The sequence below is a fragment of the Patiria miniata genome, unplaced genomic scaffold, assembly GCF_015706575.1.
Source record: "Patiria miniata isolate m_02_andy unplaced genomic scaffold, ASM1570657v1 HiC_scaffold_17, whole genome shotgun sequence".
Lineage (NCBI taxonomy): Eukaryota > Metazoa > Echinodermata > Asteroidea > Valvatida > Asterinidae > Patiria > Patiria miniata.
Genome location: NW_024037055.1, coordinates 3,883,127 through 4,115,145, shown reverse-complemented (window position 1 = coordinate 4,115,145; position 232,019 = coordinate 3,883,127). Strand labels below are relative to the sequence as shown.

At 41.0% G+C, this 232,019-nt stretch overlaps 13 protein-coding genes, 1 long non-coding RNA gene and 1 other non-coding gene across 20 annotated transcripts; 8 read left to right on the top strand and 7 right to left on the bottom strand.

The window, feature by feature from the left end:
• Window positions 1-13,787: 13,787 nt before the first annotated feature.
• LOC119723528 (atrial natriuretic peptide receptor 1-like) lies at window positions 13,788-63,549 on the bottom strand. The gene is made up of 22 exons (XM_038194232.1): window positions 62,812-63,549; window positions 40,212-40,306; window positions 28,620-29,845; window positions 27,696-27,997; window positions 26,983-27,118; window positions 26,280-26,507; window positions 25,766-25,844; window positions 25,092-25,197; window positions 23,987-24,103; window positions 23,206-23,283; window positions 22,806-22,910; window positions 21,928-21,999; window positions 20,647-20,815; window positions 20,065-20,214; window positions 19,053-19,227; window positions 18,171-18,311; window positions 17,693-17,816; window positions 17,313-17,381; window positions 16,900-17,074; window positions 16,503-16,601; window positions 16,063-16,154; window positions 13,788-15,822 (listed from the first exon to the last, which is right to left on the bottom strand). Exons 3-22 carry the CDS (start codon window positions 29,302-29,304, stop codon window positions 15,670-15,672), a joined length of 3,255 nt encoding a protein of 1,084 aa, XP_038050160.1. The 5' UTR covers window positions 29,305-29,845; window positions 40,212-40,306; window positions 62,812-63,549; the 3' UTR covers window positions 13,788-15,669.
• Window positions 63,550-77,968: 14,419 nt separating this feature from the next.
• On the bottom strand, window positions 77,969-99,761 carry LOC119723527 (RCC1 and BTB domain-containing protein 1-like). The gene is made up of 15 exons (XM_038194230.1): window positions 99,697-99,761; window positions 97,669-97,797; window positions 96,507-96,730; window positions 94,294-94,453; window positions 93,732-93,822; window positions 93,269-93,336; window positions 92,810-92,917; window positions 91,921-92,063; window positions 91,015-91,205; window positions 90,752-90,810; window positions 90,006-90,076; window positions 89,754-89,807; window positions 89,252-89,349; window positions 83,054-83,184; window positions 77,969-79,932 (listed from the first exon to the last, which is right to left on the bottom strand). The coding sequence occupies exons 1-15, from the start codon at window positions 99,724-99,726 to the stop codon at window positions 79,792-79,794; spliced, it is 1,698 nt and encodes a 565-aa protein (XP_038050158.1). The 5' UTR covers window positions 99,727-99,761; the 3' UTR covers window positions 77,969-79,791.
• A 383-nt stretch (window positions 99,762-100,144) lies between these two features.
• Window positions 100,145-105,432, top strand: LOC119723526 (FUN14 domain-containing protein 1-like). The gene is made up of 5 exons (XM_038194229.1): window positions 100,145-100,244; window positions 100,744-100,888; window positions 101,454-101,529; window positions 102,614-102,742; window positions 103,418-105,432. Exons 1-5 carry the CDS (start codon window positions 100,226-100,228, stop codon window positions 103,493-103,495), a joined length of 447 nt encoding a protein of 148 aa, XP_038050157.1. The 5' UTR covers window positions 100,145-100,225; the 3' UTR covers window positions 103,496-105,432.
• Window positions 105,433-107,082: 1,650 nt separating this feature from the next.
• LOC119723525 (neutral cholesterol ester hydrolase 1-like) lies at window positions 107,083-111,359 on the top strand. Its single transcript, XM_038194228.1, has 5 exons — window positions 107,083-107,162; window positions 107,775-107,968; window positions 108,093-108,324; window positions 108,822-108,885; window positions 109,509-111,359. Exons 2-5 carry the CDS (start codon window positions 107,831-107,833, stop codon window positions 110,290-110,292), a joined length of 1,218 nt encoding a protein of 405 aa, XP_038050156.1. The 5' UTR covers window positions 107,083-107,162; window positions 107,775-107,830; the 3' UTR covers window positions 110,293-111,359.
• Window positions 111,360-111,883: 524 nt separating this feature from the next.
• On the bottom strand, window positions 111,884-117,396 carry LOC119723985 (epidermal differentiation-specific protein-like). Its single transcript, XM_038194907.1, has 6 exons — window positions 117,342-117,396; window positions 115,411-115,633; window positions 115,080-115,206; window positions 114,488-114,630; window positions 113,689-113,812; window positions 111,884-113,082 (listed from the first exon to the last, which is right to left on the bottom strand). The coding sequence occupies exons 1-6, from the start codon at window positions 117,394-117,396 to the stop codon at window positions 112,570-112,572; spliced, it is 1,185 nt and encodes a 394-aa protein (XP_038050835.1). The 3' UTR covers window positions 111,884-112,569.
• A 2,504-nt stretch (window positions 117,397-119,900) lies between these two features.
• On the bottom strand, window positions 119,901-132,136 carry LOC119723521 (mitochondrial intermediate peptidase-like). The gene is made up of 18 exons (XM_038194226.1): window positions 132,071-132,136; window positions 130,210-130,439; window positions 129,224-129,397; window positions 128,524-128,612; window positions 128,068-128,218; window positions 127,208-127,390; window positions 126,392-126,597; window positions 126,191-126,251; window positions 125,930-125,982; window positions 125,540-125,693; window positions 124,932-125,095; window positions 123,967-124,006; window positions 123,621-123,663; window positions 123,126-123,271; window positions 122,314-122,442; window positions 121,509-121,574; window positions 120,979-121,174; window positions 119,901-120,503 (listed from the first exon to the last, which is right to left on the bottom strand). The coding sequence occupies exons 2-18, from the start codon at window positions 130,408-130,410 to the stop codon at window positions 120,433-120,435; spliced, it is 2,127 nt and encodes a 708-aa protein (XP_038050154.1). The 5' UTR covers window positions 130,411-130,439; window positions 132,071-132,136; the 3' UTR covers window positions 119,901-120,432.
• Window positions 132,137-132,199: 63 nt separating this feature from the next.
• Window positions 132,200-153,085, top strand: LOC119723522 (cation channel sperm-associated protein subunit delta-like). The gene is made up of 20 exons (XM_038194227.1): window positions 132,200-132,355; window positions 138,995-139,144; window positions 139,589-139,664; window positions 140,162-140,353; window positions 141,042-141,173; window positions 141,335-141,581; window positions 142,457-142,543; window positions 143,135-143,217; window positions 143,711-143,920; window positions 144,426-144,539; window positions 145,367-145,456; window positions 145,867-145,907; window positions 146,553-146,637; window positions 147,267-147,319; window positions 148,591-148,644; window positions 149,640-149,780; window positions 150,218-150,317; window positions 150,483-150,569; window positions 150,980-151,134; window positions 151,368-153,085. Exons 1-20 carry the CDS (start codon window positions 132,288-132,290, stop codon window positions 151,585-151,587), a joined length of 2,385 nt encoding a protein of 794 aa, XP_038050155.1. The 5' UTR covers window positions 132,200-132,287; the 3' UTR covers window positions 151,588-153,085.
• LOC119723523 lies at window positions 133,988-136,933 on the top strand. The gene is made up of 4 exons (XR_005270550.1): window positions 133,988-134,451; window positions 135,731-135,905; window positions 136,272-136,366; window positions 136,736-136,933. It is a non-coding gene; the product is annotated as an uncharacterized LOC119723523 (long non-coding RNA).
• Window positions 146,253-146,325, top strand: Trnai-gau. Its single transcript has one exon. It is a non-coding gene; the product is annotated as a tRNA-Ile (tRNA).
• Window positions 153,086-156,258: 3,173 nt separating the features above from the next.
• Window positions 156,259-165,779, top strand: LOC119723520. The gene is made up of 10 exons (XM_038194225.1): window positions 156,259-156,437; window positions 157,237-157,439; window positions 158,082-158,326; window positions 158,999-159,093; window positions 159,572-159,728; window positions 160,474-160,628; window positions 161,656-161,824; window positions 162,460-162,536; window positions 163,858-164,017; window positions 164,760-165,779. Exons 1-10 carry the CDS (start codon window positions 156,327-156,329, stop codon window positions 165,068-165,070), a joined length of 1,683 nt encoding a protein of 560 aa, XP_038050153.1. The 5' UTR covers window positions 156,259-156,326; the 3' UTR covers window positions 165,071-165,779.
• Window positions 165,780-168,800: 3,021 nt separating this feature from the next.
• Window positions 168,801-183,195, bottom strand: LOC119723983 (neuronal acetylcholine receptor subunit alpha-10-like). Its single transcript, XM_038194906.1, has 9 exons — window positions 183,147-183,195; window positions 181,380-181,525; window positions 176,120-176,164; window positions 173,807-173,916; window positions 172,857-173,110; window positions 172,216-172,500; window positions 171,627-171,775; window positions 171,126-171,335; window positions 168,801-170,656 (listed from the first exon to the last, which is right to left on the bottom strand). Exons 1-9 carry the CDS (start codon window positions 183,193-183,195, stop codon window positions 170,426-170,428), a joined length of 1,479 nt encoding a protein of 492 aa, XP_038050834.1. The 3' UTR covers window positions 168,801-170,425.
• Window positions 183,196-185,132: 1,937 nt separating this feature from the next.
• On the bottom strand, window positions 185,133-193,536 carry LOC119723519 (tripartite motif-containing protein 2-like). The gene is made up of 5 exons (XM_038194224.1): window positions 193,000-193,536; window positions 188,662-189,553; window positions 187,361-188,155; window positions 186,762-186,904; window positions 185,133-186,248 (listed from the first exon to the last, which is right to left on the bottom strand). Exons 2-5 carry the CDS (start codon window positions 189,529-189,531, stop codon window positions 185,831-185,833), a joined length of 2,226 nt encoding a protein of 741 aa, XP_038050152.1. The 5' UTR covers window positions 189,532-189,553; window positions 193,000-193,536; the 3' UTR covers window positions 185,133-185,830.
• Window positions 193,537-194,786: 1,250 nt separating this feature from the next.
• LOC119723518 lies at window positions 194,787-200,665 on the top strand. Of its 2 annotated transcripts, none has more exons than XM_038194223.1 (8): window positions 194,787-194,908; window positions 195,446-195,648; window positions 195,956-196,369; window positions 196,910-197,042; window positions 197,377-197,577; window positions 198,266-198,493; window positions 199,160-199,243; window positions 199,504-200,665. In XM_038194223.1, the coding sequence occupies exons 2-8, from the start codon at window positions 195,456-195,458 to the stop codon at window positions 200,141-200,143; spliced, it is 1,893 nt and encodes a 630-aa protein (XP_038050151.1). In that variant the 5' UTR covers window positions 194,787-194,908; window positions 195,446-195,455; the 3' UTR covers window positions 200,144-200,665. The 2 variants fall into 2 exon arrangements, with proteins under 2 accessions (XP_038050151.1, XP_038050150.1); XM_038194222.1 differs by having other exon boundaries at window positions 195,442-195,648.
• A 1,179-nt stretch (window positions 200,666-201,844) lies between these two features.
• On the bottom strand, window positions 201,845-204,019 carry LOC119723517 (centrosomal protein of 19 kDa-like). 3 transcript variants are annotated; one of them, XM_038194220.1, is made up of 2 exons: window positions 203,897-204,019; window positions 201,845-203,353 (listed from the first exon to the last, which is right to left on the bottom strand). In XM_038194220.1, the coding sequence occupies exon 2, from the start codon at window positions 203,208-203,210 to the stop codon at window positions 202,719-202,721; it is 492 nt and encodes a 163-aa protein (XP_038050148.1). In that variant the 5' UTR covers window positions 203,211-203,353; window positions 203,897-204,019; the 3' UTR covers window positions 201,845-202,718. The 3 variants fall into 3 exon arrangements, with proteins under 3 accessions (XP_038050148.1, XP_038050146.1, XP_038050147.1); XM_038194218.1 differs by lacking the exon at window positions 203,897-204,019 and adding an exon at window positions 203,757-203,890; XM_038194219.1 differs by lacking the exon at window positions 203,897-204,019 and adding an exon at window positions 203,652-203,873.
• Window positions 204,020-205,309: 1,290 nt separating this feature from the next.
• LOC119723515 (protein FAM124B-like) lies at window positions 205,310-220,584 on the top strand. 3 transcript variants are annotated; one of them, XM_038194216.1, is made up of 3 exons: window positions 205,310-205,683; window positions 218,044-218,114; window positions 218,842-220,584. In XM_038194216.1, exons 1-3 carry the CDS (start codon window positions 205,634-205,636, stop codon window positions 219,804-219,806), a joined length of 1,086 nt encoding a protein of 361 aa, XP_038050144.1. In that variant the 5' UTR covers window positions 205,310-205,633; the 3' UTR covers window positions 219,807-220,584. The 3 variants fall into 3 exon arrangements, with proteins under 3 accessions (XP_038050144.1, XP_038050143.1, XP_038050145.1); XM_038194215.1 differs by lacking the exon at window positions 205,310-205,683 and adding an exon at window positions 212,572-213,466; XM_038194217.1 differs by lacking the exon at window positions 205,310-205,683 and adding an exon at window positions 216,494-216,979.
• Window positions 220,585-232,019: the final 11,435 nt, after the last annotated feature.

Here is a 232,019-nt window from a genome sequence, read left to right as displayed (position 1 = left end):
GTAAATACGTGTGACGTATAAATGATTTCATAAGGGAATGTTGTGGTAGGACATATTTACACGTCCGGGTTATAGGGTCTTTATGCCAGCAGTCGAATATTTCAGATTGTGCATTGCTTATTTGCTGCAATGTGCGCGGACTGACATCTTTATGTAAAAGATTGTACAAAAAAAAAGAACACTCTTTCACAGAGCCATTTCGGGGACAACTCTTTTTGAGTGGTTTTCCACACTCTTTTAGAGTTAAGTTTACATCTTTTTGAGTGTATTTATTTAATTTTAAACCTTCTGAAGCGCCATGCATGGGGAAATTCGAGTTTTTTTCATCCTTTGAAAGTATACCGTAACACAAGGGGTCCATAAACATCTTGATTGACACATTACAAACCACAATATGTTAATACAGTTTATTCGGTAATATTCGATCGGCTGATGTGAGAACATCTGTAAATATTAAACATTACACAGCGACAACAGATGGATTTACGCAGCTGATCAATTATGCATGAAATAAGCGCTAATGTTCTGAAGGTGAAACTAATGCTATGCATTTGGGTAAAATAAATAAAATACACGTGGTACGAAATGAAGCATTATTTCTTGAATATTAAATTGATATAATAATTTTAAGGCAGGGGGAGGAAATAAAACTGTATCTTTAAAATACAGCAGTAAAACAGTTAGGCGAAGTCAAGAAATACATGTGTAGGCCATCAGCCTGGGGGTTTGGTCGGTATCAAATCAGGGCATAAATGATTATAGTGAGCATGCGCAAGGTATATCGCCCCTAGAGGGGTAACAAGCATTTTGATGGACATTTTGAAAAGAGGGAGATATTAACACCCAAAAAGCTGCCACCGCTGCAATGCTATCACATATTTTCCAGCTCCGGAGTTGTATACCTTGCCAAAAATCGCTATGACGATTATTCCCCTCATTCGATACCGGTGGCCAAAATTTTGGACCGAGGCTGATGGCCTAGTGGTACCGATATAAGAAATATTACATAAAACTGAAATTAATTTAATGATTTTAAAGTAGATAGATGAAATAAAACTGTAACACTAAAAGACAGCAATGATACAGTCAGTCGAAGTAACGCAGTACAATGTGGTATCGATATAAGCAATATCACATGAAACTGAAAACAATTTAATAATTTTAAGGTAGATGCCTTTGGATGAAATAAACATGTAGCTTTAAAAGACAGTAATTACACAAGGTGATGATGCACAGGGGCCGATCCAGAACCAAATGTTGGGGGGGGGGTAAGATAGCTGGAGTGTCTTTTTTTTTAAGGGGAAGGTGATTAAATATATAATATTTCCACATTGTAATATTAAAACTTACGGCCTGCGGAGAGATACGCATTGTATTAATTTATTTCCTGAAAATATAAGGAAATATTGGGATTTTTTTTTGGGGGGGGGGGCAATGACCCCGTTGGCCCCTCCTGGATCCGCCAACAATGATGCATAAAAATACTAAGCCCTGCATCACTGGATCATGAGGCAGCCCAGGTTGGACCATTCGTCAATGCCTTCCCCAAAGGATCTTAAAAACTACGTCACATGTGACGTCCCGCCTGTCCATTACAGAATGCAAAACATGCAGCCCAAAAAATTTCTCGTTTACTAGCAAAATCAAACTTTTAAACCACTCAATACCAAATTCTACACATGCAGTGCTGAATAGAAAAAAAAAAACTGATCAAGAGTTATCACGTGACCACAACATCCAAAACATTTTGTAAACGTTTGACACTTATTTATTGAGATTGAACTACTTCAATACCATCTGGTAGGTCTCGAACAGATTAGATTTTAGCTTCCCACATTAAAATGATTTTAGAAAAAGCATACTTGACAATCTATATTAAAGGCGTATTATTTGTGTATTAAATTTGCAGTCATGCCTACAAATACAGTGCAAAATGCACTTTATTTCACTACTTAGATTATTCTTTATAGCATGTGAAGTTTTGTTTGAGAACACTCATCATAATCCAGCTTCGACTATCCCTGAAACACAAAACCCAATACCGAGGCATACCAAAAAGCACCCCCCAACGCAGCACATGATTCCCGTCTCTGTGCAATGGAAGACTTCGCGTGCCACTTCACCTGCGAGGAAGCTGCCAAAAAGCGCTAACGCTGTAACCAAGAATGCTCTTGCTAACATGGCTCCTACTAGTTGCGGGAATCTTGCCTGAAAGAAGAAGACAAATAAAATCTTCAGGCTTCACCATCTCTATCTTCCCGGTGAGTGAACTGAACAACATATGCAACGACAACGACAAATAATGACCGGGGGAGTGACAAAGAATCAACAACGCTGCTGCTGTAGGCCTTGTCACAACTGATAACCGACGAATAACGATAATGTCACATAAATTGACTGATAGTGTAGTAAATATTGCTACACTATATTTGTTACTTTATCGGTTCTGACAAATAATATAACAACAATTGACTGATAGTGTTGTCCATTTTACTGCTTATATCAGTATTTTTTTTTCTGTTACATTATCGGATGGTAACACAGTATCAGTCAATTTTATTGACATTATCGGTCAGTTATACGTTACCCGCAGTTGTAACAGACCTATATTTGTTCGAAGAATTGGTACAGACACCTTAAATGTTTTGAGGTTAAAGCGGTTATTCCTCCGAAAATTCATACATGTATAATGAGCCAAGTAGTGCATGTCGTATATCTCGTATTTGCAGGAAGCCGTGTTAAAGGTAAAATGGGGTTAGAAATCTCATTGTTGGAATAGTGTATTAAAGGATTGCTCAGCTTTGGAAACGATTAAATTAAATTACACATAATTTGACGCGTTTCATTTTTTTTCTATTTATACAGCCGGCTTTATTATGCAACCGCGCGGTCTGCGCGCGTTAAATAGTTGTTGTAGCAAATAGATACATCTTCCTTAAAGGTGAACAAAATATCCTGTTTTGTACGGTTTCGTTTGACTCTTCAGTTTACATTAATGTTTTTGTTTTTGTTTTTTTCTTGTGCAAATTTTAAGCGATTTCATTTTTTGGCCAAAAAAAAAAAAAAAAAAGGGGTTAGCCTTACATTTTAAGTCAAAATTGGCCAAAAATTGACTTTTCTCAGAACGAGACAGAAATTCATCTGGATGCAAGAGAAACATCAATCAATACTCTTACACTCAGCATTTTGAAGATTAAGGAAAAAATCGTTCATTTTTTTGAGAAAAAAAGGTCATTTTCGAGCGATTTTTCCTTATTTTTTCGACGGAATTTCCCTTGAATAGCACATCTGTCCAGCAAACGATTTGGAATGCGTTCGCCAGCCCTTAAGACATCTTTCTAGCAACTTTCATGCAATTTTAGTTTTTGGCCAAAATTGAAAAAAATGCAAGAGGTTAGCCTTACATTTTTAATCAAAATTGACCAAAAAATGACTTTTCTCAAAACAACGCAGAAATTCATCTGGATGCAAGAGCAACATCAATCGATACACTTACACGAAGCATTTTGAAGATTAAGGCAAAAATCATCCATTTTTGGAAAAAAAAATCATTTTCGAGCAATTTTATCTTAATTTTTCGACGGAATTTCCCCTTGAATAGCACATCTGTCCACCACACGATTTGGAATGCGTTCTACAACCCTTAAGACATCTTTCTAGCAACTTTCAAGCAATTTCATTTTTTGGCCAAAATTGAAAAAAATGCAAGGGGTTAGCCTTACATTTTTAGTCAAAATTGGTCAAAAATTGACTTTTCTCTAAACAACGCAGAAATTCATCTGGATGCAAGAGAAACATCAATCAATACTCCAACACGCAGCATTTTGAAGATTAAGGCAAAAATCATCCTTTTTTGGAGAAAAAAAGTTCATTTTCGAGCGATTTTACCTTAATTTTTCGACGGAATTTCCCCTTGAATAGCACATCTGTCCAGCAATGGATTGGGAATGCGTTCTATAGCCATTAAGGCATCTTCCTAGCAACTTTCAAGCAATTCCATATTTTGGCCAAAATTGAAAAAAATGCCAGGGGTTAGCCTTACATTTTTAGTCAAAATTGGCCAAAAATTGACTTTTCTCCAAACAACGCAGAAATTCATCCGGATGCAAGAGAAACATCAATCAATACTCCAACACGCAGCATTTTGAAAATTAAGGCAAAAATCATCCATTTTTTTGAGAAAAAAAGTTCATTTTTGAGCGATTTTATCTTAAATTTTTGACTGAATTTCCCCTTGAATAGCACATCTGTCCAGCAATGGATTGGGAATGCGTTCTATAGCCATTAAGGCATCTTCCTAGCACTTTCAAGCAATTTCATTTTTTGGCCAAAATTGAAAAAAATGCAAGGGGTTAGCCTTACATTTGTTGTCAAAATTTGTCAAAAATTGACTTTTCTCCAAACAACGCAGAAAAATTCATCTGGATGCAAGAGAAACATCTGTCCACCACACGATTTGGAATGCGTTCTACAGCCCTTAAGACGTCTTTCTAGCAACTTTCAAGCAATTTCATTTTTTGGCCAAAATTGAAAAAAATGCAAGGGGTTAGCCTTACATTTTTAGACAAAATTGGCCAAAAATTGACTTTTCTCCAAACAACGCAGAAATTCATCTGGATGCAAGAGAAACATCAATCGATACTCTAACACGAAGCATTTTGAAGATTTGTGAAAAAATCATCCATTTTTTTGAGAAAAAAAAGGTCATTTTCGAGCGATTTTACCTTAATTTTTCGACTGAATTTCCCCTTGAATAGCACATCTGTCCTGCAATGCATTGGGAATGCGTTCTAGAGCCATTAAGGCATCTTTCTAGCAACTTTCAAGCAATTTCATTTTTTGGCCAAAATTGAAAAAAATGCAAGGGGTTAGCCTTACATTTTTAGTCAAAATTGGCCAAAAATTGACTTTTCTCCAAACAACGCAGAAATTCATCTGGATGCAAGAGAAACATCTGTCCACCACACGATTTGGAATGCGTTCTACAGCCCTTAAGACGTCTTTCTAGCAACTTTCAAGCAATTTCATTTTTTGGCCAAAATTGAAAAAAATGCAAGGGGTTAGCCTTACATTTTTAGTCAAAATTGGCCAAAAATTGACATTTCTCCAAACAAGGCAGAAATTCATCTGGATGCAAGAGAAACATCAATCGATACTCTTACACGAAGCATTTTCAAGATTTGGGAAAAAATCATCAATTTTTTTGAGAAAAAAAGGTCATTTTCGAGCGATTTTTCCTTAATTTTTCGACGGAATTTCCCCTTGAAAAGCACATCTGTCCAGCAATGGATTGGGAATGCGTTCTATAGCCATCAAGGCATCTTCCTAGCAACTTTCAAGCAATTTCATTTTTTGGCCAAAATTGAAAAAAATGCAAGGGGTTAGCCTTACATTTTTAGTCAAAATTGGCCAAAAATTGACATTTCTCAAAACAACTTAGAAATTCATCTGGATGCAAGAGAAACATCAATCAATACTCCAACACGCAGCATTTTGAAAATTAAGGCAAAAATCATCCATTTTTTTGAGAAAAAAAGTTCATTTTTGAGCGATTTTATCTTAAATTTTCGACTGAGTTTCCCCTTGAATAGCACATCTGTCCAGCAATGGATTGGGAATGCGTTCTAGAGCCATTAAGGCATCTTTCTAGCAACTTTCAAGCAATTTCATTTTTTGGCCAAAATTGAAAACAATGCAAGGGGTTAGCCTTACATTTTTAGTCAAAATTGGCCAAAAATTGACTTTTCTCCAAACAACGCAGAAATTCATCTGGATGCAAGAGAAACATCTGTCCACCACACGATTTGGAATGCGTTCTACAGCCCTTAAGACGTCTTTCTAGCAACTTTCAAGCAATTTCATTTTTTGGCCAAAATTGAAAAAAATGCAAGGGGTTAGCCTTACATTTTTAGTCAAAATTGGCCAAAAATTGACTTTTCTCCAAACAACGCAGAAATTCATCTGGATGCAAGAGAAACATCAATCGATACTCTAACACGAAGCATTTTGAAGATTTGTGAAAAACTCATCCATTTTTTTGAGAAAAAAAAGGTCATTTTCGAGCGATTTTTCCTTAATTTTCGACGGAATTTCCCCTTGAATAGCACATCTGTCCAGCAATGGATTGGGAATGCGTTCTAGAGCCATTAAGGCATCTTTCTAGCAACTTTCAAGCAATTTCATTTTTTGGCCAAAATTGAAAAAAATGCAAAGGGTTAGCCTTACATTTTTAGTCAAAATTGGCCAAAAATTGACTTTTCTCAAAACAAGGCAGAAATTCATCTGGATGCAATAGAAACATCAATCAATACTCAAACACGCAGCATTTTGAAGTTTAAGGCAAAAATCATCCTTTTTTGGAGAAAAAAAGGTCATTTTTGAGCAATTTTACCTTAATTTTTCGACTGAATTTCGCCTTGTATAGCACATCTGTCCAGCAATGGATTGGGAATGCGTTCTAGAGCCATTAAGGCATCTTTCTAGCAACTTTCAAGCAATTTCATTTTTTGGCCAAAATTGAAAAAAAATGCAAGGGGTTAACCTTACATTTGTAGTAAAAATTGGCCAAAAATTGACTTTTCTCAAAACAAGGCAGAAATTCATCTGGATGCAAGAGAAACATCAATCAATACTCCAACACGCAGCATTTTGAAGATTAAGGCAAAAATCATCCTTTTTTGGAGAAAAAAAGGTCATTTTTGAGCGATTTTACCTTAATTTTTCGACTGAATTTCCCCTTGAATAGCACATCTGTCCAGCAATGGATTGGGAATGCGTTCTAGAGCCATTAAGGCATCTTTCTAGCAACTTTCAAGCAATTTCATTTTTTGGCCAAAATTGAAAAAAATGCAAGGGGTTAGCCTTACATTTTTAGTCAAAATTGGCCAAAAATTGACATTTCTCCATACAAGACAGAAATTCATCTGGATGCAAGAGAAACATCAATCGATTCTCTAACACGAAGCATTTTGAAGATTTGTGAAAAAATCATCCATTTTTTTGAGAAAAAAAAGGCCATTTTCGAGCGATTTTTCCTTAATTTTCGACGGAATTTCCCCTTGAATAGCACATCTGTCCAGCAATGGATTGGGAATGCGTTCTATAGCCATTAAGGCATCTTCCTAGCAACTTTCAAGCAATTTCATTTTTTGGCCAAAATTGAAAAAAAATGCAAGGGGTTAGCCTTACATTTGTAGTCAAAATTGGCCAAAAATTGACTTTTCTCAAAACAAGGCAGAAATTCATCTGGATGCAATAGAAACATCAATCAATACTCAAACACGCAGCATTTTGAAGATTAAGGCAAAAATCATCCTTTTTTGGAGAAAAAAAGGTCATTTTTGAGCAATTTTACCTTAATTTTTCGACTGAATTTCCCCTTGTATAGCACATCTGTCCAGCAATGGATTGGGAATGCGTTCTAGAGCCATTAAGGCATCTTTCTAGCAACTTTCAAGCAATTTCATTTTTTTGCCAAAATTGAAAAAAATGCAAGGGGTTAGCCTTACATTTTTTGTCAAAATTGGCCAAAAATTGACTTTTCTCCAAACAACGGAGAAATTCATCTGGATGCAAGAGAAACATCTGTCCACCACACGATTTGGAATGCGTTCTACAGCCCTTAAGACGTCTTTCTAGCAACTTTCCAGCAATATCATTTTTTGGCCAAAATTGAAAAAAATGCAAGGGGTTAGCCTTACATTTGTAGTCAAAATTGGCCAAAAATTGACTTTTCTCCAAACAACGCAGAAATTCATCCGGATGCAAGAGAAACATCAATCAATACTCCAACACGCAGCATTTTGAAAATTAAGGCAAAAATCATCCATTTTTTTGAGAAAAAAAGTTCATTTTTGAGCGATTTTATCTTAAATTTTCGACTGAATTTCCCCTTGAATAGCACATCTGTCCAGCAATGGATTGGGAATGCGTTCTATAGCCATTAAGGCATCTTCCTAGCACTTTCAACCAATTCCATTTTTTGGCCAAAATTGAAAAAAATGCAAGGGGTTAGCCTTACATTTGTTGTCAAAATTGGTCAAAAATTGACTTTTCTCCAAACAACGCAGAAAAATTCATCTGGATGCAAGAGAAACATCTGTCCACCACACGATTTGGAATGCGTTCTACAGCCCTTAAGACGTCTTTCTAGCAACTTTCAAGCAATTTCATTTTTTGGCCAAAATTGAAAAAAATGCAAGGGGTTAGCCTTACATTTTTAGACAAAATTGGCCAAAAATTGACTTTTCTCCAAACAACGCAGAAATTCATCTGGATGCAAGAGAAACATCAATCGGTACTCTAACACGAAGCATTTTGAAGATTTGTGAAAAAATCATCCATTTTTTTGAGAAAAAAAAGGTCATTTTCGAGCGATTTTACCTTAATTTTTCGACTGAATTTCCCCTTGAATAGCACATCTGTCCTGCAATGCATTGGGAATGCGTTCTAGAGCCATTAAGGCATCTTTCTAGCAACTTTCAAGCAATTTCATTTTTTGGCCAAAATTGAAAAAAATGCAAGGGGTTAGCCTTACATATTTAGTCAAAATTGGCCAAAAATTGACTTTTCTCCAAACAACGCAGAAATTCATCTGGATGCAAGAGAAACATCTGTCCACCACACGATTTGGAATGCGTTCTACAGCCCTTAAGACGTCTTTCTAGCAACTTTCAAGCAATTTCATTTTTTGGCCAAAATTGAAAAAAATGCAAGGGGTTAGCCTTACATTTTTAGTCAAAATTGGCCAAAAATTGACATTTCTCAAAACAACTTAGAAATTCATCTGGATGCAAGAGAAACATCAATCAATACTCCAACACGCAGCATTTTGAAAATTAAGGCAAAAATCATCCATTTTTTTGAGAAAAAAAGTTCATTTTTGAGCGATTTTATCTTAAATTTTCGACTGAATGTCCCCTTGAATAGCACATCTGTCCAGCAATGGATTGGGAATGCGTTCTAGAGCCATTAAGGCATCTTTCTAGCAACTTTCAAGCAATTTCATTTTTTGGCCAAAATTGAAAAAAATGCAAGGGGTTAGCCTTACATTTGTTGTCAAAATTGGCCAAAAATTGACTTTTCTCCAAACAACGCAGCAATTCATCTGGATGCAAGAGAAACATCTGACCACCACACGATTTGGAATGCGTTCTACAGCCCTTTAGACGTCTTTCTAGCAACTTTCAAGCAATTTCATTTTTTGGCCAAAATTGAAAAAAATGCAAGGGGTTAGCCTTACATTTTTAGTCAAAATTGGCCAAAAATTGACATTTCTCCAAACAAGGCAGAAATTCATCTGGATGCAAGAGAAACATCAATCGATACTCTTACACGAAGCATTTTCAAGATTTGGGAAAAAATCATCCATTTTTTTGAGAAAAAAAGGTAATTTTCGAGCGATTTTTCCTTAATTTTTCGACTGAATTTCCCCTTGAATAGCACATCTGTCCAGCAATGGATTGGGAATGCGTTCTATAGCCATCAAGGCATCTTCCTAGCAACTTTCAAGCAATTTCATTTTTTGGCCAAAATTGAAAAAAATGTAAGGGGTTAGCCTTACATTTTTAGCCAAAATTGGCCAAAAATTGACTTTTCTCGAAACAAGGCAGAAATTCATCTGGATGCAAGAGAAACATCAATCAATACTCCAACACGCAGCATTTTGAAAATTAAGGCAAAAATCATCCATTTTTTTGAGAAAAAAAGTTCATTTTTGAGCGATTTTATCTTAAATTTTCGACTGAATGTCCCCTTGAATAGCACATCTGTCCAGCAATGGATTTGGAATGCGTTCTAGAGCCATTAAGGCATCTTTCTAGCAACTTTCAAGCAATTTCATTTTTTGGCCAAAATTGAAAAAAATGCAAGGGGTTAGCCTTACATTTGTTGTCAAAATTGGCCAAAAATTGACTTTTCTCCAAACAACGCAGAAATTCATCTGGATGCAAGAGAAACATCTGTCCACCACACGATTTGGAATGCGTTCTACAGCCCTTAAGACGTCTTTCTAGCAACTTTCAAGCAATTTCATTTTTTGGCCAAAATTGAAAAAAATGCAAGGGGTTAGCCTTACATTTTTAGTCAAAATTGGCCAAAAATTGACTTTTCTCCAAACAACGCAGAAATTCATCTGGATGCAAGAGAAACATCAATCGATACTCTAACACGAAGCATTTTGAAGATTTGTGAAAAACTCATCCATTTTTTTGAGAAAAAAAAGGTCATTTTCGAGCGATTTTTCCTTAATTTTCGACGGAATTTCCCCTTGAATAGCACATCTGTCCAGCAATGGATTGGGAATGCGTTCTAGAGCCATTAAGGCATCTTCCTAGCAACTTTCAAGCAATTTCATTTTTTGGCCAAAATTGAAAAAAATGCAAAGGGTTAGCCTTACATTTGTAGTCAAAATTGGCCAAAAATTGACTTTTCTCAAAACAAGGCAGAAATTCATCTGGATGCAATAGAAACATCAATCAATACTCAAACACGCAGCATTTTGAAGTTTAAGGCAAAAATCATCCTTTTTTGGAGAAAAAAAGGTCATTTTTGAGCAATTTTACCTTAATTTTTCGACTGAATTTCCCCTTGTATAGCACATCTGTCCAGCAATGGATTGGGAATGCGTTCTAGAGCCATTAAGGCATCTTCCTAGCAACTTTCAAGCAATTTCATTTTTTGGCCTAAATTGAAAAAAAATGCAAGGGGTTAGCCTTACATTTTTAGTCAAAATTGGCCAAAAATTGACATTTCTCCAAACAAGACAGAAATTCATCTGGATGCAAGAGAAACATCAATCAATACTCTAACACGAAGCATTTTGAAGATTTGGGAAAAAAATCATCCATTTTTTTGAGAAAAAAAGGTCATTTTCGAGCGATTTTTCCTTAATTTTTCGACTGAATTTCCCCTTGAATAGCACATCTGTCCAGCAATGGATTGGGAATGCGTTCTATAGCCATTAAGACATCTTTCTAGCAACTTTTATGCAATTTCATTTTTTGGCCAAAATTGAAAAAAATGCAAGGGGTTAGCTTTACATTTGTAGTCAAAATTGGCCAAAAATTGACTTTTCTCAAAACAAGGCAGAAATTCATCTGGATGCAAGAGAAACATCTGTCAACCACACGAATGGAATGCGTTCTACAGCCCTTAAGACGTCTTTCTAGCAACTTTCAAGCAATTTCATTTTTTGGCCAAAATTGAAAAAAATGCAAGGGGTTAGCCTTACATTTTTAGTCAAAATTGGCCAAAAATTGATTTTTTCCAAACAAGGCAGAAATTCATCTGGTTGCAAGAGAAACATCAATCAATACTCCATCACGCAGCATTTTGAAGATTAAGGCAAAAATCATCCTTTTTTGGAGAAAAAAAGTTCATTTTTGAGCGATTTTACCTTAATTTTTTTCGACGGGATTTCCCCTTGAATAGCACATCTGTCCAGCAATGGATTGGGAATGCGTTCTATAGCCCTTAAGACATCTTTCTAGCAACTTTCATGCAATTTCATTTTTTGGCCAAAATTGAAAAAAATGCAAGGGGTTAGCCTTACATTTTTAGTCAAAATTGGCCAAAAATTGACTTTTCTCAAAACAAGGCAGAAATTCATCTGGATGCAAGAGAAACATCAATCGATACTCTAACACGAAGCATTTTGAAGATTTGTGAAAAAATCATCCATTTTTTTGAGAAAAAAAAGGTCATTTTCGAGCGATTTTTCCTTAATTTTTTCGACGGAATTTCCCCTTGAATAGCACATCTGTCCAGCAATGGATTGGGAATGCGTTCTATAGCCATTAAGGCATCTTCCTAGCAACTTTCAAGCAATTTCATTTTTTGGCCAAAATTAAAAAAAATGCAAGGGGTTAGCCTTACATTTGTAGTCAAAATTGGCCAAAAATTGACTTTTCTCAAAACAAGGCAGAAATTCATCTGGATGCAAGAGAAACATCAATCAATACTCCAACACGCAGCATTTTGAAGATTAAGGCAAAAATCATTCATTTTTGGAGAAAAAAGGTAATTTTCGAGCGATTTTACCTTAATTGTTCGACTGAATTTCCCCTTGAATAGCACATCTGTCCAGCAATGCATTGGGAATGCGTTCTAGAGCCATTAAGGCATCTTTCTAGCAACTTTCAAGCAATTTCATTTTTTGGCCAAAATTGAAAAAAATGCAAGGGGTTAGCCTTACATTTGTAGTCAAAATTGGCCAAAAATTGACTTTTCTCAAAACAACGCAGAAATTCATCTGGGTGCAAGAGAAACATCTGTCCACCACACGATTTGGAATGCGTTCTACAGCCCTTAAGACGTCTTTCTAGCAACTTTCAAGCAATTTCATTTTTTGGCCAAAATTTAAAAAAATGCAAGGGGTTAGCCTGACATTTTTAGACAAAATTGGCCAAAAATTGATTTTTCTCCAAACAAGGCAGAAATTCATCTGGATGCAAGAGAAACATCAATCGATACTCTAACACGAAGCATTTTGAAGGTTTGGGAAAAAATCATCAATTTTTTTTGAGAAAAAAAAGGTAATTTTCGAGCGATTTTTCCTTAATTTTTCGACTGAATTTCCCCTTGAATAGCACATCTGTCCAGCAATGGATTGGGAATGCGTTCTAGAGCCATTAAGGCATCTTCCTAGCAACTTTCAAGCAATTTCATTTTTTGGCCTAAATTGAAAAAAAATGCAAGGGGTTAGCCTTACATTTGTAGTGAAAATTTGCCAAAAATTGACTTTTCTCAAAACAAGGCAGAAATTCATCTGGATGCAAGAGAAACATCAATCAATACTCCAACACGCAGGATTTTGAAGATTAAGGCAAAAATCATCCTTTTTTGGAGAAAAAAGGTCATTTTTTTGAGCGATTTAACCTTAATTTTTCGACTGAATTTCCCCTTGTATAGCACATCTGTCCAGCAATGGATTGGGAATGCGTTCTAGAGCCATTAAGGCATCTTCCTAGCAACTGTCATGCAATTTCATTTTTTGGCCTAAATTGAAAAAAAAAATGCAAGGGGTTAACCTTACATTTGTAGTCAAAATTGGCCAAAATTGACTTTTCTCAAAACCAGGCAGAAATTCATCTGGATGCAAGACGACAATCAATCAATACTCTAACACGGAGCAATTTGAAGATTTTGGCAAAAATCATCTATTTTATCTAGTTCATTTGAGCACCAGGGGACTCAAAAGAACGTGATTTGAACTCTGGTTGGATATTCGGTTGTTAATAGTTTTCTCGGAAGATTGGCCATCACGCGAACGATTTTGGAAGTATTTCAGAGCCTCAGTATTCGCAATTCGTAATCATAATATTTTGGATTGATTCGCATGTTGTTTTATTATAAGACAGCATATCCCCACAGACGTTACTACAAAATAAACAAAATGTGCAATCTTGGAATGAAGGTTTTGTACTAACTAAAAAATAATAAAAATATGGTTATGGGGACGTAATCTGTCACATTATTTTAAATAAAAAAATGTGTTATTTTTTTTATGGGGGGCCGCTCTTTGAGAAATGCAATGAGTGAAAGACCATAAGTTGACTCTACTTACAACAGGCATGCCAGTAAATTTTTAATACTCTACCAACGCCAAAAATAAAGGATCAAGATAATACATTGTTGGGGCACCATACGTGGGTAGCTTAGTATATTAGCAATTGATTGGTAAGAGGATTTCAAAGAGAAACAGAGTAAATATCATTCACTAAAGCAAGTCAATTGTTACAATGTCTTCTTTGAACGAAAAGAAAGAAACGAAAAACAAGTTGCAGCCATTCTGGTGTGTTTGTTATCGTTATCTCAATATTGCTCAATTACAAAATGAATAGTCACATCACATCTTTGATTTGTAACTTAAGGCCCTCGTGGCATTTCTGAGCACTATTTCATAAAACTTTGTCAATCCGAACTCTACTATCTTCACACCAAATCAATGGTTCAATCTGCATATATAATCAATTGTTCGTTTGTGTTAGGGTATTTGTTTCTCGAAAACAATGTATATAAAGATATTCTAAAACTATTGCACACAATCCAATTAAAACCTCGAATCAATACGATGCACCGACTCGCCATTCTCATTCAAATTACAAAAAAATTGTCATGCTATAATTAAACAATTCACCATTTTAATACTGACACCATATTGCACGAATCTATAAAAGTTACATTGAAAGTGCCCTGAGAGTATGTGCATAATAAACCACAGTAGTTAAACATAAATTGTGTTGTTATTTACATACATTGTTCATGCTACAGATCAGGATATTTTCAAACAATTGTAAAAATCCCTCCAAAAGTTATCGAAATTATGCTCACCATCGAGAAAAAACAAGTTCTTGCTAATAGTGTTTAGCAATGTGTACCACTTTAAGGAACTATCAGGGTTAGTCAACGTGTGATGTGAATTGGTTTTCAAAATATTTTGCCCTCTGAATAGCATTTCATTAAAATTGCAAAGTTCTCGATAGAGGGCGCCAGTCAATGACAAAACAATTCATTTGACCGGGAGCCAATGATTTCAGCATGTTCGTTCAGCTCAAAATGATCGACATCTCGTTCACTTCATGGCAAGATACAGTTAGGCCTGGGGCTACCCATAATGCGTCGCATGTGTCAGAATATTAATTTTCGGATCATCTATGTTTCCCACTACACTGCAAAAACTGTAGTGTTAATTTAACACCATTCGGTATCTATAAAGGACAACACCAGTAAAATTAACACCAGATGGTCCTATATAGATACCAATGGTGTAAATTTAACACTGCAGTTTTCGCAGTGTATCACGTGTTAATGTGGCTTGGAATGCCGCGTATAAAGTTCAAATCTTCCATTTACCGTAGTTAGCACATCCCGTCCGAACACCGACTCATCACACTCATATTATAGAGTCAGAGAGCAGACAGTCTATCGTTTGTCGTCATGACCTCAATTTGAGGTCAACTATATCAAAATACTTATAGTGCGGCAGATAGGTGCGGGGATTGTGCCTTTGATGAAACAAGCATGGTATTTGGCACACAGACCGAGTATTTCCTAAGAAAGATATTTGGCTACAGGGCTATTGCAGATTTGTCCTTTTGCACACAAAAAAGCAGGTAGAATAACAAGCAATGGCAGCGGGAATGACCGCCATTGCTTTTATTTTCCCTATCTGAGTCACAAATCAAGACATTCTTAGTAATGCTCAGCAATATCTGGTCAGCGATATAATCAACAAGCGCAAACTTACATGGTAAGGGCATGCTCTGAGAAAGCATTCTGAAAGATACCCGAACTTGATAATTAGAGGGCAAGTCGTAGGCAAAAGACCCAGAGGGGCTCCAAGGAAAAGATGGTTTGACCACGTAAAGGAGGTTCTTACGAAGATGGGCATCTATATGGATAATGCACAAGAACTTGCACAGGACCGAGGGAAATGGCTGCAGCCCTACCCATCATAACTGATTGTGGCAGGATGTCAGCATGATAAGCAAGCTCCACTGTTACTGGTGCACATTCGGCATTACTTTCCGTATGTACACTTACTGGAGTACTGGGCAAATATTGGAAGGATGAGCATCGGCAAGACGCATGAAACCAACACGGTTTCCGAAGCCTTTTATGGCTTTCCTGTCCTCATAAGTATATCGGGCTTCCAGTCTGTGCAAACCTTCAGGCCTCGACCGTGTCAGCGGTCACGGCTCCCGGCAGTTCATCTGTCAGGTCGCTTTGATCACTCGGGCTGGCGGCAAGGCACAGGTCCGGTAAGTCGTAATCCGATTTGTCCTTCCCTATGAGCCAATATGTCGTCATCGGAGCTTTGCCCTGTCGTGTGAATAACACATTCAACGTTAATGACCTTATATGAAAATCGCCTCCATGCACATTAAAGGGAAACAACATTTTGCTTTTGCTATAATTTTAATTCCCACGGTCAGGATTTGAACCCGTGTACCACGGCACACGAGTCGAACATCGTAACCATTGGACCACAGCATGAGGATATGTTTATCCCTTACTTAAAAAAGTATAATCTTGATGTGTACACGCACATGTCAAACATACCTTAACGTTGATCTCTCCCCGTAACTCTATCTTGAACCCGCCGATCTGATCCAGGACGTCACGCGTGCTCGTGCTGATGTGAATGCGCAAGGCTGAGAACAGATGAAACACACGTTAGCAGAGAGAAGCCAGCACAACTTTTATTTATATCAGTATCTCTAGATATTCCCAGTCAGAGTTTAGCGGCATAGGTAAAACCACCGCGTCACCGACGGGAGTAGGCCGCGCCAATGGTTGAGTATAGTTGCAATATTTCACCGGTTTGCTGCTTGTGGGCAGCTGACTGAGTGTTGTATAAGGGTGCAGACCCGCATATCAACGTCCATATGCCACAATGGTAATTATGCGTACATCCATTTTTTTTTTAAATACTCATAACTTACAGATAAATTACATACACAATCAACACAATGCAACAATCGGGTAACTTGATACTTTACCTAGTCCATTTGACTCCATACGGGACGCAGTGTTAACGGTGTCCCCGAAGAGACAAAAGCGAGGCATCTTTTGACCAACGACGCCAGCTACTACTGGACCTTGATGATACAACGAGTAAAAACAATATTCAGTCCTATTAATAAATGTGTGCTTGTCCGGTTTTAAACACTCTGTTTTGGACCGGCTGGAGTCTGGATGCTGATAATTACCCGAGCCGAAGGCAAGGGTAATTATCAGCATCCAGACTCCAACCGATCTTAAACATAATGTTTAGTACCGGCCAAACACATATTTATTCTGTGATTTTTTACATTTTGGATATCAGATTAAAGCTACCTGAGAGGTTTTTTTTCATTCAACTTCCTCCAGTGTCCTTGACCTGTGCTTATAACTCACCCGTATGCACGCCGGTTCGCAGTTGGAGCTGCTGGTGTGGCCGGTGCCTGATCCTGAAGGATTTAACGGAGCTGAGGAGGTCAAGGGCCAGGCTGCTGATCTCGGCCGCGTGCCGATTGCCGTTACGCTCCGGTACGCCCGACGCTACCATGTAGGCGTCACCTATAGTCTCTACCTGCAGACGGCAGAACAAGTGACATTTAAACTTATATTGGCTCAAGAACAATGATCAAGATTATAAACTCATTTTGTTTTACTAATCTGTTATGGCTTAAACCAAGAGATGCTCAAAAGTTCACTAGCACTGTGGTTCGAACGCCAAAAGAAATATATAGCTCAGGAGACGCCCAGGAAATAATGGCAATTTAAAAACTCTCAGCTTGTTCTGAATATTTAATCTGGGACGCACTCACCTTATAAATGTCGTAGTTATCAATCGTGTCGTCGAAAAGAGTGTACAGATCGTTCAAAAGTTCCACAACCTGTCAAGAAAAAAAAAAATGTGTAACTAAAGTGTTTATGCGGACGTAATTGAACTGCAGGTTTGGTTTCGACGCTCACATTGCAGCGATCTGTTAACTGTTTTTTACATTTCATGGAGATCGTGGAAGTAAATTTGACGTAGTTTTTTACAAACAGTCGAAGACAGATTGCATTCAAAGCGCAAAAACATGTGTGCATTATGTCTCTGAGGAGCTAGAAAAAAAACCAGCCGACTTTGGAGACAAAGACGAAGTTTGGAATACCCTAAAACGTCACCGTTGAGGGCGAAGTTGTGCACTGAGTCCATTACCTGGAAGGGAGTGCTCTCTGATGCTAGCCGTGTGAAGCCCACGATATCGCTGAAATACACGGTAACCTGCTCGTATTGTTCCGCCGTCACTAGGTCGCCGCGTTTCAGCTGAGCCGCTACCGACCTAAAATACAACCCAACAAAAAAACACAATCGGTAAAGGAAGAGGAACCTTTGACAGTTGTGAGGGCCTACCTCTGAGCTCTGGATTCTAGCCCCCCCCCCCCCGTTCTCTCTTTCTTTAACAGAATATACAGAGTGTATGTGATAGACCCATTCTTAAAATTTGTTAATTGTTAACTGGTCTTGGCAATAAGTCTAGTTAATTGGTCAAGGCAATAATAGCAGAAACGTGCCAGCAATTGTTCAGAGTAACCGTCATGGAGCGATTGCTTTGGACAACACATGGCACAATGCTTCCGCCAGTACTTGGGGCCATCATGAGTGCCCAACGACTCCGTCTCCAGATTGTCTGTACCTTGGTAACATCTGATGCAGCAGCTGATCCGTCTTCTTCTTCTCATCCTCCAGTTGCTGCGTTCTCTCGTTCACCAATTCCTCCAGGTGGTCCGCGTATTTCTCCATCATCCCGATCATGTTGTCCACCAGATTCTGCGCCCTGTGTAGAAATAAAATCGCACCAAAACATTCTCAGAATTTGGTATGAGTCTCAGGGAAATTTCGCCACCTCTTGAACTATTGGAGATATTTTGGCCCCATTTTGTGATGTACCAATGAGCAGAAAATAGCGATTAGCAAATTTAAGTCCTAAGCAAACATCAGCTGAATACCAGTTAATAGTCATTATAAATTATATGACATGTTAGATGGCATGTCACTTTAAAAAATAAGACCTAACCACATTTTTGTGTGTGTATAGCAGTTGAACGAAATTGGCCTCATGCAATTTGGTTCAAACCTTGATCGTTAAGAATAGCAAAAACGGCTGCGGCAAATATGGTTTGCCCGGTCGTTTAATGCGACACTATTTTGTTCAAATGTTTAATGACGCCACGCATACCTTGTTTGCTCTAAGGCGTTCTAAGAAATCTTTTGTGTCTCATTTTAGCCACGCACTTTTTAGTAAATAAATATCCATGTCTGTATTGTCTTCATTAGCAGAGAGCTGGGAGAATTTATCGGATCGAAGGGGAAGTCCCGTAAGTGCGAATGCAAAATTAAACCGGCGGTAACTCGATGGTTACCTCGAGTTTTTACGAGGTTTAAGAGGGTTTTCGGGGTAAAACATCGAGTTACCTCTAGTTTCATTTATCTTTCTTCCCTAACAAGGTTTGGTGTATGTGGGTATGACAATGAAAGTACTAAAGGACAGAGGCGAATATTGGTAACCTCCACTTACTTGCCGCCTGAGAGTTTCTGGATGGTTGATTTGACCCTGGAGATGCTGGGCCGGTCTGTCGGCTTCTCGGCCCAACAAGACTCCATCAACTCCATCATCTGAGATGGGCAGGCATCCCGGGGCACCACGGGACGGAAGACCGGTCGCGCACCCATCTTGACCGCCGTCACAATTTCTAGAGTGAGACCGAGATCGAATTGGTCAAAGGTGTCTTGGTCCAGTCATCGCAAGATCTTCAAAAGCCATCAGAGGTAGTCACAAGCCAAACACAAGTCATCCAAACATCCATTAAGATCATAATCGTATAGAGTCCAGAATGAAGTCAAGGGTTAGGATGTTTATATTTATTTCGTCATTGCTCACATTCTAAAAAATCCCAGTTCAGATCTGACCAGGAATTCTGGTTATATTAGGCCTGGTACTTTTCTGGGTCAAAAGGATACTTTTTCGGGTCAAGATCACACTTTTTCGGGTCAAAATGACACTTTTCCGGGTCAAAATGACACTTTTCCGGGTCAAAATGACACTTTTCCGGGTCAAGATGACACTTTTCTGGGTCAAAATGACCTGGTTAAAATAATAACCAGGAAAATGACACTTTTTGGGTCAAAATAACCCGGAAAATGAGTCAAAGAAGTGTAATTTCGACCCAGAATTTCCGTATGTTGACCCGGAAACTGTCATTATGACCCGGAGAAGTGTCATCTTGACCCGGAGAAGTGTCATTTTGACCCGGAAAAGTGTCATTTTGACCCTGAAAAGGTCACCTTGACCGGTAAAACTGTCAGGGCTGGCCCAAAAGAACCGGGATTCCCCGGTGTAATGTGACCTGCGACTTTTTCGAGTGCATTTTTACTACTGTTTGACCTCACTTGTGGTTTGTTTTGTGATTCGGATTAACCTGGTATCTTTTCTTAACATTTGTTTCCCTAAATGTGTCTTTAAAGAAAAGAAACCTTGCGTGTAGACCAATTTGGAATGAAGATGGAAATATACCGAGCTTGAACCTGACCTTTTGGTTCTAGCGCCTGCGTGCAGTACGGCCCACCCCGCATAACGATCTCCTGGAGAATGATACCGAGGGAGTAAATGTCGCCCTCTGGCGTCCCGTTGGATACAGCCGGGGGACATCTCAACAGCTCGGGTGCTGTCCAAAGTGAAGCTACAGAAACAAATGAATGTTTAAATATAGGTCGTACAGTCAGTTAGATTATATTTGCTCTTTGCACTCTTGACTAATGTATTCTAAAAGGTGATGCTAACTTGCAAAACAAATACGTCTTCGCATCGCTACTAAGTACGTTAGCTATGAATCAATTAAATTTGCTCAAACTTGTAGCGTCTTTTTCAACCTAACCGTCTGTGTCAGTGAGGGGGGGGGGGCATGACCAAAAATTATAAATTGCACGGCCGCGGATCCTTCGAAAAGCGGAGGGGAGGGGGGGGGGTCTGGAAAATATGACACAAGGGCACGCTGTTCATGACACAAAGGTGTACATCTAAAACAAACGTTTAGGTGCCTTAACTTTACATCAAAACGGTGCACCATTACTGCGGACCTTTGTTACAGTGACGTACCCTGATTGGTGCATACCTTTGTACACGTCATGCTCTATATCCTCGTAGACGTCAGTCTGGCCGCTCTTGAACAGTGCCAGCCCGTAGTCCGTCAGCTTGCAGGTCCATCGCTTGTCGATCAAGACGTTGGAAGACTTCAGTCTGCCGTGGGATCTCAGCGTTGTGCTGAACAGGTACTGGACTCCCTACAAACGGACAAAATCACGGAAAATCGTGACTTTTTGTTGAAGTTAAGAGCCGGTATTTAATATGTGAGCTTTAACTTCAAACACTCCGGTGTTCAGTAAGTAACACTTGTGTGGTGCCTATAGTGTTCACTGTTTACATTTATTCAAACACTCGGTCAACATCTTGTCATTATACTCAAACGATCTGGTAAAGTTTAACTCACAGTTTTCACGGCCATGTCACGCGGTGGCCTCGCGATCCGTTCACTATTCTGTCTAGTCTCCAAGAGTCCAAATATTCACATTAAAAAGTCACAGTTTCACACCAGATTTTATGAGAACGCTAACTACACTTAATAACAGTATTCCAGCTTTTCAAGTATACCAAAAATGTTGGCATCAGTGGTCCTATATAGGTATCAACGGTGTTAAATTTACACCGCAGATTTTGCAATATATTGCTGGGGGAAAAAAACATTCTTTTTATTGAATCCTAAGGTCATGTAATTCATCATAATAAGTTCAATGCATTCGGCAAGATATGATATACTGGAATTCGCTGATCTAAATTTGAAGCCATTTTTACGGTGGTGCCACGCTCACGCGCATGCCACACGCGTTCTTAAAGACACGGCGCGCGCGCATCTTGTGAACCCCATTGGTCGAAGGAGCCCGGACTACCGTGCGTACTACCTGAGCAGAAAATGGCTTTCGGCGAATTAGTCTAAACAGCTTTCAGTAATAAATGAACAGCACTAATGATTAAAGGCTCCAAATCGCCTAAAAGTACTATGCACCTGCATTGCGTTACTTGGATATCTAGGCGATAAATGAGAACCGGTCACTGCGAGATGGCGGAATTTCAGAAATGCTCAAGATTAATGACTTTTTTTGTAAATAGCAACCATTTTCTGCAGGTTGACCACTAATTCTGGAAACGCACGTACATATATACAAGTAATGACTGTCAATATGGACACAAGGTCGAGTTTTAAGCCTGAGCGAGTGAATGTCATACCTATCCTTTCTTGAACATAATATTAAGAACCATAATAATTTGAAATTCATCAAAAGTTAAATGCTAAGCTAAATCTTGAGGCCCAGGCGTCGTGAAATTAGGTCGCACATACCTTACAGATGTCCATGGAAAAGGAGAGTTTGAAGTTATCATCCAATTTTATATCATCATTTTCCAACACATCCTGCAATTAATGGCATTATAAAATGTGGTTAATTAATGAAGTTGCCCTTTTAGGCTATATTATTAAATGATTTGCAAAGTGTGTTGTAAATGTCTACACCGTAAAGAAAAGCTACTCATATAGCTTGCCAGTTTGATGTAACAACGTTCACAATAATTCAGGCAAATATTCAACAAAATTTAACAGCTACATGACTTGTATACAATATCATCCCGAACAAATCCTGCATATTGTGAACAGGGCTGCAATCATTTGCCTGGCTATCAGGGGTACATAGCTAGGTTCCCCAGTCCCTATGATCCCCAACCCTTACCCTAACCCTAGCGACTGGGGAACAAATATAGACTGGGGAACATCGGGTGGACCCCGCTACCATTCATCATGGCGAGACCTCAGCTTAAATAACACAGCACTGAAATTGATTAAGGCAAGGAACTTGGTCACATTGTCCAAAAATGTTGATGTGGTTAATTGACCATTGTGTAGTGATGCAGGACTGAAAGTAAATGACACTCATGGGGGTTTAGGCCAAGGATAAGGAGTTGAGTCAGATTTTTGTCAATTACCGACGTTTACATACCCACAAAACTCGCTTCATTTTGAAAAACAGCTCAGTTTGGCAGTGGCTATTTTGTGTCTGAAGATTTTCAGGGCTTTTGACTCAGAAGTATGCCTGTTAACTTCGCGTTGTTACGTTAATTTACGCTTCTCCATTTTCCAAATCTATTTTCGTTTTCATTTATTATGATTACTATGGGTTGGAAGACGACATTTTTCTCCTTTAAAGCAACTGATTCCTGGCTCACCTGTAAGCTGCCTTTATGACAGTACTCCATCAAGATACAGATGTTGGGCTGGTCGATGCAGGCACCAATGAATGGGTTAATGTTCTCGTGCTTGAGATTTCTCACCTGTTGTAAGAATGCACATTGTTCATCCTTGTATAAATATTTTGTTAATGTTAAAGGGGCATTACGACCTGAAATCCCCGAAAGTTTGTATGTTTTGGATTGTTCACTTATCACTTCACATAAAGGTCTGGTTGAAAGGAAAGTAACATAATGTCTTACCGTTCGTAACAATTTCGACAGTTACTTTGTGGATAGCTGCAAATGATATACTCTTACTTTTAAGCGCACTCATGGAATTAACCATTGGAATAAAGGTGAATACGATTACATAATACCATGACCTCGCAATACCTACCGTTGATATTTCAATTAGTTGTTCTCTGCTCAGTGTTATGCTCTTTTTCCTGACGTTCTTGATCGCGACTATGTAGCCCTTCGAAATAAAGTTGAAATCGAAACGTTAATCGATTGCACGTAATTAAGAAGACAGCCCTGGCACATTTGTAATCTAGTCCACACAAGTCCATAACGAATCATTCAGTCTCGAATCTAGGTTTTAATTTTTATATTAACATTTCGTTGGTCTTTGTAATGTCTTAATTTTATAATCTCCTTTTTATTGATTCTCTTTAGTGATTCCGGTAATTTTCTTTACTTTGAGGGGGTTTTCTGTTTTAGATTGTTAAGATTGTTAAGACTTAAGATTGTTACTACATTGTAATCTATTTCTGTGCATTTTTACACAAGATTAGATTGTTTTTATTTATTATTTTAAGTTTATTTTAGAACTTTTACATGGAAAGCGCATTTGAACATTATTTCGTCATGGAATTTGCGCTATAGAAATCAATAAATTATTATTATTGTACGTCAAATTACAAGCTATTTCAAAATGAACCGAACACTTCTAACTGCTCAAAGGGCAGTGTTCTCTTCCAGTTTCCTGAATATTCTATAAAAAAAAAATCAAATTGAAGTTTCCATTTGTTTCACAAAATCAAATTCACACAACGATAATATTTCTCAAACGTTTGTCGTGAACAACTTGCTGTAATATCTACATGCGTATCCACCCAGCAGGCTGTCAATGAGACAATGTAACATTGTAACTTTTTTTCTGTCCGTGAAAACCTTACCTTGTACAAGGCATACTCGCAGAATCTCTGTATGTCAGTTTGGGTGGATGCCGCCGTGCTACGTCCCCCAGACAGCCGATTATTGCTCCCCATGGAACACCGTCCATTCGACTGTGACTTGATTTGAAAGAATTAAACAAGAATTATGTCACATTCAATCATCATTCAATTGAAGCGAGTCGGGCTGGCGCAGCCGTGAACTTGGTCAAAGACTGTGTACGGATTTGTTCACTTATATGTTGTAGCAAAATGTCACGCAGGCACACTTTTCCGGGTCAAATGACACTTTTCCGGGTCAAAAATTACTCCAAAAAGTGTCATTTTGACTCGGAAAAGTGTCATTTTGACCGAAACATGTGTCATTTCGACACAGAAAAGTGTAATTTTGACCAGGACATGTGTAATTTTGACCAAGAAAAGTGTAATTTTGACCCATAAAAAGTGTCATTTTGACCCGAAAAAGTGTCCTTTTGACCCAGAAAAGTGTCCTTTTGACCCGGCAGAGTGTCATTTTGACCCGGATAAGTGTCATTTTGCCCCGAAAAAGTGCATTTTGACCTGGAAAGTTTCATGTTCCAGGCCCCATGGGATCCGGATTTTGGGTCAAATCTGACCCGGGACTTTTAAGAATGTATATACATATTTTTTTTTTAACCTTACTCCTGCAGAGTAGATTGACAGAGTTTTCTTGGTGTCGAAAAAGTGTCCTTTTGACCCGGCAGAGTGTCATTTTGACCCGGATAAGTGTCATTTTGCCCCGGAAAAGTGTCATTTTGACCTGGAAAATTGTCATGTGTCAGGCCCTATAGGATCCGGATTCCAGAGCAAACCTGACCCGGGACTTTAAAGAGTGTATATATATATATTTCTTAATCCTTACTCCTGCAGAGTAGATTGACAAAGTCTTCTTAGTGTCGAAGAAGTGTCCTTTTGACCCGGCAGAGTGTCAATTTGACCCGGAAAGTGTCCTTTTGGCCCGGAAAAGTGTCATTTTGACCTGGAAACTTGTCATGTGTCAGGCCCTGTAGGATTCGGATTCCAGGGCAAACCTGACCTGGGACTCTGAAAAGTGTATATATATATATATATATTTCTTAATCCTTACTCCTGCAGAGTAGATTGACAAAGTCTTCTTGGTGTCGAACACCACGTCCTCAAAATTCACTCGCCATAGGTTGATCGACTGCAACTCGGCTTCCCGTTTGACTCGCCTTGAAACGAAACGAAAAACAACCAGACCTCACTTAAATAGAAAAATAACGTTTGTTCTTTTTTGAGTGACTGTGTAAAAAAAAAACAGTTGCAAGGTCCGTGGATTTAAACAAAATAGTTAGTTTGGACTTTGTCCGAATGTCTATATTTCTGTGAAAATGCCTCAATATTTTTGAACACTAATACTAGCTCTTCATTCAACTTATCGGCATGCGCACGCACGTTCTTTGACCTTCATATATTAACTAGGCATGCTCAACAGCACAGCAGATACGAACGCAAAATAATCACTGGCGGCAGTAATTATTTATCGATTGCTTTTTAAGTTGTTTTGAAATTATGAAAAGAAAATAAGAGTCTCGTTCCATATCCGAAAATTTCAATATTGGAAGGAGTGAATTTCCATCTTCTGACCTACAACATAATGAAACAGGTGTGGTAGACCTTTACTACGTGCTAAGTACGTTCTTCGTTTGTTTTTTGTTAAACACTTGTTTTGAATAAATTCTAGGCAATCAATTTCCAGAGATCACGGATTATAATATGTTGATGTCGCCCGTAACTTACCTGTAGAAATATCCTGTGACACATCCAGCTATTATGGCCAAAACGACAAGGCTGCAGGACACACCGATAACTATGGCAACTGGAATTATCAAAACGAACAAAATAACACCACAAGTTTACCCCCGCACTTGATAATAATAGTGGCATCTTATTAAGCGCAAGAGGTCCATCACTCAGTGACGTCATGGCGCTATACGATGAGTAATTAAGCAAACTAAAAAAAATTAATGCTAAGTCCGAGACATACAAATTGCAAGGTGCAAGGCGAAGAGGAGATAAGAGTGTGAACAGGTAGGTTTTGAGTTCTTGTTTGAAGGAGATCGAAGAGGGAGCTTGACGGATAGAGAGGGGTTATATATGATCTGGGTGAAATTTGTAAAATCCCTACGGAATCATTATACAGTCTCAATAAAATAAACAGCTTATAAACTGATGTTTCAACGACAAATGATGGTATGTGCATCTCTCGATGTAAGCACAATACACCTTTTATTTAATTTTTATTTTCGATTACCGGTATTTGTCTGACAGAATTCGTTATCCCAGCCGCACTCAGGCTCCCCGGTCGGTGGCACTGTGCCGCCCCCGGGCCATGTCGGGCTGAAGTCGTCGCGGAAGATCAGTTGTTTGGTCTCGTGGTTGTAGTTGGCATAGTCCACAAAATTTCTGTTGTGGAGGTCCTGCAAGGCGTAGTCGGGGTCCCGGTCGCCGTTCTGGTCGATAGTCACGTTGCCGTCCACACCTGAGTAAAACGGCGAGAAAATATCTTCAATCACGGATCCTACACGCAAGGAATAACGACTCGGCAAAACTCCTGGTGAGACGCGTGACAACGACCCGAACAAGTGGCAATTACAATAATAATAATAATAATAATAATAAATAAGATAGCGTTTTCCATCGTATCAACGATATCAGAGCACTTTACAATATTATTACCCCGTTCATCAGGCCATGGGACCACGCGGCAGCCGATATCAGCGCTCAATCGGTCCTCGACCCTCACAGGTACCCATTTATACTCCTGGGTGGAGAGAGGCAATTGTAGTTAAGTGTCTTGCCCAAGGGCACAAACACCATGTTCCTGGTACGGTACGAACCCACGCACAATTACAGTGAAATCTCATGTCATAATCTCATCTTTTCTCTTAACTAAGAAACGAAAAACGGAAAAAAACTGAATTATTTCTTGCTGTGTTTTGTCAGACAGAGGTCACCTTCAAATTTTGTGTTCCTCATCTTCTTGGCGACGGCTTTTCCATCATACTCGTCTCCTCCCTCTGCGATCACATCGTTAAGGGCTAAGGCGTACAGCCAAACTGCGTCATACAATGGACCCGCGTGCACGTCCACCTGTGAATTTAAGCACAATTCTTTAGAATTACGACAAACAGCCTATTTGGTAATCGAATCGACAAGCGTATCACAAGAAGTGTCAGTCAAACTAGTCATTTTCTCGTATTGGAATGTACTGGTCTCTAGCATTTATTTTGTCTAACTACATTATAGTCATCTCACGGCTGCATATGTTTTCGAAACCTAGGCGCCTCTTCTGCTTCAACTTCTTGAGATTTCTGGAGATTATTCTGGAGCCATAGACGAAGCCGAAACCTGAGACGAAGTAGACTAGTGTAGTAGTGTAGTAGTGGTTTCAGGAAACCTCCACTATAGTTCGTTCTCAAACTTGTTCCTTCCAGGAACGATGAGAAAACGAGTCTGCAGTCAAAAAGTCACGTGCTAAGTACCGACCTCTACTAGTGACGATCTAGGACGTAATATTTAAGGGGGCAGGGGCCTCATTTTCCGGGGCACCCAATGGACTTACAACATAAAGCGATAATTGTTGCCTTCCCTCGTTTCTGAGCGGTGGGCTCATTTAACTATACGAACCTCATACACGGGGAGCACCTTTCCTTAACTACGCACTCACCTTTTCTTCGGGTTTCATGGCTCTGTTGAAAGGCTCCTCTGCTACCCACCGCCGCACCTCCGCCTTGAAGCCCTCGTACGTGTCCACGTCAGGCGTCTTGATGTGGATGTTCAGCAGGCCGTCGAAGGCCTGAGCGGCGTCGGCGTCCCGCCCGTCCTCGCCCATCCAGGTGTTGCGGCCGTACATGGCGTCCTCCACCACATCCACGCAGATGAAGGCGAACTCGCCGTTGAGAAGGCCCAGGTCTAAGGCGTTCAGCATCAGGTCGCGGATGTCGCCCCCGTAGGCGAATAGCATGAAAACTACATAATAACATTAAACATGGCAATTAATACATCAGTTGCACGAGCCCGACAATGTTGACGCTCAGAGCCAAAAGGAGCATATTACTGGCAGCTTGGGGCTACCAAATTTCACAGTCGATCTGAAGTAGGAGCCTGAGAAGAACGGAGCCCTTCTTTCCCAGCAGTTTAATGTAAGTTCGGGACTGTGAAATACTGAATCAATTGTATACGTGAGGATTGTAAACGTTCAACCAATAGAACGGTACTGGCACCGGATTTCATAGGAGTCCAAGTTTCATGTGACACTGGAAAAGTGTTTAAGATCAACCAGCTGGTCTTTATTAAACGTTTAAAACCGGCCATGTGACGGGCTCTCGACCAATAGGAAGGGTAAAGGTATTGTAAATGATTGATAAAAATATAGGGTGAATGGTAATCTATAGTATACACTCATGGTTGCATCGATAGGTCTACGTTCTTCCACAAGCAAGGTATGTTGACTAGCAGCTGCAATAAAGTAAGATACGTTATAACGTATTGATTATGGGTCGAGAAGAACTTTGTTAGGGGAGGGAGGAGGGGGTGCCGGGTTGTTACGTACAAATCGACGAAGCTTATTAAAAGGTAAATTGAAACTTACTCCGTGCTGATTCTTTAGCATCTTTGATAATGTCCACGTGCTGTTTCTGTTCCCTGCCGCTGATATTCTCGTGCCCCGGGCTGAAGGTAACAAAATTGCTGACAGTGAAGCCGTTACTTTCTAGGTCTAGCTTAACAGCGTAGGAGGTCGTCTGCCAAACGTTCTCACTAGAGGTCAGAATGACAGCCCGCCCCCAGCCGTAACTGCTCATGATCCGGCTGAACATGGGCGCCATCTTGGTGTAGGGCCCCACCGTCCGCGTGAAGGTGTTGTAGTCGTCCTTGTTAGACAGCTGCAGGCTGGAGCAGCCCCAGGAGATCATGGGAAGGTTCCAGGCCGAGGCCAGCAGGCCGACCGGCTCGCATACCACGTCGCAGCCGCCGCCGATAAAGGCGTGCAGCCGTCGGACATTCAGCCACAAGTTGACGGCTTCGTACAGCCCGACTTTGCCAACGCATCGGGTGTCGTTCCAGATGAAGGTCAAGTTGCGGCCAAGCAGGAGGTTCGGATCCCGGTTGATGTTGTCTACCGCCACGGTCATAGCACCGGCAATGTACCTGCCTACCGGCCACTGCCCGCTGAACGGCAGCAAGAGTCCTAAGACAATATCCTCGTGGTCATCAGACCCAACACAAATAAAGCACAGTAATGAAGGTACCAGCATCAGCAACGCAAACTTCCCCATGCTGCTCTCTGGTCCAAAATAATCCTTTCCAAAAACACTCCTCCAAAATAACACCTCAAATTACAATACCTATGTTGCAGTTCTCACAAATGACACCCGATATCGTTCTTCACCTGTAAGATCCTCAACTTTAGCGGTGATTTCTCATTGTAGTATTCCGTCCTGTTGCCATCGGCGACAAAGCATCCCTCCATCTTACGATAAAACGCTTTCAACAATGACACGGGAACACGATACTAGCGGAGCGCGTGCCGCACCGTAGACGCACAATCACGCACTCTATGATCGCCCTCTGCTCCGTCCCAGCCCACCACCGCTCTCCTCCTCGAAAAGTAGGTCACACACTGTTTACCAGATCTTCAAAGATGAAACCCACTCGGAGAGTTTCTACGGCAGGAGGACGGCCAGCACGAAAGACGTGCATTTGCTTCCAACTGCAGGGAAAACATGTCTTTCCCGTTCGTAGTATAGCAGGTCAATTATCCGGCCAGCTCAGCTGGAAGAGTAGGATCCTCCAGATACACGACCGGGGAGGGCGATGCTGCAATGAAAACAAAATACACTCTCAATAATGGATATTTGATAGGAAGACCAAAATCTGCGTTTGACATTAAACGACGAATTTAGAAAGAAAACACCATAAACAGAGGGCGAAGAGATAAAGGCAGTTTCTTGATCAGTGTGCATGGCCAGGATTTGTGGAAGGTCAGTATGCATACAGACCTTATGTTATGTTGTTTGGTAAGAGGGGGTTCATAGCAATTTCAATTTAGTAAAAATGAATTCACAAACTGTTTTACTCATGCCGATCTGTGCGATAAAGAAAGCGTCGCCCTCTACTTAACTCCACCCTAACGCATATTGGTCTCTTATTATTTCGTCATCACTAAACAAGTGTTTCTGAAATGCTCCTTGATTGTTAATTTACCAGATTTTACCAAGGATCCAGGGATGCGCCTACTCTTGTACAGCCTTCTTGATTTTCCCAAAATTCAAGGCGACGTTGAACCATTCGTTGTTACTTATTAAAACATGTTTGTTATGTGTCAAAATAATTCGCAAGTTATACGATTGACGTGTAGTTGGAGGCAAACACATTCTGTTATTGAGTTGCCTTGCCTTAATGTAATGACAGAATTACCATGTGATCCTCAAGTGATGAGGTCAATTGATTTTTTTTCATAATTACTCGCACGATGCAATACACACATTTCCCATACACAAAAGTGTATGCCCTAGTTAAAAGGACCTTGGTGAAATGAATAAAAAAAAATTCACAAAAGTCATTTTAAAAAGCCTTCAAATCCAATTGGAATGACCATTGACTGGGCATGTGATCCACCACCAATTACTCGCGATGCCAAGCTGACGGAAATTTTAATTTAAAAATGACAAGCGCGGATTGAAATGTTATCAATGCACCAAGCTGCCAAGGTTTTGACGCGAAGGCTTGGTCCAAACTATCACCAATAGAAGTACGATAATTCCGCGATGATTAAGGCCAATGGTGACGTTTGTATGGCTCTCGCCATAGGCGGATAACCATTCCACATGTTCAGTGAATGATTTACAATATGCTGTCATCCTCCTTCCGTGTGTCGTTTTGTGATTGATCATGGTGGAGAGAGATTAGCTACTTGATCTATAGAATGTCACTTAAAGATTGATACTGTCAGGCTACAAATGGAAATGTGAGTGTACGTGCTAACGCAAGGTTATACGCTTCATTAAGAGACCAAAACAAAATACTGATTTGCGAAATGTTCTGTGATAATAAACATTCATGCATAAAACATATGTACAAAACACCGGACGATTCTTCTTTTTACATCTACAGTATGGTATCATTAATAACCAAAACGGTTGCCCAAAATGCACGAATGTTCACATGTTTCTAAAAGCTCTTATTTCTTGATGGCCTTTTAAATCGGGTTATGGAAACTATCATTCTATATTTATCTCCTTATTAGATTACGTTGATGAAAGGCAAAACCAGATAATGCAGTATATTCTTTAACGTATTTAAAGGTCTATGTGGTCACATTTTAACATTTATTTTGGGCTGAATAAATGTTTCAAGAAGGCGGTGAAGGTGAAGATCCTACGGATCCCTTTTTCAGAACAGTACCAAATAATTTAGTAAAATATCTAATCATCTTTGAGCGTACTGTACAGGGTGAGTTAACAAACCGAGACCCTAATGTCGGGACCATTGTTTTAGTGAAGATCTGCATGTAGCACTTTTAAAATCTAGGATATGAAAGCTCAATTCATAAGCTTTCTTTTAGTACAAAAATCATTCAGATCACCCATGTACTTTTCAAGTTGCCGAATTTTAAACACAACCGCCGTTTTAAAGTTCTGTCCATAGATCACAAAAAGGTTAGCGTTCTTTTAACAAAACGAAAACAAATCACATCGGGATGTGGGTGAATTGTTTTCGTTTTGCTGACAGAACGCACACTCTTTTTTGTAATCCGTGGACAGAAATTTACATGTGTTTAAATGTCCGTCACTTACAAAGTACATTAAATGATTTGAATGATTCTTGTACTATAAGAAAGCTTATGAATTGGGCTTTCATATCCTGGATCTGTTACTAAGTGCTAGAAGCAGAACTTCACCAATACAATAATCCCGGCATTTGGGTTTCGTTTTTTTATTTTTTGACTCGCCCTTTATGACGTGAGAGCCTTATCCAACTTCCATTTATCCAGCCTCAGATGCTTAAAATTATTTCTCATTTTTTTCTTCAGATATGGATGTGAAGTGTCTCAAGTGCTCGGGTTGAAGATGACTCTATTACTGCATGCTGAAGTCCAAAATACACTTATTAACGTCTAATAACATTCAAACACAGGGGGAATTGGAGACAGCCCGTCCTGGGTGAAAACAAACCAGGAACATACTCACGACGCCGGTTTAGCCTTGCGCCGCAGTGAAGAAAATTACGGACGTGCTATTATTTATCATGTTTTATTAGTCATTATGGTCCACTCGTCTCAAGCATTGTTGAGCGAAATGTCACTTGACTTCGACGGAAAGATCCGTTATTCATCAAATGTTGTGTTCCAATTTACATTTAGGGCCCACTCTCGCCAGGAGGTCGCCAAATTGATCGTGCTCTTGAATGTGCAGCGAACATTTTCATGTTTTCAAAGATTTCTGGGTTACACGATTAGTCAAGTAAGAATTGACCTGAAATATTCCAGACCCTGACATTTTAGTTAACAACCGAATGTTTCGAAATGATCTCTTAGGATGTGGGCCAACACATTTGTGTTCATGCATGTGTGACGTGATTGTGTCCTGTAATTTCTGGAAGGAGTAGTGTTTTCAGTAGAAACAGGGTTTTTTTGGGGGACCCTACTAACCCAATTTTCCAGGACTGCATCAATTAGTAGACGGTCAGTGGAGACCTATTAAAGTGAACAACAGAGGGCCGAGCCTGAGGGAGGAGTTGATACCCGGGCCTGAGGGACGAGGCGATTTATAGCCATGCAAGGCTGTTGCTGACGCTTGTTACTAGCTAACCAACCAACCAACCGACTCACGGAGAAACATGAGAATTTGTTGAGCTGCTTTCCGCAGCTAAAAAAAAACACTGTATGGTTCCCATGGACATATACAGAAAATTCAACCTTTTTCCTTGGGGACATGTGATTTTTAAGCTCTGAAAAAAAAATGCCAATTTCTGCAATGATGGCAAATGATTAAATGACAATAACGATGACGACAACGAAGTTTTAAAAAATGCCTTTTCCGTTATTTTGGTCATAATGTTCATTAAGTGTGCGCCCTTGCCATTACATATATTTTAAGTTGAAAACTCGTAAGAATCCTGCCCGACTATTCAAAGGGTAGGATTTCCCGTAGTGGCGGAAATACATGCCTTTCAATATATATTGTACATCCTTATTTCTTTTCTTTTTTAAAATTAATAAACATATTTCTCTGAGGTTGATTTTGGTTGAATTGTTTTGGGAGATAGCTGGAGTCCCAATCAACACATTGCAGCCAAAACGTGCCTGTTAACTAAAAATGTTAGGGTTCTCGTCCGTTTCGTGCTGGACAAGATATCCAGTTACATTTAACAGAGATGTTGACACACCGTGTTTGTTCACATCTGCCTCGGCCACGAATGTCCAGCAATGAATAAGGCCATCGGATTATTAGCAAAGCTGTCAACATCAGAATGGCGCCGCACAAAATGCAAACCCAGAAACTAGGCCGCACGACAGCACGCCTGCTTAAGGCCAAAACAAAAAGTCTCCGGTTTCTGGTATGCGCGCGCGTCGCCGTAGCCATGCGCGTCGGCAAAATGAAAACTTTTTTTTTTCAATGAAAGATGATGTTTCAAAACCGCCAAACTCACTGGTTTGACTGGAATCCTGCTGCTGCACAATTTTAACGTGTTTTTAGATTGGGTTATGGTCGAGAATAAGCTTTATGTGGCCTCTCTGGACTCCCACATATTTGCACTAAGTTTAGTCGGGCACCATTTGCAGTCATCAGCCGACATTTGAAGCAAAAAAGTCAGGTAAAAAAAAAAAAAAAGCCGCGTCGCCGCACCACTTTTTGGGCAAGCTCCATACCAGAAACCGGAGACTTTTTATTTTGGCCTAAAGCAACGTTATCAAAACGAAATAATGTTGAGTGGATTCAAGAGCTGGCACTCGGACAGGCCGGTTTTTTTTTAGGACCAAGGTTCCATTAAAGTCGCCCACCCGGTGTAATTGCAAAAAAACCTCCAACGGTTCAAGGGCCATGTGGAGTTATAATTATGTCATGCTTTTTAATGATCTTTGCAACAATTATCGGGTCGTGGGAAAGGCGTGCAAGCCCACTCAACACTGTGCCTTAATGAATGTATTGTACAGGATCACTGAAAATATTGTGTTTTTTAATCAAATTTGCAGGCAGGAGTATTTTGTTTTTCGTCTATTTTGCTAAATATCAATAATAAACACCACTGCAAATCCATCGAAGAAAAAAACCTAACAAGTTGAACTTTCATCAGCTCAGTGGATAATACACTTTTTTCTCGGGAAAACAGTGACAACCATGCAAGACCTTTTGATCACGAAACACGATTTCACCAATGGCTTTCTTTACTTCCAACGATCATGTCCAACTGACCGGCATTTTAATTTTTTTTTCTAAATGACCGTACGGATTTATTTCACGGGATGTTTAGTACCAGTACGATCAATAATGCAAGTAAACTTTTTGATGATAATCAGGTAGATTACCGTGGGATAAATGCAAATGATCCCTTTAAAGGGAAGTCATATCATTGAATCATTCATAAATTAAAAAAAAAATCATTATACTTTATGATTTGGTACGTTTGATTTTGAAATTCTGTTCAGCGGCTGCAATTTGCGATAATTGATGCCATGTTAACGCGAAAACGTGTCGAATGGAAAACTCGTATTTAAACACGTGATTGTCGCTGCCAAAAAAGTGCAGCGACAATTTCTACCGGTACGTGTGTATTGAAATACTGTAGAGATGAGTCATAAAACGGTTGCCTCGAATCAGAAAACGGGGGAAAAATAATCTTGAACATCTGCACAACAGAAGTGATACCGAATACCGGTTATTCGGTTTCTGCTGGGCGAGAGCGGTGCTAAATTTACGCGGGGAAAACCCACCCTTTCAAACGTCGATGTGCTTTCAAGGATTGAAGAAAATGACGCTCTCCGAAGGACGGTGAACGTACTTCGAGTAACAAAACACGAGGAAAGAAGCATGCACGGACAAATTTGATTATCACAAAGGGTGAAGTTGGAGGACTATGGAGGATAACAGACGTAGATAGGGGAATTACCTTTTGATAGCGCTCGTACTCAATCAACGGAAGTATTCGTTTTATTTGTGAAACATACGGGATTTTCAAAGGGAGCTCGTTTCTCCAAGGTTTTGCCCACGTCAACAAAGTACGCGCGGGGCCTGGCATGCTTTTTTCTGTCTGAAATCAACAAAATGATTATCATCTGAAGAGTCTTAATGGAATTAGTTTGTGAAAGCTGGTTGGGCCCGAATCAAAAATCTCATTTTCTTAATAAAATATGCTGCTGGCATTTTCTTGTCAACATGTTTGGTGAGTGTTTTGTTTTTCTTCAAACGGAGCTCACATTGATTAAAAGGATGCAACATTGAGGACGTTTGGCATGTTCGCTAAATGCTTCGTTATATTCGAGGCCATTTATTGTATTGGTCGATAGTTTGTTGAGATAGTTGTTGCTTTCTTCCGGTCACATTGATTAAATTGATGCGACATTGTAACAGTCAACACGTTCGCTTTTGTTTTATTAATTTGGTAAATCTGGCCGAAGAAATTGCAAACTTATCACTCTTGCCAACCTGCGCCTGCTTAGTTAGCAAAAAGAGTTATTTTTTTCTAGTAAACAACACACATCCAATTTTTTTGTTGAACTGTTTTTGTGTGGACAACCTTTTGTTTTGAAGAAAATGGCTACTTTCTATTCTCTTCATTTTTTTTTTAAATTTAAATTGATTTTATTTGTTCGGCTTTACCACGGTAGACCGAGCCTGCTTCCGTCCTTGTTTTCGGCAGGCCTTTTCCTGCTCTCAAATCCCCGAGAGAAATCGGGAAAATTGTTTTTGGACGGAAGCAGCCGTACAAAAATAACTCAAAATGGGAAACCGTCCTTCGTCACAAAGCCGATTTAAGCCATTACCTTATGGAGAATGACGTCGTTACAAAAGTGCGTTGATGCTTTTCCGTTCCGTCCTGCCCTCGTCAATGTCGAAAGAAAGCACAAAATTAACCTAAAAGAAACACGGGAAATAGGCTTTTCGTAAACTCTACTTACATCAGCGACTTTAAAGGCCATATAGAAGCTTTTTTCCCCTGTATGTTTGTGCTTTTTGTGCATGTTTTTCGCTTGGAGCAAGGTTGCTCCAAGTCATAGAGCAAACATAGAAAACATATGCAGAATTTTTGGGGGTTTCATAGAGCAAACATAGAAAACATAGGCAGAATTTTTGGGGGTTTCATAAGTCGTAAACTGGATTCCGTTGTTAACACACATAATAATGTGCCCGATGGCACACTTTTTAAAACCACCTTCCATGATTCCATGATTGTATTTCAGGAGGAATAATTTCACAGTTTTTTTTGGTACCATTCTATCTTCACTTTGTGCAAGCTTTGTGTGTGTTTGTTACCAATATTCTTAAAAAGATATGTGACTGTATAAACTAACAGGTAAAAGTGCCGTAGCGGTTTTCCATTGACTACCTTTATTAAAGGTATTTGCGTCTCCGAAAACGAAGAAGACTGGCTCGCTTTTGTCGAAATGGTGTAAAGAATTTTGGTTGCTCGTTTGAACTACTTTGATTTGACAGGAAATAGTCCTAATTGACCCAGCAGGGTTGACTACTGTCTCTGCGATCCCGACGCTTAAACTTTTGTGTAAGAACAAACCATGTATTTATATCTTTAGATGTATATTTTGGCAGCAGCTATGATTTATATGTTAGTTCATAAATACCTGAGACAGTTTACCAATTGATATTGATCGAGAGCACGTCACGCGGGTGGTTTTCAACCGCCGGTAAAATCCCGCTGCGTCCTGCGCCACATCGCGCGGTACGCACCGCGCAAGCGCCAATTTCCTTATAAGGCGATTTTTAGTAGTACGAGCGCGAGGCACATACCATAGACGTGGCCAGATGGGTGTTTCACAAAACACGAAGTAAAATTGTTGCTCAAAATCTTAGGAAATTTGTGAATGTTTGACTTGTTTTGACTTTTTGACCGAGAGGTATTTGTGAATGGGAATACAATTTGTGCTTGGCCGGTTTTTAATTAGTACGTTTAGAACCTCGGTTATGGGCCTGGTCGATAATGACACTCGCCTTCGGCTCGTGCCAATATCTGCGTCTAGGCCTCCAGCCGGTTTTAAACGTACTTGTTTAAAACCGATCAAGCATATTTATTCACGTAATAACAACGTTGCTTTCGCTTCAATGACATATTGAAAACAAAATACCAAAAAATGTTTGATTCCAAGCAAGCAAATAACGTTGCTTTCCTATACATCCTTGTTTGGAGCCGCCTTTCCATTTGCCCGTTTTCAGTCTTTTTTTTTCTCGTTTTTTTTGGGATTTGTAGGCATTGTTTAAAAGAATGGATTTTTTTAATGCAATCCTTGAAATGTACCCTTGTGTTTATTTGTAATCTTCACATTGCCTTTTAAGGGTGCTCTGATGCCTGTTTATGTTAATGCAAATTTCCATATTCATGAGCAAAACTGTAATGTTATTCAAGGCGAAAGCTTCAATTTCAAAACTTCACAAATTACCAGAATATTAGAGGTTGATGTGGTTATGTTTATGCTTTCAGTTGTTGCTTCATAATTCAGTATGCGATAGTATGGCAATGAAAAATAAACGTTATGCATAAAAGTAAGGAGGATTTTGAGTTTGCAATCTAAAAAGAAACCCCATGATTAGAAGAGTGTGTTCCAAAAATGACATCACAGAAAAAGTGCCCTCAGTTGTCAGGAAAAGCATGAAACATTTTACATGAATTGAAATTGACCGACTCTGTCAACATGCATATCACTAAGAAATAAACAAAACCATTTTAACCACAACAAACCGAAGCAAATCAATCAAAAACACTACTAAAAAGGTCCGTAACGTTAAGTTTTTGCAGGAAGATGGTACGCAAGATAGACAGGGGAAATGTGGTTACGTTGATAATAATTCATTTCACTTACCCTTTCATGGGGCGTATGACTATACAGTTTAAAATAGCCCTACATTTGCTATGGACACAACACAAACAAACAGTTATTTAATAAGCCGAACCATCTTTGTACACGAAGCTAATTTCCTCTTGCCTGCATGCATTTGAGTAATAAAAAGACCTTTCAAGGAAGACCAGAGCACTCTCGTTCGTCCCTGAAACTGTCTTCTTATGAATGCTCCATTTCCCAGTCCGTGTTGTACGGATGCCTCGTGGTCTATTGCCTAAATAAACCCAAACGAACACAAAAGCGGACTGAAAAAGGCATTCACGGGCGACCAAAATAAAATTGTAGCGCTGCAAATATTACGCGGGTGTGCAATGCATGCCTGCTAAAAGCATCGGTATTTTGTTTGGCATTTCACTGGTATTTTGATCTCAATCAGCTTCACAATTCGTCCTTTTAGGCCAGCGCGTTTATCGATTGGCCTAATTCCCGTGAACTCTACACAGATCGCTGTTGAGCGATAAAAAGGAACCTTTTTTGATCTGGTACACGGTACCATGTGGAGACATGTGCACAATAGGGAACAAAATATTGTATATGTCTCCACAGAGCAATTTCTATAGGTGAATACGTCTCCACAAGGTTATATGGCTTAGATATATGGATTTTACTCAAACACTAGGGAGTTCAAAGGTGTGTTGAACCGTCGCAAATTGAAGTAATTAAGTCGGAAATTGAAGCCCAGGAAATTGATTCTGGTTAAAATAGAAGCATATTGAAAGTACACTTTCAAACTCGAAAACTGTAGTACCCGAGAACAAAGAAATGTCTCCACAAGGATACACATTCAGTATGGGTGCTCTATGATATGCCTAAACCACCAGAGATTCTCATCTCAAACTTTGGTCAATAAGCATTATTGGTATGCACAAATTACGAATAAACCAAATCGTGTCGTAAACTATACTCCTTTATTTCCAAAGAGTGAAAATTCACTCTATTGGATTGACTTTTCGAGTTTTCGCTCGAGTTTCCACCGGATCGATTTTCTTTCTTCAGAGTGTTTCAGTCGAAAATTAGAGTAAATTTCACTCTAAATCGTCTAGTCCCTATATTTTCACTCGTTGGAATTTACAGAGTAAAAGAAACACACGAGAAGGTGGTGTGAACACTCATTTTGGCCATTGTTTTACAGCTAGGGGTTCGTAGAACACAAGATCTTGAAGACAATTGGTAGGCCAATAAGCGTCAATATTAACTAAACCATATAAATGCACATCATTCATGCCTCTAAACACTGGTGGCTCAAGGGGGCCTTTTCGTACTTTTCCAAGTACGAATTCCAGAAACAGTTTTTAAAAAAGAAAAAAACAAAAAAAAGGGAAAAAAGGAGAAAGAGTCCCGCTGCGAATTTTCAACGGCCGGTCCGTCGGTCAGGATCGGCCACCTAATGTTCACCCCTCGAAAAAGAGACTTTCTGGATCCGCCGGTGCCTCTCAACAGTAGACCTTTCTCGGAGAATAAATTTCACATAATGACAAAAGCACGCAGAGTCATGACCCAAGTAAGTTCTCTCGGGCAAAAGAAATAAAATATCGGTACAGGGATACAGCAGCTTACCTTGCTCTTCCGACGTGCTCCTTTATCAGATTGATCTAATCTCAGGAGCCCTGCGCTGATAAAATTGTCCCTATATCTGAACCGGCGGCCCCAATTACAACTAAGGCTGAAAGTCTCACATTTGCCAAGATTTCCCTGCAGAGTGGACGCACTTTTCGCCTAAACTGACAGGTTTTTACCAAAAATATTTCGATATCCTTGGTCCCCCGTTCCCACGTGTGCTCAACGTTCCGGTTCGGGCAGGTACAAGCGTCAAGTTGTCCAAGCCTAATCAGTTTCTGAATGACAGAGGAATTAAAGTCGATTGTGCAAAAAGAAAAACCTGGCAGCCGCCCACACAAAAATCTTATTTCATTAAATTCTCATGACGGAGCAGGAGTGGGCAAATTGAGTGAGATCACGGCGGATTTTACGAGCTTGGTACCGCACGCTATGCCTCTTCCGCACGCTATTCCTCTTCAGATGATCCCCTGTTTTCTTGCAATCAAGAAAAGATGCAGAGTGACAATATTCGGTGACCTGAAGGTTATTACATACCGTGCGTTCAATACTCACATTCTAGTACAGTGGAGAAAACACAATCTGATGGCTCTGTCACAATTATCTCTGACCATGGGATGTCTCCGACGACTTAGAAGTACACAAAACACCTGACACACAAAGCAAAAAAGAATAACAGAACTATACTTGATTTCAAGTTGATGGTAAAGTATACAAGCTTGATTCTCAAGGTGATCTAGGCAGAAAGGTAATTGGTTGTTTACCGACCAATTCAGAGATGTACTTTCTTTTACAAACTTTGCAATGGCAAGTATGCGGCAGGGTAAATAGACCCCTTGCACGGCACGCCACCACCGAGGGCAGCTTGTGTTATTAAATGCAGTGACAATGCACAAACGTGTCATAGAAGACGGAAGAGATGCACTCACAGCTGTGACGTCAGACGCAAGGGGGTCTTTTCGACTCGCCCTTATATGGACTGCTTAAAGCCAAAGGAAACTAGAGGTTTGCAAATGTTGAATCGCACTTCTAATTCTGCTGGTATGGCTACTCAACAAATATAATCGGCATCAATTAATAGGCTTCAATACGGAGTTTGACGGAGCCTCTTACGACCTTGGAGTTTATGCAGCATATGCTTATCTAAATATGTATTTTTTTAATGGCTTTTTGTCTTTGCATGGGGATAATAATAATCTCCTCTGAGCTAAAGATATAATTATTCGTGAATATAAACCGTACACAATGTTAATTTTCTGCGTAAAGATATGAGAGGAAAACTGGTGAGGCACAATGCAAATGGACTAGAATACTAGTATTGAATGTTTCGTGTGACTTAGTTTAAAAAATGGTCTTCCTTCACTCAATTCAAAAGTATTAGATGAAAGTTATGTGCCAAGTTTGGCCCTTAGTTTGCTTGTAATTTAATATAATGTAATATGATGAATTCACAAAAAAAATTCAAATTTTTGATCTTAGAGGACACTGTCTTATGTGTACATCTGTGGATCAGGGTTGACATTCACACCAAGTTTAAAGTCCATGCGTCGTTTAAAGTAAAGCTGCGGAGAATGGACCGATCCAGTAAGCCCCGCCCACTGCGCAATGGGCAAATTAATACGTGCTCCTCTCCATTGCCACACTGCATTTTCCTGCCGCGCGCATCATACGCGCGTGCACGCATGTCGGACTTTTGTGCACGCACGTCGGACCTAAATCACGGCTGTGATTGGTCTGAATACCATGGGGCAGTGCTTACTGGATCGGTCCATTGTCATCCTGATCACCCAATTATAACTAGTTCAAAACGATGATTGGGTTGCGCCTGATCACTAAACAAAAACAAGGAAATATGACCCAAAACAAAACCAAATGGTAATATGGGATCCGCCCTATCACCCATTAAATTCGGCAGCTCCCTTACATCAATAGAGCCACGAGATTCCGTTTGAGAGTTTATCAGCCGCGTAGGTTTAACAAAAGGCGACGTTCGATGGCTCTTGCCATTCAATCCAACTACATCAAACACGTTCTCGACACAGGAAAACATACTTTTTGCCACACGGGGAGGCCTAGTGGCTATGAGAGGGTGATTGCGTCCACAAATCAATGCTGAAAATGCTTTTAATGACTTGTTTTTCCTGCTTTCTTCTCATGCACATAAATTTGCATTGATAAATGTTTTCAAAAGCCAGCTAGTCTACCAACTTATGAAATGCAAAAACAATACTACTTAGCTAAAGTTGATAATAAGCAGGACAAGTTCTTTTCAGAACTAAATATCTTCCGAGCAGAAGTTATTACCACATGGTGTTACCGCAAACCGAAACGATACCGCGATACTCCACCATGCAAAGCCTTAAATCTTATAAAGTGTTTGAATGCTGGCCAGTTGCGCATTTCTGGTGCTGCAGGACAGTACATGCATGCCTTCTCAAAAAAATATAATCAGTATTGATAGACATCAATATGGAGTTTGACGGAGCCTTAGAAGTCCTTGTGTTTATGCAAAAGATGCTAATCTAAAAACATCATTTTTATGGCTTTTTTGTTTTTGCATGTGCATGAAAAAGTCGTTAAAATAAAGATCAGTATAGAGTCTGATGGAGCCATGAACGTCCTTGCGTTTATGCAAAAGATGCTAGTTTAAAAACATTATTTTTTATGGCATTTTTGTCTTTGCATCGGCATAATAATATACGGAAAGAAATGGTGCTGGGGATCAGCCGCATCATCCAACTAGAAAGCACTCAGGGTGCGCAAACGTACTACGCCCAAGGACTGAACAATCCTTCCCATTACCCACACAGCCTTGCATATCCATTGGACTTCCATATTTTATTGCACATTTAAAACATCCTTTAACTCAAACATTTTGTATGTGCCTGTGTTGGTCTACTTTTCCACTCCCCCATTGTATAAAATGGTATAGTCCGTTGACCTGTGTGGTAAGATTGGGTGGGTGGCAATGCATACAGGGTCACCGGATCAGTGCCACTCACACAAACGTACCTGTTCACATAGCGATCTGGTGAAAGTTTTACATGAATATGGGTGAATTCGTTTAAAAAACATCCCGCATCCACACGCAGATCCCGATCGCTTCCACAATCTAATCAAAATATACTTGTACCAAGGACCATCTATCCTTAAAAAGAATTCAGAAAAATCCGTCCAGAACTTTTGCGTTATTCTGTTTACCGACAAACACACAAACTAAACAACCAATCAACACACAAACCAACGAACCCAAACCTAACCCTTCTTGGCGGATCGGCCTCTGCTATATAAATATACTACACGAGTTGCTCCTTATCCACTCTAGTTCACCTGAAATCGAAAAGTACGTCTAAATTGACCAGATCGGACCTGCCCTATAATTAACAACCAATTATATCGAATTGTCAGGAATACGTTGAAGCCTGCAGGGTTTAATCAACCCGGATCGGTCCTTGTTTGAGGAGATCACTCGCCAGTACTCAGCTGCAATTGGAAGAATAATTGAGGTACTTGAGTTATTCCGTGGAACGTGTCCGCGCGATCGAAGACTACGGGCAGCGAAGGCCAAACTTATCAACTCCGGCCACTTGATTTTTGCAGAGCCAAGTGAGTGGAATCATTTGGTAATGATGATGAACACCAAGTTCGCGTTGTTGGCTGGTGAACTGGCTTTAATAATTGGCAAAAGGTTCCTTTACCCCGGATGACATATGCAGCGGTGCACAACATCAAACATGCAGCTGCGGTTAATGGATCAAATGCATCAAAGTCACGAGTCTGAGATTGGCAGTATCCACAAGAAGACAGACGACAATTTCACTCCAGGGTTAATTGATGATTTTTAATAATACCCTCGTCTCTGGTATCTCACGTTCGGTGCTTGGTTTAAAAGTGGCAGCAAGTCTTACAAAAGGTCCTTACGAGTCCATTACAAGACAATCAGAAGTCAACCAGAGTCGAGCCAAGCGATAAATAACGGTGGTTTGTCACTCTCACTGTAAGATGTACATGTACATGCACATGTACAGGGTGAGTAAAAAAAAAGCGGGACTATTGTTTTAGTGAAGTTCCGCATGTAGCACTTTCAAACTCTAGCATATGAAAGCCCAATTCATAAGCTTTGTTTTAGTATAAGAATTATTCAAATCACTTTTGTGCTTTTTAGCTTAAGGAATTTGAAACACAAAAACCGTTTTAAAGTTCGGAAAACTGAGGGAGCTGTTGCTGTGATGTCATTTAAGGAAGACACTATTCAGTTTAGGGTTTTCTGTTCCAATTGTGAACCCAAAAGTGTGCTCATATTTACGGCAGCAAAATATTCAAAATTTTGTCAGCTTTTGGTGCTGAAATAACTATAACATTAAGCTTTCTGTGTGAAATTGCATCCCACTTCTGCTCATGAATAAATTCACAAAAAAAGGCAACAAAATACCCTTGGAAAAGGCCAAACAAAACTTGAAAATAAGGTTAAATAGAATACAAAGATGCATTTCCAGGACTGCATTTACACAAATTACATTGCATGGGCCCTTTAAAGGTGTCTCCGACGCCGGAGAGGAAGCAGAGGTATCATAAATCTCGTCAGTCACGCGTGCGTGCTCGTAACTTGACCCGATCTACCATAGGCAATCCACAACCAGCAAAGCGTACAAATTGGCAATTAATTTTCCGATTTTCTGCTCGTTTATATCATGTCGAATTCACAAACGCAACGTCACGAGGGAGAGATTTTCAACCAACATCACGGTATCTGGAAGCCAACAAGTGCGGAAAAGTACAGCAGCTGATCGTAACTCGGAAAGGCAACAAGACTAGCAAACAAGCTAAAGTAATGGTTGTTTGCAGTCATCTCACCACTGTACAATCTTCAGTTGGTAGAAAGCTGTCTGCAAACATTAATTATGACATGTATACTATACAAACTGCAGTACGGTCCTGGAACCGTGCATGAAAACGTTGCTAACTACCCTAGCTATATATTACTGATACTAAATACATGACAGACCTCAACCACCAGGGACTTGATCACCGACTTGACAACTAATACACCGACCGACCGACCGACCGACCGATGCCCTACTCAACGACCGATCGAACGGTGATCGACACTCGATTATCAGCCACAGCACCGTTGTAGGTACGTGTAGTGCGGTACCTCAAGATCTGACCGGGCTACATTTAGGTACCACGCACGCTTGGCTTCATTGGTTCTAGATTTGTGGCTAGGTAAGTGTAGGCCCTATACGATTTTAGGCTTTGCATGGTGGAGTATCAGTATCGTTTCGGTTTGCGGTACATCATGTGGTAATAAGTACTACTCAGCAGATATTTAATTCTGAAAAGAACTTGTCTTGCTTATTATAAACTGTCGCTAAGTAGTTTCAGTTCTGATAAGAACGGTCTTGCTTTAAGTTCTAAACGAACTTGTTTTTGGTCTCAACGTTTCGGCTAACCTGCTCTAATCATCGTCAGGAGACTGGGTAGGTGTACCCTTTGGATTGATGCAGGTTGTCTATTTGTGCAGTTGCCTGGGGTTACTAGACTGTATAAGAGCTTGTTTGTTCTTGGTGTGGTTGATTGTTTGGGTATCTGACTGTGTTGTTCTATGAAGCGTTGATTGGTCGAAAGTTGGTTGGTTGCTTAGTAATTGGTTGTTGGGTGGTTGTGATCGTTGGCTAGTTGACAAGCTGATTGGCTGATCTCTGGTTTATGCGATGGGTGGGTGGTATAGTGATTTGGTTGATGGTCGGTCGGTTGTTCGGTGAGTGGTTATTGCGGCGTTGGGTAGTTGACAAACTGGTTGACGTGTGGTTAAGCTGATGGGCGGCTTGTTGGTTTGATGGTTGGTTTGTTGATTTTTTTTAATATCATTTTCAAGTTGACCAGTTGACAAGCTTGTTAGTCGCTTGGATTATGGTTTACCTGTACGGTGTGGTTATTTTTTACTTAATTGTTAGGTTTTTGGGAGTGTTGGCTATAGTAGACAAGTTTGTTTGTTGGTTTGGGGTTTGACTTTTAAACGGTTGGTTACTGGGTTATTTGGAGTCTCAACTAGTTCACATACTTATTGGTTGCGATTCGAAGTTTGGTTAATTAGTGCTTAACTGTATGGTTTTTAGTTGCATAATGGTAGCATTTGGTAGTTGAGTTCTGGCGATCTGGCATGACGTCTCTTCCTGTTTGCTTGAGCATGTGTTTATGGAGCTTATCATCTCAAACCGTTAAGTAAGGAGGCCGCTTTAATAATAGAGCTCCAAATGCAACACAGTGTCCTGCCGTCACTGTGGAAATCAAGCAACCCTCATAAATTTAAGAACGAGAAAACTAACAAACTGACTGCGATGAAAGTGTTTCCGCCGGCAAGTGAACAGTGCTGGTGATGATACCAAGAGACTCTTATTTTTACCAAGAAGATTTAAGAGGTCTGAATTTTTTGCGAGACAGCGCAAATAAAAAAAAAATAGAGCTATAATACTATTATAATAGAAGGGGAATGGTTGAAACTTTTGTAACAATATCTATGTAGATTTAAGACGCATTTCCGCGGGTATAATATTTTTTATATATCTCGCATACCACCTGCTTCATGTCTCTAATTAATAGTTACCTTGAGACAAACAGCTGAATTGTACACACGCCGGATGATGCATGACATCCCGCTCATTACTGTAATAGACGCTCCTCTTCTGTGGAAATTAGTATATGGTTGTTTTGTATCCATGGTGATGACAGAATACCGTGTTTCCAATTAAATCAGCCATGTTGGCTCCGTTTGTTCTCATAACTTGATGGGATGCCGATAATGAAGTACGTGAGCAAACAGGAATGTCATGCTAGTTCAAATTTACTAAGGTCATGTGCATCATTAGAACGTCAATAGCACGTACGCGACAATTATTATTAGGATCCGAGATAAACAAGATAGACCGGTGCTATTACTGAGGATGGTTAACCCGAATACGCCTTTGACTGAACAACAAACTTCTCCCTGCTTCTATAATCCAAATTACTCCTAGCAATTCGCCAGGAGCCACATGAACAGACCTAAGACTTTTTGCTGGTCCTCAATAACAATAAATGCTGGCATTTCTGACTCTGGCTGCGGTTATTTCATTGTTGTAAAGTTTCCTGAAAAGTTTGGTAAAGCTATCTAAACTGAAGCTATCAAAATAAATGGTAGATAAATCTGTTGGCAGGAATTTTTCAGACTGATACCACTCAGAGTAAACGGGCGCTCATGGCTTTATGGTGCCTGATATGGAATATGGATTTATGAACGGGAAAGTGTTTAACCGTTTACAAGGCGAGTTAGGAGCGATTCATAATAGTCAATGTTAAAACAAAAAATCGACCCACCCAACATTATATGGAGGTAAGTTTCTATTTCCAGACCAAAATGTTTTTGAAGCATTATTAATTTACTATAAACCAAAGATTTTATGAACACTGTAAAGCATATGAAATAATTCCAGTTAGAGTAATTAAAGAAACTGCAAAATCACATTGATTATTTCATAACATTTTATACTATTTTTCATTAGATTATTGATGTCAGAACGTGCCAGAAATATCAAGAGAATACTGCTAAGACCATGTCCCCATTAAATTAATCTAAAACGCCACAGAAACATTTCGAATAACTTTTAATGTGTCACTGACTAATGTCATTTCCAAAGAACGAGAACTGACGCTTTCGCTAGAAATGATGTAAATTCAGGAATTTCCCGAGAATGAAACGCAAGTATAATCGAATCATCGAGCAAAGGGCTAAAATTGAGCATCAGGAAATGTCGTAAATTGCCACTTTTCGGCGCGATATTCATCATATTACTTTCAGTACAATTGTATTTGACAGCGTCACTTTGGCGGCCGCTTTACAGAAAAGAAATCAGGTCATGAAAATAACGGTATCTTGAAAGCGCGCACCTAAAAAGGAGGTTTACCATGTTTCCGCGTTTTCGAGATAATCATCGCAAGATGACGAAAAACTATGGTACCTTTATATATCACGGCCCGCTGAGCTTTCAAGACGTCTCTTCGCGTTACATGCACTCTTTTGTTTCCAAAGCGCGACAATTCACTCCATTCGAAGGGAAGTTCGTTCATCCGAGTGAAACTGGGCACAGGACAAGGGACAACTTTACTAGAGTGAAATTGATTCAATTGAATCGATGAATTTGTCACTCCAGTTTCCAACAAAGTAATTTCTCCGGGTTTGTTTCCAGAGTGTCTCAATCTAATAATAGACGGTGAGTTTCAAGGCTGAAAACGAGAGATAAATGATACATTACAGTAGAAAATAAATCAATCGAATAAATCGAAATTTCAAAGGAGTTTCCACTGAATGGATTTCTTATTCAAAGTATTTTTATCTGGTCCGTGTAGTTTCACTCTTTCGAAGTATGAAATTACCCCTTTCGGATGTGTAATCTTTGAAGTATGTACAATGTAATACACACAAATCTTCCAGCGGGCCTCTGCGATATACACTATAAGAGGCGTCGCTAGAACATTGTCAATTGGGGTGCGTGTCGGACCAAATTTGCCGACAAGTTTGCGGACAAAACATCCGACGAGCCAAAAAAATGTAAAAAGGGTAAATTTACAAATTTGCAGACAGAAGACGTCCTCTTATGTATCGATCGAATCTAAGAACATTTTGACATTTCCCGTCTCTCAATGACAATAATGTTTCGGAAACGCCGTCAACTGATGGCTATCATCACTGTAAGCTTCCGCATGCGCCTAACGTCTTATCTTACACAGGTCCTTGCCCTCTGCACAGGTGACGCGATAGATGGTTATCATTGCACCGTAGTGACAGCAGATCGTGCCCTGGCACTTAGGGCCTATAAGTTTGGGGGTTCTTTGGGTGAGCAATACATGTGCTCGGTCGCACCATGCCGTGCTTCGTGGACAATCATTTTTAACATCGTCATGAATAAGGGAATAAACGTGTGCTTGGCAGGTTTTAAACACTCTGTTTAAGACCGGTTGGAACATGGATGCTGATAATTATTTATCAGCACCCAGACTTCATCGTCATGAATAAGGGAATTCGGCTCGGGTAATTATCAGCATCCATGCTCCAACCGGTCTTAAACAGAGTGTTTGAAACCGGCCAAGCACTCATTTATTCCCATTCATAAATACCTTTTCGGTCAAAAAAAAAATCAAAACTTTCCAGTCCAAAAGTAAAAACAAGTCAAAGTTATAAATTTCCAACGATTTTGTTTAACAAGTTTACTTCATATTTCTCGGGACACCCCTCGAGCTACATTATGGATTGTCTCGCAAAGTAAACGTAAACAACTCCTTATATGGAGATAAGCGCGCGTCGCGCGTACTGGGCGATGTGGCGCAGAACGCAACTGTTCCTGTGTATTGTTAATTCAGGACTATGAAATACTGACTCACTTGTAGTATTGCGCATGCCTACGAGAGGATTGTGAACGTTCAACCTATAAAACGGTAAAAGGCACCGGATTTCACAGAGTCCGAATTTCATGTGACACTGTAAAAGTGTTGAAGACCGGCCAGTCGGTCTTCATCAACAGTTTAAAACCGGCTACGTGACGGGCTCCCGACCAATAGGAATAGCTAAACTGTCTTAAGTATTAATGAATGCTTTTTAAAGTGCCGCAGAATTTACATCGAGGATGTGAAATAGTGTTTAATTAATTGTCGTTTTATTGGTCTTGTTTGTTTCTAATTGATGTAGACGGAGTCAGTCAAATTCAGTTCATGTGATGTTTGCTTGGCTTTGCTAGGGACACTTTCGAATTGATTTAGTTAAATTACTTAAAGAGTAATGGTTGTGTTTCGTTTCTTTTTGTTTGGTTTTGATTTGTAAAGATAGTTTGTCCACAATATTTTTACCTTTTTTTAATGTATGCACATGTATTTTAATGTTCAGTTTTTACATTCAATCATATTATGTTTTAAAGATGATGTTCAAATGTACATTTCAATTTTTAACTGCGAAATGGACTGGACTGGACTGGACTGGACTGGAATTGAATTAAATTGAATCGAATCGAATCGAATCGAATCGAAATGAATTGAATTGAATTGAATTGAATTGAATTAAATTGAATTGAATTAACCTTTGGAAAGTCAAAGTTTCGAACAGTATGCTCTGCTAATCATAACGAGACAGAAATCTCCTCTATAGTTTGTGATCCGTGATTCTCTCAGAATACCAAGTGGTATCAATCTTAATAATTTCTCAATACCTTATTTTTACTCGGTCCTTAATTTCTCTTTCGATCGCATCATTACGCATGATCCACTCATAATTCAAATACTAGCTACGTGCACGATTCGGACGTCATATCCTTTGTTGTAAATTACCTTCACTCAGAGAGACTAATTTTGGGGAAAACTTCGTCTCAGGCAGAGCGCTAATAAGCAATTGGTGAAGACCCAAGGGCCTTATTAGTCTGAAAATCATTGTCCCTACCCCGTAATTGTCCGTGAGGAATGACTTAATTCAGGTAGAACTAGTTCTTCGACAAATGTCAGAGGGTATAATGCATTCACTCTCAAAAGCTGGTTAAAATTTTGTTGGTTTAAAAAGTTGGTTAAAATTATAATCAACGTTGTGTAAAATTGTCCAATTTTGCCCAACGTTCGCCCAACGTTGGGCACATTTTGCGTTGGATCCAATAAAACACAATGGGGAAGGGGGGGGGGTTCGTTTTAGTCATCTAACAATCATTTTATTAAGGGTTTGTGGGTCTATCGACTCAAGCAGGTGTAGCCTTGCATTATGGGGCACATCCGCGTAATTGATACAGTTGTTTATCCGAAGAGAACAGGAGGAGGAAAAAAACCTCACTCTTCCACCTGTTATAATCAATGTTCGACGAAAATGGCGCGCTCGGTATAAAAGCACAGGGCCTACCACATTTCAGCTGAGCATATTTGAAGAGTCCGGAATATGAGGTCAATAATTGACAACCGTCGCGTGTAGGAAATGTTCTACATGCGCTGCCGGAATTGAAAAGAATCCCAAATTTGCTCACGGTAGCGCGTGTTTGCTAAAATGTTACTCAACCTGAAGCATTTTGGAAAGATCGACTCTCCTCACTTCGCGAAACAGACCGCATGAAATGCATTTTTGTTTTGCCAAGGTGGACGTTCACATTGTGATCGTTGTTATTCTTGTTCAGGGTAATGTTGATGTAATTTCCCTTTGTATATTTGAATAAATTAAATGGCTTTTGTATTTGGGGCGCATTTTGCATGCTTCTTATTACAGGAAGCGGAGCCCAAACCCCCCCCCCCCAAAAAAATATATTTCATATTTTAAAAAAATGTGTAGCACCAAACATAATAATGACCGGAAAGCCAATTTCATAAGCTACTTTTAGATGAAAAAAAATACTGAAATTGCTCGATCCGTTCAAAGAATCTCACCATTTAAACGCAATGACCCTAAAACCTGTTTCGTCCAAAAAAAAAGAGTTTATAGTGTGTATTAGGACTGTTAGAATAACAAAGAAAATGACACAGAGTACTTCTTTCAACAACTGTCAAAAACTGTAGTGCACAATATTTTAGTAACAACCCTGGTTAAGCAAACAATATGATTAATATAATCCACTTTGTTGAATGTTTTTAACTTGTAAACTGAGGTTTTATCGCTGGTGATGTTTGAAGACATTTGCGACGATTCTTGAAATCGCATTTTTGGACGAAAGAGGTTTTAGGGTTATTGTGTTTAAATGGTGATATTCTTTAAACGGATTGAGCAATTTCAGTATGTTTTTTTCATCTAAAAGAAGCTTATTAAATTGGCTTTCCAGTCATTATTATGTTTGGTGTTACATATTTTTTTTAAAATATGAAATATGATTTTGGGGGTTTGGGTTCCGCTTTTTTTTACTCACTCTGTACATGCATTTCCCGTAAGCTTTTACCAGTACATACATCAGTTTCAGACAATCGCCGTCTATGCAAAAACTTACCCGACTGGTTCAGTCACGGGAAAAGCTGTAACTTGAGTTCCTAATTACGACAGTCTGAAACGGAGACCCGAGCCATTTTCCAAAAGGGAAATTAATTTAGATAATGGTCATTCTACGACAAGAGTTTTCATGGTCGCTGCCTACTTAATGCTAGACATGGCGCCACATTATACCATTCCGTCTACCATCAACAGCCATACATATTGATTCAACATGTAGTTCCCGCTATACTCTGACATTTCAGATGGATTTCAGTACTCTTAATAGTTAATTTGTCTAATTAGTCAACCAAAAATTCAATTGTGATTCAATATTTTCTATTGTAACAAGGCAGTGAATTGGTTAAGCACAGATCGAAACAAGAACGAGCATATAACATGTTATTCAAAATCAGATGTAGAATAGCATGTATTTTAAGGTCCTTTACTGACTGAGAATTTTTTTTAAATAATCAATGTTCCAAAGGGCATTATGAAAGCCGTAGTACCCGGGAAAAGACTGTTATTAAAAAGATATATATGAAATTATGTGTCTCCTATTAGGTTTGTCGATCACTATCCAGTTAAACAGTTCATGAGGATAGCAGCTAGCTTCACATGAGAAACGTAATGTTGTGGAATGTACAGAACCTGACGAGAGGTCGACGTAAACCTATTTTTCCAGATCACCCAAGTCCATCACAAAATAATAGTCTTACCAAACACTTTCGTTTAATTCATATTTTAATGACATACGCGGGTTGACGGGGAATACATCTTCAAAATGACCACACCGTATACTACATCACATCGATGTCACTTGAATGAAGGTATTCAGAAAGAAAACATTACCAACAAAAAGACACAGGACAGAACAACATTACAAGGGTGAAAAACAAATCAGCGATCGGGGACAGCTCAAAACCGGGTGCATACCTATGTTCCCCAATACCGATGTTCCCCGAAATCCCTACCATATAACACTAACCCTATCTAGCCCTAACCCTAATCCTAAAGGATTTCGGGGAACATCGGTAGTGAGGAACAACGGTATTGGTGAACATCCCCTCAAAACCCACTTCCATATTTCCATTGGGATCGCTACACTGGGGTTACGTGTTTCAACAACTTACCTTTGAAAGTCCTCACTATTTCGAACCTACCATTCTGTCAACCAGGGTTCAGACACAGTTTAAGCCGCTCCTCCGGCGGTTATCAGGCACACAATGTTATCCGACGACTTGACAGTATTCCACATAAAAATGACCCGAGTTTACCCCCATAGTCATGGCTACATCAAACCAAGCGTTTCAACAAAAAAGTCTCTATAATGCCCTCGGCCTGAAAGTAGCTTTTGTACGGATATTTATTGTTGATTGACAAAAACGTTAGTCGTCGCTGTCTAGTGGGCACGCAGCCATGAACCTAGCTTACCAGCTTTTGTCATAGGATAATACACCTTTTCTGTATTATATTATACGTCCTAATTTTGAAAGGTTTTTAAAATCTCGATATGGTCTTCCAGCTTCGGCTTCCAGAGCCTCTTCGCCGTTGCCTTATAAAGCGACTGAGGCTGGGAATAGCTTACCCCACCCATTGGGTATTGCCCATGGCGTGGTTCGACTTACCCCACCCATTGGGTATTGCCCATGGCGTGGTTCAACTTACCCCACCCATTGGGTATTAAGTTGAGTCACTTTTCAAGTATCTTTCGCTCGATCAAGCGGACGCTGATATTTAACACGATATTCAACATTGACGTTTAGGCCTAATAGGAAGCATAGCCAGGCCAGGACTGCATGCATTTCGCAGCACAAACCTAGTACGTTCCAGTAATTAAAATCCCAGCTAAATACCATTGAGATACACAGTGAGTTGAAAACTCCTCCTTGTTGGACGTTTGCCAGCCTTAGGAACACCCAATCGATAAACGACCTGATTTACGACCGTGCCTTCAATCACGTTCGCAATGTCCTTGGTAAGTATCGAAAGAAAGCCGTTTATATCTGAGGTAAACACTGTTCACTGAATAAAGCCAATTCCTTGAGGTGGCGTTCAAGGTTAGTACCATATATATATTTGATAGAGGATGAAGCTGAAACCAATTTTAATGCCTTTGAGATTGATCAGATTAGAGTCTCTACTGGTAATTCCTTTTGGAAATTGGGTTTCTTAGAGGATCTGAAATTGCGTGACATGAAGCGAATACTATACAGGGCAAGTAAAAAAAAGTAACGGCAGAAAGACTTGCATAATCGAGGTCAAGTTTGTATTGTGACTTTCAACAAATGGGAAATCCTTTATTTCAATGCAAGATCGAGACATGTACATGCAAGACCGTCATCTGTCTCATACAGACTAGGAACAAGGCACATACATGTACGATCACAAACTCATTGGCCCGCAGCTTCCGGGATCATTTCGAGCTTGTTTTTACAATTTCAGCAACATCTGATACGCGATCGCGTTATCGAAAGACGGGTGAATTACTCCTTACAGCAAGGCTGGCACTGTTACAGAAATTACATCTCGGTACCGATATCACCTCATATATCAGTGAGGTGATTCATCGTGGTTGCGATCCAAGAGGTTAAATGGTTCGACAGCTCAGAAAGGAAATATGACTTTACAATTGAACACAAATGAACGACACAGAGGCGAATATATCACCAAAATGCATCTGTCAAAAGCGGGCGAGAAACAAACGTTGACATTTTGGAATTGCAAGGGTACTTTGCAGGCGTAGTTTGTACGTAAAGTAGCCAAAGGCAACTTTGCATATTCAATACGAATAAAGAAGTCCTTCCAACTCCGTTATTTCATCTTGAAGTGGTCCCCTTTACCTTTCCTACCTCTTTCCTATTGCTCTAGTTTACCTAGAGTAGTGTTAAAAAGATTGAAGGGGCAGATCCGTAAAAGATACAAATTTCTAGCACATTTAAGCTTACACCGCATGAAATTGGGCTGTACAAAGCTGATAGGCCTATAGTGCCGTGGCAATATTGTCAAAGGAAAAACCAAGCAAACAAAAATTGTTTTGCGATTAGAGCTTATTCATACAACGAAAAAAGAGAAACTAGAAAACGTGCTGTCATTCTGTTAATAAGAACCACCAATTCTTGGTTATATACTTTCTATTGTTAGGCAAGCTAAATTAACAAATAGTGCGTTAACGGTCACCGAGTGCATGCCGCAGGACACACTCAACCTGACATCCTTGATTACTGCTAAATACAGTGGCTGAGTGGGGAGGGGGGATTGAAACACCCCCCCCCCCCCCGTTCAGCCACTGACTAATGTTACGATACCTGTAAAATTGGCCCAAACAAATAATTGGAAAGCTTCTGCATTTATTTTGAAATTTCCTTAGAGTGCATGAGAAAGCATCGTGGATTTCATTTGTTTTTCAGGAGCCATGCCCCGGACACCCCCACAATATAGAGCGTGCTTTTGGCTTGCCTTCTTTTAGCCACTCCCCGTTTCCTGAAAGCTAGATCCGCGCCCGGATTGCAAACATCGAGTCTTGTGCAAACCCTGGGCTAAAACAGCAAACTATAACCATGGGATACGAAATCGTCCGGGTTGTCACACTGCAGTTTTAGGTATTCTCTATAAAGCCTTAATAATTGTAATCAATTTGAGAGTTGGCCGGAGCGAATGGAGCGAGCTTCGTTTGCCGGAACGCTTCTTGGCGTCATTTTTACCATTATGGCGACTGGACTACGCCGGGTTTCTTTGGGCGTGACATCCATTCGAGGGCAGGTCACGTTCAATATCTCTCGCGCTCATAATTCAATTTACACGGGTGGGCGGTGCGGCCAAATAGCGCATCAGTGAGTTAATTGAGGACACTAGCAACAGTGGAAATCCACGCTGTGTACAGTGAGACAACGAGTTGGCCACTTAAAAACACACACTGAATTCTGATTGGCTTAGACAAATCCATACAACGTGTTCCCGGTAGTAAAATTGATCGCACTTCAATGATATCGGGATGACGTGACTGCGGGAGTACCTGGGAGTCTACTAGCCAAACTATTTATAACTGATCGATAAGGCTAATCAACCTCATGGGGAAAAAAGCTAACATTTTCATTTAGCTTATTATTATAAAATGTGCATTTTGCTGAAAAGTGAAACGTTATCCCAAGGATGGAATAGCGGCTTGCTGGCAGTGGCGTATACCAAGAGGGGGAGGTGGGGTGGGGTGGGGAGGTGAGGGTACCTTCCCCTGCTTTTTACTATTTTAACAAACGAAAACAATGTTTGGCTTTCTGTTCAGGAACAAAATACACATTTGCCCAATTTGAAGTGTATAGCTTGCGATTGATTTTTGCCCGGTGACTTCACTAACTCAGCTCTTTTCTCAGTGTCTGGAAATCTCTGAGCTAGCTAAGCGCCCATTCCACGAGGCTGATTCAAGGAACGGACCGAGGGGTTTGGCACAGCGAAAACGGGCCACGAGCCAACAAGTACGAGTGCACAATAAGCTCTGGCAGTCTAGCATGAAAGTCTGGCATGAAGTCTATCAAAATGATCCCTGCCAGAGCTAAAACAAAAATGCGACGCCCAAAAAATGCGACGCCGATGACACATAATAACACCATACTTTAGATTTATACCTAGATTTATAGTAATTTGTGATAAATACCTACTAGTTACTACAACATTCCTGCAATATTATTGTGCCTCCATTTACAAACTTTTAATTTACATCTTTTCCGAATTGTTACAAACAATTTTTGTGAAGTATTTAATTTTATTTTGTTTGCATATTTTTGAAAGTGAAAATTTGGTAGTTCTATTTTTTTTTGGGGGGGGGAAACTTGGGGGGTTATATTGGTCAATTTTCGGGGACAGACATATGCAAAGTAAACGCTTACGCATACGCGCATCGATTGAAACAAAATCGGTGTTCCGAAAGCCAGCAAGAGTGCATTTTATGACCACGGCATTTGGTCAAATTAGTCAATTATTTTTGGTCAATTAGTTTGTTCAATTATTGTTGGTCAATTCTTTTTTTTGTCAATTCTCGGGACGGACAGACAGACAGACCGACCTACCACCAATATTATAGAAGCCCCTGCAGTCAGACCTTTAAAAAACGTGCAACTTGTTTTAAGTTTGTTGAGTAGCCATTAGGGCAATTTCCCCAAACGTTCAAGCGAACTTTCACCCGAGGACGTTGACTGCATGAGCAAGGAATGCTCGCTCAGGTAAAGTCTAAATTCTACTGTGCGAAAGATCTTCAAGTTGGTTATCTTAAGCATCTTTGCAGTACCGCAGACCGTATTCAATCTTTCCGAGCAAAGGTCCCGAAAATACAAAACAATTTTTTTTTTGTACGGGTCTCTGTTTAATGCCATTTGTACAAAGGAGAGCATGGATTAAAATAGATTTATTGATGACTTTCATCATTTGACGTCAAGCAATTTTTCGTTTTAATATTCTGATATTATGGAAAGCAGATTTCGCTTATCTTTACGTTGTACGCAATTCCGGGGATTGGAATATGTGCACGTCCCTTTCAGCGGATAACTGCCTTACAGACATTTGCTGATAAGACTATGTGTGTTCAGATGTGGTGGTGTGTTATGCATGCATCGCCGCTTTTTTTTCTTTTCTTTTTTTACAGTTTTAAATAAAATATTAATCACGGTTGTGGTTTATTTTTATTAAATTTGGTGGCAGATTGTGTACTAATGATTTTTTTCCCGAAAGACTTTAATATTAATAATAATAACGTGCATATTTGTAAAGCGCACATATCCACCGTCATTGGTGCTCAATGCGCTACACCATTATTACCCTGCTCATTAAGCCAATGAAACATTACAAATACCATCTCAGCTCCATGGGGAGTACACAGCTCGATGCTGCCATTTCGGTGCAAAGCAGTTGAAATCAATCACAATAACCATCTCTGCCCTCACAGTATACCCATTTACTCCTGGAGAGAAGCAATGAGTAACAAAGTGCCTTGCCTAAGGGCACACGCACCATAACCCCAGGCTGGACTCGAACCCACAACCTGCAGAATTACCCGCAGACCAAGAATTCAATGCTACAGACCACGAGTCCACGGCACTCCACACACTGAACCGATATTGCCAATGTAAGATATTACCAGCAAAATATTCTTAAATCTGAGTTGAGCATGAAACTCTTGACAACAAAATCAATAAGTTGAAAACCACACGGAATGTGCAGGCTAAATGAGGCAGAAATGCAGCTTCCATACAGTCATTTTTGAGGACGTAATTGCAAATTGTAATACAATTTAGACGACCAAGCACGGCGAACACTAAACAACATTCCAAGACAGAATCGATCTTCACCATTTGTATATTCAAAAAAGAAACTCAATTCCATCGGGCTACATCACGGGTAGTCTTTTCTTTTTTTTTTGCCATAGCGAAAAGGACGCCAGGGACGCTCGTTGCGTGTTACTACATTTTCAGCTCCTGAATTTTGTTCGATTAAGCATCCCTACATATCTCTGCGGAATCATTCTCACATTAACTAGAATCCAATAACGGTAATCCCTGCAGACAAAAACCTTTTTACTGTAGCTTCACCCTGCTAACAGATAATAGGATCTTCAGGACAGGTTGGTCAAGGGAGTTGAGACGGCCCAAGGTCTACGTCATTATATCGTGTCTAATGTAATACAGCCCTACCATTAGCTTGCATTTAGTCCCTATAATTATGCAGGCTCACTGAAAAAAAATGCCTGGATTAATTTTACCTAAGCAAGGGTGAAAATACTCTGAGTATTACCCGTTATCCACGGAGCCAAGTCTCCTGTATAACGTCTGATATGTCTAGACATGCAGATATATGGAAGCCGCGCGCCAGCCAACCGGAGGTGACTTTACTAAATCGTGACGTCATTTCATTCCCAAATCAGGACTAAATGGTTTGATTGCAGTGTTCTGTAATACAACAACAGCTGGGCGTGTATCGCGTAACATGATGCAGAGCGCGTGACACAGGTTTTTTTTAATCCATTATCTATGACGCGCAACGGGTGAATTACGGCTTACATAGACTAGGGTAAAAACTGCAACTACCTACAATTGGGTTGTCTTTACCCAATTGTTTGGGTTATAATTTCTGTTAAATTCAACCACAATTTGTGTGTACCAGACTACATTTAAATTGGTCTTGTATGACCACAAGTTTTGGTTGAATTTAACAGAAATTATAACCCAAACAATTGGGTAATTGACAACCCAATGTTGGGTAGTTGCAGTTTTCACCCTTGCTTGGGTAAACTTAACCCACATTTTTTTTCAGTGCTGAGTCAAAAAGAAAGTGGCCTGGGTTAATGATTTTTCCTTCAAAACCAATCCAATTTATACACTAAAGTAGGGCATATGTCTCAAAAGAGCAATGTTCATCATGTTCTTCCACTCATTTGAAAAAAAAATCAACTGAAATTGATCCATGCCATCAGAAGTTATGCACGTTTTACTAAAACAACCTATTTTTATAGCTGCCCAAGTGGTGCCATTTGAGGCTATACTGAGCTGAGTTACAATTACAGATGACACACAGGCATTCAAATACAAATGAGATTTTAATCATTTGAGTCAAGACTGAAACATTATTTTTACTGTCAAATGTTGTGTTTTGAATATGAGGAAAAAGCAAAAAAAATAAAATCCCCTGAAATATTGACGGTGATTTTTGTCTGTTTTCCCTTGCAAGTTTTCGTTCATTTATGGAAGTGGGAAACAGCCATGTTTCATTGTATTTAATGGTCTTTCAAATACAAATTAGATGTTATTAATTTGAGTCAAGAAATTAGATGTTATTAATTTGAGTCAAGATTGAAACATTATCTTTACTGTCAAATTTGTGTTTTGAATAATTATGAGGAACAAGTCAACCCTTTTTTTCTGGAATATTGATGGCGATATTTGTCTGTTTTCCCTTGCAAGTTTGCGTTCATTCATGGAGATGGGAAAACATCTATGTATCGTTGTATTTAATGTGTATTCATGGATTCATAGAACCGTATAAATGATCAGTGGTGGACAGCTTTAAATTTAATTTCTTGACTTTTTTTATAATTTAAAAAAACATAACTTGGGAATAGAATATAAAAACTACGTGAAATGTTCACAGTTACTACTCAATAATAATAATAATAAATAATCATAATTATAATTACCCTGGATTGGACATTTGGGAGACATCCCCATAGACTTGTGCACAACATTTTCAAACTTAAATGTGCCCTAACCCAATATTCCCTTGTTCTTTTTTTGGTATGTTTACCAATTAGACCACGAGCAACAAATATAACCTAATTGTGACATTAAAATTCTGCCTCTAAAGGGGGGCTGTGACATTAGGGAGACATGAAAATGTCTCCCTAATGACCAGTGTCTCCCTATTGTCGAAGAAATTACGATAACGTGTCTCCCTAATAGTCCATTTGTAGGAATAATTATAATACCGGAGTCTTATAAAGCGCACGTATCTACCAACAATTAGGTACTCAAGCCGCTAAAAATTATGTGCTACATCCCCATGTTATTTTTATGAAATGGAGCGAGCCACATGTTTTTAAAAAAAAAATATATATATTATTCGGTAAGTTTCTGTTGGACTCACCCTGTATATATATCCGTTGTCTTTTTTAGGCCTATAATAAAACTGCGAGCATAACTGGCACACGTTGGACACAATTAAACCGACTGCATAATGCGCATGGGCAATTCTGATATTACGACTGCGTAAAATTATTTTTTCTTCGAAAAATGCAATGCATGAATGCCCGGACAAGCTACAATTAAATTGGCAATGCAGTTCGCAATTTAAGAATAGGCTCATCACTTTTCCTCAAGGACAAAATCTTCGCTTTAATGTATTCTTCTGTGTATCGCTGTACTGTTGACCAGAGGTGGACCGTCCCTTGAAGGAATAGACAACATTTGCATTCGTGTAATTTCATTAAACGGACTGAATTGTGGGATAGAAATTTATAGCCCACATTGTCCCACTGACCCTGTTCGATTATTATTTCGTGCTCACTTTGTTTTTATACGTGGAAGAAAAAAGAACAGAAAGCGTCCTAGATCGTTGCATTTGTCTAGCGTAAAACCCATGGGGCAAAGGCCGTGCGTCATATTGCCGACTACGTTGTGGGAAACAATAATTGCACGCATGGACCTGCGTCACCGTGCGCATGCTCAAGGCCAAAAGCAGACTTTTAAATCCTAGTTTTCTTTCAAATGACTGTACATTTCACAGAATGCTTAATACATTACTTTTAAAGGCAACTAGGATCATTTGCTTTTCATGCATGCTATTCTTTCATCTACTCAAAATCCAAAGAAGAATGTTAACAAAAACCGAACCTGTTGAAGTTTCAACTCAGTGGCAGCCTCACTGGCGGGGGCGTCCATCGCTTTTCAAAAGTGTGGACATATACCTGGATCAAAACGCGAATCAGAATGCGAGCGCGAAGCGCGAATACCTACGGCGTGGGGTTCGGGGCCCGCTTAAATTGAATCTAGACGCTCTATACGTGGTGCGCCTATACGCCCATGCTTAGTGGATATGACAAGTACACGTTTCGCCTATGTATAGCACTCTATATTTCCAAATATTTGTCACTAATTTGAATGATTTTTTTTTGGAAAGAACCTACATTTCTTGATTCTTCTCACTGACGGTATTATTCGATAATAATTCGGTATGAACTCGGGATATATATATTATCCTATATGGCGTTCAGCGGTATAGGCCTAAAATTAGTGGCACTTTTGCAATTTCGTGTTTTGGGATTCTTGCTTATTTTGTCCACTTCCTTTACATCACTCTCATACCACTGCACGATCATATAATCCCCGTGTGTTCGTCTTTGGCACATGTAGGCCTAATATAACTTCACGGGTGAACTCACCTAAATGTTTCTCCTATAATACCCGTGTGATTGTCTTTGGCACATTTAAATAAACTTCACGGGTGAACTCACCTAAAAGTTTCTCTTATGCACGTTGTCGCGCAAAGCTTACATTTATCATACAAAATGTGTCCACAACATACAACTTAACATTTGCGGCAACACACCCTGTGTTGACCTGTGCGATGATTTGTTGTCCAACTTTCGGCCTTTTGTCCTGCTTTCTAGCCCTCTGAATACCTATCAATTTTGTCAGCGCCACATTTTCTCTAACCTACGCAGAAATACGCCACTTGGAACAAAATGTGCATCCGTGTTAGGGCGGCAACCTTACAGCGTCAACGATAATTGGATTACAGATGTACAACATGCATGGGGCTGGGGGGAAAGGAATGGCAGTTTCATCATTCTGAGCCACGTCTTGGACACAATTTCGAATGAAACATTTTAAGGGAACGACTTTCATGGCTGGTACACTTAAGGGGACGCCATGCGGAAATTGCATTTGTTATGATGTGCTATTCTGGGTATTTAACCCATTTGCATTTGTTATGATGTGCTATTCTGGGAGTTTAACCCATTTATCTTGGAAGTCAGAAAGGTGTCTTTCAATTGCGACTATAGATAATGTGTTTAGGGAGGCGCCGAACTGGATTGAGTCACTTGAATGGGCTGTGACTTCATGTGTTCGTTTTAAGTAGGCAATTGTTTGAGATTTGTTTGATTATGTATTCTTGTTTTACGTGATGTTCTTAAACTTCTTAAATATTTCAGGGATCAATATTTGTTTTTTATTTCTGACAATTTCCCCACATTTTTCCGCACTCAGTCTATCCAAAACTCTATGTTTATTTGTACATGTATTTTATCATTCGCGTCCTGATGTCCTTTTTAGCTATATTGTTAATTAAGTACCGCGATTTTACACATAATGTTGATTTGTTTTTGCTAGCTTCTTTCTTTTCTTTGTGTTGTTTTAATTAGTTTTCTCTATTGAGTTAAATGCATATCATTTCACTGCTTATAAAACAAATAAGTCTTCCATTTATAAAAGTTCATGCTAATTAGTTTATTTTAACGCAAGGCCCGAACGAAAACCACTTTTATGCTGTTCAGTTTCACGCTGGAGAAATGAAAGAATAAATCATAATTTTACATCGCAAAGGAAAAAGTACCAGGCAACTGCATATCTCTTTGCAATATATATTCCGTAAAAAAATATTCAATTTCACGAATAAGCTCATCCCACGAATAGTTAACTGACTGGAATTAATCGGACTGCTCACCTGGACTTGTGAAGCCCGCAGATCTGTCACACGGATCTATACGTCGTTAAGGCTTCGATGCACAGTTCGTCATTTGCCACTGCACGCCGTGGTACAAGCTCGAAGTGTTTCATTAAACATCCTTCGATGACATCGTCAACTGTACAGCAGATTTGTCCTTTCGCTTAAATCGCTCCGCTTTGAAACACCTCGTTCTTGTCAGAGCAGAATGAAGTCAAACAAAACTGGAAAACCAAGATTTGTAGGTATACCACCAGGCTTGGGCCTAGCTGCAATTAGCTTCAATGGTGCTTGGCGTCTTCGTCATCAGTTCAACGGCGACTGTTCTCCGTAAGGTGCCTTTCAGATTCTGATGTGCTCAGTCTTGGCACGAGCAACTATGAACGACTGATGAACACTGCGCGAGGCGCGAGAGGAGGCGGCGTTGACTAATCACAGGTGCTTAGAGGAAGATCAGAATACCTGCAGCCTGGAGACGAGCGATGACCAAGACCAGATAATGAAGATGGAGCGTAAGAAGACGGAGCTGATCACATGCATCATGAGCTTAAAGACGGTATCTCGCGGTAAACCAGAGGACAGGTGACTCCAGCATGTGAGTTGTGATTGGCTACTGTCTTTTTGAGGAGCTTTAAGGGGGTTACTCGCGATGGTTCAGCAGCTTACGAGGCGGCTTAGCTGTCACGCAGAGATGTGTTGGCATGGCGACGCTGAGCTGTCCAATCGAAGACAGGCAATAGACCTGTAGGCTCAAACCAAATATTGATATTAATACAACGAACAAAATGAAGGCAGAAAATTCTCCACACCAAAAGGGACTCAAGACATAGTGGCTTATCACGGAATTTCAAATGAATATCCATACCAAACAACAGCGAAATTCCCTCTAAGAAACACATTTTCAGACGTTTGTCAAAAATGTGGCACCCTTCAAAAACTGAAACCAAAATGTTTTTTGTTATTCAGTCTAAAGCTGTTTCCATATACTACAGGATGAGTCAAAAGAAAGTGACCGAATCAGAGATAAAAGTTTCAAAAAATACAAGGCTCGCTACATTTTTTTTAAAGAATAACATAGGGATAAAGTACATGTTAATGACTAGTAGGCCTAATGTGAAATTTCACGTAATTTGCATACTCTATTCCCAAGTTATGTCTATTTTAATATTAAAAAAATCACAAAAGTCAGCTGTCCACCTTTGATCATTTACCATTTTAACAACAATTAATGAATACCAATTAAAACAATGAAACATGGACGTTTTCTACCTCCGTGAAAGCACGAAAACCTGCAATGGAAAACAGACGGAAATCACCATTAATATTTCAGCGGGAAAAACAGAGTTGACTTGTTCCTCATATTCAAAACACGAAATCTGACGGTAAAAATAATGTTTCAGTCTCGACTCAAATGACTAAAAACTCATTTTGTGTTTGAATCAGTGTTGTAGGTCTCGAGACCGGTCTCGGTCTCGGTCTCGGTCTCGAGAACACTTTTTGCTGGTCTCGGTCTCGGTCTCGGTCTCGGTCCCCTTTTTGCTGGTCTCGGTCTCGGTCTCGAGACCACTTTTTGCTGGTCTCGGTCTCGGTCTCGGGAGCTGTGGTCTCGGTATTGGTCTCGGTCTCGGTCCCCTTTGGTCTCGATATTTTGGCTGGTCTCGAGTTGAGACCAGCCAAAAAGTGAGGGGGCGGATTCCGCACCCGGCCCTTTTAGGGTTAAGTAAAGAATCAGTTTAGGGCAAATGTGACTGCAGTGTGATGCTAATGGACATGTCTCTCTTCACTTAATAGTGAGTGAGGCATAGTCCAATAACCATTGCTCCTCTTCTTATTTCTCGTTTTTATTGTGGGATGATCTGTTGAAACAAGCACTTTATAGCCATCCTCATTGATTCCAAATACAACTGAGATTTAAATCTTATGAATCAAGACTGAAACATTATTTTTACCGTCAGATTTTGTATTTTGAATATGGGGAACAATTCAACTCTTTTTCCCTAGAAATATTGCTGATTTTTTTTCTATTTTCCTTTTAAATTTTTCCTTTATTCGTAGAGGCGGGAAAACGTTTTTTTTTCCATTAAATTTATTAATGGATATTCATCAATTCGTAGACCGTTAAATTTGTATTAGTGGTGGACAGCTGAATTTTGTGATCTCTTTATTAAAATAGACACGACTTGGGAATAGAGTATGCAAATTACGTGAAATGTTCACAGTTACTACTCAATAACATGTTCTTTATCCCAATTATATTTTTTACAAAATGGAGCGTGCCATTTTTTTTTATCATACGGTCACTTTCTTTTTGACTCGCCATGTATTCATCTTTTCATCTGTGATAAACACAAATTGAGCTACTGCCATGGTCACACAAAAAATAGAGTATAATTGCCTGCCTCGTCTCCTTCCTAAATGTCAATTGCATTTGCATGAGTCGAGAAGAATTGTTGTCCATTAATCGCTATATGCTGTTTACGGCCATCACAATAAACGATTAATATATTGGCAATATGTCGTACTTGTTAATCACTAAAATATTCAAGTAAATCGCCCAGCAAAGTAGCCGATGCTGGCGATACGATGGCACGGTACAAAACACAGAGAGGCGTGCGCACTGAGCCATGAATCCTAAAAGTACATATCTCACCCACCACATTCAGTTTGTGACAGCGCCCTTCTATTGTGTCGGCCATATTCTGAAATAGGCTAATGGCGATGATGACGGGCGGGCAGATTAACAGAAGATAGATCAGGCAAATATGGTTCATCAATAGCTTCCAATGGCATTCCATGGACTGCTATAAAAATAGCTTCTTTCAGTAAACCATGCATAACTTCTGATGGCATGGACAGTGGCGCACCAAGAATTTGGCTTGGGGGCTCACATTTTTTTTTTTGGTCAAATTTGTTAGAATTTTTTTTTGGGGGGGGGGGGACTATTTCGACGTTGGTGGCGCCACTTACACCCCTATACTACTACTCGAAAATAGGCCACATGCATATCACCAAGGTTACAAAAATGACCACCTCTTGTGGGGGGCTCAAGCCCCCCGAGGCCCCCCCCCCCCCCCCCCCCCCGCTTGGCTGCGCAACTGGGCATGGATTAATTTCAGTAATTCTGTAATTTTTTTTTCAGATGAGTTGAAGATCGAACATGCTTTTGAAAGACACACTAATCGGTGTATAAATTGTAATTGCTTTTAAAAAATCATTTATCCAGGTCATTTTGTTTTACTCGCCCTGTACACAAACGAAGGCTCATAAATAATCACACAGCCCACAAATGTGGACCTCGTATTTGGGACTAGAATTTTGTTTACGAAATTCACGCAGAAAAACGAAGCAAAAAAACAAAAACAGCCTACATTTCATTCTGGAATACATGATACAACAAGCAAGACATGGGAGGCCAGAATTCTTCATTGACTTAAAATTCCCATCACTGCCGTAAAAAGTAATGAATAATAACAGGTACACGGGTCCACTGATCCAGCCAACCAGCCACCAACCAAAGCAGTCAACCCCAACTCAACCTAATTACAAAAAAAGCACATACATCTGAAGTAAAAAAAAAATCTAATAAAATACTTTGACAAACTACAATGCAATTCCTGATGGTAACTAAGTAACGCTTGCAATCAAGCCAAAAAGGTTTCACATTGAAAGTGAACATCGTTGGAAAAAAGGTTTAATAAATCACCCTGGCAGTGTTTATCGAGGACAAACATTATCCAGACGGAAGGACATGGATACAACATTACATACAGGATGGGTTCTGGCCTCCAGGGACCCGATACATATATCAAATGTTGCAAGGAATGTAACCTCGTAGGCTAATGTTGCGTTAAACTATAGAACAGTGGTAGTGAAGAAAAAAACGATGGAACAGTATCGAGACTACATGTACTTAAAACGACAGCCACAGTGGAAAGCTAAACTTATGTTAGGCGGACTCAACTTTTACCAGACAAACAAAATACTTTTGACGTCATTAATGGATTTAAAAGTAACGAGATCCTTCACACTTAATGCTATTTGTTTCTATCAAGTAACGAATTTCGTGTACAAATTGACATCAAATATATAGTTTTCGTTTACAATAATGGACAAACATCGATAACCGACAAAGAGCGGGATCTTTGTTTTTATTTATTTATTTATTTATTTAGCCTTTTTTGTAATAATGTACAAGAACGCAACGTGAGTTTCTGTACCTTTTACTGCAAATAGTTTCTTTTAAAAGCTGTTCTTATATCGTAAAACATTTTCCAACTTTTGAAAATCCGGAAATGTATTACCTTTAATATGCATTGTACTTGTGAAATCGGCAACTCGGGCCCATATTAAATGAGAAAATAATTTCATGAAAATGATTTCAATACTTAAAATAATACCTACCGTTTTGGTGAAAAATTTGAACTGTTCCAGGATCCAAGCCAAATGCTTACTTTCCACATTGTGAATACCAAAATATGGCGTTGAGAAAGGAACCTAAATTCGATAGAAAGATATTAATATTTAACAGTGACCCAATGAGCAATACTGGGAAAGGTTTTACTAACTTGGTGGCCGTGAGACTGCTCTGTTTAAGTCAATGCATGTGCATGATTCATTAGTTTAACAATATGCGAATTTTGATACGTGACTCTTTATCGCAGCCAAAGAATTAGTGGGCTTGATTAGTTATAGTGTACGGCACACAGAGTGTCATGTTTCAAATAAAGGCGCTAGGCATCGTACATAGACTAATGAAATGAGCCGAACTTCACGCTGGCATAATCTGTTTCTCCATGTTGTCTATATAAACAAAGGACCGATGCAAAGCCATGAAAAGGTACCGCATGATGTAGGTCAGTATAATGTTTTCGTGTCTGTATCAATTCGTGAAAACATCCATCCGAGACTTCCCAACCCTAATTGTTAAAAGTGTTGCACAGTTTTTATCAGGGCCGACCCAAAATTGACTCACTCACAATACGACCAAAGTTTGAATGTTATTTTTTTGACAACAATTGATGTCGGTCTATTTTCCCGCCACTTTTTTTCTCGCAATATGCGTGACACTGTATCACTTTTTCGAGTTGGCGTCTTGGCGCCGCCATGTCTATGAGACATGTTAAACCAGGGCACTGACAAAGTACATAAGTGCATGATTACCGATAGGTTAGAAAATTAAACGCCGGCCGACGAGCGCGGACATAAAATGGGGTGCTTCCCGACAATGGCGTAGGCCTAGCTGCTCACATGGCGTGACGTGTAAATGTTGTAATTAACGTCACGACTAAACCAACTCGCCACTCCACCACTGACACGTTAATGGCGGCAAAGGGGACATCCACACGAATCCAGACGCAAAGATCTATGTCGCTATGTCACAGTTGGAGGACTCTGAGGGACAAATTGTTGTTATAAAGTTTAAATGTTGACTGCATCCAGTGAAAATGCTACACTAAGTTTATTTCAACATTTGGGGACACACATACTAAAATGTGTATCCTTGTGGAGACATTTCTTTGTTCTCGTGTAGGAAAGTTTTCGAGTTTGAAAGTGAAGTTTCAAAATGCTCTTATTTTAACCAGAATTAATTTCCTGGGCTGAAATCCGGACTTAATATCCCTTTTCTAAAACTCTTCCATTTGCGACAAATCAACTCACCTTGGAAATTCCTAGTTTTTGAGTAAAATCCGGCATATATCTATTTCGTGAAAACCTTGTGGATACGTATTCATCTATAGAAATTGCCCTGTGGAGACGTAACTATACAATCTTGTGTTCCCTATTGTGGAAATGTCTCCTTAGGGCACGGTGTATTTAGATAGTGTTCAATAGAGGCTTGTGATTTCTTCGCGTGCTTGTCCATCAACAATGATCCGCCTGCGTAAATTTAAAAGATACACAATCTAAAACAATCATAAGCGGGAAGTTTTACAAATGTTTTTTGGGGGGTCTATTATACGGAAAAAAGTTCCTTCATAGCACAAACACAGGAAAACATAAAAGCCATACGTGTTCTGATCAGCCTTAGATGATTCCCGCGACACGCCAACTCTAGTGGGATGCGGATGAACCGTTTTGCTAGAAAATCCAGATGTAGATGTAGATGCCCTGCTCTGCTAAGGTCTATAAAGGTCCTTCGTATTCAATATAATTCCGACGATGACTGTTACATTATTCCATCATTGATTTATTATTCAATACAGATATTGTGACATTTGTCTGTCAGTTTCTCCCCTTGGGAACTTTCACTGAATTGCTGGTGTTCAATATTAGATTAAATAAGTGGAAAAGTCAGTGTTATAAATTCTGAAGGCACCCTGGATGATTGTTTGTGCGTGTCTAAGACCTTCGGTAACAAATAAACTTCTCGTCTGAATATTTCTGTTTTATATTTATATTAGATTAAGTTCGACAATGCAGACGTATACTGCCTCATACTTGAATTACAAGCCAATGACAATAAATTCTAATTAGTTCATCCGTCGGGGACCTTTGTATAGGCCTGAAATGAAAATATTTAATTTTCACTTTGTAATTAAATAAAGTTTCAACGCGCCATCTCTACAATGGGTGATTTAATTTACGAATTAAATATCTTACCGAAATTGAATTAATTCAGACGCTCTTGACCGCTGTGAACAATAACATAAACAACTGATAAATCAGTAACTGTCATATTTTGAGACAGATTTTCTGCTGAGTGTGTGACACAAGTTGAAATAGCCTAAACCATTTCGTTTCGAGTGGCGTCGGTGAGGCGAGTGGCTCTATGTTGCGTGTGAAAATCACTTTACCAAAAACACGCACATACAGATTACAATAACAGATGAAGTGCCAGTCCGCTGCGAATCTTCGCGTTCGAAAATAGTCTGCATGTTCATAGCGTGACGTGATTATTTTGTAATTAACGTCACGACTGCTGACTCGCCACTTCATCACTGCCACGTTAGCGGCGCGGCAACGCGAAAATTCACACGAGCGCACATCTCTTTCACGCTTGGAATGCCGATTGGCGACATTTGATTTTTTGCTACTTTTTTTTTGGGCAGCCCCACTATGACAGTGTTTGTAGAAACTTTCAGTGTTTTAGCGGACAAGGATCATACATTCCTAAGTATAATTTGAGTCCAAGAGAGTATTTCCATTAGTATTGAAACCACACCATGGTACATTGACTGTATTTCTGGATCTAGGGACCCAACGCTTGCGCGCACCAACGCTTGCGCGCACCAACGCTTGCGCACACCCATTCACGGATTCGCCGAATTATAAAGCGAACTACTAAAGACAATTTCCGAAAATGCATCTTTCAGACGCGTCTTTGGAAATGACCTTCTTTTACGGTTTCCTTCAAAATGACCTCATGCAAGAAAGAATAATTTCACAGGGAGTTTAGTGCCATTACCATCTTTAAAACAAGTATGCTTTTCAACAATAATTTCGTCAGTTACTTTTTAGACAGCTGAAACTTGATATACTCTAGCTTTAAAAGGTAAAAATGGTACTAGGATGATCGGAAACTAAAACGATCCCATAACTTGCAATCAAGGCAATTGTTCCCATCGAGTGCTCGTGTATTCTTCGCTTAATGATGTCAGAAGCATCTGACATCGACCGCTGATTCCATAACCGGCGCTTTTCGAATCTAGTTACCGGTAAATTGCTAATGAAATGCTCACTTATTAGCGTTTGTTGAGGCAACGGAAATGTCAGAAATTTCCGGCTCATTTAATCATTTACATCGCTGCTGTAGATTATTTCAGCTATTATATTCGGCTCTAGATTATTTTCGGCCAGTAATTTGCCTATAGGGCCTAATTACATTTTATTCAAGGTTGGGCATGGCGCACATGATTTTCTTTCCCTCCAAGTCGACAATGCAAGTTTAATTACCTCGTTGGCATGATGCCAGCTTTCTAAAAAAAAAAAATAAAAAAAACCGCGACTATGGACAATATTTTGGAAGTGATTTTAGGTACGCCGTGAACCATGAGTTTAGTCATATCCGTAAGTCATAAGTCAAGTTGCAAGACCATGCAATCGCAAGTCAACCACAAGGTCACAACTTTGTCAATGACTTTAGTTTAAGACTCCGTTATTATTATTATTCATATCGAAAAGTTACTGACTTGGCTTCCGACGATCGAAATGACTTTTTTTAGTTGTGATTGACTGATGCAGGGGACTTGGGAGGACTTGATTATTATTATCCAATCATGTGTCGCTCAGTTAAAAAAAAGAGAGAAGAAATCCTTATCTTCAAAGCTATTGAAACAGCTCAGAGCTGTTGTCATTGACAACATGCGGCAGATTGCAGATGCTGATTAAAGATAACGATTGCGTGCCCGTTCATGGGCTTCAGGGGGGGGGGGGGGAAGAGGGGCACTTCCCCCCCCCCCCCCGGAAAAGCAAAAAAAAAAAAAAGGGAGAAAATGTCCCGCCCCCCCCCCCTCTAAAACTGATAAATCGAGAATGTGTTGAGAAATACAGGCATTTTTGGAAAAAATATGTTTTGCCCCCCTTTAGAAAAAAAACCTTGCGACGCCCATGTGCCCGTTCAAATGGCTCCGTACCTTGATTGATTCGCACTGAGTTGATTAATGAAAAGTATGTAATGTTACACAGAATGTGATGACCGAGGCCATTCTCTGATTGCTTTATTTTTCATTCATGTTCTCATCATTCGTACCGTTCAAAACGTCCATCTGTTTTCAAGGGCGGATCGTGACATTTTCGGGGGGGGGGGGGAGGAGGGCTAGAATATTATTGTTTTCAAAAAGGAAAGAGCATTAAGTATAGGCCTGGTACCTATGGACGTCGCCAGGATTTTTTTCTACAGGGGGAAAAGCTCTCAAAATCTTTGTACTATATTTAGCATATTCTCCATTTATCTTTTTTTTTTCGAGGGTAGAGACATTTCCCATCGCACCCCAATTGCCACCCCTGCGGACGCCCTTGTTGTTAAATGTGCATTTGATTAACAGCAATGACTTCGCACCTCATTTTTTCCTTTTTATTCTTTTTTATTTTGGCTTTTCCAGGGGGAAGCGCCCCCTGCCTCCCCCCCCCTACCCTCGCAACGCCCATGATAGTATCGTTGTGCGCCATTTCCACATAAATTATTAGAACTACAAGGTATGTGTAAAGCTGATGGCTTGCGGGGGATATACGCAACGTTTTAATTTATTTCCTGAATATTTAAGAGAAAACGTGTCTTCACTCCTCCGACTGTTTTTTTTCCTATGGGGGGGGGGGCTCGATCCGCCAATGTCTGTACTCGAGTTCATCCACCGATTCAACGACGCGACGACCTCGATCGGACTTGCTCAACGGAGCAATACTAGCAATCATGAATGTGATAGGGAAGTTTAATCATCGCACGGACAGTCAACTAAGGTCGTTCCCCTTGCATAGCACAGAGGTTCTACAACAAAAAAACGAGCCTCCCATAGTGAATTGACGCGGTGTGAAAGAGAGTTTCAAAGCAAATGTGATGAATTGCATGTTTAGTCTTTGTCAAAACTAAGGGGCAAATAGTTAAAGTTGTACAAAGGCTTCGTGACGTCCTCCAAAGAACTTTGCATTTCCCTTAAATCGGTCAGTAACTCACTGCAAGTATTTACGGTACACAAGCACATGACTCGGTATCAGGTTTGGTTCCCATCATTTCAAGGTAACAGTAAAGTGGGTTTTTTTTTCAGGACAGTATTTTATGTAGTTGGTCAAAAAGGCTTCCCAAAGCCACAAACTAAGATTTTACAAATGACATCGATTCGTGCATCATTCATGCACGTCACTTGTTTTGGATGCGTAATACAAATACAAGCACTTAGCAGCTTAATATAAAATACAAACACTTAGCAGCCTTCTGATGGGGGGGGGGGGGGGGCAGTCATCATGCGCTTGCTCCTTACAGATAATTTGAGCGAAAAGACATAAGGCCAAAAAAAAAGTCTCCGCAAAATGCGTCGGCAAAATGAAAACGTTTTTTTTTCATTGAAAGATGATGTCTCAAAACCGCCAAGCTCACTGGTTTGACTGGAATCCTGCTGCTGCACAATTTTAACGTGTTTTTGGATGGGGTTATGATCAAGAATAAGCTTTATGTGGCCTCTCTGGACTCCCATATATTTGCACTAAGTTTGTTCGGGCACCATTTGCAGTCATCAGCCGACATTTGAGGCAAAAAAAATCAGGTAAAAAAAAAAAAAAAGCCGCGTCGCCGCACCACTTTTTGGGCAAGCTCCATACCAGAAACCGGAGACTTTTTTTGGGCCTAAATTGCAGTCCTATGTAGCCGTATGCATGCTCCTTTGAGCAAAGCGCTGCCTTTTCTTCAATGTGCCAAGGGCATTAACGATCGACAGTTTCATGGAACACATGCAATTCGGTGCACATTATACTCTGAAACGATCCCGTGGTACAATTACGGTGATAATGGAAAACATAAAAGCTTTAAAGTATATCACAACTACATTGGCCTATACGCATTGCATTCCGAAGCATTCTTCCTTTTTTTTCTGTGAAATGGGTTAGTCCGATACTTTACAACTTGGGGTATCGCAATGCAACTATATCTAGGCCGACGAATTTTTGTGTATATCGTTATCGATCTGCTATAGACGGGCCTAGCTACTATATATTTTTTCATTACTTTTTTATATTTTGTAATTTCATTAACCTTTAGTTTCATGGAGATGGCGACGTGTATTTTCGTTTCAAACATTACAAACATGAAGTCTTTTGTCGCTATTATGTGGAAGCAAAGAGGGATTGTGGGTTTCACACAGGCCATAGGCCCTAACTGCAAATTGTCAGCGAACTTTACCATCTGTGGATAGGCCTATAGAAACTTTTACCTTTTCATTGCAAATCAATATTTGAACCATTATGGGGCAAGATTTGTTTGTATTTTTTAAAGTTGCTAAAGTTTGAACTTAAATTCCAAACTGTGCTTCAAGTCCTGCATAACTGACTATGGGGGCGAATTTGGTCTGATTTTTACTCCTCAAATGAGCCAAAGCTAGGAAAATATATAGGAAGTTTTGTTTTCCAATGAAATAGGCCTAACTGTTTAGAGTCTGATCATCCAAAATGTGAACAATTTTGTGAACTTTGAAAACATGGCTTAGCATTTTTGCTTAGGGTCTAAGCCTAAATGTTGTAAAAAGTTAAACAGATCAGAATAAAAGTTGTAGCGAAACATAAACTAAGTTACAGTCCTGGTTTTTATCCAAATTATCAAGGTATTTTGTTTTTACCGCCGACATTATTTCCGGGAAACAATCGAAAACGGGCTTTTAAACATACTATCACAGGCAGATCAAGACCCTTTTCATCGGAGGGGTGGGGGAGGGGAGAACAGTGGCTCACCAACCGGGCAGACGGCCGTTACGAATTCGAAAAACAGGAAGGGGGGGGGGGGTAATTGCCGCCAGGGAGCACTCCCCCCCCCCCTTATGTCACGAGTCCGTTGAGGGAAAGGGCGTTGAGAAGACTACATCAATTTAAAAACAGTCGTCTGCACTCCTCGCGGGTTCAATCCTTTAAATAATAATGAGGTGTGAAGGCATGGTCTACTTATAATTAGTCTCACAGTTGTAAAATACAGGTTTAATGTTTTGAATGTTTTGAAATAATACAGTATTAATTACAAGGATTAATTTATGTTACGACACTAGTTCTGAATAGAAGAGAATATTGCCCGCGAAAACCTCCGTTGTCAAACTTCATCAACCACAAGCAACAGCTAGCGGAATACCGATGTCAGGAGAGTTACTGCGCTTAATACAACACAGGTTCAGTACTTTATTCTCACTCGATACGATCATTTCACGGCATAGTACAAAGGCCGATAAGTATCGGACTATACACATTGCTGAACAATACTAACGCGTGCACTCACCTTTCGCAGTCTTATCTTGTAATGCAGCCTTTACCGTACGTTAGAGCACATCTTTACATAGACGGTAGACCAAGGCGCTGCCTATTCATCAAACCTTCCGACCAACGGATACCACTGCATCTTACAGGATGTTCACACTTATACTGACACTGTATGGATCAATCAGTTCAGTGTCGCGGAGAAACCAGCAGACAAGAACAACTCCGGCCTTGCACTTCTTCGTGCGCGGCAGCTTGCCACTTCGCAGTCTCGTCCCCAGACGTTGATTAAAGTAGCCTACGCATTACACACAAACATATGGTAACAATTAGGCCTATAAGCCTTGGAGCAGACGAAAAGGAAGGCAACACGCATTTGAACGAGGAGGTGGGGTTTCTTGGCGAACCAACAAAAAAGGCACTATTCAAACTTGTTAAAGTTTATTCTGGTGAATGTTTTGAAACTTCATTCTTTGATGGGCGTTATGATGAACTTCATTGATTTTTTTGATGCTGCCTACTGACGCCAGTCATGAGGCCACGATCAACAGCGCCACCCAGTGTTAGATGGCTCCAGACAATATTTCACCTTTTCAGTCTTAAAACAACCATCAGTGCCGTAATTAGGGGTATAGTAGATATAAGGGGGGGGCGCATGGGGAGACAAGCCAGCCTCAACGAGGAGCAAATGTCTGCTCCTCCCCCCCCCCCCCCCCCGCCCCGGCAGCTAGTCCCCCCTCCCCTTGAGCCAATGATCCGCCCCTGCTGAAGGCAAAACAGGAGCGTTTTTTTATTGTTCAAAACCCAGTTATTGCCCCACCGGAAAATGTGGCCCCATAAGTGACCCGGCCCCCCCCCCCCCATGCAGTTACGGCACTGTATATACACAGTTGCAGGGTGTGTCTTCTTTCTTTTTGGAGGGTTTGATTTAGACATTTCCTGCCAAATGTTCACACTCGAATTTATTCCTTCAAAAGAAGTGTCATAAACCACTTGCTACATCAGACATGTGATCCACAAATGTGCTCCAAATGTTCCAGCTTTAATCTTAAACCCTTCCCACCCCTGGAAGTCATTTCCGGCTGATGCTATTTATAACAGTCAAATGTTCAGATCAAATCCGACTCAACTTTTAACCTGGAAGTTGCTCATGAAAAAAAGTGCGAGGCAAACGAAAATAAGAACCCAGGGGAAGCTATATTAAGAAACTACCCCAACATTAGTAGGGGCAGAGATATTAATCACAATTGATGTTGCCACAAAAGTGGAACAGAAAAGGGAACAGTTTCCGTAACAATTTACAAAAATAGGGCACGGATCCCAAAAGGGGTATAGGCGGATGCATGCTATAGGCCTACAACTTAGGCCAGCTGTTCTAACACCATATCACTGCCGTGCCGAACTAAATTGAATTGAGCTCTGCAGTTGCTCGGTTATCGCACGGCAGTAATGCATCCAGAGTAGACTGCTATATTTTTCAAGCAGTTCAATGCACCTTCTGCGCCATCAAGTATCCATTCACTCCACAGGCCCCCTGATGCGGACGCGAGAGAAGTCATGGTTAGCGCTGTGGTCAATGCACCTTCTGCGCCATCAAGTAACCATTCACGCCACAGGCCCCCTGATGCGGACGCGAGAGAGGTCATGGTTAGCGCTGTGGTCAATGCACCTTCTGCACCATCAAGTATCCATTCACGCCACAGGCCCCCTGATGCGGACGCGAGAGAGGTCATGGTTAGCGCTGTGGTAAAATGGTTACGGTTTTCGACTAACGTGCCATGATACGTGGGTTTGAACCCTGACGGGGAGCATGGTGCTTGAATTGTTGGGCCAGACACTTTACAATAATTGTCTCTCTTCACCCAGGATAAATAGAAACCGTACCTGTGAAGGTATGGCGACCAGAATGCACTGAGCTCGAGCAGCTGCAAAAACTGGTCTCAGGGAGACATATACAACCAATCAGATTGATCAGCAGTTAGAAAAAAAGTGACTCACTAAAACTTTGTGTGGCTTTACTTATATTTTTCTAAGTCCCATCATTCACTTACAAAAAGTCAAATGACTGAATAAAGACCACGAAGTACTACACACTCCTGCTTTTCTTGTCTTGTGTATATTCAGAGCATGATCAGCAGTCACAAATCTATTCCATAATTGTATGCAATTTAAGTGATTATCTCCTTAGCCCCACAAGTGTACAGAATATTATTGCAGCAAATGTACTACAATGGTAACAAAATGTGATACTATAAAAGTGAAAGTGTGCGCAACACACAAATCTATAGGGTGTTTCCCTCCTCCATGGTAACACGATTAAAATGGTAACAGCAAAATTTCAAACAGATTTATCTGGAAAATGCAAAAATCTATGGGCCTTGAAGAGCCTTGACTCAAAATTGCAAGGCACTGATCCCTCAAGGCCAAGGCTTTTGCCCTCAAGCCTCTAGCTCAAGGACAAGGCCCTAAAGTCCAGCCTTAAGGTAGTCTTAAGGCCAAGGCCAAGCATCAAGGCACTACATCACTGTATGAAGCGCTTTGAGACCTTTGATATAAAGCATTATATATAAAGCACCAATTGTTTGTATTATTGTGAGAATGCGCATTCCTAAATTGCCGAACTTCGAATTTAATTGAATTCGGCACGGTCATGGCACGGCGCGTTTGGAACAGTGCCGTGCCGCTGTCGTCCGGAACGACGATCACACCTTGACGGCAGACGCTGTCGAGCCGAGGATGGTGCCGTTCCAAACTCAATGTACCGAGCCATGTCACATTAATTGCAGTTCTGCACGGCAGAAGCACGGCGTTTAAAACAGGCCTAACAGGAAGGGGGATGTCGGCTATGCTATTTCCTTCCTCATTAAAAAAAGTCACATTAATCGAGATCGGCACGGCAGTAGCACGGCGTTTAGAACAGGCCGAAGTGATGTCAGCTTTCGAAACTGCAAATCGTCGGCTTTTGAAGTCTGCCTGTAATACGTTTTACCATGAACCCTGTATTTATATGAAGAAATGATTGTATAGACAGTTAACTAACTGTCTAACAAATTCAACTGGAAGTGTTTTTCGATATTTTTCCAATGCTCCTCTCTATTGTTAAGGCTGCTTGAAGCTTGTTAAGGCGTAATGAAACCAAGGATTCCTCAAAAGCGCCCTATATAGACACTTTAGCTCACAAGCCCGAAGAAAGCTGCAGAGAGAAGACAATGAGAAGCATAACCATCGCTAGAAATTAAATCTGAATGAAAGTGCACACAACACAAAATACGTATGCATTTTACTCAGGAAAATATACGTTTATGTGCAACACAGACAAGATGAATACAATAAGAGGGACAGCATTTTATAAGTTTTGAACCATTTGAAATAAAGACTGACAAGCCAAACGTTATTAAACGAAAAGATCAGGGCGCAAATCCGGTGAAAAATAGACTCCGATTAGATTTGTTCCAATATAGGTTAAACATTAACCAAAGATATGGAATCGGCCTGTTGTTACAATGGAATTATGGCCACTGGCACTTCTTCAGTGTCAAGCTACAATCTTTTAATTTTTTAGAATTAAGAGGCATGACAATGAATATCAGTTGACAACCTTCACAAAAAGAGTTGAGACGCTGACGACATTGGCTGAAAGCCCACGTAGATGAACCGTGACAGACTGTCATTTAAGTGAGGTCATAAAAGCGTGCATATACATTACACACCTCATCCGAAGCACAACCAATTAACAAGCTTGTATGTATTATAACAGCTAAAAAATGAAAGATTTGAAACAGCATTTTGAAATTCACTGAACACTTAACAATACCACTGCACATTATGTACTTCGCATTAACATTTTTTAATTTGTAGAACGGGTCACCATCCAAAATTGCACAAAATTAGAATAGGGTGTCAGCTTCAAGGTTATGGCTTCACACAATGCCATTTCATGCTAAACATTATTCTGTGTGACTTTACTATTTACATGTGACATCTGGAGGATATCTATTGCAAAATAATCCCTTCCAATAGACGTACCTTTTCCATTCAGCAGCCATCTTTGATGAGAACGCACCTCAAAGGTGGCAGCAATGGAAAGGATCTACAGTATGCCAGACAATGCTGTGGAATGGTCTGTCCACCAAGGCTTAGACTTCAGGATTACCCTCAACCTATGGATGAGCCCCTGTATCAATCTATATGCAAAATTTCAGCATGCAAAGCATCTTCCACAAAGACATCCCTAAACCAGACAGAAGAAGGTACATGTAATTTAGATTTTGAGATGTTGTCCTGCCCGTAAAATGTTTTGCCTGAGGCTGTATGCGGCTCTAGAGGGTTACTTTACAAAAAAAAAGGTAGTTGGATAAAAAGAAAAGGTTTGTTGGGCAATCAAACCTGTGGAATGTGTATTTCACGTGTGCTGCAATTACAGCAGTAGGAGCTGGTAACTTGAAACCTTTTTGATCTGCCTGGTTTTAGTGATAGCGGCCTCCTGTCACCCTAGAGCCTCCTATTGATTGGGCTTTCAATTGTAAAGGGGCTTCCGGTTGCCTTGGGGCCTAATGATACCCAGGAGCCTTCCACTGCTCATGGGCCTATCGATAGGCTCAGGATATCTGATTGCCAAGAAGCCTTCTGATGCCCAGGGGCCTCTTGGCACCCAGGGGCCTCTTGGCACCCAGGGGCCTCTTGGTGCCCAGGGGCCTCTTGACGCCCAGGGGCCTCTCGATGCCCAGGGGCCTCAGCTCTCGACGCCCAGGGGCCTCTCTGTGCCCAGGGGCTTCTCGGGGCCCAGGGGCCTCTTGGCGCCCAGGGGCCTCTAAGGGGCCTCTTGATGCCCAAGTGTCTCTTGATGCCCAAGTGTCTCTTGATGCCCAAGTGCCTCTTGATGCTCAGGGGCCTCTTAGAGCCTATGGTCCACTCACTGCTATAAACCCTCTAATACAACTGGGATCCCCAATTGCCCAGGGGTCTCTCATTGCCATTTGGGTCTCTCATTGTCATTTGGGCCTCTCACTTCCCAGGAGCCTCTAAATGCCCAGGTGCCTCTAAATGCCTAGTGGCCTCTAAATGCCCAGGGGCCTCCCGTTCCCCAGGGGCCTGCTGTCAGTATTTAAAAGCACCCCATTTTGCAGCCTTGGTCAGGAACTCTTTCAGGTAGTAGTCATCTAGGTTTTGGAATGCCTCTGTTTGGACGACAGCCGTCATGTGGTTGACTGCAAACTTGAAGCAGAAATCCTCAAGCTCCTGAAGTTGGGGATAAGAAAGACAAAGAAGGCACGTCAGTGAACAGACCCTAAATAATGGGATTTCTACATTTTCAACTTGCTCCGTATTTGGAGGTATTGTTTATTTTTATGTAAGAAAAAAAAACTGTACAAAGACTATTACTTTCTAGACAGCCTCATTAACAGTGTCTAGACACTACAAATATTGCAGTATCATTGATGGATGCATGGATGGCTATTGCTTGAGATGATGACACTGTCTGTCATATAAGGAGAGTGTTCTCTTCCTTATTGTTGGAGTTGTGAAGACTTTTTCTCAGCGCACAAGATCAACCCTATTCTTCCCAACTCCATCAAAATGCATCCCCCATTTTAGGGGGATTTTGGTTGGCAAGCCGTGAGTAAAAAGTCCATCAAATACCACCTATAGCAGTGGTTGATTTGTGGTTGATTTTGGCGGATTTTGTCCTGAAGCATTACGATTATGTGAAGCAGAGTTAGCGATGGATTGTGGCGGACTTGGTAATGTTCTTAGTAAAACTTCATTTAATAAATAATTTTCAAATGAAAAAAAGATGATTGGTTTAAAGATATACATGTACATGTAACTGTTTGAATCTGCTCAAAGTTGTAAGTGTGAAAAGTTTCCTTTATAACAAATATTCATGCATGTACATATGGACAAATCTAGGAAACACTCCCAAATGTCTTTCCTTGTATTCTCCTTCATACAAGCATGTACGGCATCACTCAAAATATCTCCAATAACAGCAGTCAAACGATACCACTTAATTATAAAGCAATAAGAATTACCTCCTCCCGTCTCCCGGAAGTGATTATGCAAAAAGCAACTCATTTCTTTCATAATTGCCAATCTTTTCTAAATTTGATGAATTTCCAATATTTCACTGTCACATGCATTCACAGGCCATTTTTCCAAACCAGCGTTTGTATCGAATCATGTTATTAAATTTCTCTCAACATGCCAGTACATGAACATGCGCCATTACATGGAGCGTCCTAATTCAAATCAATCACTACACCGAATAAAACAGTATCTGGGGCTTGAAAAAAAATGCATCTCGATTGTGTTTGACCGAGAAAATGAGTTGTCGTTAATTTGATTTCAGCTGCATGCACATGTAACAATGAATAGTTTTCAGTGAATTTGGGGAAATGACATTCTGGCAATAAAGCTAGATTGAGAAATCAGGACATCCATTCCAAAAAAATAAAGGTCACATTTTTTTATCATCAAATCTTGAACTACAATGAACAATTGACTAGGGTGGAAAATCAGGATGTGACGTTAGAACACATCTAAATGTTTCAACAACAAAAAATCTAACTCTGTTTACAAATCTTCCAAAACATTTTAATGAAACCTGAATTGTAAAGAGGGACCTACATGTACATGCATGCCAACTTCCTAAGAGCGCCAATAATTAAAGCCTTTGTGAAATGGCTAAACGTGTAAACGGTTCTTTAAAATGTTTGCTAAATGTTTACAAAATTAAAGGCAAAGTCACATCCACAGTGGATGCGTACTGCAATTTTTTTTTTTAATTTATTTAGTCAACACTGACAATACTGATTTGCTAGCTAGCAACGGATGGTACTCCTCACTCCATTTAGGTCTGATGGCGCCCGTTTAATTCGAGTTGGTTCTGAAGACGCATACAATATGCACCAATGAACACAATTAATAGAGTAAAAAAATAAATGACACTTTGAGTTGTATAATTGGACAAACCTCATCAACTGAATGGTGATTACAATTCACAGCAAGTTGCAGGTCTCAAACTTTGGGATTATTCGGGAATCTTTCAGAAATATAATTTTTGAAAGGCGTTTTTTTAATTTCTTAAGTAAAGAGTATGCAAAATGCATGTCAAGGATCTTTGCTTTTCACTGTTTTTCTTTCTAATTTGGCACTGCCTTGTATAAACAATAAAAGAGAGAAGAAAAGTCTTCAATAAACTGGCAACAATTAAATCAAGGGACTACTTTAGTCAATTTGTGGTAAACTTTGCTTTTCGTTTCAATGGGTGGATGGGGCAACTGCCCCCTGGCCATACAATCAAATTTTGCCTTTTGTGTCAAATAGGCAGGGACTCGTATTATAAGACAAAAAGATGGGTCTCTCGCTATGCCCCATATTTCCCTCAAACTTGATTAGGAAACACTCCCGTGTTTGCTCACTCGTTAATGATTAGCACCGTGAAGACGAGAAATTACTACGGAAGACGAAAAATTCCGGAATCGGCAGGAATAACTCGAGCGAATTGTTGTATAGTACATCAGGCTGTGATCGCTCGATAAATAGACAGTCTCTTTCAAAAGAAATGCTTTGTCAGCATTTCGTCGGCTGTCTTCAAAAGAAGCGCTCAAAAGAATTTTTCATTCACTCGAGCGAAAAGCAATTTGCAGAGATACGGCCCGCTAATTGCCTTTGAATGGCACTGCAGAGGGTTAATACACATACACTACAAGGTGCTTTTGCCGATGTCAAATTGACATTATTTCCAAATGGAGGGGTTTTCATCAGCGCGTTTCTAATCGAGTCGGATGGCTCTTTTGTAGACGTTCTAAGCAGCCATTTGCTCTTTTTTTAACTTACAAAGAACTTCAAATTTAGTTAACAAGACCCAACAGACGGAATAAGGTTAGTCTTTATGGCTTTTTATTTTTTAATTTCTGTTAGTAAAAATGCACAACGGGTAGTCCAAGCTTTCAAGTTTTTCTTCTTGAATTTTCTCGTTATCTATTTTTTTTTCTATGTTTGTAACGTCTTAATTCCATTTGTGGTGTAAAATGTAATTACTAAAAACGACTGCAATCCTTTGAATACCAAAATACTCTGAGAACAAAAAAAAAAGCCAAAAAAAACTAATATTAAACAAACACTGAACAAAAAAGCACTCTGCTTCAGTAAGATAAATTGGATCAGTTAGATTCAAATGCATTAACTTCTCACAGACCTAGTTTTGAAGTTTTGTTATGTATTTAAACCAATAAAAAAGAAAGAAAATCCTATGATTGTCGGAATTGAATGGCAATACTGCCAAGACTGCAGTTTCTGACCTTGAAAATTTGAACACTTGCTGGCGACAAAGTTTGGAATTGAAGAGATCACCAACCTGTGCCTCGTATTTGATGGCGGCTGCCATCAGCGTTGGTGTGTTTTCCACGTTGATTCCCTGCTTGATGATGCGTTCACACAGTTTCTTGAGATGGGTCTCGCAGTAGGAATTGGCCAGGTCCAAAAGTCCTGAGCACAAAAAAAACCAGAGGAAATATCAACAGGGTGAGAACTCCAAGGCACTCTTTTATGTCTGAAGATGAAAACTGCTGCCCAGAGGATTTAGATTAAGGATTTTGTTTTAAGTTTCGATTGAAAAACTTTGCAAAAATAGAAAGCACTCAGAGAGCGCAAACCTCTGCCACGGTTAAACAATTTGCCGCCATATTGTCAGTACACCCAAAAGAAATACTCGCATAAATGGTGAAGAATCCTTTAAAAAATCCTGGATCCAGACCCAGATCCGGATCACTTCCAAAACCTAACCGATGTGTACTTTTACCAAGGATCACCCCGAAAAAAATGTTCATGCAAATCCATCCATAACTTTTTGAGTTATCTTGTCAACAGACAAACCAACCAACCAATCAACCAACAAACTAACCAAATCCGATGAAAACATAACCTCCTTGCATGGCAGAGGTAAACACAATAACGTCATCAGAAACTTGAGTAAAAATTCCACCTATTCCATAGAATGAATTTCACTCTTGTGGTCTTGTTGCTCGTTTAGAGGGAATGTACAACATTTGCTTCTGCCGTAATTTACAGAAATAAATGGATTTGGAGGATTAGAATGTTATAGGAAACAAGGGCGGATCCAGGGGGGGGGGGGGCCAAAGGGGGCCATGGCCCCCCCCCCCAAACGAAACCAATTTTTTTATTCTTTTATGTGACATCGCAATAAAGGCAGACAATGAGTACACCACCATCTTTTCCTCAAAAAAACATTGGTTAAAGTGGTCAGAAATTGCCTCAGATCGCACCACAGAGCATCTAGAATCCAAATATTTTCCGCGGCCCTTAAGCGGGCCCCGAACCGGAAGTGGGAGGCCCTTTTTTTCCCCCTCCAAAATGGCGTACGACCGGGCTATTTTTCAAGATGGCTGCTAGTTGTTTTTTATAAATGGTCGCCATTGGACTCAGGAAATGACATACCAGCTTTATATGGGCTAGATGCAACAGATAAGAGGCCAAGATGATGTCACTGTTAGAATTCTATCCTTTTTTTGGTATTAAAAAAAAAGAAAAAAAAAGAAGCCGGTGGGGACGCTAAGGCCAAAAAAAAAAGTCTCCGGTTTCTGGTATGGAGCTTGCCCAAAAAGTGGTGCGGCGACTCGGCTTTTTTTTTTTTTTTTACCTGACTTTTTTTTTGCTTCAAATGTCGGCTGATGACTGCAAATGGTGCCCGACTAAACTTAGTGCATATATATGGGAGTCCAGAGAGGCCACATAAAGCTTATTCTCGATCATAACCCCATCTAAAAACACGTTAAAATTGTGCAGCAGCAGGATTCTAGTCAAACCAGTGAGTTTGGCCGTTTTGAGACATCATCTTTCATTGAAAAAAAACTTTTTCATTTTGCCGACGCGCATGGCTACGGCGACGCGCGCGCATACCAGAAACCGGAGACTTTTTTTTTGGCCTAAACATGTTATAGCAGCCAAACCATATGCATTCAGCTGTGATATTATTTATCGTTGCAATCAAGGGGCCAAGATCAGAAGATATGTAATGGAGAAAGTCTGGTATTTTATCACCTGTCGCCTGCATTCATCAATCTCTTGTTTGTGTGTTAGCTTGGTGTGAATTTGGCTTGTAAGTAGCAAGGACGTGTCAGACATGCAGTGAAGAGATGAGGTAAAATACTTTAATTACAAAGGGTGTAGAACGCTGTAAATTAATCAACTAAAAAAAATAAAAATAATAATGACTTGATCTTTAGGGGAGTGCATGAGAGTGTTAGAGAGTGGTTTAGTTCATTTATATTAAACTACTTGAAGAAATTATGCAGTAATTAAAACTTTATAAGAAAATCAAACACTATATTTTATGTAGGAACTGAAAATTAACTGGATTATGGGGCACTAACTAATTTGTGTGACAAGAAAATTCTATCCAGGGATGTTCTACAAAAAAGTGTACCTTAAAGGGAATGTACAACATTTGCTTTTACTGCAATTTTTTGAAAATAAGTGGATTTGGAGGATTAGTGTGCTATAGCAAATATTGTTAAAGTTACTTGTTTCGCGTTTTGGGCTTGTAGATGCTGGACAAACCAAGAAAACCAACCATGTTCTTGTAGTCTGGTTCCCTGACCCCACTTAAGATGAAACAGAGCAATTTATAGACTTTGGGGAATTGTAAGGTCAGAGAATCAGTCTAGCAGGCTTGTACCCCTTCACGGGTGTGTAATCAATTGCAAACAAAATGCGAAATAACTAATTATGAAAATTAGGAGCAGTTTTTGAAAACAGCCAGGTTTCTCCAACGCTGGTCGGCCGACCAGCGTTGGAAAAATACCATTTTTCTTGAAAATGTCAGCACACCCGGAGCCACAATTTTACAGGATGCTTTAGACTGTCATTCCCTAACAATCCAGTTAGGTATTTCGTGATAATTTGATCATTTCGTTTTGTGATGTTTGCAAATGTTGTATCTTCCCTTTAAAAGTAATTGACACTAAATAGTGACTTACAAGCAACTTAATAATGGACTACATGCATGTACCACTGATCTCTATATAAAGACTGGATAGCGGATATGCATACAACATTCACACAGTAGACTTTGCATATTGACCAATTCGCCCCCGGTCTCACGAAGATGGCCGCGTATTATACGAACGTTCTACGCGTAAATACACGCGCGTTGTATCAACAGTTGACGCGCATTTTGGTCACGTACACATATTATGATGTTCTAAAAGGGACACATTTCCGTAGTGATTATTATTTCAAAACGCCGAAAAAGTTATATTTGCGGCATTTTAGTAACCACGACGTTAGAAAAATTGTAGTGAACCTTGGTCAGTGATGGTGGTCAAAATATAAGTCAAGTGAACCGCGACGTTTACAAAAGAAATCATGCTGTCTATAAAAACGACAACTTGTCCTTTGTAGATCACCAGCCGGTCTCACCAATATGGCGTCAAATTCGTACATTGTGCGGCTCTTTATTAGCTATCCAGTCTTTATATAGAGATCAGTGGCATGTACATGTATGTATCAATCAACGGTTACAAAGAGAAAGTTTGGGGAGGCCACTGGAACGGACGTTCGAACAGATTATCATCTAGGCACTTGAGACTCACACGAAGACCCAACCAGTTTGTGACTCAGAATAAAATAAGCCATGCGTACTTTGCACCACATGCGCGCGAATCAGTATGCACATGCAGTAAATCCCCCCTTCCAACCAAAGGGGCTTTCAAAAGTGGTATAAAAGGTCATCTGCTTTTCATGCGAGGAGCTCATATACATGTACTATAGCAAATTTCGGTTCATTGTTCAGATGGCCGACATGCTTTTGGTCTGTATAAGGTGAAGTTCAGTCATTCCTTTGAAAAATGGCACACAACACTAAGACAGTATCACAAGAAACACAAGTGAAATAGGAGATTTAACACGACACGTGATAGAATGCACAGTATGCATTTTGAACTAGAAACCTCAATCTAACCCAGTGTTGTTGTGTTTCTCCAAGCCCCTGGTACCGTACCGGGTACGTGTATCACCTTGCAGAGGGGGACGGTAATTAATGAGACAACTCTGTCTTCATTAGGACACCGTACCGAGACAATTCGGCCAGGGAATGTGCAGCTGAATACTTTGGCATCAATAGCTGTCTGTTTTGTCAGGGTAATATAGCACTGTGTATCACACCAATAATGTAACCAGGGAAGGGTTAGGGGTTTGCGAGTCATGCAAGACGAGTTGGCAGATTGCATTCCTGTGGTCTCTATCACGATTTGTCTGAAGCTTGATGAAGTAACGCAATCTTCAGGCATGCAACTGGGAAGTCGTACAAAAAAGAGGAAATTCAAATTTTTCCAAGACTTTGTACAGTGTTTTTCTATTTTCAATGGCAAACATGTGAAGTACAAACAGAGGAAATCAGCTGATCCGTGGGAAAGTTGCATGCCTGACTGAATCTTAAACAGTAAATCACAGTAATTCGGTATTCATCCGAAGAGATGGGTGTGAACAACATCGCATTGAGTTTGATAAGCACAGTTGGTTAGCAGGAAAATCATAAAAAATAAGTGACAGGCTTTGATTTTCTTTTCTTTTTTGGCAGAGTTTATTTCCAAATGCGAAATATATCCATTTGAAGAAAAAAAAAGTCAAAAAGTTGCATGGTGATGAAACGCTTACAACATATTTAGCAGTTTCTAAACTATATTTTCCGCTTTCTTGTATTCTGAAATTGTTGTCAAAACTGACTTTGGGCCACAGGAGCAGGCGTCATAGGCTTTATATTTACGAGTCGGCCATATCAAATTGAAAGCGAGATAAAATCTTAATTTTGGAACTTGCGAATACAAATGAAAGCAATGAAATAAAGTTAATTACAAATTAATAACAGTCTGCTCTGATGAGTGATCTCAAATTTGTGAGTAAACATACCTGTAACGTTCTGAGCCACATTTACATAAAGGCCAGTATTTTATCACCTGAGTGTCGCCTGCATTCATCAATCTCTTGTTTGTGTGTTAGCTTGGTGTGAATTTGGCTTGTAAGTAGCAAGGACGTGTCAGGCATGCAGTGAGGAGATGAGGAAAAAATACTATAATTACAAAGGGTGTAGAACGCTGTAAATTAATCAACTAAAAAAAAAAATAATAATAATAACTTGATCATTAGGGGAGTACAAAAGAGTGTCAGAGAGTAGTTTAGTTCATTCATATTAAACTACTTGAAGAAATTATGCAGTAATTAAAACTTTATAAGAAAAACCAAACACTATATTTTATGTAGAAACTGAAAATTACTTGGATTATGGGGCACTAACTAATTTGGGCAATAAGAAAATTCTATCCAGGGATTATTTAACAACAAAAAGTGTACCTTAATGAAAGCAATGAAATAAAGTTAATTACAAATTAATAACAGTCTGCTCTGATGAGTGATCTCAAATTTGTGAGTAAACATACCTGTAATGTTCTGAGCCACATTTACATAAACCACTAAAAATGAGGCTTGGAAGGCATAGTCTGGCACCATCCCATTCAACAGGTTACAATAAATAAAATACAGGGAACAAGATCAAAATGGCTTCCTCATGAATAAAGTGTATTGCAAAGTGCATCAACTTGGCATTTTGGAACCAACCTCTTCAAATGAAATTGAGCAGGTGATTTTTAAATCTCCGAATTTGTTTTTTCTACTAAAACAGGCCATCATAATCCACACCCTCAATTTGGTGGATTTTGGGGGACTTGGTCCTGCGGGCCTGGTAGTAGGGGTCGACTCAATTTAAATATCCACACGCATACAAACTTTAAGAATACAATGTACAGGGAAGGGAGCATTTTCAAAGGGTCTGGCGACAAATAAGATCTAGAGGCTCCTCCACACTTTCTGAATCCAATGCAGATTCTATGGGTCCAGCATTTGAGAAAAATCCAAAACCAATGCCAAACTTGTTTACAAACGTGAAAGTGTGAATGCTTTGCCTATTTGACCTGGTTCTACTAACGGTAGACCCTTGTTGATTTTAACACAGGTCCCTGTGACCAAAGTGTGAAAAGGCTTTCAGAAACTTTGAGGGCATGTCCTGGGCGTGAAAGTGTGAATGCTATGCTGTAATTGACCTGGTTCTGCTAACGATGCACGGTGCACACGGTTAAAAAAAAAAATAACGGTAATCATTTCCAGCGGATACGCACACACGTTGCACTGTTTGTGAAGAGCAAAATGAAATGCTCATTTGCTGATCACGTGTTTCGGTTTTGGGCGTATCGGCTTCGATAACGCACCTGTTAAGAATACAAACACATATGTAAATAGCCGTACAAAAGCTGTACACAATTTCGAGTTTCCATAGGTTTGTGCACAAACATGGATGCGCCCAGCAGGCATCACTTTGTACATTAGTCAGCGCTCTAGTAATCTAATATAGCATATAAGGGGTAATGGCATCTGACAAGCACCCCTTGAACAAAGATAATGACGGTTTTGGATTATTCGCCAGGGCTGGATAGCTCAATTGGTATAGCACAACTGCCAACAAAAAAATGCAAAATGGGCTTACCTATAGCATCTTCAGGATCCACCGAGACAGAGTCTGTGTAGAGGTACTCAAGGAATGCTCTATAGACTGGGTATGTGTACTGGGTGATTTCTATTACACTGCAAAGGGGACAATAAATATTGTTTAATACAGCAGTCTGTGTAGAGGTACTCTAGGAATGCTCTATAGACTGGGTATGTGTACTGGGTGATTTCTATTACACTGCAAATGGGACAATAAATAGTCTTACAGCATTTGCTATGAAGGGTTCAACTTTCTTCGAACTATAATCTTGTGCCCCAAAATTCCTATTATGTAGGTGCCGTAGTTACAAACAAAAACGGCATACATGTATTTTCGTGATACAGTTGTGAGAATGGTGATATGCTACTTTGTAACGATCTTGCTTACATTTTTAATTTGTGTTGAGCACGTTTTTGAGCCCAAAAGGGCACATTCTCTCAAAAATGCTCCTTAATATCTACTTCATTAAAAAAATTATTGTAATTAAGAGACTACTCACTCTTTTCCATCCTCATCCCAATGAGATTGGAACATGCTTCGGAAATGCTCACACCTGCAGGCATATCACAAGATCATATACAATCTGGTCAAATTTACAATGGATTTTGAATAATTATAGACAGATAAATTTATCCGTCAAGTTTGTTTTATTTTATACAATCTCCTATAAATTGAATAAAGGTTACATGTGTATCATCGCAATAATGATTTTGAACTGTGAAAGAAGCAAGAAAGCTATTGGTGTACCCACCTGATTTTCAGTATAGCTTTATGTACATGAATACTCTTGCCTTCCAACATAATTTTCAAGTCGGAATTTTCCTGTAAAAAAAACCCAAAAATCGAAAACGAACTTCAAGCGGTACATGGTTACAAAGTTTGTCACACAAGGCACATTAAAGTAATTTAGTAAAGCAACCAGTCACACCATTAGTAGTAAAAGCAAAGTCTGTCACGGGTCAATGTGGCCCATCAGGCAGGCGTTCATCTCCGGTTTCAGTAACATGAAACAACTGAGAATATTTCTATTCCCCCTGTATGGGATGCCAGTCCATCGCAGGTTACTCCTCAGCTAATGCCGGTACCCATTTATACTCCTGGGTGGAGTCCTGGGTGGAGAGGGGCAATTGGGGATGAAGTGGCTTGCCTAAGGACACAACATATGACCAGCAGCTGGATTCGAACCCCTGACCCTCTGATCATGAGTCACAAACCCTAACCACTAGGCCACACCCCCCAGAGGTCACACCATTATCTAATGAAGATTGCGCACGAGGATACACGTACCGGTATAAACATACATGTACGTGTTAGTAATGAACACATTTTGTTACATTTTTAAGAATTTTTTAAGCAAGGATGCAGTTATTTGGCCTTTACGACTATGTTGTGGAAGGAGATTCCTTGAACTAGTCCTCAACATCGTTTACAATTTCTGACTTATGGGTTTATTGTATTTTCTGACTTTCGGGCTTATTGAATTTTTTTTTATCTCACCTGGTTATCGAATGAACTCTTTAAGCTGTCTTCTAGGGCCCTTCTTCCAACAAACGTTTCTAGAAATACATCAAAATAACGAATGACGTTCGCCATTATCCTACTGAATTCGCTTTGCACTGAAATTCGCTTGAAGTAAGAACTGGCCTTAAAACTGAATCTCGATGTTCCAAGTTCATTGCAGTACCTTATTTCAGGAATTAGATTTTAAAAATATGGAAGCTAAAATGCACAGCAAGTTTGGTTTGATGAACAAATCTTACCGAATCGCAGCGGTCGCCACGTGACGGCGGGGGACGAGAAGCAGGCAAACACGTCATCCAGACAGGTGAACTTGGTGGGCAGCGGTGAGGTCACAGACTGACCCCGACACTGGCCCCACATGTAGACCATGCCGGACTGCAACATGGCCGAGGAGATGTGGGAATAATGGGTGGCCGCTATCTCTACAAATCTGGATCAAAATTAATTATAAAACATGAAGAAGGAATTAAGATTTAAGCATTTATAGTTGGCGCTTGGGAGAAGCCTGAGCTTAAAAAAATCTTGAGGACTGCCAATAAGCAGAGGCAAAAGAGCATGGTTCTTTAAAATGAAATCTTAAAATGAAACTCCATGACTTTTTCGGGACAAAATTTGGGCTTTCCACGACCACCGATGTATAAACACTGTATATTTAGTGCGTTACCTCCCGGGTGAAAGTTGGATAAAATCACTTGGGTGGGACTCGAACCCACGACCTCCTGCTTTCTGGTGCGGACGTCTTACCACTCAACCACCAAGATTACAGGAACGGTTGGCTGATTCGAATCTGATGTACATGTAGCAGCGGGTACCGCAAATACAGTATTCATAAGATGGGATTTGCGTCTGGGTGATGTAAGTCAATATTAGGTTTTGCCCTTCACCGGCGTATTTCGGTAGTTTCATTGCGGTACCCGCTGCTACATCAGATTCGAACCAGCAAACAGATCCTGCAAGCTCGGCGGTCGAGTGGTAAGACGTCTGCACTGGAAAGTAGGAGGTCGTGGGTTCGAGTCCCACCTGAGTGATTTTTTTCCAACTTTTACTCGAGAGATACAAACTTGATTACACAGTGTTTATACGTCGGTGAAGGGACAAAAACCCAACCTAATCCAACTAATTTTGTTTTTCAAGCAGCTTCTTACCTTCCTATATCTGTGCCTACTCTGGTAGCTGTGACTAGATTAGCTTTGTTGCCGGTACCTAGTTGCCCGTAGGAGTTGGCACCCCATGAATACAAAATGCCCTCGTCTGAGAGGGCCATGGAGTGGGCATAGCCACAGGTTATCTGGGCAGAGAAAAGGAGATTACATTACATACAGCTGTGACTAGATTAGCTTTGTCGCGGTACCTAGTTGCCCGTAGGAGTTAGCACCCCATGAATACAAAATGCCCTCGTCTGATAGGGCCATGGAGTGGGCATAGCCACAGGTTATCTGGGCAGAGAAAATATATATACGGGGAAACAAGTTTAAAGTTGAGTTCTCCGTGCTCTTCAACAAATTTAATTTTTCTTTTCTATTAAATTTTCAACTTGTATGTTTCATTTCAACAGAAAAAAACCTTTTTCCTTTTTTTTTGGGACGTCTGAATAAAAAGGTTTTTGTTTTGGGCACAAACAGATCCACTTTGCATCTTTTTTTCTAATTCGTGGCATCAGAGGATTTTTTTTAAAGGGAAATAAAGTCCGAAATTTTGTTAGGTCCAATTTCCATCTGTTCTTCTAATTGGTGGCTCCGGACGATTTTTTTATAAGGGAAGTATATATCTATGTCCGAAATTTCTTATGTCTGATTCTTGCCCCCTGAATACAACATCACAACGATAATGTAAGTGCCGAACCAGACTAGGCAACAAGGCTACGACTAAAGCGCAGTGATCATGCATAGCTATGGATCCAGCCATACATGCTGAACCACCATATCCCAGTACAGTTAACAGCTTCCATCTTTGCTGGTGCAAAATTGTTGCATTGCCCTCAATTATGCAAATTACTTCGGTGGGGCACATTAACGAGCAGCAGTACACACCTACCTGTGATATAACTACCCCAGACAGACTGGACACCCTGCAGGGACTTGGCTGGTTGACGTTGTTTCCTAGACCTAGTTGACCGTTGCCGTTATAACCCCATCCATACACCTGTGGGCACAGACAAAAAAACAGCAAAATCCAGCAAACCTACATGGGACTTCCCCCTCGTGGTGCAGAATCAATGTTCACTCATTAAGTACATTTACCCCCCCCCCCTTTTATTCAAATGATTGAAGCACTGTACCAATATTTGTGAAAATGAAAAACCACCATGGAATGTTGCTTTAATGTACAAGAGGTAGATGTAAAGGCCCTGTCAAACTGTCACGTCCATGCATGGCGTTCATATTGCGTTGTTGAAATTCTTAAAAATGTTATAAAACGCCACAAAGACGCAGGATTCATGGTGCCAGTTACTTTTTGGATAGCTGCAAATGAAGGACTCTGGCTTTAACTCACCTCACCATTGTCCACAAGTGCGAGGGATGATGTCTGACCACAGGCCAACGCTGTAATTCTCTTGCCACCTTCAAGAAGGGAAACAACATCACTAGTGCATACCCAAGTTTGAGAGAAATAGACGGTTGGCATAGGAGTGCACATGTTAGTCTCAACTCTCTGACCCACGTTTATATCCAGAATAGCCACCCCATGTTGCTCTGGTTTTTGGTACTTGATGATAAGCCACTTCAGTTCTCGATGAAGTAGTCCAGGTCAAAATTCACTCAGGATAAAATCGCTGACTCAGTGTTACGCAATGATACGTGAACACCCAATCTGCTTCTAATTTACTCAATATCTGGGATACATATTTCCTATAAATGCTAACAAATCCACCGCATCCTCAGGGTCAGATTTGAAATAAACTGGAATGTTGACGATTAAATTAGAATAGTAGGCCTAAGAACGTTATTGTTCTTACTGAGTAACGAGGAGACCTTTCTGGGTGCGTTTATGTTGGCCGTCGCTCCTGACCCGACCTGACCACAGTTATTGTAGCCCCACGCAAACACCTGTCAATAATCAGAATCACCACAAAAAAAAGATAAACAGATATATTTTACTTACAATGCCACATGTGCAACAGTGGCTTAATAATTAAAGCCACATAGGATCCTCAGCAATAATCTGAAAAATGTACAAATTATTGACAGAATGAACCTGCTAAGAGTGAAGACAGGACTAGTGTCAAATACCCTGTGAAATTATTCTGCCTGAAAGTGTAACATTTGGAAGAAAAGTAACATTAATTTTGACGGTGGTTTCATAATAGGCTGCCCACGGCCACACATGTTTGCAACAGAATCCAGACATATCCAAAATGTGCGCACACATTTCTCTGTTTTAACAAAGCGTATACAGCATCCACTGAACTCAAACTTCAACGGGTTAGTTGGTATGCACCCTGCAACAGCCTTTTTGTGTTATGAATCCTCCGTGCACGAACGGTTGACAGACATTTGTGTTACTGGGACACGACCTACCTCTCCTTTGTCTGTGAGGAGCAGAGTATGGTGGCTGCCGCAGGCCACCTGACTGATCATACAGCCCCCTAGGCTGCTGGATATTAGGCAGGGAGCCATCCTCTCTGGACTCTGGCTGGTCGTGCCGTTGCCAAGCTGGCAGTAGCCGTTGTGACCCCAGCTGAAATACAAAATAACCCAAAATAGATTGCGGCTTATTACAGTAGGAATAGGGTGTGTTTATGTATTTGTATTATTAAACTAGGCCTTTTTGCTAGGATGTAGCCTCAATCCTGCAAAATCCTCCAATTGGCCTCATGGAAAAACAGCATATAGCCTCAATCCTGCAAATTCCTCCATTATTTCTTGAATATGGTCCGTGGTCGGGTGACCACTGCCTGAATCCTGCAAAATCCTGCAGCGCGGTGACTGTCAATATGTTGAAGCTTGGCCAGTGACATCCTGGAGCAGTACGGAGGATTTCAAGCATAATGCAGGCCTATAAATGCATGGCTGAGCAAAATAAAAACACAAGGTCCGGCCCAAGACCTTGACAAAGTGCCTCCTATAAAATCAGTAATGCACTTTTGCCATGTACATGTAACCTCAATCCTCCAAATTCCTTCACTTTGGCAAAGAGGATTTTGAAGGATTCAGGACTGTTAGGATTAATTAATACAAATACCGTCTAAAAAGATATATTTTTTCCCCTAAAAGTAACACATATTTTACTACATGTAACAGGACTTTTTGCAATATTTGATGAATTCTGCCGATTTCTGCGCTGTACATGTGCAAAACAATAACTACATGCACCATAAAATCACATTGGGCTTAATGTGCAAATTTCGCACATAAATGTTTACTTTGTAAAAGCCTGTTAATTAAAATGCTCATTATTGTAATTATGATAAACAGAAATTTTATACATTATTTCTAATGAAATAAAAAATGTTTTTTTATCATTTTTTTCAATGACTACCAATTACATGTACTTGTAAGAGAAAAAAACTGTACCATGTACATTTTTGCCAGCTTAAACACTTTGGTTTATGTAAATCACTATATTTTGGTGTAAAAAAGAATGTCGGACATTTCTACGATGCATTGCATCTATACTTAATTAGCTATTTCTCATAGTCCAGGATGGATCATAGTAACATACAGCTTGCTATATATATCCTGCCCGCAAGTCTAGACCACAATTTCAGAACAGGAAATGTCCAATATTGTCACAGCCAATAGGCCCTGTACATGGCCATGCAACTCATGGTCACATGCAACGACTATCCTGTTCAACCCCCAAAAGACTTCTTTTGGGTGGGGTGTGGGGGGGGGGGGGGGCTGTGGTTAGAGTGAGGGTGGGGTTTATTAAATTGTTCAACGAGCAAACTCAAGTTCAGGACTTCAGGAATGTCGGCTGGAAATTCTACTTCACACAGTTTTAAATTTTCATGCAATTTAAGTGGGTCTTTCCCATAGAGCTATATTAAATTACTAGAGCGCTAACTTCGTGTACAAAGTAATGCCTGCTGGGCGCATCCATGTTTGTGCACAAACCCATGGATACTCAAAATTTTGTACGGCTTTCGTACGGCTATTTGCATATCTGCATTTGAATTCCATACTGGTGCGTCATTGAAGCCGATACGCCCAAAACCGAAATGCACGATCAGCAAATGAGCATTTCATTTTGCTCTATGCAAACAGCGCAACGTGTGCACGTCCCTCCGCTGCAGATGCTTTTTGCCGTGACGTTTTTTTGAACCGTCATTACGCGCTTTTATTTTGGCTGTCAGCAATATAACTTGCCTTCAAAACTTACTCCAAGACTTGGTTAATTTAACTCTGCCTCTGTGGCTGGCTAATTCCTCAATGCCATCCCAGTTCTTAAAAGTAATCAAGTGACTGTTTTTTTAGCAGTTGAGTTTTCCCTGCCTACATAACACATGATCGACTGGCTGTAACTGGTTATACAACTTGATACTGCTATGCTTTGACTGTAGGATATTGATAAGCCAGCTGTGCCTATGCAGTTACTTGATATATGTCTGTTGATGGAATTTGACTGTCACAGTGCCTACAAGAAATACGATCTGATTGTTGGTGACTAGCCTGTATATGAAACATGATAAAAGCATGGCAGGGGAAGAGGACTGATTAATTTTTTCAACTGTCTGTGACTGCCCAGACAGCACGAAGGGCATCAAGCAAGCCAGAGTGCAAAAACAGACCTGTACAGCTCCCCACTGTCGGTTGCAACCACCACGTGCGGTCCGCTGCCAAACGCCATGAGCGTCACACCCTTGCCGCACAATACCTCAATCTTGCGGGGCACCAGTGTGCTTTGGATGTCCCCTAACCCCAGGCAGCTGTTGTGGTTGTTGCCCAGTGCGTAGACGTCGCCGTCTGTGGTGGTGAAGATAGCCTCGTTGCCCCCGCTGCCGAACACACAGGCCTGGTTGGAAGAGATGGAAACGATACAAGTTTTTTAGTCCTTCGTGAAGTCTTTTAAGACCTGTGCCATAATATGATCTTTCACACAAGGCTATACACAGGAACCCCAAACATTGCCAAACATAGTGAAACCGAAACGACAATCCGGAGGCTGCAGGTTCAAACCCCGCTCCAGTCAATTCCATAACTTTTTTTTAAGAATCAGTTAAAGTTTCTTAGGAATTTCCGTTACCCATACAATTTTCATCCAAAATTTGTTCAGATAATTGGTGCAAAATGGAATGTAAAACTGGATTGACTGACATGGGTGGAGAGAGAAAAGTGGGAGTAAAGTGGCTTCCCCAAGGACACAACATACATGTTTGGCCAGCCACTGAGTTGGAACCCCTGACCCTCTGATCACAAGTCACAAACCCTAACCACTAGGCCATACTTCCCCACATAGCACTGACTGCAAGGTCAATGAGACCTTAAATTGCTGAAATTGACTACCTTGTTGAGATTCCCCCCCCCCCCACCTCCCCCAGTCTACGGAATAGCCGCGGCAACGGTCTCTCATACGCAAGCAGATTTGGTGATTCATTATGCAAAACAAGACTTCATCTTGACCTCGAGATTCTGACCATTCAGCAGGCGCCTTCTATCGGGTCATCGGCATTCCGTTGTTGCATCACAAAAACATGGCATCCAAATTGACCTATCAACAGCTTAGTCCACATTTCTGATCGAACTGACGTCACAGTTTCTAAAGTCGACTCCGATTGGCTGGCGCGCAGTCGCATACATTTTAGGATATATCAGATGTTCGATTGTGTCTCTGCACACGTGAACGTCTGATCGTCAGATTACCCTCTCCTCCGATTCAAATTCCATGTTTGGAATCTATTCTGATTTAGAGTCACCGATCCTAACCCTACAATAAGTTGTTTCAATCCTTACCTGGTGGATGCTGTTGAGTAGTTCCACCTCCATCAGGCTGAAGATGGGCCACTTGGCCACGTCGTGTAGGTTGGTCATTCTGGCCCGACTAGAGACGTTCAGGCTCCGCTCTGATTGGTTAACGGGCTGCTGTTTGAAAATTTCAAATGAAGTAAAATATAAATCACAAATGTGCATGTACCAGTTTCTACCACAAGCTGTCCAAAATGTTAAACAAAAAATGTTAAACAAAAAATTGGCTCCAGTCAAAGCGTACAAAACTTACCATTGGTTTTGAAGTTACAAGTTCAACTCTCAGTGTTTTTGAGGGAATGACAAACAACTTAAGTTACTCAATGATCAGATCCTCAAAGCACGGAACTACATTGTACAGACGACAGTAGACATGTACACAAGATGTTCAATGTGACTGTATGTGCCGAATTCAACCATGAACATACATTCATGAGCCAAATCACACACTAGCTAGTCCAGCATGTTCTACAATGCAAAATACATAGTACAAAGTTCACTAGCATGGTCGGGGGTGTGACTCAAGTCAAGATCGACATTTGTTGTGGCGACACACCCAATTTATGCAGGCCCTAAATATTCAAATAATCTAAATATAGTACGTGGGATAACCTGATAACCTTTCTGCAGGATGCGTGCAAAAATAGAAATTATGATTCATTAAATTTGTTGTTTTTATATTCTAGATGAGGTGATACTACCAATTAATTACCCATGAATCGCAAATAATGATATTAAAAAGTAAAATACATTCATTTGCAAGATTCATAGAAGTTTAAAGGGGAAAGTTGTATGTATGAAAGCTACAAACATGGCAGAAGTGGCTATTATTTCATTGACTTGTCAAATAAGAGCTGTTTAAATTTTAATTCTCCATAATGACCTTTATGGACAAATGTACCGTGCTACAATATTGGTGAAGATTTCAAGTCCAAACTCTCCAGTGATTATTTTTATCTACTAAGGCCAAGTTTTTGGGGCTAGAAATAAATTTAAATTTCTGCAAATTGTACAGTAACTTTTGCGAGGTGCATATTATACATTTATAAACCAACAATTGAGCTCAGCAAAAATTGTATCAACAAAAGAGTCAAGAAAATGGAAGATTCAAACTGCCATTTTGGAGGGGAAAAAAAGAGAAAACAAACGCCCGACTCCTTCATTTGTTAAAAAAGCCCGGATGAGATCAAGTTTATTTTTACTTGGCCTCAGGAGCAATCACAAATCCGAACAAACAAAATAATTATTTGTCTGTAGGACTCATCCACTTCCTGTCATGAACGTAAAGCCAATAAAGGCAGTTAAACAATTTTTGGAATTTGAATTATCCAGATGTATGTAGGCCTAATTGAACTCAATGAAAGAAATGACCTTCATTGACAAATGTACATGTACTGCATTTTTGAGAGGATTTTGAGTCCAAGCTCTAATCCATGGGTAAATAATCTACTAAGGCCAAATTTTTGATGACAGAAATAACTTTGAGCTTTGTCTGCAACTTCTGTGAGGTGGTAGCTCACTGGAAACACTCTTACATGGATTTGGCACCAATTTTTTATTCTGTTGTCGCAATGTATTGGTACTCTCCATACTGCATTGTACTGTCACCACATGCCACAGTCATTGGCAAGACAAATTTAGGCAGTGGATGACATCATCCATAATCGACTGCTTCCATTTCATCCCAGCAGAGGATGAAGATGACTCACAACTCACATCTCATGTACATGTACCTTAACCCAAACCCCCTAAAAGTTAATATGGGGTATTTAAAAGTATATTATTAGTACAATTGCTACGAAAAAAATACTTCTAGAATTAGAATGCACCCAATCCGTGTGGTGCTATATAAAACAAATAATGAATGTTTCACAATCAAATTCGTGCAAACTGCAATGCCAAATGGAACTTAAGCGTAGTTAGAATATTTTCATTCACCATTCGATGACCGATGAATGATCCATTCAACTCGGACGGAACATTCATCTGTCACCTCAATGAAATTATTCTTCTTACCAGTGATGATACCACTGCACTCACAAACATTTAATTTAATAAAGGCTCCCTGCACTCAACATTTACACCCCCCCCCACCTCCGGAGCCCCCCCCCCCCCCCCCCCGGCCCGGTGGTGCTCATAATGCATGACCGATGACTGTGACCAGTGACAATGCAAACTATTATTAATAAGCGATAGTGGTAATTGTTAAACAACACATGGCAGATAATTTTTGGGATTGTACTTAACCTTTTGTATGCAATTATTAACGGTTAGAATGATCTGCAAAAGCTCAAATCGGTCCTCGAACACCGATCATCCATCCATCCATCCAGCTGACGATGATCCCGCGGGTAATAATTAGTACCGATTAATGTCATACTTGTCAAGCATAAAGAACAATTTAGGATCGATTTTTAAGGACTCGATGGTGCATATAAATTTTGCGTAAGGAATCGAATAAAGTAAATAGCGAGTAGTTGTCTAATGTGTGTGAGAATCGGAATCGAAACACGATTTAAGTGTCAAAGGTCAAACGTCGATCAGGATGGCGAGTGCAGCGGGAGGTACGGTAATTCATTCCTTCATAAATCGGCAAATATTTCAGTTATCTTGGCTTTTTGAGGAAATCTTCTGGTGAAGTAGTAAGAATTAAAACTCTGCTAAGTAATTGCGTTGATTGTGAAGTCTTCCTGTCAAACGTTGGTAAAGAAATTCGAACCGAAATTCTGGGCATGTTCGCCGGTTCGGTTTTCGGTTTTTGACATGTTCGATCATGTTGATGATGGCCACCGCCATTTTTTTTTCCAGGGGAATTCCCCGGATTGGTCTCAAAGTTCGGCGATTGCAGAGGCCTAGTAAAAGTAGTAGGCCTAGTAGTTTAATAGGTTACGGGACCCCTCTTAATTAGTTATAGGTCAAGGTTAAAGGAACAGGGCCCGTAACTACACAATCGCCCAAAGTTCTTTTCATTGTTTTTGTCGAGCGTGTCTAACTCAAACATGTCAAAGATTTTTTGTTCCTGTGTGTAGTTATGTATCTTGTTGGTTCTATTACTTGTGGCAGATAACAATGCTGGCATTGACGACAGCATGTTTGAGATTCTGGACGTTGCAGAGACGGGGAGAAATTGGCTGGAGAAGGCACTAGATGGGGAACTCTCCAAGAAATCTGTGCCGGTGCAGGTGGCCATTGGAGGATCCGCAGGCTGGTAGGGTTTGCTGTTACAGTTTTAAGTGTTTGCCCACCATCTCAGCCACATAAATTTTGGACCCTCAATACACACCTCACTTTTTCCTCAATTTTACACCACTTTATAGGCCTACCAGCTTAATAATAAGAGAACCACGTACGATTTTGATCAAGCAGTAGTGAGCTATATTTGTAACATAATAGTTCTGCTTCGAGTTTCCCCACCTACCTACATGTACCTTATCATACATTTGCAATATACAAATGTTTGTATTTGCTTCCACTTCCAGCAAAATTCCAGCTACCGCTATGTATGCAAGTTTAGAATCTGATAGAAAGGGTAACAGCTCCTTTGACACGAAAGTATCAACAAAAGAGTCAAGCAAATCCGTCTTGGAAGATCCGCAAACTTGGAGAGAAAAATAAGGGTCACCTCCTCCCTTTTTTCAAAGCCAGGATGAGAGACCATTTTTTTTTCTTTTACTTGGCCTGATATTAATTCCGATTTGGAGAATTTTCGTAATTTTAAAACATGCACAAAAGACTGCGAGTATTTTCTCATGCTGTTTTTTTTGTTCGGTCAGGGTTGCGGGTTACTTGTTCCAGAAAGTCGGCAAGGCTGCAGCAACAGCCGTCGGGGGAGGACTCCTGGTTGTCCTGGTAAGATTCGATAAGTATAGCACATCCATTTACAATAAGCAGCTCAACTGTGCTTGAAGCAGTGCATGCCTGAAAATTACTGTGCTGCTCCTGTAGGCATGGCATATACATGGAGTGCACTATAGCTAGCACAATATAGCTAGCACAGAATGTGATGGGGATTATATTAGGAACACAGTTGCAACACAAAATGTCAGAGTGGTTGTCAAGTCAGTCACAAGTCAAAACAGAAGTCAATTCACGTCAGTGATTTGACTTCCGTTTTATGAAATAACATTCATAATATTGTTATAAGTGCCAGTAAAATTTGGATGTTGATATTTCATTACTAGGTTGGTTCTTCTCCTAAATACTCCTCATGGGAGTTTTGACTGGAGGCCAGAAACACCGGGGCAAACCCCTTCTCTTAGCGATAAGTGTTACTGGGTTCTTTTACGTGCATTGCATTACACAACACACGGGACCTAAGGCTTTACGTCCCATCCGGAGGACGAAGTAATATTGGTTAAGTGCCTTGCTTGAGGGCACAAGTGTCCAGACCCGGGCTCGAACCCACACTCTGCTGCCTCTGAAACACCAGAGCATGAGTCCGGTGCGATGCTCTTAACCGCTAGGCCATTGTTGATAAACTTTGGACGCTTTCTTTAACCCTAATCCTCCTAGGCCCACTGGACTTCACTTGACACCACTTGTATCACCTGTGCTCAGTGGCACATTTGTGTATTTAGTCTAAATAGGCCATCAGCCTCGGTCCAAAATTTTGGCCACCGGTATCAAATGAGGGGAATAATCATCATAGCGATTTTTGGCAAGGTATACACCTCCAGAGTTGGAAAATATGTGATAGCATTGCAGCGGTGGCAGCTTTTTGGGTGTTATCACCCTTTTTTTCAAAATGTCCATCAAAATGCTTGTTACCACTCTAGAGGCGGTATGCCTTGCGCATGCGCACTATAATCATTTATGCTCCGATTCGATACTGACTAAACCCCCAGGCTGATGGCCTAAAAGTAAGTTTTTAGTAATACAATAACCTTCTGTGCTTATTCCTGTGTGTTCTGTTTCATTCATTCTTTTGTTTTAGATTGGCTACCATACTGGACACATTAAGATCAACTGGAAACAGTTTGAAAAAGACATCAACAAAACCAAGGCGAAGGTTGAATCGCAGGTGCAGCAAAACGCCTCCTACATTTCGACATTTGCACACCAGGTCAGTTCAATCAAGTTGCACTGCATTTGTTTGCCACAAGGGAGCGACTCAAAGCTCAGTATGCTTGGAAAGTTGCTTTGTGTATAGAAACTGCTCTTATAGGGAATATGTCAGTGTCCCTTTGAAACAGCCTTGGTGGAGCAGATTTCCCCAGTGCAGGGGGTGTGAAATCTCAGCTTTAAAGCTAATTTCAGCGTTTGTTAGTTTTTTTTTATGGATTTCAGCTTTTTTCCTCACATGCTGTGTACAGAAATATAGGAGATTTCCAAAATTCAGGTTTTTTTACGCCTTTTTCAGGTGTTCAGCTCTTTTTATCAGTAGTCACTCACACCCCTACGGGCAGTGGGAATGTTGGCCCAACTGAGAAACTGCTCGTTCAGTCTTGAAATATGCTAGGAACATTGCTTAATAATTCCCCACAAGGTTGGGAGAGCTTCCACAGTGACATACATTGTACAAATGTGTACATGTAACAGTAAAAGTGCCTTCGTGGTATGTGAGTAATAAACTGCAATGCCCGGTTAAAATAATTTTAAACAAGATATGTGCCCAACTATTTTCAAAGAGTTTCACACAGTATCTGCACAAAGTACATGTGCATGTACACCCATACTTTAATGTTCATTTTGTAGCCTCTTTAATTTGGTTTAACTTTTTTTTTTTGCATCTTGACAGGTCAAGCAGCTTGGAAGGAAGAACCTTGTTATATCAGGCGGATTTGGTGCAGGGTTCCTGCTAGGCATGGCCATGTAGCAAACTTCCCTCTGTTATGGTTCGCAATAACTTCTGTGTCATTTGAAACGAGTACACTGTAGCCCTCTTCACACGAGACCAAAAAAAAAACCCAATTATGATGATTGAGAACGATTATCCTGCTTGAAAAATCTTCATGGGAGGGGACCTCCGTGCTCAAAAGTGGCCAACATCCCTGGTGAATTTATATCAAGCCTTGAGGGATTTTGGCGGAGGTTCGTAGTCTCGGACCTACGACAAATTTAACACTGTTGTAAATGACCAGTGCAATACGCCGTAGAAGTGGTTACATCATACGCCGCCTAGGTCACGTGTTGCCACGGTCACGCGTTCCACACAAACCCCGGTCGTACGTAGTGATAGCTGTTAATGTTCGAGTACAATGTATTTACTATCTCAACTCGTAAATTGTTCCTCAATGCTTGCTACATTTTTTGTGTTGTGTGAAGAGGGCTGAAGTGACCTGCTGGGTCAGGTTCATAATGGTCGGAGTTTAGATTCTTGAATTTGGAATAATTATGAGCAATGGTGGTTTTTAATATCAGGACAAGTTGACTTGGAGCTGCCAAGCATGCTGAGAGCGGTCAATCATGGGGCAAGCTTAAACTGTTTGTGTTCAGTGATGCTGTCTAGCTTACATGTGACAGTTTTTATGCGTGTGCAACGCAACACAATGACATAAGTAACTTGTTATTGGAGAAAAAAACAGACGGAAAGTATTTTCATCAACAAATCAGTGTGACCTTTTCACCAGTCCTCCCGGTCAATGAAAAATTGTCTTTACAATTCTCAAAACTCTTCTATTAAAATTTCAAATTTTCATTTGAAACAAAATCACACCCATACTTTTAACACAGTCTATCTCAGCTGAAAAATGATCAAAATTCAAAATGTTGTGTGCAATTAGTTTTTCGTTTAAATACCCTCACCTTAGACATGTTTACCATTCAGCGAATCTTTTATTTTTCTAGAATGTTTGTGAATTTGTTTCATTTTCTTTAGTCTGTTAGCTATAAATTGACTGTCAAACAGCCCAATGTGTAAAAGTATGCAATACATTACAATACTGTATTTCTCAATTCGCAAACAAAGTGTACATGTTTTCCGTCCACCGAATAAATAAGTGTGTACATGTACCCCTTTTCTGTTACTCATACTTTTTAGACCCAGTAACTCGGATACTAGAACTCCCTTTTCAAAATTTCTCTTTTGTTGGTCATGCTGTGCTAGTGCGTAAAATTGAACCTTCGAAACTTTGAATAGCCATTTTAAATAAGATGCATGTAATTAATACATTTTCAGAAAGGTCTCTTTTTCAAAAGCCTGCCCTTGAAACTATCATAACTTTCTTTTCATCTTGTACACCTTTCATATATCTTGCCAAATTTAAGCCGTTTGTTAAATGTAGGTAATTGGTTTTGTTTTTCGTAGCTTTTGCAATCTAACTTGAGTGCCCTCTCATTTCTTTTTGTAATTAACTTAAATACATTATGTACTTTAATGTCACTGAAGTAAATAATACATTTGCATATATTAGGGTTTGCATTCTAAAAATAAAACCACTTTAGTAGGGAACCTCAAGTGATTTTTCGAAATGTCAGACTTTTTAATAAACCTTTTTGTAATCTTCTGAACTTTACCATGTTGGTTATCATTTTGGGATCAGTTTTAGCAGTCATTTTATGTTTTCATAGAAACAACCTCATTTTGTCATTCTGAAAATTATCAACAGACTACAGAAGTAGCATAAGGATTCAATCATGTTCTTTTTATTTTGCATCATAATACTCCACACTTGAAACTCACCGATTTGTATTGATAATGTTAATTGATTCAGTGTGTTATGCATTAAAGGTTTGATTTAATCTAATGGAGGATTATCACAAGCTGTATTCGTTGAATAAAAATTATCGGTTGCAAAAACTGAAGAAAACAAACTTGTTTCTGCTGACCCAAGTATTTTGTGAATACATTGCTACAGGTACATTGTGTAATTGAAGTAGAGCAGTGTTCTTTACTGGGCTTTTGTGGGCTGGAAACAAATAAAGGGCTAGCCTATTTTCCTCAGCCCTCTGCCAGACTGAGTCACTGACCGAGTCGTCGAGTATAATGTCCAAAAACTCAACTAGGCAAGCCAAGGTTTAAGCCCAAAAGTCCACTGATAGTACATGCTCTGGAAGTTTATGACTGTTCCAGAGAGCTTACTCTCTCTGTGTTGGGGGTTACGCTGCATGCGTGCATTGTTTTGTATTCTGCAAAGTACCCACAATTAACTTCATTCTGCACTCAACCAGTATGAGCTCAGTTTAGGGAACGTCTCAAATGTCAGAATGCTTGAAACGTTTCATCAGGGAACATCACCTGTTCCAGCTGGGAACATGCGTTGTAAGAGAAGGGGTTTGCCCCGGTGTTTCTGGTCTATCCTGTATAAACTCCAACGTGGAGTATTTAGGAGATGAACCAACCAAGAACCAAGATTGAACCATAATTATTTCAGTGAGAATAAAACCTCTGGCGTAGTCATACTGTCACACAGCACCTCTGGCATCTAGCTGAGCAGTGACCTTACTGTCAACTGCATTTTGGGCGTGGTCAGTGATGCAGTCTTGAATACTGACTGAGCAGCACATGGCATCTCAAGTCGTACTTCATGTAGTATCACTGTTCATAGGACCACTCGGCAGCATCTTCATGATGTTGAGGTACAATCCCCTGTTACGGCCTGGTTATAGACATCTGTAAGTGTAAGCATCTATCATCATTTTGGCTGCTAAATAAAATCGGTGCTGCAAATTATTTGCATATTTTAAGTATTACACTGATGTAAATCATGCAATATGATCCCACGATGAAACCAGTCACAGTACAGGATCCCTTGCATGCCTTGCCCTGGCCAGACCACTACCCATCCGTAGGAAGTAGAATTTCTGTGAGCATCTGCCATCCTGTCAGCTGGTTTTGGGCGTGGCCAGTGATGCGGTTTTCTTAAATCCTGAGCAGCACACCGAATCCTCCAGCCTGGCCAGCCTGTCACAACACCTCTCCATCTCTTGTATGACATCTACGCAAGCACTCTCAATGTACTTGTGAGCTACAACAGTACCACAAAAGAAAACATTATTTGCAAATTATCTGCGGCAAAAACTGCCAGCTGCATGTTGTGCACATTATCTTGTTAACATGCAGCTACATTACACATTATTTAAGGTACTTTAAATTTGACCGTCATGCCGATCAAAGCCCGAAAAAAATACACACCTTGTAAACATTTCTGGATATTACATGCCTGTTTTTGGCATGGATCTGATTTAGGCCTAGGCATTTGGCCGAGTACATTGCGTGCTGCACAGCTAATGAGCTAGAACTTGCAGTTGACCATGGAGGAATGAGTTAATTGACGTACAGAAGACAAATAAAATATGCATTCAGTAGGATTCCGTTTCAACTCCTAAGAATATGGATTCAATGCACACATTTTCATTGAACATGTTGATTCTCCAGCGTTGTTATCGGTCTGAAAGAAAAGTCTAAGTCAATCCAGCGCAGCTTGTTTTAATTGCCAGCTGGTGTCAAATACTGTCAATTGAGGGCGCTGCGATATGCTCTGTCGACTCGCGAATGGTTGATGCGCGCGTTGGGCAGCTGATGCATTTGTTTGTTCACACAGGTCTGTATACGTTAACATTATATTTATAGTTGTTGCAACGAACTATAATGCAAGATTCCTTTCTATATTTCCATATACCTGATGACCGGTGTATCAAGCACCAGTTTTCTCATTAACCAGGGCGGGGGCAAACATTATATTTGGGGGTGGGGGCGGGGGGGGGGGGCGGGGGGGGGGGGGTCATTGTTCAAACACAGAGTGCAGTATCCTTTTTTTTCACTTTCAGATTTCAAAGGGGTGGGGGCATGGTGCTTCACGTATTGCCCCCCCCCCCCCCCCCCCCCCCGGTACTGCTGGATTCAGAAAATTAATTAATAATTACACCAGTTTTATAATTTTATGGGCTACTACTATGCAATACTAGTAAAAAAAAGTAGTAACTCCAGCCCAATGCTAAGCCTTGAGAGCAAGCTAATGGGCTAGATCATGCAACAGAAATGATGTCACGTACCTTTTAAAATTTATCAAAGAAAAGAAAGAAAAAAAAGGAGGCAGCCTCCAAAAAAGGAAGCAAGCTTGGACGCTAAACATGTTTGTTTTTTACTTGGCCATATATCCCTTTAATATTAATTATTGGTCATTTCATAAATTCATAAATATTCTTTTTCACAGCTGCTTCTTGGAGATAATAGTTTAGGAATTCCATCTCGACTAGAGCCAGTTCCAAGATGAATTCCTCCTGGGTCATTCTGACTGTCCTGCTTGCCTATGTGTGCTTCAAGCTCTACACTCCAGTCCCGGACGCCATCGAGGAGAAACTCAAGTTCCGGGCATTTGTGGCACTGCCAAGGATTTTTCGCTTTGTGGCAAGTTGTTGTTATATCGTGTCTTTCACACTTTGTGATGTGCCCCTCAGTTGTTAAAAATTCTGTATTCCACATCAGTTTTTTTACAATTTGTACAATTGTTTTCCAATTCTCCAATATGCAGGGATCTGTGATAGGGCTGTTCAACGGCAAGAATTCCTTGCAGAACATGCAGGAGCTAAGCGCCTTCCTCCCGCGACCGCCCTTCGACGTGGAGGGCTCCAATATCAGGTCAGAGGTCGTGACCTTTGACGGGGTCAGGGTCCTGCTGTATGAGCCGATAAACAGGAAGGGTCGTGGGGCTGTCGGAGGGCTGATGTTCTATCATGGGGGCGGGTACATGCTCGGCAGTCCAGGTGAGGTTCTCTTTCACACCGTAAGAGCCCTAGCTGTTCTCTGGTGCAAAATGTCTAAAATGCACGGAATAAATGACCTGACAAATAGTGAAATTCAGTGACAGAACCCTCCCCCCACCCCCCAAAAAAATTAAAAATAGGCGCCTCCCCCATATATTTGCCAATTATGGTTCAAGAATAGGCAACTTGCACCTGTGGGAATAGGAATCTCAAATCTGTCTTGCTGCTCTATATGTTTTTAAAAAAGGAAAATAAATTATGTCCGTATCCCATATAATTTTATGTAAACTTGTGCACCCCAAATTATTGCTTGCTTTCTTGAACTAAGCGCTTTGCACTTTTCAACAGGTAAGCATTCAGTTTATTGAGTGACCAAATGGTGGTGTGAATTTTATATTGAAAACGTAAACGTATTAAGTGGTGTCCTCAGTAGAATCTACTCATTGAACTACAGTGCTTATTTAATGGTTCTAATGTTTGATGTACTTTTTCTGTAGAAACGCATGATGGTCTTACCAGGCAGATTGCAGAAGAATTAGACGTTGTGGTCGCATCAGTCGAGTAAGTCTATTTCTGTGTTTATTTAGCCTACTTTGGTTAATGGCCGCATATTTGCGAACGCTCTACACGTATACAGTGCCCTCTGTATCAAGAGTTGACGCGCATTTTGGTCACGTGCATGTATTACGATAAAAAGGACACATTTCCGGAGTGATTATTATTCCAAACGCTGCAAAAAGTGAACTGCGGCATTCCAAAAAGTAGACCACAACGGTTGAAATATTTTGAACCGTGGTCAGTGGTGGTGGTCAAAATGTAAATCAGTTGAACAACAAATGTTACAAAAGTGAACCATGCTGCCTGTAAAGATGGCAACTTGTCCTTTATAGATCACCAGCCGGTCTCTCCAATATGGCTTCATAAGGCATTCTTCTGCAGCTTTCTGCACGCTATTCAGTCTTTATATAGAGATCAGTGGTATAGTTTGCGGGATTCAAGCCTTCCGGTCCCAAGTCAAGCTGTTCAAATGACAGTGAAAAGTGCATTCCTTTGTTATTGATCATCCCCTGCTTCTTGTGATCGGACTAGTTGGTAGATACGCGATTAATGTGACCAGATCTTTGTGACGGACCCAACTGCAACACTGATATCAGTTATTTGCAATTAAACCAATGTTCTGGCAGATATCGATTGGCCACTGAGCAGGCCTTCCCAGCAGCTCACGAAGACTGCATGACGGCCCTGCGGTACTTCCTAAACCACGCGGCGGACTTCGGTGTGGACCCGTCTCGCATCGGAGTGGCAGGCGACAGCGCGGGGGGCCACCTCGCGGCAGCGGTGGCCCAAGAGGCAACAGATGACGCCTCCCTTCCCCGCCTCAGGTTGCAGGTCCTCCTGTATCCACTCTTGCAGCTGCTGGACCTGAACACTCCATCCTACCAGCAGTACCGCTCCGACTTTGGCCCAAACGGGGGTGTCGTCCCGAGAAATATTGCAGGCGTCTTCCGTTCCTTCCTCCTCTTTGGGAGACAAGACGATGCCTTCGTTGAAGCCATGATGGCTAACAACCACACCTCCCTGGCCTTCAAGAAGTCCAACCCCCACATCTACAATCACGAGCTGGTCCCGAAATCGCTCAAGCAGCACGCGTCGTACAAAGGTCCTGTGGTGGACACCGGAAATGACGAGTTGTGGAGTAAGCACAAGTACCTGTTCCTCGACCCCCGCACGTCACCAGGTTGGCGGGGGGATCTATCGGGGATGCCGCAGGCCTACATCATGAGTTGCCAGTACGACGGGCTGCGGGACGATGCGGTCATGTACGCGGCGCGACTGGAGCAGGCTGGCGTCAAGGTCCAACTCACCAATCGTTACAACGGTTGGCACGGGATGCTGAACGCACAGACGTTCAACGTCGCGCAGCGAGCTTTGAAACATCTGATTGTTTATTTAAAAGAAAACTTGTAGACCTTTTCCCCTATCTACACAGTTTTTATAAACGTTATGGAGTGACTAAATGTCCATTTATACAAATAAAGTACTTAAGTTTCGAATCTTTTGTTCTTTGCGAATGCAGCTGGAGAGGTTACCATTTTGGGGAAAACGCTTCTGTTTGTAATAAATCATGTGGTTAATCTGTACTTCAATGAAATGGAATCCAGACAAAATATATAAAGGCAACTTTGTGATTCATATATGAATTAACGTTTGATATGAATGAATGAAACTGTTGTTTTAAAGTTTGATTGAATAGGGAATAAAATCCAAAAACTCTTCATTATTGTAGCAAGATTCTATGCAATAATTTTTATATTTGTGATTCATATTTATTTCAAAATGCAATCATTCTATGCAATAATTTTTATATTTGTGATTTATATTTATTTTAAAATGATTCTGAAATGTAATGAAATGTAAAAAAAATATACTTTTGCAATAATATAATTATAAGCACATGCATGTAGCTCCCAGAATTCATTCCGATTATGATTTGAAAGCCTATTTTTCTCATGATTTTAATGAGGAAGGATGGATGTAGAACTAATGTTATTATGATGACTGCCATGTGAATGATAGAATGATAGAGTGGCTTTGTAATTGTTAGGGAGTTCAGTTTGTGGTTGGCTACTGGGGCAGTTGTTAAGCCCCAAAAGTGACAGCAAATCTTTTCCTGTGATTCTGTGTGATTTTCTGGGGAAAAATCTGCCGATAAACTGCCCTTTTTTTGGAAAAAAAAAATAGAGACATAATTTTCTTAGAGGTCGTTCTATTCACAGACGGAATCAGCAAAAAATGATGTCCTCTGCCCTTTGCATACGACAAGCCTTCAGCTGGATGACGACATATGCCAAAACCATTTAGGTCTATTTGATATTTCAGAACTCGAGTAGTACTATATAGTTCGGCGTACAAATTAACTTGCCTCGATCCATGCATGGTTGCCCGGTGTGCTAATGAAAAATTCAATAACACATCTGTTAAAATTTCGATCAAAGTAATGTTTTTGGTATTGATAAATACAGGATCGCAATAAACGGAGTCATTGTGTGTTTTTATTTGTGTTTTCTGGCGTGATGGCGTCATCTGCCAAACATCGCTGCACGAACAGAGTCTGGTAGGCCGTAGTGAAGCTTATCATTTAGTCATTTAGTAACTGGGACTCTACGAATCGCCTTTTTAACATTTGGACATGGTCGAGCGATAGTAGAGTCTTAGGATAATACATGTATCTCTCATCGCGATTCGCGAGTACCATTAATAAAATTCCAATCATTTTCATACCCCAATCAAAATCTTCAGAATTCACCCCCAAATTTAACCAGTCCTGAAATTATGCGCCCCTGCAGGCTTCAGTGGGAATTGAAAATACAAACGGTGGTGGATAGGTTCACATGCCTTGGGGAAGACGAGAGAAATTTCACTGTAGCATTGTTGTGTTTACAACAGTCAACATGGATGATTAAATAACACTAAGACCAAGGATTGAAGTGTCTGTACAATTAGAAAAAAATTCAAATTTACTTGTCTAAAAATATTTAGACTCAAAATTTTGGGGGGACTTAATGTCAGTGAAACCTTCTGAACAGTTTTAAAGTTTTTCAAAAGAGAGATAAAACACCTGAAATAATGACATCGAACAATGATTTTATTGAAAAATGAGAGTGGATGTTATTCAGTGTATACAAGAGAAGATGCAACGTCCCTCCACGTCACCTCACAACAAATACATGAAAATCAAATGGTGACATTCCTACTGCGTCATAACTGATGAACCTGTCTTGATCAATATGTACTTAATCTCTGTATACTTTCCACAAAGAGTGATGAGAGAGTCTGTGAAAATTAAAATTAACAAACAAACCTATAGGGGCCTACACAAGCAACTCCTTGGCCAATAATTACATCGTCAGGGGTTTAAAGACGAAACATATGCTTTTATGGCTTTCATACTGCATTGTTATGCATCGCCCTCTTTGATTCATGTGTTTTATATTTTATTAAACCAACTTTGTGAAAGTTAGAAAGCTAGGAACATGCATCAAATTAACATCTTTTTTTTTTGGCAATTAATGCTTACCATCACCACAAAATAAACATTCGATATTATAATTATTTCAACTAAAGCTGTTGAAAATCAATAATCTTTACGTAAGCAAGGAGAATTCAATCAATTCATATGCTTTAATATTTACTAGATCTCCTGGAATGATATAGGGGTATTAAGCGCTCTGATTGAAGTGCGACTTAGATGGGTGTTTCTTTGTAATCCACATGAATGTTGTAGCTCTGTGTTCCGTGGTAGGTGCCTGTCTCCGTCCACTGTTTGTCGCCTTTCTTCATCACAGCATGGAAGGGCACGTCGATATTGCCATCCTGGAGGAGACACTGCACGCGGAGCGAGGTGTGGGCCTTGACGGTGGTCGGCAGCTCAAAGTGCCACTCATCATGCTTGGTGTTCTTTTCGCTGCCGCTTGCCCCGATGGTGAAGGTGTCCTTCGCACTGATGGAAAGCTTAGACTCGAAAATGACAGGCACGCCCGTCTCGAAGGTGTAGTTGGCGCTGATGTCGAGTACGTTCTGCCAGTGCCACTCGTAAGTCTTGATCGAGGTCTCCGTGTGCGAGGTGCCCCAGGTGGCTTTCTGGTCCGCGCTGGTGTCGTTGCGCTGGGTGAAGTCGACCAGAGCCCTGGGCGTAGCATTGAGATGTCCCGCTGCGATATCGAACTCCATGCTCAGTACCTCAGTTGGAGAGAACGGCTGTAACACAAACGACAAAAAAGTGATATATTCGGTAGTGACTTCATGCAGTAACGGAGTTCATAATGTCATTACGAGGACATTCTACACGTGGTAGCTGACTTACTACGTATATTGTTCTATTTTCATCCTCAATAACTCTGTTGTCCAGGCGCGGTTCTACGGGGGGGGGGGGGGGGGGGGGGGGGCTGGGGGGGGGGCTGTAGCCCCAAAAAAATTTGTCTAGCCCCCCCCCTAAAAAAAATTTCGTAACAAAAAAATAGCATTAGGAAAAAGAAGGATTGTAATGTACCTGCGAACGGTCTGCCCCTATTTTTTAGGAGAAGAAATAGCCGTGACAAGGGTGCATTAGTTAATATAGTGTGAATGATTTTAGGATTTTATTGGCGCTGCCCATTGAAAATATGGCATGAGTCCACCTCATTGTTTCGCGCAACACGAGATCGAGGAGGTGCGCAATGACATCAGGGGTGATCCTGCATTCCTTCCAACAGGTTTCGGACGCAGCACGTGCTTTTTGCCAGCTCTCCAGCGATATATCGGTAATCTGAAAAACTGTGCACCCTCTTGCACAAAGTTAATAAAACGCAATATAAGAGAAATTACCTCCTTGACTGGGCGAAGCGATGAGATAGTATCGTTGGGGCCCCAGTCTGATGGGTTTGCGTAGGACCCCTTAGTTAAGACGTACATTCGCCCTTTGTAGTTGCTGTGCTCATATAGGACCCATCTGTCTTAAAATGAAGTCAATAAATAAAAACGGCGAAAATATTGAAATTGTCTTTCGACTATAACGACAATAGTGACAACTGCAATCAAAAATCGGAAACCTACAACAGAGGGCGCTATACACGAATGAAAAAAATTATAAAAGTTGTGTATATATTTTCATAAGAAAAACAAGATATTTTCGGACTGCCATTGGTTGTTATTCTACCTATTTCTTTTTAAAGGATAAAATGTGCGATATATGGCCCAAAAGCCACAAATATTTCTCATGATATACCCTGTGTGATAAATTTCATACTTGTAATCATCAAAAAAATGTACAACCCCATTTCCTATGGTCAGTATGGACCTATTTTGGTTGTGTTCCCTGAATGCATTTTTATCATTTGTGAACTGTTGAATGCGGATGGTGCCAGACTTCTTATGCATTCTAGCCTCTTTTTCATTTTTTCCCCAAATGTGTTTTAAACATTAAGGTATGTTTAATTACATATGGTATATTATTCATTAGAGCAGACTGGTATTAGTTTGTAATCAACTTTATGTCATTGCTTTCTTTTCTTTTCGTAAGTTCAAAAAATGCAGATTTTACCTCGCTTTCAATTTAATATGGCCGAGTCGTGAATATAGCCCAATACTCGCCCCAACGCAGGTTTAGTTTAAAAATTTGACTCACGTTCCGCTCTTGACTTCCACAGACGAAATGACGTCGTTGAAGCTGTAGTAAGACAGGTCTTTGACTTCAGACTCGAAGGGTTTACTGTTGCCCTTGAAATTACCATCGGCGTAGACAACTATTTTAGTCTCATCTCCGATGTTCTGGACAGTTTTTGTTATTCGAAGGGGGGAGAAAAGTGCGTGTGCGGTGAAGTCAGAATAAGGGAATAACTTCAAAGCTCTGTTTAAGGCCGGCTGGGTGATGATTACCCGAGGCTAATTATCACCACTCCCGACTCCAACCAGGCTTAAACAGAGTGTTTAATACCGACCAAGACACTTATTCCCATTCTTAAGGACCTTTTCGCTAAAAAAAAAATCAAAGCAAGTTAAAAACCAAACGTTGCCAACCCTTTTGCTCAACATACTTCATGTTTTATGATGAAACACACCTCTGCCCCAGTGGCTTTCTAACTCCCCCGCCCGCACGCAACAATACATAGATAGGCCTAAAAGAGGAACATCACGAAATTGCGAGAATTCCACTTCATCTGTATATATTTAAGATAAAACCCCATCACTAGGCTAAATATAAGGGGGGGGGCACTTACAATGTCAAGCTTTTTCAACGAGGATAGCTGATCGTTGGAGCCACCCCATGAATTAGGATCAGGAAAGTTGCGTTCTTCTAAGATGTACTGCCGACCTCCATAGTTTCCGTGCTCATACCCGACCCACCTATGTTATTTTCAAATTTTGAAGGACAAAAACAACCTTCTTGATTGCGATTATAAGTGGCTGGGGGTAAAGGTCTATAATTGTGATCAATAATGGGGATAAAAATGCACAATTTCGTCCTTCTATAGCTACTCGAAAGATTAGAGTAATTAAACCTTATTCTTGAACGATGAACTGAAATCTGTGTGAAAGTAAAATACTCACGCAGATCCGACAACTTTGATGGAGGAGATTCTGTCGTTAAAACCGATTTTGGTCAAGTCCCTGCAGGACTCGGTCAGTTCCCGTGAAGCGCCGCCGAAATTAGCATCATCGTAAATGGTTATCTTAAAGCAGAAATGAAGTCCCAAGATTGAAGGCCGATCGGCAAATTGTGTCAATCGTGAACGGTGAGTGGGGTTAAAGTTTCCATTTTGGGATAGGCCTACTTAACAACAAACTGAACGAATATTTGTTTTTCTAGGATTGATAAGTTCGTCATGCAAGCCTACTAACAATAAACATGTTTTTATTATAGACATAATTCATTATTGCATGGCCTATACATGGGCGTCAATCCTGGGGGACAGGGGGACATCCCCCCCCCCCCACTTTTTGAAGGGTGGGGGCACAATATCAAATGCCCCCCCCCCCCCAGATTTTTGAACTCGTGTCTCATTTACAGGGCCCCGGTACTTCAATGTATCTTTTACTTAAAAAATATTGGTTAAAGTGGTCAGAAATTGTCTCAGATAGCACCACAGAGCATTTAGAATCCAATTTTTTTTTCGGGGCCCTTAAGCGGGCCCCGAACTCCACGCCTAGCTTAGAATTCTGATAGCCAATTCAATGACTCCAACCTCAAAACGATGTTCAAATAATGATCTTTTTTGCTACGAAAATATTAGTTAAAGCATGGAGAAAAGTGGTAAGAAATTGCTTCAGATCACACCACAGAGCATCTAGAATCCATAATGTTTCGGGGCCCTTAAGCGGGCCCCAACACCACGCCGTAAGGGCTTCGCGCTCGCATCAGTTCTGATCAAGGTATGTACCCCCCCCCCCACCACTTTTGAGAAGCAATTGACGCCCCTGCTGGCCTATATGGACTAAACAAACCAATCCTCTTACAAAATAGGCCCATAATTTATTACCAACTAAAGTTCCAATGTTGGCTAGTTTCTTTTTCAGCTTGCTTGCCTATTGGCTTGTTTGTTACTTTGGTTGTATATTTAGTAGGTGCCTCGATGGTCTGAAGATAACATCGGAAGATCCAACACTCACCTTTTCACTTACAGGCTTCGACATTTTGCTTCGTTTACGTTTGGGCTGGAAAAATAGATGGAAAAGGAATGTAGAAGCAGATGGGCCTAAGGTTTTGGACTCTAAGATAAAGAAAACTGGTAATAGGGTCGAATGCACACTCTTAAAAGTCCCCTTTTCGACCGTGAAAGGTGGCATTTCGACCCAGGAAAGATGTAATTTCGACCGGGAAAAGTGTCATTTCGACCCGGAAAAAGTACATTTCTACTCCAAAGACACTTTTCCGGGTCGAAATGACACTTTTTCCAGGTAAAAAATAACACTTTCATTTCCGAGTCAATGACACTTTCCGACGAGGTAAAAATGACGATTCTAACTGGATTTCGTCTTGGTCATATCTTGACCCGGAAAGTGTCATTTTGACCCGCAAACGGTGACGGCGCCGGGAATTAGGGGGGGATTTGTCAGTTCTCCTTACCCCCTTCCCCAACCGAGTTTTCTCCTACACTTTATCAATACATATTTTAATGTGGGAGTCCCGATATATTTATAGGACACCGCCGTTGTGTATGGTGTGTTTGTCGTGAGAGCTTTTTCTCTATATGGCACCGTGATTGCGTGCGGAGGGACTTTCCCTCAATGAGAAATAATTTTGCGTAGAGTGGGCGATCGATGAGAAATTCTGACACATGTAGGAGAATGCTGTACGCTAATGTCAGGAACTCAGGAATGACAACCCTGCATCCTGAAATGAGACAGAAAAGTACAATTTTGGGGGACTAAAGTTCCAGGAAAATTGTACACCACTCCATGTACATGCATGAGACATCCTAACATTTGGGACTGACTGACATGACTGGGGGTTTTGTTTTGGGGGTTATTTTATGACCTACATGACCTAGCATCGTAATAAATAAAAGAGAAGTTGGTGTCAGACTCCAGCGTCATCTAGGTTTGAGTACATGGACGAACCCTAACCCTCGGAAAAGTAGAATGATAGTAGGGCAGGTCACCACATTAACTATGTTGATTTTCTTACAAGGCCATGTAAAAAAAAGTATTAGCGTCCTGCTTTTTTGAATTTCTTTTTTTTTTGTATGCCGCCGCTTGGACTCGGGAAATGACATCCCAGCTTTATATGGACTAGATGCGACAGACGACGGGATAAAATGACGTCACTGGTGACTGTAGGCTATATATTTCGGTAAAAAAACAACAGCCTGATCATTGCATGCATGGAGGGCTTGAGCGGGCGCGGATGCTAAAAGATGTCTCCTTTTTTATTGGCCCAATGTCAGTTTTTCAAGAAAAAAATTGAAGTACTCACCACGTAGCTTCCCCAGTTATAATTGTATGTGTTGCTCTCTCCGCAGCCCCTAGGCAAGGAGTGATTCTACGCTGTGCCTTTCGGTAACGCCACAACTTCGGTAACTTCAAATGAGGAAATAACTGGCTTTTCGGCTAACGCCCGATCGTACGGAAGTGTATTTAGGACATGACCAAAAAAAAAAAAAAAAACCCACATTGCGGCACTCTATTCCGCCCGGGCGAATTACTATTTCGCCCTAACGGATTACTATTTCGCCCGGGCGGACTATTTCGCCCGGGCAGATTACTATTTCGCCCGGGCAGATTACTTTTTCGCCAGGGCAGATTACTATTTCGCCCTGGCGGATTACTATTTCGCCCTGGCGGATTACTTTTTCAGCCGGGCAGATTACTAATCCGCCCCGGGCGGAATAGTGATCCACCCGGGCGAAATAGTAACCCGCCCGGGCGAAAAAGTAATCCGCCCGGGCGAAATAGTAATCCGCCCGGGCGAAATAGTGGGCCAGAAATTTTTCTTCGGTCATTTCTTAAATACGCTTCCGTACGATCGAGGGTCGTGTAAACTGGCTGCCATAAAAAATGAAGCCAATATGCTTTACGGCCGAAACATTAATTTTTGCAGCGCACGTTTGACCTCTGTACTGCGCGATCTATGTATGCGAAATTTGCATGAAGCGGGAAGCCAGCAGACCGTATTTTGCATAATAATCGCAAGGGTTAAGCCCGGTTCATACTTCATGCGAAAGCGAATGCGAAGCGAATTTGACGTCATAAAACATTTGTTGCGAAATTCGCCCGAGTTGAGATATGTTCAACTTTTACGAATTCGCAGCGCGAATACTTGCCACGACGTCACAAATTCGCGTTCGCTTTCGCGCAGAGTATGAACCGGGCTTTAAGAAGCCACGATAAGTTCGGCGCGACAAGTACGACCTCGACGACGCGCTGGAGTTTTGTTTAAAGAAAATAAAAGTGAATATTTACGGAGCAGAGGGAAAGATTCTGCCGGAAGGGGCCTCTTGGCCTCCATGGGCCTCTGGGCCTTATACGCGAGTCGCATAAGTAAAGGATCAACATGATACTTTTTCCAGGTCAAAAATAACACTTTTATTCCGGGTCAAAATATGACACTTTCCGACGGGGTAAAAATGACGATTCCCTGGATTTCGTCCTGGTCACATTTTGACCCGGAAAGTGTCATTTTGACCCGCAAAAGCATTTGCTTCATTGTTTTTTCATACAAATGCAAGTAAATGCTTAAACATAGATAATAAAAGCAAATGATAATTTTTATACATCCGACCCAATGACTCCAAATTCGAAATGATGTTTAACAGATTATCTTTTGCTAAACAAAAGTGGTTTAAGTGATCAGAAATTGCCTCAGATCGTACCAGAGAGCGTCTAGAATCCAAAAACGTCGTTATAGCGTTTGCGTTACTGCTGATCAAGGTATGTCCCCCCCCCCACTTTCAAGAAGCGATTGACAAGAAAATTCCGCTGTATTATTTGTACATGTACATTAATATTGCTAGTAAATTACAAGGAAGCACAATTTTCATGTGTAGACCTTCCCCACAGCCGTGTCCCGACTTTGGTCCATGAAACGAGATTAAAGATTGAAACAAGCACACATTAGGCCAAAAAAAAAATAAGTCGGTCTCTGGTCAGCGCGCGCGTCGATTTTAATCATGCGCGTCGATTTTTTTTTTTTTAAATGTTCCGCGGTAGCTCCAACAGCGCCCTCTATTTCCGCACCTCCTCATTTTTTTTTTACCAAAGACCACCAAGGAAAGGGAAATTGCACCAAGGCAAATGATCGAAAGCACCAAGGCAAATTATGGAGGACACCAAAGTGCATGAGGACACCAAAAAAGCAAAATAGTACCCCACCTTGTCTGTACAATCCAAGCTTGAAGAAAAAAGAAAAAAAGCAAAAAAAAAAAAAAAAAGCCGCGTGGCCGCGTCAATTCCGGAACTCTGGTCTGACCAGAGACCGAATATTTTTTTTTTGGCCTTACCTACGTACTGCTAGATTGTCTGCTAGGCCTATATATAATCGCGTTACCACTGTTATCAGTAGGCCTATGAACCCACTTATTCAAGTGCTTGTATGTCGAGCGAATAATTCAAAAGATATTTATTTTATCACAAGCTCATGTTACATGTAAGCTATTTCAGGAAAACCACGATTATAATAAATGAGGTATGCGTATTTGAAATGCTTCACTGTGTGTACACATTCATAATAAAACTACTTCATGTATGCGTTTATTTCCAAACTACATTCCAAACATTACTCAAATACTGAAAAGACATGAATGCTACATAACGGTTTGAAACGGCACGACAAAAATCACCAAAAAAATATAACAAATTCTCAACTTGAATATGTTGGTTACCTAAAATCGCCAACAATTCTGCACAGAACTTGTGAACACTAAAGTACATCCTGATTAAGAGAGGTATTCAAGGCGAAATATTACTGTTGCTGAAAGACAATTATCTGTTGATTGCAAGTTAAGATTACAGCCGGCTGGGGCCAAGTTAATGTGGTGCTCTCTTCAGCAACTTCAATAGGGAGTCATGGTTCGAAGCAGTGGTTTCTTTCCCATCTTCTTGGGAGCAGTTCAGACAGGAGATGCTGAATTTTGGTCACTGTTCCATGGTCTCCTCCAACAGCGCTTGCACTAAATCCTCATTAGACAGTTTCTTGCCCAGCATATCTGTAGGAAAATAAAACCAAAATGGCTCATGTGCTCTCTTAATTTAAGCCCTGGCTCCACCAGAATGGACCCTGAAATCAAGACTAATTGTATGTTGCTGGTCAAGACTGCATTCTTGTTACAGTCACTTGCCCTCGACTCTCCGATTGAAGCTCAACTATAACACTGACAAAAACCACATTGACCAGTTCTGTATTCCACCTGTGCTGGCACTCTTCATCAAAGTTTGATAATTTTCCTTTAAAAAAAAGCAACTCTTAATATGCTTGCAAAATGTTAGAAGGAACAAACAAAATGAAAGAGTTGTGGTTCGGAAGTACATACAAAACTTATGTTCTTCTTATTTTTGAATGAAAATTTGCAGATTGAAGATCTGCCCCATAGACTGAATGCATTTATCTGCTGTCGTCGTTCTGAAATGAATAATCATCAAAATCTTGATGTGCAGGTTTAAAACATTCGAGATTATACCTACTCTGTACTAATGTAGCCGGTTCCCTGCCCCCGCCATGGGCCAGCATGTCCCAGCGGTACCTCTCCCCGGTATCCCGACTCAGGGGATCGGCCTCGAAGCACTGGTGCCAGACGCTGGATGCTACGGCGCGCGACAGCAGATACGAGTAGTACTTGGCACCGTAGCCTACCAGGTGACCAAAACGCAAATGCCAGGCCTGGGGGGAAAAAAAATTGGCGACAACAAAGAGTTTTATTTTACAGTGCTGTGGTCTTGTGGTCTAAATCAAACATCAAACTCAAGGTTAGGCCAAAAAAAAGTCGGTCTCTGGTCAGCACGCGCGTTGATTTTAATCATGCGCGTCAACCTTTTTTGCCTTCAAATTTACCACGGAAGCTACAACAGCATTCTTAAACAGAAAGTAGCAATGGCTGTATGATGGACTGTTTATATTCAAAACCAGAAAAGTGCTTTGAAATCTACGGAGGTACTCTTAAGGATGTGAGAAGACAAGGGCTAATAATGATGGCCGCAGTTGGTTTTTGACTCACTGTTCCCGGGACGTGCTTGATGCATGAATACTGGTTCTGAATCTCGCTCAACAACTCCATGGTGGGCTGTGTATAAAAGGAAATATGAACGTTAACTCTACCTCCCCATACATTCTTAAAATAGGCTCACATGTTTCCAAGGTGTTTTGAGACACACATTAAAATAAAGCTTATTTCATCATCTTTCATTTTCCGTTCAATTTTTGAGGGGTTAATTAATGACATTTGGGAGAAAATTCCATCCCAAAATGACCACCCCTAAAAGCAGTCCTGAAGCCCACCATTTTGTAAAAAGACGACGCCCCATTATAAAATGGAGCCATTTCAGGGCCTAATTTCATCCAAATTTTACAGAAGTACGGGCTTGCAGTTCTCTGCATGGCTTCCATTATTCTTTTTTACAAATCCTCAAGTTCATGGCCCTCAAAAATGCTCTAATATTGGATAATTTGAGGGCATGCAAATCGTGCTTTGGCCAGCGTAGGCAATTTTGGGCCTATTTACTGGCCTGCACACCTTACATGCCTAAAATCCTGCTAAATCCTCTAAAACCTTGCAAAGCACAAAATACACTGGGTATCAGTTTAATAGAACAAACATACAGCACATGAAAAAATAGCTGGTAACCCTATTTTGTCTATTAAACTGCAACAAATTTCTTTGCGTAACGCGCAGCGCAAAAAAAAATGGCCCATGTCTTGGCCTTGTGGGTTACATTTCTGGTCATGTTTTGAAGGCCCATAATAATTCATATAAAATATGCTCTATTTTTAGTATTGCCCCAGGGTAGGGATATATATCCAACCTTTTTTAACGGCTCTTCCCCGTGGAACATTTGGTCTAGGATGGAATAGAAGACTTGGGTCTGCATCTCGAAGGCAGAAAACTGCTTCTTGGAGGCACAGAGGCGGGCTATCAGCTCTTCAGGAAGGGTCTGTGGGATGGAACACAGATATTGTTGAATCGAGGGTCATTGATATTTTTTAAAAATGGAGCACTTTGAAGCCAATGGCTTTAAAGTCGCTGGCCTAGGCTTCGAGGATTATTAACCCTCCGAGCAGCCCGACGGTAATTATATAGTCCACATTTTCCAAATATGGGCATATTTTTTTTCAATGGGCCAATTAGGCCAAGCTTCCATGTAATCCTCACCCCTACTATACACCACAAGCCTGTAGACTCCCATTGGCCAGACCCAGGCCACTCCGGAGTAAGGCGTGTTGAAAGACAGAAGCCAAGATGGCGCCTAGTGCCTTTGTGCAGTAATTGGAGATCTTAGTGGCCAACCCCTAAGTGCCGCCGATCTCTTTGTGTCAACCCCTCGTGCCGCCCAGAGCCCAGACAGGTTGTAAACAACCCCTGGCCATGTGAATGACCTATATCTTGTGCATGTACAGGCATGGCAGGGTTATTGACCTATAAACACATGTGGTGATAAAATTCTCCACGTGGTTCCATGGTGTGATTTTTTTTGATAAGCTGCTCCGAGGGTTAAGCCACTTACTTGAGCAAAGACTCAGGTATCTGGTGTGCTGATCTTTCCAAACAGATAAAATACTTAAAAAGTTTGTTACGAATTAGATTCGAGGTGAATTTTTTCCCAAAGGGTTTTTTTACCTGATCTGTTTTGTGATGCCTTGCAAACTGTTTCAAGACCCTGTAGTCGTTGGCAAAGTATTCCATCAATATGGAAGGCACTTCGGCAAAATCAGTGGCGCACCGCGTCCCTGTCACGTGCTGGTAGCGGGTTCTGGCAAGCATGGCTGGACAAAAATACATGGACCATAACAATCACAGTCACCAGCGCCCTATAGGATAGGACCGTGGAAATTAGTGACGGCGCTTGGGGCAATAAATCATTATTACCTCAGCTGATTGAGCTCATGAACATTTCTTGAAGCTGGTACGAAAATGCATGGTGCATTGAACCAAAAATGCACGGTTTATGAAGTAGCCATGCAATGGTTTGATTAATGAATGCCGCTTGACCTACATGTACAATCCTCCAATCAAATGACAAGAATTTATTCGGGTGTTATATAAAAACATATTTAACCACATGACAATTCAGATCACAAGATTGATTATATTGCGCACTTGCATGATACTTACAGTGCATTGCATGGCCAAACTCATGGAAAAGATTCTCCATCATCTACATGTGGCAAGGAAAAAAAGGAAACATTCAGGAAATGGATGCCATTAAAAAGTGCACAAGCCTCTAAATAGACCCTTTCATAAAATTGGTCACTGCTCAGTCAACCGTGAATGTAATGACATGATCAGGGTGTCATTTTAAAGAGGAGATTCAACCCTCACAGGGGATATCTCCCTTTGATTCACATGTGCCCTACTTCTGTTCCACTTAGCAATAATATCTCGGTTTCGGTTTTTTTTATCCACCCTGTATTCAAATTGCAAATTTTATCTCTCTCAATAATTCACAAAATGTCCATACCCCATGACTCAGTATAGAAGGAGCTCCTGGTCTCGGTGGACTGCAAAAGAAATTGAAAATCATGAATATGTCGAGGATTATTAAAAAGTCATGAACAGGTAAAGATAAAGAAGTTACAGTTGACGACAAAAATGTGTGAAATGTTTGAAACTGTTGCTTTGTTCTTACACATGAGGCAAAGCATTTGTCTTGCAGAGAAAACACCAGGTTTTGTGGTTTATGTTCTGATTAATGTACATTCGAGAAAAGTATGCATTTGGTGCTGTGTATTTTCAAATAATTTAGTGTTCAATTATTCTCACTTGGACTGGATCAAATATTTGAATACAGTCGAATCTCGTTAGTACAAACTCTGTTAATACAAAATTCTGGTTATAACAAACATAAAGCCTTGGTCCCGACTGTGCATTTATGTACACAATGAATGGGACTGATGTTCCTCTTAATACAAAACTCTGATATAACAAACAATTTGGCTAGGTCTGAACGAGTTTGTATTAACGAGACTCGACTGTAATCGAAATGCAGTGATCAAGTTTCACATGCGCCATGCCTAAACTGGCCACCAATCAGGATTTGTGTACGTCTGCGTTTGACGCAAGAACTTCTTAAAATAATATAAACATCATCTTGTAGGTATTGGAACATTTTTCTCGACGTTGTGGAATGGCTGTTATAAACTGATTTTAGAGAAGAAATTTGAGCCAATATTTCTCATGGAAGTTCTCAAATCATGCTGATCCTGTTCCAAGACTGTTTTTTTATTCCCCTGTTTTGCAGCCAGTCCCGTGACAAACACTGTAAAGTTGCCGCGGCAGTGGAGGTCTCTATCCACAAAATGAATATCTTGACAATATTGGCAGCGCTACCCAGGAAATTCCGAGCATACCTCACGTGTATGCAAAATCCTGCCTTACCCCATGGTGGATTTTGAGGGATCCATTTTAGCTCAAGGAGAGATCTACCTGAAACTGCAGACCAGAACCACGTGAGGGAGCTGGTAGGAACCGTCGTCTAGTCTCCTGCCTCCCCGTATGGTAAAATGACAGTCCTGCTGGGGTTTGCCAGACCGCTCAAACAGGTCGCAGTAGATGTAGCCCAGAACCCCTTCGGTTTCATGGGTCACGGCCTTATGATGAAGAAAGAGAATTGTAAGACATCAATCACAACATGACTTCTGGTATTCAGTCTGGCTAATTGTGATTAAAAAAAATAAGGCTCAATCATATACTTGGCACATAAGTCAACAAGAATATGCAAATTTCTGATGTCAAGGCAAGATCAGCAAATTTTAACTCCAGCAAATTTTCCCCCGGAATGTCTAGCGATGTCTAATTTACTTTGCGGTCACACTTGTTGCGTGGAGTATAAACCAGTGTTAGAAGAACAAGACTTTTGGAAAATTAATGAATAATTTTGTTTTCAGTTCAGTTCAGGATGGGCAGGCTTTGAATTCTTGAATTATTGTACCTCTAACAACTTTTATTATTATAAATGCGGGCAACACTGATCAACATTGGTAAAAACTGCACGCAAAATGAGGGACAACAAAGAGAAAGGGAGTACAATGTACCAGTTTCAAGACGTCTGGTGCCCAGAGTTCTCCCCTTTCCGCTTCCACATTCTCCAGTGTCACTCCATACAGGTTGCTGAAGATTAGACTGAGCCCCTCCATGCAAGCCCCAACCGAGAAGTAAGGGGCATACTCTGCGCTGGTGATGTTGTATCTGAAACCAAGGGATAACGGGTTTTAACATTCCCCAAAGGTCTGTATCAATGACGTTATCTTAAGACGATCAGATTCAAATTATGATCCCTCCAAAAAGTGTGGACTTTTTTTGGGGGGGGGGGGTGTTTATATACTCCCTTCTTTCTATCTTCAAAACATGCTATCTGTAATATATTGCAATATCATGAGAATTATTGTTTTTGTAGACAAAACTTGCTACAACATAGACCATACCTTTTATTCCTTGCTGCTCCAATGTAATAAGATGGATCCCAGGCAAAAATATTCTGATGAACAAAAACAAAGACAGGCGAAACAAAACCTTCAAAATGTACTTTTGGTGTAGATTAACAGAATGAAAAATATGGAATAAAAACAAGTACCGGTAATAACAACATGGTATGGACTCAAGAAATGATCAGTGATAAATGATTTGGCACGGCCTGTGATCGCGCATCAGTACATATACTTCTATAATAAGTCAACTTAACTTACAGGATTGTGCGGGTTGCACTCTTTCTTTGTTTCTTTCATGAGCTCAATTTCCTTTGTCACTCTGAAATAAAGAAAACAAGGAGGTTGTTTCAAAACTTGGGAGGAGTTTGCAAGATTGAGGTTACATCCTAGCAAAAATATCCAGGGAGGTCTATTTCCACAAAAACCTCTTTTTTTTTAAAAATGTTTTATAATTCTCACCTGTCAAATAATCTGTCGCCCGTCATTGTCAGAAACTCCATGACATTTTCCGGCGTCTGGGCCATAGTGCCGCGCAGCGCTCGCTGGGCGTAGGAGGAAAAGCCAACCAGCTTGGCTAGTTTGTGACGAGAGTCCAGCAGGCGATCCAGGAGTTGTGATTGGTTCGGGTTTGGGAAGAGGAAAATTTTGTAGGCCGCCTCACGGACCTGCGAAACAACGTCGACGCAATGAAATCAACTCATCGGTCGCACATGTAGTGATGTATTGTGAATAGTTGCCACAGCATGAAGTAACAAATCATGTGCACAAAGTTCATAGACAAGCCGTCACTGTGTGGTGCGGTTAAATCGTCATATTTGTCAACTTTGTGGTTGCACTCAACAAACTGATTCAACAAACTCTGCAAGCTCAAGACATAATCATACAAATCACTAGATGTTACTCACGTATAGGTCTCGTTCAAATGATGTCATTTCCTACAGATCATCCACGTGCATCGGCATTTTGAGCGTCAACTTGCATAATGCGCATCGGCAGCATCGTATTTCGAACAGATTTCGAGCAACAAGAGTGCGTGTTTGGAACATTTTCAACACTGCGCAATGCAAACTTGATTGCGTAAAACACACAGTTGCAGTTCTCCTACAGAGATGGCCGTCATTGAACGAGCCCTATTATTAGTTACGTTTCACTCCTAAGCTAGGAGCGGTTACCGACCGCACCGTAAAATGGGACAATGCCACGGTGATCGATACAGAACCTGACAAAACAACTAGATGGCTCAGCGAGGCCATATGGTTCAGTAAGAAATCTTACCAGGTCGCTGGGGTTATCAGCATACAGGGAACCGACCGTCACGTTGTCCCCATCAACGGCAAAGGAGTGCTGAATGTGCTGCGGCAGACGTTTCTTCTCAATGGCGTTGGCTGTCTGCGTGCCCTGCACAAACTGGCTTCCCAAGATGTGAATCTCTTCATTCAGTCTTACGAACTCTTGTCTCTGGCAATACAAGGTGCACATAGGATCATTTACTTTATGTGTTTTGTTTTGTTATGTGAAGCAATTGCTCAAAATCTTAAGAACCGTGCCCAACAACTACACTGCAACTTGTTGAAGTTTCAGCTCAGTAGATACCGGTACTATCCGCTCCGTTCAAAAGTACCCCCTCACCGGCAAAGAAAGCACAGTTGGCGGTGACCGACCGACGCCATCTTGCCTGACTCCAATTTTGCCGTGACGCGCGGCCGTACCATGTACCACTGCATGCACATAGTACAAATCCCCTGGTGTACGTGCGTCACGAACAAGAAACGTTACGCGTCAACCAACTAAATGTCCCGCCCACGATACGTCGTTGCTAGGTAAAAGGGCGCCCTCTTTCGTTGGCGCACGGAGTCCATACACATCAAGAAAACAATATTTGGGTGGGGTCTCGTAACTGGGTTCACTTTGCTAACGCACGTAAAACTGTGCCAATGTGGGCACATTTTCTTAAAACACCTTCTTCAATGATTGTTTTCTTCCGAAGGATACCATTTTTGACAGAATAATTTCTGTTTTCTCTTTGAGCAAGGATCTCCTCCTTATATCACTGGGTATATTTTTGGGTAATTGCAAAAAAGTGCCATCTTACTGTTCACGTGCAAAGTTTTTCAGACAATTCGGATAACTTTTACCTTGGCTTTCTCTAAGTGTATCCCGCTCTGCTCAAAGTCAAACATGAACAGCCTGGCAACAATCTGGGACTCCTCATCCATTGCAGAGAAGATGGCGGGATCATCCAGCAGACGCTGAAGGGACTCCTTCAAGTCTATGTTTGTGTTCAGCCTGGCCACAAAACATGAACAGATAAAAACCATGATGTTAGTTTGTGAAATCTTATTGGTCGAGAAATGACGCTTCAGAAGTTCAAGGTGATTTTCTGGCCGGTCATCAGCAGTTACTTGTATACATTGTATTACATTGTATTACATTGTATTACATTGTATTACATTGTATCACATTGTATTACATTGTATTACATTGTATTACATTGTATTACATTGTATTACATTGTATTACATTGTATCCAATTCCTGAAGAATCCATAATTATGGCATGCATGTTGTAGGCTGCTCTGTACTGAGACTTACTGTTCTACCATTGCACTGATATTGATGCAAGCATCTTCGGCAGCCTTTGCAAACCTCCGGTCTGGATGGGCAACTCGCACAAAATCAGCCTGAAAGTAAATATCACAATGGTTCATATGAGGAACAAAACAATTGGACTAAATATGAATTATGGGGCTGGATTTAAAATCAGGATGTACAGCTGTTTGTGTCAATACGTATTTGGCACAGCGCCCTCACTTGTTGGGGACGTAAACCCTACACCCTGTCAGACGCAACGCAGTGCATCAGGTGGAAAAGTCTGGTGCACTTTGATGCATTCAGCTACCAACACCAGTGCATAAACGACCGCTTCTGAGATAATGAGAGCTAGTCCCATTGAACAATGCCTTACTTGTATCCTGCTGCGTTCGGGGACCACAGACTCTTGAGGCAGTTTGGCCTTGAGACTTTTGGCCTGATGGATCTTGCTACACTGGGCAGGCTTGTCACTTAGATAAGTGTTGGAATGGTTTCTAGCCAAAAATACCGTTCTGTATGGGACTAGCTCTCATTGTCTCAGACGCGGCTGTTTTATGCACTGGTGTTGGTAGCTGAATGCATCAAAGTGCACCAGGCTTTCCCACCTGATGCTCTGTGTTGGCTCTGGCAGGGTTAGAGTTAAGATGCCATATGTTGCGGACCATGTGAATCAAGATGAGTTCAGAATAAGAAAGCCTACCAGGTCAGCAACTCTGCACAGGGCATCAGACAGCTTATCAAATAGGACTACAATGTCTGCACTGGTGGGGGAACGGATGGCTTCTTGGACGAGCTCTTCTGCCTCTTGGACTGACGCCCTCTGGGCCTCAGCAAAACCCTCCGGGCTGGTCAGCTCTTGCATTCCAAACAGACCCTGGAACGACAAAGATTGACACGCACAATATGATTCCAAACATCATTGTTCTAAAGTAATACATTTGTAGTTATCTATATTTCAAATTAAATGATAGGACTTTTTTTTTTAGTGGATGTGCCATCATGTCAACTGACACCCCTACCCCTATCCAAAAATATATCAACTGACAAAAAAATATGGGGCCTCTTTAGTAGTTGAATGCATGGTTTCAATAGTGCTTTTACACAGTACGCGGCTATAATCAAAGACTGAGCTAAATCTGCTCCATCTAGTGAGTACTGCAACTTTAGGAACAATTTGAGACAAATAATCATTTTTAAGAGAGTAATTGAAGAGTTCATTAGCAAAAGCCAATAAACGCCAATTTTATGAAAATGGATAAAATCCAACCACCAAATAAATATTTTTTTCCTGAACGTTTTTATATTTTTTTAAAATAAAAATTGTCAAGAGTTCTCAGGATATGATGTGATGGACAGTCCACATTTGTGCATAAATAATGTGCTTTTTTTGTTTTAAAGCAGATTTTTTCAAAAGGTGAAAAATGGAAATACCTGTTTTTGCAAAGGAACTTTTCAATTTAACCTCTGAATGACCTAATATTAACGATCCACAACAACGCCATTGGTGCATTTTAACCAAGGCTTTCCCCTTTTCTCTAAAGGAAATTTGGAGTCAATCCCTAACTGATCTATGACCCTTGGAAAGATTCTGAATCAATTCCCCCAACAAAATTGAAGTCCAAAGAAACAAGGTAAATCTTAGCTAGGTTGGTGCATGCATGTATGATGCATATAAGTGATTCTAACCACATTTCGTCCACTTGCTTCCAGTCGCCTTTTTGGTCTCGTGTTGAATGCCGACGCCAATGGCGACCAAGTGGTCACGCTCCGAGACCGATGCTCAGGAAAGGTTTCAAGTCTACTGCCAACTTTACTCTTTCTCAGCAGACTGTTCTTGAGGAGCCGCACCCAAGATTGCTGCTGGCGGCACAACCTGCAGGCAAACATGTTGGCCTTTTGCTGACGGAACCTCAACTCTGGGTGAAAAAAGGAAAAACAAGTGTTTTTCTTTTTAGGTTAGCCTGTTTTCATGGGGTCATTTTTCTGCTTCATTGGAAAATACACGTAGCACAAATGGAATTTACATGTACCTTTAGAAACTTTGGGCATCCACACAATGACATGTCAAAACAGGTAAATGATTTGAAAAAGGCAGCACATTCTGATTAGCCTATAAATTATATGCTAATCAGAAAGTGCGGTAATCCTTATCTTTAGGACACCTCTATTTTTACGAGTTCTGTTCAAAACTGACTTTTGCAGGTGACTGTCCAGTACCGAAGTGACTTTTGCAGGCTAAAGCAGTCTTTTTTCCTCAGATAAACTCATGTTAGTTGTCATTTTGAAAGCACTTTCAAAGAAAATGTGACTTTTCTGCCTTTTTTTGCAGTTTGCCATCTTGCTTTTTAAATATATTTTCTGTTTGTCATCGTCGTCTTTAACCCCTCATAAATCAAAGCCCTGCCCTCTTTTTACAAAATTAAACCTGCTGATATTAAAGAAGGTGTCATTGCCAACTGTTCAAATGTGTCAAGAAACATCAGAATGTCACTTCTGAGTGTCATTTAGTCAGCTGTTTTGGTGAGTCTAAACCTTATAGGAACGGGGTCCTAAAAGTAAGATTACCGAAAGTGCTTCCTTTTTTCAGACGTCTAATTTTCGTGAAATTTCATGTTGAAAATTTGATACGTAAATGTGTTCAAACGAATCTGGAAATTTCACGAAAAGTAGACATCTGAAAAAGGCAGCACCTTCTGATAAGCCTATAAAGAAGGCGAGTATGCTTCTAAAGCAAAAATACACTACAAACTAAGCCTAAATGTGAAAATCAAAATTTGACAAATTTAACTTTGAGTTCGACATGTTAATTAATGTTATCATGGTTATGAAGTGTGGTTTTTATTTAGGCAGTGGATATTTTGCCGGAGACGGCAAACCTTCAGTAAACGTTAGTTTGCCGGATATGCACTGAACATGCGCAGTTACTGTTTTTTTGTACTGAAACATTTTCCGGTGACAAATTTTAGTCTGGCTCCATGCCAATATTATCGTTGTATTTTTGTATTAACAAGATGGGAATCAGACCATTTTATAATTTCGGACTTTATTTCCCTTTAAAAAAAAATCCTCCAGAGCCACAAATCTGAAAAAGAAAAAGTAATACTCTGCAATAAAATGTTTGCGACATATTAAAATAATAAAAGAAGAATATTCTTATTTATTTGGGGATTGGAAAAAAACCTTAAAATTGTGGCGGGGGTCAGGATTCGAACTCGGGACATCCCACTCACTAGAGCTATTGCTTAACCACTGCACCGATTGTGCTATACAACTTTGGTGGGAATTCAATACATGTTATAATTCAGCCCTATCTTAAAGAGTACAGCGCCCTCTGTTGATATGGATTGCCGCCGGCAAACCTTTAGTAAACGTTAGTTTGCCGGCGTTACCTCCGGCAAAATATACACTACCAATTTAAGTTTTTTATTTACGGAAGTAGTAGGGTAAATCATTGGCCACGTTTATGGGGCTAGGCCCTACACTACACGATCGCCTGTATCGTTAAATTTAAGCATGGAGGAAGGAACACAAACGGCTCCAAAATTACTGTAGATCACTGATGATGAGGCCTGGATGTGGTAATGCCGCGGACAAGAAAAATCACTTGGGCGCCGCCATTATGGATGAGACCGATTGAGGGCGCAATTTGTTTTTACAATATAAATATTGAGGGCGCTATACCAGTGTATCTTTTTGATGACTTGAAAGTGTTCTGGTGCACGTGCGAGCGATCCCCGAGCGGATTTGACTCCATAAACTCCATTATGGAATTGCTGGCATTTTTGCGCCATATGCCATGTTTGATAATCTGCAGTATTTTATCTTCTAATAGGTAAAATAATTGTTCAAAATGTGAATACAACTCGGAAAAACTTCCATACTGCCATTACTGGGCCACCACTCATAATATTTCAGATATAATTATTGTTGATGTACCCTAACGTGGCGCGGCCCCTAACGTGGCGCACTTTGATTTTTCGCCTGTAGCGCCTAGCTAGAGCAAAAGTTTTAACTGAAATTTCACAGAAAGTGAAATTTCATCAAGTTCTAAACACACCCGTTCATAAATTGCGAGTTTATTTACCCGCTACAAAGTTAAAAGAAAAATGTATTTTGGCGTGATTTTCCGATTTTATTTTCAAGTGCAAAGTGAAACCTTTGGAAATGCCCCGAAAAATAAGAAAATAATTTTCTGACGAACATCTGGCTGGGTATGTAAGTAGAAATAATAATGATTAATCAGAATTGATCAAGTTTACAGAAATTCTTAAATGTTAATTTGGAATTGTCCGAGATTTATTTAAGTGCGCCACATTAGGGAACACTCCGCCAATTTGTGCCCAATTTCCGGACGCCACCGTTTTTTAATTTCGGATTAAATTTTATGAAACCGAAATTGTTGACGGAGGTTAAATAGCAAGCATTAATAAGGAAAAAGTACCATTATGTTACTACATGAATTTGAGGTTTGTCAACAAAGAGGTTTGGCAACACTACACGAGGAAAGTTGGGTAAGCTTTGAAGTGCGCCACGTTAGGGAACACGACTATATAAGCCAGGGGAAATTGAAAAGTACCAAAAGTTGTAAATCTGATGAAGAAACACTACCCAGTGGGCACATGACGTTGTTTCAACGTTGAATGTTGGTTGAAATGACGTCACGACGTCGAAATACCGTAAAACAACGTTATTTCAACGTCACTTTTGCGACGTTGATTTTATGTTACAGTTTGACGTTGTTTCAACGTCGAATAAATGTTGAAATTGCGTCGCGATATTATCAACCTAAATTCAATGTCTATCCAACGTCGGTTTTGAAACGTTGTTCCAACGTCCATATTTCGACATTAATCCAACATTGAATGTTGGTTGAAATTGCGTCGCGATATTATCAACCTAAATTCAATGTCTAGCCAACGTCGGTTTTGTAACGTTGTTTCAACGTCCATATTTCGACATTAATCCAACGTTAAATGTTGGTTGAAATTGCGTCGCGATATTATTAACCAAAACTCAATGTCTATTCAACGTCGGTTTGGTAACGTTGTTCCAACGTACATATTTCGACATTAATCTAACGTTGGATAAATGTTAAAATTGCGTCGCGATATTAACAACCTAAAATTAACGTCTCTCTGACGTCGGTTTGGTAACGTTGTTCCAACGTACAGATTTCGACATTAATCTGACGTCGAATAAAAGTTTAAATTGCGTCACGATATTGACAACCGAAATTCCATGTCTATTCAACGTCAGTTTGGTAACGTTGTTCCAACGTACAGATTTCAACATTAATCTGACGTTGAATATGCGTTTAAATTGCGTCACGATATTAACAATGTTAAATTCAATGTCTATCAATCGTCAGTTTTGTAATTGTTCCAACGTATTTTGACATTATTCTGATGTTGGATAAATGCTTAAAATTGCGTCGTGATAACGACCTAAATGTACCAATGTCGGTTTGGTAAACTTTGTTTAACATACGGATTTTAATTAGTCCAAAGTTGAAAAAATGTCGAAATTAAGTGCGTCGCAATCAAACATATTGCATTGCTTTGAAATTGAGTATCCTCGCGGTTACTTCAACGTCAGTCCTGCTGTATCAATTAACGTATAATTTTAACTATCAAAGTGCAAAATATTATGTCAAGAAATATAAACAAAATAGCCGACTTAATTGAACTTTGTGGCCTTTTTTATGAAAACATATTATTTGTCAGCACGCCAAAGCTGTGACGCTAGCCAATCACACGGCGCGTAATTTGTTCTACATTCCAAGGTTGTGACGCTGGCCAATCAGTTTTCATGTACTCTCTTTGAATCACGATATGGCGCGCAAGCATATGACCGTTACATATTTCGACATCATACTGCAGTTGTGTGGACGTGTAGCGTGCAGCCGACATCATTTTACTCAAATAACAGGTAAGAATTTTGCCATCAAAATTCGTAGTTATTGTTATGATGTTGCTTAGACATACCTGACGTTTATTCGAAGCACTTACTTATTAATTGCAACCAATTTCTCCCCAAAACGATAAACAAATATTGACACATCACTGGGGTCGGGGACACTGGCATGCATGGTTACTGATGATACCGGCGTCCGGTACGTATGGGAACCAGGTCGACCGCATGCATCCCGGCACTCGGAACAGTGTATTGCTGAGCTGTACTAAAACGGGTTCAATGGGAAAGTAGTGAGAGAAATCCTGAGAAATAATCCTCCATTGGCGTTTTGAACTGTACAGTATAATGGACGTGTGACTTAAACTTTCCGAGACGATATTGTTACCATGAATAAATGTGGCTCAATTACTGGATTTCCTTTGTATTGAAAAGTTGTTTCTGAGGAAATAGAAATTGCATTTTTTTTCACTTGGTAGACCTTATGGACATGAAATGCATGATGATGAAATGTACTTAAGCCTACCTGGTTAAAAAAAATAATAACCAGGAAAAATATAATTCGATTTTCTGCACTGTAGAGTTTCAGTTTTCATGTAATTTTCAGGCTAAAAAGTAAAAATGGATCGTCCAAAAGTGATTGTAGAATGGAATGCAGTATATTTTCTCGAGGTCAATTACTGCCATACTGGATTTCTTCGTACAGCTACACAGCGGTGATAGGTCGTGGGTCATGTACATTATACCGTTTTACTTCCCCTGATTATTAAACCAGGTGGGTTATCTTCCATAGGGAATAGGCCTATCAAGTGGGGGATAAACACTCCCGATTTCGATTTCACATGTTGCTATCACCACCCCGGTGCTCTTGCACATGTACAAGTCACAAAACGGAGGAAGTTGCTGGGTAGTTCCTTGATCCTTTGTGTAAAACTAAAAGTTGCTGTGACAATAGTGAGAATGCATAACACAAATTTCTGTATCAAAACTTTAGGTAAATGCAAGCATGGATAATTATACCGCTGTTTGTAGCCTGTGCTGTGAATGGTGCAATAACAAAATGGACTCACGGTGCAGGGAGTGAGTAATTACGTAAATGTATTGGCCTAAGTAATCAATCATTGCATAGGCAGGTGGTATTTCTACATAAACTTGTTTTTGTTTTGTGTAGATACTAGACATGGTTTGCATATTTTTTGGGGAGTATGCAGAGTCTAAGTTTGGCAGGTAGGACAGGTAGGGTAGTTAATCTCACTTTTTCAGCTTCTGAAGAAAAAAATCCTTTTCAAAATTCCAGAAGAGTTTACAAGACCTCACAGATGACGAAACCCCACTCAGCAATGATTCATACAGGAATTGAGGAGGAGCCAAAGTCAGCATGGATTGTCGAACCAGTATGGAGGAGTTATGTATGACTTTCGAAGATGCTTCAGTTTGAAATCTTTCGGACAGTACTCGCAGTGCCGTAGCTGGTATGTATATGCCGACAAAAAAAAAATTCAGGGCTAAGTTTTATGGCAAAAACCGATTATTTTATTCTTAAGTCAATAACACTTGCAGAGATGTAGCTCTGATTGCAGTCATCGCACATAAAAAAGTGGTATTCAAATCCATTTCTACTTGTGCGAACAACAGACACAATGGCCAGTTCATTCAAAACGTTAACAAAACGCAAAAATGAAAACAGATTTGTGGCTATATCTTAATTGAGTGTTGGCAGAAGTTTCGTCACAGTGCATTGTATAATAACTTGTGTATGTTTACACTCTTCCGTTATCTTTTTTCCTGATGGGTCTTTGCTTTTGTCTCTGAGCGTTGTTTTTTTTCTCATCCAACAGGTGCATGACCAAGTGATTGAAGACAGTTCAACAATGATGGGCAGAGTGGAACTGAAAAAAAGCAGATGAGGAGACGGACCTTTTCAGTTTCGCAGGTAATTTAATTTTCTTCGCCAGATTTAATTTATTTTGACCAATTATTGATCTTGGTTAAAATCTCATTGTGTGGTACTTGGTTGTATGGTTGATAATTGCTGAAGTGTCAGGAAATACAAGTGGTAGTTTTTATAAGTGCAAGTTTAATAAAAGGAATCATTCTGTTGATTTTTTGTACACAATGTCAGCACATAAAATGATGACCAAACGTGTTGTCGCTTTGTTGAAACTAATATGGTTTATGTATGTATTTCTCTTTGTTTGTGTTTGTAACATTTTCGTTTTTGAGGGTGATTTGGTTGTGTCAATGAATAAAGAGATGGTTGGGGAGGAAGCTTGCAATTCTATCTTTTATTTGTCTTTTCTAGCGAGGTCTAGTAACTTCGTAATCGGGCAAGGTGATGGATGTTGCTGCTTGTTGAGTTTTTCATCTCCTGTCAAGTTTGCGCCTGAAAGAAGAGGTGATGGAGGGACACACTGAGGGCCCATGCACCTTCACATTCAGTCGTACCTTTGGACTGTGTTAAATATTTCAATATTGGAACAGTTGATTAATAGTAATTGTTCAAATACAGTAAGTTGCTCTGGAGTGGCTGGTATCTTTCCGTAAGTGTAACAGGTAAAGGCTCTTTAAGTGATGGAAATTCAACCTCTGCCGCATCTTGTACTTTTCATCTTGAAACTTCCACGTTCGAGAAGTGGGGGACTGTTATAATAATTATATACAGTACATGTATTGTGCATTATTTAGTTATTACTGTTGATTCTTGGTTGACCTGTTCAAATGTTCAATTGAATCATTTAGATTAATTTTGTATGAATGATGCTGTTTGTTTTATTATTTTCTATTTGATAGTTTCTAATGCTCTTGCCCAAGTCTGCCGCATAACCTCTTGCAATATTTCACAAGAAAATTCATAGATATGATAGAATAGTGCTGCAGGTAAATTTGGAAAACTAATATGAATTGTATGCAAATGAAAAAAAAAAGTGAATTTAGACGTTTAAAAATTGTACCTGTATGCTTGTTAATTCGTGTTATATTTCTGATGTAAATGCACTGGTCAGTGCTGCATTTCTTTGAAAAAAGAATCAAATTCATTATCATGTATCTTTTTAGAGACTAGTACCCTCGTTTAGGCTATAATGCTGTTGGAACAAGTCAATCTAATTCTGAATTTTACTATGTATGGATTAATTACTACTTTGTTGAAACCTAAAAGGTGTTGTATAAGCTGATAAGGTTGGAAGTTAATTAATAAATACACACATTTTTTTATGGAAAAAATTAAAGTGATTGATAAAGAATTTCATTTAAATTTAAAGTTATTCAATTTCGACATGGATTTAACAACACTCCTCAGCTTGCAAATTTATTTAACATAGAACGATTGGAAAAATGCCAACATCCACCATTATCAGTACATTCTGGCTTTAAATCTTAACACAAACCTTAAAATATTTTGATTCAAGAATTGCATTTATTTAACTGTGATATTTCTAAGAATAGGATGTCATTTAATGTTGATTATTTATACGTTGATTGAACATCATGTCAGTGCTATTTTAATGTAGAGATGTCTACGTTAAATCAATGTTGAAATGTCTACGTTAACTCAACGTTGTGATCTTAACGTTGTTTCAATGTCGACATTTCCACGTCGCTTCAATTTGCAAATTCAATCATTAATCAACGCTGAATCAACGTAGAATCTCCGACATTAAATCAACGTTGACATATCTACGTTGATTCAACGTCATGCTTTCCACGTTGGTTTAACGTCAGCATAATAACGTCAGATCAACTTGCAAATTCAATCATTAATCAACGTTGAATCAACGTAGAATGTCCGACATTAAATCAACGTTGAAATATTTACGTTGATTCAACGTTGTGCTTTCCACGTTGGTTTAACGTCAGCAAAACAACGTCAGATCAACTTGCAAATTCAATCATTAATCAACGTTGAATCAACGTAGAATTTTCAACATAAAATCAACGTTGAAATGTTGACGTTGATTCAACGTCGGCATTTCAACGTCAGAAAAACTTTCAAATTCAATCATTATTCAACGTTAGTTCAACGTCGGAAACTGACGTTGTTTCAACGTTATTTCAACGTATTTTGCCCACTGGGTATTTAAGGAGTGCAAAAGTCCTTTGGTAATACTTTAAAATATACTGTCATGGCCCATAGACTTTGTGCAGGAGCTGTGAGTGGTGGTCCGGCGCCAGTATGGAACTTTTTCCAATATTTGTTTGTTTGGCTGTCACTCGGCAGTCTATAGTCGTACTCGTAGCTTTGTCTGCTTAGTCCGAGTGACTAGGACTAGGTAGGACTCTACAGATCGCTTTTTTAACATTTTTTTTAACGATTTCACATCCATGATGTAATAAATGAGGAAGAGTGTCGGTCCTAAGACGGACCCTTGTGGAACGCCTGATTTTACTGACGACCAACGTGAGTGAGAACCATTGACACTAACACATTGAATGGATAAATCAAGCTAAGAAACCCCCGAGCTGAGATGATCTTTGGAATGCTTTCATTTGCACGATGAGCAGGGGTAATAACTCAAACCAATGTTGATTATTAATATTATCACACTGCATTTTCATTCCTCAGCCGTGTTGCTGCAAACACAGACATCCCAGTCATCAACCACTGGTCGTACCCAGTAGAAGGCCCGGCCACTGGTATCCTTCTAATCCATGAAGGGAACCGGTCATCGCTGGTGCAAGACAGATGCAACAGGGATACGCTTCTGTACCTAAGGTGACAGTTCTTCGACTTACTGAACCGCTCGACTGAGTTCATGAATTGATCATGCGCTTTCTGTGACCAAACTAGACAAGTTGTCATGTTGGTTTTTTTTTTTCACACCGATCATTAATTAACAATGCCGATTGTTATTCAGTCCCATTTGACCACATTTGACCTTTAGTGTTTAGGGTCGTATATTGCAATTCGAGTTGTATTTTAGTAGCAAAAACTAAATCATAGAACTGTTACATTTATCACTTAAAGGTAGAGAATATCATTTTTTATTTGTGCATTTTTTTTCATTTGAAGCAACAAAAGTGCTCAGAATCTAAAGAAGGGTGCTTAACAACTAACCTGATGAAGTTTTAGCTCAGTGACTGCTGTACATTCTGAGAAAACACTATTTGAAACATGTTTTTGAAATGAACTTCTTTCTTTTGTTGTGAATCATTTCAGGGGAAGTGCATATCTGACAAGAGATGGCTTCGGCTCTGCCTCGGACCCTCTGCGTGTCCCATCACAACTCCTGCAGGTTCGCTGGACATTTGTTTCTTGGGCTGCAAGTTCACTCTCCTAGATGCAATCTTACATTCTGTGCCAAGTAGTCCTTTCAGTCAAAATCAATCAAGCGACAGTGAAGAATTCCCAATTCAACAGTTAAGAATTCCCAGCCTGCATAAAGCAGGATTGACTGGCTGGGACTGTTTATGAAACTTGTGCTTTGACTGTGGGTAATTGATAAGCCACTGTGCCCCAACTTGCCTGCTTTGTCCGTTCATTGACTGAGTTTGACAGTGCTTGCTTGACATATGATCTGACTGCTGGTGACTAGCCTGTGTTAAAAGTATAGCAGGGAATTGGATGCAAATTTTGACTGTCTGTGACTGTTTAAATAGCAGGAGGCTTAATCTATTCCTTTGTTATTACAACCTCATCTTGTCATTGTCAATACATCAGTTCCATCTTATTACACAAAGACCATAGTCTAGTCTCTCTTTCTTTCTGTATCAAATTCTATGTCTATAACAGGACGGCACCACCCCTGTCTTGCTGTCGGCCACATTTGCCGGTGACAGTCTCATCATGTCAGTCAGTGGGATCATCTTCACCTACAGTCTGGAGACGCGGCAGTGGACTAGAGCCAGTGGCATCCCTGATGATGTGGACATCACTAACGTTGCGTCTTTCCAGTGCTGTTACAATGACACGGAGTGGTGTCAGGTAAATACAACATATTCGAGTGTGTAAGTTTTTGTCAGGCTTATGCAGGGCCTCTTGCCCACTGTCGTATCTTGATTTTGGAGTCGAAGTCAGAGTTGTGTAATGCAGTAAATCAAAAGTCTGATCACAAAGAACAGGTTTATTGGTTAAAAAAACACCACCAAATAGAAAGTCAAAGACTTAAATAATTTGGTTTTACAAAAATTTCAATAAAAACTACCCATTTATGCCAGGCATTAATGTATTAGCATTCCAGCATTCAAATTAAGTTCAAATTAAAGATTAACCCTCCTGCTGTCTCAACTGTCACAGACAGTCAAAGAAAATCAATCCCCTTCCCTGCCATGCCTTTTACACAGGCTAGTCACCATTCACCAACAGTCCGATCATATCAATTAATTAAAAATTCAGTAAGATGAAAAGGGGGAACATGTAAAAAAAGAACAATGATGACAAGTGCAATAGGGGCTACAGAAGTAAGGGCATGATATGAAGAAAATTACAATAAATGATGGACATCATCTTAATTCTTTGTGTACAGAATTGGTTTCCTCAATTTTACAAAATAACATACACCATGATGTTAAAGTCACTGCTTCATCCTCTTCAGCAGGCACTGTTTTAGGCAGCTTATTAGCTCATAGTACACATATAAGTTTAACAGCCTGCTCTTTTTTTCTCATTTCAGGAGCAAGACAACTCAGTGGTGGCATACAATAGCCACATCTCCTCAAATACAGCGATGATTGAATACTTCTTATCGTCTGACCAAGGCCGGTCATTTTCCGTCAGACACCTTCAGGTTGACTTTGACATCAAGGTGGGTACTTCAATCACAAGAAGGTCACTCATATGAGTTAACCATTAGCAACTGGACTACATGTGCATTGTATTACATTGTGTTTATTTGCCGAAGAATTCCTGAAACTGCAAAGGATGAAACTGCTTTGAGAAAATGAAAAAGCACTTTTCCTTTCATAGGATGGAATATTGGGGGCCACTGTTCTTGGTTCGCTATCGGCTCTTGCATTCCTTGTTCAAAGAGATGACATGGCTGGTGCGCAGTTCGTCTACGACTGCATAGACCCGACTGACACCAACTTGCCCAAGCCTGTATCATTGCCGTTTAAAGTCACGGGGAACCAGACCTCATTTGCACAGCTGGAGAGTGGACTTGGTAGTCTGGTGATATGGGATAGCAAGGACATCTACTACAGTGCTGTGTCAGGTATCAAATAACTGTAGTTCTTACATTATTCGTGTAGCTATTAGCCTATTCCCAACCCAACCCAACTGTACTCAAACTGTGACCATCCCAACCCAATTTCCAAAGCAACCCAATCCATCCCAATCAACCAACCCAGCCTTAACCCAACCCAACCCAACCTTAACCCAGCCTTAACCCAACCCAACACAACCCAGCCTTAACCCAACCTTAACCCAACCCAGCCTTAACCCAACCCAACCCAGCCTTAACCCAACCCAACCCAACCCAACCCAGCCTTAACCCAACCCAACCCAGCCTTAACCCAGCCTTAACCCAACCCAACACAACCCAGCCTTAACCCAACCCAGCCTTAACCCAACCCAACCCAGCCTTAACCCAACCCAACCCAACCCAGCCTTAACCCAACCCAACCCAGCCTTAACCCAACCCATCCCAGCCTTAACCCAACCCAACCCAACCTTAACCCAACCCAACCCAACCCAGCCTTAACCCAACCCAACCCAGCCTTAACCCAACCCAACCCAGCCTTAACCCAACCCAACCCAGCCTTTACCCAACCCAGCCTTAACCCAACCCAACCCAGCCTTAACCCAACCTTAACCCAACCTTAACCCAGCCTTAACCCAACCCAACCCACATCAATCCACCTTAACCCAAACCGACCCAACCCACTCTCACCCAACCAAACTCATCATCCCTAACTCAGCTCCTGCACGTACATGTACCTCACCTTTTTCCTGTAAAAGGTAAACAATGATCAGAGGCTTAAAATGTATTGGACATTTAACAGAATTTCCAGAGCTTCTGAAATTACAGAAAAAGATCCGTAATTTCCCAATCAAAATTCTTTGTTTCTCTTTTTCTTCCTGTACAAGGCAAAGCTGTTGTCAAGGCCAGAGTCCATGCCCAGGATCCATTGCCAGCTCTAGATATAGGGCAGACTGTTCAACAAGTTATTTCCAGTGAGTTACTGTGACTTTTACTTTGAAATTTAAGTAAATACTTGTCCTTAGCTGGTCAGTGGATCAGCCATTCACGTGTGTGGAGCCTAACATGCAAATGTTGTGCGACCCGCATGCCAGCCAATTGGAGTCGAACAGAAATGTGGACTAAGCTGTTGATTGGTCAATTTGGATGCTATTTTTTGTAAAACATCAACGGGTTAAGGAAGCCCAGCTTGAAGGCGCCCGCTGAATGGTCAGAATCTCGAGGTCAAGACGCAGTCTTGTTTTGTATAATTAGTTGCCAAATTTGCTCTTATAAGACCCTTGCTGTGCAAGGGGAGATTCCATAGACTAGTCCTTAGCTAGTTCCAGTCAGTAACGTTTCGTCCAAATAATTACCGTTTACCTTAAATAAAATTAGTTTATATTCCACCAATCATGATTTAAGACATAAATTGTGGTATCATTTTTCAGAAAATTCCCTGTATTTGCAAGACATCTTTGAGGAAAAAATATGTAACGATTGAGAAAAGTTAGCTGTATTTTGATGTAATATCACATTGGATGGGTCATTTGGGTATTGGGACTTTCTCCTTTTATGTGATCCAGACAAGGATGGAGATTTTGCAATGCTGACAACAAATGGTGACTTGTACTTTGGCAGAGAGGGGCTACTACCAAAGATAGTCAAGGTAAAGTCTTTAAAGTTTTCAAAATTTGATAATGGAAGGAAATAAGACATGTGAAAATTGATGTCAAGAGAAGAGAATAAAGTTGTGCTTGGCCAGTTTTAAACAAGTACATTTCAAACCAGCTAGGGACCTGAATGTGGATACAATGGTCTGAGCCAGTTTTAAACGTAGTTGTTTCATACCTGCCAAGAAACCATTTATAAATACCTTTCGGTTAAAAAGTCAAAGCAGTCAAAAATTCACACATTTCCAGCGATTCTCAACAATTTTATTGCATGTTTTGCAAAACACCCCTCTGGCCATGTATAGTATGCGCCTCGCGCGCATAGTGCTGACAATCTGTGAGAATTGGTGTGCGCACCGCGTACTGCACAATGGTGCAGAACGCAGCGGTGTTTTTACCAGCGCTTTAAAACCACCCGTGTGACGAACTCCCGACTAGAAGGAATGGGTAAACTGTCTCAGGTGAAATAGTGGTAATATCTCAACACAGCTGCCTCTGAGGAGCCCACTGCCTTGCCCCGACCACTCCTGTGTCGTCCGATTCGCACAAACAACGAACAAGATCCAGGTGCTGTATCCAGCCGATTCCAACGCAACGAACGTCATCCCTCCAGCAACTAGCAAACTTCAGATGCTGTCTGAGGAGATCTACGTCCAACAGCGGCTGGCCAAAGTGGCGCCACCGTTGCAGGATTGTCAGGTAAGACTAGCAGTGAAAATGATTATTAGAAAATTGGAAATTTCTGAGGGGGAAATGAAAGCCCAGTCATGAAGTGTTCTTTCAGCAAAACGAAAACAATTCACATAGAATTGCATGTGAATTGTTTTCGTTTTGCGGAAAAAAACATGTACCTTTGTATGATCCGTTGACAGAACTTTAAAACGGTGTTTGCATTCAAAATGCCACAACTTGAAAAGTACAGGAGTGATTTGAATGATTCTTGTACTAACAGAAAGCTCATTGATTGAACTTTCTTACCCTAGATTTTGAAAGTGCCACAGGCAGAACCTCGTTAAAAAAATTGGTCCTGACATTTGGGACATTTTACTCACCCTTTAGTACAATTTTTTTTGTAAATTTGCGAGCTAGAGTGGGAGGGTTTAATAAAGGTTATTATTTAAGCCAGTGGTCCTATGGAATTTCTCATTTCTTGCAGACCTAACAAAAACTGTTATTAAGATTGTGTATTTTGCCGTGTTTTCAGCATCAAGGCATTATGGCTAGCTTCCATGATGAGCTATTTTACTTGGACCTGGGTCAGACGTTGGAACTGAACGTCACCTTTATCCCTGGTGCCTGGGAGCGTAATAGCTACATGGTAAGCTATACTGACTCGTTTTCTATTTTTTCCCCCTTTGCTCTTACTTTGTGGAACCAATTTTTTTATATTTTTTTTTGAGAACCAAAGAAGGACGTTCCACATATTTTAAAGATATAGTCCATCATTTATAATTTGTGCATTTTGTTCGTTTGAAGCAACAAAAGTGCTGAAAATCTGAAGAAGGGTACTGAACAACTAACCTGATGAAGTTTCAGCTCAGCTGCAGCTGTGAATTCCGAGAAAAAAAGCATTCTAGGATTTCAATTTCAAATCAAAAGTTGCTGAATCATGTTTTGAATTGGGCCTGAATTCAGCGTCCGAGACAGGTTCTCACTGAGCCGATTGCAGCTATACGCGATGTCGCGCACTGATCCGACGAATTATAGCAACCGGCGCACGTGTGCGTCGTGTCAACGCTTGCACACGCTTCGCCGAATAACAAAACGAACTACTAACAGAAATTTCCAACGGTGCGTCTTAAGATGCACCGTTGGAAAGGCCTTCTTTCGTTGATTACTTCTAACTGATAGCTTGCCAGAAAGAATAATTTCACAGGGAGTTTAGTCCCCTTACTATCTTTCAACCAAGTATGTTTTTCAACAATAATTACGCCAGTTACTTTTTGGATAGCTGCAAATGATGGACTATAGCTTTAAGACATACTTCATTGGTGTAGCAAATCTGATTGCTTTTTAAGGGGAAAAATAATTCCGGGCACTTTCTTTTTGACTCGCCCTGTATAGTATGTTGACTTGCGGTTGACTTGTGATTGACTTGTGATTGACTTGTGATAAACCTGGCTATAATTGTACATGTTGTCACAGGTGACCTTATCCAATCCTGGCATTCTATCAGTGAATTCAAGCCTCCAAGATGTAGGGCCCATGGCGAAAGGTGTGACCACCATGAAATTGGTGAGTACATTTTTACATTCCCATATATGCGACCAAACAGAAATGGTCCTTTGTAATTTAATTTTGGTAAACCAAGAAGAACCCAACTGTTTCTGTGTTTGCACCTTTTTTTGGTTGTTAATTTCTTCGTGAAGAAAAACAAAATTAAAAAATTTTTCTTTAAAATGTGGCTTAAAGGTTTAGGGTTCATGTACATGTTTGATCAGACATTTTAAATTATTCATCAGAGCAGACGGGTATTAATTTGTAACAAACTTTTATTTCATTACTTTCATTTCTACTCGCCACTTCCAAAAAAACTGAAGATTTTACCTCACTTTCAGTTTATATGGCCGACTCGTGAATAAGGCCTATTGGCCTCCTAGTCCTGAGTTAATGGTCTATTTCGTGCCTATTTTTGAACCTCGCAGATTATAAATGTGGCACTGGTGGCAGATACCCTACCTGAGGGGTAAGATTTTGTCATTGTTTCTCACTTCAATTGTTTTGATTTAAATTAATGTTACTCCTGTTTTCGCAAGTGTGTTCAAGTCCCCACATGTCAATCTTAAGTCAGTCAGATGTTGCTCAGTAAGAAACTGTTTCAGTGAACAAAGGCATTGCTTTGTCATTGTTCATCTCCGTTTGATTAATTGTGATGGGTGTATCCTCTCTGAGTGATCCCTGTTTGCTATTTCCCAGGTCTGTATCGTGACTTTGGGCGTGATCCCTGGCTACATGGCATATGTGGGTTTATGGTTTCTGACTAGCGCCCCTTGAACAAAGACATTGACTAAATGGGGAGCCATTGACATAGGGCTGGATAGCTCAGCTGGTAGAGCACCGGAACGATAATCAGGAGGTCGTAGGTTCAAACCCCGCTCCAGTCAATTTCTTTGTTCAACTTTTCAAAAAGTTTTACTCTTGATTGGACTTGTGATGAAATCAACTACATGTACACCTCTGAATGCTGTAGAATTTTCCACAGATCGGCTTGAGTTTAAAGACATTGTGGGATGAATTGACGTCACTAATTGTGTTTAAAGTTTAACTTTGATGAATGTAAAGACAACAATGAGCAGTTTTTTTCTTGATAAATTTTCTTTTCCATTTGAAGGCGAAAGGATGAGGCACGCGGTATGTCAACTCTGAGTGTGAGTGTGTATGACTCCAGTTTGATGTGCCATCACAAGCAGCAAGCTGTAAGTGGAAGTGCAACGATTTAGATTAACCCGAACCACCCCAACCCTTTGAAATCCAACTGCATGTTTTGTTGGAATCTATTAGAGTGAGCACTGCACTAGTAAACTGATTATGCTTTACATGGGGTCAGACGTACCACCATAATCAGAGTCCAACAGTTTGGGTGTTGAGTTTACTATATGGTGTTGGTGTTTGCAAAACTGAGAGCGCTGTCGATGTGATGTCATTTCAGGGAGACACTGCTTAGTTCAGGGGTTTTCTGTTCAAATGGTGAACCCCTAAATTCGCTCATTGAAAACATTTGTAGGAAAAGTTTGCTCATTGGCATACTGTCATGTACTGACATAACAATAAATCGCCAAAGAAGAGAACATTAATGACAGCAAAATAGCCACATTTCTGGCAGGTTTTGGTGATGAAAAAACTATAACATTGAGGTTTCTACCTGGAATGACATCACACTTTTGCTCATGAATATGGAAATTGGCATCAGCATAAAACAATTAAACAAAAGGCACCAAAATATGTACACAGCCACTCCAAGATTGAAACAAGGACACAAAGGTGCATTTTCAAAGATTGCATTAAACAAATTACATTGCAATGGGCCATTTAAACAAAATACCAGGTAGCACGTGTCGTAGCAGGATGTCCACCAGATAGGAATATCCGAATCAGAAAGTAAGTTTTTATCAATGAAAATGTTGTGTTATTTACTTCAGATTCTTTAATATTTATCACAGTTATTGAAATACTTCAGTTCATTACCATAAAGAAAGTGTTATCATTATTCAAACCTAGTCCTTTTCTAAATGTGAAAAATGTTGAGGATATTAATCGTTTGTTTAACGTTACCTTTCTGTTATGATTTGTGATTGTGTCGTTTGAGAGTTTTGCGTAATGTTTGGGTAGGTATTAGTAATTTTTTTCAATTGGATTTTTAAAACTCATTTCTCTCTTGCAACATTTTAAATTTTGGAACAGTTTGGATTGCTAGTTTTCTATCATAATTTTGTTTTTGTTTCTGTGTTTTTGTATATGTATTCCAACCTCATTATTTGGTTGAATGTGTTATTGGGAGAAGAACTAATCTTTTTTCCTTTCTTTTTATGAACAGTTCACAAAATGTTCAGTTAACCAATTAAGATTATAGTTTTATCTTTCCATCATCCCTGTTGTTCCGCTGTATTAATCAAATTGCTTTTGATAAAATTATGTCATTTTGATTCTAATATTTACCAAGGGTGTAAAGAGCCCACAAAATTAAATTCCTAAAAATTATTTAGTTGTCAATCATCATTTCCTACACATTTTTTTTAAAATCAAATTCATATCGAAATTATTCCACGATGCAAATGTTATCTCCACTATGAGGTCGTAAAAACTCCGCAACAGTGCTCGGATGGGATTCGAACCCATCCCGTAGTAAGCATGAGAGTTCAAGTCCTACCAGAGTAAAGTAACTATTCTAATCTCCACAGCATTGAGCATACAATCAAATTATGTGGGTAAAGGCAAAGCCCAAATGTGAACAATTGGACTTTTAGCCCTAACCATCCCAAATCCTCCAAAATCCTTTTGCAAATTGGAGAAATTTGCAGGATTGAGGTTACATGGCAAAAGTGCGTTGCTGATTTCGGAGGATGCACTGTGTCAAGGTTTTGGGCCGGACCTGGTGTTGTTTATGTTCAGCCGTGCATAAATTTAGTCCTTGATTATACTTGAAAACTCTGCACTGCTCCAGGATGTCACTGCCACTGCCTCAGCCTATTGACAGTCATAGCAAGAGGATTTTGCAGGATTGAGGCAGTGGTCACCTCTCCACAGACCATATTCAAGAAGTAATGGAGGAATTTGCAGGATTGAGGCTACATCCTAGCAAAAAGGCCTAGGGAGTTAGGGCTAATGATACTTGTGATCTAAGCATTATTCCTTTTTCCACTTTACAATAGGAATGGTGAAGAGGAGTGTGCAGGCATGAGAGGTTACGTCTACATTATCTCCAAGTGAGTAGGACCAATCTAATAATAAGGGAATTAATGTGTTCTGCTCTGGTCACTATCAGCATCCAGACTCCAACAGTCTTAAGCAAGTGTTTAAAACCGGCCAAGCACATAATTGTTTCCATTCATAAATACCTTTTTGGTCTAAAAATAACAACTTTTGGGTACAAAAGTCTAAAGAAATCACAAATTATAAATTTCCAACGATTTTGTTCAATAGTTTTGCTTCATGTTTTTCAAAACACCCCTCTAGCTATGCTATGGTATGACCCTCTTGTGAGAAGTTGTAAACAACTCCTTATATGGAGAATGGCGTGCGCGTCGGGCGTACTGAGTGATGTGTAGCAGAACGCAGCTGTGCCGGAGTAGTGTAAATTTGTGACTCGGAAATACAGACTCGCTGGCAGTATTGCACATGCCTATGTGAGGATTGTGAACATTCAACCAATATTAAAAACGGTAACTAAAAGGTACCGAATTTCAAAGGAGTCAACATTTCATGTGACACTGGAAAAGTGTTTAAGACCAGCCGGCCGGTCTTTATCAACTGTTTAAAACCGGCCACGTGACAGCCCCTTGACCTATAGGAATGGATAAACTGTCTTAGGTATTTATGAATAATGTGTTCAATGTTTTCACGGTTGGTAACAATTTCATCTGGTAAAGGCTTGTCAGGATTGCATTTTGTTATTGCAAACACACTGATTGTTCAATGGACTTGATTGTTCTGCTCTTATGATTTGTAACTGTTCATAATTGTGACAAAGGATCCTTGGGGAAACATACTGAACTTTCACACGTATTTCTGGTATTTGAAGATTTCCTGAAGACTCCAAGGCTCAATCAGTTTTTTTATAGAAGCAAAACGAAATTGGATGCGTACTTAAATTAACCCCTCAGTTTGATAGAGTGGAGTGCAGGTTCTACAGGCACAGGATCCACCAGAAAAAAACTCCTTAAATTGATTGAAATGAACATTTTGATTTCTGATATGACAGGGATGCCTATGACCCGACCTTTATGCGGGGGTCAACCGGGGTCACTGCCACAGAAGACAAGGAGGTCGTGTATGACTTTGACACACTGGGCTGCCCATTTGTGGTGTACTACCAGGACATGCTGAAACCCATTGTTGAGTTGTAAGTTCAGTTTGATGTTGATGAATACATTTTGCACAGAAGTACAGTAACGAGTATGCTTAGTTCAGGGGCTGAATTTGCTTGAAAAAAAAGTTGTAGAATTTTTGTCAATCCCCAAACAAACCTTCAATTATGTATTTTTTAAAAACAAATAGATAGCAAAATGTTAAGTAAGTTTCCTCTGTTTCCACAGTTGGGAGTAGGTTTTATTTAGCGATTGGCACATTGTGTGCTTAGTACAGGCTACTGTTTCAACAGAAAGTTCCAATTCAAAATTAGGTTTCAAGACCTTACTTCTTTTAATTATTGGTTAATTTTTATTCAAATGCAATCTCTTAAAAGCAACTACCTCACTGTTTGTTTGTTTGTTTTTTTCCTCTTTTAATTTTCTTTATTTTTATTATTAAATTATTTATTTTATTTATATATTTTTCCAGATATGATGGTGACACTTTTGTTGAGGAGGTGAAGGAGGATTATGTTCTGAATGAAGTAAATGGCATGTTCACATTTGGCTACGAAAAGACAGCTCAGGAGGTATATAATGTTACTCTGGTTTAAAGCGTGAACATAGTACAATGTAGTTCAGCAGCAATTGTTTGCATAGAAATATTTAAACTTACACAAACTCAACACAGAGTTGCGTTTATGTATGGCAGCATTTTGAACGATAAAAAGTGAATATATGTTTCTGGTCACCAGGCTGGTTGTAAGTCTCAACCACAGAGTTGGTTGCAGCAGCTGACAGCACAGGACTCACCTGACCCAGCAACTGCATGGACAAGACAGGTACTTTGTATTCCATAAAACGAAAGTGAGAGAAATATCCCTCGTAAAATCTTTGGGAGGATTTGTTCTCTACAAGACAATCGCAATCAACAGGACGGTTGCAAAGAAATTACCTGAAATGCTGGTTATTTTATGGAAAATTCTCCCAAAGTGACTTTTTTGTTTACCAACAATCAAGAAGATGTTGAGCAGCAATTGCCACATTTTTGTTTAACTTTATATTTTTATTGTAAGACGCAGGTTCAGTTCAGTTTTTCTTTGTTGAAATTGACTGGAGCGGGAGTTAAACCTGTGACCTCCAGATTGCCGTTCCGGTGCTCTTACCAACTGAGCTATCCAGCCCTATGTTGGCGATTCCCCAATTTGTCAATGTCTTTGTTCAAGGTGTATTTATCTTTTCCATGTTTTAGAACTATCGGAACTGCTCAGTAGAAGATACCGTAGGATTGAGGTATCCTAACCAACCGTACGAAGTCCTGAGCAGTCGCAACAGCAACCAGCTGAAATGGCTTCCTTACAATAGTATCCTTGTCTTCAATGTGTCCGTGCTCGACCCTGACTATAGGTAAGAGATATCTTCACAATTTCATCATTATTATTATTATTATTTCCCAAAAGGATTCCTCAATGGTGCCCTTTACGTACTGTAGCTCACAATCCTGAAGGAACCTTTAGATAGAAGACAATTAGACAATTGCATGAAAACAAGATGAGCTGAATTTCCACTGCATGTTTTCTTTAAGAATCCATCAACAGTAATACTCATATGACAGCGTTTGATGATGTTTTGTCTTCCAGCTTTTGTCAACTCCGGGGTAAGTTTGCCGTGCAAGTGTACGGCGTGCTCCCCTCCTCCACCCTGCCCCCTCTCCGTATCATGCTGGGCACCTGCGGCCTGGGACTAGCCGCCCTGGTGGCTGCCTACATTGGCCAGAAAGTCTGGCCTGGAGAGAAGGATCAAGAGGAGGAGAAGGAGAAACAAGAGGATGAGGCGCAAGAGATGTCGACAGCATTATAAGATGGCTGTGGAGTACTGGCCCTAGTGGCAAAATTTGGCAAGAGGAGTTGGCCAGTAAACTGGTAAGAGGGGAAAAGGAGGTAATAACAGGGGGAGGTGGTTTGGGTATGTGGGCGGGCAAGATGGAAAGAAATGGGATAATTTGCTAGGGATGTCGATCTACGTCGCATAGCAGCAGTCAGAGCTTCCCTTTCACTCCATACAGCTGAACAACTCATCCACGCATTCATCTCATCCAGACTAGACTTCTGCAACAGTTTACTTACAGGACTACCTCAGCAATTATTAATACGCCTCCAGAGAGTCCAAAATGCGTCTGCCCGCTTACTGACCAAAACAAGATCATACGAGCATATAACACCTTTATTATACAATCTTCATTGGCTTCCTGTTTAATACAGAATACAGTTCAAAATCCTGCTCCTTACATTCAAAGCCCTTCATGGATTAGCTGCATCCTACATACGAGACCTGTTACAACTTCGCAACCTGCGACCAGGCCTCAGATCTTCTTCATCACAGATACCTTCTGTTCCCAAAACGCGCCCGGCAAGCTACGGGGTCCGGGCCTTTTCCAGCTGTGCACTGCGTCTCTGGAATTCCTTGCCAGACGAGTTAAGGGACACAACTGATATGTCATCATTCAAACGACTCATCTTTTCAATCTATCATTTAAACCACAGTGATTTGCTAGTGACCGGCGCCTTTGAATGGTTCTCCAGAAACTGTGCGCCTTATAAATTATCTGTTATTATCTGTTGTTATGTCATCATCATAAGTAACCCGGAACATTGTGATCTGCCCGGACAGCCTACTTAACAAGAGGGGTGCTTGATTTATGAAGTCACGTCTTGTGGATGGGGAAATGATTTTGTTTAAAAAAAAGCACCTTCGGCCTTTTTCTGAGGTACCTTTCCATCAGTTTCATTTTGAGGAAAATGTCACCCAAGCCACTACTGAGTTTTGAAAAACATATTTTCGATTTGGCAGAGTGGTATTTTGTATTTGAAATTATTCTATGTATATCAAATCAAGCCTTCAGAGGTTTGCAGCATTCAGCAAACCTCTTCAGGTTTTAATGTTTGAACAGTTTTGATATTTCAGATCTTGTAGTTTGTCACATGTATGATTGTGTGTTGGTTTTATACCAAAACAGTATTTGTTTGAAAGTTGTATGGAAACAGAGATTGTTTGAGTAAATTTAAAGGCATTTGTTTTGAAAGAACTCAGTGGAGTTGCAGTCGCATGTTGTGGTTGCTCATTGTCACTTTTAATAAATGCTGAAGCTTTTTTTTTAGTTCTAAAATTTGTAAGGAATATTTGAATTTTGGTAGCGAGTATTTGAATTTGCTGTTTAAATTGCGAAGCTTTGTAAATTGAATAAATAATTAAGCGTTATTTCTTTCTGATTATTTTTGCTCAAATTCTTTATGACTTTCGTACGAGGACTTTGTTATTAAAATCGAGGCAATTTGCCAATTCAAGTTTTGATAATTGATATTTCAAAACAAGTGTCGTTTCTGAATATGTTAGGAAATACTTTGAAAATGTTCTTGACTTTCCATATAGGCTTTGTACACAACTGCTGAAGTACAGTGGCGTCTGGATACTACACTCTTTCCGCATATTTTTCTGCCCTGAAGGTCCCAGTCTTGTTCGAATCCACGGTGCAAAACCAAACAGTCCTTCAGTCAATACGCACAAATCTGCGCTCTCTCGGGAAGATTTATTTGAGAACGGTGGTCGATGTCCTGTGGAGTAAAGAACGACGCTCAGATGGGAATATTTGCCTAGCTAGCTACACACCCTCCGTTGACGTCAGTGAGGCTGAACATACATGTAATAATAGACAAAATCCTTTCTGGATGAACTCGGTAACATGAACCTTTTCAAACACTTCGCCGTCTGTTGTCCCAAATAATTTCCCCCGTCTGAATTTCAACGGAGCGATTTTTCCCCAATGAAATCGTTTTAAAATCGCATCTCGCATTTCTCTCTCTCTCTCTCTCGCCCCGCTTAAAAGGCTAGAAAAAAATTGTCAAGTTCCAACATGTGTTCAGAATCTATTCATGTTTGATTCGGATGTGGGATTGGCAAAAAAAAAAGTCTGTGTTTGTTCCTCTCGAGTTGTTCCGTCTACTTCACGCTAAGGCAAACAGTTTTAAGTGCCATCAACGGGCCCCGTGTGTTTGAAGGAAAAATTTTCCCGGCGCACCGTGAAGTGGTTGGTTGTTAGCGGGCCGTGACGCAAGGAGTCAAGGGGGCCAACGCTCGCCTCGGCCCCCAGATGGCTCGGCCGTGGGCCGGTGCGTGTCCTGCAATGTGCATCAAGAGGCAGCGCGCGTGATGGGGACGTGGTGTAGATAGCCGGCCGGTCGATATCCAAGCCGTAGCTGGATTTTATTTGCAGACTTGTATGTTGGCTTCCCTTGCCAGATTTTGCTTCAAAGTATTCTGTTCTGGCAGCTCAAAGTGATCCGTTTATTTGGTTGGGAAATTGGCAGGGGAAGGTGGGGGAGAAATATGTCATAACCACCCTCTCCTCCGGTTCTCCACAAGTTGAGAAGAAAATCATAATTCTGCAATTTTCCTCACCAGCCCCCCCCCCCCCCCTTAAAAAAATGTTGGGGAATTTCCCCACAGTCCACCGTGATCGTCGCCGATGCACAATACTTGTGTATGTTCTTCATTTGTACATGCCCTAACGTAATTTGTGTCAATTTTCAGACATACAACTTTTCTTAGCTGATGATTGATCTATAGTCGATGTAGCATTTTTTATTGGATGCTGCAGTCACGTGATTCAACTTCCAGCAAACGGTGTTGTTATACATACACTGCATTTCTCTTTAAATATTAATGTGGGCCAAAAAAACCGGTTGCATGTCGACATGACGTCACAGGTCAGGGCACATGGCCTATCCTATTCGTTGGTGACTTCGTCATACTCGCGCGCGCACCACGATTACTAGCGCCCATTGGATAAACACTCAAGTTGTGTTAACTTCCCGTTCCAATATCCGATGTTAATTAATGTGCAGTGTGCGTGGTTAAAACTGAAATGACGTTAAAGTAACGAACCGGATAGCTTGTCAAAAAAGGTTTGTCAAAATTGTAGGAAAAAACGTTGCTTCAATTTCCCCCATATTGCCAAACTGTGGCATTCAAAAGCAATTAATGTCACAAGACAACATTTCTGATTAACATTTTACCGAAATCATAAGATGCTGTATATTAAACCTGAATGTCTTTATATTTTTCGCAGCGCTTATTTCTTCCTAATGTTGTACCAATCTCCCTTGTCTGATCAGAGAATTTTTACTTAAGCCAACTACACAGTTGATAGAGAGGCTGCAAACTCCGGCAACTTGGAGAGGTTATCATGTAATAACTAGCGAACATAGAACAAGTCTCTGTTTGCAATCAAAGCCTCGTTTTGGTTCCAACATGGCGATTCCATGCAATACAGCGAAATGACTGACATTTCGAATGACTTCACACTGGTAGCCTACCGCACGAAATTGTTGACATAAGGCACATCATCAACAGCTGGCTGTCTGCCGTGAGGACTCGGAATGCGCCACTTAATCGATTACAGGATATCGAGACTGACAGAATCATTATGTTTTTCTCCATCGGATCTGAAAAGCCGTCCGAAAAACAAAAACCGCATTCGCCTGAATTCCATCGGTAGTCGATGCACGAACTTGGCAGGTTTGTAGATTATGTTGTTTACCATTTTTTGCTTGAATAATATTTATTGCTCATCCAACGAGAACGCTGGTAGAAGCTAATAAATTAAAGTAGTTAAAAAGTGATTCTCACTTTGTAGATTTGTATCTCAAGCGTATAACTGATAAATTCCAGTAATTCCATAATATTGAAAATTAACTCCCATGGTGTCAAACGTAGTTCTATCGCCTCGTTGTGCATGAAAATATGTTGACAAGGGCTTCGTTTTGTTCGATATAACTTGTTCGTGTGTCCATTTTTAAATAAGTGCATTGTAGGGTTAAATAACTAAGTTTGCAATCATAACCCCTTTTTCTAAAATCGCACACACAATTTTTTTAAAATACTGAATGATATTAACATTGAAACCCTTGTGTACCAGACTCTTTAAAAATAAATTGAATGCAGTGCTTTGAAGGTACAAGGGAACGTGTTTTTTTTTTGCATTTTGTTTTTGTTTGAAGTCAATATTTCTCAAAATCTAACTTGTTGAAGTTTCAGCTCAGTGGATACTATATACATTTTGAGAAAACAGGAAACGTATGTACACTTTTGGGGGTATCGTAACCGGATTACGTTGCTGACGCATGTAATAAAAAAAACTGCCTGTGGGCACCGCCTTCAATGGTTGTCAGGCGTAATCATTTCGCAAGGTATTTGGTATCACTCCTATCTTTTCTTTGAGCAAATATGTTCGTGTTCAATCAGCATGTACCTTTCCGTAAATGTTCTAGTTCCTACGTGCTTTTAAATTTTCTTGTGAGGTTTTTTTTTATCGATGTGTGTATTAACATAGGCCTATTGTGCACGTAAGCCGTAAAATAGATGATTTTAAATTTGAAGCTATAGGCCTATTATATGCAAATACAAAAATGAACTAGTTACAAAAAAAAGCATTACTAGAGTTGCTTGTACGTTATTTTTTTCAGGTCAAATACCACATTTAGAATAATTTCTCGGGATTTCGGACATCACTCTCTGCCAGGATTTGGTTTTCTCTACAAGAAATGCTCAGTATGGCACTTTGGCGGGCGGTGACTGCGGCCTTCCTCCTCCTATGCGTCACGCGTGTTGGCTCGGTCGACTTGACCATAACACCGGGGGCAGTCGGCCCCGAGGTACGTGCGAGGTTAACATGTAGATTGTTTTCCGAGAGAAAAAAGAATTTAGGACAGGTAGACCTCACAAGCTTGTCAAGTCCTCACACAAGCCAATCACGACTCCAATCACGATTCATTCATCCAATCCCATAATGAAATCAGAGGTTATTCAAAATAAACGTTAAAAACGCGTTTACTAATTGCGACCGGATTCACCGGACATGTGATTTGACTTATGATTTACTTGTGGTTGACTGATTTGGCTATATTGACTTATAGATTTGTAATTGACTTGACTGCAACTCTGATTGAAGACATTGTTGTCACGTGGATGTTGCAGTTAATTCTCATACTAAAAATAAAATAAAAAATACTAAAATAATGTCTGCCCAAGAATCAAAGCGTACCTCTGGTTTAATTTCAAGAGAGGAAGCTGTTGGAAGCCTGAAGTGCCGGGCAAGATCACTGTCCAGATACCCAAAGCGGTTTCAGAAGAACCTGTTGCAAGAATTTGTCTCGACAAAAGTACATCTTCAAAATTTTCAAATCTCGGCTCCGCACCCGGCTTTGGCGTCAGCGCCATTATCGTATTCCCCTGACTTATGGACGACAAAGACTCAGTATGCACTCTAAAAAGTCCCCGGTCAGCTTTGACCGGGATTGCGGGTTTTGTATATAGGCTTGAGATGAACTTAGACGAAATAGACGAAGCTTATGACGACAAGTTTTGTTAAAATGTTGTTGAGTCTCAAAATTTGTGGTTTGTAAAATTACCAACATGTTTTAAAAGTTGGTTTAATATGGTTCAATTTCAAAGGTTGTGGAGGCAACTGTCCAGCGAATCCTTCTCTCCGACATCTTCTCGGATGATTTCTCCCTGCTACGCCGCCTGGCCGCGGTGGAGACGGCCGACGGTACGGACTCGGCTGCATTTGCTGGCGGCCTGGCTGGAGGTATCTGGAGGGTGAGCGAGGAGGCGTTTCAGAGGACCAAAGAGCTGACCGACGTGGGGTGGGAAAGGTGGGCGGAATGAACTTCTCCGACATTATCATGCTTAATTTTTCACCAACATCATTCTTAATGATCTTCCTTGTCATTTTACCACAATCATTTTACCACATGTCATGTAACGATACCGCATTCTCTTATACAGGGTGAGTAAAAAAAACACGAAACCCAAATGTCTGGACTTCTGTTGTATTGAAGTTCTGCATGTAGCAATTTCACAATCTAGTATACAAAAGCCCAATTCATAAGCTTTCTTTTAGTACAAGAATCATTCAAATCACTCAAGCACTTTTCAAGTTACAGAATTTTAAACACAAGCACCGTTTCAAGGTTCTGTCCACGGATCATCAAAAAGGTGTGCGTTCTTTCAGCAAAACGAAAACAATTCACACACATCCCTATGTGATTTGTTTTCGTTTTGCTGAAAGAACACGGAACTTTTTTGGCGATCCGTGGACAGAACCTTAAAACGGTGGTTGTTTAAAATTCCGTAACTTAAAGAGTATATAAGTGATTTGAATGATTCTTGTACTAAAAGAAAGCTTATGAATTGGGCTTTCATATCCTAGATTTTGAAAATGCTACATGCAGAACTTCACTAAAACAATGGTCCCAACATTTGGGGTTTTTTCTTTTTTTACTCACCCTGCACAGTTACTACAATGGCATCCTGGACGGTTCCTTTGGCGTCAACTGGCGTGACGTCACATACTCGGACCTGCAGGTACCCCTCATATCGGCCCTGGCGGCCCGGATATACGTCCTGATGACGTCACCGCCCGTCGACAAGGTGGCCTACGAGGCGGAGGAGCAGGCCGCGTGGTGGATGCGGTATTACAACACAGAGGGGCAGGAGTTTGAATTTCTCATCAAAGTCGCGGAGTTGGAACAGCAAGCGGGTAGGCCGGAATTAGTTTCATATATGAAGACATTTAATTTCAGATAACATACAGGGTGTGTCCAAAAAGTGCAATAATGCAAAGGAGCCATCTTTTTTTCAAAATTAAGTTGAAGTTTTGAACTTTATTAAACCTTGTAAGAATGACATAATTTGTCATTCATTAGAATAATAATATGTATTATATATGTATAATATAAGAATATGTATACATAATATGTATTCGTTAGACTAAATGGCACAATACATGTATGTCATAATATATAATATGACATAATATGACATAAAATGACTTAATAGCCTATGTCATTGTAACGAATATTATTCTTTAGTGACAGATGAAATATGACATAATATGACATACAATGACATAACAATAATTATTTTGGTGCTACACATTTTTTTTTAAATGAAATATATTTCTTTGGGTTTGGGTTCCGCTTTTTTTTTGACTCACCCTGTACCTGTTTTACCATCGTGTTTGGGACTTGTTCTCATCAGTCCAGTCTTATTATCACCAATGGTGGCAGGCACTCATAAGTACACTAACAGTTCCGTTCGTGTGAAATGTTCTCATCATTCTGCGAGTGCAATGGGCCAACCAAACATGTGTTGTTGGAAACGAGAATAAAAAAAAAATAATCTTGGGTTTTCAATTTCTGTTCTTTGGCAGTTTGCAAGATCGGTATGGATGTGGTCTTTGCCCTGGACGCGTCGCTGTCCGTGGGCTCAGAAGGTTTTTTTCGAAGTAAAAACTTCGTGAAACAGGTGAGATTGCGTATATAGAATGCCTGGAAATAACAGCTTGTATGATCCGATGTCGTGAAATATTTGTGGGTGTAACTTCATTAATAAAAACAAGCTTAAGACGAAGAGAATCGCTAGAGATCGTTTCAGATCTTAATGTTAACCGTCAGCCAAACGGTTAACTTCATTAATAAAAACAAGCTTAAGACGAAGAGAATCGCTAGAGATCGTTTCAGATCTTAATGTTAACCGTCAGCCAAACGGTTAACTTCATTAATAAAAACAAGCTTAAGACGAAGAGAATCGCTAGAGATCGTTTCAGATCTTAATGTTAACCGTCAGCCAAACGGTTAACTTCATTAATAAAAACAAGCTTAAGACGAAGAGAATCGCTAGAGATCGTTTCAGATCTTGATGTTAACCGTCAGCCAAACGGTTAACATATAGATATAGACTACATTCATAATTGGGTCGTCAGGTCATTCTTTTTAATACGTAGGTTGTGGATGCGTTTAACATCGGTTCACGTGACGACCAGACCCGGGTGGGCTGTCTCCAGTTCTCGCACGAGGTCACCGTGGCCTTTGACCTCGGTGACCATGACAACAGAGATGACATCATGAGAGCCGTGGATGAGATCAACTACAATGGAGGGGGTATGGAAAGATTATAATTCTAATGTCCACAAATAAAGTATTTGAAATTGAGAAGTATTGATAATAATTCATTACAAAAGATAAATTATGACATATTAAGTCATAGGTAGATTTCTTGAATGGGGGGGGGGTGTTAAAAAGACATCTTGAAAGTGTTTGAGTATAAATGGAATATCATTTTTCGTGATTAAAAGCAATCATTTCAAAGATGTTATGTTTACTCGATAATATACCAACTGTAGGCCTACATATGGCAACAATTTACTCAAAACATAAATCGGGCGTTGCCCAACTTGGTATGGCTTTGGCTATGCCCAATGCAAGCTGTTTATAAGAGTTTTTGAAATTGGATCGCTAGTTTGTGATGAAAAACAAAATCTTTTGAATGATTAATTATTTATGGTCAACGTGACGTGCGGTACCAACTTAAGTACCAACATATCTAACATACCAATGGTGTTCAGTCATCTGTGACGGAAGAGATGCCAATAAGATATAAATGAAAAGCTAATGAACTACTCTTTAAGATAGAGCCACTTTGACAGTGTTCAAGATAATAACTTTTTCATATTAACCCTTTACCTTAGGATTACCTTTATTTTGATACATCCTGATAGAGCTTGCAAGGAGCATTCTCGCAATGGACGGGTCTTTGTGCCTCTGCAATAAGCATTGGTAGACACAATCATTACCCGGTGTTCAATTGCAAGCACTCCATTTTCAAATTGATCAATTGTCTTTGAAGGTACTGCCATGGGTACGGCCATTGACTACATACGTCAGAACAGCTTCAGCGTGGATCGCGGGGCCAGGCCCGTCGACTACGCCGTGCCGCGTATTGCTATCATTCTCACCGACGGCAAAACCAACAAAGAGTTCCCCATTCTCTTCCCGTCTGCGGTGAGATTTTTTTTTTAATACACTTCTTAAAAGCATCACATTGAACTGATTTCTTTCATTTGCTAGCGAAATATGGAAAACAACTTTTGAACAAAAAAGTCTTCTCAGTTCTGGTTTCCTAACCGCTATTTCCTAGATTTGTAGTCCAGTGGATCTCATGTCAAAATCAGAAATGATGACAGATAACTAGGGATGAATAATCATATTGATTGGTTTTTTTTTAATCACTGTTCATTTAAATAACTTCTTACTTTACTTGAGACTGGATAAGTTGTGATTAACGTTTGATGATTTGCGATTGACTGGTAACGACTGTTGGTGGCGTGTAATTGACTTGTGATTTGTTGTGATTTAAATCTCGTTGTGATGAGTTCTTACGGCATGACTTGAGATGACTTAACTTAATTGTGATAACTCACGATGACTTGCGATGATTAGTGATAACTTGTGAATGCCTTTAACGACTTGTGATGATTTGTGATAACTTGTGATGAATTTGATAACTTACGATGATATGTGATAAATTGTGATGCATTTAATGGCTTGTGATTACTTGTGATGTCGACTTGTGATAATTTGTGATAAACTTGTGATAGTTTGTGATAACTTACGATGGTGATAACGTATAAGATGCATTTGATGGTTTGTGATAACTTATTCAGATTTAATTTCTTGTGACAACTTATGATGACTCTCGATGATTTGTGATAACTTTTGATGGACTTTGACAAGTTGCGATGATTTGTGATAATTTGTGATGACTTTGATGACTTTGATGACTTGTGATAATTTGTCATCATAACTTTTGATGACAGCAATGACTTGCGATAACTGATGATGACTTGCGATGATTTGTGAAACTTTGTGACTACTCCGATGACTTGTGATAAGCTATAACAAATCTACGATGACTTGTGATTGATTGACTCGTGATTGACTAGTGATGTTTGCCCGAATAAAATCAATTTCTTTTACTATAATTTCTGTCGCATATATTTGTACATCTTTGGTCCATTTCTTGCTGCAGTTAGCCCACCGTGATGGCATCATCATGTACTGCATCGGCATCGGTGATTCAGACGACAGCGAACTCTCCTTGATTGCTACCCGGCCTATCGCCTCACACGTCCTGCATGTGCTCAACTACGAGTCCGTCAGCTACCTCAAGAACATCATGGCCACCAGGACGTGCAGAGGTGGGTGAGAAATTTTGTTGGCGTAAGAAATTGACTTATATAAAAAAGAACTCCCTTAATATGTATCATACCAAAGATAAAGATCTGCTCAACCACGTAGGAACATTTGCAATTTAAGTGCCCATCGATTTAATGACAAATATCTTCCTCAAAGTGAAGATATAGGACGGAAACGAAATGCCAAGTATAATTATTCCGCTTGAAATGGTGTCATTTTGGAAGGAAGGAATGCATTGAATGTGGTTTCAAAAACGGTGCCTTCGTGCACACTTTTTTATGTGCGTAAAAATAGAATCATTAACAGGGCCCCAAAATTTGCATAATTATTTTCTTTCTTCTGTTTTCTCAAAATGTAGAGTAGCCGCTGAGCTCAGACTTCAGCGAGTTAGTTGTTATGCGCCCTTCTTGTGGTTTAGAGATTTTGTTGTTACTTCAAACGAAAACAATGCATACAAAGCATATGATCCTATTATGAAGCTTTCACGAGCGTGAAGAGTTTTGGCATTGTGTAATTAACAGTGAGTAATTATCATATTCATATGCATCGAGCAAATTATGAGTAATAACCATGCATAAGGAAGTGAACTTGCATAGCTTTAAACCGGTGTCAATGTTGTTTCGCTAATGAATAATAGAAACGACTGCTGTTGCCGTCGGTCAACCGATTCGGACAGACTTGGAGGAAGGCGAAGCCCGCTTCATCTCATATGAGGTACACACCTTAAGTCAATCAGTACATTGATATCTTTCTTAGAGCTCTGCTCTCAAAATAATGAATCATTTCTGTGGCTATTTGATACATGAAGGGCCACGCCAACTGTGTGATAATGACTTTGTGTTGTGTGAAGGATCGAATTAACCCCCATTACTGTCAAGGGTTCATTTGAATTATGCAGAATCTTGTTAAATTGAGCATGGTTAGGGTTAACAGAGCACGTGCGGGCTGCAGCGGAGCACGGCAGAGGGTCCAATCGCTTGCCCGATAATTTTACCACTCTCAACGGTTTTGAAGAGTTTTGGAATGCAAAGCACAGTCCGTGGAGAGGATTACGTCTGCGGGTTTTTAAAGGTGTCGTCTAAACTAAATGGGGGTGAGGGGCCAGACCTGTATGGTTTCTCATGCCCCTACCCATATATGCACGTGCATAAATTTATCTAGGATCATAGTCCAGTCTGTCTCATTATGAGGTACACGACCCAGATTATATATTAATTAAATTAACACTTCCATTCTCGTAGGCAAATAAATTGATTGTTTTGTTCACACCTGTGAATATTGTACATCAGACAGTATGCATGGTTTTTATAGAAGTCGAGAAAAAAATTGAGTACAGCAGTTTCACAAGATTCTCATGTTGATCATTGATCGTGTACCGTGTACCCCCATCAACGTCAGCAAGGTTTGTTATGCACACGCTTCACCTCAGATGAGGTAATGTTGTATAAAATATATTCAAAAATGTATTTAAATAATATGGACGAATCCGGGCACGTGATCAATATACACTCACGGAGTCCCCATTTCTAAGACTGGACTTATGGTTTCTAAATCACCTTGTGGTGAAGCAGCTTACTATATGTCTGAACTCCTCCTATCCACCGATACAAGCCAGAACGTTCGTGTCTTCGATCTGCCGTTCAAGACTTGCTTTATTTTATTTTTTTAATATATGTCTATGGCCCGGATTGGTCTCTAACTGGCGGTGAACTCAGTTCTCTTCATATAGTTATGGTTCCACTGCGCTGTTTAACGTTTTGTGTTCATGGATGCCGGGAAGAAGAACAGAACGAGGAAAACACCGCTGTTCTTTTTTCCCCTGATTCCCTGACCCGACGCTTTAGACGAAACGGAACAATTATTTACAGACATCAGAGAATAATATTGTCGTGCAAAGGAACCAGAACTTGTGCCCATTTACAGATTATCTAACCGACCGCAAACAACATGTGAACTTAACACCCGCTGTCAATTGGGGGCAGTATTATAGAAGAAATAAAAGTCCAGTGTTTTTCTTCCAATTATGATTTCAAAGATTGATGCAACAGAGGGCGCTACGATCAAATTCATGGCGCCGTCCGGGCTGGTCACGGTCTACCTATCTTCGGAGGTACCCAACCCTAACGAGGCTGTGCATGACTACAAAGTGGAACCGGATGGGCGAGTGGATCTCTTCATAGATCCCACACAACTCGGTAAATGTTGTTGATTGCTCGGTACATTTTCCTTTAGATGTCTGCCGGCAACATGTCATGAGCAGTACACATCAAATAATGTTTTTCCTGGTGGGGCCTGGTTTTGTTATACAGGGCGAGTCAAAAAGAAAGTGACCCGAATTAGTGATTTTTTTTTAAAGTAACCAAAATTACTGAAATTGATCCATGCTATAAGGGGTTATGCATGTTTACTAAAAGAACCGATTTTTAGAGATGTCCGTGGAATGCTGTAAATGAAACGAATTGCGATTAAATTGTGATTTGGCTTGTGAGTGACTTGTGATAGAATAGTGATTGAATTGTGAGTGACTTGTGATTTGCTTGTTAATGACTTTTGATTGAGTTGTAAATGACTTGTGACTGAGTTGTGACTTGTGATTGAGTGATGAACGACGTGATTGAGTTGTGATTGAATTGTGATTTGCTTGTGACTGACTTTTGATTGAGTTGTGATTGAGTTGTGAATGACTTGTGATTGAGTTGTGAGTGACTTGTGATTTGCTTGTGAATGACTTGTGATTAAGTTGTGAATGACTTGTGATTGAGTTGTGATTGAATTGTGATTTGTTGTTAAGGACTTGTGATTGAGATGTGAATGACTTGTGATCGAATTGTGAGCGACTTGTAATTTGATTATGAATGAAGGGTTATTTTTGATTGACATCTGATTGACTCCTTATGACATGTGACTTGATGGCATCAACCCTGCTCTCTTGTACAGCTTCCATGAGTCGTACCAAGCGTGCGGCAGATGGCGCCTCAGACCCGTCCCACGTGAAGGTCTACACGGCCATCTACTCCCGGAGTAACGGCACGCAGCTGTACGTGGAATCCTCGGCGGGCAACACAGCAGATCACAGCTTTATCCCCGAGGCCCCGAGCGGTACTGTCGCGCCTGTTGACCCGGGCGCCGGGCCGCAGCCAGCCCCGCAGCTTGGCTCCAACGCCCCGCCCGGTCCTTCGACGTCCGTGCTGATCGGTGTTGCCAGCCTTGTTATGATTGCTGTGGTTCATGCGCAGTTAGATTTTTAAAATCCCAAGTGATTGGTTTTATTTCATGCCTTATATTGTCAGTACCTATTCGATGATTCGAAATACTTAATGGGTCGCCATTTTCAACTACTAATTCAATATGATACATGTTTCATTTCATACTAGACATAATATTATATTCCTTGTAAGAAATGGAAAGAAAAACTCACGCTGATCTTGATTTAAAACATCGTGCTACTTTGCAACATACTCCATTCAAATATCAATTTAAACGAACCGTTTGTTACGCATGCGCACAACAACATTCTACTCTTAATTAAAACTGAATATTTTCAAAATTTATTTCCAAAAATTTATCACTAAGAACTCCCTTGATCCATGAACAGAAAAATTGTTTTCAGCCAAAAATTGCAACTTTTTTTTCAGGATCAGTGTGTTTGTGCCTTATACATGTACATGGATAATGTATATACAAGCCGTAGGCTACTAAGCATAATTGCATGTACAGTGAAAAGTAGTTTTAACCCTAAAAGAGCCATAGGTTTCGATATTACCTATTTAAAAAATTCATGTCGAGCCTTTAAAATATGAGTTTGTCGGGAAGAACTTTATAAAAAACTATATCATTATCGTTGACGCAGAGTGCAGAAAATGTGTACAAGTTACAAGGCCGTTAGCATTTCTTTTATAAATTGAGCAAAACAAGTGCATTTTCACCGACTGAGTGTCACTGTTAAACACATTATTATTATTATTATTACTACACGTATTTTTTGGGGGGGAGGGGGGGGGGGGGGCGGGGGGAGGGCTTCTAAATGTTTACTTATGTCAATATAAATGATTCCCATCCGAAATCTAAGGGGTATATATACAACATTTGCTTTTGCTGTAATTTGCAGAAATGGACGGATTAGGGGTTTGCATACGGCTCACTGCGCTGTTTCATGTTTTGTGTTCATGGATGCTGGGGGGAAAATACCCCCCCCCCCAAAAAAAAAAAAAAAACGAGGAAAAGCCACCGCTGTGTTTTTTTTCTTCTGATTCCCTGACCCGACACTTCAGACGAAACAGAACCGATGTATTGACATCAGATAATTAATTATCAAGCCAAGGAACCAAACAAGCTGGCTTGGCCCGTCCATAGATTATGTAAGCGACTGCAAACAAAATGTGGACTAACTAAATTCGGTCAATTGGGGGCAGTATTTGAAAAAAAGGCCGTTTTTCAAATGATGGTTGGCCAACCATCGTTGGAAATTGATACAAAAATTCCACTTTTCTTGAAAATGACAGCATACCAGGCGCAATGATTTCACGGGATGCTTGAGACTAGAATTCATTTACGCTTACAGTCAAGTAAGGTAGGCCCTAGAAACTTTGGCATTTTGTTTGTTTAATGTTTGCAAATGTTGTACATTAATTTAAGACAGATATAATCCTTGTCAGCTGTGACAAGGTATACCGGATCTTTTAAGTTCAATCTAATCACAATACTATTCTTACGGATAGCTTTACAACAACGTAATATGTTAATACACCTAAGATTTATCCATTGTTCAATCAAAGTACTTACTTAACGTTTACATTCCCAAGTGTTAAAATTCGGGCCAGTAGATCAATACATTACAACACTTCCTACGACTTACCGAATACCCCACTTAAAATGTTTTCCTTTCCACGCTAAATAAGCTGCCGACGGCCCTCGTATACACGACTAAATATTTTCCCGCCCGAGTGCATGCATGTTCCTTCCCAAAATGCAACGCGAAAAAAAATAAATGAATTTCATTCGTCGCCAGCGCGCGCAATCAATACGTTGCGCGTACCTGGCTGCAGCGATATGAATGCCAGAACACGTTTGACGTTGCTCGTTTTATGAAACTGTGTTCACGCAAACGTTAATCAAGTCCCTCGGGGGTGTACGTTAACAGTGGATGGGCAGACGATGCAGAATTTGTTTAGACATTTCTACTAGACCAATGTAAATTTCCCATGGCCGTTAATTTCATGCCGTCGCATGTCCGTTTTGATTTTTAAACTAACTACGTTTTTGCTTTCTAAATGTACAAACGTTGCTGAACAAACGTTGTTAATGTTAGGCCTAAGTCTTAGGTAATAGTAGATTTCCTAAGTGTTAGAAACGAATGATTTGACCAATGTTACGCATGGGAATTATTCAGTGCATTCCACCGACAAACTGAACGATCAATATAATCGCAGACAGAGATATAGTCTCAGCACAATTTAAAAAAGAAATCCACTGTTATCCCTTGGAACCTATTTTCCAATGATTGTCACGTCGGTAGCATATGTGTTTTCGGAAGGGATTTCTCTTGTTATTAGTGTTGGACCTTTGTGCATGCTTATATAATAACGAGTGTCTGAATGAGAGATAATTAATTCTTTAATCATCGTGCCCTAGAAATTTGTGCTCCATACGGTCCGTTCATACGGTCCGTTATTGTCATATACAGACGGTAATATATACCGTAAAAGCTAATAAAATGATATATCAAAAAAAGTATATCAGGTAAAATCTGCCTTTCTTTGCAGTTTAAGCAAACTGGGATGTTCGGTCCGTTTGAGCTGCGCCCGAGACATGAAATTTGGGGTCCACTTTTGTCCCTGTCTTAATTACATCGGACATCTATGATGCACGTCTTCGTGCAGTCGTCGTCCAAGTGTGATTATCAACAACAAACTACCTTCTTAACAAATAAAAAGACGTCGAAAGTCATAATTAATACTTGAGTGGCAAATTTTAAAAAGTACCAAGGTAACAGGGACAGGAAAAAAATGTCAAATGTCAATGTCTAAATTTATAGGATGACCCATATACCGTCTATTACTTGAGACAGTAGAGCGTATCGCCGTAAGCGTATCGGCCAGGGGCAACTCTCGCATTGGGAAGCCTCTTTTACATAAACTATTTAATTTGTTGAACGCAAGCCTCTTGGAATGACTGTTAACTGCATAAATATACAACTTTAATACACGACAATGTTATTTAGGGATGCTGCCAACAGCTACTGGAATGGCTTGCACATAATACCGCAATAGAGTTGATACGAGAACATTCGTTTTAATCAACGATACGTGATAAGAAATGTCTAGTCTGGTTCCCTGACCTGACAATTCCCCGACGCCCTGACGTCTTAATTGTAGGTCAGGTACGGTAACCGCCACCGGGCCAAAAATCAACATAATGACCCTTTTTTTTTTCAAAGCGCTGCTCCGTTTCCGGTGTGGCTTTTTCCGATCAAGTTACTTGCTTCATAATATCATGCAGTTTTTTATATTTCTGAAAGAAAACATTGACTAATGTTGAGCTGAAATCTTCAAAGTTAGGGACTCAAATAGCAGGCGAAGCCGAAATGGAGACGACGCCGAGTTTTGTAACCGTCGTCAGATTCGAAATAGTACATGACGCAGCATATATAGCTCGCCCCTCGTACGATCCGAGTGTATACTTGATACACAATGTCGTCACTGAATTTCAAGTTTTCTAAATGCAAGCAATGAACATTAATTATCAACTATATATATATATTTTTTTTAATAAGCATGACAGGTAAGTAAAACCAATTTCATATCCGGGCAAACTATAGACTTTTCCACAAACGGCCAGGAGGCATTCCTCCCGTTTCGGTCACGTACCGTTATATATATTGTAGCGGGCACCTGACCTAAGATTCATAAGAAATTGTAAGAATCTTTTGGTCTGGGAACCAGACTAAGGAAATGTCAAGGAGTTTTTCGTCAGCATGTTCAAATAACACGTGGTTGTACTGGGGAAAGATATTGAGCATTAAAACATCCATTAACATTCAAAAACCATATGCACAAAAGAGCACCATCAAGGTGATATTTGGAACACGACATTAGATACAATAGGCAACCTTTATTTATCTTAATTAGTTTACACTTAAGGAAAAGGGTAGTACAATTCACTGTACAGTTGTGTATACAAGGAACTAACCAAGACTAAGTTATGAATAGTTTCTTTTTCAAAGCGTTCATAAAAAACTCACTTCACTCCAAGACTTTCGCTTGAGCATGAGAAAAAAAATGCACCCTATATGTACAAACTCCCAGCTTAACACAACCTCTATAGGTAAAACATTCATAAAATATGCACAATACACTTGTCAAGTAGGTCAATAGTCACTCACGTACACTGTACCAGCAGTTGGATCCACAGGTGGAACACGTTCATACGCAAAACCTTTTTGTTGACGTCAATTTGTACGAATTAAAAGTGTCTGACATCTTTTATGGCCAGCTACAAGACTGATATGACATTTGTTTAAAATGTCATTGACGGTTAAAACTGAACGTGCTCATGACTCCTCCGCAATTTGTTTCAAAGTTACTCCAAAATTATCTCAAGTTAATCCACTCCATCTCAATGCCCGATCCCTTTCACCATTTGCACCTTTATAGACTAAGTCTCAAATATCACAACACGATGCTATTTACATAAAGATCAAATGATAATGTGAATATTTAGAATGTATTAACAATTGTTAGTAATTTTTCCTGTAAACATACCATCTTTCTGCCGCCTTGAGGTTCGTGCAAAGTTGTTTTAACAACCTTATTTCAGTGACATCGGCAGCTCACCTATATCATACAAACTCCGTATTTTCATCACTGTAATTGAAAACCGGTATCGCGTGGGCGATACCATTTCAGTGAATAACAAAATGTCCTTTGTACTCTTACGGCTGGAATTGGTATCCACAAGCACCGATTTCACAATAATTGCCCTCTGGAACGGTTGAACCTTTTACCTCGGACTAACTCATAACCTTGCATCCAACTTGAGCACTAGTAAGGATTATTAACTAATATTTAACCCAATTTTCGAAATTGGTGAGTTCAAGACGGTTACTCTGCACCATAAGCTGTTCTAGTTAAATATCCAAATTCTTCAGTAAACCACGCTCCATAAAACGTAAAGTTAAACATAAACATGTAGGCCTAGTTTAACCATTGCTGTTTCTCCATATTTTCCAATAACTAGCTATCCACCACCCAAGGAGGTAACCTAGAGCCAGTTGACGCTGAAAAACCGCTTAACCATCACAAACCGTAGTCTTAGTTTACCATGATCCAATAAAGTCACTTATTTGAATCATTTATTATTCCTCCATATTTTCCATTACAGCCATTAACCAGTCACGAAGGTACCTAAGAACCAGTGATGCTGCAAATCACTTAACCATCACAAACCGTAGTCTTGGTTTACCATAATCCAATAAAGTCACTTACTTGAATCATCGATGATCCTTGCAGTCAGGTCTGTCTTCCATAAACTACCCAGCCAGTCAAACCGCCAGTGCATACAGCAAACCGCTACACAAACGTTCACAGATGAAACAGTTACCAGTTTTATTCGGCCGATTTCAGCGCCTCGTCGGTGATGCCGTGATCCTGGAAGATCTGCATGCCGATGACCACATCCATGACCACCACACAGATGATGTATGCGCACAGGAAGAAGCGATCCATGACCTTGGCCACGCTCTGCCACTCATTGGCCATCTCTTCTTCGCGGTCTCTCTCGGCGAACCGCTGGGCCAGGAACCGGACGTTGGTCAGGCAGTCCATCAGGGCTTGCTCCTGTATCGTGTGGGGAAAATGGCCACGATTAAAGAATGTAGAAAAGTGATTCTATCATGAGGTACTCAGAGACATACAAGTTTGTTCAGCACTCTGCGTACTTTTTACCTATTGGACTGTGTGCAAAAGGTAACCAGCGATTACAGCAGCTGAGGTTCACAGATTGGTTTTGTTAGGGTTGTTTGATTCCTCAATCTTGTCCGAGTTTGGTGATTAGACTATGTAAAGGCTAAGGTGAAGGTGTCAGTTTTGATCCAGCAGAAACAAAAATGTCAGGTGTTTTCTAGCGTTTTAGCCACAAGGCCTAGATGAGGTTTGCGGGTAACACAATGTAATTAAGGGGAAACACGTCCCTCTCGATTCTTTCGGAGCCAACATTTCATAGATCAGAATCAGATGGATATCCATTCTTGTATTCATTCCACTGCAATATAAAGCTTCATCAAATCATTACATTCAAGCATTATACCTTCCAGTCCCACGGCCTCCGAGGTTGGCTCTGAGTTGTGTACGGGGCCTCGGTATGCCCGTGAGCAGGAGTGTTGTTCATGCTGGAAGCTTCCTCCTTGGACATGTAGGAGTCCTGGTCCAGGTACGTGGTGGCCGTGCTAGCTGTCGGCACCAGCTGGAAGTGGTGCTTCCGGCTGTTGTAGATGTTCTTGGTACGGCGGCTGCTTACCTGTCGTGGAAGAGGTGAGGGTTATCTTGAAATGCTCCAAGATCAGCTCGAGAGACTGATGAAATGCATCTTTTAATTCTTGCACGTCAAAGAAAGGCGTCCATTAATGATGTCTGTATACTGCTTGGAAGTGTCGTAGATTTGTATTACAGAGAAAGTCACTGAAGATTCAACATTTTCATATTGGTGCAGTTGGTTTAAGGTATGATTTAGTTTTGTTTGGGGTTTGGGGAAAGTGCTATGGTGTTAATGCTTTTCTCTCTTTATTGGTATTCTAAGTTGTGCGATTACCTTGAGACAGAAGACGGGAGCCAGACCGCCAATGAATATACTGTGCACCCAGTTTGGTACTCGGTACTTGCGATGATGGAGGTTGAGCACGATCACCGTCATGAAGGTTGAGAAGGAGACGAGGAAGATTGTCACGATGTAGTATCGTGCTGCAAAAGAATACAGAGATAGCTGCCATGGTAAATAGTCTGCTGACGGACTTTACCATTGGAAATACAATTTTATAATGGGTTTTATATTTTAGGCCAACAGGGTTGGGTGTTTTGAATGTTGTCGTACCTGGTCATTTGAAAAACAAACTTGCAATTTACCATTGGAACTAGGATTGGATCCTGTGACCTACGAACATTATCGTATTAGTGTTAGACACAAAGTTTGAGATATCCAGGTTTCGAGAAGTAGTCCAATAAATTGTCAAGACCTGCATTTACATTGACCTCCCACTACCTCCGATTCTGAATAAACATATTGATCGAATGGAGCCCAGTCGGTAGAGCACCGGTACAGTGTTCCAGAGGTGCAAAGTTCTAATCACGCTCCAATCCATGTCTATGTTAAACTTGAAAGAATTACGACAGGAATTTCCTACCAATGATAGGTATATCATCACTGTTGGCCGGCATGTTCTCCGCGACCACCAACATGAACACCGTCAGCGACAGCAGCACCGTGATGCCCAGCGAGACCTTCTCCCCGGAGTTGCAGGGCAGGATAAACTCCACCATGGACATGGCGGAGATGAGGGCGCACGGGATGATCAGGTTGACCACGTAGAACAGCGGCTTGCGGCGCAGGATCAGCGTGAAGGTCACGTCGGGGTACTGCCTGTCCGGGCAGCAGGCATAGATCTTGACGTTGCGCTTGACTGACATCTCTGTATTCCGTCGTGGATACATGGATTGGGGAAAGAAACATGGCGGACAGCTTGTAAGATAGATACAGGTGGGGCTTTTAGGACGCTTGGTGGCAGCAAACATATTGATTCTGAGCTTGCGTTGGATTCTACCATATATAATCTCACGTTCTTAGTTTGTAATTGTCAAGTTTCTAACGTACATTACAATGAAATCTGATTCCCATTTATCTTGTTACCCAAGGGTTCACAATTTACTTTTTCAACCTGTCTGGAGGTTAGCGGGTCACACATTTTGAATCGATGTGCAACAATCAACAAAAACGAAGCTCTAAATTGAGGGATTCGCTTGTTTTGTTTACAAAATTATAACCCACCAAATGTGTCCCATTCTCCGTTATGTTGGTACATGCTTGCATCGGCAATTGCTTCCGGGTAGTCGATAAACCTGGCGTCGTGCTGCCAAGAGCCGAATTTAAGCTTACACCTCTGGGCGTCGAAAGGGTAGAAGTTAACGTTGACGCTACACTGGCTGATCAAGGTGATGGGTGCACTCCAGTCGATGCTACCGTCGTGGTTAATGATCATCGTGGTTTCGATGGACATCAGCTGCGCGTTGGACGTCTCACGACTATGTGGATAGGATGAGAGTTTGATGTTGATTTGATTTGATTCATTCGCAGTTTCCACATAATAATGATACAGATTAGTTAAGTGATGACAAGTTATGAGATGGGATGGAATGGCATAGCGTGTGGTGGGATGGGATGGGATGAGATGAAATGGGATGGGATGGGATGAGAAGGGATGAAATGGGTTGGGATGGGATGGGAGGGATCCGATGGAATAGGATTGTAGGGGATAGTGTGGGATGGGATGGGACGAGACGCGGGATGGGAATTGAATGGATTGATGGGATGGGAGAGGATTGATGGGATGGGATATAAGATGAGACAGGATGGGAAGGGACGGGATGGGATATGATGGGATGGGAAGCGAAGGGACGGGATTGGATGAAATGGAATGGGATGGGATGGGATGGGATGCAATGGGATGGGATGGGATGGGAAGCGAAGGAACGGGGTTGGATGGAATGGATTGGATTGAATGGGATGGGATGGGATGCAATGGGATATGGGATGGGCTAGAATGGGATGGGAAGGGATGAATGGGAAGGGATGGGATAAGACGAAATGGGAAGAGAATTAATGGGATAGGAAGGGATAAATGGGATCCGACATCCATTAGTGTTACGGGGTGATCCTATACGATAGCACTGCCGGCTCTCTTCACCAGTGTGCAGCCAGCCAGCAAAAGCATTACTCACGTGTTATAGAGCACCGTGTCTGGTAACCACACCAAGCTGGAAGGCAACCGAATAGCCGTCAGGTCGTTGTATTCCTCCGGGTCCCACTGCAGATATTCATCCGTCCAACGCTTCACGGAGCAAAGTATTAAGGCAATCGGTAAAAAGGTGACTTTGTAAATTTGAATAAAAAGAGGACAGGTTGTCGAGAAAAGAAAATGAAACTAGAGTTGAATTCTGAATCGATTTAGAAACAAGGACCATAGCTTGAATGTGATGTAAGTTTCGAATGTTCTTTGACACTTTAATGTAGGCTTTATAATTTGCATAGATTAATGGAAATTGGTCAAAAAGAAATCCGCTGAAAATGTTTACAAAACAAAGGGTTGTTTGAGCGATTTGAGATTTTGTTTTTAATAAAGGTCTTATCAAACGAGTTGGGAGACGATCTGTTCTTGCCAAAACTGTAACCTATGTACTTCAATGTATTTTGAGGGTTATAGTTTCGGAAAGGTTTTTCATGGTCACGGAAAAAAGTACGACTTTAATTTCAAAATCCTAGTCGAAGTTATGAGCATTATGCCCGGCGGCTTTAACCATATGACTCAATCGCGGTGTCAGTCCCATTAGCTCAATCTCCACTCGACGCTCAGTCATGTACACGTTCACACAAGGTCATCGGATGATTTAATGACTTCGGGCCGATCGAATTATGAGGTGCGGACCTGTCATTGGCCTAAGTTTCGCCACTCAATGAACGAATGACATTGCTTTAGCGGTTGTTGCGTTGTAAAATCATCCCTTGGGTGTACAATTTAATACGGAAATCACTTAGGAATAAACCAAAGCCTTATACTCTTTTAGATGGCAATCTTTCGGGGTTTCTCGATAAACGAGAGCGATTACATGGACGTCGCATGAATTTTGGGGACGGGAAATTCAATCAGCATTAACCACCTAAAAGTAGAAAAATGTTTACACATTCGAGCCATACAAGCGATTTGCAGTCAGTTTAATTATGATAAAAACGTTGTTCCCCCTACGCCTATATAATTATGTTATTTTAAGCTCACGACTACCCCATCCATTCCTGAGCGAAACCCGGCTATACAGGCCCGGATTACCCAATAGGCACATTAGGCACTGTGCCGAGGACCTAAGAAAATTTCGGGGGCCTACACACAATCCTGGGGCCTACGAAAATACCGCAGTGTGCCATAGAACACATATAGGCCTTCCCACACCACACCCACGCGCACAGAAACGTTTTTAAAAGTTCTAGAGTCTCTCTCAGAATTTTCGATTTCACCAACTGACGCTGTGCTTCATGTAGGCGTACATAATGCAGGCCCTACGTATACAATTTACGTGTAAGGGTTAATCGTTCTGAAGCACGGTGCCAACCATGGACGTCGATCGGTGGGGGCGAGGGGACATGTAGTAATGTTCCTCCAATTATTTTCTTCCCTGAATAAATAATTTTAGTTTACATTTGATTATGTAGCTCAGAATAGCTTATTCAATGACTCCAAACTCGAAAATGATGTTTAAATGACGATATTTTGCTAAAACCTTGCCAGTAGTCAGAAATTGCCTCAATTTTTTTCCGGGACCCTTAAGCAGGCCCCGACTAACCCCACGCCGTTTAGGCTTCGCACATTAGATCTCATACACATGTTTGTACCACCCCCACCCCCACTTCTAAGTTTGACGCCCTTTTAGCCAGCGAGCTTTTAGAGCTAGGACATGGCTTGATGTTGTACAGTGCTTTGTACGCTGAATTTGGTGACGGTGGCTAGGGCGGAGTAGGGCCTACGGAACACTGGTGCCTATAGGCCTACGAAACACTTAATCCGGGCCTGCCGCTATATAAACCCATCTTGCTAAATCATACGCAATAAGTATCACGGATTACAGTCACTCTCACTTCCATCTAAAAAAAAACACTAATAATTCCTTTTTAGGCCAAAAAGTAAACAAGACGACGAGATAACATAAGGTCGCTGAGGGGGACTAAGGATGAAGCAGGGGAGATGTCCTCACGCTTACACACCTATGTTCCGACACCCTTATGTTCCGACTGCTCATATTCCTATCCCTAATCCTAACCCTGACCCTAACCAGGAGAAACACACTCTTAAGTGCGGGTCGTCGGAACATAGGGGTGTTGTAACGAAGAGCAGTCATCGTCTTCACATTAGTGTCAAGAATCACAATGTCTTCATCCTACCAAAGAATGCTGGGATTGAAGTATACAGCGTTTGCAACCTAATCCCATAATTCCAGATCTAATATACTTCGCGTACAGTATAAGCCAGTGAATTTGGCACTTACCTGTGTTAGCCACACCATGGTGCTGATCGTCTGAAATTTCTCATTCTGCATAAATAAGAAGAGCCATGAGAAAATATGTTAGTATGACATTTGTATTTGATATGGCAGACACACTAAAATGTGTGATTCGTCAACGTTCCCTTACACTTTCATAACTACCCGATGAAGTTTTTGTCACACCAAAACTTGGCAAGACGACTTGACTGCATGAGCAATATTTTTTTTTCCGGTTCATCATGCAATGCTACGGTCAATTTTTTAAATTTAAACTGATTGTTACATTACTACGATGACACGGTCGAATTTCTTAATTCCCTTAAAAGACGGACGTTGGTGAGGACATATTATTATATTATTATATTATTTTTTTCCTGTCCAACGCTTTGCATGCCTAAGTTGGTCTGATCAAAATATATAAGGAAGAAGTTCTAAGATGTATTGTCTTTCGATTGGTTCATGGCAGACTTAAGATTCCCCCCCCCCGCTCTAGCTTCGTTTCTTGCTCGGAGGTTGGCATGCCAACGTTCTTTGATAACTGTTTTTTGACTGCGTGCTTCTTCGCTCCGCACTTTTTTAAAATACCGATTTTTCTTTTCTTTTACAGACATCAACTGAGTTTTTGCTCGCTCACTCTTGTGTCTCCTATTATTGCTTGCTTGCTGTATAGCAGCGCGGCTAAAGCATTTAATCGATATAGTGCTATTTTGCATTAATCTGCGTGCCTGCATTCATATAGGCCTAATGTTCACATTCGCATGTTAGTTCTTCTACTCAGTTGACTGAGAGTGGCTTAAAATATAATACATCTATGAACTTAAATGGAAAAGAAAACCGATAAACCCCATCAATCTACTTCAAACGTCGTCTATTTCAAGTGAAAAATTCCTCCTTAGCCGGACAAAATACTCCGGTCCCTTTTAATTGACATTCACATCAAAGGTTCGATTTGCCGACACCAATCATCCGCGTGATATCCGTGAGTAATTCGAACCCGTACCTCCATACGCTCATGATTCTTATCTGCCCGTGGTGTCTTGCTAGGTTCCGTTATCTCATACAGAACAATCGTTTGTAATGATTAAAGGTTCAGGTTCAGGGTCGTGCGAATTATTAAATACATAATTACCACAAGCTTGGAGGAAAATGTTTGAGCAATAATTATACGCGTAATGGTACCATTAAGGAGACTCGTTATCGTAATTTCTTTGCACGATGGGAGACATCGGTCATTAGGGAGACATTTTCATGTCTCCCTAATGTCACAACTCCCCTTTAGAGACACAATTTTAGCGTCGCAATTACATTATATTTGTTGGTCGTGGTCTAATTAGTAAACGTACCGAAATTTGTGGAAAAAGGACAAGGGAATAGTGGGTCAGGGCACATTTTAGTCTGAAAAGTTGTGTGCACAAGTTTATGGGGATGTCTCCCAAAATTAATGTCCAATCCAGGGTAATTGTTATTATAAATAATCTACAAATTCTTCTTTGCGGAAGAATTACGAAGTATGTTTATACTACCAACATAATAGATACCATCTCATCTACATGACATTTATTTTAAAAAGGGCAAGGTTTAATGTTTTTGAATTTATTCCCTACACATTATGCTTCGTATGTTAATTATCTTTAAACTTTGCCATTTCGAGTATTTGTCTCGTTAAGTAAGAAGAACGCATTTGACAGGTACTTTTTTCTCCAATAATGGGGAGCTAAAAAAAACAGGGAAAAAAACCCAATATATGTCCATCGTTGTTTCATTCTGGAAAAATATATTTGTCTGTAAGTCATAAACAGTAGACTGTCCAAGATGGTTTGAGTGCGTTAGTACAGCAACAAATCCTAACAAGAAATCTTCAGTTGATTCACATTTTTTAAGTTTGTGTACATCTTCAATTATTATAATTACTATATTATTACATTATATATTAATGTTTGTAAGAGATGATTCTTACATTTTGTGTTGTTATGCTAGGCAAGGTACGTTCGTCATTATGCGGTCCGTGTTTATTTTTCATTTCGGTTCGTCTTCCCGACAGCAACATGCTACCGTTGCCGGTGATTCGATACGCACAATACACAGCGGCTGATTTCAACTGTTTTCCATGAATAAATGGACGGGAAATCAGCTGGCGTGCCCCTAAGGAAAGGGAACTTCACAGCTTCAGAATAACAACGTAAGTATGTTTAACCCTAAAAAAAAAAAAGGCCGGGCATATCCGCGTCCCCTACATTTTTCCCTTTATTGTCGCCGCACGATTTTTTCTCTCGACATTTTATGAGTTTGTCTAATTTGAGCAAAATTTCAAATTGTTATGAATCTTAGCCAACGACAGTAATTGTTTTACATTACTATTGTGCGCAGCACTAATCTCATGCACTTGCAGGATATCGCATCGGAAATTCATGGGTTAAGGTTCGTTCCCGGCTTCAGCAAGTACCGTGATCCACCCGCTGTCCAATGTGTTGCATGCGAGAGAGAGAGAAAAAAAAAACACCTGGCAAATGCCCGTTTGCGAGATGTCACGAGATTATGAATCAACAAGAAAGACCAATTAAAAACTGCCGCCCGCAAGACGAACAACTTCGCGCTTGCTCCGCCGTGTCCCCCTCTTCTAAACGATAGGAATGCAAGTCTGTCAGTTTTTTTTTCTTCACCGGATCTCATCATTTCGACGTTTGCTCTTTATAAAAACACCCTTAAAAATGCATTCAGTTTGTCGGAATAAGAGAAAGGTCTCAAATCTGAATATGTTTTGAGCACACCGATCATGAATTTTAATGACCGATGCATCTGGAAATATGCTGTGTTGCGGTTACTGACGACCATGGCATGCAGTCACAACTGCAGCTTACATAAGTGCACTTTGTCGCACAGCTCTCCCCGATTGAGAGCAACATCCTACCAAAAGCTGGAGTTATACAACTGGCTTCATTATGCAGACTACACTAGTCAAAGGTTCACACCAGCGCCGTAACTAGGGTTACAATTCCGAGAGGGCACCTATGGGGTGCACACATTTTTCAAGAGGGCACCTGAATGCAAGTGATATACCGGTGTTCAATTCATAGGGGGGGGGGGGGGGGACCGGGGTAAGGCCCTCCGTTGGGGGTGCCCCCTGTAGTCACGCCACTGGTTCATATACTAGTGAAATCGGCCCGAAATTTCCTGCTCACACTTTTACACTTCTTTACGCTAGACCTGGACACGCATCAACTCATTTAATGAGAAAACCTTGTTCGGCGTGAAGAAAGGACTTGTACCGTAAGATATTATTCCACAAGACATGGTTTTGAGCGACAGGAAATAATCATTCAAGATGGTTTTCACATGGTTTTGATCCTATAATGTACCTATGTTATGGAGTCTTGAGACTGAGAGACGAGATTGCGATTCAAAAACGTATTCAGAATATTATGACCGGAGCCCGCAAAATGAGACAAAATTATTTATCACTGAAAAAAAAAGACAATGATGACGGGACAATGATGAAGGGCCACTGAAAAACAACATTTTCCTGGGCACAATTTGGAGCGGGATCAAAACCCGTTTGCCCCAATATACATCACCTCTCCAACTTCCCACCTATAATCCTGTCTAATTATATCCATAATAATCTCCGCAGACGATGCCAGGCCAAGATTCGCCCCGGAGATTGAAGTCAATTAAACCCCATAAACTGGTCCGGGCAAACATCGCCAGCGCACTCCGGTTCCAACGCAAGCGCACTTCCCGTACACACGGGTTCATCCAGAAATAAGCGCAGCCGGCAGCAATTTTTCTTCTTCTGCACCCGGCCAAGTTCATAGGCCCTAGTTACCATAATACGCATGCGTAAAGTATATTACGTTATTGGAATAATATATCACGTGGTTTGAGATGAATCTTTAAGGATCAGATTTCGTGGTGACTCCGTGGCCTATATAGTGGACGCCATAGGATACAACTTTTATTCTTACAATCTCTTTTTTTTTCGAATTATGAATTAATCTTAAATCGTGTTCAATCAATTCCTTCTTTTGATGGGGGAAACAAAATCACTTTTTATTTCATGGCTCTGTATTTTTGTTATTATGGCTCTGTGGGATTTTACTTTGAAAGGGAACCCAAAATTTAAGATCAATTCCTCTAACAAATGACGCATACACATAATGTCATCGACTATTTACTCGGTGGCACAGAAAGGTGTTTGCAAGCCGTCAACGTATACGCATAATTATAGAGCCCCCATCCGCGCCGTATTAGAATATCGCGCAAAGCGTATAGGATTTGACGATGTGTGAAAATGTATAAATTAAACCCAGAAGTCATGATGTTCGGGCAATCTAGACCTGTCTTCGGCATGCCTGTCGCATCACCCCCCCCCCCCTCCTCCCCCGTCCCTACCCAACGATCGACCGCCAACGCATATCCGCTTATGAAATCAACGGTCTGCGTGAAGTGGCCGCAGGATCAATACGTAACTGCGTTTATACATAGGCATACAAATGGACATTTTTTTCTTATGACATATTTTTTTCTAACCTTTTTGGGGGAATCTAATCGACAGGGGAGGGAAGTACTCGGGGAAGGATCAACAATGATTCTTTGACTCTCTCCTGATGTTTGTCTTTTCTTCCGGATATACAGGAGGGCCTTAAGATGGTAATGGGGGAGCAAAACAAACATAAATCGGGCGGCGGAGGAAAGTGCTCTATGTTGCGATAACGAGATAAGAATCGATTAGGTAGATGTTTAATGCAACATGGGCGATTTAATTCGGAAGTTAAAAGTGAACAAATTGCTTGATCTTTTTTTTTAATCATGTTCTAAGATTCACAGAACACAGTTTTTCGAGGCTGCTTTTCACTTTTTAAGAATAAAACGTATATTTGTAAAGTAGATTGTAGGAGGAATGTAGGAGACTTCCAACGATCAGTCAATTGCCTGATTTTGGGAAATGAAGGGTGCTATTGACAAAATCGTGTGTCATAAACAGTGAAAAACCATGGCATGGTTTTTCACTGGTTTTTTTTCTTCAAAAAGTGTATTTTTTACTGAGCTGATATTTCAACAGGTTAGTTGTTGGACATTCTTCTTTGGATTTTGAGGGGTGTTATTATCGGAAACGAACAAAATACATGAAAAGCAAATATCCTATATACCTTTAAATTGACATTCCATTCAATATTTTATTTGTCGGGAACCATAACAAAACACAGACACGCCCAGGCTTCTGGCTTGTCACGCCCCCATGGCAACACCCATAGTGCATACTTACAACGTCATTGATCTGGCTCAGGTACAGCTCCGTGGTGATCAGTATGGGCGTGGTCTCGTTAATGACAGGCCGGACCACCTTGTTGTATCGCTTCTTGTAAAAGATGTCATCGATGAGACGAAACTGCTCCTCCGACGCAATTGCTCCTGAAAAGAAAAACACATTGATGTTGGTGGAGTGTTCACAAAACGTAATGGTGATTGTACTAGGCCTGTACTCTTCAAGCAATACAGTCGAAATACTTGTTCTTCGAGTTCCCGTAAACGTGCATGAAAAGGAATAGTAGTTTATTTATGTGTCACATATATATCTGGGGACGTGGTCACTGTTCTAAACGCATGAGGCCCCCTGGAGAAACATTTGTGCATGAAGCAACTGCCGCGTGACGGGTTATCTGAACAATAGCTAGCACAATGCTTTCGCCATTGAAGGGGGCCTTCGTGATAGAATTGACAGCGTGCCCGTATTGGTCTAGGGTCATCGCCACTTTTGGACCCTGCAAGACTGTAAATAAACCTTGCCTGATTATCTTCTTTTTCGTTTTATCCATACCAGTAGTTTTGCTACGAAAGCTAATGAAAACTTTTTCCTAAAAGAGCTATGTAAGTTTACCGACATGAAAACTAGAAGTCGCAGGAAACACCCACCAATCTTACTTAGATACTTGGTTGGTTCTTCTCCTAAGGACTTTTGATGTCCTTAGGAGAAGATGTCCTAACGGGACTTCCACAAGGGAGTATAACTAGGAGGCCAGAAACACCGGAGCAAACCTCTTAGCGATAGGTGTTACTGGGTTTTTTTTACGTGCGTTAGGCCTTATACAACACACGGGACCTCCGGCTTAACGTCCCATCCGAAGGACGAAGCAATAATGGTTAAGTGCCTTGCTTAAGGGCACAAGTGTCCGGGCCCGGGCTCGAACCCACGCCACTGTTGCCTCTGAAACACCAGAGTATGAGTCCGGTGTTCTTAACCGCTAGACCATGACTCTCCACGTTTTAACTTTAGACTACAGATTCCCTTTCACCGCATTTGCAGTTGAACCCAGCTAATTCTCACTGCTTTATCAATGTTGTTCCTAGCATAACAAAACTCAGAATTTAACCAAGAGTCCGTCGATATGAGAAAAAAAATGAATAGAAAACCAAAAGACACTGCAAACGGAATGCATTTTGAAAACAAAACTACATTGATGAGAGTAACTTTAAGGAAAATCACGATCAAGCACAGACTCGTAGCCATGTCAACAGTGGAGGTGTTGGTAGGATTCTAACAGTGTACAAGTCAAAGGCGAATAACACAATCTTCTTGCACACCCCCAGTTAAAAGTTCGTTAAAATCCTTCCTATAGTGCATGTATGCAATAACATGTTGGAATTCTGGCAACCTGTGTTCACCTTAAGACAAACAGGTGGAGGTCTATTTAGAGGGATTTATACCATTAATGTATTCTTTTTAATGCATGAAATTAGATCGTTCATGAGAAAACGTTTTAATGTAAAACTCAAAGCGCACCTTGAGTAACTTTTCCATTCTGTCCTGTCAACTAAATAAATTACTTTTGACTGAATAAAAACAAATATATAATTACTTTTCAGGACAGCTTGTATTGCCTCCAATATCGAACCAATACTTATTTGGTATAATCAGATCTCAATCATTCATACCAATTACATGCAGTTCAAGTAGATACGCATTTCTTGCTTTCAACAAACTGTTTGATTTGTAGTAGGAAAAAAAAACACATTCTTTTATAAATTAACTTACCCGTGGCGAAACAAATAACTGCAAACGCGAGGGTCCAGAAGCACGGCATTATTTCCGACAGATAAATCTAGGAAAACAATCTCCGAGATTTGTCTTTTCTTTAATTTGGACGATGTCGTCTCAACACGCTCACGCATCAACGTCTTCTTCTAGGCGCTTCTTGCAGGCATAGACTGAGATAATCTCTTCATTAAATCGGAGGATGTCTCAGAGTGGATCGTTCCATTTGCATACGGGGGTTGTTGTCAGTGCGAAGTAAATCAGCCGTTTAAGCGTAACGATTTTCCCCCCTTTTCTATACAAAAACCCTACTGAATCTACACAATTCTCTTGGCTAAACGGAGTTCTGCTTTTGGAAGCACTTTTAATGGAAAGATAATATTTGCCTTTATTCTGTGGTAAACGGGAATGCATCATTGGCGTCAAGACTTATTTTGTCAGATAGAGGGCGCAATATTGGTTTAAGGGTGTGGAGCAAATTCGAAAGAGGACCGGTGTCATATAAAATTTCGACTCCTTTGAAATCTGGTCTTTTACCTGACTCAGTCCTCACACGTGACCTGTCACTCTTATGCACGTTCACAAAGGCATGCGCAATACAACCAATGAGTCCATATTCCATAGAGTTCCAAGTTAACACTTCACCAAGCCCATTTTCATTGCGCTGCTAAGCACACTATTTTCTGCTGACAGAGCCTTTATCTCGTAAACGCTAAGCACAAAAAAGGCACGCTATAACCTCGGCGGAAAGACGTGCTTCAATCGGTGACGTTACAACAGAAAACTCCATGCGCACGCAACCATTAGCGCATTAACTTTTCTGCTATTAAAATTGAGCAGTGCCACGAAAATCAGCAGTTATTTTGTGACTGCCTTGCGCACGCGTGCTGATGTAGTACAGTACAAGCGTCTTAAGCGGAAATCAAGTCAGACATAATCACGACCTGCCTTTATTTAATACAAGTAGCTTGATAAGTCCACAAACACAGTCATGAAGAAAATGTGCAAATGCCAATTCTACCTTTTCATCAATTCGTTCCTACTAATCGCTCGCCCTCTGTTCAATTATATTCGTTCGCCGGTGTTCCGTATGGCGCGCATAAGTGACAGTTGTTCAAGCTTAAGCGGTCGTAACATTTGATTATCACAAGATATCACCAGTCACATCAAGATATCTTAATTTATTCCAAGATATCTCTAAAACATTTTAAAATCGTTGATGCGAATAAAATGTCACTAATGCGCGCCATAGTCTCTCGCGCACATGCACACGGGAAATATCGATCAGGTCAACACACAAAAACAATTCCAATAAAAGTCCAATAAATCAGAAGTCAGCAGCGATCTTGAGTGAGGCGGTGGGTACCAACGAATGTTATATCCACTCTATGAGGGCGCTATTATGTCGCCTGGTTCCTGCCCTCCAGCAAATGACAGCATGCACATGGCCACTCTGGGACTTCGTAGTACAGTTTGTGCCAATTGATGGCGCTGTTCATAATTACGGATAGGTTAAAACATTCTATTGTTAATTATAAAGTGATGTTAATTTCCGTTAAATTTATCCCCTAAAGTCATCTCATAAGTTCGTGAAAAGTCATCTTTAGTTAGGTACATGTAATCTCATAGTCGAACCACGATGTTTATAGATCATCACTGATGATACCCCAGCTTAGTAAGTACATATTGTGAATTTGAGTGCTATTTTCTAACCACAATGTTTCAATTTTTTGTGTAGTTCTTCCCCATGCAGTATGTTGTTTGGTTTGCATTTGACATGAAGATTGCGATGCCCAGCTGCCATGTTATTAAGTGCTTTGTTAAATAGTGTTTACTACTTGGCCCATAAATTTTTCTGTGATTTACGTATTGCTGCAAGGGTTTCTAAGGTGAAAAATGTTTACTTCCTTATGAAAAATTCTTCATTCCTGTGCTTATTGTCTCCAATAATTCACAAACTTTACATAGACTTCATTGTTTAAATGCTCATGGTAGTTTATTATGTCTTTCATTTCAGCAAAACCGCCCTACACCTTTACCTTTGTGAAATATCTGTTCCGTCAACTTTCAATCTTTAACCTTCCTTTGTGAAACCATTCCGTCCTCCAATCGACCAACCTTCAAACCTCAGAACCTACTACTTCAAATTTGCAAACCGGACATTCCTTTGAGAAATCTTCATCCATAAACTTGCATCAGTCATCAGTTTATTTCAAGTTACTGCAATTCTACCACTTAAGTTTCTACAAATTCTGCATAATTAATTGTATTCACCAATCACTGACTTGAATTAAACCAATCAAAACTAATCAAGGAAGTGTGATTGTACAATGGGAATTTAATATTTGCACCTCATCATCAATCAGCCCAGCTGTAGCTGTAGTTGGCTACATACGTTTTCACGTCCTGAACTATGGTTCAGTTTTTTTGATAACCACTGTACACCAATTACTGGGGGAGTACTCTGATGGTAGGCCCTATAGTGTGGCATTTCAACGTCACATCGGGCATCAGACTTTAAATTGGTATCCGTTTTCATCGCTACAGGCCAGATAAGTATTATGCAGCAACAGACCTGGAGTGTTATGTTACAAGCACCAACGTGGATGCCTGGTTGACCACTGTAACCTGTGCGGTAGGTCAATTGACGGTGAGTACATTTTTGGTTCGGTTGTCAAGCCTCATCACACCTTGAAGACCTTGACTGCTTCGTTCCCGTAGTCCACCACGACCACCTTACCATGGTCCGTGACGGCCACCCCTAACGGGTACTGCAGGGTATCGGCATCGCTGTCCAACCTCCGCAGGAACCGGCCCTGCTGGTCGAACATGAGCACCCGGTTGTTCCAGTCGTTGCAGACGATGATGTTGTCGTGGCAGTCCACGGCCAGCCCCGTCGGGTACCGGAGCTGGGCCTCCCCTTCGCCAGTCGAGCTGAAGGCCGCCAGGAACTCCCCGTCTGGATCGAAGATCTGGACCCGATGGTTCTCCCGGTCCGAGATGACGATCTCGTCTCTGCTGTTTACACCGATTGCAATGGGACAGCGGAACTCGCCCGTGGCTTTGCCGTACCCGCCGATGTCTTTACGGTAGCGGAAGGCACTGAGGTATCCAAATAAAAGCAATGTTTAATCTTTGTTCAAGACGGGATTTTTTATTTTATTATAGTCCCTTAGCAGTGATGAGGCGCAACTCAATACGACGCGTCCCATCAACCTTGGCATAAAGTCCACCTTTATTTTTCACATTTAAACCTTACGAAATGAGACCTCATGAAATTCGCTTTGCTTTCCACGAGAAGTCAAATATACTCTGCTAGGGAATGGCAGGCGATACGGAAATTTCCGTCTTGAGCCAAGACTACAATGTAGTGTGAAATGCACAGGTGCCGCTGTTCAATAAATTTTACCTTTAATTGAAATACATATTTAAATTGGCTTATGTCGACAACAGGAGTCACGATCCGTATATTTGTGATTGTGTTCGGTATAAAACCTTCAGGATGATGTCACAGCCTACCGACACTCCCCATTAGAAAGTTGGCAGTAGGCCTACAACCCAATCCCATCCTTGGAATAATTGGTGCTCATATTAGACTTTAGAGCTTGGGCTTACCTGTCGTAGAAGTGAATGCAGTGTGTGCCATGGTCGGCGATGAGAATGTTGCCGATGCTATTGACCGACACTCCGCAGGGCCGGCGGAGTTCGCTTGCACCGAAGCGACGCAAGAGCTGGCCGTCACGAGTACACAGCAACACCTGGTACGGTACAGAATAATTGAGAGGCATTGATTTAGCTTTAGGTCACACCCACTTTTCGGGTTATAACGAATTAACAGAGGCTTAGAGGCAGTTTAGTTCAAGGTTTTGCGCTTCCAATTTTTGTACTGGCTCTAACGTGCGCAAAACGTCCAAGGGTTCCTTTTCTATTAGGTTGATTTTTATTCACACGTGGAATTGAAACGTTACCAATGCCGTTTCTGGAACGGGCGTCAAAAGCTAGAGCTACGTAATACGTCATTACCATGTGCAAAGTTAACGTAGTTGTTATTTGCGCACATCAGTACATAGCTCTAGACAAGAGATTCACACGTGGCCTAATTGTGGGATTTTGGGTGTACATTGAAGTGAACAATGTCATCACCAACCCCGCTAAATTAAAGTCGGCTTAGAACCAAATTTTCTATTTGAAATTTAATTTTAAAAAAAGCATACTTGTTTATTGATGTGATCTGTAACGAGAATGTTCTCCTCATCTCCAACCAACGTAAGTCCAAGCGGCTCGAACTTGCTGGGGAAATTGGGAAAGTTCAACTGCTTCCGGTGGTTACCGTTCAGGTCAAAGATCCGGATGCAGTTATTTCCGGTGTCGGCGACAAAGACGTCCCCGTTACGCGCCGATACGGCCACGCCCCAGGGCTCCCGTAGTCGCGTGATGCAGCCGCCCGCTCCGAACTCCAGGACCTTGCGGGCTGGTCGGTGCACGGCGATGTCGAAGGGACTGTCTATGATCTGCCGGCCGAAGACTGCCACGAAGAGCCTGTGGCGCCCTTCGCCATTGGAGCGAAACACGATGTCGTAGGTCCCATCCTCGTTGTCTTTGACCCTGGCCAGTCCCACCTCGTCGGCTGGGGAGCAGAGCTTAGCGCTCACTGAGGCACCCCCGGCCTCAACAGTGTTGCCGGATGCATCTCGGGTTTCCAGGCAGACGCAGGCATCCTCCCCGACTAGGACATCCCGGGGGAGCTCCCCCTCCGGTTTGAGCACGGACCTCGAAGCAATAGCCGGATGACACTCGATGTGCCCAAGCACGGAGGACCGGCTCAGTTCCAGCCGACCGCAGGCGAAGCCGATGTGGCCGTTTTCCTCGAGTGTTGTAGTGATATCGACGTCGATGGCCTCCTCCAGTTTGCACGTGGTCTCTCTGTTGACGAACAGGAGTGCCGTGTCGTTTCCCTCGGTGAGAAGATTCTCAGTGACGCTACAGACACTGCTGGTCTTATCCAAGACCTAAGAACAAACACAAACTCATTTTAATTCACAGAATCCCCTGCTGGCATACAAAATAATTACAAAATTGACGGTCGCTAGTACAGCAGGATACTTCCAATAAAGTTAAATACCCCATAAAAACATCAGGATAATGCGTTGCTGTTTTATTGTTTCCCTTTTATGTAGAGTCTCCCTTTCCCGTTGTTCTATTAAGTGCAACTTTGTAACGATTACTCCCTTTGTAGTGATATCTTGTTCAAAAAGTAAACTTTTACACTAACATTTTTCTAACAATTCAACCTGCACGATTTATTAGAGGAAATGATCTTTCATTTTGAGTGATCTCCTTTATAACTTAGCAAACTCCCTGGATGGAAAAGGGGCTTTAAAGATATATGGCAACTTTAGCAGGTAGGGACAGGAATTTGCAAGGCTTACTTTGTTGATTCATAAGAAACAAAAACTCATCATTTGAACATTAATTTAACATGAAAACAAACCCCTCACATAATACCCCAATCTACCTGTTGTAAGAGTTCTGTCTCGGTGTTCAGTGCCTCCCTCCTTGCCGTGTAGCACTGGTTCAGTTCATCCAGAGCTTCTTGCTCGTATCTTGCCAGAGTCTCAGCTAGACTCTCCGCCCTGTCTTGGATCAGGGCCTCTGCCCGGTTACGATTCAGCTGCAACTGTCTATTTGTCTCTTTCAGGACGGCAAGATTGTCCCGGAGTGTCTCCAGGCGGCCCTTCGCTCGCTCCACCAGCTGGCCAAGGATCCCCCGCCGCTGCTGGGCCGCCTCCTGCCGCTTTCGGTGCTTGTGCCTGGGAGGCCGGTGGCTAGTGGCCCGGCACCGGTAACAGATGGGAACATCGCAGGTCTCGCAATAAAGCTCAAACTGCTCGCGGTCGTGGTTGGCACAGTACTTGGCGCTGTTGTCCAGGGAGTCCAGGCGAACCAGCATGCCACTGGTCTGGTACTCATCCACTGTGGTCAACCGGTGGCTGCGAGTCATCCGAAGCCGGCGATGGGCGTTGGCGCAGTCAACGCAGAGGAACTCGCTGCAGTCGAAGCAGTGGTAGGCCGCCTCGCTGTCACACCCGTGGCAGGACGGGGCGCTGGACGACACCCGCCGCTTCTGCTTGATGAAATCGATGATGCCGTTCACGAAGAAGTTGTCCGGGAGGGAGGCCACTCCTCCTTCACCCATGGGGTACTCCATGCGGCAGATAGGGCAAGAGAGCTTGCCATCATTCTGGTTGATCCACAGCTCTAGGCAGCTGGCGCAGAAGGTGTGCTGACAGGAGAGAACCTTGGGTTTCTTTAGGCGGTCTATACATAGCGGGCACTGCAAAAATTGTCGATCCAACTCCTCAGCTCGTAGAACGTTGGTCGCCATCTTGGATTAGGAGCTTGATTTCCTGAAATGTACAAAGAACACAGTAGAGTACAGTCAGAATAGAGAAAATGAAAACAGAGTGTAAGTCCTGGAAGTAACGCTGCACAAGAGTCTACCAATCACCAAAGCTTTTTCTTCTCCGAACAATTTTGTTTTACTCATGACATGAAGACAATTAGCGGTGCGTTGTGGTCTAATTGAGGTGACAAATTAAGAACTTGCCACAGTAAACGTATACCAAATATCAGTTTCGAACCCAAGTAGGCGACACGGTTCGCGCCATGCCACTCAGCATAGGCTCTGGGTAGGGCTACTCTAGCATGCCTGACTACAACTCAAAGTGCTCATGGACCAGATACCAGAGAAAACAGAGTTGGCTTCTTCTGTGCATTCGATGATTACATGAATCCAGAGAGCACCGCCATCCGGATCAGCCTATCAACGTGGCTGCACATTATCATCCAAACGTAATTATCGCACCCAATGTTCAATACCAACAAACTAACTACATGTATACATAATATCAAACTATTATGCTTTCCGGATTTGCCTGATGTCTGCGCGACTCCTAATTCCGATAGGCTTCTTGAAAAGAAAAACAATCTCTCCGCGTGAATCATTTGGATAATAAAGATATGATGTTAACACCGAAGTATTTTAATAGGCAGCAGCAGCCGGCCTGAATCATCGCCTGCCCCTGCGGTAGGATGTTTCTATGCTGAGCGTACCGATGGCTCATCATCCACCGACTGGAAGCCATTCGGTCCAGCAGTCCCGTGGGGCAGTTTGCCGTCCCGTCTCCCGGTAACTGTCCTCCCCACATCCCCAGACCGTGGTGAGAGACTAGACGGTGATGAAGATTGCAATCTATTCGAGTCTGCTCACTAAATAGAAGTCGTCGAACATTAATGGACTAATCATAATAGGGATAGACATTGTCTTTAAACTTCTTCCTTTAAAAATGACAACTTTTTTGTTTACATAACTGTCGCTTTTCGTGTTAGAAGAACCACTACGTTGGAAGTATTTGAAATTACTGTAATATGTGCTGTCGAATTGGTTTGAGTGGACTAACGTTGATTCTGTCCAAAAGGTCGTTCTGCCCATTGGCGTGCATTTGTTTTCGTTCAACAAATCGATTGGATAACAGACTTGTATGTCTGGGAGGGTGTAAGTTTTATTCATACCAACGAAGGAGAAGTTTTGCCTATAAACAGCGAGAGCTATAAACAGGGATTTTTTTCCGGTAGCTTAATCTGATTTTGGACTTATGACAGAAACCACATTAATAGTGACAGCCTTTGCCTTCATGGTTTGCGCGTGCTAGTGTAAGTCGGTACTGTTTCGCAATCTGATCTCACAAGAAGATGTTTTTCACGGAGATGTCGACAACGCATACAGATTTCCAAGTACGTTGCCTTACAATTGATGTTAAATCCTACTGACTTACTATCGTTGTATTAAAATTATGATTAGTCTCGTGCCGAATCATCGTGAGCTACAAGACATTTGAGATATTTGACGGGTCAAGCATGTGCTAGGCGCTGTCGTCAGCGATAATTTCGGCGCTGGCGAATGTGATAAGCTCCTGTCGTTTGCTCGTTCCAGGCCGTGCCGCTGACATTCTGCTGCTCTTGATTAATGAGGTGTTTGGAGAAACACTTGGGCAACTTGGCAAGTGATAACTCGTTGTCTCTTTAATACTGGCTGAATTTATCTTTATTTTTGGCAAATCGTACAATAATCGTCACCGTTTTGACGAAGTGGCGAATCCGTCCCAAACCGAGATTTTAAGCAATCTCAGATTTTCGGATATTCTAATATGTCACGATTACCAACTTTCGTTTTGACGAAGTCTCATTGATTTTACACGTGTGCTTAGATTAGACACAACCGAAAAAAAAAACAACAAAAAACACCAAACAACCCCCCAACAAAAAACCAACAAAATTATAATGTTTGTTGCTTTTAAAAGTGATTTAATTATATTACAAAAAAAATTGATGTATGTTTATGCGCGCATCGCATAGACCAATTAATTGCATGCCAATAAATCACATTGTGAATTAATGATAAACAAGAACAAGTGATAATTTTTTTCCGGGCCTAATGCCGGCCTGCTTTATGTTTACGTCATATCGTTGACCCGTAAATCATGTTTTGAATTACCGTGTTAAACTTAGAAGTGGCTAGGATGATATTCGCTTTCGCGCGCTGGCAAGAGACGGGGAATCTGAAGAATGCGGTGCGCGCTAGCAATGTCCGGGCCGAGCACATGTGCACTGCGCCAACTAAAAAAACGCTAACATGAACCCAGACGGCTGTTCCGTGTCGTGATATTATATTATATTATATTATTTTGTGCCGTGGGTGATAATAATAAGAGCACACCATTTATAACGCGCACTATCTCTGGAAACCATTCAAAGGCGCCGGTCGAGATGCAAGAAAAAACCACCGTTGGTAGAAAAAGCCAGCATAAACACATGGGTATTTTTAAATGACACGATTTTTGTTCTTTAGAAATGACTACAAAATAAAGTAACTGCAAAACATGTGGTGTAAATATAGCACCATCTGGTATCTGTACAGGGCAACACCAGTTAAATTTAACACCAGATGGAAAATGATGGTGTTAAATTTAACACCACTGATTTTGCAGTGTACATAAAACTACTTGAACCCAGGAAACTCTTTTTGTCTTTTTCGTGGGAGGCTGGGGGCTTCCCCCCCCCCCCCGAAGAAAAACGAATACAAAAGAGAACGAGAACACGAAAAAAATATAAAACTGGCGAAGTCAATATATTTAACACCATGAGCGTCGGGGCTGGGGTGGAGGTTTTGAAGGTGGAGGGAGCCCCCCCCCCCCTCATCGCTTCTAGCATGATGCTTCTGGTGAGTGCGTTCCGCTGCAGTCTGTATTCATCTTATTAATTAACTTTTAATTGGACTGATGGAGAATTGGGCAGAATCAATGGAACACAATTTGAGATGAGGAGACATCACGTGACGAAACTCAGCAGGGAGAGATTACAATAAGAAAAGGATGGGGCGACTGGGGGGATTTTATTTTTTGTATGAGGGTCGTGAGCCCCCCCCCCCCCCCGGTAGCTACGCCGCTGTCAAACTGTACTAATTACCAACTGCAAGCAATACTAATATGCTATGTTATATGATTTTGTTTGATCGATAACCGAGAAAGTGTACCCCATCAAGTCTCGCCCAATAGCCCCGCCTACCAGCTCCATCACGCAGGATGAAACCTTGTCGTTCGCGTAGACTTAATAGCCTACTGCTGATATACTGTTGATCCCAACTCACCTCTGCCGTCGTTACCCCCTCCCCCCTCTAGTTGCACCCAATTGCCCCGCCTACCAGCTCCATCAGGCACGATTAAACCTTGCCGTGTGCGTAGTCTATAGGCCTAGTACTGCTGATCTACATGATCTACTATTGATCCCATCTCACCTCTACCTTCAGTCACGAAACGGTTGTAGCTGCCATGGCGGTACATCGGCCGACGCAGTCAACAACTGGATGTGATGTGCTCTCTCAGAGTCTGCGAGAAATGGTGGTACATAGCATCATCACTCAGTCATGGCAAAGAAAACTACACAGAGATGTAAACCGAGTCGTCCTATGTCGTCCTCACTCTTCATATACCCTGCAGAAATGCCGGAATTCTTTACCAGAAATTCCCCTCACTAAGCTGAAGTTCTCCTCATGTTTGGCCGACTTTTTCGCCCATCTACGATGTTTGCGTGTAAGAGAGGAGTCCCGGACCGTATAATAAATGTGGAGAGCGATGCACATGTTTTGCACGAACGGCTGTCCTATATTTAACTTGGCTGGTATTTATAGCTCGCTAACGGTCCCTGAGCGACGTAGCTACGACATAGTGTGGGCGTTCGTTGGGGACAAGTTGAAGGTTTTGCCTCCGACAACTACAGCATTATCCATCAAGTTCGAATAACTGTCGTCTGCTCTTGACGGCAAATGGTGTAGATATAACGAGCGGCTTGTGCGTAGCCTATTTATATTTTTTATAGACAGAATTAAAGCTGGCATTTTTTATTTGACTTATACGAGCCTCACATACACTTGTAGTTGTCAGTCAGTCTTATCTTAAGCAAGTTTTTACTGATAACCTCGTTTATTAAACAACTAAAGGGACTCAATTTACGCTGAGTCAGGTAGCCAATATTCCCAAAAGACATATTGATATATAGGCCATTACGCTTATTATGACATTCCATATCCCGTTGGAGTTTTAAGGCGAGGAGTCGTCGGATGTTGCCATGACGACATCAGTGGAACACAATTTGAGAAGAGGAGACATCACGTGACGAAACTCAGCAAATTAATTCTCTTTGACGGGTGGGATAACGGTATGAAATGGATATCGTTCGATGAGTTCATTATTCCTTCACGAACTTATAGGTTTGCTCTTTTGGATATGACTATGAGAATAGTGATTATTGGTATAACTACATCTGGTTCATTAGGCAGGCTGGTGTAAAATAAGAGTCAATTTTCGAATTTTGTTCTCACGTTTCGAAAGCATAGTTTTCAATTTTCAGGTTTCAAGTTTCAAAAAGTTCCTCCTGGTACTCTTTATAGGGCCCATTATGGTGGAGACTGGTCCCTGAATGGTAGTTAATGCTGCAGGTACCAGTGAAACCTTCGTGTGCGACATCATCCATCTCTGTCACATTGTCATGTCGTGGGTTATTGCATGGGTGATTGACGGTCTGGCCTCTGACCATCCAACTGATATCCGAGACCATTGCAGTTCACTATTTAGTCTGGATGTGGATACGTCTGACTGTTGCTGACGGGGGTGGAAGGGTACATTCCAGGACTCGGGCGCGCGAAAAAAATAACGTAATTGATAATCACGCATGAATATTGACGTGGCTTAAATAATGTAATTATAAATTTCATGGAACTTAATTAACTTGAAGAGAAGAATTTCGCATAATTTAAAACAACATCTACAGAAACCACCTTTTCAACGAAAAACTGAATGTATTCAGTGAGAGCCTTTTTACAAATCAACTTTTCTGTATTATGGAGGCTTGTGACGACTACCCCTCCAATCCCCCCCCCCCCCCCACACAATTACGCCTTGGCCACCAACGCAGTAATATCCATAGAGAAACCAGAGAAACAACTCACACAAAATGAAATAGCGCCCTCTTCAGACCGGCTTTTTCAAAACAATAAATGTTCACGACGACGTGCGCTGTGGAATTCAGTATGGAGCAGTGCAGGCGTCTGACTCTGCAGTTACTGCCGGGGCCTATATTCTTTCTGCCCAGTTCTGCAAATTTCTAGAATGATTTGAGAGAAGAAAGCTACCGAGTTTTTTTCAGAGGTTGGTAGTTTGCCAAATATCAAATAATTTGTGTACTCCTCCTAAAAATTAGTGTTTCTCATGAGATTTACAAAGTTTTGGTTTCAGGTCAGTCATCGGTGGTGGCCCTGTATACATGGTATAGGCTGTAGCTAGTACTAGTTGGTAGTGTATGGAATTCTTTCTGGTAAGTTATGTAATTTTTCAGGTGTTTTAGTCGGTCAGTGTTGACATGGTTGAGCTTTGAATACGGTCGAAGCTCCACACATATAGTTTGCCTGAGATCTGCCTGTTCAGCTGTTGGCAGAAGCTGTGAGTGTGAATGCATAGCACCATTCCTTCCTCAATCAGTCCATGGCACATGTAGCGCCCTCCCCGGCAACATGCCAAAAGATAAACATGTACATGTGTAGGCCTACAGTCTTCACGTATCTTTTAATTTTACATTTTTGTTGGACATTAATTGATAGCTCCATGCTTGTGTTATCAAGCATCGTCTTCTTTCAAAATGATCTTAATGAGACAAGCGTGACATTCCATCATGTTTTGGACAGACAGAGTGTGAATCATGGGCAACATCATCTCATCCAGCCTCTTTGGTAAGGAGATAAAAGATGAGAGAGACGACTTCAGCCAGGAAGATGAAGGATATGATGACGTCAGATACGACGGACCTCTGGACCTCGACCAGATTGTCCTTCTGCACTCTCTGCATAGATGTCGCCCATCAGAGGAGAAAAGAAAATTCAAACAACAAACAGGTATTCGCAGTGCCAGATCATACGAAGGCCTAGGCTATATACGTACTTGCAGTTGGTGGAAGTAGACAAACACAATCTGCTTTTGAAAAAATAAATTACTACTCAGACTCAGCCTGAGCATTTACGCACAAGTGCAAACATGCTTCGACAATTGCACCGATGTGGTTGTATTATTGTGTGGACCTTTATGAACAATCTGGGCAGAAACTTCGGAGATATGAATTTTGGGGCTGGGTTTCTTTAACGGGTACCCGTGTGTTTTATTATTAGAAATAACTGACTCATTGAGTACTATTCTTTTATGTAGGCCTGTCTGATGACGCAACAGTGTCCAGACAAGTAAAGGCGTCCCAAGATAATCAGGATGAAGCAGATGCGACAAAAACATATACCACCTCTGTCTTGGAAAGGACAGAAATGCCTTCTGTCTCGACTGATGAGGAAGCAATCCTCACTGGCAAGACAAAACCGAATCAAAAGTTGGAAGCTTTCCACGCCCCATCCACAAAGACTTTTGGGCCAGGAAAAAGGAGTCTTACATCGGAACAGGTTGAAGTTAACAGCTGTACCAGAGATCCAAGGCACGGGTTTGCTGAAACCCAGTCAAAGGCAGCATTCAGCAACTTGAGAGAGGAGCAGACCACAAAACCCTTGTCGTGGGAGATCGACGTTACTGATCTAGCTGCACCTAAAGATTTGAAGAGAAAGAAATCTGCCAAAGGTAGAGTGTTGTTTTGTTTGTAGTTACTTTGAGAAGACCTTCCACCTAAAAAAATATAAATGTTTTCCATCAAAATTTGATCTGGCAGTGTCATGAGCTGTGAGTAATTCTCCCCCTAATTTTTTTTTTCTGATTTACGAAAGGGTCAGAAGCAGCTGTGTAACATTTAAAAAAAAATATATATACTTTGGCAAATTTCATGATGCTTTAATGGGCCCAAACATTTACTAAAGGCCAGAAACACTTTGCTTTGCAAGAACTGAACAGGTTACCACTGATTTGTGCTCATAGCACAAATGTTGGCTCAGCAAGGTTTTTTTTGTTATGCAGCACCAAAAGGCTGGGCCTTGGTTGTAATTTTAAAGTAAAATATTTTTGGTCTTTGATTAGAGGGTCATTAATAGTAGACACATGCCAGAAATACATGTATACATGACTCGAACGTAATTTTTGTACAAGTCAGAAATTATAAGTTGATGTAACTTTTGCAGAATTTAAAAAGAAGCACACGTATTGAATGTATACTATTTTGTTTCCTAGGAGTTGCTAAGAAAGTGCAGAAGAAGGATGTCTCCTCGACCACAAGTCCCGAAGAAGACAAGTACATCCCTCCGATGGTAACCGTGACAACCACCATGCTGGCAGAGAGAAAGGTCCTGGACCAAAGAAGATGGTAAAAAATGAAGTGGCGGAAAAGTTAACCGAAATACAGCAAATCATGTGATCAATCCTGTACGTATGTTGATAGTGGCAAGTGACCTGCCCACAAGGATTTGCAACAGGCATTTCCTATAAGAGTTTTGTGAAAGGGATCAGCAGTCACTATATCTCCCTTGGATGGGGTGGTTCGGATGAGAGAACCATTTTTGCGGCATATTTTTGGAAGAATGATCTCCTTCTGTCTCATAGGTTTTGAATCTCCAGACCTTATCAGTACAGCAAATCCTGTGGTCTATCCTCTGTAGACAATATATGCCAATTTACAGTTACCTTCTTGTATCCCATAGGTTCTGCATCTCCCGACCTCAGTACAGTAAATCCTGTGGTCTATCCTCTCTAGTCTCCTGTTGGAACTTCCTGTTTTCCACCATCGGTGCCGGTGACCGCCGACCAATCACACAGGAGGAGGCCCTGACGGTGTTAGGATTCAAACCGCCCTTCGGCGAAATAAGATTTGGGCCTTTTACCGGAAATGGAACGTTGATGAGGTTAGTTTTTTTTGAGCTTTGACAGAAAAAGACGATTTGTATTGCCTGCCATAGTGTGATGTCACCTCGTCGCCAGGTCTAGCTAGGGCTAGATATTTTTATGGTTTTATATGCAATAACCCAGTGCCGCAATAACCCGTTGCTGTGAGAGGGCGCTATCACGACCAACCAATAACATCCATCAGTAACAACGTCTAGCTAGCCAATTCCTAAAATCTCGGCGTAAATCAGTGAGTGGGAACGATGGGGGATGACCAAAAATCCTAAAATTGCCCGGCTGGGGAAATTCAAAGGGGGGGGGGGGGGCGCTAGAACGTGACATGACACTAGGGGGCGCCGTTGAAGATAGAAATGTACATCTTATGCAAAGTAGTGTGCTTACGTCCCTACATAAACATGGTGCATTTGATAAGCTCTGCTCTGTATGTTCTCCGTTTTTCATGTTTCCTGTTTTTCATAACTATTTAATACATTTGGAATGTTGGAAAGTTACAAGAAGACCCCCTAATTGACACTGTTTTTGTTTCTCAACATACAAATCTGGGGGGGGGGGGGGATGATCCAACGGCCCATTCCCCATGGTCAACAAGTAGGAGGGGGATATATTATAAACACTGGTGCTGTAATGAAGCTTAAAGAAAAAGTTTATCGGCACTTCAACAACTTTTGAAATTTTGTGTGCTGTTAGATGGTTTCGGAAGCTGAACAACCATTACGGAACCCGGGGCAAGTCCTATCACATGTACAAGCCGGTCGGCAAAGCTCGCACTGTCGGGCGGACGTCGGAGGAAGCCCTGCGACTGCTCAAGGCTGGGCTGCACGACGCTGAGACCACATTCATCTATCACTGCTGGAACCACTACTTCTGTCCTGTAGGGTTTGAGGAGGTGCCCAAGAAAGCTGTGGATGCCTTCAGGTAACGGACACAATCAACTGTTACAATTGTTCTTTCACAAGGTCATCACAAGTTATCTCATTGTACACAAGTCAGTATGACCTTGATCAGGGTACGCCATCTCAAAAATCAACGCGGACATACAACGCAAACAAACGTGGCGGCGTAAATATTGTGTACGGTGCCAACGATCGAGTGACTCTCACAAAGTTACAGCAGATTGACACTCTTAGAAATGGACAGTTGGCTCAAATTCCCTGAAACATCAGTCAACATTCTAGGTACGTCACGTCTTGTATTGTGAAGAAGGATCTTATTTAAGGCCCAAAACCAGTGGCCTAACTGAAGTTTCCTCGTCTTGAGTTTAATACACCTAGCGCCCCGCTGTCAGATCAGAGAAATTATCAAGATTTTCTAATTTTACTTTTCCATCTGCAGTTTTTTTCTGAACTGAAATTGCACCCATTTAGTAGACTCATTTCTGTACAAATGCTACGAGCCCTAGGAGACATTGACACCCAAACTGCTCAACAAATAGACAGGTATCTGAGTCTCCACCTAAACTTGAACCTTTTTTTGCCATGGCAACATCAAATTCTAAATTGTACTACAACCTGGCCTAAAATTCACCCTAAAAAGAAGACGAGTTATAAAAATGACTGTCGGCTTGCCTTTCTTGGATTGCAGAGGACCACTCTCTGAAGATGAAGTCGATACCTGGATCTTAGTTGCTGACCCGAGTCGTAAGCAGCCCGGTATTCACTGCTTCAGGTATGGATAGATTCAACACAAGATGCATGAATGGCAGGCTGTTGATTCACAAAGTGTGCACCAAAGAAAAGCTTCACTAACTTGAAAAGAAGTTGCTGAAAATGCTGAATAAACTCTTAAAAAAGAATTAGGTCTATGAGCCTGCCAAACTGGTCAAACTAGGGCCGTGAGACTTGGGTGTGACAAACCAATTCTGTGACATCAAGACACTTTCCAAGATATTTAGTCTAGAATTTCCATGTTGGTTTAATTGTCAACAGGTGGGAAGATATCTCAACCGATCTCAACTGCAAGAGCCCTGAGTGTCTGAACATCCGCAAGCTGCACCTCGGCGTCCAGACCAGAAAAACCAAAAGGGTGGGCGGGAACCTCCACTGCCTCATGGCGTTCAAGAGGAGCAACTCTCAAAGTGCCTCAGTGTCTTTGGGGCACCTTGGTGGGAGACTTGGTCAGGGGAATGGAGAGGAGACGGGGAGGGTTCGAGGTTGGGTGTCACGAATCCGAGGTTTGGATGAGGGGTTGGAGGGGAGAGGTTGTGATGAGGCTCATGAGGTTTCAGTGATGTCTGGGTTTGGAGAGATGAATGATGCGACACATAGAGAGGTGTATGATGAGGTTGGCATGAGGTTCAAGATGAACGGTGATGAGGCAAATGGGGAAATGCGGACAGGAGGTTTGGAGGCAGGGGACGAGGAATCAAGGATGGATGTTGGTAGTGAGGTTGGCGAGGTTTTGCACGAGGCAATCTGCCCTGATGCAAGTGATGAAGTGCAGAACAGACATTGGGTAGTGAGGATCAGTCGGGGTGCGGATGAGGTGAATGGGAGGTTTCATTTCGAGGAGAGGACAGACGATGAGGATGATGTGGAGGATGATCACACTGATTCCAGCGAGGAGTAGGACCTCAACAAAAAAGCAAGGAGGGTTTGGCTTCTAATCCAAACACAATCTTTCTCAGTTTTTGAAAAAGATTCTTGAAGGATTGAATCGCCTTTCCTTCCCTAACTATCTGTCGCATCATTCCAGTTGATGAAATATTTCTATCAGCACTGCGTTCTGATTGAGCATTAGGAATATTATTAGTTAAGCTTGCAGTGATGGCGTACAATATACGTGTATTATGTAAAGCCGTCCAGTGAGGCTTCAAGTGTTGTATTGACATGTATGGTTGGAATAGTCTTGGTACTGCCAGACGTTTTTGGCCGGGGTAGTTCACAATAGACGGTACAGCCTTCGTACAGCGCATCAGCGTGCATGTTCCCGTTCCGGACCGGACTAGGTCGACGAAACTGTACCCAGATTGCCAAGTCAGTGATGCATTTTTGGTCAAAATACTTGAAACTTTGCGCGTTAGGCCCAAAAAAAATCGGTCTCCGGTCAGACCGAAGTTCCGGAATTGATGCGGTGACGCGTTTTTTGTTTTTTTTTGTGGCTTTTTTTTTTTTTTTCAAGCTTCAATTGTGCAGACAAGGTGGGTACTACATGTAGTTTGCTTTTTTGTGTCCTCATTATACATTGGTGTCCTCCATCATTTGCCTTGGTGCTGACCAGAGACCGAGAGACCGAGCTGACCAGAGACCGAGTATTTTTTTTTTTTTGGCCTTGCATTGTATTTGTATGAAGTGTCATGTGTGAAAGAAAGATTTTTTAATAATTTTATATCAAAGATATAATCTATAATTTATTTAATAAAGGTTTGAGTGGTGTCCATGCATGTGCTATTTTGATACTTGTATTTTACTTGTTTTCAGTGATGTGTGTGAAATTTTGTTGAGGCTTTTATATAGATTTTTTTTTGCAGCAATGTTGTAAATTATTTATAGAAAACACAGCAGATTTGTAATAAAATTGTTTAAAAAAAAACACATTTATTGCATTGCGTTTCTGGAATTTGTTACAAGTCACGAATTTAAAAACATTTAAAAAAATTAGTGCATTAATAACAGGAAGCAAACTGATCATCATCAAGTGATTAGAACAAGAAACGTCCAATTCCTATGAAACATGTTGGCATCAGGAAAAAGGAATATGATTAAACTGCCATTACATGTTATTTGCAATCAACTTTCACAGATGCAAATATTCTTTTGTTCGAACTTCTTAAACAGTGTAACAAATGCCAAATAGTCATTTTCTACAATTGTAATCAAACAAACCATTTGCGATATGCAATATTTAGGAACAATGAAGGCGCCACCAGATCCTTTTGGGAGTTGGGATCAATATAATTTTCAAATCTCTCATCCTTGTCTCTAAAAAACTGTATTCACCAACTCACACATTTAAATGTGCAATTCTTTAAACAAAAATTGAAGCAGCGGCTAAATTAACAAAATAATAATTTCGAACTGATGCCGAGAAAGTTCAGATGTTGTTTAGTTGACCAGTTAACATTAACACAAACAAAAATCCCCCTCCCTTAAAAAAAAGTCAAAATGACCTACATGTACATGTAATAGAAATCTGAGGTTCTTCACATACATGTACATTTGTACATGTATGAGATCATTGCCTAGCGATGCGCATAAAACAGCGAGTTTATGTTATGCCTAGCGATGCGCATAAAACAGCGAGTTTATGTAGCACACTGTATTTTACTGGTTTTTTTGCCAATTTAAAATCCCTATATCATCACTATACCTGTAACCTTCTAGTTGTATACGTTGATGTTGCACGTAGTTCTGACACTGCGGTGAGGCCACAAAATCCTGGGTTTGTATTTTAAAACTGACAACCAAGGCAGCCCTGATGTCGGCTGCCAGAAGAGACCATACAAGTGTTATCCCAAACCAAAAATCTTTCAAGTTTGGTCGCATCCTATATAAAAAAAAAACCTACACTGTCTGTCTGCGTGTCACATTTTTTGGAAAAGGCCTGCGGAAGCACAAATTGCAAGGGTTAATGGCAAAGTTGTTTCTTTGATACTTTGAATATATATTACATTATCTCTACGAAAACACTCCAAAACGTATCGTTATTTTGCAAAATATAATAAAGAAAAAAAGGTTTACCACACCCACTTGGGGTCAACAAACAACATGCAAATTGAGGCCAAAGTACTGCATTAGTATAACCTTTTAAACATTGATCGTACAATGTACGAATTGATAGGAATGCATTTCAAAGCCCGACCATGACTGTATAATGAACCCCTTCTCAAAAGTATGTCAAAGGAGGGCTTTAGGACTCGGCCCAATGCCGGGCAAGTGTTGACAACTTTAGGATAATGGTTAATATTTGTTAATAATTGTATCTCTCAGAATATCACTGTTACGATGTTCAGACTAGCTTGAGTTGCAGTGGAGCCCATCACAAGTCAATCACAAGCGAGGTCACAATGAGCCCGATGGCTTTGTCACATGCCATATATATGATATGTTCGTCGAGTTCACTCACTTCATTATAAAGAATTAGGCCTATGGGCAGAGTACTAGGATTTTATGCAAAGGAACTGGAGGGAGCAGCCATGCTACAGTCAAAATTGGGGATCAGATTCCTCCCCCGAGTCCCAGCCAGAGGACTCGATGCCTCCCCCAAAGTCCACATCCACGTCGTACTGGAAGCCCTCCTCGCCCGGTTTCTTCCGGTTCTTCTCAAACGTCTCGTCCATGATGCTCTTCTTCTTCTGAAGCGCCTGGTCATCAAGTTGGTTCAGATCCTCATCGGGGTCCACGGAGAGCTCCTTCTTGACCTTCTCCAGGGATTCCTCCATGCTGAGGCCCGACAGTCGCTCCTTGATGATGCTGAGTAGCTTCTCCAGCTGTATCGCACTGACGTTCTCCAGGTACTTCTTGTGGCGGGGGTTGGCCTTGAGCTCGCGGACGAAGCGGTCCACACCCGAGCGCTTGGTGAAGTTGCGGAGCGGCATGGAGCGCTGCCGGTCCTTGCCCGTGACTTCGTCGGTGTAGGTCAGGACCAGAGTGGGTGGATCAACCCGAATGGCGCATTTCTTTGGAGTTATAGACATGATTCACGCATCTGGAGATGGCTTCGTCAGTCCGTTTACTATTTGCATGTGAACCTACATGACTTCATCAATCTGTAGTACTGCTGAGTTGTTGAAGACTGCTCTCTCTGGTCACTTCAAGTTCCATAGCACGTCATGAATTACTGAAAGTGAAATAAAATACAAATGAACAGCCTGGAAACAAGGAAAGGAAAGAATGTTGCACCCTGATGCCACTTTTTTCATCATATATGAAGGTCAGTCATTGCCAAATATGTTGAAAAGACATAAATCTGGGACTGACATGACCTGAGAAGCGTTTCCAATTTTGTTAGAAATTACTTTGAAAATACACTCAACCATCATGACCATTGTCAACTCTCCAATTTGTACACGACCAAAGAAGTCAGTTTACTTTTTATTTGATTTTCATGCATCAAGATTTGATTGACGAACACCTACAAGCTTGCTTAACAACAGGTTTCCATCAACGATCGCCACCATCAGTTAAAATCTATTCAATATTTGCCAAACTTTCATTCATTTCATCAACATGTTCAAACTCACCCGGGCGCCGCCATCTTGTTTATGGTAAATCTGTCGTATTTCAAACGAGTATTTCACGTTTCCGCTCTTATTGCCCAAAGAACCCACAAACATTATTTTCCCATTATTACTCCAGTGTAATACACTAATAAGAATCTTACCTGTATTACACATCGCATGATGTGTAATTTAAAACTGTCAATTTTACTTCAAAGAAATTTCACCAACTACAAGTTAAAATTTTCCAATAAACTTAAGGAAAGAGTCAACAGAGGGCGCTAAAACGATTATACGGAGGGTGCACTTCACCGATGAATCTCACAAAACGGGTGTGTTTTTTCTTTATGCACTTTTTCGGGCCTGACCACTCAGTCAAACATAGTCAGCTGAAAGATTCTCCTTGCAACCAAACATCGATCCGAATTTTCCCAGGGAAATGTCACTCTGGCGTGTCCAAGCGGATGCAGTCCAAATGCAATCCCACGTGAGTGACGCGACGTAACACCGCTCAGTGCTTGCATAAGACTGCAGTTCCCAAGACGAAATTTGGAGTCGCGCTTGGTCTTTAAACACAAATCTTCAGTGCTCCGAGGCATTTATTTTGCTGTGATTGTTTATGTTATAGGCCTATGCATTATTTTTGTATTTTCGAGCATTTGTTGAAATTATTTTCGAACGATTAAAGTACAAGCTCTCAATATAGCAAATTAATCATTCTTGCAATTGTCCTTGGATAGAAATGGCGATGGCCAAGTCTTCAGGAGTCGGACTTATGACCCTAACTCAATGAGCCCCTTGCCGACTTCCAATATAGAACTCTTCCGGGACTCGGTACCCGGCCCACCACACCTCCTTCCCTGTCCATCTATGTAACTCGAAAGTCAGGCACCATATAAAGGGAGGAAACGAGGTGGCACCCTAAGCTAAGCCTTGCTGCCGAGCCAGCAAAAGAACCCCGTACCTGTACGCAGATGCCAACCTGTAGCCCTTAAGAAGATATTTAGAAGGGGTCACACCTGAAATTCTTTTGGGGAGGGTGTCTAATTTGCATAAGTCGTAAATAGCCTCCGTGTTATATATGTATTCCCATATTTTGGTAGGCCTATATTTAGAAGAATTTCAGGTGTCACCCCTTCTAAAAAATTCTTCACAGTGCTATAAAAATCTGTCAACTTTCACGGTGCTTTGGACCAGTCGGTCACGATCTTGTTAAACATTGGAACTAAGCCACTTGTCTAAAAGAAGTAAATCGATGTCACTACAGCTAGAGTGCATTTTGCATGGGTCCAAACGAATCTATTATTTTAGGCGGATATCCAATGTTTTGGCGCAGTCTTGGAGTTTGAAAAAAAAATTGACTTAATTGTCTAGGCTGTTGTTGAAAACAAAGCAAAATAGGATAACTTAGTGCATGGGATTCTGAGCGGGATTAGCATTAGGAATTTGAAGCCAAGGATACGCGGTTGCTCGTTGCATGCTCCAACGAAGCCTGTATAATTACAAGACTTTACGTAACCATATGCCTACCGCCACCCTAGCCTGCCTCCTCTGTACACACACGACGAAACAGGAGAAAAAAACAAACAAACACAACACCACAAAAGGGGGCTCTAGTGTGTTGTGGATGCAAACACAATCCCTACTCCCCGAGTGATGCGGGGTTTGTTTTGTGTAAACCGCGTGCGGTGTCATGACTGAGTGTTATTGGGAGCGGCACGTACTCCGAGAGGTGTTGAGCACGAGGGGAGTGACGGGTGTTCGAGGTGCCGTCTTCGAGAGCGTTTCGACGGGGCCGCGTTTCCGGTGAACACGGTGCAGGTACCCCACCGATCAAGAAGTCAAGGAGGGAACACCTCACCGTGTTGTGCGGTTCAAGCTCCCCAGATGGTTCGAGTAGCATGCGGGTTGACCACTCATCACTCGCCCATCTGTCCTCTCCACCAACACGGTAAGCCCAAGTATCAATTGATTACTGTTACCTCCTTGCATCATTATCCAAACTAGACACCATTTAGACGCCTCTCGTAATGATCCCATTCCATTCATGAGTGTGAATAAACCTGACGCAATTAGCAAGGAACTGCTATATATCGATTTTTCCCCTGGAGGTATAAAAATCAAATTCTTCACACACGGAACCGGGCTTCTTGCAAACACAGACTGTTTGTTTACGGCTGAGGCAATAATATTGCGCGCTGACGCAGAGAAAACTCAAAAACTTTTGAACTTCTGTTTAAACGGATGCACGCTTAATTGTCTTCAGCTGCAAAATAGTTTCTGTTTGATGCCTCAAATTCTTCTCGTAGAGTGAAGCCTCTTTTCAAAAATAACATACACTTCCCGACGTCATTCAGATCAGTTTTGCATTCAAAAATTCAATCCAATGTAGCTAGATAAAAATGTAGCAAATCACTTTGTCAGCTTGCAAAAGATCTGAGTAGTAAATTGAGCTACTCAGATCAGCCGTTTAAGTCTGCCTCGGAGCACTGAAGATTTGTGTTTGAAGACCAAGCGCGACTCCAAATTTCGTCTTGGGAACTGCAGGCTTATGCAAGCACTGAGCGGTATTACAAGTCGCGTCACTCGCGTGGGATTGCAGTTGGACTGCATCTGCTTGGACACGCCAGAGTGACATTTCCCTTGGAAAATTCGGATCGGGGTTTGGTTGCAAGGAGAATCTTTCAGGTGACAATGTTTTGAGTGCACCTTGGCCAATTGTAGCATGAGTGAGAAAACTAAGTGAGAAGGGTGAGTATAACATAACTATCTGTACGAACTCACATGGCTCGGCTATGGGAACATTGGCTGGCATAAACGGGACTAGGTGAATTCGGTCGGGGGGGGGGGGGCTGAAACCCCAGAAAAGTCTTCAAGAACTGTGGTTCAAGAATGTTGACTTAAATTGAGATGTTTGAGAATTGAGTTTTTTTTTATCAAGCTGAGTTTCTTCACTCGAAATATGAGATCAGCCTCGGCCCCACATGTCTTATTTCTTGAATCGTCCCTGGATCTGGAAGTGTATGGTGTTTGATTCATTCGTATTAATATTCGTAAGTAAGGAATTAGATTAAAAGGAGATATGGGAGAGGCATCACGATAGGGAAGCCAATCATGACGACCAAAACCGGTCTTCACAACAATGAATTTCAGCATGTTTAGAAAAGACCATGATATTCAATTTTCACAACAGGAGGTAAAACAGTGCCATCCCTCGCGAACTTCTTTGTCAATTTTGAAAAGCTCTAGAATCAAACTCACTCCAACTCGACATTTTGACAGTCTTCGGTACTGCAAAGTTCTACTCGAGGTGTCCATGCTCCATCGTGCATTTTCTTTCGTGTCTCTACAATGTGTGTGGGCCTACTATAGTGAGCTGAAGCATTTTCGTCCCAATTTTACAGACCATAATTATGTACCGTTAGATGTGTTTTTGTAAGTAATTTAAAAGGTATCCAGTACGCAACGGTGCAAGTAATTATCTCTGAATGATTACCGGGGGCTCGGCGCATTCTTACAAGACCCACACGATCTTTGTTATTCCTTGGAGCTAAGCCGGGAAACCCCGTAAATGCTCCGCCGTTATTAAGCGGAGGGCCACGGCACTGCCGACAATAGCGACACGGTAGTGTCAACCCTTGTAATCCCTGACCGCTATTCCGCACTATTATAGGCTTGGGCCTTTCACGAAAATAATCCTTTGGAAGGCCACAAGGCAGCTCGTTATAGTATTCTTACAACTAATGAAACGTTCTGAGTATGGTCGTCTAAAATTCCTGTGGATTTTGACGACTGTACAGCGCGTCCCAAATACCCGCAACTTTTCTTTTGGCGAGACTCTATCGTCGGCGCGGAAACACTACCGCCATTTTTTCCCCATACCATTTTAAAGCTTGGAATAATAACTTTATCCCTGGCGAATATTGTTTTGATATTTCAAAAAAGTTTTAAAATTATTTGTATTCAAAATAAAGGCAGTCGAAAAAGTGCACTCAGCAGATTTCAAGACAAATTCGATGATGCGGTGTACATCAGATGAAAACTCGAGTCAACAAGCTGTTGCAATAGCAAACAAAAACAGTGGATTTATATTAAAACACATTGAAACGAATAATAATATCGTGAATCGATTTAAGGTGTAGTTTACGTGGATCGAAAAGAAAAGGAAACAAAGAAAGTAAAAGGCAATGACATCGTCACATTAGAAAAAATGCGCATGTCTGATTGATTTCCCTTGAAATCGGTTGAGTTTGTTTTTGAAATACCATTAGTTGAAAACGAATAATTTCCAAACCCTTTTGAAAATCAAACCAATACTTTATACAAGGAATAATGTGTTTCTGCGGCGACACTAGAGCTTCGCAAAAAAAAAATGTTGGGGGTATTTCGGGACGCGCTGTATAACATCCTGAACTCGAATAGATACCCCTAGTTTATATCGTAGTGCTTGATTTTGGTTTATGTTTGTTTGTTTGTTTATTTTATTCATTTTTATATTTTATTTGTCTTCTTTATTTGATTGTTTCCTTTATTCTCTTCTCTTCGTAGTCTGTCTGCATTTTCATGATGTGATTTATAACAAAAGCTGTTTTCAATGTTATATTTTACACTTCGATTTAGAGAGCCTTAGCAAACCAGATAATGATTGAGGTTTTTCTCCTAACGAATTTTTGATTTTTTTTTTTTACCAAAAAAAACTCTACCTATAGTTTATTCCGATGTCGAGCGTTTTCAACCCTCTGAAAAGGGGTTTCATTTCGTGCACAAATAACCCGCCCCGCGAGAGCTGAATTATTGTCTGGCTGCCAATAATTCAAATTTTGTGAAGAAATAATTCAATACCTAAACGTCGGTGGAATTTCCTTTTAGTGTTTCAATCAAAAGTAAATAACTTTTATATTGCTATAAAGCAGTTAAAACAATTATATCACTCGAGGTGAAACTTGAAAATAGCACGGGCAAGTTATCGTTAACTTCACCTGCAGTATAAAGACACAAAGGGCATGCCTCATTCTTGTCAGCAAATTTTGCGGCATACTGAATCTAAAGACACAAAAGTTTTGCTACATCGACTAGGCAGGACGTCCTTACCTGTCAAATGACCAGTTTATTATGTACGAAGTTAGTGCCAGTAACCTTTGTGTTGAAAAGTGATGGCAATTAAGGGTACAAAAGTGGGCCTAAACGTCCCCATTTACTCTCCCTTTTTGGCCTTAAAAGCAACTGTAAAAAGCTCGATGCCATCACATTTAAGTCAAAACTTGATGAAGCGGAATGAAACGCAAGGAATTCTGCAATAAGTAGTGTCTACTTTCTTTTTTTGAGACGGCTCTATAGAATTGCAGCCGAGTTTTGAAGTAGAGAAACGTATAGGTCTAAGGTCGTTAGTAGTTTGCCCTCCACATGAATCTGAACTGGAATCCGAACCGCGGCGTTTCGTAAAGTATTTGGACGTCAGAGGGTTGGCGCAAAGTTATTACTGCGCTGGCACTTTCAGTGCAGTGATCGTGAGCACATGTAATTCCGTACTATCAGAGCCAAAACCTCAGTTCAGCTAAGAGCAAAATAAGCCCCTCGTCCTCATCACAATAAACTTTAGAGAGCTGAATAATGTACAGATCCGGGACAAAGGTAGGAAACCGTTATATTACGAGTACGTGTAATCCCTATTCAGTCCAGATTAACACATAGCGGTGTGCAAGGACGATAGCTATTGACAAAATCATGCCTGTAACAGTTAATGAGAGTATACCCTTTGGGTGATGAGTTTTAATAAAGCTCTTATCGCACGATCTCCCAACACTCACAAGGCTTGAAAAATGTTTCTCATAAGTTTTTACAAACATTGTGTTCTTCCTAGTCAATACAATAGCTTTGGAGTCTCTTTTTTATGCCAATAAGTTTCGACCAATCCCGAACAACGCACCCAGTTGTGTTATCCTGTCCTTTTGAGGACCGCCTTATTGTTCCCTTCCTTTTTCCCTGTTGTTTGTACTTCAACTTTGTCTCAACATCTCCCAAAAGGTTTGTACACGAAAACCTCCCGAGGACTTGGCTCAGGTCCTCGGGGTTCTTGTTGCCACAAATTCCCCATTGTCCCAAGTCCTCAGTCGCAAAGGATAACAAGATCACTGCTGCCTGTGACTGACAATAATAGTCGGACATCGCATGATGCTATCTGTGCTGCATCAGCTGATCCTAGGGAGATAGGGTTGGGCTGAGGCCGGCGATCCCCGCCGAAGTGTGCTTCATTAGCCCCTCTTAGCCATACATGTACGTCTGCGAAACTGAATTTCTTATACTGAGCTATATTTTTCAAAAGTCAGCTCCCCTCTTGTTAGATTTCTTGATCAACTTATCAAAATGCTGGCTTTTCTCTTTAACTGGGAGGCTATGAGCGCGTGACTTTGGTACTACGTAAAAGACCTTCTCTTGTTAAAGTCCGGGTTTGGCGCCGGCAAACTGGCCCATCACCGAGGCCCAGGCCCCCATTCCTCGGGTTTCCCTGCCCACTGCTGTCCACCTTGAAATCGGTAAGAGAACCCTTACCAATTCACCGGGCCACGGAAACAAATCCTTGGGCACACACTCCCGTCCATTGTGCGGTGGAGTTTACCGTAAATAATACACGTCGTTTTCTTGCTCCGTCGTCATCTCGAGTAAACAGAGCCGCTTTGCTACATCTTTCATTCTGGGTCTCCATCTTCTTGAGATGGATTTGTTTGGGCATGTTGACATAAAATCTGCTTTGGGGTCTTTTCTGCCAAAGAAGGGAACGGGAGGTGAAGACGAGTGGATCGGGAAGAAATGTTTGAGTTTCGCCCGGGGATATATGGTTGCGGTAAAGCTTTGTCCATCTTTGTCACGTGTAGAGGTTTTCTATAAGGCTGCATTGTGTTTTGGGGTGAAACCAGCGCTGCACATTTGCACGAAACATCCTAGTTTGTACCTATCGCAGTGACCTATCAGTTAATATTTTACTGTGTTCTGAAACTTGAATTGCAAACTTCCAAACTTTCAATAAATGTGTGTTTCTATAAATCTGTGCTTCCGATTAGTGCATTGGAGTCATACCCCCTCCCCCCGGCTCGGCGCATGCGCCCCTCTTGTTCCCCCAGCTCGAAGAATAAGGCAAGACATTATTAAATTAATTGAAACTATCACCAAACCCATTGCGTTCCTTCACCTGTAAATGACATGCTCCTCAGTGGCCCCTGATAAGAGAACACCTCCAAGTTACGTTACTGCTTCAAATGATCTTGAGTTTGCTATTTGCAATTCACAATGTGCACTTGTTTGTTTTCCCTCATCGCGGACTGCTCACATTAGATGCGCCCTCTTGTGAAACCGTAATGGTCATTCTTGCAAGGCCGATGCAGCAAAAAAAATCTGGACACATTTTAGAAACTTTTTGTCAAAGCGTTCGCAATTACGCATAACTGTTTGAAAAGAAAACAAAAAGTTGTGGCGATCAGTCGGAAGTAAATTAATGTATGCACGGGCTTCCTTTTGGGGTAAATATTATACATCTAGATGATGTCCTGAAACCTGATATCAATCTGCTTCCGCCAAATACCGATTTGACAACCTGAAACGTGAAAAGGGTCTGATGTTTTCTCTCTCATAGTTTGTCGGTCTTCCAAAGGCAACTTCTTCCTCAAAGCGATGTTTCTTTCTACCCAAGTAACTGCCGTCCACTCCAATTCTGTTCGCACCACCGATCCTGTTCACTGCGTAGAATACCCCACCAGGTATAACCAAGATTCTATAGCGACGTAAACGCTTTACAAATAGCAACAAATTGGGGGCCTTGTATAATTGTACAAAATGAGAATAAGGTACGGGCAAAAAGGCAGGGCTGCAACATTCTTGGACGGACATGGATGATGTGTAGTATCATGTGGTTCTTTTGACTGTTTTAGACCGTTTCTGAAGAGTGTCAACTCCACGAAACCATTCCAGTGTGTGGTTTAATTATCTTGGAGGAGATTGTCCTAAGTTGTATGGCCTCCGTTTACAAGTATATGATAATGAGGTATTGTTTCTTGGTCAATATTGACTGAATTTTAGTATAATGTAGTGTTGTTTCCGCATGTTTTCCTTTCCTTGACGCGTTTAAAAGATCGCAATGGGGTTCCATAAGTTTGCGTCTACTCAGATTTGATTTTCATCAACCTTTTCTGTAAACTTTGTGCAGCTTTACTTTTTGTATGGAGGTATTCACATTGGTTTTCCTCAAATCAAATCGGAAGAACACGTGATGGAATAATTGAATAAGGAAACCCGTGGTGTATATAAATACGTTCGCAACTTCTAAGATCACATTATCAACTACCTAACGATACCGTTTTCCTGAATATGCTTCAGTCGAATTAGCTGCATGTAGAGCACAAACTCTCCAACTACATCTTTTCAACATCCAGTTGATGGTGTTAGAAATATTTCTTTTTATCGCTCATATTTTTGTTATTTCAATTATGCACTTCTTTTTAAAGTGAGACAGACTGGATTTTAACATTTCTAGCAGTGGAGTTTACCCCTATTCCATCCGGCGCACATATTTCATCGATCTTCATCTGAAAGGCCGGCCGTGGATCTGGAAGACTATCACTTTCACTGTATAATCAGAATGTTGTTTTTACAGCGTCCATTGACCGTTAAGCCGATTAGGCCCTAAACAAAATGGGGATTAGCGGCAGATTAACAGCTGGAATGAATACTGATCCCCACTAGAGGGCTTAGGACTGTCCCGTGTCAGTTGGGACAAAAAAACTTGGACATTGATGCCAGAAATAGACCGTTATAATCAATACATGTACACAGCAGAAAAGTGGTAGGGAGGTGTCCCGCGACCGATTAGTTCACAACATTATAGTCGATGTCATACACTCTCTGAGTCTTGCTTGAGACACACAGTTCAGGACTTCAAGACTGGCCCTCATCCTTAATATTTCTAAAAGCTGCACATCCAGACAGCGATTTTCCACACACGAAGACTTGGAGCGATCACTTCCATTGTGGATTTCCCTCCGGAGTATTATTCTTTGACTCCATTTCGTGCGAACCTCACCATCACTTCACCGCCAATAATATTTGCCAAGTTGCTTGGAGTTGCCAACTGCCGAACAATGAACCAACGGGACTGCCGTGACTTTGTGCAAACATCTTGTCCCGAATGGTTTCCGCCGCGCGGGGCCGGGTATACACTGTTCGATGGAACTATATAGTCACAGCGTCGAAGTAAAACTTCCATCAAGCTGATTGGCAGGACAATATTCATACTACGAGAAGACTGTAGACGTAAACACAGCATCAGAGTTTGAATTCCTCCATGTTCTCTTCAAATCAGCTATTTCTTTTTGAAAGCCTGGGCTCAGATGACTCTCTGTTGAAGTGTCGAGAACCTACTGTGATAAAATCGATCACCAGGGGAGAAATGAGACAAGTCTGCGCCGGTGCAAGCCCGCCGTGACCGGGTTGTTTTGCCCCGCCGAGCTGCGGTACACAACGTCCCTGTCCCCGGACTTATTCACCGCCCGGCCCATAACCATGTCAGCCTCCCAGGGGAGGGAATCCTCTTCAACGCCTCCACTTCCTTCCCTCCTGGCTCCGCCCCCTGCCTTTGCTGCTGGAAGTCACCAGGCTGTCGCCCCGAAAAGATCGAAATCCAGAAAACTCCAGCGAGGGAAGGCGGTGTCCGCGAAGTCCAAGGCTGCACTTCTCAACATCAAATGGTAAAAGTAGTAATAAGTTAAGTCTGTCACAACCCAAATGAGGCCCATCAAACCGGCGTTGGTTTTCGGATACAGTAGCATTAAACTACTGAGAATATTTCTATTCCCCCTGGATGGGATGCTATTCAATCGTAGGCTCCTCCTCAGCTGATGCCGGTACCCGCTTATACTCCTGGGTGGAGAGAGGCGAGTGGAGATGAAGTGGCTTGCCCAAGGGCACAACATATGGCCAGCAGCTGGATTCGAACCCTCTGATCATGAATCACGAACCCTAACCACTAGGCCACACTTCCCGATCAAGTGTCAAAGTGGTCACTTAAAATGTATATGCATCGCAGATGGTGGAATGGCTTGAATAGTTATTAGTCACTGGAAGCGGCAATTAGATAAGCCTATTGCTACCTTTCATTCGATTTCTTTTCTATTTGTGATCCAACATCTGGAACCGTCTTCCCTCTATATTGGATTCGAACCCAGACAGGTAAATGGTGCTGTGTTCTTCGGCAAGACACCTACAATTGCCTCTCTCCACCCAGGAGTATAAAGAGGGTAGCTGTGCAGGTAAAGACCAGAATGCCTTGATCTCGAGCTGCTGCTGCAAAAAAACTGGTTTCATGGTCTGATGAACATGGGTGATACTTGTAAAGCATTTTTTTGTATAGAATTTATAGCTCCATGATATAAGCACCACATTATCATTGTGATCGCAAATAATCTCAACCCTCGTTGTTACAGATCATGATTTTCTTTGTCTTTGCAACTTGCCTCTAGTTTGTGATCTATGTTATTCATTATCAGTCTTAGTACTTGTTTTTTATATGTGAAACCAATACATTTTGTGTTTGAATTGAATCCAATTATAGTTCAAAGCTGAAACAGTATGAGTTCAGAATATTAGTTTTCATTTCAAGTTAACTTGCTCTTATGCACAGCACACTACCATAACCCAAATTTAAGTTACGGCTTTGATTTCTGCGATAAAATCAATATCATTGTGCTACCTTTTTTTGTTTTTAAGTGATTAGTATATTGTTATCAACGTTTCGGAAAATACTTATTAATTATCTGCTAAAAACTCATCACAAAATTAACGCGTCGAATGGTAACACTCCACTCTCCAACCCCCTTCGATCAGAGTCGAGAGGTCAACAGCAAATTTAGTCTTGCATATTATTGTTAAGGGAATCAATTGCATGTAATAGTTTGATTGATTGGAACATAAAATGCATCAACAAATAATGTGATCCTGGCCAGAAATACAGTCTACCAAAGTTTAAACATCCATACATTTCAATTGGGAAATTTCTTATTACTTTACCATTGTTGCATTTCCATCGACTTATTAAACAAATACAGAGAGTCCATGTATCGTAGCAAGAGTGTGGGACTGGACTTTGCGGTCGTAACTTGATATCTTTCTCTTCAAACTCAGTGAACCAACTTTAAAAATACCAGTTTTTATATTTTCCCCAAAGGGGTAAAAGCGAGTGAATGTCATAAATGCAAAAGGTTGGTACAATGAGAGGGAATTCCACTGTGAATTGGCCGGGTTTACCTATTGTGGGCTGGTTTTTGTCAAATTTCCACGACCAATTCTGTATGTGATGGGGTTTACTATATATAGTAAAGCCGTTGTACAACACACGAACAAGTTTACTTCACCACATAAGTAATGCAATTTCGGGCTTTTCAAAATGGATATAGTACATTTTTTTAATGAAATTTGTGGATACACCATAAGATGTGCAGTGCTTTAAATCAAAGAATGGTTCTTCTAGGTAAGAAATGCATGCATGTGTTAACTCAACTCGACGTTTCCATCGGTATTCTGTGACCGTCGTGGAGAGAGAAATGACGGTCACGCAGCTCAGACACCTAGACTGAAAGGTCAACCTCTAATAATGCTTCTCGGAGCCACCCCTCACACGGTGTACCGCAACTTTCCTCCTGCAGACAAAGAACTTCAAAGGCACATATAGGATTTGCATTTATCCCAAAAGTAACCAAAAAGCTTATTCCGATTAAAGATCGTAATGGTACTAAACACCGCGTGAAGTTATTCCGTCTGGCTTGCTGTCATTTAGAAGAAATCAAGAAATGTAGGTGATATATACCCAACAAGCACTCAACTGACTGATCGTTTAAAATAAAGAGTTCAATACCGAAATCGTGTTTCGTGCATGATCAAAATGTTGTGCGTGATTTTTCTTTTCTCGAAAAGTTAATTTCCACTGAGCGGAAACTTTAACAGGTTAGGTTTTGAACATTTTTCTTTGGATTTTTAGTGGTGTTATTATCAGAAACGACAAACTGTATGAACAGCAAATAATATACCTTCAATATACAAGACGATATCACGACCCTGCCGGCCAGCCAGAACTTTTAAGATGTTAGCGCCAAACCTTTACGCCATTAAACGCTATTGTATTTCAAACGAGGCATTCAGTAATGACATCATGCAAAATGTTTTACTGTGGATGTCATTTCAAAGTGTGGCAACTCCAGAATCGATTTTTGCAGTCGATCCGAAGAGGATTATTCGGTTGTTCTCCGTTAGCCTTTTAATAGTCAGAGCACTTAGTTTCGGAATCGATCCCCTGTTCACTGGTCACTGGTCACTGCTCCTCCACTCAAGTTGACAAGCACGAATGTTTCTTATTAATTTTTACTCATGTATATAGGCCTGTAAGAAAGGGCAACAACCGCTTAATTTTGAGACTAAAAATACACGACTTAGCCTACTGGAAATGCAAATTAATGAGCGTGCCCAGCCAAGTGATTGGTCACTCTACCTCACGTGGTTTTGGAGGACGCCATCTTAAGACCCTTATAGAACTTAGCACAAAATGATAAGATCTTTTTTCTACATTAATGTCCAAACTTTTCGTGAATGACAAATTAACTGCTGCATGATCAAACATTCCCAACATGTTACTTTGTCAGGCTAATTGATAGTAGGGGAGAGAGTGTATATGAAAAATTGACAATTTGAAACTCTTTTTAAAGGGTATTCCTTTGTGGAGAGGGAAATTTACAGAATTTGCCTTTCGGCTCAAATTCATCCCAAATAGGATTACACTACCATTTCAATTACCCGCGACACCGAATCTGCATCCAACCGTTACGGGCATCGAGAAGAGAGTCGATTAATGCAATGTTCTCATTGAAACCTCTCTATGCCTTATGTGCGCCGAATCGATACCAACCATTTAGGGTTTGGACTTAAATAAGCAGTCGGCAGCTCAGCGATCAGAATACATTACACTGAAATCAATATGGGCAGGCTGTCGAGTCCGTTACTCCATGCGAAGCAATATCATCAGCGGCTATTGAATTGAGACTATACACAGTTGGAAAATGTGCATGATCATTTGTGGCTGATGTATAATTCTACGACTGCCTTGGTAATTCCACCGTGTCTGTCTCGGGATGTGATGGGGCCGGTAGGCGCTCGAACCCCACAGGGATGCTCCGTTTTGCGGCGTGGCTTGCGGGAAAGACTGGATCCTACACGTAGGTTACTTACGCCTATATTATACCAACTTGTTCTGTCTCCGGTATGCCGGACTAATGTAGCACTTGTGAAACATGAGTACCGGTTAACATGCACTCGCCAGCCGTCTGCCTTGGTCAATGGTTTATCGATGTAATTTTTTTTTTAGCAAATACCTTGTACATGGTGGCACCCAAAAAAGATTACACTTCTTCAGACGCAGATTTCTCGAAATTGGGAAGACATATTGAAATTCCTTTAAGATATTCCTAAACTACATGGTCTTGGTGGCATATGGTGAAAATGGAATTGAAGATAAAGTCTGAATTAAGAAATGACGGCCATTTAGGTAAAAATAGTCCGAAACCAGGTTGTCCACATTGGATACATGTGTGGTCATCGTTATGGCAGTTCTTTGTGCACGCAGTGCTATACTGTTTTGACCAAGTTTCATGCTTGCATGTATAACTGGTTTGCGACCATTTCTGTGTAAATGGCCGTCATTTCTTAATTTAGGCTTTATTTTAAAGCCATTTTCACCATATGCCATCGACAGCTTGTAGTTTAGGAATGTCTTAAATAACATCAGTATGTCTCCCCAATGTTGAAAAATCTGCATCTGAAAAGTGTAACCTTTTTTTGGGGGGGGGGGGGGGGGAGGGGGGCACCCTGTACAGTAGATGAAATTTGCGCCAGGGTAATGTAAATGCTACATTCTAACCGAGGCTTTCCCGTATTAGGCTCGACCAATGCTAAACTTCAGTTTTCCCCTGTATACTAACATTTTATTGCTCTTTTTTTCACACAGATAAATTATAGTATGATAAATATGCGGCTGTGTATTTGATGTGGTTTTTCAAGTTGTCATGTCGCCATCAGGCAAAAATAATGTCTAATTTACAGCCATCTAGAGGTTCGCTTCCACAATGATAGGCAGATTTATGGATTTCTTATACAAAAATGCACTGAATCAAAGTACCCCCCCCCCCCGTAAAAAAAATCACCTAAGATGGCTGAAACGGACGAGGTTTACAGAGCATCTTAAAATAATTGTTTATTTTCCTCTCTGTATTTCATATTGAAGGGTGCCTATTGATCCTGCCCCGCCCTACGAAATGACGTCACCGAGCAACTCAAACGGTTCATACCAACCCAGTGAGTATTTGAGTTTTCATTGACTCCTTAAACTGCAAAAAAATGCCAAAAAAAATGAATCTGCTGTTCATTTTCAAACATCATTTTTAATAATGAGATAATGAATTGAATGATTCATACAATAATAGGTGATTAATTCGTAGGTTTTCGTGGTTGTATTGAAGATGTTAAATCTGTCTTTGTGATGAACTGAGTGGTACAATTCAGTAAAATGCACCAGACGTGAATTTGTTTGAATTCTAGTGGCATGGTTAGGTCTATATTAGGCCGAAAGCTGTAGAGAACTTAACTTGAAATTAAACATTTTATTGTATCCCGTCAATTTCACCTGCCTGTCACGTGACATGAGATTCCTCTTCTCTGTGGAGTCATTATGCCCCGATTTGTTAATTATTCCCGATGGAAATTGGTGGTGTTGTCGACAAAATGCCTTGTAAGTTGGCGCCCTCATTCGATGACTGTGCTGAACACACTGCATACCGGATTATTAATAAAATATTTTCTGCTAAACTCCCTTTGTTTTGCCCATCCAGTTTAGCAAAAAACGGTGTCCTATGCTCAACATGAACCACTTGCATTAATTTTTAGTTCGTATATCTTGTCACGGTAGGGAATGGAGAACCAAAGCTTCGCCTCTAGCCCCCTCTTGAGAGTGATAAATGTACATGTATTCATTAGAATGTGCACTGGAGTTGCTAACCAAGCATTTTTAATATTAACAATTCAGGTGACTATACATCGGAGGCGGGACAACTGAAGGACCCGTTTGCCCTGACGCTGCACTTTGTCACCGACCCGGGAGGGGGCTCCAAAACCAAGAACCTCATCCAACCCCTCGTCAAGTGGTTCGACCCGGCCTTCAAGCTCTTCAACATAGCCGAGCGGAGCAAAGCAAACGGCTTCCGGGGGAGTTTTGACGGCAGGAGGGACGTGTTCCCGGCCCTATCCGTGGTGCTGTTTCTGAGCCACGGCGACGACGATGACGCTGACGGATCCGGGAGCAGAGTCGCCGAGGCCCGGGAGTATCTGGCGGGCAAGCCGTGGCAGTACCACCATCACGCTACCACGCCTAGTAGAGTGTACCTCTGCGAACCCAACAACCTGAACTTTTACACCACCGAGCAGGAGATGCCGCTCTGGGGCGTTAGGCAGGTACATTACGGCAAGGAGCACCTACGATTCATGCTGTACACCAGCCGCGATACGTGGCATGACATGATACGATTCTATTGCCTCTTGTTGGGCAGGGACGTGGAGTACCAAAAAGACGATTTCTGCTACTTTGTCGTGCATGCAGCCAGCGGGAACATGGACGTCCAGTTAGCCCTCAAGATCGTCCCTGACGACTGCACCTGTAGGCCCCTCAACTCTGCCTTCCTGCAATTCAAGGTCCTAGAGATCGGGGACCTAGTCCCCCTTCTGCCCAATTCTTGCTCCCCTATTAGCCCCCAGAGGTGGCAGACCACGGACCCCGACGGCAACGTCACGCTGCTCTTGCTTGGCAAGAAGAGCATCAACAACAACCTGCCTCGCGTCAAGCCTAGGCGGCACTCCATCGACGCCTTGCAGACCTTACTGGCTCCCAAGGCCCTCAAGCCCAGGGTCGCCGCGGCCAGGAGGAGGATGAGCGTGGCCCCGCCGGGCCTGCCAGCTGTGGACGACGACGATGAGGAGGAAGATCTATCCTGTTGAACTATGTCTTGGTGGCGCCCTTCGGGACGTCCACAGAGGGCGCTGTATTCAAACCACAAAGATCGAGTACGGCCGCTTCAACATGGCTACAGCTTGCATACACATACGTCTTTTGACGCGGCTGTGTAGCCACGTTCTATAGACTGATGTGATATAGCCAGTTGTATCAAAGTATTTCTGAAGCGGCATTTTGTACACTCCTAGTACAGAGTGGCCAAAAAACCACCTTATTCCCAATTTGTATGGTACTACTGGATGGACACGATGCTGTTTGATCTTTGACGAATCAGCTGTCATACTTGCTCACATATTTCCATGCGTTTATGACAATCATGTATAGATATAAACTTGTAACTCTTGTCAATAATCTGTTTATGAATATTGTTAATGGCGTACTCCAATAATCAAGATAGTGTTTTTATTTAGAATATGAGGTTTTAAAGCGGATATTCGAAGAAAATGACCAGAACTCAAGAGATTGGTATTCGTGTATTAAATTACGCCGAACATTTAAATTTGTGATTATAAAAAAGGCTGCAAATGGTTGTTCATGTAATTGGCGCGTAAACAGATTTGTTTCCTTTTGTTTACGGCACCATTTTATCATGCATCCAGCTTCTAGCCCAATGTCTTTCAGAATGTTGATAGTGCCTAGGTCCACCCAGAGTCTACTAGATACTAGTTATTAGATATAAATTATATGAAACGCAAGAGGGCGTTGTTGTAGTCTGCTTGAGGAAGTAAATATACCAAATTTTACATCAAACTGCATTGATAAGATGTGTACTTATCTAGCTTTTTTGAAGAAGAAAAAAGCCTCAAATAGAAAATAATGGAAATAATGTAGTACCCAGACGCCACTTCTTTGGTTGTGTACAAAGTTTATGGAGAGTTGGGTGCATTTTCAAAGTATTTTCTGGAATTCAACATGTTTTCAGTCGCAGATTCATGTCGGTCTTTTCGAGCATTTTTGCAATGACTGACCTTCATTGAGATGATTATGATAAAAAAAATGGCGTCAGGATGCAACATTCTTTCCAAAACAACTATTAGAAATGTATGAAAACATTGTCATTTTGCGTTACATCTGAGGTCATCAAAGAGCGCCCTCTTGATCTAAGAACGATGCGACTATTCACTCATGCAGGTCGAGTCCGAGTCTGAGTCCGAGTCACGAGTCACCTTTAATAATATTGGAAATACATTTTGAATGTACTGCTCAAACCTCACAGTGCAAATGTTTTTTTCACAGCTTTTTCTCTGATTTATTAACAATAAGGCAAGCCACCATTGTCTGGAAATGATAATCTGGTACCTGACACTATCCAACTTACATTTACTCAAAAGCAAGTGTGGACGCTTGGGTACCGTACATGTTTCGATACATTGATTTCCCAAATCAATATATCGGAAACAAGCCAGCCGCACGCGTTGCGTATATACAGTACTTAGATGCGTTTCTTATGCACCGCACTGACTGTACTGCTTACTCGAGAAAACTCTTCAAAATAATGATTACACCGTATGGTTGACTTGTGGTATATTTAGTCCAAGTGCGAGTCCGAGTCATTAATGTCATCGTAACTCGACTCCGAGTCCGAGTCACGGAAAATTGGACTCAAGTCGGACTCGAATCCGAGTCCGAGTCACGAGTCATACAAGTCTTCCTAGAGGTGAATCTAACTTCTGTCATCAGACACAAGAAGATGACTTTTTTTAAACGAAGACGTCATCCACACGTCAGACCGTCAAATGACTCTCGCTTCTTGATGTACAGAACGACCAAGCAACAGCAGAAGTCGATTCTGGGAGAGTCCAGTCCTTTACTTTCCCGTCGCCCAAGCGCGAGGCATAGCCTTGAGCGGAAACCCCGCAGTTCATCACGGGATAATTATTGAAAATACTGTTGCAACTCTCGGATTTTCCAACCGTGACCGTCCACTTGCAAAAATAAGAAACAATCATCGAGAAAAATGGAGGGAGACAGAGCTAAAGGGGAGAATAGACATTCTATTGATGTGTTATAAGCTCAGCAAGCAGCCGGTATATGATCGAATCAAGGCTCATTACTTCCGCTGGGTTGAGCGCGGCGCAAAGCCCGCCCGAGCCTACACTGGCGGTCCGGTCCCCGCTCGAAAATTGACGGGGCCGCGCAAGCTTAATTATCCCGCATAAATGCTCCGCGAATCTCAAGTCGATTCCATCTTCCTCCGTCTTATTTTATCTGCTCTTCATCTCGGCGTAACAGCCTTGATGAGCGGCGGTGGAATAACAGACGGGCTGGGACAAATTCGGTTTGGCGGGGGCGGCGATCAAGTTAGCGGGCAGCTGCACGGCCAATTTGCCCCCTCTGTTGTCCGCCTAATTCAATGAGGGGTGCAGGCAGGCGGAACAAAGTGCCGTTTAATGCCATCAAGATGAAGGATCAAACCGATGGTGCCTATTAAATGACTGAGAGGGGAAAGGAGAAGAATCCCTTCAAGTCGAAGATTAATGAGTAAGAAACAAATGGAGCAATAACATTGTCAAGATGGGTGCTATCACATTGGACTGAGCTTAGGGTTAGATTGAGCTGAGCTTTTTGGCAGTTGAGTTTCAGTACTAGTTGGGTCTACAGTCACCTTTTCCAAACGAAATGTTCATCCCTATATACGCCGCGTACCTTCAATAATGGAAAGTTCATCAAGTTCACCCTTTTCTCAATGTCCCTTTTTTCGGGACAAAGCCGACTTTACTCACTGAAATACTCCCTGCACGATTGCCCTTGAATTTGCTTACACACGGTTATACACAATTGTGAACAGTGTCGATGAAATGTTTGATTTTTACTGCATACACTTCCTGGTTGGAGCTGAAAACCCAATTAATTTCAAGGTGAAAATCACGAGAGCATGACGCGAGGCCTCAGTGGCGGATCTACGTACGGGTGGACCGCAACAAAATAAAGAAAATCATGCAGAAAAACACTGCAAACGCCTGCTAAACCTCCCTCTCGGAAGCTGACCCCTCCCTCTGGATCCAAACGTAGGTCCGCCCCTGGACCTTACAGTGCGATTTGTGTTCAGAAGAAATAAACAAACAACGTAAAATAGAAGGAAAACAATAGATATATTTCTTTATTTATTTACAGGAAAATTCCGGAGCATCATGTACCTCAAATGTCATTGCATGCGATTTTCTTCACTTTAAAAGGGAAATTGATAAAACTTACATAAAGTTATATCCAGATAAAATGTAATTACATTTCAACCTTGTCACGGTTTGATCTTTTGAGATTTATACATGCATGTTGTGTTCTTGGACACGAAATTCAAGATGTTTAGCACGGACATTAATTGAAGATTTGATTCGTATTATTGTGAGTGGATCATTCACTTGATTATCACGAAAGTTGGGCTTATATGGTCCATGCAATGTATTATTTTTAATGCAATCCTCGAAATTTGTGTGTCCCATTTAAACTTCTTTTCAATTTTCGTTTTGCCATTTTCAAGGGTATTTTGGTGCCTTTTGTGGTTTTTATGCTAATGCGAATTTTTATATTCATGAGCAAAAGCGTGATGTCATTTCAGGCAGTACCACAAGTTGGCAGAATTTTGGAATCTTGCTGTCATGTCCTGAAATTTTAAATGCTTAAAAAAGGGCAGTTTTCAATCAAATTGACCCCAAAGGATGTCAAATAGTTTTCATAAACTTACGAGGGGAAGAAAGTTGCACAAAATGTGCAATTTTAATAAACTCGTATACATTTTTGCAATGACAGTTTCAGAATTTGGGTTTTTTTTCATCTTCACAAATAACAATGCAATGATGAAATTAATCTCAACCTAAACATCGGCTCAAATACAGGGCGATACTATCATCAAGAAACTAGAGCTACCGTTTGTTTAAACAGATACCCCGAGTTCAGCTAAGTTCAGTTCCATTTAGCACCGTCTAGAACTCTGGTTCCTGTCTCTGTTTCTTTTCTGCATTGCAAACTATCTTGCAGTCTGCTGCCAAAAGAACTGTCGCGGTTCACTGTCGATTAACAGATTTGAAGTTTGTGTCTATGGGGCTCGTTCGGTTGCGTGATACCAGCCTGCAGACAAGCAGAACGGTTTACATGTTCTGATACATTACATGTGATGGTCTTACATTTCTCTGGCTCTCAAAAACTCCGATTCTTAGAAGTTTCCAAAATCGGGTTCTTTGTACACGGGGTTACTTTTTGTTTCCTATTCCTCAGTTTCACCTTGAAGTACCTCCACGCTTTCAGCAAGGCTTTCCATAAAGGCTCCCATTAAAATCGCTTCAAAGTTTGGCTCTCTGTCGCTTTGACCGATGGTAGAATCAACAAGCATTTCTAGAAATATATTTCCTTCCCTTGTAGGCTCCTGATGCTGCCCCTCACTTGCACTGAGGCCGGTTGGGCCAACAGGTCTCTGATTCTGGAGCCGAGTCTCAACAACATCAGATTCTTCCAGGTTTTCAACAAAGATCGTATTCTCGTATGTGTGTTGAGGGATATCCATTACTTTAATCGGTTTCTCAGACGGTTGCGCCTGAATCCTGCTCATGTAAACAGGGGCGATCTCTTCTTTCGAAGAATAAGGACTCCTGGTCTGGGATGGAGTCTCGGCAACATCTGGTTCCTCGAGTTTCTGGATCCAGACCATATTCTCGTAATCGTTTGCAGGAACAGCAACTACCCCGATCGGTTCTCCAGAAGTGTGCGCGTGGCTCCTGCCCGTCGCTGCCTCGTCGTTTAAGTCACCAGTGTTATGGTTGCGGAGCCGAGTCGCAACGATTCTTTCGTCATTGCCTTCATGAATATCCACAACTGTATCTGGTTCTCGATTAATCTGCTCCTGACTCATGCTGGTGTAGACTGAATCTGCCTTGCTGCTTGAACCTTGAAGACTTTGGTTCTGGAGCCGGGTCTGCGCGACTTCTGGATCTTTGAAGTCCTTACTACAGATCACATTCTCGTAATAGTATTGACCATGGCCCACAACTGCAGTTAAGTCTAGATCCTGACTTATCGTTTGAATAGGTATCGATTTGTCGTTTGAACCATCACGACCATGGTTCTGGAGTTGAATAGCTGCAGCATCTAGTTCTTTCTGGCTGTGGCTAATGGTCGTTACTGTAGTAGTATTCCGTCTGATCGGTACATCGTAAGGTTGCTCATCACTCATATCCGCGTGGATGGCAGCGGTCACGGCATTCACTGTACCAGAACGTTGGTCTCCAATCTCCCTACCACCCGGTTCCTCCCCGTGGTTTTGATAACAGATCGCTCTTGCGTACAGATCTTCTTTCAGTGCGATCGTGTCGCTGGCGTCGTGCCGTCTCCGATAGCATAACGTACATGCGTCCATTGCCTTGTAAAGAATCAGTGCAAAGATGAAGAGTTCTATGACGATGCACGCGAAAATTACAGACTCTATCACCAAGGCCTTCTCAGCAGACATGATTATCGTAATCTCTTGCTCTCCAGTTTCACCAATAAACCAATGTTAGCAATACAAATTTGTGCTCAATTTACGTGGAGTACAAAATATCAAAGGTACAAATAGGGCTTAGTGTTCGTTGAATTCATCTGTGATGTTCGTTTCATGTACTGAACTTTGCAGTGGCCACTGGAGCTCAACATTAACAGCAGCCAAGCGAAGGTTAAAGTTGAAAAACAGGCTCGGTTTTTTATATTCTGCAAAAAGTATCCCAAAGTACTCTCGACGCCCGAACGATTCCATTGAACTACTCTCTTTACAAAGCTTTTGTCCTCGACACGCGTTTAAACTATGCGTAGTTAAATTTGTGGCGCACGTATGCCATCCAAATGCCTTAGGTGCCATACAAGAACCCGTATTTTATTCAAGTAAAAGCAGTTGTCAAGATGGAGATGCCTATTGTAGCGACAGACCGAATTGGGAACTTCAGATTAGTTGAGATTACGGCATCCATTTGTTTTACAAGTACCCTGGGTAAAGAAATATGTGATAAATAAATGAATGAATAAATAAATATATAAGTTTAGTCGGCAATTCCGAGGATGTCTAATTTCTCATGGACTGCAGTCGAAGCGAAAGAAAAACGTTAAGTTCCACAAAATTACCAATTTGAAAGCATTAAATTGTTTCTCAGCAAGTGTGTATGATTTGCAAACCCTATACTGCGATAAGCATTCACAACCTGTGTATACGCCAAATGATACCAATGTGCTAATGTGCACAGCCTTTATTTCCAGAAAGGTCAAGAATTTAACCTTCCACAAATTTCTATGGAACTTCTTTCATTCCATAAACACTGAGATGAATGGCAGTCTAGGGACTAAGCTAACACGCTAGGGTCATAATAACATTACCGTCAACTCGCGCAATTACCGTCAACTGTTGACGCTCGCCTAGCCTTGTTATGGTAACCCGTACACATCCAAAAGACGTGTACATGGGCGTCGCGAGGGGGGGGGGGCAAGGGGGGGCACTTGCCCCCCCCCCCCCCTGGAAAAGCAAAAAAAAAAAAAAAAAAAGGAAGGAAAAAAAAAAAAAAAAAAAAAAAAAAAGAGGCGCGAGGACAAAGTGGTGTAAATTTAATGAGTTGAGGAGGGGGGCAAAATGTCCCTGCCTCCCTCTAAAACTGATAAATCGAGAATGTGTTGAGAAATACAATCATTTTTTTGGCAAAAAAAAATTTTTGCCCCCCTCTAGAAAAAATCCTGGCGACGCCCATGGACGTGTACACATTTTTTTGTACAGCATGCAGTTGGTCCAATTATATTTCTAAGAGCTGCGGACTCTACCACTCAAATCTACTGCCTAAAATAATTCGGGATTCACACCTATTTAAATAGTTTTCAATGGCTTTTCTCGTGTCCCATTTCGGAATTCCTCTATATTCATTTTGTATCCGAGCGGTCCGCGTTCCAGCACAGAACCCATCGGCCTAATGGATTTATCGACTCGCTGGTGTAAGTGTCCCCAAACACGCCTGTATTAGCTATGTATGGTTTGTTCAACGTTTATGTAATTAGGATGGAGGTAGATAGTGCAGCATCCCTTGCGTCATACGTTTGGCCCTCTAAAAGCTTTATGGTGATTTCGGGGATAAGGAGAGTTTTCAAGGCTGGCCTGCTAAACTTGACGGGATTTTGATGATGTGATCGTTGGTGTCAAATCCAAGTTGGATTCGCTGTGTTGAACAAGAGGCGATTGGAAAAGATCAGGCTGATTGGGTGGTGCTTAGTGGGAGAAAAGCAGGGGCGGAATCGGGGTGTGAAAGAGTCTGACCCCGTTTTGTTTGCTATTAATGAGATCGTTTCGCCGCTACTTCGACAGAATCTAGACAGCACCCCCAAGACTTAAAAGAAAATAACGCCAGTTTGACACCTGAAAACATTAAATATCAGACTCCATTTCAACTTGAACATCTTGGACTCGCCCTTAACAAACTGAGGAAGAGGGCTATGGGTCGAGTTTCATATTATGTATTTTGTGATGATTGAACATGCGTTGTTGTTTAAATTTTCTATACAAGAACCTTTTCGGGGGGTGCTTGCAATTTTGCTTGAATCAACTCGATTTTGGCCAAATATCACATCAATAATAAAATAGAGCAAATCTGCACATACGTTTGTATTAGCAATTGGCAACCAGTTTATTTGTGTTCACAAAATGTGTCAGGAAATCAGGTCATAGCTCGTATACTCCGTATAGCTACTTTCCCGTGAGTTAGCTGCCGGCGACGGCAAGACGATATATCGAGGGAGAACTCTGCCCCGTCACCCGGCCGCTCTCTTCTGACTCCTATTCGTCTCCTCCTTTCCCGACATCAAGTCACACTGGCAGGGATGACTGTTTGACTAATGTCTGACCCTCGACTTGCGGGTACAGATGTGTTTTTCCTTTCTTTCCACTCCGTATCCTCCCAGCGGATCAGCACACTCCATCTCAAACTGACTCAGCTCAGATAGAAAGAGGACAACACCAAGGAAATCAATACCCCCACTTCCTCAATCGGCCGAGTTAAGCGTTCAGGCTCTCAAGAATCTGACACATCGTTGGATAAACATCGAACCCTAGATAGTTTTTTTTTCTATCTATCTCTCCTTTTTGCTTGAGCAATTGCTGAAAGACGAAGAAGGAATTACAGATAGGATGAAAATGAATAACCACAACAAATTCAACCTGGCGTCTAATTTGCTTCGGAACTTCCTTTGTGTCCTTCGATACATTTTTATGATTGGCCCAGTTAATTGATTCTTAAGTGGGGCAGGCGATCGATGAGGCAGTGAGGGGGAATAGGTTGGGAGAAGACGGGCTTGCATGGCCGGACCCACCTGGACTCCCAAGGGAGATACGGGGAGGGAGGGGAGGGGGGACACCGGAGTGAGGCAGACGCCATTTCATCCCTCATCATCTCGCATGAGTTACGCTTGCTGTTTAAACACAGTAGTGACGATTCGTTTGCTCTAATAATGATGACACGGATTTTTAAGCGACCGGCTTTCTTGGTTCACCATCTTAACCTGTAACCTTTAAACACTGTGGCATTAAATTAACACCGCGCGGTGTCTATGCTTAACCATTCTGCCATTAGCCGTTTTCCAAAGCTCGCCTTCGTCCTTGGACTCGCTTCACCTGCGGCTCCACAACGATAAACAAACCTAAACATAGTATGCTCCAGATGACACTCCGAAATTTGGTCTCAATTTATGGTTGGATGTTATGTAGCTGTTAATAATTGTATGTGTGTTGCCGAAGACATGTCTCGGAATTAGTGGCAGGAAATCATAAAACTATGGCCTGAAGCCGAGGCTGGAGTCAAAGCCGAGGTTTCAAAAACCCTATTACCCTCCTAGATACCACATGTTGGTATTACATGTAACATCAGTGTTGTATTGCAGTTCATGTAATGACTTTTCAATTTGGTTTTTAATTTATACTTCACAATTTAAACGTGTTCCAATAAAGGCATGTCGAAAACAAACTCAACCGATTTCCAAACAAAACTTGTTCAAAGTGGAGATAGGTCTAGTACCAAATACCCTGTGAAATGATTTCGTCTGAAATGGTATCGCAGGTGGCTTTGAAATAGAATGTCTGCGGGCACACTTTGTTAAATTTGACTGTATTTGTTAAATACTGCGAGGAGTAGCCATCCGATGGGACCTCAACGACGCAAACACAAACTGCCTGAATGCGAATCACGTCCCGAATGGGAATTGTACACGAGGGTTCCGGGTTCGATCCAAAATAAAGACCATCATTTGTTGAATTGGAATCTTTTACGAGACCAAATAATTGTGCTTGTGTTTCTCTATGTTTTTCAGGATCTATAATATCCACTGAGCTGATATTTCATCAGGTCAGTTGTTTTGCGCCCGAAGTCAGATTTTGAGCTTTTTTGTTGCTTCACGAAAAAGTTAGATTAACGAAAAACATGCGAAAATGAAAATGCTCCTATATACCTCTAAATTGACAATATTAATGTTCCCCTTGATAAATTTAAGTGAGTTGTAAACAAATTAAGAATCATTTTTGTCCAAATTTGGATGTATCTAGTCAACAAAGGGGCTGGACCCTCTTCGATGTCTACAGCTAGTCAACAATCTTCAGCCGAACATGTCCACCCCAACACACCGGGAAACCAGAAACCGTTGCCCGAGTCTTTTATCCAAAATAACCAAGCACTGTTAATCGCCATACTCCATTCTCTGTCTAACTCATCGGCAATGAGCTTCCAAAATCACTTCACTGCGCATTCGTCTCCCCTTCTCTTCTCTGCTCTTGTCTCTCTATCTCCTCGTTTGCTCCCTTCTATACTGCCTGAACACGGCCGGTTGACAGTTTCAGAGCCTCCCGACTTCTTATGAGTTCCAACCGCCATAGCTTGGGACTGCCTCACTCCTTCCGTCCGGAAAAAAACTTTTCCAAAACCTCGGCATCGCTCCGGCTTCGGCTTCATTTTTCCTTACTTGGGCTCTAGCTGGCTTTAAATAGGTCCATGATCTACTTCAACAACAGTCAATTTGATTATTTCAGGCAAAACTCTACACGCCTTTTCTTCTTTGTTGGTTTCGGGCAGATTGTAGACTTTTAGATCATTCCACAGCAAGCGATAAAGTTGAAATATTGGGACGAAGTCACGAAGATAGCGCAATTTCCCAGATGTTTGGGACACAAAATGGCTTCGCGTGCACCACTCCATGTGGACAAGTAACTTAAAGACCGCCTGCATCTTACCCTTTATGTGTCCATTTTATCGGGCATCCCTAGCCATACGCTTGCCAACGCCTTATTGTGGCGTTAACAGTTGTGACAATGTGACCCGTGCAATTTGTCACAAACTTGTGGAGTAGCAAAACACGCCTAGAGTGGCGGAATCAACCGATGACCACTCAAAGAGTATACGATATACATTGCATGATAATGTGATTAGTAGGCCTAAGCTTTCTTGGCTTGAAAAGTAACGCTCTGTGTGATTAGCAGAATCTCCCGAAATATAGCCCCGATCCAGTGATGAATGGATTCTTTGCGCCTGTTATGAGTTCATTAGTCTTCGCGTGCACGATCAACAAACGGAAGAATATCTAGTTATACGCGCGGAACCTGTTGGATGTTCATTCAAATTCCCCAACTTTCCGATCCTCTTGATGTAGGTAAAATGAAGACTTAATTTATATTATCAGATTCCAAGACAATAAAGTACATCATTTTATCATAATTAATGATAATTGGTTGTTTATTAATGAGTGAATAATCTTGTCATCTCAATAAAATCTTAACAACAGCGCTCCGTAATTTAAAAACCATAAAGGGTTTATTTAATCATTAAAACCTTGGTGTTGAATTAACACAATAATGGTTCAGTATTACCGCGAGTGGATAATTAAAAACTGCAGCTTAATTGATTGAAAAGACACCGACCTCGTCAGTCCGTGTGCAATCCGAGGGAGATATAAAGCACGAGGTGTGTAAACCGGGCCCATTTTGCCGAGAGTTAAAAAGGTGTCAGGCTGAACAGGGACGGTGGTGGCAAAAGCCAGGCTAGCCAATTCCCTTCCCCCATGTCGTCGAGCGTGCATGCCAGCTAATATTCTCACCCTCTCCGGCTGTGCATTTCGAGCTCTCCCCCATTCCCTTCCACGGCTTCCCATGTCTCCTGAAGTGGGCCACAAGACGCGTCCATCCTACACTCGAGTGGCTCGGGGGAGAAGGGCGAGCCGTGATATAAGCTGCCTGCATCCTCGGCAAAAAGAACGGGACCCCGGCAAGTGGCTGTGTGTTCTGGGGAGGGACTTTTGAGAACCCAGTAAAGAGAGAAGAGAAGAAAAAAAATATAGGAGAGAGAGATGGATGAAGGGTGAGCCGAGGCTGGAGAAGAAGAAGAAGCTTAAGAGCCAAGGGGTTGTTTGTACAGCTTCGCCTCTCCACCGCGTCAGGAGTCACAAACAAGCGCAAGGAAATAAATTACCAGATCGCAGCGCGGGATCTGAATGGGGGCCCCTCTTGCTTATCTCTCTGCCAGCGTACGCGGGCCCTTCATTCAACGGTAGGGTCCCGGACAGCTGAACGCACACACACGGTTAATCATAATCCATTTGATTTTTCATACCGGGGAAGAGCGACTTGAGGACACCGTACCGTCGTTCTGCCCACTCTGTCCCTCATTCACGCTACCTCTCTTGTATCCGTGAGGTTTGTATTCTCTCCCCTTTCTTCCTCTTTTTTTTTTTTAATCAGCAGTCTATTGGCTTGACATTGATGGAGATGTCACGTGGTCTAGTGGCTGTCATTCTGGCCATATTACCGGCACTCCTTGAGAAGTCCTCGAGTCCCCGGCTTGTCATCCGTCATGTCAGCTCTCCCAGCGGCCGTCCATGAATTGCTTCCCAATCTACTCCGGGGACGTTTCCATCGTATAATGCCTCTCGCTATAAAAAAAAAAAAAAAAAAAACACGACCTCCACAAAAAAGCCAAATCGCCGATTCGCTTCACTCCTTTCTCCCCAGTTTTAAAGCAGCGCAGTGGACACAACACCATCGATCTACACGTTTTAAAATTCAACAAATCACGGTGCCTAAGCCCTTCTACTTTTCTTTCTTCTTTTTTTTTCTCTCCCAAGTTGAGAAGCAAGCACGCGTGGGCTCAGAGCAACGCTGTATATGTCTCTCACTCGCAACGTGTGTCCCCTTAGGCTTCACCTGATCTTACGGGAATGGAAGTTTC

Coding starts and splice junctions, on each gene's coding strand:
- LOC119723528 (XM_038194232.1), bottom strand. CDS start 29,304: ATGGGGAAGTTTGCGTTGCTGATGCTGGTACCTTCATTACTGTGCTTT. Junction 27,998..28,619: donor TGCTAAAGAATCAGCACGGA/GTAAGTTTCAAT, acceptor GTTATTATGTAG/TTTTCATGCTATTCGCCTAC. Junction 23,284..23,986: donor GCGAGTATGCCTTGTACAAG/GTAAGGTTTTCA, acceptor TTTATTTCGAAG/GGCTACATAGTCGCGATCAA.
- LOC119723519 (XM_038194224.1), bottom strand. CDS start 189,531: ATGGCGACCAACGTTCTACGAGCTGAGGAGTTGGATCGACAATTTTTG. Junction 188,156..188,661: donor AGACAGAACTCTTACAACAG/GTAGATTGGGGT, acceptor GTTTGTTCTTAG/GTCTTGGATAAGACCAGCAG. Junction 186,249..186,761: donor TGCATTCACTTCTACGACAG/GTAAGCCCAAGC, acceptor TGGATACCTCAG/TGCCTTCCGCTACCGTAAAG.
- LOC119723525 (XM_038194228.1), top strand. CDS start 107,831: ATGAATTCCTCCTGGGTCATTCTGACTGTCCTGCTTGCCTATGTGTGC. Junction 107,969..108,092: donor CAAGGATTTTTCGCTTTGTG/GCAAGTTGTTGT, acceptor TCCAATATGCAG/GGATCTGTGATAGGGCTGTT. Junction 108,886..109,508: donor GTTGTGGTCGCATCAGTCGA/GTAAGTCTATTT, acceptor ATGTTCTGGCAG/ATATCGATTGGCCACTGAGC.
- LOC119723526 (XM_038194229.1), top strand. Junction 100,889..101,453: donor ATTGGAGGATCCGCAGGCTG/GTAGGGTTTGCT, acceptor TTGTTCGGTCAG/GGTTGCGGGTTACTTGTTCC. Junction 102,743..103,417: donor TTTCGACATTTGCACACCAG/GTCAGTTCAATC, acceptor GCATCTTGACAG/GTCAAGCAGCTTGGAAGGAA.
- LOC119723517 (XM_038194220.1), bottom strand. CDS start 203,210: ATGTCTATAACTCCAAAGAAATGCGCCATTCGGGTTGATCCACCCACT.
- LOC119723983 (XM_038194906.1), bottom strand. CDS start 183,195: ATGCCGTGCTTCTGGACCCTCGCGTTTGCAGTTATTTGTTTCGCCACG. Junction 171,776..172,215: donor TGATGATATACCTATCATTG/GTAGGAAATTCC, acceptor ATTCTTTTGCAG/CACGATACTACATCGTGACA. Junction 171,336..171,626: donor CTCCCGTCTTCTGTCTCAAG/GTAATCGCACAA, acceptor CTTCCACGACAG/GTAAGCAGCCGCCGTACCAA.
- LOC119723522 (XM_038194227.1), top strand. CDS start 132,288: ATGGAATTGCTGGCATTTTTGCGCCATATGCCATGTTTGATAATCTGC. Junction 140,354..141,041: donor ATGACACGGAGTGGTGTCAG/GTAAATACAACA, acceptor TTCTCATTTCAG/GAGCAAGACAACTCAGTGGT. Junction 141,174..141,334: donor AGGTTGACTTTGACATCAAG/GTGGGTACTTCA, acceptor TTCCTTTCATAG/GATGGAATATTGGGGGCCAC.
- LOC119723515 (XM_038194215.1), top strand. CDS start 213,282: ATGTCAGCCTCCCAGGGGAGGGAATCCTCTTCAACGCCTCCACTTCCT. Junction 213,467..218,043: donor GCACTTCTCAACATCAAATG/GTAAAAGTAGTA, acceptor TTCATATTGAAG/GGTGCCTATTGATCCTGCCC. Junction 218,115..218,841: donor AAACGGTTCATACCAACCCA/GTGAGTATTTGA, acceptor TTAACAATTCAG/GTGACTATACATCGGAGGCG.
- LOC119723518 (XM_038194223.1), top strand. CDS start 195,456: ATGGGCAACATCATCTCATCCAGCCTCTTTGGTAAGGAGATAAAAGAT. Junction 196,370..196,909: donor GAGAAAGAAATCTGCCAAAG/GTAGAGTGTTGT, acceptor TTTGTTTCCTAG/GAGTTGCTAAGAAAGTGCAG. Junction 198,494..199,159: donor AAAGCTGTGGATGCCTTCAG/GTAACGGACACA, acceptor CTTGGATTGCAG/AGGACCACTCTCTGAAGATG.
- LOC119723985 (XM_038194907.1), bottom strand. CDS start 117,396: ATGACGCTGGAGTCTGACACCAACTTCTCTTTTATTTATTACGATGCT. Junction 115,207..115,410: donor ATCAAAGTTGTCGGATCTGC/GTGAGTATTTTA, acceptor AAAATAACATAG/GTGGGTCGGGTATGAGCACG. Junction 113,813..114,487: donor GTGGAAGTCAAGAGCGGAAC/GTGAGTCAAATT, acceptor ATTTTAAGACAG/ATGGGTCCTATATGAGCACA.
- LOC119723527 (XM_038194230.1), bottom strand. CDS start 99,726: ATGTTTGTGAGTGCAGTGGTATCATCACTG. Junction 92,918..93,268: donor CACTTGTGGACAATGGTGAG/GTGAGTTAAAGC, acceptor CTGTGCCCACAG/GTGTATGGATGGGGTTATAA. Junction 83,185..89,251: donor GGATCCTGAAGATGCTATAG/GTAAGCCCATTT, acceptor TTTTGTGCTCAG/GACTTTTGGACCTGGCCAAT.
- LOC119723521 (XM_038194226.1), bottom strand. CDS start 130,410: ATGTTTGCCTGCAGGTTGTGCCGCCAGCAGCAATCTTGGGTGCGGCTC. Junction 127,391..128,067: donor TACACTTAGAGAAAGCCAAG/GTAAAAGTTATC, acceptor TTGTATTGCCAG/AGACAAGAGTTCGTAAGACT. Junction 123,664..123,966: donor CTTCTATACTGAGTCATGGG/GTATGGACATTT, acceptor TGCCACATGTAG/ATGATGGAGAATCTTTTCCA.
- LOC119723520 (XM_038194225.1), top strand. CDS start 156,327: ATGCTCAGTATGGCACTTTGGCGGGCGGTGACTGCGGCCTTCCTCCTC. Junction 159,729..160,473: donor GATCAACTACAATGGAGGGG/GTATGGAAAGAT, acceptor TTGTCTTTGAAG/GTACTGCCATGGGTACGGCC. Junction 164,018..164,759: donor CATAGATCCCACACAACTCG/GTAAATGTTGTT, acceptor TCTCTTGTACAG/CTTCCATGAGTCGTACCAAG.